Source organism: Cetorhinus maximus, chromosome 21 (genome assembly GCF_964194155.1).
Source record: "Cetorhinus maximus chromosome 21, sCetMax3.hap1.1, whole genome shotgun sequence".
NCBI classification, from domain to species: domain Eukaryota; kingdom Metazoa; phylum Chordata; class Chondrichthyes; order Lamniformes; family Cetorhinidae; genus Cetorhinus; species Cetorhinus maximus.
In genome coordinates this window covers 5,756,603-6,024,547 of record NC_135899.1, presented here as the reverse complement: position 1 = coordinate 6,024,547, position 267,945 = coordinate 5,756,603, and the positions used below count along the sequence as shown (strand labels likewise).

General features: G+C 44.6%; 3 protein-coding genes and 1 pseudogene across 3 annotated transcripts in view; 3 read left to right on the top strand and 1 right to left on the bottom strand.

Annotated features, from left to right (window-relative positions):
- Positions 1-1,541: 1,541 nt before the first annotated feature.
- LOC144695592 (zinc-binding protein A33-like) lies at positions 1,542-17,793 on the top strand. The gene is made up of 6 exons (XM_078566488.1): positions 1,542-2,099; positions 2,188-2,283; positions 2,377-2,610; positions 3,943-3,965; positions 4,063-4,178; positions 17,041-17,793. The coding sequence occupies exons 1-6, from the start codon at positions 1,692-1,694 to the stop codon at positions 17,634-17,636; spliced, it is 1,473 nt and encodes a 490-aa protein (XP_078422614.1). The 5' UTR covers positions 1,542-1,691; the 3' UTR covers positions 17,637-17,793.
- A 15,256-nt stretch (positions 17,794-33,049) lies between these two features.
- Positions 33,050-231,393, top strand: LOC144695498 (uncharacterized). The gene is given in 15 exon segments (XM_078566375.1): positions 33,050-34,715; positions 34,804-34,899; positions 34,993-35,226; positions 36,556-36,578; positions 36,676-36,791; positions 49,424-49,983; positions 51,187-51,365; positions 75,826-76,037; positions 76,040-76,278; positions 76,369-76,464; positions 76,558-76,791; positions 77,689-77,711; positions 139,531-139,646; positions 230,641-231,173; positions 231,175-231,393. Coding segments are annotated over 15 exon segments (3,126 nt in total). The 5' UTR covers positions 33,050-34,307; the 3' UTR covers positions 231,232-231,393.
- On the top strand, positions 205,048-209,687 carry LOC144695434 (nuclear factor 7, ovary-like; annotated as a pseudogene).
- A 28,475-nt stretch (positions 231,394-259,868) lies between the features above and the next one.
- LOC144695585 (guanylate-binding protein 1-like) overlaps positions 259,869-267,945 on the bottom strand; it is a 17,089-nt gene continuing 9,012 nt past the window's right edge. The window contains exons 8-10 of the mRNA XM_078566477.1: positions 267,026-267,238; positions 262,014-262,116; positions 259,869-260,266 (exon numbers count right to left, since the gene is read on the bottom strand). Of these exons, the coding sequence (XP_078422603.1) occupies positions 259,869-260,266; positions 262,014-262,116; positions 267,026-267,238 (714 nt within the window). The remainder of the gene's footprint in view (positions 260,267-262,013; positions 262,117-267,025; positions 267,239-267,945) is intronic.

Here is a 267,945-nt window from a genome sequence, read left to right as displayed (position 1 = left end):
GAAGGTGGATTTCAAACCCTCCAAAATGTTACTCATGTTAAAGTTGCTCCCCTTACTCAGCTTTTACACAAAAAAAGACAGCATATGAATAGACAGCTGATAGAGATAAATTCCACGCTATACATTGCATTGATGGTTCCAGCAGAGTGCTACAGAGGTACATGTCTCTACCAAAGTGACCAGTGAGAGAATGATCAATATTACAGATTTAAAGGGACTGGAAATGATGCACTGTGCAATACATTTCAGCTTGTGTTTCCCATATGTTTAAGCACATCTTTGACATTGTTTGGAAAATGAGGTAGTTTAAGTAAGTTGTATTGGTATTTGTGATTGTTGAGAATGAGTTTTAGATTTAATGTTTAAGTTTGATTTGTATTTTTGAATCTGTGTGTTAAGGAAAGGTCAAATTGAGTTTTAGTTTCACTTTAAAAGGTACCTGCATTTCTAATGAGAGTTTTACGACTGTTGCAGCTAGGTCAAACAAACAAGAGTAGAAACAAATAGTGCTGTTGCCTAGCAACAGGGGTCCAGATGGGCCGGTCCCACCAACAGACACACAGAAAAACTAAAGAATCTGCAGGTTTGAGTTGAGTTTGAAGTGAGGTGCCAGAGAGCCTAGACACTGGGAGGAGGAACTGCAGAGTGAGAGCAGATTTTACAAATCAACAAAGAGGTGCCAAAGCCAAAGGAGTGAGACAGAAACAGGCGAATGTCCCAAGCAGACATTCCAGTCAAAGGAAGGACAGGATTGTGGAAAAAGTCCTGTTAATGAAGTCAAGAGTGAAGGGCAGAGAGAAAGGCTCAAATGTAAAGGGACAGAAGCTGCAGAAAGCAGATTTAAAGCGAGAACAGATTACAAAAGGCATCAGGTTCAAATAAACATCTGAAGCTCTGTCACTCTTTGCTATGAGCGTGTGAATCAGTGGTGCTGTTGTCGGCTGAGTCAGAGACAATGTGTGGAAGAAAGCTTGAATGCATGTGCTGATCCAGGGATGAGGAACATTGGAAGGAGAATTCAAAACCCTGGAGGTCAACCCTTGCGGCAAGCATCTGAGAGAAAGTGTCGGTTTGGGAGAAGACTCCAAAGCGAGTTTTTGGAGAGTGGAGATTGGAAACCCTCGTGTGAAAGACAGAGTTTTGTGAGACCGTTTGACTCAGGATGTGACAATTGTCTGGGGGGAGCTGAGGAGAGATCCATAGCCTCTGGTTGAGGTGGCATCTGTCACTTGGTTTCAGAGTATGTTGTGTCTTACCACAGGTTGTCTATTTGGGATCAGACTTCTCCAGTGGTAACTTCAGCAAGACATCCTCAACATCCACTCCTGGAGAGGTGGTCACAGTTGCTATGAGACAGGAGTATATGAAGGAGAGCAGCAGGATTCCTGTTACTCACAGGGTTCAATCTCCACCTCCTCCCATTCTCTCTCCAGCCACTCCCACTGCCGGGACTTTCGCCCTCCTCGCCTGTGTTCAATTTTTCTTCTTCAGCTTTCTCACTCTGGTCCTCCTGATGGCTGATATAGGTTGGCCGCCCAGTGTAAAATTGGATGGGAAATAGACAAGTGTACAATAATAATTCCCTAGAATTGCAGTGAACCTCATCAGGAAGTCGCTGAGCTGAATGTGTTCACCAGCTCAGGAACATTGAAACTGAAAGTGCTTTGAGTCAGGAAGTGCTGAGTGTGAACATGGCTTCCAGACAGCCGGAGGAGAGTTTGGCCGAGGAGGCAATTTGTCCCATTTGTCTTGATTTCTTCACTGATCCGGTTTCACTGGATTGTGGACACAACTTCTGCCGCTCCTGTATCACCCAGTGTTGGGGAAAGGAGATAAACTCCTGCCTGGAATGTAGACAGGAGTTTCCGGAAAGGAACCTCAGAGGCAGTCGGGTCTTAGCGAATTTGGCTGAGAAAGCTCGAAAATTAAAGCTGAATCCGAAAGAGGTGGAAAGTAAACTTCACTGTGAGGAACATGAGGAAGAACTGAAGCTGTTTTGTGAAACGGACAAGAAATTGATCTGTCTGATTTGTAGAGATTCGCGGGAACACAAATCTCACAACTTCATGCCGATCAAAGAAGCTGTTGGAATGTACAAGGTAAAAGGGAACAGATTTGATTACCTGATTATTTGATCACATTTTCATGGTCTCACTTTTATTTTCTGATTTTCTCTCCCAATCCCAGGATCGGGTGAAATCTTCCTTCGATTCTCTCACAGAGAAGAAATCGGCGGTTCTAGAAATGGAGCAGCAGCAGAAACAGAAGATTTCCCAAATTAGGGTAAAGTCTCCCTGTGCTGAGCTTCCAAATCTAATTCATTATTTTGTTGTTTTTATTACAGAAACATATTATTTTTAACGTTTCTTCTTCTAGAAACAGTCGATCAGTCTGCAGACCCACATCACATCCGAGTTCACTAAAATGCACCAGATTCTCACTGAGAAAGAGCAGCGTTTAATCCAAGATCTCAGGGAAGAAGAGAGAAAAATTCTAAAAACAATGGAGGAAAATCTTTGTGAAATTCAGGGGAATTTAAATTCTATTCAGGAGAAACTCTCAAAGTTGGAAAAACAGCTGGAACAAAAAGACGGAGTTATATTTCTGAAGGTGAGGGATTATATTTCAGATTAGTTCAGTGAAAGTGCACAATCACAACATGATCCACACGAGCCTCCTCCCATCCTACTTGATTCCCTCTGTCAATATATCCTTAAACTGCTTTCCCCCTCATGTCCTTCCCCTTAAATATATCTGCAATTTTTGCCTCAGTGGGCGGAATTTAATGTGTTCCCACTGAGGCCAGTTTGGTGGTGGGAGGGATAGGACGGTGCGTGGGTGGATGATGGGTGGTGGGTACCCTGCCCCCTCCCAGCTTCTGACCTATTTAAGTTCATATCGGGAAAGTTCGTGAACTGCCTTCCCACTGCCAGTTAAGCCCCTTAAGTGGACAATTAATGCCCACTTAAGGGTCTGACCTCACTGTCACTGGTATTCACCCAGCAGCAGGCAGGGAACTCGCTATGATGGAAGCTGAATGAATAAACCCTGTCGGGGTTGCTGCTGTGTTTCTCAGGGGGGATCCCACATTCAAAAGCACTCAGTGCCTGATTGAGGGTCCCAGCATCGTGAGGTGGGTAGGGGTCACTGAGAGCTATCCCACTGCACATGCAGCCAAGCTCCCCCACTCTGCTCTTGCCGGCGACACAGAACCGGTGACCCCATTCCATCCATCACTCGCCTGTGGGTCAGGTCCCTCCCCAGTGGTGCTTCTGAGCAATGAAGAGGTGCCAGCCTCTGATTGGCCAGCAACTCTCAGTAGGCGGGACGCTTATCCCTATGTTTCTTCATCCCAGGGAAGGCCCACCGCTGCCCAATGAAGAACCTGATTGCCATTTAATGTGACAGGTCTTCCCAAAAACAGGTGGCGTGGGGTCCTTGCCAGCTCAGCAGCCGGTGGACAAGACCATCAATACCCACGTTAAATTCCACCCAGTGATTCCGTGTGATAGTGAGTTCCAGATTCTCATCACTTTCTTGGTAAAGAAGTTTCTTCTGACCTCCCTGTTGGATTTATTTGGAACTATGTTATGTTTAAAGCCACTATTATTGAACTCCCTACTCATGGGGACAAATTCACTGAATCGATCGCGTCGACCCCTTTCATAATTTTAACGGACTCTATCATGTCTTCTCTTTTCTAGAGTAAAGTTGATCAACCTTTGCTGTTAATTGCACCCTCTTTGTTCTTGTCTGTAAATCTTTTTTAAACTTTCTTTTGTGCTCCGATATTCTTTGTGTAACATCCTCATTCTCTTCCATGTCTGCAGTAAGGGGAATTGACAATTCTGAGCGTATTGTAACAATGTGAGTGTAATTCCTGCTTTCTGGATATAGACAGTCAGACTCCGTCAACTCAGATTTGTGTTTTGTTGAATTCAGGAGGAAGCATCTTGGAAGAGGAGGTAGGACATGAACTTCACTGAAACTCACTGCACGTTGGTAAGATTACTCAGGAAAGTGATTTTGGTTAATTTGTAATCAACTGTTTAATATTTACAGAATTAGCAGTGATGATAATGAGCTGTCACTAGCAGATGATGCCCTGCCCATCGAAAAATTCAACGGACCTTTACCGTTCCCTGTGTGGAGAGAAATGCTGGATGCCATTAACCCTGGTAAAACTCATAATTTCCTTTATCCTGATTTATATCCTATAATTTGAATCATTGTGTATACAAATATCATAGATAGTGGGTGGTATTTAATGGGGGTCTCAGCCTCAGGGTGGAATGTCAGGGAGAGCCTCGTGCTGCCTCTTTTAGGGAAGGCCAGTCACATCAAAAGCCACTCAGACATTTGACAGCACAGCAGTGGGCCTTCCCCCAGATCAAGGACCATGGGGGTGGAATCACACCCGCTGAGTGCTGACGGCCAGTCAGAGGGGCAGTGTCTGCTGCCAGTACGACACCAGCCTGAGGCCTAGGATCAAGGATGGAGCCCAGCAGACAGGTCAGTGATGGCTGGAGAGGCTTCACGGGGGAGGGAGTTTGGTCGCAATGGCGCAATGGGGTCTCAGTTCCCCTTACCGATGCTGGGTCCCTCGATCAGGCACTTGAATGCCAGAACCCACGGGAGATAGTAAGAAACCCCACACCGGCTCGTTGCCGTGCTGCTCACATGGTGATTAGCCCCGCCCGCTGCTGGGTCAATGTCAGTGGTGGCAGGATCAGGCCCTAATGTGGGCAATAATTATCCACTTGGGCCGTCAACTGGCAGCTGGTCGGGAAGGCCACCGACAGACCTTTCCATCTTGGACTTAATTGGGGAAGAGGCTGGAAGGTGACAGGGTCGTAACCCAACACACTCCCTGATTAAATGGCCCCACCGCCAAACTTGCCACTGAGCAGGGCATTAAATTCTGCCCAGTATCTTTAAGTGTTAGTTATAAAGGAACATGGTTAAAGATGTCCCTGAATGGAATTAAAGTCTGATTCATGCACCTAGTCCACTTTCTAAAGAGGATCACCTTCAACTGATCAGCTGGAACTGTTAGCTCCCTGAACATCACCAATACAGGAACTGTCAGATGAAGCGCAGTCTCCAGAACCCATCGATACTTTACAAGCTTCAGCAAGTGGAAACCTCACTATTCCCAGCTGAATCTTTCCTCCTCTGCAATACTCATCCTCCTGTTTACCAAACTCATATCCATGAACAAGGTCAGGACAGAAAGCCTGGGAATGAGGCTTTGTCTGCCGGTTGAGGGAGGGGGAGTGGTGAGGGGTATGGAGTCAGCTGGTGTTCACTGTGGTCCTGGAGAGCAAGCACAGGATTGCAATCCATTTCCTGAAAGTGCCAGGAAAGCCTATTTTCTCAATTGCCTTGAGGAAACATTGCACTCACTCTAGGTGTATATTTTTTATACATCCAGGGAGAGTATGAAGGTAGAGGTTTGACTGTGGAGTATTATATTGAATAACCGACTCCACACGTGTCCCTGTATCAAATATTGTTTGTTGCCTCGGACCAGAATGGAAATACCTTGGTGTTGAGAGCTTGATCTAAATTTTCCAGTTGGCATTGAAGAAGAGATTCGGGTTTTTTTGATGACCAGGGGTAAAGTTCGTTCTGTCCATATGCATTAATGTGACAGTGTCTAAGGGAGTCTGGATCCCTGTCTCCATCACATGGTATAGGGGTTTCAGTGGGAAGGGAGACAGCTCCGTCAATCAGGATTGGAATTCCTCTATTTTTTATTCATCCATGGGATGTTGGCATTGCTGGCGAGGCCAGCGTTTATTGCCCATCCCTAAGTGCCCTTGTGAAGGGCAATTATTTGTTGCAACCACGTGATGACTTTGCCAAAAGTAAAATATTGCAGGTGATGGAAATCTGACTGTAAAACATAAAATGATGGCAATGCTCAGCAGGCCAGGTAGTATCTTTGGAGAGAAGAACAGTGTTAACATTTCAGATCAATGATTCAGAACTGAAGAAAATTAGGAATGTAAAGAAAGCTAAAAGGGGTGGTTTGGGGCTTAACAATGTCAAAAGGCAAGGTTTGTGATAGGGTGGAGGACAGCAGAGATTAAATGACAAGTCTCAGCGTACAAAAGCCAGAGGGAGTGGTAATGGGTAACATAAAGAATCAACATTTGTGGCTAGATGATGTGTGAATGGCTGGACAGCAGCGGTCTGGATGAAAAGTAATGAAATAAAGAAAGAAATGTAAAAAACACACCGGAGATAGAGAACCCAAAACAAAATGTAGGCAGAGGATCTCATCTAAAATTGTTGAATTCAGTGTTGAGGTGAGAAGGCTGCAGAGTGCTGAGTCGAATGATAAGCTGCTGTTCCTCAAACTTCTCTTGAGATAAATTACAACACTGCAGGAGGCCGCGGATGGAAAGGTCAGAGTGGGAGCAAAATGTCAAGCGACAGGAAGCTCGGGGTCATGTTTGTGGACTGAATACTGTATTGTAAGAAGCATACGTAAATCACTTTCACTTGGTAGGAGTGTTTGGAGCCTTGGATGATGAGAATAGAGGAGGTGAAATGGCAGGTATTGCATCTCCTGTGCTTGTATGGAAAGATGCTGTAGGAAAGGGAGGGGGTATTGGGGGTGACTGAGGAGTGGATCAGTGTATCACAGAGGGAGCGATGTCTTCAGAATCCTGAAAGGGGAGGGCAGGGGATGACGTGTTTGGTGATGGAATCAGGCTGAAAGCGGGTGAAATGGCAGAGGATGATCCACTGAATACAGAAGTTTGTGGGTGGACGGTGAGGACATTGGGAACCTTATGATAGTTCTGAGTGGGAGGGGAAGGGGTGAGAGCAGAAGGGTGCAAAATAGTTCGGTCACGGTGGAGGATCATGTCAACCATGGTGGGAAGAGTCCTCCGCTGAGGAAAAAGGCAGACAAATCAGGAGTCCTAGCACTCAAGGTCCAAACAGATGTAATAGAGATGGAGTAACTGGGATACTGGAGTAGAGTTATACAGCAAACAGGGTTTGAGGGAGTGTAATCAAGTTAGCTGTGGGAGTCAATGGGCTTGTCGTGAATATTAGGGGTTATCTTATTCCCAGAAATGGAGACAGAGAAGTCAAGGAAGAGAAGGGAATTGTTAGTGATCGACCATAAATGTAAAATGAGGGTGAAAGTTACATGCATACTAACATACGAGTTAGGAGCAGGAGTAGGCCATTTGGCCCATGGAACCTGCTTTGCCATTTAATAAGATCATGGCCTCAACTCTCCTTTCCTGTCTACCCTTTTTGACTCCCTTGTTAGTCAAGAATCTATCTACCTCTGCCTTAAAAATATTCAATGACCCTGCCTCCACTGCTCTCTGCAGATCAGATCTCCATCTTAAATTGGAGACCCCTTATCCTTCAACTGTGTGCCTCAGTTCTAGTCTCTCTCACAAGAGGAAATGGCCTTTCCACATCCACCCTGTCAAGTTCCCTCAGGATTTTATATGTTTCAATAAGATAACCTCTCATTCTTCGAAATCCCAATGAATATAGGCCCTACCTGTACAAACTTTCCTCATATGATAACCACTTTGCACCCCTGAACCTACTCCACAATCCCAGGAATCAGTCAGATGATCCTTCTCTGAACTGCTTCTATTGCAATTATGTCTTTTCTTAAATAAGGAGACTAAAACTGTACACAGCACACTGGTATGGTTTCACCAATGCCCTGCACAATTGCAGTATAACATCCCCACTTTTATATTCCATTCCCCTTGCAATAAACAACATTCCATTTGCCATCTAATCACTTGCTGTACCTGCATACTAATGTTTTGTGATTCATGTACCAGGACACCCAGATCCCTCCGTACTTCAGAATTCTGCAATCTTTCTTCATTTAAATAATATGCTGCTTTTCTATTCTTCCAGTCAAAATGTACAAATTCACATTTTCCCACATTGTGCTCCATTTACTAAATTTTTGCCAAATCACTGATATGGATCCTTTTGTAGATTTCTTATGTCCTCTTCACAGCTTACTTTCCTCCCTATCTTTGTGTCATAAGCAAATTTGGCAGCCACACCTTCAGTTTCATCATCCAAGTCATTGATATAGATTGTAAATAGTTGAGGCCTCAGCACTGATCCCTGTGGCACTCCATTCGTTACATCTTGCCAACCTGAAAATGACCCATTTATGTCTATTTTCTGTTTCCTGTGAGCACACCAATCCTTTATCCATGCCAATATGTTATCCCCAACACCATGTAGTCTCATCTTGTACAGTAACCTTTGAAACACCTTGTCAAATGCCTTCTGGAGATCTAAGTACAGCAGTCGCAGCAGTGGGATTGGTAGTGTAGTGGTCATTTCATGGGACTAGTAATCCTCAAGTCCATTTGAATTCTGTGAGGACATGGGTTCAAATCCCACCATGCCAGCTGGTGGAGTTTAATTTCAATGAATGAATTGGGAACATAAAGCCAGTCTCAAATGTTTTTTTATTCATTCATGGGATGTGGGTGTCGCTGGCTAGGCCAGCAAATATTGCCCATCACTAATTGCCCTTGAGAAGGTAATGGTGAGCTTCCTTCTTGAACCATTGAGGTCCATATGGAGTTGGTCCACGTACAATGCTGTTAGGAAGGGTCTTCCATGATTTTGACCCAGCATCAGTGAAGGAACGGCAGGATGGCATGTGGCTTGTAGGGGAACTTCCAGGTGGTGGTGTTCCCATGTGTCTGCTGCCCTTGTCCTTCTAGATGATAATGGTCGTGGGTTTGGAAGGTGTAGCCTAAGGTGCTGTCAAAGGTTATTAAGAATATATTTGTTGCAATTCATGGATATGATTTTATTGATGATCTGTATACATGGTGATGTCAGTTTGCTTTGTCCAGTTGTCAAAATGTCAAGCAGGAGGAAGCTTGGGAAGCTTGCTATGCAGGTGCTTTTTTCATTTTGGAGGGGGTGGGCTGTCTAACTGGAGTGCCGCCATCTTGAATGATGGTTTGAAAATGATTGTGCTGGGAACTGGCCCTACGCACAAATCTGGCCTTGATCCCAGATCAGAATAATGAGCTTGGTGCATGTTTGAGGAGGCCCTTCAAATTTATAGATGTACAGGCACTGATAGGCAGGTTTAAAACCTCTAAATATTAAAAAAATTTAATTTGCTAAGGAAGTGATGAGTGTAAACCAGTGAAACTAATCAATGTTTTAGTTCATTTTTATGATATTTTCAGGGATTTCCAATCAAATTACTCACAGATACAGAACTAGATACTCTTAATAAAAATGTTTATTCTTTGTGACCATAGAAAGTTGTAGCGCAGAAGGCGGAGATCATTCGGCACATTGCTCCTGTGCTGTCTCTTTGATAGAGTTATCCAATCATCCACTTCCCTGCTCTTTCCCTTGGAACCCTAGAAAAGATTCGGTGCAGAAAGAGGCCATTCAGCCCATCCTGTCTGTGCCGACCAAAAAAGAGAAAAAAAACTACCCGCTCATTATAATCCCACCTTCCAGCATCTGGTCCGTAGCCTTGCAGGTTACAGCACTTCAGATGCAGATCCAGATACCTTTTAAATGAGTTGAGCATTTCAGCCTCAACCCCCAACTTAGACAGTGAATTCCAGATGCCCACCACCCTCTGGGTGAAAAAGTTTTTCCTCATGTCCCCTCTAATCCTTCGACTAATCACCTTAAATCTATACCCCCTGGTAAATGACCTCTCAACCTGGGTCTTTCAAGCCTTTCCTGTCTACACTATCTAGGGCCCTAATAATTTTGTACACCTCAAATCAGATCACTCCTTATCCTCTTCTGTTCTAAGGAAAGCAACCCTAGCCTACCCAATCTCTCTTCTTGGCTGCAATTTTCAAACCCTGGCAACGTTCTGGTAAATCTCGTCTGCACACTCTCCAGAGTAATTATGTCCTTCCTGTAACATGGTGACTAGAACTGTGCATAAAATTCCAGCTGTGGCCTAACCAGCTCTATATATAGTTCCATCATCCCCATAGTCCTATCAACTTTTCCTTGCAAGTATTTAATCCAATTCTCTTTGCAATGTTCCTGTTGAATCTGTTTCCACTATAATTTCAAACAGTGTATTCCAGGTCACAACTCTCTGCGTAAAAGTAAAATATTTCCTCATATCGCCTCTGCTTCTTCTGTCAATCACCTTAAACCAGCGTCCTCTGGTTACCAAACCTTCTCCCCACAGAAACAGTTTCTCCTCATTTATTCTATCAAAAGTATTCATGATTTTGAGCTCTTCTATCAAATCTTCTCTTAATATTCTCTGGTTAAGGAGAACAACCTCAGTTTCTCCATCTGTCCACATAACTGAAGGCCCTCATTATTGGAACATTCTCGTCAGTCTCCTCTGCACCCTCTCCAAGGCCTTGACATTCTTCCTAAAGAGTGATGTTCAGAATTGAACACAGTGCTTCAGTTGAGGCCTAACCAATTTTAGGATAACCTGCTTGTTTTTTACTCTATTCCCTATTAATAAAGCCAAGTTTTTATTAACAGTCGTCTGAACGTATCCCAGCACCTTTAGAGATTTGAGTGTATACACCCAGGTCTCTTTGTTCCTGCACCTCCTTTAAAATTGTACCACTTTATTCATATTGCCTCTTCTCATTTTTCCAACCAAAATGTATCACTTCACACGTCTGTGTTAAATTTCATCTGCCCTGTGTCTGCCATTTCACTGTCTGTCTCTTTCTTCCTAAAGTCTGTTACTTTCCTTTTCATTGTTTACTACATTTGTGAGTTTTGAACCATCTTCAAACTTTTAAATTGGGCCCGGAATACCCCAAGTTCTGTCCATTAGCATATATATCAATAAAATCAATGAACCTAATACCAACTCCTGGGGAACACCACTGTATACTTCCCTCCTGTCTGAAAAACAACTATTCACCACTATTCTCTGCTTTCTGTCTCTTAGTGAAATTTATATCCATTCCCTTTAATTCCATGAGTTTTAATATTGCTGACAAGCCTCATGTGGGGCATTGTGAAATGTCTTCTGTAAGTTGACATCGATCACGCTCCCCTCATCAAATCTCTTCAGTACTTCATCAAAAACTCAGTCAAGGCATTTGCCTTTATCAAATTCATACTGACTTTATTATTTATTTGTGTGTTTATTTGTTTTATTTTTAGTCCCACACTTTTAGAAAGGCCGAATCATTCTCTCTCAGAAAATTGTCTCTACAAGTTTCCCCACCTCTGATGATGGATTGACTTGCCTGCAATTGCCGGGTTTATCCCTCTCCTCTTTTTTAAAACAGTGCATAACATTTGCAATCCTGCAGTCCTCTCGTACCTCCCCTTGATCCCAGGAGGATTGGAAGATTGTGGGCAGAGGATCCACAATTACCACCTTTTCTTCCATCAGTATCCTGGGATGCATCCGATCCAAAAGAAACTCCTCCTCACCTCCATCTTAAATGGGAGACCCCTTATTTTTAAACTCTGCGAGCTGGTTCTAGATTTTCCCATGAGGGGAAACATCCTCTCAGCATCGACCCTTTCAAATCCCCTTAGAATGTTAGACTTTCCAATAACTTCAACCCAGATTCTTCTAAACTCCAAAGGTATTGGCCCACCCTGCTCATGGTTTCCTCAGAAGACAACCCCTTCATCCCAGGAATCAGCTTAGTAAACATTTCTGAACCACTTCTAATATAAATATATTCTTAATTAAGTAATGAGACCAAAACTTTACACAGTACTCCAGGTGCAGTGTCACCAATGCCACCAATTGTAGCAAAATTTCCATATCTTTATACTCCAATCCCCTTTAGTAAAGACCAACATTCCATTTGCCTTCTTAATTTCTTGCTGTACCCGCATGCTAACTTTTTCTGATTCATATACAAGGACACTCAGATCCCTCTGTGGTGCAGCATTGTGCAGTCTCTCTCCATGTAAATAATATTTTACATTTCTATTCTTCCTGTCAAAGAGGATGACCTCACATTTTCCACATTGTACTCCATCTGCCATATTTTTACATTTTAAATCTGTCTATATGTCCTTTTGCAAACTTTGTATCCTCCTCACAGCTTGCTTTCCTACTTATCCTTGTATCATCAGCAAATTTGACAACAATACAGTCAGTCACTTCATCCAAGTCATTAAAGTAGATTATAAATATTTTAGGCCCAGCACTGATCCCTGTGATTCTCCATTAGTTACAGTTTGCCAGCCTGAAAATGACCGATTTATCCTGACTCTCTGTTTCCTGTTAGTTAGCTAATCCTCTATCCATTCTAATATCTCATGCACAACACCATGTGCTCTAATTTTGTGCACCTTATCAAATACCTTTTGGAAAGCAAATTATACTACTATTTGTTTCCCTTGTTACACTCCCAAAGTATTGCAGTAGATTTGTTTAACACATTTTCCTTTTCACAAAACCATGTTGACTCTGCCTGATTGTGTTATAATTCTCTAAATGTCCTGCTATTACCTCCTTAATAATGGATTCTGGCATTTTCCCAATGAGAGAACTTGGACTAACTGACCTATAGTCTCCTGCTTTCTGTCACCCTCCTTTCTTGAATGGTGATGTTACATTTGTAGTTTTCCAATACATTGGGACCTTTCCACAATCTTGGAAATTTTGGAAGATTGAAATCAATGCATCCACTATCTTTGCAGCTACTTCCTTTAAAATGCTAGGATGAAGCCCTCAGTTCCAGGGGACCTGTCAGCCTTTTAGTCCCAATAGCTTACCTAGTACTTTATCTCTAGTGATTGTGATTGTTTTAAGATCCTTGCTCCCTTTACCTGCGGGTTTTCTGCTATTTTTGGGATGCTTTTTTGTCTTCTACTATGAAGACGGACACAAAATACTTGTTCAAAGTATCTGCTATTTCCTTGTTTCCCATGATTCATTCCCTAGATTTACCCTCTAAGGGAGCAACCCTCACCATAGCTACTCTCTCCCTTTTTATATCATTGTAGCAACTTTCACCGTTTGATTTCATATTCCTTGGTGGTTTTTCTCTCACACTCTAATTTCTCCCTCTTTATTACTGTTTTCATTATCCTTTGCTGGTTTCTAAAACATTCCCAATATCCTGGGCTACCACTAATCTTTGCAGCACTGTAGGTCTTTTCGTTCAATTTGTTACCATCCTGAACTTGTATTTGTATCCACGAACAGTGTATGCTTTCACTGGACTCTTTCTTTCTCAGTGGAATAATAGTTTGTTGAGAGTTATGAAATATATCATTAAATATCTGCCACTGCTTATCTACTGTCTTACTTTTAACCTATTTTTCCATTCCACCTTCGCCAACTCTGTCTTCGTAACCTAGTGATTGTTTTTATTTAAGTTTAGAACTCTAGCTTTGATCTACATTCCTCACCATGAATGTGAAATTTTGTCATGTTATGATCACTCTTACCAAAATGATCCTTTGATGTCATTAATTAATCCTGTCTAAATACTTATTACCACGTCTAAAATAGCCTGTGCCATAGTTGAGTCCAAAAAATATTGTTCAAAGAAACATTCTCAAATACAGCAGAAACTCATGCTCCAGTCTACCACTGTCCAATCTATTTGAAGATGAAAACCTCCCACGTTTATTGCCATTCCTTTCTTCCACGTCCCCATTATTTATTGATTGATACTCAATCCTACAGTGTAGCTACCTTCAGGAGGCCGAGAAGCATTCCACCAGTAACTTCTTTCCTTTACTATTTCTTATCTCCACCCAAACTAATGCGACATTTTGATTCTCTGAACGTGGGTCATTTCTCAATACTGCACTGATCTCATCCTTTATTATCAGAGCTACCCCACCTCCTTTCCTTACTTCCTGTCCTTCCAAAATGTCAAATATCCTTGAATATTCAGGTCCCAGCTGCAGTCACTTTGCAGCCATGTCTCTGTAATGGAGGTCATACCACACTCATTTATTCCTATTTATGTTATCAATTGATCCATCATCTTATGAAAGCTGTGTGCAAAGGGCCTTTCATTTTGTATTTTTATGATTTTCCTGACACTGACCTTATGTACTGTTGCACTCTTATGTTTGTATCTCTGTCCCTTCCTGTCACAATCTTGTTCTCATTACTCTGCACCATTGCCTTGTCCTTCCTTTTAAACTTTTGTGAACACTGCCACCCAACACTATTTAGTTTAAAGCTCTCAGTCCTCATAGGGTCATGGGTGGGAATGTTCCCTCCATTAGGTGGGGGGGGGGGGTGGTTGTGCAGGGGCGGGCGGGGGCAGGTGTGAACCCGATTGGCGGCCCCCGATTGGGTCCGTGCCGCCATTTTACGTGGCTGGGCCAATTAAGACTCACCCAGCGTGCAGTGCGCCCAGAAGCGCTGAGCACTCCCTGTGCGGGCAGGGGGATTCCCTGAGTCCGGGCCGGTGCGCGAAAGAGCAGAGGTGCCTCAGGGAGATTGGTTTAAGTTTTAAAAAGGTAATTAAAGAAAAAAAATTTTAAGACATGCCCCCTCATGTGACAGTATCACATGAGCTGGGACAGGTCAATGAATTTTTATAAAAATTTATATTCAATTTATAAAAACTTTGTGAAACCTCATCCCGCCCATGGAGGAGGTTCCATGAAAAATGCGAAGGCAGCCTGGACTCTTCGCCTGCCCGCCAACCTAAAGGTTGGACGCAGCTCAGTTTATTGGTTTAATTAGTTTTTAAATGGCCTTAATAGGCCTTTGACAGTTCGGCGGGTGTGCAGCCGAGTCGGCTGCGCGCCGACCGAATTTAAAATCAAAATAACACGCGGTGATGTCGGGACGCACGCCCGACGTCACCCCATGTCATTTTACGCCAAGCACCCCCGCTCACTGAGTCGAAAAATCTGGCCATAGAGTTATTAAGGTCTACAGCACAGGAAAAGGCCCTTTGGCCCATCAAGTTTGCGCCAGTCAAACAAGTATCTAACTATTCTAATCCCATTTTCCTGCACTAGGCCAAAAGCCTTGTATGCAATGGCATTGCAAGTGCACATCCAAATACTTCTTAAATGTTATGAGGGTTTCTACCTCTACCACCCTTTCAGGCAGTGAATTCCAGATTCCCACCACCCTCTGGGTGAAAAACTTCTTACTCACATCCCCTCTAAACCACCTGCCCATTACCTTAAATCGATGCCCCCTGGTTATTGATCCCTCCACCAAGGGGAAAAGTTCCTTCCTGTCTCCACTATCTATGCCCCTCATAATTTTATACACCTCAAACATGTTCCCCTCAACCTCCTCTGCTCCACTCGAAAATAACATCAGTCTATCCAATCTTTCCTCAAAACTAAAACTCTCCAGCCCAGGCAACATCCTGGTATATCTCCTCTGCACTCTCTCTAGTGAAATCACATCTTTCCTATCATGCGGATTCCAGAACTACACGCAATACTCTAGCTGTGGCCTAACCAGCGTTTTGTACAGTTCCAGCATAACCTCCCTGCTCTTATATCCTATGCCTCAGTTAATAAAGGCAAGTATCCCATGTGCCTTCTTAACCACCTTATCTACCTGTTCCGCTACATTAAGGGACCGGTGGACATGCACACCAAGGTCCCTCTGATCCTCGGTGCTTCCAAGGGTCCTACCATTCACCGTGTATTCCCGTGCCTTGATTGTCCTGCCCAAGTGCACCACCTCACATTTATCCGGATTAAATTCCATTTTGTCATTGATCAGCCTATCAATATCCTTCTGTAATCTAAGGCTATCCTCCTCACTATTTACCGCCCCACCATTTTTGTGTCATCCTCTTCTTCAGTTCTCTGCCCAAAGGCAGGTCTGACCCCAGCACCGCAACCTCCACCACACGGAGGGCAAGAATGCAGGTCCCAAATCCATCCCACCGGAATGAGGATTGATCACCATGCAGTTGACACCAATCTGACCCACACCAGTCATCCAGCCAACTAGGGCCCAAGGAGGCTAAGTTGCTTTGGCAACATGCTCTTCTCCATTCATGTTATAGTCTGGAACTGTAAATAGACTGTAAATAGTAATGGTCAAGGCTCCAATTTTAATTCTATCGCATAGAATCTCTCCCACTTTTACCACCTGCCATTTGCAGGATTTACAAGTTGATTCTCAACCTCTTTGGCCATGTTGCAAACACACATTCCTTGGCCATCAAGTCCTGGAGTGGGACTTGAACCTGGAGTTTACGGCTCAGAGGCAAGGACACTGCCCACTGCGCCACAAGACCTCCAAAGTTCTCATTGCAGCCCGATTTGTACAATTCACCAGGAGCCTGGTCCCTGTGCAGTTCAGGTGAATGCTGTCCCAATGGTACAGCTCCCTCTGCCCCCAGTGCTGGTGTCAGTGTCCCATCCATCAAAACACTTTCCCATCTGTTCTGTAAAATATCTCCATGCTTGTGGGGAATTTGTTGCAGTAATTTGTGGGTAACTTTCACCCCATAATCTCACACACAGGCACACACACAGGCAACTATTCCTATACACGTAGTACTCACACTCACACACCTGCCCATCCACACACACAAACACATCCACACACACATACCCCCCGATCCCCAGTGACTCTCTCCCCCCGATCCCCAGCGAGTCTCTCCCCCGATCCCCAGCGAGTCTCTCCCCCGATCCCCAGCGAGTCTCTCCCCCGATCCCCCCCCAGCGAGTCTCTCCCCCGATCCCCAGCGAGTCTCTCCCCCGATCCCCAGCGAGTCTCTCCCCCGATCCCCAGCGAGTCTCTCCCCCGATCCCCAGCGAGTCTCTCCCCCGATCCCCAGCGAGTCTCCCCCCCGATCCCCAGCGAGTCTCTCCCCCGATCCCCAGCGAGTCTCTCCCCCGATCCCCAGCGATTCTCTCCCCCGATCCCCAGCGAGTCTCTCCCCCCGATCCCCAGCGAGTCTCTCCCCCGATCCCCAGCGAGTCTCTCCCCCGATCCCCAGTGAGTCTCTCCCCCGATCCCCAGCGAGTCTCTCCCCCGATCCCCAGCGAGTCTCTCCCCCGATCCCCAGTGAGTCTCTCCCCCGATCCCCAGCGAGTCTCTAATTCTCTGCTTTTCTCTCCCAGTCTCTGTGACCCTGGATGTGGAAACAGCGAATCCCGGGCTCGAGGTGTCTGAGGATCTGAAGAGTTTGAGACGGACCCGGACCCGGAGGAGTCTCCCTGACACCGGGAAGAGGTTTACAGACAGGCTCTGTCTCTGTGCCCTGGGGTCAGTGGGATTCACATCGGGGAGACATTACTGGGAGGTGGAGGTGAAGGGGAATCGGTGGTGGAGTCTGGGAGTAGCCGCAGAGTCTGTGGAGAGGAAGGACTGGGTCAGTCTGATCCCGGAGACTGGATTCTGGACCATTGGGCGGTTTGGGGATCTGTTTAATATAAACTCCTCTCCTGGATCCCGTCTCCCTGTCGGTCAGATCCCCGGGAAGGTGGGAGTTTATCTCAGTTTTGAGTCTGGGACAGTTTCATTTTACAGCGCGGACACCAAGTCCCATCTCCACAGCTTCACTGGGAATAAATTCACTGAGAAACTTTATCCTTTCTTCAGCACTTGGGATGAAAACCAGTTTCTGAGAATCTGCTCCGGTTCTGACTGGATCCGGGAAAGGGGCGGGGCCTCTGGGGGGGGGGTCTACATCATCCCTGACCTCACAATGACCTAACCGCCTGGTTAGGGTCAGAGGTCAGGGGCTGGGGGTTAGAAACCACCATTGACAACAGGTTGTTACTAAAAGTGTCATTTAATTTCCAAATTGTAAAATCCCAATCAGACTGTAAATAAAACCAATACAAATATAAAAGTCAGAGGATTAAAATAAAATATAAATTAAATATCTTGTCTCTCTCCTTCCTTCATTTACTCCCTGCTTCAGTCAGTGAAACCACCCAGTCCCATCCTCCATCTCTTCACCTGTTTCCCAGTTTGTAGCTGGGATTTCTTCTGTGTTTCCATTTCTCACTCTGCACCCAGAACATGAAAACCTGAGAGTGAAATCCAGATATTGAAGGGTGACAATACTGCATTTCCATGGCCTTTGGGAATTTACATATTTCTCTCTTCAACTCCCTCACTTCAAGCTGACCCTTTCCCCAGAGTTCATGCTGAGACTCTCTTTCCACACTCCCTCTCAGTTTAATACTGACACACTCCTTCCTCACACCCTAAAGGACCAATCCGATCATCTACCCCTTTCCCTCTCTGCTCCTCTGTCTCCCGTTTCCCCACTTTCCCTTTATTTCACTTATGACTCTCTGGAACATCACCCATCACCACCCGCACCTAGCTCACACCCAGTGCCTTACCCCTGCCACTATCACCTACACACTTGATAACTCCAACACTTCCTGCCATGTTCCACCTTCCAACTGAGAGGATCACACTGGCAGAGCAGAGCAGAGGTGCTCAAAGCTGTTCCCTAATCATTATCTCTGCTCAATGTCCCTGAAATGTTATAGGATGAAAATATTGTTTGATATTTTTCTAATATTCTTCAGGGAAATGTGTGGATCCGGCAAGAGCTCCATCAGCCTTTTCCCATCACTCCCACTGTTACTTGTATTAAAAAAATCAGGTTGATATTGTATTGTGAAAATGAGAAGATTCCTCAGGTATTCAGCACCTCATATCATGAGTAATGACAAATACACAAATTAGCTTCATCAAGGATGCGGGGAGTTTAGAAATCCTGGTTTTAAAGAGCAGAAATCACATGTTTACTGCAATGCTGGGTGTAAAACACGTGGCTGATCCACGAACGCTATTTTGTGTACTGTGACCAAAGTGAAAATTCCTCCCACATTGTTTAACTTTCCTTTGCATAGAGTCATTAGTGGTCTACAGCACAGAAAAAGGCCCTTCGGTCCATCGAGTCAGCGCCGGTCAAACAAGTACCTAACTATTCTAATCCCATTTTCCAGCACTAGGCCCATAGCCTTGTCTGCCATGGCATCGCAAATGCACATCCAAATACTTCATTTCATTTCATTGTAGTGCAAATTGCAGCCAGAAAATGGTGATGTTGAGCTATACAAAGATCAATCAACCGTGCAGCGGCACCACCTAATGGCCCCTGGTGATACTGCAACATGATGTTTCTGTGGTAACATAAGGTGTAATATACCTTTAAGAAGAATGTTGTCAAGGAAGATCACATGATCTTAATACCAATAACAGAGTCACGTTGGCTCCCTTTGTAGTCAGTCGTGAGATGTTCGGCAGGAAAGATTTTATAGAGTAAGTAAATGATTAGTTGCTTCTAAGTATCTTCGTAAATAAACCAAGATTTTCCACCTATGAAGTGTCTGTTGTTTAACTATATCAATAGTACCAACTCGGCCACCACTTACAACAAGCGTGCGAACAGAATCCAACAAACTGATGACTGGGATCCAACAGTTTCCCTGTTCTTTTCACCAGCCAATCAAATTAATAATAAAACCAGCAAGTGCAGGAAAAATGCCCAGCAGATCCAGTCTGTGGGGAGAGAAACAGAGTTGACAGATCAAATTGTTAGATTGTATAAATGTAGTTTTTTGGAGCAACAACACTACTTGTCAGCAAAACAGTAAACCTTAAACAACAAACTGTTTATGAATTTATTTTTAAACGAGTAATTTCTCAGAATATTTATGTTATTTAGTAAGAACAGGAGGTGGCCATTCAGGCCTTCGAATTTATTTCCATGCTCAATTAGATCACTCAGTTTCATTTACTTCCTGAAGGACGATATCAGGACTTCAGTCACTACTGTCTGATGATAGATCTCCAGGGTTCCTGTGTATCGATGTTGATGAAGGCAGCTGAATAAAAACTTTTTAAACGTTAAAATCCTATTTTGCATGGAGCAACATCGCCACCTGCGGGCCGTGACCGGGACTCCACAGGTTTATTTTCTCCTGCATTACCGAAGTTGGTCACCTGGTGGGAGCAGTGCACCGTCTTTTTTTTTGCGAGACGATTCTGTCGATCTGTTCATTAACATTAAATAATTACTGTTTGTGCCAGTGAATGGCTCCATTAGTCTGTGTAGATATTAGGGACGAGACCATAAGACATAGGAGCAGAAATTAGGCCATTCGGCTCATCGAGTCTGCTCCGCCATTCAATCATGGCTGATAGGTTTCTCAACCCTATTCTCCCCGTAACCTTTGATCCCCTTACCAATCAAGAAGCTTTCTATCTCGGTCTTAAATACACTCAATGACCTGGCCTCCACAGCCTTCTGTGGCAATGAATTCCATAGATTCACCACTCTCTGGCGAAATAAGTTTCTCCTCATCTCTGTTCTAAAAGGTCTTCCCTTTACTCTGAGGCTGTGCCCTCGGGTCCTAGTCTCTCCTACTAATGGAAACATCTTCCCCACGTCCACTCTATCCAGGCCTTTCAGTATTCTGTAAGTTTCAATCAGATCCCCCCTCAACTTTCTAAACTCCATCGAGTATAGACCCAGAGTCCTCAAACGTTCCTCATATGTTAAGCCTTTCATTCCTGGCATCATTCTCGTGAACCTCCTCTGGACCCTCTCCAGGGCCAGCACATCCTTCCTGATATACGGGGCCCAAAATTGCTCACAATATTCTAAATGTGGTCTGACCAGAGCCTTATAAAGCCTCAGCAGCACATCCCTGCTTTTATATTCCAGTCCTCTCGAAATAAATGCCAACATTGCATTTGCCTTCCTAACCACCGACTCAACCTGCAAGTTAACCTTAAGAGAATCCTGGACTAGGACTCACAAGACACTTTGCACTCCAGATTTCTGAATTCTCTCCGCATTTAGAAAATAGTCTATTCTTCCTACCAAAATGCATGACCTGACACTTCCCCACGTTGTATTCCATCTGCCACTTCTTTGCCCATTCCCCTAACCTGTCCAAATCCTCTGCAGCCTCCTCGCCTCCTCAATACTACCTGTCCCTCCATCTATCTTTGTATCATCTGCAAACTTAGCCAGGATGCCCTCAGTTCCTTCATCTAGATCATTAGTGTATAAAGTGAAAAGTTGTGGTCCCAACACTGACCCCTGCGGAACTCCACTACTCACCGGCCGCCATCCTGAGAAGGACCCCCTTATCCCCACTCTCTGCCTCCTGCCAGACAGCCAATCTTCTATCCATGCTAGTACCTTGCCTCTAACACCATGGGCTCTTATCTTACTGAGCAGCCTCCTGTGCGGCACCTTGTCAAAGGCCTTCTGGAAGTCCAAGTAGATAACATCCATTAGCTCTCCTTTGTCTAACCTACTCACTACCTCCTCAAAGAATTCTAAGATGGGCAACAAATACTGGCTTTGCCACTGACACCCACCTGTTCTGAAGTGCCACCATGTTCTGAGATTGGGTTTATCTGTCTTGGACACCAGGCGTGGGACTTGGTTCGTTGACAGGCTGTAGGCATACCTTAGTATCTGTTTAACAATTGTTTATTAGTACTACTTCTAAACAGATTACAGAGTAGTCACATAGCTTAGGCATGATTCCAATCTCTCTTTTGAGAGTCTAATTCATGACTGGCTCGTGTCAGTGGCACATCATCATCTATGTCATACATTACGACATCCCATCTATTAATCCTATATACTACACGTTAACCCTTTATACTACACCTCCCCCCAGGTGTGCTATCCTACTTTTTATCAACAACATGAAACAATATCTTTAACTATTTATATTGCATTCATGTAACTCCAAATGGCATAACCCAACACTGGTATAACCTATCCGGAGATTTCCTTCACGCGGGCAGTCAAGGGAACATGCCAGCATCGCTTGAGTAAATCTACCTTTATAATGTAGGCTGCTTTACCAACCCTATCTGTGCCATCTTCCAGCTGGGGTATCGGGTGGGAGTCGGCTCTGGTCACTGCATTAACTCTTCGGTAGTCAATGCAGAACCCTGTGCAGCTATCCAGCTTGGACACCAGCACAACTGGAGAGCTCCAGCTACTGCTGCTGGGCTCTATTAGTTAGTGCTCCAGCACGCAGTTAACCTCCTCCTGAACTGGGCCAGCTTTTCTGAGCCAAGACAATAGGGATGTTACCTTATTGGAGGGGCCTCTCTCACACCCACATCATGTCGAGCTAGTGTGGTGCAGCCTGGCTTATCTCTGCATAAGCCTTTAAATGCAGTGAGCAGTCTCATCAAGTCTGCTCACTGATCTGAGCTTAGGTGGGCGAATAAGGAGTCTACGTTCACTAGTATCTCCGTGTTGGCTAGTCAGGCAGTATGGGGTTCAATGTGGGCCCCACCCACATCTCCCTCCAATTCATCCCCACTGCTACCCTCATCCTCTGATCGATGGCAATGGGACAGATGGTTAACTGCTTGTCCCCTTCTCGGCTGTGATACTCCTTTATCATGTGGACATGACACAGCTTTTGCTATTTCCACTAATCTGGGGTCTAAGTCAGAGAATTTACTTCCCTGAGCTTCTTTGCTACTCTCTACAGGCCACTGAAGCGGGTTTTTAAGTATTCACCTGGTGTTGGTAGGAGCACTAACATGTAATCTCCAGGCTGAAAGGTTCAGGCCCTGGCATGTTTGTCTGCCTGTCTCTTCATAACTGCTTTTTAAGTGTTCTTGGGCCACATCAAAGACTCTCACGAGTCACTCTCAGAACACTGTTACATAGTCCGACATGGAGACTTCCTCCTTCTATTGAAAAACCTCTCCTTGATTATAGAGTCATAGATGCTTACAGCACAGAAGGAAGCCATTCAGCCCATCATGTCTGTGCCGGTCAACAAAGATCTGATTACACTGATCCCATTTTCCAGCGCTTGGCCCATAGCCCTGGAGGCTAGGGTGATGCAAGTGAATCTCTAAATACTTCTTAACTGTTACGAGAGTTTCTGACTCAACCACCCTTTCAGGCAGAGAGTTCCAAACTCCTACCACCCTCTGCGTGAAAACATTTCTCCTCAACTCCACTCTTACCCTTCTACCTCCTACCTTAAATCTACGCCTCCTGATTATTGACCCCTCTACTAATGGAGAACGTGCCTTCCTATCCACCCAACTATGCCCCTCATAATCTTATACACCTCTATCAGATTCCATCTCAACTGATTAGTTTCAGAGTCCCTCGCACTTGGTGCCCGTAAACTAATTCAAACAGAGTAAACCTGAAGGATTCACTGGGTGAGTCCCTGGCAGCGAACAGAAGAAAACCTAGTCCTTTATCGCAGTCATGGAGGTACTTGTGGCAGTATGACCTGATCATTGGTTTTAGGGTCTGGTGGTACAGTTCTAGTGCCCTCTGTGACTGCAGCTGATACACTGAAGACTTCCACATGGCACACTGGTCAGAGCAGTGAGATCCCATGGGATACAGGGGAAAGTGGCAGGTCAGATCCAAAATTGGCTCAGTGACGAGAAACAAAGGGTAATGGTCGATGGATGTTTTTGTGAATGGAAAACGGCTTCCAGTGGTGTTCCACAGGGCTCAGTGTTGGGGCCCTTGCTGTTTGTTGTATATATTAATGATTTGGACATAAGTGTGGGAGATATGATTGAGAAATTTGCAGATGACACAAAAATTGGCCATGTAGTTGATGGTGAAGGGGACAGCTGTTGTCTCCAGAATTATATCAATGGTTTGGTTGAGTGGTCAGAAAAGTGGCAAATGGAATTCGGACAAGTGTGAGGTAATGCAGAAGGTGATGGGCGTCTGGAATTTACTGCCTAAGCTGGTGTTTGAGGCTGAAACACTCAACTCATATAAAACTGGAGGAACAGCACCTCATCTTCTGTCTAGGCACTTTACAGCCTTCCAGACTGAATATTGAGTTCAACAACTTTAGATCTTGAACTGCCTCCTCCATCCCCACCCCCTTTCCGTTTCTTCCCCCTCCCTTTTGTTTTTTCCGATAGTTTATATAGAGTTTTCTTTTCCCACCTATTTCCATTATTTTAAATGTATCCTGCCCATTGTTTATTTCACCCCACCCCCACAAGAGCTACCTTGTTTGTCCTGCTCTCTCCACTCTTAATTATCACATTCCTTTAGATAATATCACCAACTCTTTGTTCTTTTGTCTGTGACATCATTTGGTTATCTCCTCCTATCACTGCTTGTTTGTCCCAACAACCCCCCCCCCCACCCTCCACCCTTAAACCAGCTTATATTTCACCCCTTTCCTATTTCTACTTAGTTCTGTTGAAGGGTCATGAGGACTCGAAACGTCACCTTTGCTCTTCTCCGCCGATGCTGCCAGACCTGCTGAGTTTTTCCAGGTATTTCTGTTTTTGTTTTGGATTTCCAGCATCCGCAGTTTTTTTGTTGTTATCTTATAAAAGGTACTTGGATCTGCATCTGAAATGCTGTAACCTGCAAGGCTACGGACCAGGTGGTGGAAAGTGGGATTAAAACGAGTGGCTAGTTTCACAGCACAGGAATCCGAGGTACAGCTCTTATTGTAGGATGGGGTTTTCCCACACCCTGGCAGGTGTGGCAGGTTCTGCCAAACCGTACTACATCCCTGTGGAGGTGCAGCCAATAGAAATGCTGGCTGATGCGGGCTTGGGTTTTGCGTTTACCGACATGCTCAGCCATCGGAATTTTGTGAGCTCACCCTAATATTACCCCACAGTACCTCGGCGGGACCACTACCTGGTGGATCACTGTCTACTCCTCATTTGCAGGTCTCTGAGGGGGTCTCCATGTCCTCATCAGCACCTCATTTTTAATGTAGTACCATTCAGGGACTGGTCCTGCCTCAGCTTCAGTGAGCTGCATGAGCTAATGTTTTTAACAGTTGCTCAGCTCCTTAGGGTCTTATAGACTCCTGAGAAAGGTTTCAGATAACCAGGCTGTTGGGTCTTCTATCTGCTGTAGCACTTCACGTTCCACTGACGGAGATGGGTCTGGCCATAGATCATGTTACCACACAGTCAGGGAAAATGCCAGGCACTTTCTCCTGCAGCTGTTCTGTCTCCCTGAACTCAGTCGGCTTCTCTGAGACCACTGGGGACGCTATTACCTTTGATCCCACCAGGGCATTGCCAAGGAGCAGGTCAACCCCATCCACAGACAAACGGGAGTGCGTCGTCCACTGACACAAGGTCACACTCCAGATCCTCCCGATATAAGGGGATGGGCACCTACCCTCCTTCAATCGCCTTTACCAGCACCTTGGCACTTACTGCACACTCTGGTGGGAAGGTCATGCCTTTTCCCAACAGTAGAGTTTGGCTGGCCTATGTGTCCCTCAGTATCACTAAAGGCTTACTCACCCTGGTGAAATGATGGAAGGAAGGTCATTGATGAAGCAACTGAAGATGGTTGGGCCAAGGACACTACCCTGAGGAACTCTTGCAGTGATGTGCTGGAGCTGAGATGACTGACCAACAACCACAACCATCTTCCTTTGTGCTAGGCATGATTCCAACCAGTGGAGAGTTTTCCTCCTGATTCCCATTGACTCCAGTTTTAAGAGGGCTTCTTGATGCCACACTCGGTTAAATGTGGCCTTGAGGTCAAGGGCAGTCACTCTCACCTCACCTCGGGAGTTCAGCTCTTTTGTCCTTGTTTGAACCAGAGAGGCCAGGAGCTGAGTTTCCCTGGTGCACCCAAACTGGGCATCGGCGAGCAGGTTATTGCCAAGCAAGTGCCACTTGATAGCACTGTTGATGACCCTTCCACACTTTACTGATGATGGAGAGTAGGCTGATGGGCCGGTAAGTGGCCGGGTAGGATTTGTCCTGCTTTTTGTGTACAGGACATACCTGGGCAATTTTCCAAATAGCTGGGCAGATGCCAATGTTGTAGCTGTACTGGAACAGCTTGGCTAGGAGCACGGCAACTTCTGGAGCACAAATCTTTAGCACTATTACCGGCATATTGTTAGGGCCCCAGTTCTTCATCCCAGGAATCATTTTTGTGAATTTCCTCTGTACTCTCTGCAATGCCTTCATGTCTTTCCTCAAGTATGGCGCCCAGAACTGGACGCAGTAGTCCGGATGAGGTCTAACCACTGTCTTATACAAGTTGAACATGACCTTACTCTTGCACTCAATGCCCCAATTAATAAAGCCTAAGATACTATATGTATTAATAACTGCTCTCTCAACATGCCCTGCCATCTTCCATGACCTATGTACATACACACTGAGGTCCCTCTGTTCCTGCACCTCCTTTAGAGTTTCTCCCTTTATTTTATACTGTCTCACCACATCTTTCCTGCCAAAATGAATCGTCTCACACTTCACTGCATTGAACTTCATCTGCCACTTGTCTGCCCAATCCACCAACATGTCAATGTCCTTTTGAAGTTCAAGACTGTCCCCATCACAATTGACATTTCCAACCTCCATATCATCTGCAAATTTTGAAATCATGCCCTGAACACCACAGTCTAGGTCATTAATATATGTCAGGAAGAGCAAGGTTCCCAACACTGACCCCTGAAGAACTCCACTATAAAGCTTCCTCCAATCTGAAAAACAACCATTCATCATTATTCTCTGATTCTGTCCCTTAGCCAATTTCCTATCCAAGTGCCTACTTTCCTTTTTATTCCATGACCTAGAACCTTTGCTTACGAGTCTGTTGTGTGGCACTTTCTCAAATGCCTTTTGAAAATCCATATACACCACATCAACAGGATTTCCTTTACCAACCTTCCCTGTTACCTCCTCAAAAGACTCCTGCAAGTTAGTTAAACATGATTTTCCCTTAATAAATCCACGTTTGCGTTCCATAATTATCCTGCACTGGTCTGAGTGATTATTGATTTTATCCCATACTATAGTTTCCAGAAGTTTCCCTACCGCTGAAGTTAAACTGGCTGGTCTGTTGTTGCCAGCTTTATCCTTGCACATATTTTTGAACAAGGGTGTAACATTAGCAGTTCTCCCATCCTCTGGCACCTGTGACTAAGGAAGGCTGGAAGATTATCACTGGTGCCTCTGCAATTTCCACACTCACTTCCCTCAGCACCCTTGGATGCATCTCATCCGGTCCTGATACTTTGTCTATTTTAAGTAAATAATAACCTTTCCAACACCTCCTTCCTCTCAATTGTAAGTTCCTCTGGTGTACCAGTTACCTCCTCTTTCACCTCAGTCTGGGTAGCAAGTTCTTCCTTTGTAAAAACGGATGCAATGTAGTCGTTCAACACCTCCGCTATTTCTCCAGCCTCTACATGCAAGTCCCCTTTAATGTCCCGAATCAGGCATACTGTTTCTTTTAACACCCTTTCATTATTTCCATGCTTATATTAAACCTTGGGATCTTTGCTTTCTGTTAGTTAGCCAATCCTCAATCCATGATAATATATAACTCCCAACACCATGAGATCACACCTTGTAACTTTTATGTGGCTAGTATCAAATGTCTTTTGGAAATCCAAATAAACAACATCTACTGGGTTTGCTGCATCCACCTTGCCCATTACATTATCAAAGAACTGATATAAATTTTACCAACACCAATTCTCTTTCATAAAGCTACATTGTCTATGTTTAATTTTATTATGAATTTCCAAACGTCTTGTTACTACTTCCCAAATAATGGTTTCCAGCTTTTCCTGTGACAGATGTTAGGCTAACAGACTTGTAGCTTCCTGACTTCTATCTCCCTCCTTTCTTGAATCGGAATGTTACATTTGCAGTTTTCCAATCTGCTGGGTCCCTTCCAGGATCTCGGGAATTTTGGAAGATTACAAAGAATGAACCCACTATCTCTGCAGCCACTTCTTTTAAGACCCGAGGATGCAGGCCAGCAGGCCCAGAGGACTTCTCAGATTCTAACCCCATTAGTTTTCCAAGTACTTTTTCTCTACTGATAATGATGTTTTAAGTTCCTCTCTCCCTTTTGCTCCTGTTTTTCCGCCATCATTGGAATGTTTTTATTGTCTTCTACGGTGAAGGCAAAATATTTGTTCAAAGTCTTTGCCTTTCCTTGTTTTTCATTATTAATTCCCCAGCCTCATCCTCTGAGGGACCAACAATGACTTTAGATAATCTCTTCCCTTTCATATGGAGGCCCCATTGTCTGTTTTTATATTTCTTGCTCGTTTCTCTCATAGTATATTTGCTCCCTCTTTATTATTCTCCCATTATCCTTCACTGACTTCTAAAGCTTTCCCAATCTTCTGGCCTCCTACTAATCTTCACAATGTTCCATGCTTTTCCATTCAATTTGATAACATCTTAAACCTCCTTAGTTATTGACGGATAGTTTATTCTTCTCATAGAATCTTCCTTTTAGAAAGGAATATATCTTTATTTGGATAGTTCACCAGTCCTAATATCTCCTTAGGAGGTTCAGATTGAGATTTTGTTTGCTATTGATTCTGTGAAGAAACCTGGGACATTTTACTGTTAAAGGTGCTATTTAAATGAAACTTGTTGTTGCTGCTCCCGTTCAGAGGCCAGATTTATAAACTTTTCATTTTTTACAAATCTGTTCAAATCAAAAATACCCCTTTTGTTTTTGCTTTATTCATTCATAGGATGTGGGCGTCGCTGGCCAAGCCAGCATTTCTTACTCATCCCTAAATGCCCTTAAAAAGGCGTTGGTGAGCTGCCTTCTTGAACTGCTGCAGTACATGTTAACTGTTGTTCTGAAAGTAAAAGCAAAAGATCGAGAATAAAAGAGTTAACAAGACTAAAAAAGGAAAGAAGCACCTCCGGAGGTCCCTAAATGTTCCATTGAAATGAGTAACTTCTGAAATAGAGTCATTGTTGTTCAGTACATACATGCTGCAAGTTTTCCTACATAACAACGTCTCAAACAACAAATAAGGGAATGTCGACATCGTCATCAAGGCCAGATAGAGTTTGCTCAAATGGACCAACATTTTGATTCTGAGGACACTGAAACGCCAGTAAAGACAAGCTAACACATCAACATCTGATTTTGTATTAAGGTTTTCTCAATCATTTCCACTTGGTGACAAAATTCATCTATTCAGCATTCGAATCAATTAAATTCATAGTATATAAACTCCACCCAGTGTTAATAGATTAAGGTCATAAACTGCTCAATGTTACTGCTGCAATAACCTGACTGTGCTCCCTCTCTCTAATACTGCTAACCTGCAATAGAATATTGATGTGCCCTTTGAACAATTGGAAATGGCTAATCCAATCATTGCATTTACATAGAATGCCTGTCTTTCAAGGTGATACAGAGAATGATGGAAACTGATGTCACATTGAAGTGTAATAGCGTGTGGAGTTGGAGGGGAAATGGATCCTATCTTAAACATTTACTCCATCAGCGCACTGTGGCAGCAGTGTGCACCATTTACTGCATTATAGCAACTCACCCAAGGGTTTCCGACAGCACCTTCGGAAGGTGTCAGGGAGGGAGTAGTAAGGTTTGACACAGCCACGTTGAATGAACAGACAAATATTTCCAGGTCAAGATAGTGTGTGACTTAGAGGTGAAGTTGCACGTGCTGGTGTCACCATGTGTCTGCTGCCCTGTTCTCTTAGGAGTTGGAGGTCACAGATTTGGAAGGTGCAGTCAACGGAGCCTTGGGAGTGACTGCAGTGCATCTTTTAAATGATGCACACTGCACTGGTGGTGGAGGGAATGAATGCTTGTGGTGATGGAGGGAGTGCCCATCAGGTGGACTGCTTGTCCCCGGATGGTGTTGAATCTTCTTGAATGCTGTTGGAGCTGCACTTATATCGATAAGTGGAGTGTATTCCAGCACACTCCTGACTTGTGCCTCCTTTGTGGTGCATAGGCTTTGGGGAGTTACTCCCTGCAAAGTTCCTAGCCTCTGGGATGCTCATCCAGTTAAGTCTCTGATCAATGGTAACCCCAGGTTGTCGGTGATGAGGTACCCATTGGTTGTAATGCCGTTGAATGTCACGTGGAGATGGCTAGATTTTCTGAATTAGCAAATGGCCATTGACTACACTTTTGTGGTATGAATGTTAATTGCCACTTATCTGTCCAAGTATGAATATTGGCCAAGGTTTGCTTCATTTTTTTTTAGTTCTTACATGGGATATGGGCATCACTGGCATAGCCAGCATTCGTTGCCCATCCCCAGTTGCCCTTGAACTGAGTGGCATGCTAGGCCATTGCAGAAGGCAATTTAGAGTCAAACACATTGTAGTGGACCTGAAGTGACAAGTACGCCAGACCACACTAGGTAAGGACGGCAGATTCCCTCTTGTAAAGGGCATTTGTGACCAGATGGGTTTTTACAACAATCAATGAAACCTGTCCTGGTCACTGTTACTGAGACTAGTTTTATATTCCATATTCATTAATTGAATTTAGATACCATCAGTTACCATGGTGGGATTTGAACCCATGTCCCCTGGGCATCTGGTCCAGTTATATTACCAATACACCACTGTTTACTTTCTAATACTGAGGAGTTAGAATGTTATTGAACAGTGTGTAATCATCAACGAACATCCCCACTTCTGACCTCATAACAGAGGGAAGCTCATTGATGAAGCAGCTGAAGATGGTTGTTTCAAGGCCATTGCCCTGGAACTGGGTGATTGGTCTCCCACTACCACAATCATTTTCCTTTGTTCAAGGTATGACTTGAGGCAGTGGAGAATTCCCTCCCTGATTCCCATTGGCTTCAACTTCACCATCTGCCACAAACAGTCAAATGCTGCCTTGATGTCAAGGGCCATCACTCTCACCTCACCTCATAAATTCAGCTCTTTTCTCCAAGTTATGACCAAGGCTGTAATGTGGTCAAGGCCTGAGTACTCTTGGTGAAGTTTTGGTGAACAGGTTATTGCTGAGTAAGTGCTGAGTCTGTATGATTCTTCTTCAAGAGAGTCATACAGACTCAAAATGTCAACTCTGTTTTACTCTCCATAGATGCTGTCAGACCTGCTGAGTGTTTCCAGCATTTTCTGTTTTTGTTTCAGATTTCCAACATCCGCAGTATTTTGCTTTTATCTTAGCCCTGGTGCAAATCTACTCATTCATTGAGAGAATCATGGACTAGCACACCATTGAAGGCGGCTGTTCATTTCCTCGTGCCTGCACACGTCAACATGTGATATCAAGTCTCCCACTTCACTGGTGCGCTCGCATTGCTGCCAATCCCACCCTCTAATATGCAACATGGTATCAGGAAGGAACGGCAGATACACAACCCAGTTCAAAGATAAAGTCATTTGAGATTTCAGAGCAGAGAAATAATTGTGTGCAGCAGCTCAGGAATTCAAGGTATGGGAGAAGATCTTTAGAGATTAGGGGAAACTCTCTGCACAACTCAGGCAGGTGCCTAAGAATAAATGTGCAGACAGAGGAAAGCCCAGCATGTGGCCACAGTTGGAAGATGAAGTTGCAAATTATGTCAGTGAAAATCACCAGAATGGACTCAGTTTCTCACAGAACTTTTCAAATCTTCACCCTGAAAGAAGCAAGAAAATTGGGCATTACAGATGTCAAAGCCAGACCTGGATGTTCTCCCAGGTTGATGAAGAGAAACAACTTTGTACTGGAACAGAAAATCAAGATTTCACAGCTTCTCCCAGCAGAACCTAATGACAGGTTTATCAGATTTCAGCAGTTTATAATCAAACATCAAAATAAGAACGGATACAGATTGATCTGAATTGGGAACATGGATGAGCCTCCTGTGAATCTTTACATGCCCCAATCAAGCAGTAATCAAAGTTCGAGAGAAAATAGTGTTAGTGAAGAGAACTGGCCAGGAAAGGGGTAGATTTACCGTTGTCTGTCCGACAGGACAAAACTTGAGCCAATGGTGTTATTCAAGTAGAAAATCCTCCCAAAACAGCAAAGGAGTAATCGTCCACGTTCACGATTAAGGATGGATGGATGAATGTGGTTTGAAAATATAGCTGCGGAAAGTTTGGAGTTTCCGACCAGGAGAATTACATGAAGAAGAAAGTTTCCTCATCTGAGACATATTCAGATCACACCGTGTCAATGATGTTGTTGTTGAAGTTAGATCATAACACTGTGATATTGCAGTGATTCCTGGTGGTCTATCCAAACTTGTTCAATCATTGGATGTCTCTCTAAACAAGCCCTTCAAGGAGAGCATGAGTGAAAAGTGAAATGACTGCATGATCGGAAGAGAGAAGACATTCACCATACGGGCTCTGATGTTAGCAACCCTGTGTGAATGGGTTGTGGAGGCCTGGGATGAAATCAGAATGGAGGTTGGCATCAAATCATTCAACAAATGTGGGCTATCCAATGCACTTGATGGGACAGAAGATGATTATTTGTGGAATGATCTGGTCGATGCCAACATGATTGCTGATGAAGATAATGTTGATGCTCCATAAGCGGATACCATTCAAGAAGCAGTTTGAGACGTGTTATTTGGTTCTGATGATGAGGAGGAGGAGGTGATTTTTATGGATTTTAAAATACACTCAGTGCATGTTCTGCTGTTCAGTAGAATTCCTTTCTGTTCTGTGAAAAAGCTGAATGAAATTGTACAAATTTATAGAGATGACTTTTGTTCTTGATGAATTTGATAAATATGATGCATTTAGTGTACAGAAATTAATGTCTGTCTCCATGGAGGTTATTATTTATTTATGAATAAAAATTCAATAACAAAAATTCGTTGTGGCTCCTTTTGCGCAACTTTTCAGGGCAGAGTTGACATGAACAGTCTCGGACCTGGCAACTCTGTTATAGGGAGACAATGGTAGAGGGTGGATTTCAAACCCTCCAAAATGTTACTCATGTTAAAGTTGCTCCCCTTACTCAGCTTTTACACAAAAAAAGACAGCATGTGAATGGACAGCTGACAGAGATAAATTCCACGCTATACATTGCATTGATGGTTCCAGCAGAGTGCTACAGAGGTACATGTCTCTACCAAAGTGACCAGTGAGAGAATGATCAATATTGCAGATTTAAAGGGACAGGACAGGATGCACTGTGCAATACATTTCAGCTTCTGTTTCCCAAATGTTTAAGCACATCTTTGACATTGTTAGGAAAATGAGGTAGTTTAAGTAAGTTGTATTGATATTTGTGGTTGTTGAGAATGAGTTTTAGATTTAATGTTTAAGTTTGATTTGTATTTTTGAATCTGTGTGTTAAGGAAAGGTCAAATTGAGTTTTAGTTTCACTTTAAAAGGTACCTGCATTTCTAATGAGAGTTTTACGACTGTTGCAGCTAGGTCCAACAAACAAGAGTAGAAACAAATATTGCTGTTGCCTAGCAACAGGGGTCCAGATGGGCCGGTCCCACCAACAGACACACAGAAAAACTAAAGAATCAGCAGTTTTGAGTTGAGTATGAAGTGAGGTGGCAGAGAACCTTGACACTGGGAGGAGGAACTGCAGAGTGAGAGCAGATTTTCCAAATGAACAAAGAGGTCCCAAAGCCAAAGGAGTGAGACAGAAACAGGGGAATGTCCCAAGCAGACATTCCAGTCAAAGGAAGGACAGGAACCTGGAAAAAGTCCTGTTAATGAAGTCAAGAGTGAAGGGCAGAGAGAAAGGCTCAACTGTAAAGGGACAGAAGCTGCAGAAAGCAGATATAAAGCGAGAACAGATTACAAAAGGCATCAGGTTCAAATAAACATCTGAAGCTCTGTCACTCTTTGCTATGAGCGTGTGAATCAGTGGTGCTGTTGTCGGCTGAGTCAGTGAGAGACAATGTGTTGAAGAAAGCTTGAATGCATGTGCTGATCCAGGGATGAGGAACATTGGAAGGAGAATTCGAAACCCTGGAGGTCAACCCTTGCAGGAGGCATCTGAGAGAAAGTGTAGGTGTTGCAGAAGACTCCAAAGCGAGTTTTTTGGAGAGTGGAGATTGGAAACCCTCCGGTGAGACCGTTTGACTCAGGGTGTGACAAGTGTCTGGGGGGAGCTTAGGAGAGATCCATAGCCTCTGGTTGAGATGGCATCTGTCACTTGGTTTCAGAGCGTGTTGTGTCTCACCACAGGTTGTCTATTTGGGATCAGGCTTGTCCAGTGGTAAAACAAAAACAGAATTACCTGGTAACTTCAGCTGGACATCCTCAACATCCACTCCTGGAGAGGTGGTCACAGTTGCTTTGAGACAGGAGTATATGAAGGAGAGCAGCAGGATTCCAGTTACTCACAGGGTTCAATCTCCACCTCCTCCCATTCTCTCTCCAGCCACTCCCACTGCCGGGACTTTCGCCCTCCTCGCCTGTGTTCAATTTTTCTTCTTCAGCTTTCTCACTCTGTTTCTCCTGATGGCTGATATAGGTTGGCCGCCCAGTGTAAAATTGGATGGGAAATAGACAAGTGTACAATAATAATTCCCTAGAATTGCAGTGAACCTCATCAGGAAGTCGCTGAGCTGAATGTGTTCACCAGCTCAGGAACATTGAAACTGAAAGTGCTTTGAATCAGGAAGTGCTGAGTGTGAACATGGCTTCCAGAGAGCAGGAGGAGAGTTGGACTGAGGAGGCAATTTGTCCCATTTGTCTTGATTTCTTCACTGATCCGGTGTCACTGGATTGTGGACACAACTTCTGCCGCTCCTGTATCACCCAGTGTTGGGAGAAGGAGATAAACTCCTGCCCGGAATGTAGACAGGAGTTTCCGGAAAGGAACCTCAGAGCCATTCGGGTCTTAGCAAATTTGGCTGAGAAAGCTCGAAAATTAAAGCTGAATCCGAAAGAGGTGGAAAGTAAACTTCACTGCGAGGAACATGAGGAAGAACTGACGCTGTTTTGTGAAACTGACAAGAAATTGATCTGTGTGAATTGTATAGATTCGCGGGAACATAGAGAGCACCGCTTCCTGCCGATTAAAGAAGCTGTTGGAATGTACAAGGTAAAAGGGAACAGTTTTGATCACCTGATTATTTGATCACATTTTCATGGTCTCACTTTTATTTTCTAATTTTCTCTCCCAATCCCAGGATCGGGTGAAATCTTCCTTCGATTCTCTCACACAGAAGAAATCGGCGGTTCTAGAAATGGAGCAGCAGCAGAAACAGAAGATTTCCCAAATTAGAGTAAAGTCTCCCTGTGCTGAGCTTCCAAATTTAATTCATTATTTTGTTGTTTTTATTACAGAAACATGTTATTTTTAACGTTTCTTCTCCTAGAAACAGTCGAGCAGTCTGCAGACCCACATCACATCCGAGTTCACTAAAATGCACCAGATTCTCAGTGAGAAGGAGCAGCGTTTAATCCGAGATCTCAGGGAAGAAGAGGGAAAAATTCTAAAAACAATGGAGGAAAATCTTTGTGAAATTCAGGAGAATTTAAATTCTATTCAGGAGAAACTCTCAAAGTTGGAAAAACAGCTGAAACAAAAAGACGGAGTTATATTTCTGAAGGTGAGGGATTATATTTCAGATTAGTTCAGTGAAAGTGCACAGTCGCAACATGATCCATCCGAGCCACCTCCCATCCTACTTGATTCCCTCTGTCAATATATCCTTCTGCTGCTTTCCCCCTCATGTACTTCCCCTTAAATATATCTGCAATTTTTGCCTCAGTGGGCGGAATTTAATGTATTCCCACTGAGGCCAGTTTGGCGGCGGGAGGGATAGGACGGTGGGTGGGTGGATGGTGTGTGGTGGGTACCCTGCCCCCTCCCAGCTTCTGACCTATTTAAGTTCATATCGGGAAGGTTTGTGAACTGCCTTCCCACTGCCGGTTGAGCCCCTTAAGTGGACAATTAATGCCCACTTAAGGGTCTGACCTCACTGTCACTGGTATTCACCCAGCAGCAGGCAGGGAACTCACCATGAGGGAAGCTCGATGAATAAATCCTGTCCGGGTTGCTGCTGTGTTTCTATGGGGGGTCCCACATTCAAAAGCACTCAGTGCCTGATTGAGGGTCCCAGCATTGTGAGGTGGGTAGGGGTCACTGAGAGCTATCCCACTGCACATGCAGCCAAGCTCCCCCACTCTGCTCTTGCCGGCAACACAGAACCCGTGACCCCATTCCATCCATCACTCGCCTGTGGGTCAGGTCCCTCCCCAGTGGTGCTTCTGAGCAATGAAGAGGTGCCAGCCTCTGATTGGCTGGCAGCTCTCAGTAGGCAGGACGCTTATCCCTATGTTTCTTAATCCCAGGGAAGGCCCACCGCTGCCCAATGAAGAACCTGATTGCCATTTAATGTGACAGGTCTTCCTAAAAACAGGTGGCGGGGTCCTTGCCAGCTCAGCAGCTGGTGGACGAGACCATCAATACCCACATTAAATTCCACCCAGTGATTCCGTGTGATAGTGAGTTCCACATTCTCATCACTTTCTTGGTAAAGAAGTTTCTTCTGACCTCCCTGTTGGATTTATTTGGAACTATGTTATGTTTAAAGCCCCTATTATTGAACTCCCTACTCATGGGGACAAATTCACTGAATTGATCGCATCGACCCCTTTCATAATTTTAACGGACTCTATCATGTCTTCTCTTTTCTAGAGTAAAGTTGATCAACCTTTGCTGTTAGTTGCACCCTCTTTGTTCTTGTTTGTAAATCTTTTTTAAACTTTCTTCTGTGCTCCGATATTCTTTGTGTAACATCCTCATTCTCTTCCATGTCTGCAGTAAGGGGAATTGACAATTCTGAGCATCTTGTAACAATGTGAGTGTAATTCCTGCTTTCTGGATATAGACAGTCAGACTCCGTCAACTCAGATTTGTGTTTTGTTTATTTCAGGAGGAAGCATCTTGGAAGAGGAGGTAGGACATGAACTTCACTGAAACTCACTGCACGTTGGTAAGATTACTCAGGAAAGTGATTTTGGTTAATTTGTAATCAACTGTTTAATATTTACAGAATTAGCAGTGATGATAATAAGCTGTCACTAGCAGATGATGCCCTGCCCATCGAAAAATTCAACGGACCTTTACCGTTCCCTGTGTGGAGAGAAATGCTGGATGCCATTAACCCTGGTAAAACTCATAATTTCCTTTATCCTGATTTATATCCTATAATTTGAATCATTATGTATACAAATATCATAGAAAGTGGGTGGTATTTAATGGAGGTGATGGGGGTCTCAGCCTCAGGGTGGAATGTCAGGGAGAGCCTCGTGCTACCTCTTTTAGGGAAGGCCAGTCACATCAAAAGCCACAGAGACCCTTGACAGCACAGCAGCGGGCCTTCCCCCAGATCAAGTACCATGGGGGCAGAATCGCACCCGCTGAGTGCTGACGGCCAATCAGAGGGGCGATGGCTGCTGCCAGTACTACACCAGCCTGAGGCCTAGGATCAAGGATGGAGCCCAGCAGACAGGTCAGTGATGGCTGGAGAGGCTTCACGGGGGAGGGAGTTTGGTCGCAATGGCGCAATGGGGTCTCAGTTCCCCTTACCGATACTGGGTCCCTCGATCAGGCACTTGAATGCCAGAACCCACGGGAGATAGTAAGAAACCCCACACCGGCTCGTTGCCGTGCTGCTCACATGGTGATTAGCCCCGCCCGCTGCTGGGTCAATGTCAGTGGTGGCAGGATCAGGCCCTTAGGTGGGCAATAATTATCCACTTGAGCCCTCAACTGGCAGCTGGGCAGGAAGGCCACCCACAGGCCTTCCCATCTTGGACTGAATTGGGGTTGAGTCTGGAAGGTGACAGGGTCGTAACCCAACACACTCCCTGATTAAATGGCCCCACTGCCAAACTTGCCACTGAGCAGGGCATTAAATTCTGCCCAGTATCTTTAAGTGTTAGTTATAATGGAACATGGTTAAAGATGTCCCTGAATGGAATTAAAGTCTGATTCATGCACCTAGTCCACTTTCTAAAGAGCATCACCTTCAACTGGTCAGCTGGAACTGTTAGCTCCCTGAACATCACCAATACAGGAACTGTCAGATGAAGCGCAGTCTCCAGAACCCATCGATACTTTACAAGCTTCAGCAAGTGGAAACCTCACCATTCCCAGCTGAATCTTTCCTCCTGTGCAATACTCACCCTCCTGATACATCTCCACCTTGTTTACCAAACTCATATCCATGAACAAGGTTAGGACAGAAAGCCTGGGAATGAGGCTTTGTCTGCCGGTTGAGGGAGGGGGAGTGGTGAGGGGTATGGAGTCAGCTGGTGTTCACTGTGGTCCTGGAGAGCAAGCACAGGATTGCAATCCATTTCCTGAAAGTGCCAGGAAAGCCTATTTTCTCAATTGCCTTGAGGAAACATTGCACTCACTCTAGGTGTATATTTTTTATACATCCAGGGAGAGTATGAAGGTAGAGGTTTGACTGTGGAGTATTATATTGAATAACCGACTCCACACGTGTCCCTGTATCAAATATTGTTTGTTGCCTCGGACCAGAATGGAAATACCTTGGTGTTGAGAGCTTGATCTAAATTTTCCAGTTGGCATTGAAGAAGAGATTCGAGATTTTTTGATGACCAGGGGTAAAGTTCGTTCTGTCCATATGCATTAATGTGACAGTGTCTAAGGGAGTCTGGATCCCTGTCTCCATCACATGGTATAGGGGTTTCAGTGGGAAGGGAGACAGCTCCGTCAATCAGGATTGGAATTCCTCTATTTTTTATTCATCCATGGGATGTTGGCATTGCTGGTGAGGCCAGCGTTTATTGCCCATCCCTAAGTGCCCCAATTATTTGTTGCAACCACGTCATGACTTTGCCAAAAGTAAAATATTGCAGGTGATGGAAATCTGACTGTAAAACATAAAATGATGGCAATGCTCAGCAGGCCAGGGAGTATCTTTAGAGAGAAGAGCAGTGTTAACATTTCAGATCAATGATTCAGAACTGAAGAAAATTAGGAATGTAAAGAAAGCTAAAAGGGGTGGTTTGGGGCTTAACAATGTCAAAAGGCAGGGTTTGTGATAGGGTGGAGGACAGCAGAGATTAAATAACAAGTCTCAGCGTACAAAAGCCAGAGGGAGTGGTAATGGGTAACGTAAAGAATCAACATTTGTGGCTAGATGATGTGTGAATGGCTGGATAGCAGCGGTCTGGATGAAAAGTAATGAAATAAAGAAAGAAATGTAAAAAACACACCGGAGAAAGAGAACCTAAAACAAAATGTAGGCAGAGGATCTAATCTAAAATTGTTGAATTCAGTGTTGAGGTGAGAAGGCTGCAGAGTGCTGAGTTGAATGGTAAGCTGCTGTTCCTCAAGCTTCTCTTGAGATAAATTACAACACTGCAGGAGGCCGCGGATGGAAAGGTCAGAGTGGGAGCAAAATGTCAAGCGGCAGGAAGCTCGGGGTCATGTTTGTGGACTGAATACTGTTTTGTAAGAAGCAGACATAAATCACTTTCACTTGGTAGAGTGTTTGGAGCCTTGGATGATGAGAATAGAGGAGGTGAAATGGCAGGTATTGCATCTCCTGTGCTTGTATGGAAAGATGCTGTAGGAAAGGGAGGGGGTATTGGGGGTGACTGAGGAGTGGATCAGTGTATCACAGAGGGAGCGATGTCTTCAGAATTCTGAAAGGGGAGTGCAGGGGATGACATGTTTGGTGATGGAATCAGGCTGAAAGCGGGGTAAATGGCGGAGGATGACCCACTGAATACAGAAGTTTGTGGGTGGAAGGTGAGGACAATGAGAACCCTATGATAGTTCTGAGTGGGAGGGAAAGGGGTGAGAGCAGAAGGGTGCAAAATAGATCGGTCACGTTTAAGGATCATGTCAACCATGGTGGGGAGAGTCCTCATCTGAGGAAAAAGGCAGACAAATCAGGAGTCCTAGCACTCAAGGCCCAAACAGATGTGATGGAGATGGAGTAACTGGGAGACTGGAGTAGAGTTATACTGCAAACATGGTTTGAGGGAGTGTAATCAAGTTAGCTGTGGGAGTCAATGGGCTTGTCGTGAATATTAGGGGATATCTTATTCCCAGAAATGGAGACAGAGAAGTCAAGGAAGAGAAGGGAATTGTTAGTGATGGACCAGGAATGTAAAATGAGGGTGAAATACATGGATACTAACATACGAGTTAGGAGCAGGAGTAGGCCATTTGGCCCATGGAACCTGCTTTGCCATTTAATAAGATCATGGCCTTAACTCTACTTTCCTGTCTACCCTTTTTGACTCCCTTGTTAGTCAAGAATCTATCTACCTCTGCCTTAAAAATATTCAATGACCCTGCCTCCACTGCTCTCTGTAGATGAGATCTCCATCTTAAATTGGAGACCCCTTATCCTTCAACTGCGTGCCTCAGTTCTAGTCTCTCTCACAAGAGGAAATGGCCTTTCCACATCCACCCTGTCAAGTTCCCTCAGGATTTAAATGTTTCAATAAGATAACATCTCATTCTTCGAAATCCCAATGAATATAGGCCCTACCTGTACAAACCTTCCTCATATGATAACCACCTTCCACCCCTGAACCTACTCCACATTCCCAGGAATCAGTCAGATGAACCTTCTCTGAACTGCTTCTATTACAATTACGTCTTTTCTTAAGTAAGGAGACTAAAACTGTACACAGCACACTGGTATGGTTTCACCAATGCCCTGCACAATTGCAGTATAACATCCCCACTTTTATTTTCCATTCCCCTTGCAACAAACAACAACATTCCATTTGCCTTCCTAATCACTTGCTGTACCTGCATACTGATGTTTTGTGATTCATTTACCAGGACACCCAGATCCCTCCGTACTTCAGAATTCTGCAATCTTTCTCCATTTAAATAATATGCTGCTTTTCTATCCTTCCAGTCAAAATGTACAAATTCACATTTTCCCACATTATGCTCCATTTACCAAATTTTTGCCAAATCACTGATATGGATCCTTTTGCAGATTCCTTATGTCCTCTTCACAGCTTACTTTCCTCCCTATCTTTGTGTCATAAGCAAATTTAGCAGTCACACCTTCAGTTTCATCATCTAAATCATTGATATAGATTGTAAATAGTTGAGGCCTCAGCACTGATCCCTGTGGCACTCCATTCGTTACATCTTGCCAACCTGAAAATGACACATTTATGTCTACTTTCTGTTTCATGTGAGCACACCAATCCTTTATCCATGCCAATATGTTATCCCTGACACCATGTAGTCTCATCTTGTACAGTAACCTTTGAAACACCTTGTCAAATGCCTTCTGGAGATCTAAGTACAATAGTAACAGCAGTGGGCGATGGTAGTGTGGTGGTCATTTCATGGGACTAGTAATCCTCAAGTCCATTTGAATTTTGTGAGGACATGGGTTCAAATCCCACCATGCCAGCTGGTGGAGTTTAATTTCAATGAATGAATTGGGAACATAAAGCTAGTCTCAAATGTTTTTTCATTCATTCATGGGATGTGGGTGTCGCTGGTTAGGCCAGCAAATATTGCCCATCACTAATTGCCTTTGAGAAGGTAGTGGTGAGCTTGCTTCTTGAAACACTGATGTCCATATGGCCTCAGTACACCTGTTAGGAAGGGAATTCCAAGATTTTGACCCAGCAACAGTGAAGGAACGGCGATATATTTCCAAGTCAGGATGGCATGTGGCTTGTAGGGGAACTTCCAGGTGGTGGTGTTCCCATGTGTCTGCTGCCCTTGTCCTTCTAGGTGATAGTGGTCGTGGGTTTGGAAGGTGTAGCCTAAGGTGCTGTCAAAGGTTATTAAGAAGATATTTGTTGCAATTCATGGATATAATTTTATTGATGATCTGTATACATGGTGATGTCAGTTTGCTTTGTCCAGTTGTCAAAATGTCAAGCGGGAGGAAGCTTGGGAAGCTTGCTATGCAGGTGTTTTTTTCATTTTGGAGGGGGTGGGCTGTCTAAATGGAGTACCGCCATCTTGAATGATGGTTTGAAAATTATTGTGCTGGGAATTGGCCCTACGCACAAATCTAGCCTTGATCCCAGATCAGAATAATGAGCTTGGTGCATGTTTGAGGAGGCCCTTCAAATTTATAGATGTACAGGCACTGATAGGCAGGTTTAAAACCTCTAAATATTAAAAAAATTTAATTTGCTAAGGAAGTGATGAGTGTAAACCAGTGAAACTAATCAATGCTTTAGTTCATTTTTATGATATTTTCAGGGATTTCCAATCAAATTACTCACAGATACAGAACTAGATACTCTTAATAAAAATGTTTATTCTTTGTGACCATAGAAAGTTGTAGCGCAGAAGGCGAAGATCATTCGGCACATTGCTCCTGTGCTGTCTCTTTGATAAAACTATCCAATCATCCACTTCCCTGCTCTTTCCCTTGGAACCATAGCAAAGATTCGGTGCAGAAAGAGGCCATTCAACCCATCCTGTCTGTGCCGACCAAAAAAGAAAAAAAAAGACTACCCACTCATTGTAATCCCACCTTCCAGCATCTGGTCCGTAGCCTTGCAGGTTACAACACTTCAGATGCAGATCCAGATACCTTTCAAATGAGTTAAGCATTTCAGCCTCAACTCCCAATTTAGACAGTGAATTCCAGATGCCCACCACCCTCTGGGTGAAAAAGCTTTTCCTTATGTCCCCTCTAATCCTTCGACTAATCACCTTAAATCTATACCCCCTGGTAATTGACCTCTCAGCTCGGGTCTTTCAACTCTTTCCTGTCTACACTATCTAGAGCCCTAATAATTTTGTACACCTCAAATCAGATCACCCCTTATCCTCTACAGGTCCATCATCCCCATAATCCTATCAACTTTTCCCTGCAAGTATTTAATCCAATTCTCTTTGCAATGTTCCTGTTGAATCTGTTTCCACTATAATTTCAAACAGTGTATTCCAGGTCACAACTCGCTGCATAAAAGCAAAATAGTTCCTCATATCACCTCTGCTTCTTCTGTCAATCACCTTAAACCAGCGACCTCTGGTTACCAATCCTTCTCCCCACAGAAACAGTTTCTCCTCATTTATTCTATCAAAAGCATTCATGATTTTGAGCTCTTCTATCAAATCTTCTCTTAACCTTCTTTGGTTAAGGAGAACAACCTCAGTTTCTCCATCTGTCCATATAACTGAAGGCCCTCATTATTGGAACATTCTCCTCAGTCTCCTCTGCACCCTCTCCAAAGCCTTGACATCCTTCCTAAAGAGTGATGTCCAGAACTGAACACAGTGCTTCAGCTGAGGCCTAACCAATTTTAGGATAACCTGCTTGTTTTTTACTCTATTCCCTATTACTAAAGCCAAGTTTATATTAACAGTCGTCTGAACGAATCCTGGCACCTTTAGAGATTTGAGTGTATACACCCAGGTCTCTTTGTTCCACCACCTCCTTTAAAATTGTACCATTTTATTCATATTGCCTCTTCTCATTTTTCCAACCAAAATGTATCACTTCATACATCTGTGTTAAATTTCATCTACCCTGTGTCTGCCATTTCACTGTCTGTGTCTGTCTTCCTCAAGTCTGTTACTTTCCTTTTCATTGTTTACTACATTTGTGAGTTTTGAATCATCTTCAAACTTTTAAATTGGGCCCGGAATACCCCAAGTTAGCATATATATGTCAATAAAATCAATGATCCTAATACCAACTCCTGGGGAACACCACTGTATACTTCCCTCCTGTCTGAAAAACAACTATTCACCGCTATTCTGTGCTTTCTATCTCTTAGTGAAATTTATATCCATTCCCTTTAATTCCATGAGTTTTAATATTGCTGACAAGCCTCATGTGGGACATTGTGAAATGTCTTCTGTATGTTGCTAAACACATCGATCGCGCTCCCCTCATCAAATCTCTTCACTACTTCATCAAAAACTCAATCAAGATGTTTGTCTTTATCAAATTCATACTGACTTTATTATTTATTTGTGTGTTTATTTGTTTTATTTTTAGTCCCATACTTTTACAAAGGCCGAATCATTCTCACTCAGAAGATTGTCTCTACAAGTTTCCCCACCTCTGATGATGGATTGACTGGCCTGCAATTGACAGGTTTGTCCCTCTCCCCTTTTTTAAAACAGTGCAAAACATTTGCAATCTTGCAGTCCTCTGGTACCTCCCCTAGATCCCAGGAGGATTGGAAGATTGTGGGCAGAGGATCCACAATTTCCACCTTTTCTTCCATCAGTATCCTGGGATGTATCCGATTCAAAAGAAAGTCCTCCTCATCTCCATCTTAAATCGGAGACCCCTTATTTTTAAACTCTGCGAGCTGGTTCTAGATTTTCCCATGAGGGGAAACATCCTCTCAGCATCGACCCTTTCAAATCCCCTTAGAATGTTAGACTTTCCAATAACTTCAACTCAGATTCTTCTAAACTCCAAAGGTATTGGCCCACCCTGCTCATGGTTTCCTCAGAAGACAACCCCTTCATCCCAGGAATCAGCTTAGTAAACATTTCTGAACCGTTTCTAATATAAATATATTCTTAATTAAGTAATAAGACCAAAACTTTACACAGTACTCCAGGTGCAGTGTCACCAATGCCACCAATTGTAGCAAAATCTCCATATTTTTATACTCCAATCCCCTTTAGTAAAGACCAACATTCCATTTGCCTTCTTAATTTCTTGCTGTACCTGCATGCTAACTTTTTCTGATTCAGGTACAAGGACACTCAGATCCCTCTGTGCTGCAACATTGTGCAGTCTCTCTCCATGTAAATAATATTTTACATTTCTATTCTTCCTGTCAAAGAGGATGACCTCACATTTTCCACGTTATACTCCATCTGCCATATTTTTACACTAAATCTGTCTATATGTCCTTTTGCAGACTTTGTATCCTCCTCACAACTTGCTTTCCTACTTATCCTTGTATCATCAGCAAATTTGACAATACAGTCAGTCCCTTCATCCAAGTCATTAAAGTAGATTATAAATATTTGAGGCCCCAGCACTGATCCCTGTGATTCTCCATTAGTTACAGTTTGCCAACCTGAAAATGACCGATTTATCCTGACTCTCTGTTTTCTTTTAGTTAGCTAATCCTCTATCCATTCTAATATCTCATGCGCAACACCATGTGCTCTAATTTTGTGCACCTTATCAAACCTGATGATCTTAATCCTGAACTTAATTTTTCAAAGAAAATCATGCTATGCTTTCTGATAATTCTAAGTTGTGCATGATCAAGAATGAACATCAAGCTGCCTGTTCTTAAAAAAGGACAGCTGATCATTCATGACATACTCATGAAATCAAATTATACTACTTTCCCTTGTTAGAGCCCCAAAGTACTCCAGTAGATTTGTTTAACACATTTTCCTTTTCACAAAACCATGTTGACTCTGCCTGATTGTGTTATAATTCTCTAAATGTCCTGCTATTACCTCCTTAATAATGGATTCTGGCATTTTCCCAGTGAGAGAACTTGGACTAACTGAACTATAGTCTCCTGCTTTCTGTCACCCTCCTTTCTTGAATGGTGTTGTTACTTTTGTAGTTTTCCAATACATTGGGACCTTTCTACAATCTTGGAAATTTTGGAAGATTGAAATCAACGCATCCACTATCTTTGCAGCTACTTCCTTTAAAATGCTAGGATGAAGCCCTCAGTTCCAGGGGACCTGTCAGCCTTTTAGTCCCAATAGCTTACCTAGTACTTTGTCCCTAGTGATTGTGATCCTTGCTCCCTTTACCCCTGGGTTTTCTGCTATCCTTGGGATGCTTTTTTGTCTTCTACTGTGAAGACAGATACAAAATACTTGTTCAAAGTCTCTGCTATTTCCTTGTTTCCCATCATTTATTCCCCAGACTTACCCTCTAAGGGAGCAACCCTCACCATAGCTATCTCTCCCTTTTTATATCATTGTAGTAACTTTCACCATTTGATTTCATATTCCTTGCTGGTTTTTCTCTCACACTCTAATTTCTCCCTCTTTATTACTGTTTTCATTATCCTTTGCTGGTTTCTAAAACATTTCCAATATCCTGGGCTACCACTAGTCTTTGCAGCACTGTAGGTCTTTTCGTTCAATTTGTTACCATGCTGAACTTCTATTCGTATCCACGAACAGTGTATGCTTTCACTGGACTCTTTCTTTCTCAGTGGAATAATAGTTTGTTGAGAGTTATGAAATATATCATTAAATATCCGCCACTGCTTATCTACTGTCTTACTTTTAACCTATTTTTCCATTCCACCTTCGCCAACTCTGTCTTCGTAACTTTGTGATTGTTTTTATTTAAGTTTAGAACTCTAGCTTTGACCTACATTCCTCACCCTGAATGTGAAATTCTGACATGTTATGATCACTCTTATCAAAATGATCCTTTACTATAGTGTCATTAATTAATCCTGTCTAAATACTTATTACCACATCTAAAATAGCCTGTGCCATAGTTGAGTCCAAAACATATTGTTGAAAGAAACACTCTCAAATACAGCAGAAACTCATGCTCCAGACTACCACTGTCCAATCTATTTGAAGATGAAAACCTCCCACGTTTATTGCCATTCCTTTCTTCCACGTCCCCATTATTGATTGATTGATACTCAATCCTACAGTGTAGCTACCTTCAGGAGGCCGAGAAGCATTCCACCAGTAACTTCTTTCCTTTACTATTTCTTATCTCCACCCAAACTAATGCGACATTTTGATTCTCTGAACGTGGGTCATTTCTCAATACTGCACTGATCTCATCCTTTATTATCAGAGCTACCCCACCTCCTTTCCTTACTTCCTGTCCTTCCAAAATGTCAAATATCCTTGAATATTCAGGTCCCAGCTGCAGTCACTTTGCAGCCATGTCTCTGTAATGGAGATCATACCACACTCATTTATTCCTATTTATGTTATCAATTGATCCATCATCTTATGAAAGCTGTGTGCAAAGGGCCTTTCATTTTGTATTTTTATGATTTTCCTGACACTGACCTTATGTACTGTTGCACTCTTATGTTTGTATCTCTGTCCCTTCCTGTCACAATCTTGTTCTCATTACTCTGCACCATTGCCTTGTCCTTCCTTTTAAACTTTTGTGAACACTGCCACCCAACACTATTTAGTTTAAAGCTCTCAGTCCTCATAGGGTCATGGGTGGGAATGTTCCCTCCATTAGGTGGGTGGGGGGGGTGGTTGTGCAGGGGCGGGCGGGGCAGGTGTGAACCCGATCGGCGTCCCCCGATTGGGTCCGTGCCGCCATTTTACGTGGCTGGGCCAATTAAGACTCACCCAGCGTGCAGTGCGCCCGGAAGCGCTGAGCACTCCCTGTGCGGGCAGGGGGATTCCCTGAGTCTGGGCCTGTGCGCGAAAGAGCAGAGGTGCCTCAGGGAGATTGGTTTAAGTTTTAAAAAGGTAAATAAAGAAAAAAAATTTTAAGACATGCCCCCTCATGTGACAGAGTCACATGAGCTGGGACAGGTCAATGAATTTTAATAAAAATTTATATTCAATTTATAAAAACTTTGAGAAACCTCATCCCACCCATGGAGGAGGTTCCATGAAAAATGCGAAGGCAGCTTGGACTCTTCGCCTGCCCGCCAACCTAAAGGTTGGACGCAGCTCAGTTTATTGGTTTAATTAGTTTTTAAATGGCCTTAATAGGCCTTTGACAGTTCGGCGGGTGTGCAGCCGAGTCGGCTGCGCGCCGACCGAATTTAAAATCAAAATAACACGCGGTGATGTCGGGACGCACGCCCGACGTCACCCCGTGTAATTTTACACCAAGCACCCCCGCTCACTGAGTCGAAAAATCTGGCCATAGAGTTATTAAGGTCTACAGCACAGGAAAAGGCCCTTTGGCCCATCAAGTTTGCGCCAGTCAAATAAGTATCTAACTATTCTAATCCCATTTTCCTGCAGTAGGCCAAAAGCCTTGTATGCATTGCCATTGCAAGTGCACATCCAAATACTTCTTAAATGTTATGAGGGTTTCTACCTCTACCACCCTTTCAGGCAGTGAATTCCAGATTCCCACCACCCTCTGGGTGAAAAACTTCTTACTCACATCCCCTCTAAACCACCTGCCCATTACCTTAAATCGATGCCCCCTGGTTATTGATCCCTCCACCAAGGGGAAAAGTTCCTTCCTGTCTCCACTATCTATGCCCCTCATAATTTTATACACCTCAATCATGTTCCCCTCAACCTCCTCTGCTCCACTCGAAAATAACACCAGTCTATCCAATCTTTCCTCAAAACTAAAACTCTCCAGCCCAGGCAACATCCTGGTATATCTCCTCTGCACTCTCTCTAGTGCAATCACATCTTTCCTATCATGCGGATTCCAGAACTACACGCAATACTCTAGCTGTGGCCTAACCAGCGTTTTGTACAGTTCCAGCATAACCTCCCTGCTCTTATATCCTATGCCTCAGTTAATAAAGGCAAGTATCCCATGTGCCTTCTTAACCACCTTATCTAACTGTCCCGCTACATTAAGGGACCGGTGGACATGCACACCAAGGTCCCTCTGATCCTCGGTGCTTCCAAGGGTCCTACCATTCACCGTGTATTCCCTTGCCTTGATTGTCCTGCCCAAGTGCACCACCTCACATTTATCCGGATTAAATTCCATTTTGTCATTGATCAGCCGTTCTATATCCTTCTGTAATCTAAGGCTATCCTCCTCACTATTTACCGCCCCACCAATTTTCGTGTCATCCTCTTCTTCTTCAGTTCTCTGCCCAAAGGCAGGTCTGACCCCCAGCACCGCAACCTCCACCACAAGGGCAAGAATGCAGGTCCCAAATCCATCCCACCGGAATGAGGATTGATCACCATGCAGTTGACACCAATCTGACCCACACCAGTCATCCAGCCAACTGAGCCCCAAGGAGGCTAAGTTGCTTTGGCAACATGCTCTTCTCCATTCATGTTATAGTCTGGAACTGTAAATAGTAATGGTCAAGGCTCCAATTTTAATTCTATCACATAGAATCTCTCCCACTTTTACCACCTGCCATTTGCAGGATTTACAAGTTGATTCTCAACCTCTTTGGCCATGTTGCAAACACACATTCCTTGGCCATCAAGTCCTGGAGTGGGACTTGAACCTGGAGTTTACGGCTCAGAGGTTAGGTCACTGCCCACTGCGCCACAAGACCTCCAAAGTTCTCATTGCAGCCCGATTTGTACAATTCACCAGGAGCCTGGTCCCTGTGCAGTTCAGGTGAAGGCTGTCCCAATGGTACAGCTCCCTCTGTCCCCAGTGCTGGTGTCAGTGTCCCATCCATCAAAACACTTTCCCATCTGTTCTGTAAAATATCTCCATGCTTGTGGGGAATTTGTTGCAGTAATTTGTGGGTAACTTTCATCCCATAATCTCACACACAGACACACACACAGGCAACTATCCCTATACACATAAACATAGTACTCACACTCACACACCTGCCCATCCACACACACAAACACATCCACACACACATACCCCCCAATCCCCAGTGAGTCTCTCCCCCGATCCCCAGTGAGTCTCTCCCCCGATCCCCAGTGAGTCTCCCCCCCCGATCCCCAGTGAGTCTCTCCCCCGATCCCCAGTGAGTCTCTCCCCCGATCCCCAGTGAGTCTCCCCCCCCGATCCCCAGTGAGTCTCTCCCCCGATCCCCAGTGAGTCTCTCCCCTGATCCCCAGTGAGTCTCTCCCCCGATCCCCAGTGAGTCTCCCCCCCCGATCCTCAGTGAGTCTCTCCCCCGATCCCCAGTGAGTCTCTCCCCCGATCCCCAGTGACTCTCTAATTCTCTGCTTTTCTCTCCCAGTCTCTGTGACCCTGGATGTGGAAACAGCGCATCCCCGGCTCGAGGTGTCTGAGGATCTGAAGAGTTTGAGACGGACCCGGACCTGGAGGAGTCTCCCTGACACCGGGAAGAGGTTTACAGTCTGTCCCTGTGTCCTGGGATCAGAGGGATTCACATCGGGGAGACATTACTGGGAGGTGGAGGTGAAGGGGAATCGGTGCTGGAGTCTGGGAGTAGCCGCAGAGTCTGTGGAGAGGAAGGACGGGGTCAGTCTGATCCCGGAGACTGGATTCTGGACCATTGGGCGGTTTGGGGATCTGTTTAATATAAAATCCTCTCCTGGATCCCGTCTCCCTGTCGGTCAGATCCCCGGGAAGGTGGGAGTTTATCTCAGTTTTGAGTCTGGGACAGTTTCATTTTACAGCGCGGACACCAAGTCCCATCTCCACAGCTTCACTGGGAATAAATTCACTGAGAAACTTTATCCTTTCTTCTGGACTCGGGATAAAAACCAGTTTCTGAGAATCTGCTCCGGTTCTGATCCGCATCCGGAAAAGGGGCGGGGCCACTGGAGGTTACAACTTCCCTGACCTCACAATGACTTAACCGCCTGGTTAGGGTCAGAGGTCAGGGGTTGGGGGTTAGAATCCACCATTGACAACAGGTTGTTACTAAAAGTGTCATTTAATTTCCAAATTGTAAAATCCCAACCAGACTGTAAATAAAACCAATACAAATATAAAAGTCAGAGGATTAAAATAAAAAGTAAATTAAATATCTTGTGTCTCTCCTTCCTTCATTTACTCCCTGCTTCAGCCAGTGAAACCACCCAGTCCCATCCTCCATCTCTTCACCTGTTTCCCAGTCTGTAGCTGGGATTTCTTCTGTGTTTCCATTTCTCACTCTGCACCCAGAACATGAAAACCTGAGAGTGAAATCCAGATATTGAAGGGTGACAATACTGCATTTCCATGGCGTTTGGGAATTTACATTTTTCCCTCTTTAACCCCCTCACTTCAAGCTGACCCTTTCCCAGAGTTCATGCTGAGTCCCTCTTTCCACACTCCCTCTCAGTTTAATACTGACATGACACATTCCTTCCTCATACCCTAAAGGGCCAACCCGAGGATCTGCCACTTTCCCTCTCTGATCCTCTGCCACCCATTTCCCTTCATTTGACTTACGACTATCTCTCGAACATCACCCATCTCCACCGCCACCTAGCTCACATCCAGTGCCTTATCCCTGCCGCTATCATCTCCACACTTGATGGCTCCAACACTTTCCTCATTGAGCTGCCATGTTCCACCTTCAAACTGAGAGGATCACACTGGCAGGCAGAGCAGAGATGCCAAAGCTGTTACCTAATCATTATCTCTGGTGAATGTCCCTGAAATGTAATAGGATACTCATATTGTTTGATATTTTTCTAATATTCTTCAGGGAAATGTGTGCATCCGGCTACAGCTCCATCAGCCTTTTCTCATCACTCCCACTGTTACTTGTATTAAAAATCAGGTTGACATTGTATTGTGAAAATGAGAAGATTCCTCAGGTATTCAGCACCTCATATGAGCAATGACAAATTCACAAATTAGCTTTTTCAAGGATACGGGGAGTTTGGAAGTCTTGTTTTAAAGAGCAGAAATCACATGTTTACTGCAATGCTGGTTGTAAAACACGCGTTGATCCACTAACGCCAGTTTTGTGACCGGTGACCAAAGTGAAAATTCCTCTCAGAGTGTTTAACTTTCCCTTGCAGTTCATTGTTGTGCCAATTGCAGCCAGAAGATGGTGATGCTGAGCTGTACAAAGATCAGTCAAATTTTGCAGCGCAGTATCGCCACCTGCTGCTGGATACCTGGGACTGGCGGCAATACCAAAACCAGAAAAAGCTGCAACACTCGGCTGATCAGTCAATTCAGGCAGGTCCTTTTTTCACAACTGAAAGAGAATTGGATCAGTAAAAATAAGGGGAAAATAAACATGAGCCTGGACTTCCCGCTTCCATGTTCCTGTCACACACCCAGTCCCTATAGGGAAATTCCACACTGCTGGTCTGTCCAATGTTCAAAAAGCCCAGGTTGAGAGCGTGAAATTTCCCAGTTTGGGATCTTGATGTGTGTCAGGAGAGACAGATTCAAAAAGCTGGGCCTGTATTCCGAGTACAGAGAGGAGATTCACATTTCCAGCATCCGCAATATTTTGCTTTTAACAGAGAGGATAAGAACGCCCTCATAGTTAAATAACTGGGGACATTGGTGGATAGTTAGAATGTGAGGATGAAAGTAAAATTAGATGGTGCAACACCACCACCGCTTGGCCCAGAACGGTATTGCAGAAATAAAATCAGATTGCAAAAAGCCGTGCTGCGTCTAATGGCCTCTGGTGATACTGCAACATGTTTCTGTGGTAATCCAAGGTGTAATACACCTTTAAGAAGAATGTTCTCAAGGAAGATCATTCTCCTCGGCGATCTACGGGCGTCAATCCGGTCCCTTTAAATTTTTAGGAAGGCGGGCGGACTGCGAAATCAGCTGTTCGCCCGCCGTCCTGTCAATGGCCAATTGAGGCCATTGACCGGCTAATTAAAGTCATTAAGGACCTGCCCGTCCAACCTGAAGGCTGGCGGGCAGGCCAGGAGCCCCAGCGGGTTCCAGATTATTGATGAAGCTTCATCCACTGGCGGGATGAAGTTTCATGACCGTTTTTTTTAAAAATTAATAAAGTTGATGTGTTTTGTTTTAACATGTCCCATCTCGTGTGACATTGTCCCATGATGGGGACATGTTCACTTATTTTTAATGTATCTATTTTAAAACTTCACTTACCTGTCACTAAACTCCCTGAGACAGCACTTTGCCTCAAGGAGAAGCTGGGGAATCCCTCCCACCGCGCCCCCCCACCCCCACCCCCGCCGCACGGGGAGCGCAAAGCGGGCCCCGTTTCAGTGGCGGGGCCGGCTGCCCGCCCGCCGCCAAGCCGGTGGGGCCCGCACGCCATCGGAGGGCAAATTCTGCCCAATAGTTTATTGCAGCAACAAGACTGCTTGTCAGCAAAACAGCAAACCTAAAACCACTAAGATAAAAGCAAAAAACTGCAGATGCTAGAAATCCAGAACAAAAATAAAAATACCTGGAAAAACTCAGCAGGTCTGACAGCACCTGCGGAGAGGAATACAGTTAACGTTTCAAGTTGGTATGACTCTTCAACAGAACTAAGGAAAAATAGAAAAGAGGTGAAATATAAGCTGGTTTAAGGGGGAGTGGGACAGGTAGAGCTGGATAGAGGGCCAGTGATAGGCGGAGATAACCAAAAGATGTCATAGACAAAAAGTCAAAGAGGTGTTGAAGGTGGTGATATTATCTAAGGAATATGCTAACAGGTGACGTTAAGGGTAGCAAGCAGGACGAGCAAGTACAGATAGCCCTAGTGGGGGTGGGGTGGGAGGAAGGGATCGAAATAGGCTAAAAGGTAGAGATAAAACAATGGATGGAAAAACATTTAAAAATCATGGAAATAGGTGGGAAAAGAAAAATCTATATAAATTATTGGAGAAAAGGGGGATTGGAAAGGGGTGGGGATGGAGGAGAGAGTTCATATTACCACAAACTGTCTATGAATTTAGTTTTAACCGAGTAATTTCTCAATATTTATGTTATTTAGTAAGAACAGCAGGTGGACTATCAGGTTCTCGAATTTATTTCCATGCTCAATCAGATCACTCAGCTTCATTTACTACCTGAAAGACGATATCTGGACTTCAATCACTGCTATCTGATGATAGCTCTCCAGGGTTCCTGTGTATCGATTTTTATGAAGGTAGCTGAATAAAAACACTTGTTTAACATCAACATCCTATTTTGCATGGAGCAACACCGCCACTTGCGGGCTGTGATCGGGACTCCACAGACTTATTTCCTGCTGCATTACCGAATGTTGTCACCTGGTGGAGGTAGAGCACCGTCATTTCTTTTGTTTTTTGCGAGATGATTCTGTTGATTGGTTTATTAACTTTAAATAATTACTGTTTGTGCCAATGAATGGCTCCATTAGTCTGTGTAGATATTAGGGATGGACAAGAAATGCTGGCTTTTCTACTGGCACCCACCTGTTTTGAACTGCCACCATGTTCTGAGATTGAGTTCATCTGTCTTGGACACCAGGCGTGGGACTTGGTTCTTTGACAGGCTGCAGACATACTATTCTGTTTAACAATTGTTTATTAGTACTACTTCTAAACAGGTTACAGAGTAGGCACGTAACTCTTAGACATGATTCCAATCTCTCTTTTGAGAGTCTAATTCATGACTTTTTTTTTTGTAAAAATATACTTTATTCATAAATTATCTTCAATCACATTCAAAACCATTTCAAAAACAACATTACAAGGGTACAATCCAGGTTAAACTTTTACAAAATGTATCACCAGGTGCATCAGTACAAACAATATTACAGTCATTTACAGCCTTTCATTTTGATCTGTACAGCCCGAGGGGCTCTAAACAGTTCCCAGTCTCTCGGTGCGCTGTGGTAGAAAGGTCTTAGACAGCGACCCTTCCCCATTGCGCCTTTGCGGCAGCTGCCCCAAGCTTTAGTGCGTCCCTCAGCATGTAGTCCTGGACTTTGGATTGTGCCAGTCCGCAACAATCGGTCGGGGACAACTCTTTGTGCTGGAAGACCAACAAGTTTCGGGCGGACCAAAGCGCCTCTTTCACCGAGTTGATGATCCTCCAGCTGCAGTTGATGTTTGTCTCGGTGTGTGTCCCTGGGAACAGCCCGTAGAGCACAGAGTCCTGTGTCACAGAACTGCTCGGGATGAACCTCGACAGCAACCACTGCATCTCTCTCCAGACTTTCTTTGCAAAGGCACAATCCACAAGGAGGTGAACAACGGTCTCTTCCCCACCACAGCCACCTCGAGGGCAACGTGTAGAGGGGGTGAGCCTCCTGGCGTGTAGGAAGGATCTGACGGGGAGGGCCTTTCTCACCACCAGCCAAGCTACGTCTTGGTGCTTGTTGGAAAGTTCTGGCGATGAGGCATTCTGCCAAATGACTTTGACAGTCTGCTCGGGGAACCATCCCACAGGGTCCACCCTCTCCTTTTCCCTCAGGGCCTCTAGGACGTTATGTGCTGACCACTGCCTGATGGACTTGTGGTCAAAGGTGTTTTTCTGCATAAATTTTTCCACCAGGGACAGGTGGTACGGCACGGTCCAACTACTTGGAGCGTTCCGCGGCAGCGTGGCCAGACCCATCCTTCGCAACACCGGGGACAGGTAGAACCTCAGCACGTAGTGACACTTGGTGTTTGCGTACTGAGGGTCTACGCACCGCTTGATGCAGCCACACACAAAGGTGGCCATCAGTATGAGGGCGATGTTGGGCACGTTTTTTCCCCCTTTATCTAGAGGCTTGTACATCGCGTCCCTGCGGACACGATCCATTTTCGACCTCCAGATAAAGCGGAAGATGGCTCGAGTGATCGCCATCGCGCAGGAGTCTGGAATGGGCCAGACCTGCGCCACGTACAGCAACAGCGAGAGTACCTCACACCTGATGACCAGGTTCTTACCCGCAATGGAGAGGGAGCGTCGCTCCCACATGCCCAGTTTCCTTTTCACCATAGCCACTCGCTCCTTCCAGTTTCTAACGCATGCCCCGGTCCCTCCGAACCATATCCCCAGCACCTTCAGGCCGTCAGCCCTGACAGTGAAGGGGACAAAGGATCGGTCAGCCCAGTTCCCAAAGAACATGGCCTCGCTCTTCCCACGATTTACCTTGGCTCCCGAGGCCAGTTCGAACTGGTCGCAGATGTGCATCAGTCTGCGCACCGACAGCGGATCCGAGCAGAAGACGGCGACGTCGTCCATGTACAGGGAGGCTTTTACCTGAGTGCCTCCACTGCCTGGGATCGTCACTCCTCTTATGCCCGGATCCTTCCTGATGGACTCGGCAAAGGGTTCTATGCAACACACGAAAAGGACAGGCGAGAGAGGACAGCCCTGCCTGACTCCAGATTTAATCGGAAAGCTATCGGTTTCCCACCCATTGATTGAGACTGCGCTACTGATGTTAGTGTAGAGCAGTTGGATCCAATTTCGAATTCCCTCCCCAAACCCCATTTTGGAGAGCACATCCCCCATGTAGGTGTGCGATATTCTGTCAAAGGCCTTCTCCTGATCCAAGCTGATGAGGCAGGTATCCACACCCCTGTCCTGTACATAGGCAATCGTATCCCTGAGCAGCGCCAGGCTGTCAGAGATCTTCCTGCCTGGCACAGAGCAGGTCTGGTCAGGGTGAATCACCAATTCCAGAGCGGATTTGACCCGATTGGCGATGACCTTGGACAGAATCTTATAGTCCATATTCAACAGTGAAATGGGTCGCCAATTTCTAATTTCCTCCCTTTCCCCCTTGTGCTTGTAGATGAGGGTGATGATGCCTTTCCTCATGGATTCTGACATACTACCAGCCAGGAGCATACTCTCGTACACCCCTAGCAGGTCTGGGCCGATCAAGTCCCACAGAGCCGAATACAACTCCGCCGGCAAGCCGTCGCTTCCGGGGGTTTTACTCTTCTCGAAGGACTCGAGGGCCTTAGTCAGTTCATCAGGAGTTAGCGGTTTGTCTAGGCTCTCCCGCGTACTGTGGTCTAAGACCTCCGTGATAGAGGACAGGAAGGACTGGGAGGCCGTGCTGTCCGTGGGCTTCACGTCATACAGTCCGGCATAAAAGGATTTGCTGATCCTCAGAATGTCGGACCGTGATGACTTTACTGAGCCGTCTTCTTCCTTCAGGCTGCTGATCACAGAGCGCTCTCTGTGTACCTTTTGGAAGAAGAAACGTGAGCACGTCTCATCCTGCTCCACGGAGCGGACTCTGGAACGGAAGATGATCTTGGAGGCCTCCGAGGCAAAGTGCGAGGCTTGCTGGCCCTTCACCTCTTGGAGCTCCTCCTTGACATCGACCCCCATCGACTGCAGCCGGAGCAGATTCTGCATCTTTTTCTGGAGTCGGGACATTTCCCTCTGTTCCTTTCTAGCTTTCTGGGTGCCTTTGAGGATGAAAAACCTCTTGATGCTTCCCTTGATCGCTTCCCACCAGTGTGTCAGGGACTCAAAGAGGGGTTTCACGGTTCTCCAACCTTTGTAATCCCTCTTGAGCTCCTCAATGTTCTCTGGGGTCAGCAGTTGCACATTTAGCTTCCATGCCCCCCTGCCTACCCTCAGGTCCTTCTCCAAGTGGCAGTCCGCCAGTAGGAGGCAGTGGTCAGAGAAGAACACCGGCTTGACCTCGGTGGATCTGACTGTGAATGCACGGGACACAAACAGGAAGTCTATCCTGGAACGAATGGACCTATCTGGCCGCGACCAGGTGTATCTACGCTGTGCTCCATCTGCAGGGTTGCTGAAGACGTCGTGCAGCTTGGCATCCTTAACTGTTTCCATCAGGGATCTGGACGTAGCGTCCAATCTGCTTCCGGCCCTGCTGGATCGTCCAGCCGCATCGATGATGCAGTTGAAGTCCCCGCCCAGAATGACCGGCCTGGAGGTCGCCAGCAGCAGTGGGAGCTGCTGAAAAACCTCCAGCCGCTCAGCCCCTTGTGCCGGGCCATACACGTTAATTAACCGGAGTGGAGCGTTCTTGTACATTACGTCTGCTATGAGGAGTCGCCCGCCCACCACCTCCTTGACCTCGGAGACGGTGAAGTTGCCTCCCCGCAGCAGAATACCCAGGCCGGAGGAACGAGAGTCGTTTCCGCCCGACCAGATCGATGGCCCGTGGGACCACCATCGTGACCATTGCCTGTAGGAGCTGAGGTGCGGTATCGCACACTCCTGCAGAAACAACAGGTCAGCTTTGACCTTGGCTAGGTAGTCCAAGGTCGCAACACATCGCGTAGTAGATTTAATGCTACGCACATTTATGGATACAATCTTTAAACCCATTTTAAAGCATTTATTCTCCTACCAAACCCACTGTCTCTGAGAGTCCCAGACCTTTAGTCTGCTCCTTCATACCCGTAGTGAGCTCAAATTGCTTCACTTTGGATGGGCTGAGGTAGATCTCCTTGGCCGTGTCCTGCTCCAGTGGCATCTGGAGGTTCACGTAGAGAGCGGGTTTTGAGATGACCTTTGCTGGAGAAGCATCTCCAAAACTCACCCCCCCTGGGGTGTTGCTGTTCCCGGCTTCCTGGAGCTGGGGTGCGATGATTGCCTCACTGCTCCCAGATTCCAGGGGCTGTGGTGCACTGGCCTCCTCAGGTTGCAGGCAAAGTTGGGGTGCGCTGGTCTCCTTGTTGTCTCCAATTTTCTGGAGCTCGGGTGTCTCGTCCTCCAACGCCCTGGAGCTTTGCCGCCTCTTCTGTCGGTGCCGCTCTGGCACTTCATCATCCGAAGAGCTGCTGCCCTTGTCATCTGTGTCGGATGGGAGACGCCTCTTGCCGCTTCTCTGGGAAACGCCTTTGCTTCTTCTTCGCTCCCTCTTACTTTTCTTGTTCTTCACCGTCCGCCACTCCCCCTGCTGCTTTTCCACTGCTGCCTCCTCCTCCATTGATTCGCTGTCCTGAGGACTGGGAGGTTCAGGGGGTAGTGCTGTTGATTGGCTCTCTGTTGCCTCAATCTTTTTCTCCACCTTGTCTCTCTCTGTGTCCTCCTTTGTCCCGTTGAGCTCCCTGGGGGCCTTGGTGGTTGGAGTGACACGGAACATTTCTTCTGCTTCCCCCTGGTCGGCTTTGGCTGCCTGTGCGTAAGTACGGCAGCGTTTGGGGCAGGTCCTGTAGAGGTGACTTGCCTCGCCACACAGGTTGCAGCACTTGGCCTGTTTGCAGTCTTTTGTCTGGTGCCCTTCCTGTTTGCAGATCTTGCAGAGGGAGGCGCTGCAGTTGGCCGCCACATGACCAGCCTTGCCGCATGAGCGACAATGCTTGGGTTGCCCAGCGTAGACCAGGTAGCCCCGGTTTCCCCCGATAGCGAAACTGGAGGGAGGGTGGAAAATGGCTCCCTTACCATCGGTCTTTAGCGTGACCTTAAACAGGCGTTTGCCTGTCCAGATCCCCAAGTCGTCTCGAATCTCGGTGCCGCTCCCCACCTTATCGAAGTACCTGGTGAGGAAGGTGACCACGTCGGCGACAGGGACGAAGGGGTTGTACACATGCACCATCACCTCACGTTCCCGTTGCAACGGCAGAGAAAAGTGCGGCTCCGCCGTCAGGATCTTCATCTCCGGCAGGTCTCTCTTCTCCTCGAACACCCTCAGGAGCCGGACGCAGTCTGCCACCCGCTTGAACGTCACGTCAAAATAACCACCTTTGCGGGAGTCCTGCAGGGTGAAGATCTCCGCAGCTTGGAAGCCGCACGCCTTCAACAGGATCCTCCTGGTGAAGAAGCCCCGATCCATAGGTGATCCTCCTTCGCTGTGGTTCACCGTGACTCGGACGGTGATAGGTAACCCACGGTATGGATTTGGATTGCGATTGGTTATCGCCCTTCCATCCCGACCTTGCCTTGGCAGGACCATGGTGTCGCCCCTGCAACACTTGATCTTAGCCAAAAGGCCGAGAAGCGATCTAATTCATGACTGCCTGTGTCAGTGGCACATCATCATCCATGTCATACATTACGATATCCCATCTGTTAATTCTATATACTACACGTTAACCCTTTATACTACACCTCACCCCAGATATGCTACCCTACTTTTTAACAACAACATGAAACTATGTCTTTAATTATTTATATTGCATTTATGTAACTCCAAATGGCATGACCCGACAATGGTGTAACCCACCCGGAGTTACAAAGATGGAGATTTCCTTCATGCGGCCAACCAAGGAAACCTGCCAGTATCGCTTGAGTAAATCTATCTATGTAATGTAGGTTGCTTTACCTACTCTATCTAAGCTGTCTTCCAGCCGGAGTATCGGGTGGGAGTTGGCTCTGGTCACTGCATTAACTCTTTGGTAGTCAATGCAGAACCTTGTGGAGCCGTCCGGCTTGGACACCAGTACAACTGGGGATCTTCAGCTACTGCTGCTGGGCTCTATTAGTTAGTGCTCCATCATGTAGTCAACCTCCCCAGGAGACCACACAGTCTTAGCTGGGCTGCAGAAGTCAATATATTTTGCTGCACAGGACAGTGCAGTTGTGTGGGACAGGCTGGATGGACCAGAGGATCTTTTCCTGTCTGCCATTGTTCGTATGTTCTTCTGTTTTATTTCAATCTGAGAAGTTTAACATCAGGAATGAAGCATGGAAGGGAAATTTACTACCTGTGTGTGGTCTGATTTGTGCACAGATCCTAGTGAGGAACAGGTAGAGGAAGAGCTGAATTCTCCAATGGGACATTGCAGGCTGGGGATTGTCACTGGGTTCAGCTACTGCCTGGGTGAACACACCAGGCAGGGCCCAGATACAATGTACAGTCGGCACATAGTCTTTACTTGCTCATAATTTTGTACATTTCTATCAGATCCATCAAGCTTGTTCCATCCAGCAGATGGTATCAACCTGCACGCTGCCATCCCACCACCTAGGAATGCTGTCTCTTGGAACAAGGTCTTTTCAGGAAAACTCACGGCAATTCCTCCCATCCTCACTGAGGCTCCAGGAGAGTCGCAGGACAATCGAACCTCACCCCAAACTCCCTGTGACTGGCAATGTTCCCTTAGGAAATGGTCAAGTTTCTATTTAAAGGATTGTAGTGCCCCCACACTTGCCACATGCCTGCATGTCTTCCAGAAGATGACAACTCTGTGACAAGTCATCCCACCTTGTATCTATCAGCAAGGCTGACAAAACTCAGATAGCTGCACGGTGAATGACAGAACACTGAAGTCAAGGCTTTATTCATTTATCGGCCTTTATTTGCAAAGATACACATTGCACACCAAGAGTAATAGCGCTCTTTCAACCTGCTCTGATATATATGAACACAGGGGAGTCCCAAATTAATACCCTCCACTTAAACACAATAAACACCCAATTAAGAACCAATCAACAAATTCCCTTCTCTCACTTTAAATATAAGTAACAAAAATAGACATTGTATAGACAACGAAAATGTCCAAACTGTGTACAATGCAAGGGGAAATGGATGAGGGGAATTGCAGTTAGTGGGGGGGGGGGGGGGGGGGGGGGGGGGCAGTGTGGAGATTCATGGAAAGGAAAATTTGCATGGGGTGAATTAATGGGGCAGGGCATTGCTTAGGGGAAGCTTCCCTGGGGGTGATTTGTGGGGGATGAGGGGCAGATTCATGTGGGAAGGGAGAGTGATGAGGGTGAGATTCAGAGGGGGAGATTTGTGGAGGGGGGGTGGTTTGTTTTCACAGGGGGAAATTCACAAGGTGGAGATTTGCCAGGGAGTAATCACAGGGGTGGGGTGTGGGGGAGGGTATTCCTGGGGAGGGTAATTGCTGGGGGTTGCAGGTAGGCTGGATTCATAGGGGACAGGTTCATGGCAGTGCACTGTTTAGAGGGAAATTTGCTGGAGTATTTTGCAAAAGTATTTGCTGGGAAAATTCATGATGGGGTGGGAATTTGTTGGAGGAAATTTATGGGAGAGAATTTGCAGGGTAAATTCATGGGCTAGGGGCAGAAAAGATAGGAAAAAGAGAAAGAGAGGCAGAAAAAGGAATAAAAATGAAAAGAGAGTAAAGGGGAGTCAAAACCCTGCAACTCCCTCCCTATCAGCATCATGGGTGTATCTACACCAACACAGACTGCAGCGGTTCAAGACAGCATCTCACCACCACCTTCTGAAGGGCAATTAGGGATGGACAATAAATGCCAGTCTTTCCAGTAACTCTCATATCAAGACATATGAATATACAACAAAGAAAAGCAGAGTGGATGAAGCAGCCGCTGTGATGTGCAGGTTATACCATCAGGAAATAATGATACCAGAGCTTATCTAACTTCTTCTTAAATACATCTAGACTATTCACTTCAACCACTTCCTGTGGCAACGAGTTCCACATTCTCACCCCGCTCTGGGTAAAGAAAATTTTTCTGAATCTCCCATTGGATTTCTTGGTGACTATCTTCTGTTGATGGCCTCTAGTTCTGCTGTTCCCCACAAGAGGAAACATTCTCTGTATCCATTCGATCAAAACCTTTCAGAATTTTAAAGACCTTAATTAGGTCACCCCTCAGCCTCCTTTTTTCAAGAGAAAAGAGAGCCAGCCTGTCAATCCTTTCCTGATATGTGAACCCACACATATCAGGGATCACCCTTGTAAACCTCTCTCCAGTGTCTGTAGATTCAGCTACCCTGTAACTCTCCGCCGTCTCCTTGATGACCATGAGGCTGTATCCGCGGTGTCTCCTGCTCTCCCTGCCCATGTAGCAGACCAGTTTGACAGTCAGTTCTGGGCACACAAGAGTTTCAACTGCAGATCTCCAGGCTGACCCCTGCAGTTCCCCGGAGAAGCTCTCAACTTGCTGCCTTGAAGGACGAACACTCACTTCCCTCTCTCTCTCTGTCTCTCTGGGCGGGGAGAAATGATGGACAGAGAAAGAGAGGGAGAGAGAGAGAGGGAACTGCCTTTCCATCTGAATCCGCTGAGTGGGGACTGTCTCACACCACAAAAAAACTCTCGCGTGTTTTTATTTTTAAATTAACTTTTCTGCAGTCAAACTTCCCCAGGAAAAGACAGCAGGAAATAAGCCACACACCCTGTAAGTTTCAGTGTAAGTTTCAGTGAAACACTGCAATTGACATCTTTTCACGGTGTGACAATTCCTTCCAGAAATGTTGTTCTTTTCCGTTCAGATCACTGCATTATTTTTTTAAACTTTACACACACACTAGATTTGTTACAAACTGCTCCTGTATGTGTGGTTTTGTGAGTGTATTTATATCTTTGATGTTTTCAGATTCAGAAAGCTCCTGTTTGCCAGGGATGGACTCAGCAGCAGAAAAGGAATCTCAGGGATTAACCCTTTCCCTCTCGTTTCAATGGTTGGATCAGAAGCATCAAACAGGGCGGATGAGAACCTGCCGAGAGCTCCTGTGTGTGTTTTAAATATAAGTAAATACTGGATGTACAATCATTTCAATAACCCTTGCAATGCCAGTGCTTTCGCTGCCTACACTCCAAACCACGATTTAAAAATACTTAATATTCTTGTTTTCCAATGAGTGTCATTAATCAATCCTTATCCTGACTGGAACAGATTCTCTGAGGAAAAGAAAAGCGCCCGATATTCAATTGTGAAACCAAAGTCCAGGCTGTTCCCTAAACCAGCCGAATGAGTACTTTGGACTCTTTCCACTGGTGCGCCCTCGGTGCTGAACAGGAGCTTGCGGTTTTGGATTGAATGGCTACACATTTTCCCGAAAATTGGAAGTGAAACCGGTTTGAACCAGAAAATACTGTGTGAACATGGTTTCCAGGCAGCGGACGCAGAGTCTAACTGAGGAATTCAGTTTGTTCCATTTGTCAGGATTTGTTTCGAGATCCGAGAATACTGGATTGTGGAGATAACTTCTGCCGCTCCGGGATCTCCCAGAGTTGGTAAACCAAGGGCTCGTCCTTCAGTCCGGGAGGGAGAGTGGGAGAGTGGAAAAGGAGAGAGAGAGAGAGACAGAGTGGGAAAGGAGACAGAGAGGGAAAAGGGAAAGAGAGTGGGGAAGGAGATAGAGAGAGTGAGAGAGAGCAGGAAAGGAGAGAGAATGAGAGAGAGAGTGGGAAAGGAGAGAGGGACAGAGAGGGAAAGCAGCGAGAGTGAGAGATAGAGTGGGAAAGGAGAGAGAGTGAAAGTGAGAAAGGAGAGAGAGTGAGAGTTGGAAAAGAGAGAGAGAGAAAGAGACAAAGCGGTACAATGGGAGAAGGAGAGAGACAGGGTGGGAAAGGAGGAGAGTGAGTGGGAAAGGAGAGTGAGAAAGAGAGAAATAAAAAGGAGAGTGAGAGAGGCAGAGTGTGAAAGTGGGAGAGTGACAGTGGGAAAGGAGGAGTAGTGAGAGAGACAGAGTGTGAAAGAAAGAGAATGAGAGGGGAAAAGGAGATTGAGAGGCAGAGTTGGAAAGGGGGAGAGGGAGAATGGGAAAGTGGAGGGTGAGAGAGACAGTGGGACAGGACAGAGAGTGTGTGTGGGAAAGGAGAGAGAGAGATGGAAAGGGGGAGAGAGAAAAACAGTGGGAAGGGGGAAGGAGAGAGAGGCAGTGTGGGAAAGGAGAGAGACAGAGTGGGAAAGGGGGAAAAGAGACAGAGTGGGAGTTTTCCTAATTATTTCTGCAAATTATTTTGTTGTATGAGGTTTATTTTCTGTCAGAATGATGGTTAACTTTTTGGGGAATTAACAGAGAGGGCTGATTCCAAAAGGATTTGATACAGTGCCCACAACAGGCTTGTGAGGAAAGTTATAGGTCAGGGACAGTAGCATCCCTCCATCATTTTCACATGGTCCATCTCTGACACTTCCCTTACCTTCCTTGGCCTCTCTGTCTCAATTTCTGGTGATAGACTGTCCACCAATATTCATTACAAGCCTACCGACTCCCTCAGCTACCTCGACTACAGCTCCTCACACCCTGCTTCCTGTAAGGACTCCATCCCATTCTCTCAGTTCCTTCGCCTCCATCGCATCTGTTCTGATGATGCCACTTTAATAAACAGTTCCTCTGACATGTCCTCCTTCTTCCTTAACCGAGGTTTTCCACCCACGGTGGTTGACAGGGCCCTCAACCGTGTCCGGCCCATCTCCCGCGCATCTGCCGTCACACCTTCCTCTCCCTCCCAGAACCATGATAGGGTAACCCTTGTCCTCACTTATCACCCCACCAGCCTCCGCATTCAAAGGATCATCCTCCGCCATTTCCGCCAACTCCAGCATGATGCCACCACCAAACACATCTTCCCTTCACCCCCCCCGGCGGCATTCCGCAGGGATCATTCCCTCGGAGACACCCTGGCACACTCCTCCATCACCCCCTACACCTCAACCCCCCTCCCATGGCACCTTCCCATGCAACCGCAGAAGGTGCAACACCTGTCCCTTTACTTCCTCTCTCCTCACCGTCCAAGGGCCCAAACACTCCTTACAAGTGAAGCAGCATTTCACCTGCACTTCCCTCAATTTAGTCTACTGCATTCGCTGCTCCCAATGCAGTTTCCTCTACATTGGAGAGAACAAACGCAGACTGGGTGACCGCTTTGCGGAACACCTTCGGTCTGTCCGCAAGCATGACCCAGACCTCCCTGTTGCTTGCCATTTCAACACTCCACCCTGCTCTCATGCCCACATGTCTGTCCTTGGCCTGCTGCATTGTTCCAGTGAGGCTCAATGCAAACTGGAGGAACAGCACCTCATCTTCCGACTAGGCACTTTACAGCCTTCCGGACTGAATATTGAGTTCAATACTCAATTTTAGAACATGAACTTTCTCCTCCATCCCCACCCCTTTCCAATCCCCCTTTTCTCCAATAATTTATATAGATTTTTCTTTTCCCACCTATTTCCATGATTTTTAAATGTATTTCCATCCATTGTTTTATCTCTACCTTTTAGCCTATTTCGATCTCTTCCCCCCACCCCACCCCCACTAGGGCTATCTGTACCTTGCTCGTCCTGCTTTCTACCCTTAACGTCACCTGTTAGCATATTCCTTAGATAATATCACCACCTTCAACACCTCTTTGACTTTTTGTCTATGACATCTTTTGGTTATCTCCGCCTATCACTGGCCCTCTATCCAGCTCTACCTGTCCCACTCCCCCTTAAACCAGCTTATATTTCACCTCTTTTCTATTTTTCCTTAGTTCTGTTGAAGAGTCATACCAACTTGAAACGTTAACTGTGTTCCTCTCCGCAGGTGCTGTCAGACCTGCTGAGTTTTCGCAGGTATTTTTATTTTTGTTCTGGATTTCCAGCATCTGCAGTTTTTTGCTTTTATCTTAGTGGTTTTAGGTTTGCTGTTTTGCTGACAAGCAGTCTTGTTGCTGCAATAAACTATTGGGCAGAATTTGCCCTTCGATGGCGTGTGGGCCCCATCGGCTTGGTGGCGGGCGGGCAGCCGACCCGCCACTGAAACGGGGCCCGCTTTGCGATTTGTGCTTTGCGCTCCCCGTGCGGGGGGTGGGGGGATGGGGTGGGGGGGGGGGGGGCGGTGGGAGGGGTACCCCAGCTTCTCCCTGAGGCAAAGTGCTGTCTCAGGGAGTTTAGTGACAGGTAAGTGAAGTTTTAAAATAGATACATTAAAAAGAAGTGAACATGTCCCCCTTAAACCAGTTTATATTTCACCTCTCTTCTATTTTCCCTTAGTTCTGTTGAAGAGTCATACGGACCCGAAACATTGACTGTGTTCCTCTCCGCAGATGCTGTCAGACCTGCTGAGTTTTTCCAGGTATTTTTATTTTTGTTTTTGTTTTGGGTTTTTACAACAGTGGTTACAAAGTCATCATCAGACTTCTAATTCCAGACTTTTACTGGATTCAAATTCATGTTGTGATTCAAACTGGGATTTGCAGAGCATAATCCTGGGCTTCTGGAACACTAGTCCAGTGACAAAACCACTATGCCACTGCCATCACCACCTCCCTCTCACTATGCTTATTGTACCTAATGTTTCATAGTCCTCCTCATTAACTAGAATGTCTGCATTATCCCTCTCCTTAGTGAAGACAGAGACAAAGTACTCACTGAGAACCCTGCCCACATCATCAGCATCAATGCACAAGTTACCATGTACATCTCTGATAGGCTCCACCCTTTCCTTAGTTATTCTCTTGCGGTTAATGTACTGGTAAAAGACTTTTGAAGGTGGCAGGATAGATTGAGAGCATGGTTAATAGAGGATACAGTATCTTGGGCTTTATTAATTGGGACATTGAGTACAAGAGAAAATGGTTATGCAGATTTCGTATAAGTCACTAGTTCAGCCTCAGCTCAAGCACTACGTCCAGTCCTGGGTGCCGTTCTTTAGAAAGGATGTGAAGATGTTAGAAAGGGTGCAGAAAAGATTCACGAGAATGGTTCCAGGGATGAGGAACTTCAGTTATGAAGATAGATTGGAGTGTTTTCCTTAGAGAAAGAAGGTTAAGAGGAGATTTGATAGAGGTGTTGAAAATCATGATGAGCCTGAACAGAGTAGATGGGGAGAAACTGTTCCCTTTGGTGGAAGGATTAAGAATGAGAAGGCACAGATTCAAAGCAAAAGAAACAAAGATGTTATGGGGAGAAACTTTTTTACACAGCGAATGGTTAGGATCTGGAATGCTCTGCCTGAGGGTGTGGTGGAGACAAGTTCAGTTGAAACATTCAAAGGGGAATTAGACTTTTATCTGGAAAGGAAGAATGTGCAGGGTTACGGGGAGAATATGGGGGAATGGCACGAGGTGAGTTGCTCACTCGGAGAGCTGGTGCAGACACAATGGGCCGAATGGCCTCCTGCACCATAGCAATCCTGAGACACCTGATAGGGTTAGGATTAGAAACCCTTATTGACAACATCATTGTCACCGGACATGTCCTTTCCTATTTAAGTTACTTTATCTCACTTAGACCCATCACAGAACAGACTCAGGAATTGTACATTCAAGGAAATTTCTTCTGGTTCCTTGTCAGAGTGAGTGAAGCTGGCAGCCCCTTGGGGAACTGAGGCCAATGGCCAGGGCGGGAAAGCAGCTTGAGTGAAAGAGAAAGGTGGCTAATGGGGGAAGGTATCCCGGGGGATCAGATGGCGGTGAAACTGCATGTTGGACACCCTCTGATCTCAGAGTGAGTGAAGGTCACGGTCCCCCCACACCTGGGAGGAAGAAACTACAAGCTGGAATCCATCTGATATCTGGCGATGTATCTTCAGTTTCCCCCTGTGGAACAACATCACAGGCAGCAGCTCCCTGCCCGGCTGCCCGGGTTCCTGCAGTTCACAGCTCACTCTGCCCACTAACTCCCTCTCCACAATTCACCATCTATTTGCTTCTTCACTCCTCCTCCTTCTTTCCCCCAGCCCTGCACAGATCCTTGCTGGTCTTTCAGTTCCCAGTTCAAATCCAGTGTTTATACCCAGAATATAAAAGCAAAATACTACGGATGCTGGAAATCTGAAACAAAAACAAAAAAAGCTGGAAAAACTCAGCAGGTCTGACAGCATCTGTGGAGAGGAAAACAGAATTAACGTTACGAGTTCGTCTGACTTTTCTTCTTCTTTTGTTTTTGTTTATACCCAGAATGTTAACCTGGCCTCTCTCTCTACAGCTGATGACTGACCTGTGGATTTCCAGCATTTTTCAGTCAGGTTCCCAGGCTGGGGACTGAGTTGTATGTGATTCAGTGTCTCTGTGAACTGGGTCTGGAGGGAGCAGCTTACCTTATGCATTTGGATGGTGGCAGTTGGTTGTGGGCTAGTAACATATGTATGAACATACAATTTAGGAGCAAGAGTAGGCCACTCAGCCTCTTGAGCCTGCTCTGCCATTCAATAAAGTTGGGGCTGATATGATTGTAACTTAACTCCACATTCACACTTACCTCAATAACCTTTTACCTCCTTGCTTATCAAGAACCAATCTACCTCTGCCTTAAAACTATGCAAAGAAGCTGCTTCCACTGTCTTTTGTCCAAATGCAGCAAGACCTGTACAATAGCCAGGCTTGGGCTGACAAGTGGCAAGTAACGTTTGTGCCACCCAAATGCCAGGCATTGGCCATCTCCAACATGAGAGAATCTAACCATCGCCCCTTGACATTCAGTGGCATTACCATTACTGAATTCCCCACTATCGACATCCTGGGGGTTACTATTGACCAGAAATTGAACTGGACTAGCCATATAAATACTGATGCTACAAGAGCAGGTCAGTGGCTAGGAAGCCTGCAGTGAGTAACTCACCCCCTGACCCCGCCCCCCAAGGCCTGTCCACCATCTACAAGGCACAAGTTAGGAGTGTGATGGAATACTCCCCACTAGCTTGAATGAGTGCAGCTCCCACACCACTCAAGAAACTTGACACCATCCAGGACAAAGCAGCCCACTTGTTTGGCACCCCATCTACGAACTTTCACTCCCCCCACCACTGAAGCACAGTGGCAGCAGTGTGCGCCATTAACAAGCTGCACTGCAGGAGTTCACCAATTCTCCTTAGACAGCCACTTCCAAACCCATGACCGCTACCATCTGGAAGGACAAGAGCAGCAGATGCATGGGAACATCACCACCTGAAAGCTCCCCTCCAAGCCACACAACATCCTGACTTGGAAATATATTGCCAATATATTGACTGTCTTTGGGTCAAAACCCTGGAACTCCTTTCCTAATAGCACTGTGGTTTTATCTGCACCAAATGGACTTCAGTGGTTCAAGAAGGCAGCTCACCACCATCTCCTCAAGGGCAAAAAGTGATGGGCAATAAATGCTGGCCTCGCAAGCGACACCCACATCCCAGGAATGAATTTTTAAAAACCCACTACCCTCTGAGAGAAAAAAATTCCCCAAATCTTTGGCTTAAATGAGCGAACCATTATTTTTAAACAGTGACCCTAGTTCTAGATTGTTCTACCAGAGGAAACATCCTCTCCGCATCCACCCTGTCAAGACTCCTCAGCATCTTATATGTTTCAATGACTGGTGGTAACATTGGAGGAATTGATGGTCTTTTTGCCAGGTCACTTTTTAATTCCTTGTTCAAGATTAAGAATCGAATTATAAATACATATTCCTAAAGTGAAACAATTATTTTTAACATGAAAGTTGAACTATTACAATGACCATATTTGCAGACCTGGGATTGTAATGGCACATCAGTGGGTAATAGGCCACATTTTGCTGACTGCAGTGAAGTAGAGGGCCAGGGGACCATCAGTCAGCAGCCTCAGCAGCATTACCGGGAGAGGTGACCGCTGCTGAGCTGTAACTGGAGGAAGAGGATGCATCAATGGATGTGCACCCTCCCAACAAGGTGAATAAGGGTCTGGGTTGCTGGGGTCAGTCATTCAGGCCCCGCCAAAGTTGGCTGGAGGAGGTTAGTCAGGGCAGATGATGCCATTGCCGTGGTGGGGAGGGGGGCAGCCATTCCCAGCACAGGGAATAAATCCATGGACTAAATAGTGCACAAAAAGGAGGCCCCACCCCCAGAGCCAACTGCGAGAGTGCCTGCAGAGACAAGAAGTGACACATTGTGTTTCTTTACATCTGGTTCCTTTACGTTATTTGTCTCCACGATGACCGTAACAATGGGTAAAAGAGCAAAGGTATCTCGGGATTTGGGTGCACAAATTATTGAAAGCATAATTGCAGATCAGCAAAAAAAAAAGCCAACTTAGAACTTGGAATTATTTCTAGAACTATAGAGTTCAAAAGTAGTGATGTTATGTTAAACTTGGACAGAACTTTATACAGGTCGCACTTAGTGCTGTGCACAGTTCTGGTCTCCAGACTGAAAAAGGGAGCCATAGAATGACTGAGAATAGTGTAAAAAGATTTTCCACAACTGGGATATTGCAGCTCTTGGGAAAGATCAAACAGTTCAGTTGTTTTTCTTTCAGAAACAGGGGACTCTGAGGAGATCTGAGGGAGTTGTATAAAACTGAACAGTTTGTAACAGGGAGATGTGGAGAGAATGTTTCCACTTGTGGAAGAATTCAATCATAGGGGCCATAAATACAAGAAATGTATAGAAGATACTAATAAATCCAACAGGGAAATAAGGAGTCATTTAATTACTCAGAGTGGTTAGAATGTGCAACTCACTACATAATTTAACTGACTCCTGACGGATAAGCTCTTACAGAATATAACAAACTAATGGTCCCATCACAATAGAAATGTCAGAACTGTCCACCCAAAATGGAGCCGTGTCAGAAAAATATGCTGTTTACAACACCGTTGGTTGAGTTTTCAGGTCACCAGCAATTCCTGGTATAATTCTGCAGATAGAAAGCTGAAGATAAATGTAACATTTATGAAGGGAAAGGCCAACTTCTCAGTTCTTTTGTTTGTTAATTAATTGAATAAATAAGTTAACTGGATATTTCATTACACTCGCAATCTGCTCTCTGAACTTGGACTGAGTCACCCATAAATAAAAGTGTTTGTGCAGCAACTTAAATTACATAGCATATATCCTACCCATTCAAGGGTATATAAAGAAGCATTGTAATATGCAGGATTTGTTCCTGTACTGCTATAGTATAAGAAATGTGCAACATGCATCAACCATAGAGGTATGAAGCTTCCAGATATGGTGAAAGTAAAGTCACAGATTTCCTTCTACTCTCCATTACTGGGTCAGTATGATTTTCACCATTGCTTTGGCATCTCTGTCCCTTATGGACTCGACTGGTCAGTGAAATATATCTGACTGTCAGAAGGCTGAGCAATAAGTTAAAGTGAAAGGGAGCAGTGGTGTCAAAATTGTATCAAACCATCAAATCCCACCCATCCAGGCTCGGTGAAATATTACTTTACAGCAAATGGTACATTGTCGATCATGCCTCTAGTTTCAATGGCAAAATAGATAGGAATATTTCTCAAACATAGCAGAAACCCGATTGTTGCAAGAACCACAGCAGCAGTTTTCTCAGTGCAGTATTTTGATTTCACCTTCAAACAACAAATGGAAACAAATCGATCAAAGGAGAAAGTGACGGTGAACCAAACAGAACAGCCTCTGGCTGCTTAATTCATGGCAGTCCGATAACCCCTTGCCTGTATAGGGAGCACATAGAGCTTCCCGGCGGACGTCATGCTGGGCAGGCCCTAACTGGCCCGCCCATGTAAAATGGCGGTGCAGCCCACTTCGCTGGTGGTGATCGGCTCCGTGCCCGCTGGCGATTGGGTCGGGCCCGCCTGCCCAACAGGCAGAAAATTCTGTCCATGGTGACTGTTGTCATAAAAAAAACCATCTGGTTCACTCATAGGGAAAATGCCATCTTTCCCTGGTCTTACCTACATGTGTGACCCTAGAAACACAGCAATGTGGTTGACAATGAAATGGCCTCACAAGACACTTACTTGTATCAAACCGCTACAAAAAGTTGATGAGGAACGAAACCAGACAGACATTGATCAAGGCATGGAAAATGACAGCCCTGTTGATCCTGCAAAGTTCTCCATACTAACATCTGGGGCTTGTGCCAATGTTGGGAGAGCTAACTCACAGACTAGTCAAGCAACAGCCTGACATCGTCATACTCCCAAAATCATACCTTAACAGCACTGAGGGTGTACCTACACCACAGAGACTGCAGCGGTTCAAGAAAGCAGTTCGCCACCACCTTCCCCAGGGCAATTAGGATGGGCAATAAGTGGTGGCCTGGCCAGCGAAGCCCACATCCCTTGAATGAATTAAAAAGAAACAAATGATATGGCCGATGACGACATGAATGCTGAAGAAAATAATGTTGATGATCCATATGATGATGCCATTTAAGAAGCAGATTGGGACAAGTTACTTGGTTCTGCAGATGAGTAATAGGGTGAATTTTATGGATTTTAATACACACTCAGTGCATGCTCTGCTGTTAAGTAGAATTATTTTCTGTCCTGTGAAAATACTGAATAGAATTGTGCAAATTATTAGAGACCGCTTTTGTTTTTGACAAATTGGATGCATTTAGTGCACAGAAGTTCATCTCTGTCTCCATGAAGGTTATTAATTATTAATCAATAAAAATTCAATTATAAAAATACTTTATGGCTCATTTGCATTACTTCTGGCAGTGGGATTAACAGGAACAGTCTCAGACCTGGCAAATCTGCGATAGCGAGATGGTGGATTTCAAACCAGCCAAAATGTTACTCGTGTAAAAATTGACCTCTTTACTTTTTGACTATAAATTTAATCTTAGGAGCTCAGCTTTTACACTAACCTATACGGTATGTTAATGGGCTGTTGATACAAATAAATTCCCCATTACATGTTGCATGGATGGATCCAGCACAGTGATACAGAGGCATTTGTCTGTACCAAAGTGACCATGAGAATATAATCAATATTATGGATTTAAAGGGACAGGACAGGATGCACTGTACAATACATTTCAGATTGTGTGCCCCACATGGTTCAAGCGCATCTTCAACGTCCACTCCTGGGGAGGTGGCCACAGTTGCTTTGAGGCAGAAGTATATGAGGAGAGCAGCAGGATCCCTGTCACTCACAAGGTTAAAACTCCACATCCTTCCATCCTCTCTCCAGCCACTCTGACTGGCCAACCAGACTTTCACCCTCCATGGAATTCATTTCTCTGCAGACTTTCACCCTCCTCGCCTGCGTTCAATTATTTTCCTTCAGCCCTCTCACTCTGTTTCTCCTGAAGCAGGGTTTCCCCACCCCCCACCCTCAACCCTCGACCCTCGACCCTCGAAGTGCAGGCAAACAAAACCACACCTCCGATCGGTGCCCCCAATCGGGGGTAGGGGGGCGGGGGGTGTGGGGGGGGGGGGGCGGTGGCGGGGGTCGCGCCGCCATTTTATGTGGACGGGCCAATTAAGGCCAGCCCAGCGTGACCTCCGCACAGAAGCTCTATGCGCTCCCTGTGCGGGCACCTGTGGGTGGGGGGTGGAATCCCTAAACCTGAGAGTGCACTTTTTCGTGCAAGCGCGCTCATCTCCCTGAGGCTAAGTGCTGCCTCAAGGAGATCGGCTCCAATGTTCAAATTTTTAAAAATAGAAAAATAAATATCGCTGACATGTCCCCTCGTGTGACGCTGTCCATAACTTTTTGAAAAACTTTAATTAAAAGTTTTAAAACCTACATGAAACCTCATCCCGCCCGTGGATGAGGTTTCATGCTTTTTCTAATGCCCGCCAGGGCTCCCGGCAACCCCGCCAACCTGAAGGCCCCGTCTCCCGCTCGCCAATGGGAAAATCCTGCCACTGATCTTGGTTTGGCCACCCGGCGTAAAAGTGGATGGGAAATAGACGAGTGTGCAATAATAATTCCTTCAGAATTGCAGTGAACCTCATCAGAAAAGCACTGAGCTGAAGCTGTTCACCGGCTCAATAGAGATAAAAACAAAAAGCTAAAAGCTACTGCGGATGCTGGATATCCAAAACAAAAACAGAATTACCTGGAAAAATGTCATTATATTGACATTAGCCGTCTCAATTTCTCTGCTCCTCTCACCCATTCTAATCTGGCTCTCTCTGAACTCACTGCACTCCGTTCTCTCAGGTCCAACCCCAACATTGTCATCAAACCCACTGACAAGGATGGTACTGTTGTTGTCTGGCGCATTGACCTCTACCTCGCGGAGGCTGAGCGTCAACTCGCAGACACTTCCTCCTACCTCTCCCTGGACCATGACCCCACCACAGAACATCAAGCCATTGTTTCCAGGACTGTCACTGACCTCATCTCCTCTGGAGATCTTCCTCCCACAGCTTCCAACTTGATAGTCACCCAACATCGGACGGCCCGCTTCTACCTCCTACCCAAAATTCACAAACAGGACTGTCCTGGCAGACCGATCGTGTCAGCCTGTTCCTGCCCCACGGAACTCATTTCTCGTTATCTTGACTCCCTTCTCTCTCCCCTTGTCCAGTCCCTTCCCACCTACATCCGTGATTCCTCTGACACCTTACGTCACATCAACAATTTCCAGTTTCCTGGCCCCAACCGCTTCCTCTTCACCATGGATGTCCAATCCCTCTACACCTCCATCCCCCACCAGGATGGTCTGAGGGCCCTTAGCTTCTTCCTTGAACAGAGGCCCCAACAATCCCCATCCACCACTACTCTCCTCCGTCTGGCTGAACTTGTTCTCACACTGAACAATTTCTCCTTTAACTCCTCTCACTTCCTCCAAATAAAAGGTGTGGCTATGGGTACCCGCATGGGCCCCAGCTATGCCTGTCTCTTTATGGGGTATGTGGAACATTCCTTGTTCCAGTCCTACTCCGGCCCCCTCCCACAACTCTTTCTCCGGTACATCGATGATTACTTCGGTGCTGCTTCATGCTCTTGTCGGGACCTGGAAAAATTTATTAATTTTGCTTCCAATCTCCACCCCTCCATCATTTTCACTTGGTCCATCTCTGACACTTCTCTTCCCTTCCTTGACCTCTCTGTCTCACTATCTGATGATAGACTGTCCACCAATATCCATTACAAGCCTACCGACTCCCACAGCTACCTCGACTACAGCTCCTCACACCCCGCTTCCTGTAAGGACTCCATCCCATTCTCTCAGTTCCTTCGCCTCCGTCGCATCTGTTCTGATGACGCTACCTTCAAAAACAGCTCCTCTGACATGTCTTCCTTCTTCCTTAACCGAGGTTTTCCACCCACGGTGGTTGACAGGGCCCTCAACCGTGTCCGGCCCATATCCCGCGCATCCTCCCTCATGCCTTCTCCTCGTTCCCAGAAACGTGATAGGGTCTCCCTTGTCCTCACTTATTACCCCACCAGCCTCCGCGTTCAAAGGATCATCCTCCGCCATTTCCGCCAACTCCAGCATGATGCCACCACCAAACACATCTTCCCTTCACCCCCCCTGACGGCATTCCATAGGGATCGTTCCCTCCGGGACACCCTGGTCCACTCCTCCATCACCCCCTACTCCTCAACCCCCACCTATGGCACCTCCCCATGCCCACGCAGAAGATGCAACACCTGCCCCTTCACTTCCTCTCTCCTCACCGTCCAAGGGCCCAAACACTCCTTTCAAGTGAAGCAGCATTTCACTTGCATTTCCCCTAACTTAGTCTACTGCATTCGTTGCTCCCAATGCGGTCTCCTCTACATTGGAGAGACCAAACGCAAACTGGGAGACCGCTTTGCAGAACACCTGCGGTCTGTCCGCAAGAAAGACCCAAACCTCCCTGTCGCTTGCCATTTTAACACTCCACCCTGTTCTCTTGCCCACATGTCTGTCCTTGGCTTGCTGCTTTGTTCCAGTGAAGCCCAACGCAAACTGGAGGAACAGCACCTCATCTTCCGACTAGGCACTTTACAGCCTTCCGGGCTGAACATTGAATTCAACAACTTTAGATCTTAAACTCCCCCTCCCTCCATCCCCACCCCGTTTCTCCCCCCTCCCTTTTTTTTCAATAATTTATATAGATTCTTCTTTTCCCACCTATTTCCATTATTTTTAAATCTAAAACTAAAACTTTGTTAGTCTTTCCACCCCAACCCCACTAGAGCTGTACCTTGAGTGTCCTGTCTTCCATTCTTAATTAGCACTTTCCTTAGACAATATCACCACCTTCAACACCTCTTTGATCCTTTTGTCTGTGACATCTTTTGATTATCTGCTCCTATCACTGCTTGCTTATCTCCACAATCACCACACCCTCAACTTCTCTCTCCCCCCGCCCCCCCCACCTTAAACCAGCTTATATTTCACCTTTCTCCTAACTATGCTTCAGTTCTGCCGAAGGGTCATGAAGACTCGAAACGTTAACTGGTTTCTTCTCCACCGATGCTGCCAGACCTGCTGAGTTTTTCCAGGTAATTCTGTTTTTGCACCGGCTCAATAGCATTGACACTAAAAGTGGTTTGAATCAGGAAGTACTGAGTGTGAACATGGCTTTTAGACAACAAGCCGAGAGTTGGACTGAGGAGACAATTTGTCCAATTTGTCAGGATTTCTTCACCGATCCATTTTCACTGGAGTGTGGACACAACTTCTGCCGTTCCTGTATCACCCAGTGTTTGAAAAATGAGATAAACTCCTGCCCGGAATGTAGACGGGATTTGCTGAAAGAAACCTCAGGGAAAATTGGGCTTTAAAGAACCTGGCCAAGAAAGCTCGAGAACTAAAGGTGAATTTGAAAGAGAAAGAAAATAAACTTCACTGTGAGGAACATGAGGAAGAATTGAAGCTGTTTTGTGAAACTGACAAGAAATTGATCTGTGTGATTTGTAGAGATTCGCGGGAACACAGAGAGCACCGCTTCATGCCGATTAAAGAAGCTGTTGGAATGTACAAGGCAAAAGGGAACAGTTTTGATCACCTGATTATTTGATCACATTTTCATGGTCTCACGCTTTTATTTTCTGATTCTCTCTCCTAATCCCAGGATCGGGTGAAATTTTCCTTCGATACTCTCACAGAGAAGAAATCGACGGTTCTCGAAATGGAGCAGCAGCAGAAACAGAGGATTTCCCAAATTAGGGTAAAGTCTCCCTGTGCTGAGCTTCCAATTTGAATTCATTATTTTGTTGTTTGTATTACAGAAACATGTTATTTTTAACGTTTCTTCTCCTAGAAACAGTCGAATAGTCTGCAGACCCACATCACATCCGAGTTCACAAAAATGCACCAGATTCTCACTGAGAAAGAGCAGCGTTTGATCCGAGATCTCAGGGAAGAAGAGGGAAAAATTCTAAAAACAATGGAGGAAAATCTTTGTCAAATTCAAGAGAATTTAAATTCTATTGAGGAAAAACTCTCACTGTTGGAAAAACAGTTGGAACAAAAAGACGAAGTTATATTTCTGAAGGTGAGGAATTATATTTCAGTTTAGTTCAATGAAAGTGCACAATCACAACATGATCCACACGAGCCTCCTCCCATCCTACTTGATTCCCTCTGTCAATATATCCTTCTGCTGCTTTCACTCTCATGTGCTTATCGAGCTTCCCCTAAAATATATCTGCAATTTTTGCCTCAGTGGGTGGAATTTAATATGCTCCCTCTGAGGCGAGTTTGGTGGTGGGAGGGATAGGACGGTGGTGGATGATGGGTGGGTGGTTAGCCGGGTAGGTGGGTACCCTGCTCCCTCCCAGCCTCTGACCTATTTAAGTCCATATTGGCAATATTCATGAAGCGCCTTCGCACTGCTAGTTGAGACCCTTAAGTTGACAATAAATGCTCACTTAAGGGTCTGACCTCTGCCGCTGGTATTCACCTAGCTGGTGGACGAGACCATCAATACCCACATTCAATTCCACCCAGTGACTCCATGTGATAGTGAGTTCCACATTCTCATCACTTTCTTGGTAATGAAGTTTCTCTTGACCTCCCCGTTGGATTTATTTGTAACTATAATATGTTTATAGCCCCTATTTTTGGACTCCCTACTTGTGGATACATCTTCACTGAATCAATCGAATCAACCTCTTTCATAATTTTCAAGAGCTCTATCAGGTCTTCCCTTTTCTTGAGTAAAGTTGATCAACCTTTGCTGTTAGTTGAACCCTCTCAGTTCTTGTAAATCTTTTTCATACTTTCTCCTGTGCTCTGATATTCTTTGTGTAACATCCTCTTTCTATTCCATGTCTGCAGCAATGGGAATTGACAATTCTCAGCAGCTTGTAACAATGTGAGTGTAATTCCTGCTTTCTGGATATGGACAGTCAATCTCCGTCAACTCAGATTTATGTTTTGTTTATTTCAGGAGGAAGTATCTCAGAAGAGGAGGTAGGACATGAATTTTACTGAAACTCAGTGCAAGTTGGTAAGATTACTCAGGAAAGTATTTATGGTCAATTTGTAATCAACTGTTTAATATCTACAGGAATGGCGATGGGTATAATAAGCTGTCACTAGCAGATGGTGTCATGCCCATCTAATGGTAAGAAACCCCACACAGGCTCGTTGCCGTGCTGCACACATGGTGATTAGCCCCGCCTGCTGCTGGGTCAATGTCAGTAGCGGCAGGATCAGGCCATTATGTGGGCGATAATTATCCACTTGGGCCGTCAACTGGCAGCTGGGTGGGAAGGCCAACCACAGACCTTCCCATCTTGGGCTTAATTGGTGTAGAGGCTGGAAGGTGACAGGGTCGTAACCCAACATCCTCCCTGATTAAATGGCCCCACCACCAAACTTGCCACAAAGGAGAGCATTAAATTCTGTCCAGTATCTTTAAGTGTTAGTTATAAAGGAACATGGTTAAAGATGTCCCTGAATGGAATTAAAGTCTGATTCATGCACCTAATCCATTTTCTAAAGAGCATCACCTTCAACTGGTCAGCTGGAACCATCAGCTCCCCGAACATCACCAATACAGGAACTGTTTCCAGAACCCATCGATACCTTACAAGCTTCAGCAAGTGGAAATCTCACTATTCCCAGCTGAATCCTTCCTCCTCTACAATACTCACCCTCCTGATACATCTCCACCTTGTTTACCAAACTCATGTCCATGAACAAGGTCAGGACAGAAAGCCTGGGAATGGGGCTTTGCCTGCGTGTTGAGGGAGGAGGAGTGGCGAGGGGTATGGAGTCAGCTGGTGTTCACTGTGGACCTGGAGAACAAGCATTGGATTGCAATCCATTTCCTGAAAGCGTCAGGAAAGCTTATTTTCTCAATTGCCTTGAGGAAACATTGCACACACTCCAGGTGAATATTTTTTATCCATCCAAGGAGAGTATGAAGGTAGAGGTTTGATTGTGGAGTATTATATTGAATAACCGACTCCATGTGTGTCCCTGTATCAAATATTATTTGTTGCCTCAGACCAGAATGGAAATACCTTGGTGTTGAGAGCTTGCTCTAAATTTTCCAGTTGGCATTGAAGAAGCGATTCGGTTTTTTTTGATGACCAGGGGTAAAGTTCTTTCTGTCCGTATGCATTAATGTGACAGTGTCTAAGGGAGTCTGGATCCATGTCTCCAGCACATGGTTTAGGGGTTTCAGTGGGAAGGGAGACAGCTCCGTCAATCAGGATTGGAATTATTCTATTTTTTATTCGTTCGTGGGATGTGTGCATTTATTGCCCATCCCTAAGTGCCCTTGTGAAGAGCAATTATTTGTTGCAATCAAGTCACTACTTTGCCAAAAGTAAAATATTGCAGGTGGTGGAAATCTGGCTGAAAAACAAAAAATGCTGGCAATGCTCAGCCAGCCAGGTAGTATCTTTGGAGAGAAGAGCAGTGTTAACATTTCAGATCAATTCAGAGCTGAAGAAAATTAGGAATGTAAAGATAGCCAAAAGGGGCTGTTTGGGGCTTAACCGGCAAAAGGCAAGGTTCGTGATAGGGTGGAGGACAGCAGAGATCAAATGATGAAAAGTTTCAGAGTACAAAAGCCAGAGGGAGTGGTAGTGGGTAAAGTAAAGAATCAAAATTTGTGGTTAGATGATGTGTGAATGGCTGGATAGCAGCGGTCTGAATGGAAAGTAATGGAAGAAAGAAAGGAATGTAAAAAACACACTAGAGAAGGAGAACCTAAAACAAAATGAAGGCAGAGGATCTAAGCTAAAATTATTGAATTCAGTGTTGAGGCGAGAATCACAGAATCACAGTGCAGAAGAGGCCCTTCAGCCCATCGAGTCTGCACCGACACATGAGAAACACCTGACCTACCTACCTAATCCCATTTACCAGCACTTGCCCCATAGCCTTGAATGTTATGACATGCCAAGTGCCCCTCCAGGTACTTTTTAAAGGATGTGAGGCAACCCACATCTAACAACCTCCCAGGCAGCGCATTCCAGACCATCACCACCCTCTGGTTAAAAAAGTTTTTCCCCATATCCCCCCTAAACCTCCTGCCCCTCACCTTGAACTTATGTCCCCTTGTGACTGACCCTTCAACTAAGGGGAACAGCTGCTCCCTATCCACCCTGACCATGCCCCTCATAGTCGTGTACACCTCGATCAGGTCGCCCCTCCTTCTTCTCTGCTCCAACAATAACAACCCAAGTCTATCCAACCTTTCCTCATAACTTAAATGTTTCATCCCAGGCAATATCCTGGTGAATCTCCTCTTCACCCCCTGCGGTGTAATCACAACCTCCCTATAATGTGGCGACCAGAACTGCACACAGTACTCAAGCTGTAGCCTCACCAAGGTTCTACACAACTCGCAGAGTGCTGAGTCGAATGATAAGCTGCTGTTCCTCAAGCTTCTCTTGAGATAAATCAGGCAGCCGCGGATCAAAAGGTCATAGCGGGAACAAAATGTCAAGCGGCAGGAAGCTCAGGATCATGTTTGTCAACTGAATACTGTATTGTAAACAAAAGCAGAATTACCTGGAAAAACTCAGCAGGTCTGGCAGCATCGGCGGAGAAGGAAAGAGTTGACGTTTTGAGTCCTCATGACCCTTCATCAGAACTGAGTGAAGTTAGGAGAGGGGTGAAATATAAGCTGATTTAAGGTGGCGGGGGTCGGGGGGTGGGGGGGGGGGGGGGGGACAGAAGTTGGTGGGGTGGTGGTTGTAGGGAAAAGCAAGCAGTGATAGGAGCAAATAATCAAAAGATGTCACAGACAAAAGGATCAAAGAGGTGTTGAAGGTGGTGATATTATCTAAGAGAATGTGCTAATTAAGAATGGATGGCAGGACACTCAAGGTACAGCTCTAGTGGGGTTGGGGGGGAAAGACTAACAAAGTTTTAGTTTTAGATTTAAAAATAATGGAAATAGGTGGGAAAAGAAAAATCTATATAAATTATTGGAAAAAACAAAAGGGATGGGGAAGAAACGGAAATGGGGGCGGGGATGGGGGAGGGAGTTTAAGATCTAAAGTTGTTGAATTCAATATTCAGCCCGGAAGGCTGTAAAGTGCCTAGTCGGAAGATGAGGTTCTGTTCCTCCAGTTTGCGTTGGGCTTCACTGGAACAATGCAGCAAGCCAAGAACAGACATGTGGGCAAGAGAGCAGGGTGGAGTGTTAAAATGGCAAGCGACAGGGAGGTTTGGGTCTTTCTTGCGGACAGACCGCAGGTGTTCTGCAAAGCGGTCTCCCAGTTTGCGTTTGGTCTCTCCAATGTAGAGGAGACCGCATTGGGAGCAACGAATGCAGTAGACTAAGTTAGGGGAAAGTGAAATGCTGCTTCACTTGAAAGGAGTGTTTGGGCCCTTGGATGGTGAGGAGAGAGGAAGTGAAGGGGCAGGTGTTGCATCTTCTGCGTGGGCATGGGGAGGTGCCATAGGTGGGGGTTGAGGAGTAGGGGGTGATGGAGGAGTGGACCAGGGTGTCCCGGAGGGAACGATCCCTACAGAATGCCGCCAGGGGGGGTGAAGGGAAGATGTGTTTGGTGGTGGCATCATGCTGGAGTTGGCGGAAATGGCGGAGGATGATCCTTTGAATGCAGAGGCTGGTGGGGTGATAAGTGAGGACAAGGGGGACCCTATCATGTTTCTGGGAGTGAGGAGAAGACGTGAGGGCGGATGCGCGGGAGATGGGCCGGACACGGTTGAGGGCCCTGTCAACCACCGTGGGTGGAAAACCTTGGTTAAGGAAGAAGGAGGACATGTCAGAGGAGCTGTTTTTGAAGGTAGCATCATCAGAACAGATGCGACGGAGGCGAAGGAACTGAGAGAATGGGATGGAGTCCTTACAGGAAGCGGGGTGTGAGGAGTTGTAGTCGAGGTAGCTGTGGGAGTCGGTAGGCTTGTAATGGATATTGGTGGACAGTCTATCATCAGAAATTGAGACAGAGAGGTCAAGGAAGGGAAGGGAAGTGTCAGAGATGGACCATGTGAAAATGATGGAGGGGTGGAGATTGGAAGCAAAATTAATAAATTTTTCCAGGTCCCGACGAGAGCATGAAGCCGCACCGAAGTAATCATCGATGTACTGGAGAAAGAGTTGTGGGAGGGGGACGGAGTAGGACTGGAACAAGGAATGTTCCACATACCCCATAAAGAGACAAGTAGAGCTGGTAAACTCCCTCCCCCATCCCCACCCCCATTTCCGTTTCTTCCCCCTCCCTTTTGTATTTTCCAATAATTTATATAGATTTTTCTTTTCCCACCTATTTCCATTATTTTTAAATCTATAACTGTAATACCCTGTCAGTCTTCCCACCCCATCCCCATTAGAGCTGTACCTTGAGTGTCCTGCCATCCATTTTTAATTAGCACATTCTCTTAGATAATAGCACCACCTCCAACACCTCTTTGTTTCTTTTGTCTGTGACATCTTTTGATTATCTGCTGCTATCACTGCTTGCTTGTCCCTACAACCACCCCCCGCCCATCCCCCCACATATTCTCTCCCCCCACCTCCCTCCCCACCTTAAACCAGCTTATATTTCACCCCTCTCCTAACTTCACTCAGTTCTGCTGAAGGGTCATGAGGACTCGAAACGTCAACTCTTTTCTTCTCCAGCGATGCTGCCAGACCTGCTGAGTTTTTCCAGGTAATTCTGTTTTTGTTTTGGATTTCCAGCATCCGCAGTAGTTTTTTGTTTTTATCACTGTATTGTAAGAAGCACACATAAATCACTTTCACTTGGTAGGAGTGTTTGGAGCCTTGGATGATGAGAATAAAGGAGGTGAAATGACAGGTACTGCATCTTCTGTGCTTGTGTGGAAAGATGCTGGAGGAAAGGGAGGGGGTAATGGGGATGACTGAGGAGTGGATCAGTGTATCACAGAGGGAGAGGTGTCTTCAGTCCTGAAGGTGGAGGGCAGGGGATGACGTGTTTGGTGATGGAATCAGGCTGAAATTGGTGGAAATGGCAGAGGAAGATCCATTGAATACAGAAGTTTGTGGGTGGAAGGTGAGGACAATGGGAATCCTATCATAGTTCTCAGTGGGAGGGAAAGGGGTGAGAGCAGAAGCGTGCGAAATAGATCGGACACGGTGGAGAATCATGTCAACCATGGTGGGGAGAGTCCTTGGCTGAGGCAAAAGGCAGACATATCAGGAGTCCTAGCACTCAAGGTCCAAACAGATGTGATGGAGCTAGAGTAACTGGGAGACTGGAGTAGAGTCGTACAGCAAATAGGGTTTGAGGGAGTGTAATCAAGTTAGCTGCGGGAGTCAATGGGCTTGTCGTGGATATTAGTGGATATCTTATTCCCAGAAATGTAGACAGAGAAGTCAAGGAAGAGAAGAGAAGAGTTAGTGATGGACCAGGAATGTAAAATGAGGGTGAAAATTACATGCATACTAACAAACAAATTAGGAGCAGGAGTAGGCCATTTGGCCCGTTGAACCTGCTTTGCCATTTAATAAGATCATGGCTGATCTGATTTTGGCCCTTCTGGCCTCAACTGTACTTTCCTATCTAACCCCTTTGACTCCCTTGTTAGTCAAAAATCTATCTACTTCTGCCTTAAAAATATTCAATGACCTGCATTCTAACTTTTTCTGATTCAGGTACAAGTACACTCAGATCCCTCTGTGGTGCAGAATTGTGCAGTCTCTCCATGTAAATAATATTTTACATTGCTCTTCTTCCTGTCAAAGAGGATGACCTCACATTTTCCACATTATACTCCGTCTGCCATATTTTTACATTCAAGCTGTCCATATGTCCTTTTGCAGACTTTTTATCCTCCTCACAACTTGCTTTCCTACTTATCCTTGTATCATCAGCAAATTTGACAACAATACAGTCAGTCCCTTCATCCAAGTCATTAAAGTAGATTATAAATATTTGAGGCCCCAGCACTGATCCCTGTGATTCTCCATTAGTTACAGTTTGCCAACCTGAAAATGACCGATTTATCCTGACTCTCTGTTTCCTGTTAGTTAGCTAATCCCCTATCCATTCTAATATATCACGCACAACACCATGTTTTTGTGCAGCTTATCAAATACCTTTTGGAAATCAAATTATACTACTTCTGCTAGTTTCCCTTGCTACAGCCCCAAACTACTCCAATAGATTTGTATAACACATTTTCCCGTTCACAAAACCATGTTGACTCAGCCTGATTGTGTTATAATTTTCTAAATGTCCTGCTATTACCTCCTTAATAATGGATTCTGGCATTTTCCCAATGAGAGAATTGGACTAACTGACCTATCGTCTCCTGCTTTCTGTCACCCTCCTTTCTTGAATGGTGATGTTACATTTGTAGTTTTCCAATGCACTGGGACCATTCCACAATCTAGGAAATTTTGGAAGATTACAACCAATGCATCCACTATCTTTGCAGTTACTTCCTTTAAAATGCTAGTTTGCAGCCCTCAGGTCCAGGGGACCTGTCAGCCTTTTAGTCCCAATAGTTTTCCTAGTATTTTGTCTATAATGATTCTGATTGTTTTAAGATCCTTGTTCCCTATCTCCCCTGGGTTTTCTGCTATTCTTGGGATGCTTTTTTGTCTTCTACTGTGAAGACAGATACAAAATACTTGTTCAAAGTCTCTGCTATTTCCTTGTTTCCCATGATACATTCCCCAGACTCACCCTCTAAGGGAGCAACCCTCACCTTAGCTACTCTCTCCCTTTTTATGTCATTGTAAAAGCGTTCACTGTTTGTTTTCATATTCCTTGCTGGTTTTCTCTCACTCTAATTTCTCTCTCTTTATTATTGTATTTGTTATCCTTATGCTGGTTTCTAAAGGATTCCCAATTTTCTGGACTACCACTAACCTTTGCAGCACTGTAGGTCTTTTCTTTCAATTTGATACCATCCTGAACTTCTATTCTTATCCACAAATAGTGTATTCTTTCTGTGGACTCTTTCTTTCTCAATGGAATAATAATTTGTTGAGAGTTATGAAATATATCCTTAAATGTCTGCCACTGCTTCTCTGTCTTACTTTTAACCTATATTCCCATTCCACCTTAGCCAACTCTGTCTTCATAACCTTGTAATTGTTTCTTTTTAAGTTTAGGACTCTAGCTTCAGACCTACATTTCTCACCCTGAATGTGAAATTCCATCATGCTATGATCACTCTTACCAAAATGATCCTTTACTATAAGGTCATTAATTAATCATGTCTAAAATAACCTGTGCTCTATTTGGGTCCAAAACATATTGTTCAATGAAACAAGTCTCAAATACAGCAGAAACTCATGCCCCAGTCTACCATTGCCAGTTTGTTTTGTCCAATCTATTTGAAGATGAAAATCTCCCACGTTTATTACTGCTCCTTTCTTAGAGTTCTCCATTACTTATTGATTGATACTCAATCCTACAGTGTAGCTCCTTTCAGGAGGCCAAGGAACATTCCAACAGCGACTTCTATTCTTCACTATTTCTTATCTCCACCCAAACTAATGCTACATTTTGGTTCTCTGAACGAAGGTCATTTCTCACGACTGCACTGATTTCATCCTTTATTATTAGATCTCCCACCTCCTTTCCTTACTTCCTGTCCTTCCAAAATATCCAATATCCTTGAATATTTAGGTCCCAGCTACAGTGACTTTGTAGCCATGTCTCTGTAATGGAGATCATATCACACTCATTTATTCCTATTTATGTTATCAATTGATCCATCTTCTTATGAAAGCAGTGTTCATTCTGATAAAGAGCCTTTCAGTTTGTATTTTTATGTTTTTCCTTACTCTGACGTTATTTATTGTTGCACTCTTGGTTTGTATCTCTATCCCTTCCTGTTACAATGTTGTTATCATCACTCTGCACTATTGCCTTGTCGTTCTATTTAAAATTTTGTGAACACTGCCACCTGACACTATTTAGTTTAAAGCTCTCAGTCCTAATAGAGTCATGGGCAAGAATTCCTCCCCCGCCCCCCCCCCCCGTCATGGGGGGCTGTGCAGGTGCGGGCGGGGGCACGCGTGAACCAGATCGGTGGCCACTCGGATCCATGCCACCATTTTACATGGGTGAGCCAATTAAGGCCCGCCTAGCGTGCCGTCCGCCCAGAAGCGCTGAGCGTTCCCTGTGCGGGCGGGGTGGGGGGGATTCCCTGAGTTGGGGCCTGCGTGCGAAACAGCGCGGAAAGGGAGATTAATTTAAGTTTTAAAAAGCTAAATAAAGAAAATAAAAAATTTAAAACATGTCCCCTCATGTGACAGTGTCACATAAACAGGGACAGGTCAATGAATTTTTATAAAAATTTTTATCCAATTTATAAACACTTCATGAAATCACATTTTGCCTGTGGATGAGGTTCCATGAAAAATGCGAAGGCCGCCTGGGCTCTTCACCTGCCCGCTAACCTTAAGGTTGGACGGGGAGCTCAGTTTATTGGTTTAATTCGTTTTTAAATGGCCTTAATAGGCCTTTGACAGTTCAGCGAGCGTGCAGCCGAGTCAGCTGCGCGCCAGTTGAACTTAAAATCAAAATGATGCGCAATGATGGTGGGAAGAACGTCTGATGTCACCTCGCGTCATTTACACCTCGGCGATCGAGCCCCGCCCCCGCTCACCGAGTCAAAAATTCTGGCCCTAGAGTCATAGAGGTCTACAGCACAGAAAAAGGCCCTTTGGCCCATCGAGTCTGCGCCGGTCAAACAAGTATCTAACTATTCTAATCCATTTTCCTGCACTAGGCCTATAGCCTTGTATGCCATGGCATCGTAAGTACACATCCAAAAACTTCTTTAATGTTATGAGGGTTTCTGCCTTTACCACCCTTTCAGGCAGTGAATTCCAGATTCCCACCATCCTCTGGGTGAAAAAATTCTTCCTCACATCCCCTCTGAACCTCCTGCCCTTACCTTAAATTTATGCCCCCTTTTAATTGATCCCTCCAACAAGGGAAAAGTTCCTTCCTGTCTCCACTATCTATGCCGCTCATAATTTTATACACCTCAATTATGTCCCTCCTCAACCTCCTCTGCTCCAGGGAAAATAACCCCAGCCTGTCCAATCTTTCCTCAGAACTATAACTCTCCAGCTCAGGCAACATCCTGGTAAATCTCCTCTGCACTCTAGTGCAATCACATCTTTCCTATAATGCGGATTCCAGGACTGCATGCAATACTCTAGCTGTGGCCTAACCAGTGTTTTGTTCAGTTCCAGCATAACTTCCCTGCTCTTCCATTCCTCGGTTACTAAAGGCAAGTATCAAATATGCCTTCCTAACCACCTTATCTACCTGTCCCGCTACCTTAAGGGACCAGTGGACATGCACACCAAGATCCCTCTGATCCTCGATACTTCCTAGGGTCCTACCATTCATTGTGTATTCCTGTGCATCATGATTGTCCTGTCCAAGTGCACCACCTCACACTTATCTGGATTAAATTCCATTTGCCACTGATTGGCCCATCTATATCCTCCTGTAATCTAAGGCTATCCTCCTCACTATTTACCACCCCACCAATTTTAGTGTCATCCTCCACTTCTTCAGTTCTCTGCCCGAAGGCAGGTCTGACCCCCAGCGCCGCAACCTCCACCACGCATAGGGCAAGGAGATTGGTCCCAAATCCATCCCATTGGAACAACGATTGATCACCGTGCTGTTGACACCAATCTGATCTACATCCAATCTAATCTACATCGGTCATCCAGCCAACTGGGCCCCAAGGAGGCTGAGTTGCTCTGGCAACATGCTATGATATAGTCTGGAACTATAAATAGTGATGGTCAAGGCTCCAACTTTAATTCTATCACATAGAATCTCTCCTACTTTTGCCACCAGCCATTCACAGGATATACAAGTTGATCCTGAACCTCTTTGGCCATGTTACAAACACACACTCCTTTGCCATCAAGTCCAGGAGTGGGACTTGAACCTTGAGTTCCCAGCTCTGAGGCAAGGACACTGCCCACTGCGCCACAAGACCTCCAAAGTTCTCGTTGCAGCCCGATTTGTACCATTCGCCTAGAGTCTGGTCCCAGTGCAGTTCAGATGAAGGCTATCCCAATGGTGCAGCTTCCTCTGTCCCCAGTGCTGGTGTCTGTGTCCTATCCATCAAAACACTTTCCCATCTGTTCTGTAAAATATCTCCATGCCTGTGGGGAATTTGTTGGAGTAATTTGTGTGTAATTTTCATCCCATAATCTCACACACAGACACACACATTCAGGCAACTATCCCTATACACATAAACATAGTACTCACACTCACACACCTACCCATCCACACACACAAACACATCCACACACACATACCCCCCGATCCCCAGCGAGTCTCTGCCCCGATCCCCAGCGAGTCTCTCCCCCGATCCCCAGCGAGTCTCTGCCCCGATCCCCAGCGAGTCACTTCCCCGATCCCCAGCGAGTCTCTGCCCCGATCCCCAGTGAGTCTCTCCCCCGATCCCCAGTGAGTCTCCCCCCGATCCCCAGCGATTCTCTCCCCCGATCTCCAGTGAGTCTCTGCCCCGATCCCCAGCGAGTCTCTCCCCCGATCTCCAGCGAGTCTCTCCCCCGATCCCCAGTGAGTCTCTCCCCCGATCCCCAGTGAGTCTCTCCCCCGATCCCCAGTGAGTCTCCCCCGATCCCCAGTGAGTCTCTCCCCCGATCCCCAGCGAGTCTCTCCCCCGATCCCCAGCGAGTCTCTCCCCCGATCCCCAGCGAGTCTCTCCCCCGATCCCCAGTGAGTCTCTCCCCCGATCCCCAGCGAGTCTCTCCCCCGATCCCCAGTGAGTCTCTCCCCCGATCCCCAGCGAGTCTCTAATTCTCTGCTTTTCTCTCCCAGTCTCTGTGACCCTGGATGTGGAAACAGCGAATCCCGGGCTCGAGGTGTCTGAGGATCTGAAGAGTTTGAGACGGACCCGGACCCGGAGGAGTCTCCCTGACACCGGGAAGAGGTTTATACACAGGCTCTGTCCCTGTGCCCTGGGATCAGAGGGATTCACATCGGGGAGACATTACTGGGAGGTGGAGGTGAAGGGGAATCGGGGCTGGAGTCTGGGAGTAGCCGCAGAGTCTGTGGAGAGGAAGGACGGGGTCAGTCTGATCCCGGAGACTGGATTCTGGACGATTGGGCGGTTTGGGGATCTGTTTAATATAAACTCCTCTCCTGGATCCCGTCTCCCTGTCGGTCAGATCCCCGGGAAGGTGGGAGTTTATCTCAGTTTTGAGTCTGGGACAGTTTCATTTTACAGCGCGGACACCAAGTCCCATCTCCACAGCTTCACTGGGAATAAATTCACTGAGAAACTTTATCCTTTCTTCTGGACTCGGGATGAAAACCAGTTTCTGAGAATCTGCTCCGGTTCTGATCCGGATCTAGAAAAAGGGCGGGGCCTCTGGGGGGTCTACATCATCCCTGACGTCACAATGACGACCCCGTGATTAGGGTCAGGAGCAGAGGTCAGGGGCTGGGGGTTAGAAACCACCATTGACAACAGGTTGTCACTAAATATGTCATTTAATCTCCAAATTGTAAAATCCCAATCAGACTGTAAATAAAACCAATACAAATATCAATGTCAGAGGATTAAAATAAAATGTAAATTAAATATCTTGTCTCTCTCCTTCCTTCATTTACTCCCTGCTTCAGTCAGTGAAACCACCCAGTCCCATCCTCCATCTCTTCACCTGTTTCCCAGTTTGTAGCTGGGATTTCTTCTGTGTTTCCATTTCTCACTCTGCACCCAGAACATGAAAACCTGAGAGAGAAATCCAGATATTGAAGGGTGACAATACTGCATTTCCATGGCGTTTGGGAATTTGCATTTTTCTCTCTTCAACTGCCTCACTTCAACCTGACCCTTCCCCAGAGTTCATGCTGAGACTCTCTTTCCACACTCCCTCTCAGTTTAATACTGACACACTCCTTCCTCACACCCTAAAGGGCCAATCCGAGGATCTGCCCCTTTCCCTCTCTGCTCCTCCTTCCACCTATTTCCCCACTTTCCCTTCATTTCACTTATGACCAACCCTGAAACATCACCCATCTCCACCCCCACCGAGCTTACACCCAGTGCCTTATCCCTGCCGTTATCATCTCCACACTTGATAACTCCAACACTTTCCCCATTGAGATCCCATGTTCCACTTTTAAATCGATAGGATCAAACTGGCAGGTAGAGCAGAGGTGCTCAAAGCTGTTCCCTAATCATTATCTCTGCTCAATGTCCCTGAAATGTAATAGGATACTCATATTGTTTGATATTTTTCTCATATTCTTTAGGAAAATATGTGCATTTAGCAACAGCTCCATCAGCCCTTTCTCGTCATTCCCACTCTCACTTGTATTAAAAAATCAGGTTAATATTGTATTCTAAAAATGAGAACATTCCTCAGGCATTCAGCACCTCATATCATGTGTAACCACAAACAAAAAAAAAGCTTTTCAAGGATACAGCGAGTTTGGAAATCTTGGCTTTAAAGAGCAGAAATCACACGTTTCCTGCAATACTGGGTGTAAAACATGCAGCTGATCCTCTAACGCCTGTTCTATGTCCTGTGATTAAAGTGAAAAAATTCAGCGTAGAGTGTTTAACATTCCCTTGCAGTTCATTGTAGTGCCAATTGCAGCCAGATGATGGTGATGTTGAGCTGTACAAAGATCAGTAAAGTTTTACAGCGCAGTATCGCCAGCTGCTGCTGGATACCTGGGACTGGCGGCAATACCAAAAACAGAAAATGCTGCAACACTCAGTTGATCAGACAATTCAGGCAGAACCTTTCTTCGCAACTGAAAGAGAATTGGATCAGAAAAAAAGGAGGGAAAATAAACTTCCATGTTCCTGTCACACACCGAGTCCCTATCGGGAAATTCCACACTGCCGGTCTGTACAATGTTCAAAAAAGCCCAGGTTGGGAGTTGAAATTTCCCAGTTTCGGATCTTGGTGTGTGTCAAGAGAGACGGATTCCAAATCCTGGGCCTGCATTCCGAGTACAGAGAGGAGATTAATTGGTTGAAAAGGATTAAAAATCACTGAAATGGGTGTGAAGACATGAAATCTATTTCTGGGGAATGTCTGGGAGATACTTTGGTCAAAAGTGAGTGGAGACATCGTCACTGGATTATCCTAGACAGTGCTCTCGGTATGTGTTGCTGTGGTAACTTCGACAAACGGACCACAGGAGGCTCAGGTACAGGTCACGATCGTTTATTCGAGCAATTACAAGGAGAGAACTATCTCAAGGCAGCTTGAGATAGCACTCTGCTAAATTACAAGTGTTCAGCATATTTATACTCTACTGCTCACGTACATCTCTGGCATCAGATACATCCCACTTTTCACCTCGACAGAGACCTTCCCTCTTATCTAAGCTGGGACCACCTGTCCTTCCCCTATCTGTTGAAGAGCACACTTAACCTTAGTTGTTTTCCAACCTAAGTCTCCAGTCTGACTCCCAGGACACCCAATCTATCTTATTTTTAATTCCTTCATGTCCAGTCTAGCTCCCAGGACCTTGATGGTGATTGCAAGCCCTGAGGGTGTGCAAAGTTCATCTGGTTTAACTGTTTAACTGTTGATTTACTGGTTTGCACTGGCCTGCTTGTAAATCCTAATTTAAGTAATTCATTCTCTTATAATGAACTCTCCCTTGCCATCAATTCTCACTTACTATCTTCCCGCTAACAGTCCCCCCTTTTGCCCCATGGCCTAGCCCAAGGTAGCCAACTATAGTGGTACCGTCTGTCCCTTTACACACCGCCGCCCATTGATGCTGGTCAGTCATCCAGCTTTGGGTTGCAAAAGGTACCATCAGACCACCTGTATCATCTGGCCCTTCAATTCAGGCCTCTGGCTTACTAAATTTCTTCTCCACCTGCTAAAACTCCCTCAGCACCACCTCTTTTGCCAACATCGGGTATGATGAATCAAGTATGTTAAATATATAACTAGTATCAGCTGAATCACAACCAGGGCATGGAAGATAATCTGAATCCACGGGTGTATGTGTACATTTGAGCCCCAATTCCACCACCACCATGTAGAGGAATCTATTTGCTTGATATCCTCTCTTAAGGCTCCAACCTGTTGCTGCAGTGTATAGTAAGTTCTATATATCTGCTGAGCCTGTCTCCAAATTGCGGTTAGGTGCTCTGGGAATAAGGGAATTTCATAGGAGAACTGGTTCAAATACTGTGTCAGGTTATCCTTAAGGCTTTCCATAACCTGAATAGTAGCCGTTCCTCTCTTGCATATTTCGACCAGTTCCACCTTCCGCACCCTTGCCGGCACCTGTGGGTGTAGGCACACTGAATGATTGTGGATGGGGCACATCTCGTTGCTCCCATACTGGATCTTTTGCTGCCACGTGGTAATACAATATCTCCCATTCCCCATATATGCAACATGGGTCGGTTCTTTTGCAGCCCATTTAGTTCCATTGTACAATTTGCTGCTGCTTTAAACCCACACCTTGCTTCTTCCGTCTCATATATTGGATGTGCACATTCTACTGCGGTGGTCTCTATACTACACCCTTCTAATGTGGCGCTAACTATGTTCCCTTCTATGTCTAATGTATATGACGGAATGTCATGGTGCCGAATATAATAATCCCCCCCGTATCACCCCAATATTTTCTCCTCCATGAAATGTTCTGCCGGGTGTTGACATAGGTATAACAGGTATCACTAAGACAATTAGCATATTATTATTCACTATGCATTCATTCTATATACATGTATTAAACCTCTGAGCTGGCAACCAGTCAAGTCATGATCCTTATGCCATGAAAGATTAAATAAATGTTCATTAGTTAGCCACAAAGGAACTACCCTTTCATTAATCTGTCTTAAATTCTCCCAGGCTTGTTCCAGTGCCCAGGATCCATAGGTGCTGCAAACATCATTTCTTCTTGCCTCATCTGAAATATTTTTCCCTATCCCAATCAGTTTATTGATAGTCCCCGCATGCCCTTCGAGCACGGTAGCCAGGATTTGAATTAACCGTATCATGTCCTGGTCTGTGTTTAATTGGGTGTTGTGAATTCCCTGTCCCCATTCTAAAATTTCCTTAAGCTTGCAGTTCAAGGTCCGGACCTTCTGGTCAACAGTTGCCAGGTCAATAGAGTTAACCATTGATGTCCCGGTATTGAATATCGTAGCGGCATCATTTATCAGGCTGTGCTTAACTCGGTTCCCTCCCAAGCCTGATGGCATCCCGCCATTGAACCGAGATGCTTCAGTTATCAACTGGCCTATTATAGCCAGATATAGTGCTTGAATATGGGTTGAGCACCACTGGGGTGGGGCAATTCCGGATATGTTCAAGACTACGGGTACCAGCTCGTGGTGTACATTATCATACAAAACTTCTGATTAACCAGTACCAAACCATTCGTTGGTCCAGGGTGCATAGTCGGACAAGGTGGGTCAGTCGGTGTGGTTTGAGAGGCTTCAATTATCTCTACTCGGACTGTGGAAGTAGACGTGGGAAGTGGCTGGGTAGTGGTATTAATCTTCTCTTTTAGACGGACCTCCCACGCCCAATCTGAAGCAAACCCTTACTACAATTCGAAAGCACTTGTTCTCCTACTGTTACATTTATCATTCCCCATTGCGTGTCGCATTCGCCACTGTCCATGCTGTACCAAAGTTCCTCAGTTCCTCCTGTGGTGCCGGTACTGACACGCCCACAACCAGGATCATAGATCTGTGGAGACATTAACATTGGCTCCCGTTCTGCGGGTCACTGCTTGGTCAATTGTCATGTATCTTCAACTGTATGTAATGCCTCCACTTACTTCCCGTTCTCATATCCACAAGTGCCCACGTATCACCTGTCATAATTACCTTGTATGGTCCATGCCTGTTCACTCCAGGCTTACCTTGACCATCACCTTATTCCCCACTTGGGAGGGTGGGGGGGTCCATTGTTGCTCTTTGGATTTGCCTGTTTCTGTATCCTTATTCACCTGTCGGTCTCTGACATCCTTCCTTAACTCATGCAATTGTTTACTCATTTCCCTCACATAGTCTCACACCCTTCCTTTTAGTAGTCCTACATCTCCCCCTCCTACCATGATTCCCTTGGGTTACTGCATTGCTCTCCTTGTCATTAGTTCAAGTGGGGTGAACCTGGTGGTCCTGCTTGTGGTAGCCCTAAGGCACATTAGGATATTGGGCTGTTCCCTGTCTCTTGAATTGCTTTTACGATTGATTTTTTAAAAAAGTTCAGCTCATCCTTTCCACCATCCCCGAGCTCTGTGGGTGGTAGGGAATGTGGAATTTCTGTTTAAATTTAAATTTATACATTTCTTTAATGATTCTTCCTGTGAAATGAGTTCCCTGATCTGAATCCATCTGGGTAGGCACCCCCTCCACTCCTTCCAGTCTACTATCTCCTGCTGTAGTCCTACGTCGGACCTCAATTCCTTAAGCTGTCTACATAAATCTACAATGCACCTTCTCATCCTATCTTTCAAAGACTCACTATCTTCACTTCCAGTGATGGTTCTCTCTGGGAGCCACTTAACTTTGTCTGTCATCATAGTGTTAATCCTTGGCCTTACTTCTTTTAGCTCACAGGCGCATTAATATAGTCAGTAATACATCTATTTAGCCTTTTTCCAGCTTTCCCTTTACCTGTATCCATCTTGTGGTAAATTGTTGCTGAGTATTATTTCTCCTTGCCTTTCAATTGCCTGAAATTCCACATAGTATTACCTCTAACTTTTTTTTCCCCTGACCATGATCATCCTAAGATTCTCTTGAGTTCAGTTTCTCTACTGTCTTGATCGTTTAAAATGTTTCCTTACTCTTTAGGCCATATTAACCATTCCGTGTCAACGAGGATCTCTGTCTCTAGATCTTTGCTTAACTCCCCCTGTGCGGTTCCAATGTCTCAGTTGATGGCCAGATTATCAAATTCACTTCCCTTAAAACAGTTTGTATATTGTGTCCTCTTTCCCTAACTCTTTCTCCTATTTGCCTCATACCATTTTACACATGCAACAGCTACCATCTTATCTTGTTAAGGTTGCCTGGAGAGACTTTAAAGTCAAATAAAGTATTTTCATAACAATTTTAAAACAGAAATCAGGCATTGACATGTTTTGCTTCCTTATCTTCTTCTCAAAAAACAGTTTATTGTCTCAAAAGTAACCCACTAAATTGTGTCTGACCCGTTTCTTTTAGAATTATCCCAGACTCATTAACTCGGCCAAAAATTGGATTTCTGTCAAACTTGGTCAAGGTCTTGAGCTTAACTTCATATTTTGGGAACAGACTTACAAATACAAAAGCTTGCAGCATTTGAATTAGCACCAATTGTTGACAAAAACCCTTTAAAATGAAAATTCCCTTTTGAGAAAAGAACCAAACCTCAAAATTTTAAACTTTGTAAGAAATATAATTTACACTATTAAAATTAAAACAACCTCTTTTTCATGTGTAATGATTTGTATCCAGATTAGAGGTCCCATATGTTTATCGACACATTCTTTATCTTTGGATAGCATCCTCGTTATTCAAAGTAACCTATTAAATTACACTGCACTTTACAACTCAAGATTGTCCCAAAATCAGTTGGAATGCAGATTTCCTTTAATATTTAATTAATCTCTTCAAAAGAAACTCCTTTTTATCCATTGGAACCACCTAGACCATGTGTTTAGGTCTTTTGGTTATCCTAGAATCCTTTTGAATTTCAGGTAATCTTTTTTTCCCCTCAGAATTTTAGAATACCAACTCTTATGTATCAATCCCAATCAGCTTGGAAGCTGGAGATACTAGTCTGCAAGGGGGTGGTACAAAGGTTGGTTCATCTAATGCTGTTGTTGCTTTACAATACCTTCAAATTGCAATTTTTGCCCGAAATCTCAATTCAAAGCTTATACTCAAAACTTTAGAATGTTTGAGTATACTTTTCCTTTAATCTACTTTTGGGGCTTTCGACTCCAAAGTGCTGAACTACACACACAGAAAATTCAGCAGGGGACCTTTCAGGTCCCAATCATCCTTCCATATTTTCTTGATTAGTTTTGACTATAGTTCTGCTATGAATCTCGCGATGGAGTCCAGGGTTCCCCAATCGAGTTCCATAGCATTTTCCTATTTTCCAGTCTCCTGTTTTTCTGACAGCATTCTGTTTTGTTTGTCTCTGCACAATTAATTCATGCGGTTCTGACAAATTAGTTACCCCCTAGTCTGGCCTCCCTGCGCGGCTTCGGTTATGGTTATATTTCAAACCGTAACCCGCCAGCACAGCCCTGCATCCTGCTTCGGGTAGTGGTCTGGCCTCCCTGCGTGGCTTTGGCACCACTAGCCCGCCAGCGCGGCTCTTGCCTCCTACCCCTGCGCCTCTTCTCCCTGTCCTGTCCTAAGTCCTCCTCCTGATTCTTCGATCCTCGGCCGGATTATTCTCGGGTAGGCTTACTGTACTAACTGCGGGTGGTAAATAAAATATCCTCACCCACTTTGCAGAGCCATCCCGAGGATCCGATCCGTGTATCCTGCCCACTATGTCAAACTGTTGTGGTATCTTTGACGAATGGACCACAGGAGGCTCAGGTACAGGTCACGATCGTTTATTCGAGCAATTACAAGGAGAGAACTATCTCAAGGCAGCTTGAGATAGCACTCTGCTAAATTACAAGTGTTCAGCATATTTATACTTTACTGATCACGTACATTTCTGGCATCAGGTACATCCCACTTATCACCCAGGCAGAGACCTTTCCTCCTATCTAAGCTGGGACCACCTGTCTTTCCCCTATCTGTTGAACAGCACACTTAATCTTAGTTGTTTTCCACCTAAGTCTCCAGCCTTACTCCCAGGACACCCAATATATCTTATTTTTAATTCCTTCATGTCCAGTCTAGCTCCCAGGACCTTGCTGGCGATTGCAAGCCCTGAGGGTGTGTAAAGTTCACCTGGTTTAACTGTTGATTTACAGGTTTGCGCTGGCCTGCCTGCAGATTCTAATTTAAGCAATTCATTCCCTTATAATGAATTCTCCCTTACCATCAATTCTATTTTCTTCCCCCTAACAGTGTCAAACTGTTACTTCAGCCCTTGTTCTTGGATTTGAATCAAACAAAAACAATTTATAATTATACAAAGCCTTTAGTGTAGTAAAATGTCCCAAAGTGCTTCACAAGAACATGACCAAACTACATTTGTCACTGAGCTGCATAAGGAGATATTAAGTCAGGTCATCAAAAGCTTGGTCAGAGTCTAAAAGGAGGAAAAGGAGGTAGAGAGGTGGAGAGGTTTAGGGGAGGAATTCAGAAGCTTAGTGTCTAGTCAGCTGAATACATAGTTGGCAGAGGCTGAACGATGAAAATCCGGCAGGTACAACAGGCTAAAAATAGAGGAGTGCGGATATCTGGGAGGTTTGTAGGGCTGGAGAAGGTTACAAAGATAGGGAAGGGCAAGGATGTGGACAGAAAATGCTGGAAATACCCAGCAGGTCAGGAAGAAACTGTGAAGACCGTAACAGGGTCAATGTTTCAGGCCATGACCTTTGATCAGAATTGGGAAATGTTAGAAATATAAAGATTTTAAAGAGGTGAAATGGGGGAGGGTAAAAAAAGGAAAGTCTGTGATAGGAAAGAAGTTGGGAGACATTAAGGGCAGAATTTTCCTGTTGGCATGTAGGGGCAGGACACGCACGCCGACACGTAAAGTGACGCGCAGTGACATCGGGCGAGCGTCCCGATGTCTCCGTGCACCATCGCAATATTTTGTTAGGCGTGTGCGCAATTGTCCTTGATGCATTCCCACCATTAATTAATAGGCCACTTAAAGCCTTTGAGGTAGCAATTGATGCCATTCTTTCGGGGCCCGTGCTATCTTCGGGTCGTCGCATGGGTGCAACGGGCAGGCGGGTAGGACACATTTGTATAAACCTCATCCACAGGTGGGATAAGAGGGGTGAGTGGGGTAGCGAGTCTGATGTTTTAAATGTTTAGTCTTAAAAATTACTGATACTTACCTGTGTGAGCTGCCAAACTTCAGAACGCATACCAGCTGCTGGACTGGACTCAAAACCTTCAGCTCAGCACTTTGCAGTGAGGAATTGTTTTGAGGCCTGCAAGGTTCAGGAAGCCTTCCCTGAGCCTGGGAATGGGAGCTGAACTCTCCCCCAGAGGCACCTCCTCTGAGGAGAAAGGAGGGCTAGAAGGGGGAGGAGGCCAGGAGTGCACATTCAGCCTCCAGGGGAGCCACCTTTGGGAGGAGAGGCGCAGGCACAAGGGGTGCAAGGCCAAGAGGTAGTCCAAGGCGGAAGGGGCCGCAGAAGACGCCACTATCCTGCTGCCAGGGTATACAGGTGGCGCAGCAGCTGCCTCAATATGTCTGAGGTGCAGTGCGGAAAGAGGCTCCGTCTCTCAAGGGACACAGTCAACTCTATCTGGCAGATGATTGGGCCTGAGATCTCCTCAAACTGTGTGGGTGGACACCCCATGCCAGTGGCTCTAAAGGTCACAGCTGCCCTCAACTTCTATACTCCGGCTCTTTCCAGGGGTCGGTGGGTGATTTTTGCAGTGTCTCCCAATCAGCTGTCCACACTTGTGTCAAGTAGGTGACAGACGCTCTGTCCAGGCGTGCACTGACCTTCATCCACTACCACTGGGATGAGGCCAGCCAGACGCAACGAGCCAGAGGCTTCACGGCCATTGCTGGCTTCCCCCGTGTCCAGGGTGCTATAGACTGTACACATATGGCCATCAAGGTGCCAGCAGGTGAACCCGGTGCCTTCGTCAACAGGAAGGGCTTCCACTCCAGGAATGTGCAGATAGTGTGTGATCACAGGATGCAGATTGTACAAGTCTGTGCAAGGTACCCAGGCAGCTCCCATGATGCTTACATCCTCAGATACTCCCAGGTGCCAGGGCTCTTCAGTGCTGCAGCCCGGCTGGATGGATGGCTGGTGGGTGACAAGGGCTATCCCCTCGGAAAGTGGCTCATGACACCCCTCCGCCACCCAAGAACAGAAGCTGAGCAGCGGTACAATAGAAGCCTAGGTACAAGGGCTGTGGTGGAGAGAGCCATCGGTCTTCTCAAAGTGCACTTCTGATGGTCTGGATCGTTAAGGGGGAGCACTCCAGTACCCCCCAAGTTTTGTGTCGCTGATAATGGTTGCATGCTGCGCTCTCCACAATCTTGCGTTGGAAAGGGGGGACGCTGTGGACGAGGAAGATGTAGAAGGAGTGGCTGCGACTGCACACGATGAGTCCAGCAGTGAGTCCGAGGATGACCACGTACAGGGAAATGCTGAGGGGGTAGACGCTGACCAGGACATACTCCAGGGAGGCAGGAACACCTGGGACACTCCAATCCAACGCACCTTCAGCGAGCACACCACATATGGCCCTCCAGCACAAGCCTGGGCTGTAGGCTTCACACTGATTATCCCAGTGTGAAACCTGCCTGGACAGGAACATTAACGATGGGCCCTGCCAATAAAGCTGAATGTCACAAAAATCACTCATAACATGATTGGAAACCATCCACCTGCACAAGAAAGGAGGCACAGCCAGCCATGGTAACATTTCTCACTGTAATGCTGTTAACGAAAGGCGATTCACGTCACAAAATGAAAATGATCTATAACCTCAGACAAAATAATAAGGAACTCACTGTAGGCCAAGAAAAAATCACCAGTGATAAACCCGTGGTGTGCCTAAGGTGCGTTAAATTTACATTTGCAGGTGCTACGTCTTGGTGCTGCCCCCTTGCTGGGACTGGCATCTGAGCCAGCCTGCTCACTCTGCTGTCCTGTTGGCCTCGATGACCTTGGCGGACGTCCTCTGGCCCGAGTGGCCTCTGCTGGCCCCACCTGGGAGGGAGCGGCCAGTGCCACGGCTGGCATCTCCCCAGTCGTCACAGCCACATCGGATGCCATGGTCACTGGCAGAGGGGCGGAGGAGCTGCTGCCCTCAGCTGGAGTGACCTGAGAGGAGCCCACAGAGACGGCAGACAGCTGCTGTGCCAACGTGAGGTGGGGTCGGACCTCCCTGCTCACCATAGATGGTGGGCACTAGGCTGGGATACCTGGTGCCCAAACCATCGCCCACACGGGCACTGACCAGCTGAAGTCAATACTGCTGTGAGGGCTTGTAGGTCCGAGCGCAACCCCAGGAGACACAGATTATTCTCCTGGGTGTCCTTGTACATCAGTCACTGAAGGTAAGCATGCAGGTGCAGCAGGTGTTAAAGAAGGCAAATGGTATGTTGGCCTTCATAGTGAGAGGATTCAAGCACAGGAGCAGGGATGTCTTTCTACAATTATACAGGACCTTGTTGAGACCACACTTGGAATATTGTGTGCAGTTTTGGTCTCCTTATCCAAGGAAGAATGTTCTTGCTATAGAGGGAGTGCAGCGAAGGTTTACCAGACTGATTCCTGGGATGACGGGACTGACATATGAGGATAGATTAAGTCGGTTAGGATTATATTCACTGGAGTTCAGAAGAATGAAGGGGGAATCCCATAGAAACCTATAAAATTCGCACAGGACTAGGCAGGGCAGATGCAGGAAGGATGTTCCCGATTGTGGGGGAGTCCAGAACCAGGGGGTCACAGTCTGAGGATATGGGGTAGACCAATTAGGACTGAGATGAGGAGAAATTTCTTCACCCAGAGTGTGTTGAGCCTGCAAAATTCATTACCACAGAAAGTAGTTGAGACCAAAACATTGTATGTATTCAAGAAGGAGTTAGATATAGCTCTTGGGGTGAAAGGGATCAAAGGATATGGGGAGAAAGCAGGAGTTGGATGATCAGCCATGATCATAATGAATGGCGGAGTAGGCTCGAAGGGCCGAATACCCTACTCCTGCTCCTATTTTCTATATTTCTATGAAAGAGCCTCCCTGCTCACCATGGATGGATGGGCATGGGGCTGGGATACCTGGTGCCCAAACTATCGCCCACACGAGCACTGACAAGCTGAGGTCAATACCGCTGTGAGGGCTTGCAGGTCTGAGCGCAACCCCAGGAGACACTGATTGTTCTCCTGGAAGAGCCTCTCCACGAGAGTCACCACCCTCTCCATGGAGGAAGCATGGCACTCAGCCGTGAGCCTGAAAGCACTGGCTACGGTCCGCGTAGACTCCTCCACCATGGACACCAAGCCAAGCACAGCCTCATGTATCTCCACCAGATGCTCCCATGCACCCTGCCTCATCTCGTGTGTTGGCTGCATCCCTGACGACTGGCACTCTCTATCTCTGCCAGCTCGCACAGCAACTCTAAAGTGCCCTCACTGCTGTGCCCCGGGACACTAGCCGATGATCTGATTCCCACCGAGGTGCCAGTATCTCTGCTGGTGCCTGGCAGAGATGGTGTGACGCACGTGATGCTGAAACTTCTGGCCCCTCAGGTGTGAGAGGGGTCCCCTGCTGCTCCTCCTCCTGGCCCTGCGCCACTGATGCTGAAAGCAAGAGCAAGGAAATTTGATTAGTTAACTTGGAGACAATGTCAATATACATGCCTGTCCCCCAGATCATTATGCGCTAATCCTTCCATAAGCAATGGGCAAGCCATGTTGCAGACTTCACATCCTGAGTAACCAGCGCTGCCTTGGCTGCTGGGAGACCAATGTGACCTCAGTGCTGGGCAAACATACCTGCCCTTGGCACCCCAGCCTCACCGTTACCGGTGGACCTGGTCGAGGGCTCCTGTTCAAATCTGGTCAGTATCGCCACCTGGGCCGGTTCACTGCCAGTCCTTACACATTCAGTGGCGTTGTGAGAGTTCTTCTCCTGAAAAGGAGAGAAGAGCACTGATAAGTGCTACTTGTACCTGGATTCTCCTCGCGGCCGGCCCACCCCAGACAGATTTGGACATTGCAGGGCTCCAGTGCATCCTGACTGTTGCCGAACATTTAAACAAAGATGACGGGCATGTCCCTGCCCCCCCACCCCTTGGCCAGATGCTGCCTGCATCACACTTGGGAACATACGGCGTAATCTTCCATAGCAAGGAGGTGCGAACATGTGGAGTCAGGTGCCACCTTGAAGCTCCCTTCCCAGCATGTCATCACCCTGACTTTGACATGACGTGGAGTTCCAGCTCTGCACCTAGGAGCAGCTCCTCCAGGCCATCCCTACGACAGTCATGTGGGTCTCAGGGCACCTCATGCTGCAGGTGCAGAACCCATCTCATCTCCACCCTCTCCTGCTGACCTAGGCATGGGGAATATCTGATGGCCCGCCCAGTGAAGGACACATGCCGTCAATGACTCATTGCAGTCAGGAAACTCGGACTTGAGCCGGGGGGCGGGGGGGAAGCCTACCTGCTGGCTTAAGTGACCAATGTCAACATGGCACTCATCCTTGCCATGCGCAGCAGGTTATTAAAGCGCTTGCGGTACTAGATCCAGGTGTGTCGCACCACGGTGTGGGAGCTCACAACTTCCGCTACCTCCTCCCATTCACGTTCTGTCATGTGGGGAGGCTTCCTCCTCCCATCCTGGGGACAAGCACCTCCCGCCGTGTTGCCACCTCCTCGATGAGGGCAGAAGGCAGTTGCCCGAAAAACAGGGGGCACAGTGGCCCCCCCCGTCCTACCCGCCTGCATGGCCCGCTCGGAACCAGAGCTCTGCTGAGCCCTTCCACTCAGGAAGACATGTTTGGCAGCCTTGGAAAGGCTGCACTGGCTGCTTAAAGGAAGCCGCTGGGTCGCCATTGGACCCGGCGCCAATTACTGCCCCACTGCCGCCCGCCCACTCCCGCCGTCCACGGGAGCTGCACTTCTTGCCAGGCGGGCTTTAATTGGCCCGCCCACATAAAATGGCGGCGCGGACTCAATCGCATGTGCCGATCAGGTCTGCGCCCGCCTGCACCCGCTCCAGTTTCACCCACCCGACAGGCAGAAAATTCTGCCCTAAATGACAAAAAGGTTGGTGGGGCAGAGCCAAGGAGAGTAGCAATGGGACAATTAAAGAAACAAAAGATGTTTTCAGAGGAAGTGCGAATGGCAGAATAATGAGCCACTGCCGCATGAAAGCAAAAACAAGAAAAACAAGGTTAAGACAGACACATGCAAAGAAAAGGAGAAATAAGGCGTGGAGTGGGAGGTTGAAGGCTGTAAGGAGCCTAATTGGAAGATTAGCTGCTGTTCCTCAAACTGGCATTGAACTTCACTGGAACAGTGCAGTAGGCCAAAGACAGGGATGTCAGTGTGAGAGCACGGTGCAGAATTAAAATGGCAAAGCCTCAATTTCCTGGGACTTTTGCATACTTCCGTTACTCTCATCAAAACAGTGAGAAGTTAGCTAACATAGTCTTTCCCCCATTAAAGTCAATGGTGATTGCGACTTTCCTGCCTTAATGCTACTTCTATCATTTCTACCACTCAGATGGCAAAGTAATGGCCTATATTGTCCTTTCACAAGTACATAGCTACATGAAAATTGCCTAAACCTGGAACTTTGAGACATCTGAACTTTCCCTGGTTTATTAAATAAACATTTTGTCCAACCCCAGGAACCCTTCAAAATGAATCTCTATTTTTCAAAAGCATACACTGGGCACACAGACAAAATACTCTCAAACAGCAGTAACAATAAAGACAATTTACATATCTTATGACTGCATGGATTATGATCAGTTTCGGAAAGATTTACCCAATCTAAAGGAAAGTCTGGAAGCTAACATTTTGAGTCCGTATGACTCTTCTTAAGGCTCTGAAGAAGAGTCATATGGACTCGAAACGTTAACTGTGTTTTCTCTCCACAGATGCTGTTAGACCTGCTGAGTTTATCCAGCATTTTCTGTTTTTGTTTCAGATTTCCAGCATCTGCAGTATTTTGCTTTTATCTTAGTGTGCAAGGAGAGATATGTTCATGCATGGAGAAGGCTCATATATTGTGCAACTCCATGTGCTCTCTGCCTTTCAGGAGGGTTTTCATGCTATGAGCCCATACTCAGAGCTCGTGTGCGTTGCTATCAACCAATTGTCTTTTCAACTTTTAGAATGTGAATCTGCTGAGCTCACCAATAAGTAGGGTATCTTACCATCTCAAGGTGATGAAGCTCCTCTCAGCCACATTATTGTCCTGGCACTCAAATGTTCAACCTTGAGCCTGTGTGCCTATTGTGGGAACAAGGTTCTCGTCACAAACTAGGGATGCAGTACTGTGTGACCCTTCACCTGACCATTCACTGAGGTCACTGATGCTAATTCCAAATGGTGATCCCTGGCGGGCAAGAGAGGCTTTGAGCAGGCTCTGGAAGTGCGCATGGACAATGTGGATGGGAGCAATGGGATAGGAGAGGAGGATGTATTGAAGCTGAAGTGTGCTCTTTATTGTTAATGACGTTTGCCCTTGAGGGCTCCATGGTGTGTGTGCATTTTGGACATGGCAAGAACCAGGGCTGGCCATGAGGACACAATGCCAGTGTTAAAGAGGAGCCATTTTGATGTTTGGCAGGTGAGTGTTTTATGTCGCTGTGCTCAGGTGGCCCGTATCCATATGAAGCTGAGGATAAATGCAGCCAAGGATCTCAAACTGAGAGTGCAGGATATCAGTGTGATTTGGAAGAATGCACTACAGCTGACTGAGTCATCTCTAAATGGATTCACAGCAGTGGAATATCATTAGCTGCGTTGTCCCAAGTGTGGATTAACTGATTCACCATCGATGTTACACAGCGCATGTAGTTCCCGTTGGTTGAGATGGATCTCCTTGAGGAGCCTTGTCACATTGAAAGCATTCAGCTATGAGACCATTGAGGATTGACCAACAGCTCCTGGCTCTTGTAGGATGCCATTGCAACTGGGATGCTGGAGAGACGCATGAAGAGGCAGCACCTTCTGATGTCTGATGCTGGGACACCCTCCTCCAGTTAGCACCTCATCTCAGCAAGGACAGATGCTCAAGAGGGCGCATCATCCTTCAAAGGATCAGGACAATGTGAGCCTGGTGTGTAACTATTCACTCTCGTTTTGAAGTGCATGTGCAAAATGAGAGGAATTGTAACGAAAACAAAAAATGCTGGAAAAACTCAGCAGGTCTGGCAGCTTCTGTGGAGAGAGAGACAGAGGTAACGTTTGGAGTCTGTATGACTCTCCTTCAGATCTAAAGGGAGGTAGAGATGTAAAGATGAAGTGCATGTGCGAAATGAGAGGAATTGTAAAGAAAACAAAAAATGCTGGAAAAACTCAGCAGGTCTGACAGTTTCTGTGGAGAGAGAGACAGAGATAATGTTTCGAGTCCCTATGACTTCTTCACATCTAAAGGGAGGTAGAGATGTGGTGAAATATATGCTGATTAAGGGGGGTGGAAACGGTGAAGCTGGATAGAAGGCCAGCGATAGGTGGAGGCAAAGGAGAGATGGCAAAAGATGTCATAAACAAAAGGTCAAAGGGTTGTTAATGGTGGTTGTACTGGCTAAAGGAGGTGCTAATAGTGACATTAAGAAAGCAAAATGTGATAATGGCCAGACCAGGGTAAGCACTCTGGAAAGTGACAGATGCCCTGGTGGGGGTGGGGTGGGGGAAGAAAGATCAAAAATAGGCCAAAAGCTGGGGAAAAAACAATGAAAGAAAATGGGAATAAATTTAAAAAATAATAATAATGAAAATAAGTGGGGAAAAAATTAATGAAAATTTTAAAAATAAATAAATAAATAAAAATGAATATGGAAAAAAGGGGGATGAGAAAAGGGGGAGTGAGGATGGAGGACAGAGTTCATGGTCTGAAATTGTTGAACTCACTGTTAAGTTCAGAGAGCTGTAGAGTGCCGAATCAGAAAATGAGCTCCTGTTCCTCCAGTTTGTGTTGGGCTTCCCTGGAACATTGCAGCAGCGCAAGGACGGACATGTGGGCATGAAAGCAGGATGGGGTGTTGAAATGGCAAGCGACAGGAAGATCTGGGTCATGCTTGTGGGCAGACCGAAGGTGTTCCACAAAGCGGTCACTCAGTCTCCGGTTGGTCTCTCCAATGTAGAGGGGCAAATACAGTAGACCAAATTGAAGGAAGTGCAAGTGAAGCGCTGCTTCATTTGAATGGAGCGTTTGGGTCCTTGGGAGGTGAGTAGGGGGGAAGTAAAGGGGCAGCTGTTGCATCTTCTGCGATTGCATGGGAAGGTACCGTGGGAAGGGGATGAGGTGTTGGGGGTGATGGAGGGGTGAATCAGGGTGTCCCAGAGGGAACGGTCCCTCTGGAATGCCGACAGGGAGCAGGTGACGGGAAGATGTGTTTGGTGGTGGCATCATGCTGGAGTTGGCAGAAATGGCAGAGGATGATCTTTTGAATTCGGAGGCTGGTGAGGTGAAAAGTGAGGACAAGGGGGACCCTATCATGGTTCTGGGAAAGAGAGGAACGTGTGAGGGCAGAGGGGCAGGAGATGGGTCAGACACGATTGAGGGCCCTGTCAACCACTGTGGGTGGAAAACCTTGGCTAAGGAAGAAGGAAGACATGTCAGACGAATTGTTTTGGAAATTGACATCATCGGAACAGATGCGACGGAGGCGAAGGAACTGAGAGAATGGCATGGAGTCCTTACAGGACGCAGGGTGTGAGGAGCTGTAGTCGAGGTAGCTGTGGGAGTCAGTAGGCTTGTAATGAATATTGGTGGACAGTCTATCACCAGAAATTGAGACAGAGAGGTCAAGGAAGGGAAGGGAAGTGTCAGAGAGAGACCATGTGAAAGGAATGGAAGGGTGAAAATTGGATGCCAAATTGATAAATTTTTCCAGGTCCTGATCAGAGAATGAAGCAGCACCGAAGTAATCATCGATGTACCGAAAGAAGAGTTGTGGGAGGGGGCATGAGTCGGACTGGAACAAGGAATGTTCCACATACCCCATAAAGAGACTGACAGAACTAGGGCCCATGTGGATACCCATAGGCACACCTTTTATTTGGAGGCACCACCATGAACAGGCGCAGAAAATCTGTTCAGGCGCAGAAAACCAGTTCTTCCTGATGTTCCTCACAGTGAAGTTTACTTTCCTTCCCTTTCGATTCAGCTTTAATTTTTGAGCTTTCTCGGCCAGATTCACTAAGATATGATTTACCCTGAGGTTTCGTTCCAGAAACGCCTGTCTACATTTAGGGCAGTGGATACACCTTCTTGAACCACTGCAGTCCCTGTGGTGTCGGCACACTCAAAGCGCTGTTAGGGAGGGAATTCCAGGATTTTGACCCAGCGACAATGAAAGAACAGTAATATAGTTCCATGTCAGGATGGTGAGTGGCTTGGAGAGGAACTTCCAACTGGTGGTGTTCTCTTGTAACTGCTGCCCTTGTCCTTCTAGATGGTAGCGCTCATAGGTTTTGAAGGTACTACCTAAGGAGTCTTGGTGAGTTTCTGCAGTGCATTTTGTAGGTGATACACGCTGCTGCCACTGTGTGTCAGTGATGGAGGAGTGAATGTTTGCCGAAGGGATGCCAATTAAGCAGGCTACTTTGTCCTGGATGGTGTCAAGCTTCTTGAGTGTTGTTGGATCTGCACTCGGGGACTCAGGAGGTGAGTTACTCACCACAGGGTTCCTAGCCCCTGACCTGCTCTTGTATCCACAGTACTTATATGGCTAGTCCAGTTCAGTTTCTGGTCAATGATAACCCCCAGGATGTTGATAGTGGGGGATTCAGCAATTGTAATGCCATAGAGTGGCAAGCGGTAATGGTTAGATTCTCTCTTTTTGGAGATGGTCATTGCCTGGCATTTGTGTGATGCGAATGTTACTTGCCACTTATTAGCCCAAGCCTTGATGTTACCCAGGACTTGTTGCACTTGGACATGGAATTCTTCAGAATCTGAAGAGTCGTGAATAATGCTGAACATTATGCAATCATCAGTGAACATCCCCACTTCTGACCTTACGATGGAAGGAAGGTCATTTATGATGCACTGGAAGATGGTTGGGCCTAGGACACTGCTCTGAGGAACTCCTGCAGTGATGTCCTGGAACTGAGATGCTTGACCTCCAACAACCACAACCATCTTCCTTTGTGCTCGGTATGACTCCAACCAGCAGAGCGTTTACCCCCTGATTCCCATTGACTCCAGTTTTTCTAGGGCTTTTTGATGCTACACTCCATCAAATGCAGCCTTGACGACAAGGGCAGTCACTCTCACCTCACCTATTGAGTTCAGCTCCTTTGTCCATGTTTGAACCAAGGCTGTAATGAGCTCAGAAGCTGAGTGACACTGGCAGAACCCAAACTAAGCTTCAGTGAGCAGGTTATTGCTAAGCAAGTGCTGCTTGATAGTACTGTTGATGACCCCCTACCATCAGTTTACAGATGATAGAGAGTAGACTGATAAGGCAGTCATTAGCTGGGTTGGATTTGTCCTGTTCTTTTGTTTACAGGACATACCTGGACAATTTTCCACATTGCTGGATAGATGACAGTGTTGTAGCTGTATGGAACAGCTTGGCTAGAAGCAAGTTCTGGAGCACAAATCTTCAGTTATGATTCTTTGAAATGCTGCCAATTAAGTCTCACACACACAGAAACATAGACACAAATACCACTATTATACAATAAATTCCAATAACATTCTGGACATTATTATATCTTTGATTTGAAATATATTTTTCTTCTGCATAGAATTACTGTGCACTGCTACAGTGCAAAATGTTCCATTTCTGTTTTCGTATCCAACATTAGATAGATTTTAGTCTTTACCATCTGCATTAGCCATTGGATGGAGAGCAGATGGAAAATCTGGGATAGTGCACCTGCTGGTTACTGAATTCAAAATAGATTCCTATTGAAATGAATGGAAGAAAAATCATGAGGGATCTGTTCTCAAACTGTCAGTTAGTAGCTCTGAAGAAGAGTCATATGGACTGGAAACGTTAACTCTGTTTCTCTCTCCACAGATACTGTTAGACCTGCTGAGTTTTACCAGCATTTTCTGTTTTTGAGTCAGTTAGTCGTACAGAACTTGAAAATTGCTGAAAAGAGGGACATGTTGCTGTCGCTCTTCATCTTGCATTCATCAGGACAAATGCAAGAAAGCAAATTTCAAACAATCATACCAATTTATCCTATAGGGAAAAAGAGTGCTGATTGGTTGGCAAATCAGCTCTGATTGGCTGAAGCGCTGCCATGGAGAAAGTAAAGGGGAATTAAAGGCTTCCGAAGTGCCCAGGCAATTCAAAAGAAGTGCAATGTTTATGTCATTTCTAACATGCATAAATGAGCCATGTCATGAGCTCAATTTATTATCTTAAATTGATTGTTTGTGCAGCTATTAGCAACTCAAGATTGTTTAGTAAGTGCTACCCAAACATGGAATCACATCTTACAGTAGATGTTTGTTTTGGGTTTTGCAAGTGTGGACCGGTTGAGTACTCTGCCTATTACAAACAACTGAAGGAACATGCTGCTGGATTCGATCAGCCAATCACTAGAATGTAGGGCCTAGGTACCTGGGTATCACGCAGCCCTGGAATCCAATTGTGTGAAAAGCAGAATGTCCTTTTGGACTGACAACAGCATCCTGTTTATGGAAAATACCACTCGAATAGCCACTGTATAGTAGCAGCGTGAAATGGCTTGCCTAACCTGTTGTTTAAATTTTTAAGATACTTTACAGACTTGACTGGTCAGTAAAATATATCTGACCATCAGAAGGTTGAGTAACAAAATTAAAGTGGAAGGGAGCAATGGGGTCAAAATTGTATCACTGCATCAAATCCCAACCATCCGGGCTCGGTAAAATAGCTTGATTTGACTTGACAGCAAAACAGTCCATTGTCAATCATCCCTCTAGTTTCAATGGCAAACTAAGTGGGAACGTTTATCAAACATAGCACAAACCTTGTCAATACCTAATACCTTGTCAATCTTTCCACCCCACCCCCACTAGAGCTGTACCTTGAGTGTCCTGCCATCCATTCTTAATTAGCACTTTTCGTAGATAATATCACCACCTTCAACACCTCTTTGATCCTTTTGTCTGTGACATCTTTTGATTATCTGCTCCTATCACTGCTTGCTTGTCCCTACAACCACCCCACCCTCAACTTCTCTCCCCTTGCCCCCCACCTTAAACCAGCTTATATTTCACCCCTCTCCTAACTATACTTCAGTTCTGTTGAAGGGTTGTGTGGACCCGAAACGTCGACTCTTTTCTTCTCCACCGATGCTGCCACACCTGCTGAGTTTTTCCAGGTAATTCTGTTTTTGTTTTGGATTTCCAGCATCCGCAGTAGTTTTTTGTTTTTAGCACAAACCCAGTTGTTGCTAGAATCACAGCCACAGTTTTCTCAGTGCAATAATTTGATTTCACCTTCTGACAACAAATAGCAAAAAAATGATCAAAGGAGAAAGTGATGGTGAACCAAATAGAACAGCCTCTGGCTTCATAATTCATGACAATGCGATAACAGCAGACAGGAGTGATGTCCAGGAAAGATCCTCGAAAATAATAATCATTTACCCGCTTCAGTATGACATTCATGACAATAAACAGCAAATGCTCAATTGTGATGGCTACCAGGTAGTGAGTGATGCAATTGGAGAGCATGTATTTTTCCAGAGATAGATTCACAATTGCGAGCAAATTAACTGTGTTTTTTCCCCAAGAAAACAAGGAAAAGATATTGGAAGTTATTAATCAAATATTCCCTGTGCCTGAGCTCAGACAGTAAAGGTTGGATTTTAGTGTGCATAAACCGGTCAAGTTAGTCTCCTGTTAGAGAAGAAAACCTGAAAATCCCCTCCCTGACTCAAACTGGACTCTTAAACACTAATTAATGTGCTAAATAGAGGTACAACAGGGGGCAGGTAGCTAACCTCTCTCAAGAAATACATTGATAATTTAGATATTGCAATGAGGCTGGCAGCAGCTGATTTGACATGTTTCTCAGGTTTCACTGTAATCGTCTGGCTTCCCAAGATTCTAAGTGTAGGGTGGGGTTCAAGAACTAGCTTCAAATCCCACCATGGAAGCTGGAATTAAAAGTTAGTCTCAGTAATGGCCAAAAGGCTTGACCAAACCACCAGATTACTCCAATTCTACCTGACTGTTTAACTTAGGTTAACAGAGTACACACACCAGGTTTGTAAACTTAAAAAGTAAATAACTGTTTACTGAACAAACTGTTGTGAACAAGCGGCAAAATACAAAAATACGAACTGCTAATTTCTAACTCTATAGCCTAAACTCTACACCTTCTTAAGTTCCTATACACACACATACAAGACGCATGAGACACACAAAGACATGGATTTTAAGGGTGAAATAAAACAATTCAATAGCACCAATTCTGGAGTACAGGATTCGATGGGCTGACTTTGATTGATGTTGTCCAAATTCCTTTCAGTTATTATTGGTGACATGAGGTGGGCTTCCAGCACTTTCAATTTTTTGTTAAGGTTGAGCACTTGCCTATTATGTCTCTAACAGTGATTTTCCCATTTTCCTCTTGACAGGGGTTTTCAGAGAGAGAACAGGTTATAGTGATATTGGAAGAAAAAGCCAGCTAGCTATTATTGTGGAATTACTGAAATTTTTCACACACAGGAGAAAGAAGTTTTAGGTCTTGTTCCTTTCAGGCGAGTAGCTATTCTGCTGCACTGCTCTCACATAAAACCTGGTCACCTGGTCAGGAGCCAATTAAAACATTGCTGCCAGGTAGCTCCCTTGGTCCAGGGCTCCTTTCCGCACTACCCTGTTTTTCATGGCACACTCTGTTCCAGGACTACAGTATTCTATATGTCTTTCATCCTGTTCCAGTGAACTCTGGGTCTATACGCAATGGAGTTTAGAAGGATGAGGGGGGACCTGATTGAAACTTACAGAATACTGAAAGGCCTGGATAGAGTGGACGTGAGGAAGATCTTTCCAATAGTGGGAGAGACTTGCAGCCTAGGGCACAGCCTCAGAGTAAAGGGAAGACCTTTTATAACAGAGATGAGGAGAAACTTCTTTAGCCAGAGAGTGGTGAATCTATGGAATTCATTGCCACAGAAAGCTGAGGAGGCCAGGTCATTGAGTGTATTTAAGACCAAGATAGATAGGTTCTTGATTGGTAAGGGGGTCAAAGGTTACGGGGAGAAGGCGGGAGAATGGGGTTGAGAAACTTATCAGCCATGATTGAATGGCGGAGCAGACTCGATGGGCCGAATGGCCTAATTTCTGCTTCTATGTCTTATGGTTATGGTGTTATGGTTATGGCTATGTCTTTCAACTTGCAGCCATTGTAATTTTAATCCACAGTCCAACAGAAAATAAAAAGATATGCTCTTTGCAACAGGCCAACAAAAATAAAAAGATATGTTCCTTACAGTTCCGAAACCACATCATCTGCAGTGGTTCAGGAAGGAAGCTCACCATTACTTTCTCAAGGGCAATTAGGGATTGGAAATAAATTCTGGTGTAGCCAGCGATATCCACATCCCATAAAAGAATAATAAAAAGGACCCCAGTGATGTGGAGCAGCCCGCTGACCACTAGTGAAGCCCCATCCAGAGCACCAGCACACATCTCCTTCAATTCCAGTGGCTCTGAAGTAATCAGCCTACATTCTCAGCACATGTCATTGGAGAAAATGAGAGCAGTGATTATAATCTGATGGTTTTAATCCCAATACTCTGTCTGACAGACAATGACACGTCTAAAGAAAAAAATAGGATGTTGTTTCTCATTCAGCTTAAAAGTAGAACATTCCAGTAGACATATGATCAAGAGACCAGAGTTGATGTTTCATTTCCCGTCCCAGGATCCGAGATTAATTCCAATGGGAATGACAAGTGAATGGAACAAAAGAGATCAATTGCAGATGGCACCTGAGGAATATCCCAGCAGGACAGCATGGGGATCGGGAAGGGGGTGGGGGGATTGGGCAATTGGGCAACAATATCATGGTGTCCAGTCAGATCCCATTCACTGTGAGTTTAAGAACAGCTCAGGTTTATTAGACTTATGACTAGAGAGAGGCAAACTGGCAAAACTGAAATACGAATGGACAAATGGAGCACAGCTCCGGCCTCAATTGGGAAGATGTTACGCCTGTTGTGGGACAGTCAGAGCAGAATGAACCAGTGAATAAGGATTCAGAGAGTAAAGAAAAGAGAAAGATCTAAGAGGGGAGGAACTGAATTATCGAATAATAATTGATCATCACACCGCTTCAGCCCAATCCAGTTTGAAAGTGAGGTATTTGATAAATTAATCAAAGACCATATAAAACATGTGGGTGGGATGGATTACATCCAAAAATACTGAGAAGAGATAGTAAAAAAAATCATTCAAAACTCAATTTCTACTACAGGACCTGTGAACAACTAATATTTTTCCTATATTTAAAACAGAAATAGATCAGGTCTAAAAAAGCCATCCAGCAGGTAGCTTAGCATCAGTGGTAGGAAAGACAATGGCATCCTTACTCAATAATTATTATGGGCTTCATTTTCCAGACAGGTTTCACATGAGTAAGAGTGATCTTAATTTATAGGGCTGCAGCAGCAGTTACATGCTTCCATCAAGCTCCACAATTAGACGATAACTCCACCCCTAAGGTTCCCCACTCTTAGGGCTGATTTCCTCACACTGTCATGTGATATGATACAATACATCGAGTCTTAAAGCTACAGTCATTACATTCTTTAAAACTACAATTACTACATTCCTCCCGCTTTAATTTTTTTTTTACAATTTGTATTTAGAAGAACATCTACATTCGTGACATTACAAATATACACATGGGCCAAGGAATTAGAAGTCCAGTCTCTCAGATGGTTTGCTGATCAGGGTGGAATGTCATAGCTCCACGACTTTAGAATCTCTTGTGGGATCCATGTTACCTGGAACTGCAGCAACATCGGGAAAGTCCTTAGGCACAGTCTGTTAAGTGTTATCAATTCCAACAGAGACATCTGGTATGTGTATCCTTGGTTGATCAACAGATACCACAGGTGCTACAATGGTTACAAGTGGAACATTGGTTTGTTGGGGTATTTTCCCTTCTTCTCAAATGATCCACATGTTTCTGGGTGATCCAGCCCTCCAATTCTATGTGGTACGACAACGGTCCAGTCACAGAAACCATTACACCGTGGAACCAACTCGATCCACCACCAAAGTTTCGTATGTGTACTGCTTCACCAGCAGTAAATTCTCGCTCATGATTATGTAAATCATGAATCGGTTTTTGATTCCCTTGACTTTTCTCCACCTTCAGCTCCAAATTGGGAGGTACCAAGCTCAATCTTATGTGAAGGTAGCGCTTCATAAGTAACTTGGAAGGCGTTGAACCTGTAGTAGTGTGTGGGGATAGGTGACGGGATTGTTCTATAGAGAAACAGGAAACGTGAAAGTTTAGTCTCCAATGATCCTCCTGATAATTTTTTCATCTCAGCTTTAAAATTTTGTACTCCCTCTCAGCTAATCCATTAGATGAAGGGTGATACGGTGCTGTCTTTATGTGATACCATTTAGGCTCACAAATCTCTGAAATTCAGCAATAGTAAATGCAGTACCATTGTCTGAGATGATGACACCTGGCAATCCATGTGCAGAAAAGCTTTGGTGTAACTTTTCTATAGTCACACCTGACATTGGTGATCTAACCTCGTACACGTCTAGCCATTGGGAGTGTGTGTCAATTATTCATGGAAACATGGTGCCAAGAAATGAACCGACATAATCTATGTGCAGTCTCGCCCAGGGTTGACCAGGCAATTCCCACGGGTGCAGTGGGGCTGCAACAGGCAAAGTCTGTTGTTGCTGATACTGGAGACAGTGTTTGACCATCTTCTCAATATCATCGTCCATGCCTGACCACCATATACAACTTCACGCCATCATCTTCATCCTTGAAATTCCCAGATGTGCCCTGTGCAACTCTGCTAAGAGTGGTTCCCTTCCTTGTGAAGGAACAACCACTTGTGCATCCCATAACAGGAGACCGCTTTGCAGAACACCTTCGGTCTGTCCACAAGCATGACCCAGACCTCCCTGTTGCTTGCCATTTCGACACTCCATCCTGCTCTCATGCCCACATGTCCATCCTTGGCCTGCTGCATTGTTCCAGTGAAGCTCAACGCAAACTGGAGGAACAGCACCTCATCTTCCGACTAGGCACTTGACAGCCTTCTGGACTGAATATTGAGTTCAACAATTTTAGATCATGAACTCTCTCCTCCATCCCCACCCCCTTTCCGATCCCCCCTTTTTTTCTCATTAATTTATATAGATTTTTCTTTTCCCATCTATTTCTATATTTTTTAAATGTATTTCCATCCATTGTTTTGTCTCTACCTTTTAGCTTATTTCGATCCCTTCTCTTCACCCCACCGCACCCCCACTGGGGCTATCTGTACCTTGCTTGTCCTGCTTTCTATCCTTAATTGGCACATTCCTTAGATAATATCACCACCTTCAACACCTCTTTGTTCTTTTGTCTATGACATCTTTTGGCTATCTCCACCTATCACTGGCCCTCTATACAGCTCGACATGTCCCACCCCCCCCTCCCTTAAATCAGCTTATATTTCACCTCTTTTCTATTTTTACTTAGTTCTGTTGAAGAGTCATACGGATTCGAAACGTTAACTGTGTTCCTCTCCGCAGATGCTGCCAGATCTGCTGAGATTTTCCAGGTATTTTTATTTTTGTTTTACCATCTTGACTGCTCAATTAATTCCTTCGACTGAAGAATGGCTTCAATTCTTCAGGGACTGGTTCCTGGGACCACTCTTTCAACACTTGGTCTCACACTCTGGACAAGACTGGATCACGGTTCATCCAGTTTCTTATTTGCCTTGTGCAGACTGGTGGAGAATCCAGGAAATTCATCACTAATATGATCTCTTGGGGGACTGGAGCACGTTCAATGCTCTCCTGCAAAGGACGGGACTTAGGGCATCTGCATTGGCTATATTTATCCTTGATCTGCGTGTAAAAGTATAGTCATATGCTGACAAAATCAAAGCCCACCTTTGAATTCTTGCAGAAGTAATAGGAGGGATAGCTTTTTCTTATCTGAACAGACCCAAGACCAGTTTGTGATCAGGTACTATAGTAAAGTATCACCCATGTGTATACTAATGGAGTTTTTCACTCCAAATATAATCGATAATTCTGCTTCCTCGATTTGTGAATACCCCTTCTTGGCTGTAGAGAGGGTCCTGGATATATAGACTATCAGCCTTTCTGAACCATCATCCATTTTGTGCGATAGTACCGCTCCCATGCCACAGGGGGACGCGTCGCAGGTTTGTACCAGTTCATTTGTTGGGTCGTAGTGTACTAACAAGACTGAAGAGTGTAAGAGCTGTTTGACTTTCATGAAGGCCTCTTCTTGGTGTGACCTCCAAACCCAATGTTGTTTTTTTTCTTTAATAATGTGTAGGGGAGCTACGAATCTACGGAGCTAGGAATCGACCATAATAATTAACTATACCCAAGAATAGCTTGAGCTCTGAGACATTTTTAGGTGAAGGTGCCTCTTTAATAGCTTTAACATTTTCTTCTACTGGGTGTAAGGCTTGGGCATCCACCCGGCGGCCCAAGTAAAGGATTTCACTTGCCTGAAAGGTACACTTTTCTTTTTTTAAGTGCAGCCCTGCTTCCAAGAATCATTTCAAGACTTCCTCCAAGTTATTCAAGTGCTCAGCTTCTGTGAACCCAGTTATTAGGACGTCGTCCAGGTAGTCTACAACTTGAGGTCGTGCTGGCAGAAAGCTCTCCATTGTCCTCTGGAAAATCACACAGGCCAAAAAAACACCGAAGGGCAGGTGTATGTATTGATGTAACCCTTTGTACATGTTCATGGTCACACATTCTCTGAATGTATTATCCAGTCCCAGCTGCTGATACACGTGACTCATATCTAATTTTGTGTAAGTTCTCCATCCTGCTAAAATTTAGCATAGATATCCTCAATCTTGGAGATAGGGTACTTGTCCAACTTGGTAGCCTTGTTTACTGTTAATCTGTAGTCCCCACAGATCCAGAGGGTCTGATCCAGCTTTAAGACAGGGCCTATGGGTGCTGCCCACTCCAAGAATTGAACTGGCTGGATGATCCCCAGCCTCTCTAAATGGTTTAATTACATGTCAACCTTCTCTTTCAGGGCATAAGGTACCAGCCTAGCTTTAAAAAGATGAGTTGCTTCAGAGTCAACAAAGGTGTTAGCCTGCAGGCCCTTGATTTTCCCCAGTTCCTCTCAAAAGACCCTGGGCAGAATTTTATGGATGACGTGTGGGTTAGGGTTAGGGTTAGGGTGACGTTGGGCGAGCGTGCACCATTGCGATATTTAGCTGGGCGGGTGCGCTGTGAAGCACAACACGTGCCCGCCATTAATTAAGGGCCTTGTTCAGGCCCTTAACTCGGCAATCGACACCTATTTTGAGGAGCCCGGGTGATCTTTGCCTCGGTGCAAGGGCGCAACGGGCAGGAGGGTAAGTGATTTTTTAACAAACCTCATCCATGGACGGGATATGTGGGCTCAGAGGGGTTGTTAATGTTTTATCTGAAGTATTTATTGCAGAAAGTGTTATAAACTTGCCTGTATGATTGTTGGCAGTTCAGATCGATTTCCAACAGCTTTCTCTGTACTTTGAAGCTTCAGTTCACCAGTCTGCAGACAGTAATCTTTATTGGGCCTGCAGCTCTCCAGAGGCCTCCATTTAGTCTGGGTATGGGTTCTGACATCTCCACTGGAGGCAGCTCCTATGAGGGGGAAGGGAGGGATAGAATAAGGAGTAGGCCAGGACTGGACAATCAGCCTCCAGGGGAGCCACCTTTGGGAGGCCAGGCGCAGGCAAAAGGGGCGCAGGGCCAAGAGGTTGTCCAAGGTGGAAGGGGCTGCAGAAGACGTCGCTATCCTGCTGCCAGGGTATACAGGTGGCGAAGCAGCTACCTCATTATGACTGAGGTGCAGTGCCGAAGGAGGCTCCGACTGTCAAGGGGGACAGTGAACTATATCTGTCAGATGATTGGCCCTGAGATCTCCCCTAACTGTGTGGGTGGACATCCCATGCCAGCGACTCTGAAGGTCACAGTTGCCCTCCATTTCTATGTATCTGGCTCCCTCCAGGGCTCAGTGGGTTATCTTTGTGATGTCTCCCAATCAACTGTCCACACTTATGTCAAGCAGTTTCAGACGCTCTGTTCAGACGTGCATTGACCATCATCCATGTGCTGAGACCAGACAAGTCAAGCACAGCGAGCCAGAGGCTTCGCGGCCATTGCTGGCTTCCCCCGTGTCCAGGGTGCTATAGACCGTACACATGTGGCCATCAAGGCACCAGCAGGTGAGCCCAGTGCCTTCATCAACAGGAAGGGCTTCCACACCATGAACGTGCAGATAGTGTGTGATCACAGTATGCAGATTCTGCAAGTTTGTGCAAAGTACCCAGGCAGCCCCCACGATGCCTACATGCTTAGACACTCCCAGGTGCCAGCGCTCTTCAGTGCTCTGGCTCGGCTGTATGGTTGGCTGGTGGGTGACAAGGGCTATCCCCTCAGAAGGTGGCTCATGACGCCTCTCCGCCATCCAAGAACTGAAGCTGAGGAGCGCTACAATAGGAGCCACGGCACCACAAGGGCTGTGATGGATAGAGCCATCAGTCTTCTCAAGATGCGCTTCCATTGCCTGGACCACTCAGGGGTCGCACTCCAGTACCCCCCAGATCGCATTTCTGTGATAGTGGTCACATGCTGCGCTCTGCACAATCTTGCGCTGGAAAGGGAGGATGCAGTTGACGTTGAAGACCTTGACGCAGTGGATGAGGCTGCACATGATGAATCCAGCAGTGGCTCAGAGGATGAGGAAGCACAGGGCGATGATGAGGGGCAGCACGCCGACCCGCTACTACACCAAGGAGGCAGGGACACCCGGGTCACTTTAATCCAACGAACATTCAGCTAGCTCCACACGCATGGATCAGCAAGAACAGCATTGCCTGGCGCTTCCACACGTGACACTTAGGTGCTACATCTTCCACCTCATCAGCTGCAACTAAGGGCTTAGTACAGAAACATCAATGTCCACTCAAACACTCATGATATGTCTGTGAAACATACAAATGTAGCACAAAGGAAACATCCTCAGCCATGGTCAGAAAAGTGGACTTTATTGCCACCAAAATAAACAACAAGCATCGCTCTGACGTACATAATGAAACATTCCCTAATCTAGAGCCAACACAAAATCACCAGTGACAAACCCGTAGAGTGCCTAATGTGCTTTATGCTTACGTTTGCGGGTGCTACGTCTTGGTGCCGCTCCATCGCTTGGAGTGGCTTGTGAGACAGCCTGCTGACTCTGCTGTTCTGGTGGCCTCGATGACTTTGGCAGCCGTCCTCTGGCCTGTGGAGCCTGTGCTTGCCCCACCTGGGAGGGAGTGGCCAGTTCCAGAACTGGCATCTCCCCAGTTGTCGCAGCCTCAACGGATGCAATGGTCACTGCCTGAGGGGCGAAGGAGCTGCTGCCCTCATCCGGAGCGCCCTGAGAGGAGCTCGCAGCGATCACATTGAACCTGCCTGCTCACCGCAGATGGATGGGCACTGAGCTGTGACACTTGGTGCCCAGAACATCTCCCACATTGCGAATGACCACCTGTGGCCATTAGCGCTGTGAGGGCTTGCAGGTCAGAGCGTAACCCAATCAGATGATTCTCAATCTACTGGAAGCCCCTCTCCATGAGAGTCGCCAATCTCTCAACGGAGGAAGCCTGAAGCTCTGCCCTGAGGTTCATGCCATCACTGACACTCTGCCTGTATTCCTCCGCCACAGAGACCAAGTGAAGCATACCCTCATGCAACCCTGCAGATGCTCCTGCGCACCCTGCTGCTTGTCCTGCAGCTGCTGCATGGCTGACATCTCCAGAGGCACTGCCCGACTCAGCATGTGCCTGGTCCCCTGCAGTCCTCCGACTGCTGGCGCCATCGGCACTCTCTGTCCGTGCCAACTCCTCCAGTGATTGTGAAGTGCCCTCTCCACTATGCCCCAGGACACTAGCCGACGTCATAATCTCCACCGATGTGGTAGTTGCTGCCCTGGTGCCTGGCTCACTGAAATGATGTGACGCAAGTTGTAAGTGATGTCCCTCAGGTGTGCTGGGGCCTCTGGACTTGTTCCTGGCGGCCATGCGGTGGTGATGCTGAAATTAACAACAAGGACAATGCATCAGTTAGTGTTCAGGGAGTAACACCATTCATCCCTTCCCTCGCAGGCTCATAATGAACTCAACCCTCAAGAACCTAAGGAGACGAACATTGGTGAGGTGGTAAATAGTCAAGAGGAGGCCCAAACATTACACACGTGTACAGACAGGCTGGTCAAATGGCGTAAGGAATGCCACATGGAATGTTATGTGGATAAATGTGCAGTTAAGCACTTGGGCAAGACAAACAAGGTATGGGAATACATGAGTAATGGTAGGGCCGTGGGAAGTCATGACGATTACAGGGACCTTGCTGGGCAGACCCGTTAAAGTAGCAGAACAGGAATATAAGGCGCTTAACAAGGTCAAAGCCAACTTGCCTTTATTAGCTGAGGAATAGAATGTAGGAAAAGGGAGGTCATGTTGCAAGTGCAGAAAACGCTGTCGAGGCCACATCTACACTTCTGCATTCAGTTGTGCCCTGCACTTCATGGGAGGGATGGCATTGGAGTGGGGAGAGTGCAGAGGTTCCTGACCTGGATGCATGCTGGCCTGGAGAGTTGGAGTTAGGTGGAAACATTGCATACACTTGCGGCATTTGCCGAGGAGTACCGGAGATTGACAGGTCACATTATTGACCTTCAGACCGTTATGAGGGGCATAGAATGGGTGGACAGAAGGCAACATTTCCCCTTGGCGCAGGGATGACTAATGTGGTGGCATTTATTTAAGTTGAGTGCCATGAGATTGATAGGTGAGGTGCTGAGGGCCTTTTGGACAGAGTAATGTGGGACACACTGGCTGAAAGGGTGGTGGAGGTACAAACCCTCCGCAGATGCAATAAGTCTTTGGATGTGCAGCAGTGATGCCATGGCATGTTAGGCCATGGGGAGAGTGGTCACAAATGGGATAAGGCAACTTTGGAAGGTGCTAGGGACACACATCCTCAAGGGGCCGAGGGACCTTTGTGTATGACGCACACGTCTGACTGTATAAGTCTGTGAATGAGCAGTGTTGCTGCATTAACAATTGCAGCAATCATCAGTGCTTTGGATGGTAGGGAGACAGAGTGGATGGGATCGTTGCCTTCAAATACCTGGCCGCTGCACCCCAGCCTCGCCAACACCTGTCAACCTGGCTGCTTGCTTCCTCCCCAGCTCCATGGCCTACTCCTCATATGCGGTGAGGTGCTGCAGCACGGCGTGCCCACCACCAGTCCGCAAACGCTCCCGGCTATTTTCTGTTTTTGCCTGCAGAACAGAGAAGAGCATTTATTGGGGCTGATTGCTCATGTACTCTGCACGCGCACGCCGCACCCCAACCACAGTGGCCCATCTGAGGCCTCCAGCGGCTCCTGTCCACACCACTGTAATCAGTCACCAGAAGATAGTACAGCTGCTCCCAACCGCCTCCCCCATCGGCCACCTTGGACACATTCGGTGTCTATCACTTTGAATAACACAGGGGTCTTAGCGCCCATGGCAAGGAGGTGCAACTAGGTGCGGCGCCGAGGCCAGCAGATGTCTCTTGGCTACGACACCTTGAGGCTCCCCTTCCACTATCTCATCACCATCAATAAGACGTGTTAGAGTTCTGAGTATGTGTCTAGCTGCCTCCCCTGCAGGTTGCCCCCAGATTACTCAAATGCGACAAACACCAACATATGCTGAGGGGAGAATCCATCTTCTCCTCAACCACTAAGGCTGATGTAAGCATGGTCACTATCTGTTTGCCCACCCAGCATGCACCAAATGCCCGGTGCAGTAACAACACTAAGACGTGGGTGGGGGAGGGGGCCTCAAAGGCTAAGGCTACCTGCTGGGTAAAATGGCCAAGGCCGACATGGTACTCACATGCACAACAAATCACTGAAGTGCTTGCGGCACTGTGTTCCTGTGCACCGCACAGCATCTTGACAGCTTACAGCCTCCACCAACTCCTGCCTCGCCTGCCTGGTCACGTGGGGGGCCCTCCTCCTCCCAACCTCCGGAAACACCTCCCGATGATTTGACACCTCTTCCAGGAGGGCAGCAAGGCAGGCACCGGAGAACCGAGGGGCAAATTGGCCCCCCGCTGGCCTACCCTGTAGCCTTCCCCCCCTCCTCCTCTGCCCTGACCTCCTCTGGAGCCCATTCGCTGGCCATGGTGAACAGCCTAAAGAAGGCTGCCTGGCCTTTCTTTATACAGACTGCCGGTTCCCCATTAGAACAGGCGGTCTGAACACGCCCACCGCCGATTTGAATTTCCCGCTGAACACGGGTGTCTGAAATGCGCTGGGTGGGCCTTAATTGGCCCACCCACGCAAAATGGTGGTGCGGCCCGTTTCGCCGGTGGTGATCAGCTCCGCGCCCGTTGCCGATTGGGTCGGCTCCGCCTGCCCGATAAACAGAAAATTCAGCCCCCTGTTATTTTTCTTTAGCAGCCCTGGCAGACGTCCTGCTCTCAGCTGGAAAATTTCAGACCAATTTAGTTTAATTTCTTTCAACCAATCACAGCCGAGTAGGTTTGGTCCTTCACCTTCCACTACAATCACAGTGAGTTTTGCTGTTTGGTGCTTATAATAAACATGTACAGTGGTAATACATTTCACATGGATAGCTTTACCAGTATAAGGCTGACGTCTGCTTCATATTCAATTGTTGATTACCCTTGTTTAAATATAGAACATGTGCTCTCCCTGCAGTGGTTGAAGCTCCAGTGTCCACTTCCATAATAAAAGGTTTTCAACTTACCTGCAGAGTAACAGACATTGGCTCTGTCTTCGCTGCTTTCACATTAAATAGAGGGTAAAGATCAGAATTGGTGGATTCTGGTTCTTGCACACTATGTACTTTGATCAGCCTAGTTTACCGTCTGGGAGCCTGTCTCAATCTTGCTTTACAATGCTTCAGTGTGTGCCCTCTTTTATGGTAAAAATAGCACTCCACCTCTTTAAAACAGCAGGTTTCAGGAGTATGATTGCTTCCACATCGGTAACAAATCATTTTCAGGTTTTCTGCGGAGCTGTTTACTGTATATTTTTAAAAATTCTGGTTAGCAGGAACAGTCTCCCGCTTCGCAGTGGACAACCTGGTTTTTGCGCCATGCCCGGCAGTCTGTTCCCGCCCCAACTGGAAAATGGCGCCATGTTGTGCACCCTATATAGCCTGCGAGTCCCTTTCAGCACTTTGCATCACAAGTGCTATTTCCAATGCTCTTTTAAAATTGAGATTTACTCCAGCTAATAATCGTCTTTGAATGGCATCATCCAGCACACCCCAGACCAAACGAAGCCTGGGCATGTCGTTCAGGGTCTCCCCGAAGTCACAATGCTCAGTTAGCTGCTTCAACTTTGCTGCATATGTTGCAATGGTCTCCCCAGGGGCTCTGACTCTCGAATTCAATCTGAACTTCTGCATAGTGACTGAGGGTTTGGGTTGAAAGTGTCCCTTTACGAGGTCTACCAATTCACTGAAGCTCGTCAAATTGGGGGCGTCCGGGGCCGTCAAACTATGGATTAAATTAAAGGTTTTACTCCCACAATTCTTAGGAGAATTGCTTTGCTTTTTTCATTCCCCCCCCACACAAACACCAATTATTTTGTTTACCTGGAAATAGAATCCAAGGCATTCTACATATTGACTCCAGTCCTGTGTAGATGGGTCGAAGGGGTTGATCCTGCCAAAATGTGGCATACTTGATGAGTATAATTTCCTTTTCTTTTGTTTGAAACAAAATACTCTCAGTCACTGGGCGAGGGACAATGCCAGCTTGTTATGGACTTGATTTTCCAGACAGGTTTCTCATATGAAACAGTGAACTTTATTTACAGGACAGCAGCAGGACTGACATGCTTCCATCAAGCTCCACAACTGGAGGATAACTCCATCCCTAAGGTTCCCCGCACTTCGGGCTGATATGTTTACACTGTCATGTGATACTACACAACACAATAAGTCTTAAAGCTACAGTCACTGCAATGATTACAATAATGTAATAGAAGCATAGCTATAAACACACAATATAATAAAGAGTAACCAGTTTGTATCCAAAAGAGATAGTTGTGCTTGATCAATTTTATTGAATTTTTTTGAATGAGCATTGGAAAGATTCAAGAAGGGTAACACAGTAGTTACCATTTATTTGGATTTTTTAAAGACAACCAGGTTCATGTCTAAATTCTGAAGAAGAGTTATACAGACTCGGCACATTAACTCTGGGTGGAATTTTCCATGCCCGCTGACATTGGGTGTCTTTGCTAGCATGAGCGGACAACATGGTAAAAAGGCCAAAAATTGGTTTCACAACGTTGTGAAACCAGTTTGCGATTGTTGACTCAGCCCGTCAATGGCTGGCTGCATTTCCTGCCATCGGACATTGGGAACTTTATTGCAATACATCTGCATATCATTATAAAGTCAGCCAGCCAGAATCGTCACCGCCCCCCCGTCCCCCCCGTCCCCACCGTTGGATTGTCCAACCATGTCGGCCTGATTGCACGACGATGTGTCAAAGGCATGCATTTGGCACTCTGCACTTTGAGGGGAACACGGAGGTGTGTACACTCGGAGGTAAGTACACACGGAGGTGAGTACACCGGAGGTAAGTACACAAGGAGGTGAATACTCTCGGAGGTGAGTACACAGTGGTGTTGTGTAGCACCCAACCAGGTCGTTTGTTAGACTTCAAGGTTGAGGCGCGTTGCAGGGGGTGCAAAGGCTGCCCTGTGGTTGAGGCAACTTGGTGGGGGTGGGGGGTTGGGGGTGCACAATGGCTGCCCTTCGGTTGAGGTGACTTTGTGGGGCGGAGGGGCAAAGGCTGCCCTGCGGTTGAAGGTAGCAAACAAGCACATGCGTGGTGAGGGGGTGTGGGGGAGGGAAGCACGTTAGGGGCACGTTGCATAAAGTGACCATTCTTCTGCAGCTGAGAAAGTTCACATGCAGCCACATTGATATGATTGGAGTCGGGCCTTTGGCTTATCTGGCCACTCAAGCAATGCAGAAGCATCAATGTGCCACCAAGTGCTCCAGAGCTTTTCACCCCTCGGGTACAGACTGCAAACAAATGAGCATTTCAGTGGACTGCAGAACAGGGGGACTGGGCACGTTGTGCAATCTCCTTTCTAAAGCTGGCCATGGAGCAGTCACTGCTGGGGGCGCTCACAGCTCCTTGCAATGTCATCATTCCAGTTTGGATCAGTCTTCCCCAGGGTTCAAGCTAACAGTGCAGCCTTGCAGTGCGGGTTAGGAGATTGCCTGCGCCTGAGCTGAGAGCACAGCATGCAGTCCAGTGGGCAAAGCTGTCACCAATCGGTTAGGTGGAGTGGGGCGGAGGTGAGTGGGGTTTTGGGCAGCCATACAGTGCACTACTCTCTGGCCATCCAAGTGGTGGACTGCACTCTCGGGGATGCATTAAAGGGCCTTCAGACTGAACGGTCTGAAGAACAGGTTCTTAGGTCACCCAAGCTAACTCATGTATCTCTGCAGGAGGAGTATATCATGGAGCCTGGTGAAATAGTTGTATAGCTCGTGGAGTACAAAGAGCGAAGACGACAGAGAAGAGAGTGACTAAGGTGCTTGGCTGCGCAGAAGGAGGAGCAGCACCCTTTGGAAGGAGGGGCGTCTGGGGTTTCTGCACACACCATCAAAGAGCCACAGCGAGCCATTGCTGGTCGGCGCCTAGCTAGACCCAGGATCTGCACACGCTGCATTTCATTCTTGCAGATGACCGAGAACCAGTGTCACCAAACACTGCACATGGTTAGGGAATGGTTGGTCATATCTGCCACCTGCTGCAGAATTTGGTGTTAAAGGGACATGGAGGGCATCCACTGCCAGTGACCATGAAAGTGACAGTGGTGCTCAATTTATACGCCAGTGGTTCCTTTCAGGGCTCCACAGGTGACCTCTGTGGGATGTCACAAGCCTCCATACAGACAAATACATCCATGAGGTCACAGATGCTATCTTTGTGAAGGCCCAGCACATTGTCATTTCGCCCAGGACCAGGAGAGCCAGGATGCAAGAGCAATTGGATTAGCCCAGATCTCAGGTTTCCCATAGGTGCAGGTTGCCATCGACCACACTCACGTGACGCTCAGGTCTTCATCACAACACACGGTCAACTGTGTCAACAGCAAGGGATTCCATTTGCTGAATGTGCAGCTGGTGTGCAACCACCACAAACACATCCTGCAGGTGTGCGCACGGTTTCCAGGGAGTGTGCACGAAGCCTACATTGTCAGTCGGTCACAGGCCTCTGAGGTCTTCCAGGATTCACAGAGGTGGCAGCAATGGCTCCTCAGGGACAAGGGCTACCCACAGAGAACGTGGCTGATGACACAAATGCGACGGCCTCAGACTGCTGCAGGGTGAAGGTACAATGAGGCTCATGCTGCAACTCACACCTTGGTGCAGCAAACCATTGGGATGCTGAAAATGAAGTTCTGGTGCCTGGGCCGGTCTGGTGGAGCCCTGCAATATAGTCCACAGAGAGTGTCATACATTAGCATCACTTGCTGCAACCTTTAAAACCTGGCGCTACAACAGGGAGAGGAGCTGGCTGAGGAGGAGATGGAGGAGCTGAAGGTCTCTTCTGATGAGGAGGAGGCCGACGGGGATGAAGTTGAGGGGGTCCATGAAGGGTTGATGATGGGGATGAGGCCCACCTACTGAGCATAAGAGGCAGGCACGCTCGGGAGGCCCTCATAGCTGCTAGGATTGTGGAGGATGACATGGACATGCAGTGAGGAGACATCATAGGTCCTCACATTGCATTTGTAAACGTTTGACTCCAGTCCTGCTTGTGCAGGGCGTAAATACCCTCTGTGATAATGCTCCTGTCTTGGGGGTGCTGTGGAGTCCCTAATAGTCACTCGATTGCAGGACAGTGATGATGACATGAAGTGAGGACACTCCATAGATCTTCACGTCACCTGTGAATGTCTGACTCCTGTCTGGCCGAGGGCAGCTTGCTTGCACTCTGTGATCAGGGTCTTATCATAGAGATGCAGCCATGAAACTTTAAAAGCATTGGATCTTTCAGCACCTGCCCCATTATGGAACGCAGCATCACTGGTCACAGATGCTGAAGAGATGGGGGCCAGTACCAGCTTAAAGGTGCTGAGAGCACACAGAGAGAATGACGAAACTCTGTGATGCCTGCCCACGACATTCTGGCAGCAATGACAAGCACCACTGAGGTGCAGGTATCAATAAGGTGTCCAGGGAGGTGAGGCCAGACCATCACTTTGGTCTGAAGGTTGCACAAAGCACAGGGCAGAGGCCCTGGACTGAGACATCTGCCTTTATCCTGTGCAGAAAGGTTTCACACCTGAGTGACACGAGAACTGCTCATCAGAATAAGGAGCCAGGACGTCTTGGTGCTCCCCAGACATCCACAGCGGAGGTGGAGGCAGTTTGCTGACTGTTGCGCCCTGTCTTTAATGACCTTGGTGGGCGTCCTCTGGCGGGCTGAGACCTGGAGGGCCCCAGCCTGTTTCTGGGGTCCTGCTGTGTAGCAGTGGCCAAGCCAAGCTGCCACACTAATAAATGAGGTGACTGTAATACCAGGCAAGCCAAGCTAACATACCAATATCTGAGGGGCAAACGGAGTGCAACTGAGGTAACTGAGTGAAGACTTGGAGTTTGGTGAGAGCGAGAGTTTGATGAAGGGGTGGAGGAGCAAAGAGGGTGCATTTCCTTTTGCTATCTTTCTCACCCTGTAGGAATTTGTTCTTGCTCCACCACAGGAAAAGAGGCTGCTTGGTGAGTATCTGGTAAGTGGGTAAGTTCTATTCTGTCCCCAAGGTTTAAAATAGTACACAAATTAGTGGCAAAGTTAATGAAATGTATAAAAAAAGCAACATAAATTAGTGATTAATATAATGAAGTAATTATTTAAAACACATTAAGGATGGCAGGACAGGTGGTGTGGCAAGGCTGCAGCATGTGAGAGCTCCTGGATAACATTGTGATCCAGGACAAACACGTCTGCTGTAAGTGTTTGTGGCTCACGGAACTTCAGCTCAGAGTCATTGAGCTGGAGGCTGAGCTGCAGACTCTGCGACACATCAGGCAGAGGGAAAGTTACCCAGATGCTTTGTACTAAGAGGCAGTCACACCACTTAGGATAGGGTTTCCTGATTTGGGCAGTGGCCAGGGACAGGAGGGTGCGACTGTGAATGAGGCAGGTAAGGGGACCCAGAAGGCAGGAGGCTGGAGTGCAAGAGTGTCAACCTCTGCAATTGCCCAATAGGTTTGAGGTTCTCTCAGTTTGTTTGGATGAGAGCAGGGGCTGCAGGGTGGGTGATCAAACTGACCATGGCACCGTGGTACAGGAAACCATTCAAGTGGGGGCAGCAAAATAGTAGGGTACAGTATGGTGAGGGGGATTCACACTGTTCTCTGTGGCAAAGAGCAAGAGTTCAGACGGCTGTGGTGCCTGCCTGGTGCCAGGGTTCGGGACATCTGCTCAGGGCTGCAGAGGAACTTGGAATGGAAGGGGGAGGATCCAGTTGTCGTGGTCCATGTAGCTACCAATGACATAGAACTAGGAAAGAGGTTCTGCACAGAGTATGTGAGGAGCTAGGCACTAAATTGAAAAGCAGAGCCTCAAAGGTTATAAACTCTGGATTACTACTGGAGACATTTGAAAATTGGCATAGGACAAATAAGATTAGAGAAATGAATATGTGGCTCAAAGGCTGGTATGAGAGAAGTGGGTTACAGTTCATGGGGCACTGACACCAGGACTGGGGAAAGTAGGGGCTGTACCGTTGGGACGGTCTCGTCAACCAGGACACTGTGAACCAGGAACGGAATCAAATGTAAAAAGATCAGGTATATCAAAGAGTAGAGACAAGGTAAGAGAGGAAAATGGTAATATTAGAAATGAAGGGGGAGAATGGCAGGAAGGGACAGAGAGAAAAAAACCCACTAATGTACAAAGAATCAAGGCTACATGTCACAAATATAATGAAAAGACTAAACTAAAGGCTCTTTAACTGAATGCATATTGCATTTATAACAAAGTAAACATATTGATAATGCACATTGAAGCAAATAAATACAATCTGATAGCCATTATGGAGACCTGGCTGCAAGATGACAAGGATTGGGTCCTGAATATTGAGGGGTAAATGACCTTCAAGTAGAATAGGAAGCTAGGTAAAGGTGGAGGGGTAGCACTGTTAATCAAGGATGGCGTTTGTGCAATAGTTAAAGATGACCTTGGTTCAGGAGATCAGATGTAGAATTGGTTTGGGTGGAGATGAGGAATAGTAGGGGAAAGAAGTCTCTAGTGGGGAAGGCCTATAGGCCCCCTAACAGTAACCACAATGTAGTACAAAGTATACAAGAAGAAATATTGGGTGCTTGTGATAAAGGGACAGCAATAATCATGGGTGACTTTAATTTACATATAAACTGGAAAAATCAGATTGGCAGTAGTAGCCTGGATGAGGAGTTCACAGAATACTTTTGAGATATTTTTTAGAGCAGCAAGTTCTGAAACCAAACAGAGAGCAGGTTATATTAGACTTGGTATTGTGTAATGTGGCAGGATTAATTAATGACCTGAGTGAAGGCACCCCTGGGTAGAAGTGACCACAATATTATTGAATTTAACATCCAGAAGAGTACATCTAAGACCAGTATTTTAAACTTAAATAAGGGCAACTATGTGGGCATGAAGGCTGGGCTAGCTGAAGTGAACTGGAATACTATGCTAGTGGGTAGATCAAATAGAGGAGCAGTGGCAGACATTTCAGGGATATTTAAGAATACTCAGAATAAATACATTCCTACGATAAAGAAAAATTCTAAACCACAGATGGTGGGTCCTCCCTTAACTAAAGAAGTTAGGAAAGCATCAGACTTAAGGAAAAAGCATATAACTGCGCAAAGATGAGTAGCAGGTCAGCTGATTGGTCAGAATATAAGGAACAGCAGAGGTTAATCAGGAGAAAGAAATTAGAGTTTGAGAGGAAGCTAGCTAGAAAAGTAAAAATAGATAACAACAGTTTCTGCAGGTATTTAAACAGGAAAAGAGTAGGTAAAGTGAGTGTTGGTCTTCGAGAGAGTGAGAATGGGGAGTTAATAGTAGATAATAAGGAACTACCAGATGAAATGAAGATATATTTTGTTTCCGTCTTTACTATAGAGGATACAAAAAACATTCCAACAATAGCTGTAGATTGGGAGGTGGAGGGGAGAGAGGAACTTGGTGAAATTACAATCACCAGGGAAGCAGTACTGAACAAACTGATGGAGCTGTGGGCTGAAAAGCCTCCAGGTCCAGATGTACTTCATCCGGGGGTCTGAAAAGAGGTGGCCAATGAGGTGGTAGAGGCATTGGCGTTAATTTTCCAAAATTCCCTAGATACTTGAAAGATTCCATCGGGCTAGAAAGTAGCAAATATGACCCCTCTATTCAAGAAGGGAGGGAGGCAGAAAACAGGAAACTATAGGCCAGTTAGCTTAACGTCTGTCGTGGGGATGGAGTTAGAGTCGATAATTAAAGAAGTCATAGCTGGGCACCTAGAAAAGCTCAAGGTAATCGGGAAGAGTCAGCATGGTTTTATGAAAGGAAAATCACATTTAACCAATTTATTCGAGTTCTTTGAAGGAGTAACATGTGCGGAGGGTAGAGGGGAGCCTGTAGACATGCTGTACTTGGGTTTCAAGAAGACTTTTGATCAGATGCCAGATCAAAGGTTATTGTGGAAAATACAAGCTCATAGTGTAGATGGCAACATATTAGTCTGGATAGAAGATTGGCCGGCTGGCAGAAAATAGTGTGCATAAATGGGTCTGTATCTGATTGGCAGGATGTTACAAGTGGAGTCTTGGAGGGGTCTGTGCTAGGGCCTCAGCTTTTTACAATTTACATCAATGACTTAGATGAGGAAGCGAAGGCATGGTAGGTTAATTTTTCAGACGACACAAAAATAGATAGGAAAGTATGCAGTAAAGAAGACAAAAGGAGGTTGCAGATGGATATAGATATGTTGAGTGAGTGGGCAAAAATCTGGAAGATGGAGTATACTGTGTGGAAATGTGCAGTTGTTCACCTTGGCAGGAAGAATAAAAAGCAATGAATTACTTAAATGGAGAACATCTGCAGAATTCTGAGGTACAGAGGGATCTTGGTGTTCTTGTACATGAGTCACAAATAGTTACTATTCAGGTACAGCATGTAATCAAGAAGGCTAATGGAATGCTCTCCTTTATGACAAGGGATTGAACATAAAAGTAAGGATGTTATAAAACCATAAGACGTAAGAGCCATTTGTCCCATCTAGTCTGCTCTGCCATTCAATGAGATCATGGCTGATCTGATAATCCTTAACTCCACTTTCCTGCCTTTCCCCACAACCTTTGATTCCCTTACTGATTAAAAATTTGTCTATCTCAGTCTTGAATTTACTTAATAACCCAGCCTTGACAGCCCTCAGCGGTAAAATATTCCACAGATTAACTACCCTATGAGAGAAGAAATTCCTCCTCATCTCTGTCTTAACTGGTTGCCATGCTGAAAATGCCCCCCTTATCCCAATTCTCTGTCTTCTATTAGTTGGTCAAATCTCTATCAATGCAAATATAACACCGTGCTGCTCTAATCTTATTTAGTAGCGTTATGTGCGGTACCTCATTGAACGCCTTTTAGAAATCCAAATATATTACATCTACTGGTTCCCCTTTATCTATCCTGCTTGTTACCCCCTCAAAGAATTCTAATAAATTTGTCAGGCATCATTTCCCCTTCATGAAGCCATGCTGACTCTGCTTGATCATAGTTTGCATTTCGAAATGCTCTGCTATTACATTCTTTATAATAGACTCTAACATTTTCCCAATGACGGATGTTAAGCTAACTGGCTATAGTTGTGTGTTTTTCGTCTCCCACCCTTTTTGGATAAGGGTGCTACATTGGCAGTTTTCCAATCCTCTGGGACTTTTGCAGAATGTGAGGATTCTTGGAAGATTACTACCAATGCATCTACTATCTCTGCAGCTACTCCCTTTAATATGCTAGGCTGCAACCCATCAGGTCCAGGGGACTTGTCAGCCTTTAGCCCCCATTAGTTTCCCTAGTACTTTTTCTCCAGTGATAGTTATTGTACTTATTTTTGCCCCCTGATTATTAAGTGCCTTTTGAATGCTAATAGTACCTCTGCCATGTAGACCGATGCAAGGTATTTATTCAACTCCTCTGCCATATCCTGGTTTACCATTATTATTTCCCCAGCCTCATTCTCTAAGAAGTCAATGCTCACTTTGGCCTCTCTCTTCCTTTTTACATATTTAAAGAAGCTCTTACTGTTAGTTTTTATATCACTTGCTAGTTTACCCTCAAAGTTTATATTCTCCCTCTTTATTTTTTTTTGATCATCTTCTGTTGGTTTTTAAAACTTCCCCAATTCTCTGGCTTACCACTAATATTTGCCACATTGTATGTTTTTTATTTCCATTGGATACACTCCTTAACTTGCTTGGTTAACCATGGCTGGTTTATCCCCTTCCAACAATCCTTCTTCCTCACTGGGAAATATCTTTGTTGTGAGTCATGAACTATTTTCTTAAATGTCTGCCATTGTTCATCAACCATCTTTTCTGCTAAATTCCTTTCCCAGCCCACTCCAGCCAACTCTGCTCTCATTCCTTTGTTATTACCCTTATTTAAGTTTAGCACAGTCATTTCCAACCCAAGTTTCTCACTCTCAAGCTGAATGTTAATTTCAGTTATACAGGTCATTGGTGAGATTGCATCTCGTATACTGTGTGCAAGTTTTGGTCTTCTTATTTAGGAAGGATGTAAATGCATTGGAGACAGTTTCAGAGGAGGTTTACTAGATTGATGCCTGGGTTGTTTTCTGAGGGTAGGTTGGACAGGCTGGGCTTGTTTTCACTGGAGTTTAGGAGAGTGTGGGTGACTTGATTGAAGTAGATAAGATCCTGAATGGTTTTATCAAGGTGCACGTGAAAAGGATGTTTCTTCTTGTTGGTGAGTCCAGAATTAGGGTGCACTATTTTCAAATTAGGGGTCGCCCTTATAGCACAGAGATGAGGCGAATTTTTTTCCCTCAAGGGGCTCGTGAGATTTGGCAACTCTCTGCCTCTGAAGGTTGTGGAGGAGGGGTCATTGAATATTTTTAAGGCAGAGGTGGATAGATTCTTGTTAGGCAAGGGGATCGAAGGTTATCGGGGGTAGATGGGAATGTGGAACTCGAAACATAAACAGATCAGCCATGATCTAATTGAATGGCAGAGCAGGCGCGAGGGGCCAAATGACTTACTTCTGCTCCTATTTTGTATGTTCGTATGTCTACAATTCCAGTCAAGCCAAGCTAACACACCAAAACCTGACTTTGTATTAAGATTTTCTGAATTGTTTCCGTATGCTGACAAAATATATCTAATCAGCATTCCAGTCAGCTAAGTTCATTGTACACAAACTCCACCCAGTATGAATAAAGGTCAGGCAGATTAGTCATTGAATATTTTTAAGGCAGATTCTTGTTAGGCAAGGGGATCGAAGGTTATCAGGGTTAGATGGGAATGTGGAACTCGAAACACAAACCGATCAGCCATGATCTAATTGAATGGCAGAGCAGGCTTGAGGGGTCATAAATTGTTCAATATTACTGCTGCAATAACCTGACTGTGCTCTCTCTCTCTCTCTCTCTAATACTGCGAAACTGCAATAGAATATTGATACACCCTTTGAATAATTGGAAATGGCAAATCCATTCATTGTATTTACATAGAATGTCTGCCATTTAATGTCATACAGGGAATGATAGAAACTGATGTCACATTGACGTGTATTAGGGCGTGGAGTTGGAGGAAATAGATACCATCTTAAACAGTCACACCATCCACCATCAGCACACTGTGTCAGAAGTGTGTACCATTTACTGCATTGCAGCAACTCGCCAAGGGTTTCCGACAGCAGCTTCGGAAGGTGTCAGGGAGGGAGTTGTAAGGTTTTACCCAGCCGCAGTGAAGGAACAGGCAAATAATTCCAGGTCAGGGTAGTGTGTGACTTGGAGGTGACCTTGCATGTGCTGGTGTCACCATTTGTCTGCTGTCCATGTTCTTTTAGGAGTTAGAGATCACAGATTTGGAAGGCACAGTCAAAGGAGTCTTGTGTTTGACTGCAGTGAATCTTGTTGATGGTAAACACTGCTGTTACAGTGCGCTGGTGGTGGAGGGAATGAATGCTTGTGGTGATGGAAGGCATGCCGATCAGGCGGACTGCTTGTTCCTGGATGGTGTTGGACCTTCTTGAATGTTGTTGGACTAATCTAGGTAAATGGAGTGTATTCCAACACACTCCTAACTTGTGCCTTCTTGGCGCTAGATAGGCTTTTGGGAGTTACTCCCTGCAAAATTCCCAGCCTCTGGCCTGCTTGTCCAGTTAAGTTTCTGATCAATGGTAACCCCAGGATGTTTGTGGTGGATATTCATTGGTGGTAATGCTGTTCAATTTCATGGGGAGATGGCTATCCATGCAGCTGAAGATGGTTGTGCCAAGGCCATTGCCCTGAGTGACTTCTGGAGCTAAGTTGATTGGTCTCCAACACCATTCATCTTCCTTTGTTCTATACATGACTGGAGGCAGTGCAGAAGTTCTCCCCTGATTCTCATTGACTTCAATTTTGCCTTATGCCACTCTCGATTAAATGCTGCCTTGGTGTCAAGGACAGTCACTCTCACATCACCTCTGGAATTCAGCTCTTTTCTCCATGATTGGACCAAGGGTGTAATGAGGTCAGGAGCCTTGTGACCTTGGTGGAATGTCAACAGAGCATTGGTGAGTAGGTTATTGCTGAGTAAGTGCCACTTGATAGCACTGTGAATGGCCTCTTCTATCTCTTTGCAGATGACTGAGAGTAGTCTGATGAGCCTGTAATGCGATGGGATTTGTCATTTTTTTGGGTGGATAGGACACACCTGGATAAGTTTTCTATATTGCAGTGTTGTAGCTTGTGTTGACAATATGCATAGGATCTGACTCACCAATATGAAATCATTTGAACATTGCCTGGATTTATTCACACTGCACTTGTAAAGGAGGAAAATTATCACATATACTGGAGTATTGGTTGATCTCATGCAAAATTTGACCTCTGAATTTTAGTGAAAAGATCCAAACTCTTAGTGCTTCCCACCCACTCACCACTGAAGTCAAACACTCCCTGGTGCAAACCTACTCATTCATTGATAGAAAAATAGACGAGCACACTACCAAAGGCAGCTGTTCAACTCCTTGTACCTGCGCATGTGAACATGTGATTTAAAGGCTCATTGATGCACTTCTGCATTCCTGCCAATCCCGCCCTCTAATATGGCAACAACATAGGGGTATCAGGAAGGAATGGCAGATACACAGCCCAGTTCAAAGATAAAGTCATTGAGATTGCAGAGCAGAGAAACAATTGTGCAGCTGCTAAAGAATTCAAGGTATCAGAGAAGAACTTTAGAGATTGGAGGAACCTCTCCACACAGCTCAGGCAGAAGCCTAAGAATAAATGTGCAGACAGAGGAAAGCCCAGCATTTGGCCACAGTTGGAAGATGAAGTTGCAAAATACACTGATGAAAATGACCAGAATGGACTCTCAGTTTCTCACAGATTTATCCAAATCTTCATCCAGAAAAAGCAAGAAAATTAGGCATTGCAGATTTCAAAGCCAGCCCTGGATAGTTACGAATTGGTCTGAATTGGGGACATGGATGAGCCTCCTGTAAACTTTGAGGTGCTAGCCAGACAAATGTTGAGCAAAGTTGGAGAGAAAACAGTGTTAGTGAAGACAATTTGCTCTCAAAAGTTGTGTTGTCGTCTATGTCTGACAGGACAAAGCTTAAGCTAATGGCGATATTCAAGTGAAAATTCTCCCAAAACAGCAAAGGAGAAGCTGTCCACATTCATGATTAAGGATGGATGATGGTAATTTGAAAATATGGCTGAGGAAAGTTTGGAGTTTCCGACCAGGTGGATTATGTAAAGAAAAATGTCATCTCATCTGGGACATGATCAGATCAGACCTTGTCACTGACGTTGTGGCTGGGGTTAGATCACAACACAGTGATATTGCAGCGATTCCTGGTGGCCCAACTAGCCTTATTCAACCATTGGATGTCTCTCTAAACAAACACTTGAAGGATAGTATGAGAGAAAAGTGAAATGACTGGGGGAGAGAAGACATTCACCATATGAGCGCTGACGTTAGCAACCCTGTGTGAATGGGTTGTTGAGGCTTTGGGATGAAATCAGAATGGAGGTTGTCATCAAATCATTCAACAAATGTGGGCTACCCAATGCATTTGATGGGACAGAAATTATTATTTGTGGAATGATACGGCCGATGCCGAGGTGATTGCTGATGAAGATAATGTTGATGATCCATATTCTGATGCCATTCAAGAAGCAGATTGGGACGTGTTATTTGGTTCTGAAGATGAGGAGAAGGGCGGTAATTTTTATACATTTTAATTCATGCTCTGCTGTTAAGTAGAATTCTTTTCTGTTCTATGAAAATACTGAATGAAATTGTACAAATTTATAGAGATCACTTTTGTTTTTGATAAATTTATGCATTTAGTGCACAGAAATTTATGTCTGTCTCCATGAATGTTATTATTTATTTATAAATAAAAATTCAATAATAATAATACTTTGTGGCTCATTTTGCATCATTTTTCGGGGTGGGATTAATAGGAACAGTGTCGGACCCGGCAACTCCACGATAGCGAGATGGTGGGAGATGGTGGACCTCAAACCATCCAAAATGTTACTCGTGTAAAAGTTGACCTCCTTACTTTTTGACTAAAAATTAATCTTAGGAACTCAGCTTTTACACAAACATATAAGGTATGTCAATGGACAGCTGATACAAATAAATTACCTGCTATATGTTGCATGGATGGTTCCAGCAGTGATACAGAGGCACATCTCTCTACCCAAGTGACCAGTGAGAGAATTATCAATATTGTGGATTTAAAGGGACAGGGCAGGATGTACTGTACAATAGATTTCAGATTGTGTCCCACGCGTTTTCAGAACATCTTCAACGTCCATTCAAGGGGTCACAGTAGCTTTGAGGCAGAAGGAAATGAAGGAGAGCAGTAGGGTTCCTGTCACTCTCAGGGTTAAAACTCCATGTTCTCCAGCCAACTCAATTTCCAACCTTGCATAAAATTCTCCCTCCACGAACTTTCACCCTCTTCTCCATTCAATTATTCTTCAGCCCTCTCGCTCAGGTTTTCCTGACTGTCAATCTTGGTTTGGCCGCCCAGTGTAAAAGTGGACGGGAAATAGACTAGTGTAGAATAATAATTCCCTGAGTATTGCTGTGAACTTCATCAGGAAATCGCTGAGTTGAAGGTGTTCACCAGCTCAGTACCATCGACAATAAAAGGGGTTTGAATCAGGAAGTGTTGAGCGTGGACATGGCTTCCAGGCAGCAGGAGGACAGTTTTGCCAAGAAGGCAATTTGTCCCATTTGTCTTGAATTCTTCACCGATCCGGTTTCACTGGAGTGTGAACACAACTTCTGTCGCTCCTGTATCACCCAGTGTTGGGAAAAGGAGATAAACTTCTGCCCGGAATGTAGACAGGAGTTTCCGGAAAGAAACCTCAGAGGCAGCTGGGCTTTAGCGAATGTGGCTGCGAAAGAGAAGGAAAGTAAACTTCACTGTGAGGAACATCATGAAGAGCTGAAGCTGTTTTGTGAAACTGACAAGAAATTGATCTGTGTGAATTGTATAGATTCGCGGGAACACAGAGAGCACCGCGTCATGCCGATTAAAGACGCTGTTGGAATGTACAAGGTAAAAGGGAAAAGATTTGATCCTGATTATTTCCTGATCACAATTTCACGGTCTTACACTTTCCTTTTCTGATTGTCTCTCCCAATCCCAGGATCGGGTGAAATCTTCCTTCGATTCTCTCACAGAGAAGAAATCGGCGGTTCTAGAAATGGAGCAGCAGCAGAAACAGAAGATTTCCCAAATTCGGGTAAAGTCTCCCTGTGCTGAGCTTCCAAATTTAATTCATTATTTTGTTGTTTTTATTACAAAAACATTTTATTTTTTAACGTTTCTTCTTCTAGAAACAGTCGAGCAGTCTGCAGACCTACATCACATCCGAGTTCACTAAAATGCACCAGATTCTCACCGAGAAGGAACAGCGTTTAATCCAAGATCTCAGGGAAGAAGAGGGAAAAATTCTAAAAACAATGGTGGAAAATCTTTGTAAAATTCAGGAGAATTTAAATTCTATTCAGGAGAAACTCTCAAAGTTGGAAAAACATTTGGAACAAAAAGATGGAGTGATATTTCTGAAGGTGAGGAATTATAGTTACATGAGTGCATAGTCACATGATCCACACGATCCTCCTCCCATCCTACTTCATTCCCCCCGTCAATAATCCTTATGTTCCTTTCTCCCTCGTGTGCTTATCTCGCTTCCCCTTAAAGGCATCTTTCCTTTCCCATTGGTGGGCGGAATTTAATATTCTCCCACCAGGTGAGTTTGGTGGTTGGGGGGATATTTAATCGGGCGGGAGGCCCGTTCCAGCCTCTGACCTGCTTAAGTCCACAACAGGAAACTGCCTTCCCACTGCCAGTTGAGCCCCTTAAATGGACAATTAATGCTCACTGAAGGGTCGGATCTCACTGTCGCTGGTATTCACCCAGCGGCAGACAGGTAAAGAATTCACCAAGAGGGAAGCTCAAAACACAAACTCAGTCGGAGTTGCTGCTGGGTTTCTCTCGTTCAAAGGCACTGAGTGACTGATTGAGGGACATGGAATTGCAAAGTTGGGGGAGTCACTCACAGACACTCCATTGTCGTTGCTGTTGACTCCCGCCTTGCCTGCGACCATCAACCTGTAACCCCCGCCATCCATCACTCACCTGTGGCCCAGGTCCCTCCATACTCCTGGGACTCTGGTGGGTGCATTACTGGTACCAGCCATCGCCGCCCCAGTGGTGCTGCTGAGCAATGAAGAGCAGCCAGCCTCTGATTGGCCGGCAGCTTTCGGTGGGCGTGACTTTCACCTCCTTTCTTCCATCTCGGGGATGTCCTGACGCTGTCCAATTGAGAGCCTGATTGCCACAGCAGACCCTCCCAGAAACAGGTGGCACTGGGCTCTCTCCAGCTCACCAGCCAGCAGACAAGACCCACGTTGCTCATATTAAATTCTACCCAGTGACTCCATGCGACAGAGTTCCACATTCCCTTCACCTTCGTGGTAAAGAAGTTTCTCCTCATCTCCCTATGGATTTATTTGTAACTATATTATGTTTGATGCCCCTATTTTTGGACTCCTACAAGTGGAAACATCATCACTGAATCTATCGAATCGACTCCTTTCATAATTTTAAATATCTCTGTCAGGTCTTCTCTTTTCTAGAGTAAAGCTGATTAATCTTTGCTGTTGGTTCTAGACTCTTAGAATTAAAAAAAGATTTACAAGCATTTTTTCCTGTGTTTCTGTATCCTTTGTGTAACATCCTCTTTCTATTCCATGTCTGCAACAATTGACAATTCTAGCAACTTGTAACAATGTGAGTGTAATTCCTGCTTTCTGGATATAGACAGTCAGTCTCTGTCAACTCAAATTTGTGTTTTGTTTATTTCAGGAGGAAGCATCTTGGAAGAGGAGGTAGGACATGAACTTTACTGAAACTCAGTGCAAGTTGGTAAAATTACTCAGGAAAGTGTTTATGGTCAATTTATACTAAACTGTTTAATATTTACAGGATTAGCAATGAGGGTAATAAGCTGTCACTAGCAGATGGTGTCCTGTCCGTTGAAAAATTCAACAGCCCTTCACCGTTTCCAGTGTGGAGAGAAATGTTGGATGCCATTAACCCTGGTAAAAGTCAGATAAGTTCCTTTGTCCTGATTTATATCTGATAATTTGGATCATTATATGTAAAAGCATCAAACAGAGTGGGCAGTGTTTAAGGTAGGCCACCAGCTAGAGACCCACTGAGAGCCCCCATGTCACCTCTTCTCGGGAAGGCCCAACACATCAAGAGCTACTCAGGTACTTGATAGAATAGAGGCGGGCCTGCCCCAGGATCAAGGACCCCGGGGACAGAGGCCCCACCTGCTGAGAGCAGCCAGCCAATCAGAAGCTGCCAGAGGTAGTGGCTGCTGCAGGTACGAAACTGACCCGAGGCCTAGAATCATGGATGGGCCCAGGCACAAAGGTGATGGCTGGAGGGGCTTCGCGGAGGAGGGAATTCAGTAGCAAAGGCACGTGCGGGGATCTTAGTCCTCCTTCCCGATGTCAGGTCCCTAGATCAGGCACCGAGTTCCTTTGAACGAGGCAACCCCCGGAATATGGGAAGCATCCTTGCACAGGCTCGTTGCCAAGCTGCTCGTATGGTGATTAGCCCAGCCTGATTGTTGGGTTAATGTCAGCAGTGGCAGGGTCAGGCTCATATGTGGGCATTAATTGCCCACTTAGGGCCTCAACTGGCAGCTGGGCAGTATGGCCACCCACAGGCCTTCCCACCTTGGACTTAATTGGGGTGGAGGCAGAAAGGTGACAGGGTCCAAACCCAACACCCTCCCGCCTGACTAAATGGCCCCACTGCCAAACTTGCCACAGAGGAGGGCATTAAATTCCACCCAGTATATTTAAGTACTTGGTTACAAAGGATCATAGCTAAAGATGTCCCTGAGTAGAATAAAAATCTGATTCATGCACCTAATCCAACCTCTAAAATACATCACCTTCAACTGGTCAGCTGATGAAACTGTGGTCAGTGGGTGTGGTGGGGTGGGGTGCTGGGTGGTCAGTAAGGTGGTTAGTGGGAGAATTTCATTGGTGGAGTTTGGAGTTTGGGTGGGCATTGGTCAGTTGGGGGTTGGTCAGTGCAGGCAGGGGTTAGATGGTCAGTGGAGCAGTGGGCAGTGGGGGATGCTCAGTGGGAGCAGTCAGGTGGTCAGTGGGGGTGTGGTCAGTGGGGGTATTTGGGTAGTCATTGGGGAGTGTTGGGTGGTCAGTGGGGGTATGGTCTAGTGGGGTGGAGTGGTCAATTGGGTGGGTTGGGTGGTCAGAGGCGAATGGTCAATGTGTGGGCGTGGGTGGCCAGAGTGGTGGTGGTCAGTGGGAGGGGGGGAGGTAATCAGAGGGGTTGGTCATTGAGGGTAGTCGGGTGAGTGTGGGGGCAGTCAGGGATGGGGGTGTCAGTTAGGAGTGGTGTTTTAGTCAAAGGGGTTAGTCGGGCAAGTTGGGCGATTGAGGCATAGTCGGGAGGTCAGGCGAGTAGTTGGGGGTGGTGGATGGGTAGTTGGGGTGTTGGGGCATAGGTGTGGGGTGGGAAAATCGGGGATGATGTGGATGGTAGTCGGAATGGGGTTGTCAGGTAGTCAAGGGATCCTGTGTGGGGGGGTCAAAGGACCAGTACTATAGGGTTAGAAGTGATTTTAATACTTCTAAATTTTTCAGGGTATCTATTCCTGTAAGACAGTCATAACCCTCCGAAGTCTAGGGTTTAGATGAGAGTTTCGGATGGTTCCAAGTGGAGTAAATTGCACAACGGAAGTTTGAACTTCCTGAGCAATTGCTGTGCAATCCTTACATGGGGACTTCTGGAAGTGGGTCCCCTAGTGCATCTTCAGGTTATCCCCCTTCACCCCCCCTTCCCCTCCTTCAACTGCCTTCCCCCCTTCACCCCACTCTCCCACTTCCAACTCCCTTCCCCCACCCATCCACCCACCCCTTCCCCTCTCCCCTCCCTCCAGGTATGACACCCCGGAGATCGGGAGTTATGGGCAATAATGTTTTCTTTACAAGTTACTTTCTTACCTATCTTTATGTCATAAGCAAATCTGGCAAACACACCTTCAATCCTGACATCCAAGTCGTTGATTTAGATTATAAATAGTTGAGACCTCAGGACTGATCCCCCTGGCCCTCCACGCGTTACATCTTGTCAACCTGAAAATGACCCATTTATGCTTACTCTCTGTTTCCTCTTAGCTAACCAATCCTCTATCCATTCAAATAAGTTACACCTACACCATGAGGTCTTACCTTGTGTATCAAAGTACAGCACATCCACAGGTTCTCCTTTATCTACGTTGCATGTTACTTCCTCAAAGAACTCTAATAAATTAGTCAAACACAATTTCCCTTTTGCAAAATGATATGATTGCACTGAGATTTTCTAAGTGCCCTGCCATAACCTCCTTAATAATAGATTCTAGAATTTTCCATGTCCTCATCTCACTGGTCGCTGTAGTTTCTTAATTATGTGATGGCAACCGCTTCAAGTCACTTCTTGCATCACTCTAATTTTTGAGTGGATTCTCACTTCCCAAAGCAAGCACATACAGAGGGCACCGCAGACCTTTGGGGGCATCATGGCCTGATGAATCATGAGGCCAGAAGGTGCAAGTGTCATGCTGGACTCACTCTTGAGTCGTTTGGTTGGAAATCCCTAGAGATGAAAGGGAATGGCATTGAGGGCCAGAAGGACTGTGGCCATCTCCCCTTACCTTCAATTTACTCCTCCTGGAATCTGACAGTGTTTAAAGTGTCACAGGCACGTTGCCCTCACGTTTTGCTTCCTCTATGGCGTCATCATCTTCAAAGCGACCCTCACCACACTCTTGAGATTCCTGGGCCTCCCGATCTTCATCCTCCAAGGAGCTCTCATCCTCCTCCATTTCACCCTCCAGCAAGGGATCACCTCTTTGCAGTGCCAGGCTGTGAAGAGCGCAACACACAGCGATGATGTGGGAAACCCTTTCGGTAGTGTATTGTAGTGCGCCACCTGAGCGGTCTAAACATCTGAAGTGCATCTTCAGAATCCCAATTGTCTGCTCTATAAGGGAGCATGTGGAGCTATTAGCAGCGTTATACTTCTCCTTGGAACAACTCTGAGGCTGACGCACCAGTGTCATCAGCCAGCATGTCTGAGGGTACCCTTTATCCCAAGCAGCCATCCCTGCAGACATTCAGGACCTTTGAAAACCTCAGGTACCTGGGAGTGACTCCTGATGTGAGAGTCATGGCAACTCCCAGGGGCCTGGCACAAATGTGCATTATGTGCTTCTGGTGATCAAACACCAGTTGTACATTCATGGAATGGTAGCCTTTGCGGTTTATAAACATTAGGGGCTGCTGCCACGGAGCCCTTAAAGCCACATGGATACAGTTGATTGCAGCCCGCACTTAGGAAGCCTGAGATAGCAAAAAAGCCAGTGAATCTCTCAGCCTGGCTATCTTCGTCTAGAGTAAACCTAACATAGTGACGTGCCTTGCTGTAAAGGGCATCTGTGACCTCTTTTATGCACCTATGTGTTGTGGAAGGTGAGATGCATCCTGGGGCATTTTAATCAGCATATTGACTGGGAAAATCAAATGGGCAAAGGCAGCCGAGATGAAGAATTCCATAAAATGTTTTCAGGATGGCTGCTTAGAGCAGCATATTCTGTTAGCAACCAGAGAGCAGGCTATACTAGAGCTGGTATTATGCAACAAGATAGGATTAATTAATGACCTCACAGTGAAGATGCCCTAGACAGCACCAATTATAATATGATTGAATTTTACATTCAGTTTGAAGGAGAGAAGAGTGGGTCCAAGATTTAAATATGGAAAGTTATGAGGGCATGAAAGCACGGCTAGCTAAACTGAACTGGCAATTTAGGTTAACGGATAAGACAATAGAGATGCAGTGGTGCACATTTTAAGGGGATATTTCAGAATACAGAGAATAGATGCATTCCAATGAGAAAGAAATATTTCCAAAGGGAGGACCCACCATCCGTGCTTAACTAAAAAAAAATATAAACATAGTATCAAACTTAAAGAAAAAGCATGTCATTGCGCAAGGATGGATGGCAGTTCAGAAGATTGGGCGGAATATAAAAAAGCAAAGAATGACCAAAAGATTGATAAGGAAGGAAAAATTAGAATACAAAAGAAAGCTGGCTAGAAATATGAAGACAGTAAGAGTTTCTGTAGATATTTTAAAAAAGAGTTAACAAAGAGAGTGTTGGTCCTATAGAAAGTGAGTCTGTGAAATTAATAGTGGAAAATAAAGAGATGGCAGATGAATTGAACTGGTATTTTGCATCGGTCTTCACTATAGCGAATACAACTAATATCCAGAAAAAGCTGTAATTAATGAAATGGAATGGAGGGAGGAACTTGGGAAAATTACAATGACCAGGGAAGTGGTACTGAGAAAATTGATGGAGCTGCAGGATGACAAGTCTTCGGGTCCTGATGAACTACATGCTAGGGTCTTGAAAGAAGTGGCTAATGAGATAGTTGATGTGTTGGTTTTAACTTTCCAAAATTCCCTAGATTTGGGGAAGCTTCCATTAGAGTGGAAAATAGTGACTGCAACTCATTTATTCAGAAAAGGGAAATAGAAAGCAGGAAACTCCAGGCCAATTAGCTTAACATATGTCATGGGAAAATGTTAGAAGCTATTTGTAAAGATTTAGCAGGGCACTTGCAAAAATTCAGCATAATCAGGCAGAGTCAACATGGTTCTGTGCAAGGGAAATCATGTTTAATCAATTTATTGGAGTTCTTTGAAGAAGTAACGTGTGCTATGGATTAAGGAGAACTGATAGAGGTACTGTAATTAGATTTCCAGAAGGTATTTGATAAGGTGCCACATCAAAGGTTATTGTGGAAAATAAAAGCTCATGGTGTAGGGGGTAACATATTGGCACGGATTGAAGATTGGCTAGCTGACAGGTAACAGAGGGTAGGCAGAAATGGGTATTTTCTGGTTGGCAAGATGTAATGTGTGGTGTGCCACAGGGATCAGTGCTGGGGCCTCAACATTTTACAATTATATTAATGTCTTGGATGAAGGGACCAAAGGTATGGTTGCTAAGTTTGTTGACGACACAAAGATAGGGAGGATATTAAGATGTGACGAAGACACAAGGAGGCTACAAAAATTGTAGATAGCATTATGACTGCAGCTGATGTTAGTGCTGAGCAAGCCAGATCTCAGATTGAAATCCGTCTCGGCTGATCGTAAATTTTTTCTCTGAATTGCAGAAACAAGGAGGGAAAGCTCCTAAACACAGAAGCACAGGACTGCAGTGATAACTTTTATAATTTGGAGAGTTAAAATGTTTATTAAAAGAAAGAAAAGATAAAATTTAAACGTACAAGATAAAAGATACATTGTTAGAAAGAAATCTTACCAATAACCCCCAAAATGCTTTTAGAAAGGTACACAATAAAACTATCTTTTTGGCAACAGCCCTTAAAAATTCTTAATCACAAAATTCAGAAAATATTACAAACCGAGAAATTGCTTTCACTTTAAAGAAAAGTATAATCCATGACTTCCAGAACAAGCCTACACTGATGTGGTTTTTTTCTAAAGAGAAATTCAAACTGTTTCTCAGGACAAATATTCTCCTTTCGTGTTCTATTTTACTTCTATTTCGGGTCAATATAACTTAAAACACCTGCCCCTATTTACTCACCACCTCCTGTAAAATGCAAATGTTCTTTAATATCTTTCAGACTTCTTTGGAATGCAACAACTACAAATTAATTTCAAAACTTATCCCCAAAATCAGATCTACTCTGTTTCCTTGTAAGTTAAGACCCACCATTAGGCCTCATTACAAAATTCAAGAAGATAAGATGTTTAATCTTTCTTCCCTTAGATTCTACAGACAATCTGACTCCAACAACCTCCCCTTTGATTAACCCTGGACACACACACAGACACAGATTACCCTTACTTACGCAGAATATATACATAAACACAGATATATAAAAATATACACATATCATCACATCCCCAAGACAAAAATGATAGGTCATTTTTCTAAAGACGTTTTCATTTTCTGAACCCACTACTTATCAACCAATATACTTATCTATGCAAATGCTATTCTAATATAATGTACACATATCGAAAAATGAATATGTACAAAACTCTTTGGCAAGAATACAGTTCACTCTTGTCCATTTTTTAATTTCTGAAATGCAAGTCCTTTTGAATTTAAGCTCTTGATAACACATCCACAATGATAATCTCCCATCCAACCACATGTATCATTTTCAAATTGAATGGTTGTGATAATAAACTCCATCGGAACAGTCTGGCATTTTTATCCTGAAATTTCTCCAGAAATTTAAGGGGTTATTGTCAGGATATACAATCGTCTCTGCAGAAATGCTTGCAACAAACACTTCAAAATGTCACAGAGCCAGAACCAAATTTAAAGTCTCCTTTTCCACGGCTGAATATTTCCTTTGACGTACATTCAACTTTTGTGAAAAACAACTCACTGGTGTCTCGATTTTCATTCCGTCTTCCTGCAGCAAAACAGCACGCAGTAATCAGTACAGCTTTTAAGCTGTCAAATGCAGTCTGATACTCCTGCGTCCATTCGAACTGTCTGTTCTTCTTGAACAAATCAGTTAGTGGAGCGACTACACTGGTGAAATTCGTCACAAATTTTCAATAAATCCATTCATGCCAATAAATCACAAAACCTCTTATTTTGCTTTAGGCACTGGGAACTCCACAATAGCTTTTACTTTTGCATCCCCTTGGGCCACTTGCCCATATGCAACAGTGTAGCCTAAATACATGACCTTTCCCTTTTCAAATTCCCTCTTAGCCAAATTTATAACCAAATTGGCCTCTACTAGTTGGTCAAATCGTTCCTTCAAATGCTGTAGTGTTCTTCCCACGTCTGACTGAACACCACCAAATCATCAATATAGACTGCGCGTTGCTCAGTCCTTCAATCACCCTGTTTGCCAGTCTTTGAAATGTGACTGGGACATTTTTCATACCAAAACGCATCACCTTAAATTGATACAGACCATCCAGGGTCACAAAAGCTGATAATACTTTTGCCCTTTCCGATAATGGAACCTGTCAGTATCCTCAAAGTAAGTCAATTATCGTAATAAATAGTAACTGTTCAATTCGTTTGATGCAATCTTCCAGTCATGGAATACGATGCGAATCCACCTTTGTAATTGCATTCACTTTGTGGTAATCAATACACAGTCTTTGCAATCCATCCGGTTTTGGCACCAATACAATAGGTGAACTCCAATTACTGTGACTGAGTTCTATTATGTCATTTTCAAGCATGAATTCAATTTCTTTCTGAACTTGAGCTAATTTGGCCGGATTTAATCTATATGGCTGTTGCCTTATTGAAACTGATTTCCCCACATTAACATCATGCATAGCTAAAGTTGTTCTCCCTGGCCTATTCCCACAAACTGACTTATGTTTTGTAAGCCACTTTGATAATTCTCTGGATGGTAACTTTATGTTACATTTAAATTCTTCAGTACTTCCTTATTTTCCAATTTAATCAGGGGAAGATCAATTTCAGAATTTTAAAATGTTGTTCTCTGCTCTGAAAACCCTTCTCTCCCTTCCTCTTTAACTACAGTTATTGGCACTTCCTTCTGTCTATTCCACCTGTCAAAGTAACATTTTAGCATGTTCACATGACACAGACACTGACTCTTTCTCCATTTTGGAGTACTCACCACATAGTTTCCATCATTCAGTTTCTTTTCAATCTGGTAATGTCCACTGTACCTTGCCTTCAATGTTTCGTCTGAGACTGGCAACAACACCAGAACTTTCTCTCTAACTACAAAGCTACAAGCTTTTGCACTTTTATCTGCATTTGCTTTCATTACTTGCTGAGATACTTTTAAATGTCCCCTGGTTCACTCACATGCACTAATTAACCTTTCTCTGAATTTTGTTAGATAATCTAGGAGGGTAGTTTCAAAACTCTGATTCACTAATTTCTCCGAAATCAGTTTGAGTAGTCCCCGTACTCCGTGACATTGGAGAAGGTCATTCAGCCTATCGAGCATGCTCCGCCATTCAATAAGATTATGGCTGATTGAACACTCCAATGTCCTTTACCCACACTATCCCCATAAACCTTTACGTTATTGTAAATCAGAAATCTATCAATCTCTACCTTAAACGTACTCAATGACTGAACTTCCATGGTCTTCTGGGGTAGAAAATTCCAAAGATTCACAACCCTCTGAGTAAAGAAATTTCTCCTCATCTCAGTCCTAAGTGTCTTTCCCCTTATTTTGAAATTGCGTCCCCTGGTTCTAGGCTCCCCAACCAGGGGAAACATCTTACCTGCATCTACCCTGTCTATTCCTTTAAGTATTTTGTAGATTTCAATGAGATCACCTCTCATTCTTCGAAACTCTAGAGAATGCAGGCCCAGTTTGTCCAATCTCTCTTCATATGACAGTCCCGCCATCCCCAGAACAAGTCTGGTGAACCTTCCTTGCACTGCCTCTATGGCAATAATTTCTGAGGTAAGGGGACCAAAACTGCACACAGTGCTCCAGCAGCGGTCTAACCAAGCTTCTATACAATTGAAGCAAGACTTTAACTAAATAAATTAAATTAACTCAATGACTGAACTCTGCTGACTCATTAGGGGCATCCCTAAGAGCAAACAACAAGAATGGAATCTCCCGATCCCAAGCATGAGGATATTCTTGACTATAAGCGCTGATCATGGATTTTAAAGTTTGATGCTCCCTTTCCAAAACAGCTTGAGATTCAGGGTGATAAGGAGATGGCCTGAGCTGCTTTATCTCCAATCCGCTCATTACTTTCTTAAACAGATGGGATATGAAAATTGAACCCTGAGCAGATTGTATTTCTTTTGGCAATGTACCTCATTAAAAATTTAATGAATTCTTCTACAATCACCTTTGCTGTGATTTTTCTTAAAGGTATTGATTCTGGATATCTCATGGGCACATCCATGATCATCAGCAAATACTGATTCCCACTGTGAGTAATAGGGAGGGGCCCTGTGCAGTCAATCAGGACCCTGTTAAAAGATTCCTCAAATGCTGGAATAGGAATTAAAGGTTTAATTACTGCTTGAGGTTTTCCTACACTTGATATGTGTGGCATTTCTGACACAATTTAACTACATCTTTATGTAGTCCAGGCCAATAGAAATGTTTTTGTATTTTCATTGGGGTTTTCCGAACTCCCAAATGTCCAGCCAATGGGATTTCATGAGCCAACCTTAAAATTTCATTCCAATATCCAGATGGATTTACTATCTGGTGGACTATGGCCTACTTCTCATCTGCAGGGACTTGAGCCAGTTTCTATTTCCTCATTAGTACATTGTCCTTGAGATAATAACACTTTGGAGAAACTTCTTTAGCCAGAGAGTGGTGAATCTATGGAATTCATTTCCACAGAAGCCTGTGGAGGCCAGGTAATTGAGTGTATTTAAGACCGAAATAGATAGGTTCTTGATTAGTAAGGGGATCAATGGTTACGGGGAGAAGCTGGGAGAATGGGGTTGAGAAACTTAAAAGCTTATTGAAACTTATTGAATGGCGGAGCAGACTCAATGGGCTGAATGGCCTAATTTCTGCTCCTATGTCTTATGGTCTTACGGAATGTATTCTACCGCACTTTCAGGACAAGCTGTCAGATACAGCTCTTTCATTTCTGGATCCTTCTGCTGTAACATCATGAAATTTGATGGACTAAACACCTCAGCCTCATTCTCTCTAACCTTCTCCTCCTACGATAACTTTTCAAAAATTGACCCAACCAACTGAGGTTCGACATCCTCCCCTTTTCTTTTAGATTCTTCCTCTTCCTGTCAAATTTTTTGTGCCTGTGATCTCGTCACCACACAATCTGGAAATAACCCAGGATGCTCTTATTGTAAAACCTCAGTAGACTGTATTTCAAATGGTTCTTCCACCACTCTAGGGGTAGTCAATATTTGAGACCCAACATTCTCATTTCTGAAAATGAACTGAACTCTGGTATTAGGTAGTTTCTCTACTACTCCAACAATTACTTCTTCTGTTTTCAAATCATGTTTTAACCCCACCCTGTACAATGGTACAGGTTTGAATTCACCACGTATTCCTCCAATTAAAAATTTCTCCTGCAATAATTCTTCTGGTCAGCAGATGGCACAATTCCACAACATTAGGAAAAACTAAAAAACTGCAGATGCTGGAAATCCAGAATAAAAACAAAAATACAAAAATACCTGGAAAAACTCAGCAGGTCCAACAGCGTCTGCGGAGAGGAACACAGCCAACGTTTCAAGTCCGTATGACTCTTCATCAGAACTAAGGAAAAATAGAAAAGAGGTGAAATATAAGCTGGTTTAAGGTTGGGGGGAGGTGGGACAGTAGAGCTGGATAGAGGGCCAGTGATAGGTGGAGATTTCCAAAATATATCATAGACAGAAGGACAAAGCGGTGGTGATATTAGCTAAGAAATGTGCTAATGGTGACATTAAGGGTGGAAAGCAGGACGAGCAAGGTACAGAACATTAAAGACTGACTTGTGCCAATATCTCGCAAAATTCTGATAGGCTTCCCTCTTCTCTCGAAATACAAGGAAACACTTTTCCCTCACACAAAATCCTGTTTCAGAATTTCCCTGGGTTGGTTGAAAACCCCTCTGGCTAATTCTGATTTCTCCTTTTGTACATATACGAATGCTATCGGTTTGTCTCTAGTGTTGGTAAAGGCTGTTATTTTAAAATCCCAGAGGGAAACTTTAAACAACTGTCATAACCTATATTTTCAAGTGGTGTATTTTGAGTTGCAGCTCTAAACTCAGGAATAAGACCACCAGTTCTCAAGAGGTTTTTATATCAATCTAAATGAGACATTTATTAATTTACAACAAGGTATTAAACACATGCCTACAAATTACGAATATAATTTTTTAAAAACAAATTCCCAAATAATCTCCACTAAGGCAACAACAACCCATAGACTTTAAGCAGACACCAAGCAAAGCATTGTCACCTTACAAATTCAAAATGAGGTTCCTTTCACTTTGGTTCCTTTGCAGACAAGTTGTAGGCTTGCAGCTGCTTTGATGTTACATGTCTCTGCCCTGCACACACAAAACTGCTTTCTGTTATACCCAGCACTCCCCTTTGAATGCAAATTCTCATTGTATCATCAGGCCCTTTGAACTCCACCTCTTCTAACAATAAAACCCCTTTCATAGTACCAATTTTATTAGTAATATAAACATTGATTGGTGTCTCCTAGCTAGGTGCAAGATTTCACTCCCCTTCCTGAATGCTCTATTCAACAAAATGCAAATGTACCTCTACCTCTCTGTTTGCATCTCAAAACTATTATACATCAAAGCTCCCAGGCTAGCTGGCTTTAATCCAATTAAACACACACAAACACACCCACAGAATAAACCTCTTTTTAAAAATATTAATTTCCAATAACATTATAAACATTAATAGCTTCGTGACACTCAGATCCCAAAGCATTTTTATTTACAGAGTCCTTCTGAGTTACTATCACTGCAATCAGTTTCCCATTTAATTTCCAGAAATTTGACTTCACATGTACAGCTTTATTGTAATGATAATAAATTATTTTCTTCACTTCACTTTTGCATTCTACTTTTCCATCTTTAGTAGGCTGGCATCCTTCAGTCTGCTCTTTGCCCATCGCTAGGCTTTCGATATTGCCAGTTCCCTTCCTCCATATAAACCTTTTCCCACATTCAATTGTCTGTGTGAGATATCATTAGTATATGCCAAGACAGCAGCAGCTTTGATCTTTTTAATTTGTCTTTCATCTAAATAAGTTTTGATTCTCATTGGAATACTATCTCGAAACTCCTCTTGAATTGCCACATCTCTTAAACTATCAAAACTTTGTTCCAACTTCAAAGACAAAAATCATTGATCCCACAGCATCTCCTTTTCCCTTGCAAACTCCACAAAAGCCTGATGAGGCCACCGGCTCAGACTCCTAAACTTTAACTGATATGCTTCAGGGACTAACTCATAAGCATTGAGTAGGGCCTTGTTAATAACTTCATAGTCCCCTGACGGTCCACAAATAAACTCGTATGCACACTTATCGCAGTGCCCATCAAAACACTTTGTAACATTAAAGTCCAAGCATCTTTTAGCCACTTTAATATCACAGACACCTTTTCAAATGAGATGAAATATTTCTCAATTCCATCTTTTGTAAATTTAGGCACTAAACAAAGATTCTTCATCAAATCAAAGTTCTCAGCAGAATTAGATTCATTTCCTGATTCACCATTCCTTCTTTCACCCTTTAACTTAAGTTTCTCTTTGGCTAAATCATGCTTTCTCTCTCTTTCTCTTTCTTCCTTTTCAATTTTTCTCTTTGCTATGAAAAGCAGGTGATGTTATTCACTGAGCAAGCCAAATCCCAGAGGGAAACTTGTCTTACTGATCATAACGTCATTTTTCTATTTTGAAAAAGAGGGGGAAACTCCCAATCCCAGAAGCATAGAATCCCAGGGAGGAATCTTCAGTGCCCACTGGCATTGGGCGTCTTTGGTGGCCTAAGCGGACAATATGGCAAAAGGCCAAACATTGTTTTCACAACGTCGTGAAACCAGTTTGCAATCGTTTCCTCTGCCCATCGATGGCAAGCTGCATTTACCGCCGTCGGAAGTCAGGAACCTTATTGCAATACGTCTGCAAGTCACTATAAGCCTAGCTCGCCGGAATCATCCCCCTATTGCTGGATCATCTGATCACGTCGGCGGGATTGAAACTCTATATAAGCGACGTGCACCTGGCGAGCTGCACTTCACTCGGAACATCGAGATTTGTTTGCCTCGCTTCGGACAGCACTCGCAGTCACCCACGCCAGGCTTCACAGACAGCGAATGGGGGCTCACGGGCAGATCTCAACCTAGAAGACCAGCCAAAAGGCAGGGCTAGAGTTGGTTGAGAAAGGGAGAGATGTGGCCTCAGGCAAGGGAAGAGGCTGCGGGACAATGGTATTGCTGGGGAAGTGCGGTATCCTAGGACGTGTGTGGGAGCACAAGTTGATCTGTGCAAGTGGCCTCAAGATGGAGAGAGCTGAGGAGGCAGTCTCCAGAGGATATCAGGCCAGATGGATATGTGAGTGAGAGCGTGAGTGGTGATATCCCTTGAGATGGCAGTGAGCGAGATGCCAGTGAATGTGTGCTGGCCTTGTGAATGTGTGAGTTTAGAGTGATAAGATGGGTGTCTTATCCTGGTGGCACGGATGATATCATTCATCCTCTATCTGCATTGGATGGCCAACCTCTTCTGTGCAGCATTGGCACTGATCACCACTCTCACCTACAAAGCCAGAGTGATAATGTTGCTGCCTCTCCTGTGGCCAGGGCAGGGGTGGAGGACAACACGAAAGGCCTCCACAGTGTCCAAAAGGCACTCGAGGGATGCATCACTAAACCAGGGGGCTGAAATCTCCTTGCCTTTCGGGGCCAAGTCTTCTTTGCAGCAGTCCTGGGCTGGAAACACTGAGAGGTGTGCACGTGGCTGCACTTTAAAAGTGGTGCCCGGAGTGATGAAGCAGCGAAGTGATGGCTTGGCAGGCGAATCGGAGCCCACCCATCATCAAAATGTGTGTTTCCCAGGAATGCATGATTAATGAAGCAGGATCGGGACAATATCGGGAAAATTGCGGCTGGCTGGTAAAACGTTCCTTTTCCTGCCCGCTACCGTACTTAGTGCAAATCTGGGACTATTCTGCCCCCAGTAACACTTCTGGGACATTAAAATGAAAAGATTTATTAACATGAAAAATCTTAAGCGCACAAGATTAAAATTACACAGTTAAAACAGTCTTACAAAACATTCCCCCAAAAACACTACTTGGTCAGAACACACAAGTAAACTACTTGGCAACAGCTCCCTTACAGATATTAACCATAAAAATCCAGTAATATAACCCAGGGCAAAAACTGCTGCTACTTTAATAAAGTATACCGCCTGACTTTTCACTCCCTTCCACTCTGCTGTGGAACCAAAGGAAGTTCCGAAACAAACTGCTTTCTGAAAACAAAGGCTTTTCTGGCTTGAAACTGGATGGCTACTTCAAAGTCACAACTTTTTCAGCACAGAGTTGGTCTCAGGACAACTCCCCCACACAGTCAACACGACTCAACTAAACATCTCTCCTTAAATATCTTTTCCCCTTTGATCTTAGACTCTTTTGTTCTAAGCACCTCTTTGAGCTTAATTTTTCCAAAATATAAAAGCCTTTCATATTTTCCTCTTGCCTCCACTTTCAGGTCAAATAAAATTTAAGAACCTTCCATTGTTTACTTCTGAAACCTTTGTAAGTGGTAAAAGTCCCTTGTTACTTCTAAACCCCCTATGAAATTTAGCAGCTGATAAGTCAAGTTCCTAATTATCTTATAAAGCAAATTTCAAACCCAACCCTATTTACTTGCACATTAAACTTCACCATTGCTTCTCCTTACAAATACATGCATCTAGCTCCTTCCCCTTTCATCTCTCGGCTCCTGCAGACAAGTTGTCTTTACTAACCTTCTCCCCGCTTAATTACACACACGCGCGCGCGCACACACACAGACACAGTCTTCTTTACAGAATGCCACCATATTTCCAAAAATATTTTTAAAAATAACATCCATCTTCACATCTTTCAAATTCCATTTCTAAGCATTTCAGTCTTTCATCTTTTTCCAACTCTAGCTCCTTCATTCTTGTTCTTTCCTTTTGCCCAAGCTCTTTCATTTGCAACAAAATTCAAGCTAATTCTAGCTCTGATCCACCATTCTCAGGTTTCACGTCTTTAAATTCCAAATGCTGGGCAATGATTTCAACTACTTCATCTTTACTCTGACTTTATCTCTAATGCATGTGCTAAGTCTCTTAATTGAAGCTTTGTCAGAACTTTCAAATTAGCTATGGTTATACTGAAATGAAAGCAGTAGAGTCATACGGACTCAAAACGTTAACTCTGTGTCTGTCTCCACGGATGCTGCCAGACCTGCTGAGTTTTTCCAGCATTTTCTGTTTTTAATCCATGCTAACGCTGTTTTCCTTGAGAAAACTCTAAGCAACTGATAAAGCTATTTTGAGATCCAACAACTTTAATATCTTTCAACAAAAAGCTCCTGAGTTCAATTTCCTCCACGTAGTTGTATCATTTAGATTCACAAACTCCAACTCCTTCAAGGAATTTTGATCCACAAAGAGCCCCTGAATTTGTAATGACTGCAACTGATGTTAGTGCTGAGCAAGACAGATCTCAGATTGAAATCCGTCTTGGCTGATTGTAATTTTTTCCCTGTATTTTCGAAATGAGGAGGGAAAGCTACTAAGCACAAAAGTGCAGGACTTCAGTGATAACTTTTATAATTTGAAGAATTAAAATGTTTATTCAAAGAAATAAAGAGAAGATAAAACTTAAACATAAAAGATATACAGTTAGAAACAAATCTTACAAAATAACCCCCAAAATGCTTCATCCAAGGTATGCATTGAACTATCTTTTGGCAACAGCCTTTAAAGATTCTTAACCATAAAATGCAGGAAATATTACCCAAACTGAGAAATTGCTTTCACTTTAAACAGAAGTACAATCATGACTTCCCAAAACAAGACCACGCTGATGTGGTTTTTCCCAAGGGAGATTTAAAACAAACTGTTTCTCAGGACAAATATTCCCCTGGCCCTGAACTGAGTTGCTTTCTTCAATTAAAAGACTATCACAGCTTTTCAGCACACTCCAAAACACAGCAGTTGGCTTTCAATGGGACTCCCCCACCTCCCACAGGAACTACTACACCTGAAAGCTCATTTTCATAAATACCTGTTCACCCCCTTCATCTTAGTTCTCCATTGTTTTTAAATATTCTTTTGAAAACTCAGTTTGCCAAATATTAAAACCTTTCATGTTCCTATTTTACCTTTATATTGGGTCAATAAAATTTTAAACACCTTCCCCAGTTACTCACTGATCTCCTGTAAAATGAAAATGTTCTTTAATACCTTTGAGACTCCTTTTGAAATGCAACAGTTACAAATTAATTTCAAAACTCACCCCCAAAATGAGAATTTCAAATCTATTCCATTTCCTTGTAAATTAAGACCCACCATAAGAAGGTAACACTTTTAATCTTTCATCTCTTAGATTCTGCAGACAATCTGACTCCAACAACCTCTGCTTTGATAAGCCCTGGATGCTCACAGACACAGCTTACCCTTACCTACACAGAATATATACATAAACACAGGTATATAAAAATATATACATCATTACAATAGGTTAAGTGAATGGGCAAAGGCCTGGGAAATGGAGGATAATGTGGGCAAGTGTGAAACTATCCATTTTGGCAGCAAAAATAAAAAAAAAGCATATTATCTAAATGATAAGATTTGAAGAGCTCTGAGATGCAGAAGGATCTGGGTGTCCTAGTTCGTGAATCACAAAAGGCTAGTCTGCAGGTACAGCAAGTAATTAGGAAAGCTAATAAAATGCTATTGTTTATTGTGAGGGGAATTGAATATAAAAGTAGGGATGCTATGCTTCAGTTACGCAGGGCAGTGGTGAGACCACATCTGGAGTACAGTGTATAGCTTTGGTCTCCTTATTTAAGGAAAGATGTAAATGCTTTAGAAGCAGTACAGATAAGGTTTGCTAGGCTCATACCTGGAATGGGCGGGTTGTCTTTGAGGAAAGATTTGATGGTCTAGGCTTATTACCGCTGGAGTTTAGAAGAGTAAGAGGTGACTTGATTGAAACATATAAGGTATTGACAGGGTCGATGTGGAGAGGATGTTTCCTCTTATGGGAGAATCTAGTACTAGGGGCCACTGTTAAAAATTAAATGGTCACCCACTTAAGACAGAAATGAGGAGAAATTTATTTTTCTCAGAGGGTTGAGTGTTTTTGGAACTCTCTTCCTCAAAGGCAGTTGAAGCAAAGTCTTTGAATAATTTTAAGGCAGAGCTGGAGAGATCCTTGATAAGCAAGGGAGTGAAAGGTTATTGGGGGAATGTAAGTTAAGGTTACAATCAGATCAGCCATGATATTATTGAATGGCGCAGCAGGCTTGAAGGACCAGTTGGCCTAATCCTGCTCCTAATTTATATGTATCTTCCACACAACCGTTTGCCAATCTGATTTGTCCAACCAAGACATAGTTTAAAATCACCCATGACTATTGCTGTACCCTTCTCACAAGCACACATTATTTGCTCCTGTATCCCATCCTAGAGTGTGGTTAGTGTTCGGGGGCCTATAAACCACCCACACATGTGACTTCCCGCATTTACGTTTTCTATCTCTATTCAAACTGATTCTACACGATGATCTTTAGAACTAAGGTCATCTCTCTCTAATGTACAAATGCTATCCTTAATGGGGAGGCAATGGTGTAGTGGTATTGTCACTGGAAGAGTAATCCAGAGACCCAGGGTAATGCTCTGCGGGACCCAGATTTGAATCTTACCACAATAGATGGTGGAATTTGATGATGACAATGAAACAATTGTTATAAAAAATTTGGTTCCCTAATGCCTTTTAGGGAAGGAAATCTTTCATCCTTACCTGGTCTGGCCTACGTGTGACTTCAGACGATGTGGTTCTGAAATGGCCTAGCAAGTCACTCAGTTGTATCAAACTGCTACAAAGCCAAAAAATAAGGAATGAAACCGGACAGACCACCTAGCATCGGCCTAGGCACTGGAAACGATAACAGCAGTTTCAGCCCTGAAGACCCTGCAAAGACCTCCTTACTATCATCTGGGGGCTTGTGCCAAAATTGGGAGAGCTGTCTCACAGACTCTTCAAGCAACAGCCTGACAGAGTCATCCTCACGGAATCAAACCTTACAGATAATATTCCAGACACCACCATCACCATCCCAGAATTTGTACTGTCCCACCAGCAGGACAGGCCCAGCAGAGGTGGCAGCACAGTGGTATACAGTTGGGAGGGAGTTTCTGGGAGTCCTCAACATCAACTCCGGACTCCATGAAGTCTGTTGGCATGAAATATGGGCAAGGAAACCTCCTGCCCTCCCTCAGCTGATGGGAAGGACACAGAATGCACTCTAGGTGCACTCAATGTCCATCACCAAGAATGGCTCAGTAACACCACAACTGACCGAGCTGGCTGAGACCTAAACAACATAGCTGCTAGACTGAGTCTGGGGCAGATGGTGAGGGAACCAACAAGTGGGAAAAACATCCTTCACCTCATCCCCACAAGCTGCCTGCCGCAGATGCATCTGTCCATGACAATATCGGTAGAAGTGACCACCACACAGTCATTGGGGAGGTGAAGTCCCGCCTTCACAGTGAGGATCCCCTCCATCGTGCTGTGTGACACTATCACCGTGCTAAATGGGATAGATTTCGAACAGATCTAGCAAGTCAAGACTGGGCATCCATGAGGCACTGTGGGCCATCAACAGCAGCAGAACTGTACTTGAACACAATCTGTAACCTCATGAACTGGCATATTCCTGACTATACCGGTATCATCAAGCCATGGGATCGATCCTGGTTCCATGAAGAGTACAAGAGGGTACACCAGGAGCAGCACTAGGCATACCTAAAAATGAGGTGTCAACCTGGTTAAGCTATAACACAGGACTCCTTGCGTGCCAAACAGCATAAGCAGCACAAGTGATAGACAGAGCTAAGCGATCCCACAACCAACTGATCAGATTGAAGCTCTGCAGTCCTGCCACATCCAGCTGTGAATGGTGGTGGATAATTAAACAACTCACTGGAGTAGGAGACTCCACAAATATCCCCATCCTTAAAGGTGGAGAAGCCCAACACGTCCATACAAAAGATAAGGCTGAAGCATTTGCTACAATCTTCAGCCAGAAGTGCCAATTGGATGATCCATCTCGGCCTCCTCCGGAGGTCCTGAGCATCACAGTTGCCAATCTTCAGCCAATTCGATTCACTCCACGTGATATCAAGAAATGGCTGAAAGGACTGGATACTGCAGAGGCTGTGGGCCCTGACAATATTCCGGCAATAGTACTGAGGACTTGTGCTCCAGAACTTGCCATGCCTCTAGCCAAGCTGTTCCAGTACAGCTACAACACTGGCATCTACCTGTCAATATGGAAAATTGCCCAGGTATGTCCTGTACTCAAAAAGTAGGACAAATCCAACACGGCCAATTACAGCCCCAGTCTACTCTCCATCATCAGTAAACTAATGGACGGGGTTATCAATAGTACTTTCCAGCGACACTTGCTTAGCAATAACCTGCTCACTGATGCCACTTTGGGTTCCAGCAGGGCCACTCAGCTCCTGACCTCATTACAGCCTTGGTTCAAACGTGGAGAAAAGAGATGAACTCCTGAGGTGAGGTGAGTGTAACTGCCCTTGACATCAAGGCCACATTTGTGGCATCAAGGAGCCCTAGTAAAATTGGAGTTAATCGGAATCAGGGGGAAAACTCTCTGCGGTTGGAGACATGCCTAGCACAAAGGAAGATGGTTGTGGTTGTTGGAGGTCAGTTATCTCAGCTCCAGTACATCACCGCCGGAGTTCCTCAGGGTAGTGTCCTCGGCCCAACCATCTTTAGCTGCTTCATCAATGACCTTCCTTCCATCATAAGGTCAGAAGTGGGGATGTTCACTGATGATTGTACAATGTTCAGCACCATTTGCGACTCCTCAGATACTGAAGCAATCCATGTCCAAATGCAGCAAGACATGGACAATGTCCAGGCTTAGGCTGACAGGTGGCAAGTAACATTCGCGCCACACATGGTAATGACCATCTCCAACAAGAGAGAATCCAGCCATCGCCCCTTGATGTTCAATGGCATTACCATCACTGAATACCCCACTATCAATATCCTGGGTGTTACCATTGACCAGAAACTGAACTGGACTAGCCATATAAATACTGTGGCTACAAGAACAGGTTAGAGGCTAGGAATCGTGTGATGAATAACCCACCTCCTGACTCCACAAATCCTGACCACCATCTACAAGGCGCACGCCACGCGTGTGATGGAATACTCCCCACTTGCCTGGATGAGTGCAGCTCCCACAACACCCAACAAGTTTGACGCTGTCCAGGACAAAGCAGCCTGCTTGATTGGCAGCCCAGCCACAAACATTCTCTCCCTCCACCACCGACACATAGGTAGCAACGGTGTGTACCATCTCCAAGATGCATTGCAGGAATTCACCAAGACTCCTTCGACAGCACCTTCTAAACCAACAACCACGACCATCTAGAAGGATAAAAGCAGCAGATAGATGGGAACACCATCACCTGGAAGTTCCCCTCCAAGTCTCTCAACATCCTGACTTGGAAATATATCGCCGTTCCTTCACTGTCGGTGGCTCAAATTACTGGAACTCCCTCCGTAACAGCACTGTGGCTGTACCTACACCACATGGGCTGCAGTGGTTCAAGCAGGCAGCTCACCACCACATTCTCAAGGACAACTAGGGATAAACAATAAATGCTGGCCTAGCCAGCGAAGCCCACATCAAATGAATGAATAATAAAATAAATAAATAAATAAACAGAGCTGCCCCTCCACCTTTTCTTAGATTTCTGTGCTTCCAAAATGTCATGTACACTTGAGTATTCAGCGCTCAGCCCTTGTCAACTTGTAGCCATATCTCTGTAATGGCTATCAGACCATACATATCAATTTTTAATTTGAGCTTTCAAATCTTTTGTTTTGTTATGAATGCTATGCACATTCAGATACAGAGTCTTTTGTTCCGCTTTTCACTATTTTCATAACCTCTAGCCTTACCTACTGGTGCACGATTAATTTTTTACGCTCTACTCCTTCCTGCCATGCTCTGATTATCATTAACCTTATTGATATGCTGTTCTCTTGCTTTGTCCTCTCTCTTTAATTTATCACATCTTCCCTCACTTGATCCCTTGCCTCACAATTTAGTTTAAAGCCCTCTAACACCCTATTTATAAAACTTGCCAGAACACTGGTCTCAGCGCGGTTCAGGTGAAGTCCCAACACTACATCTTCCACTTTCCCCAGTACTGGTGCCAGTGGCCCATGAATCAAAACCCATTTAACTCTGTAATCTGATTTATTCTATGTCAATTTACTCATGGCTTAGGTAATATTACATTTGAGGTTCTTCTTAATTTAGGCACTAGGTGTTCATATTCTCTAAACAGAACCTCTTTCCTAATCCTGGCTATGTCGTTGCTACCTACATGACCACGATAATTGGATCCTCCCCCTCCCACTGCAAGTTCTCTACAGCCCTAAACAGATATCCCGAACCCTGCCACCAGACAGGCAACACAGCCTTCTGGACTCTCGCTGTTGGCTGCAGAGAACTCTGTCAATCTCCCTGACTATACTGTCCTCTAATACCACCACCTTCCTATTAACTCTCCACATCTGAATGAATTTGTGTAGCATGGTGCCATGGTCTGTTCACTTATCCACCCTGCAACCCTCACTTTCATCCACACAAGCTTCAAGAGCCTCAAACCTGCTGGACAATTGTGAGGGCTGAGGCTCTTCCACTTCTATCTTCTTGATCTCCTTACCTGCCTCACTCACAGTCACACCCCCTTGACTATGACCACTGACCAAGTCTGGAGATGCTACCTTAAGAGGTGTGACTGCCTCTTGAAACAAAGTGTCCAGTTAATTGTTCCCCTCCCTGATGCATTGCAGTGTGTGCAGCTCAGCTTCCAGCTGCATTGAAGCTCCTCAAGCCGCAAACACTTAAGCCTGACGTGTTTGCCTTGGATCACACTGGTGCCCAGGAAATCCCACATTCTGCAGTTGCAACACACCACCTGCCCTGCCATCTTTATAATGTGTTAATTAATTTATTATTTTCTTAATTAATTTAAATTGATTAAACCCTTTACTACTGCTTACTGTAAGGTAAACGTTACTGATAGTAACAAAGCCATACACATACCAATAAATTAAATTTGAAGAAAAGTGAGAAAAATACTCACCAACATATTTTCCTTTGACATCACACTTGATTTTCCTCAGAGCCTGGCCAGGCCACAAACTGAGGTCACTAGCTCTTCTAAACTACTGCAACATTCTCCATACTCTTTTAAACTCAAAGTGAAGGTAGCTACTTACTTGAACAGCACTCCTCCCTCATTGCACCGAATTTTTTCACTTACCAAATTCCCATCTCACACTCTGTGACTAGCTGGACTCAGTTACCAGCTGCTATCTTCATGCTTGGTTACTTGGGTTAAAATTGAATTACTTTCCCCAGATTGCTCCAGCTGCTTGTCCTAATACCCTGTGTCCACTGGGAACTTGCCCTGTTGGGAGTGAAGAGCACAGTTTAGGTCTCTTCTCATGGTTACAGTGCTGCTATTACATGGGTGAGTGTGAGGAATGCTGACGTGTGGAATGTAGAGAATCCTCATTCGGGGCACACAACTGAAGTTTCACTTTGGGCTCTCCTGTTGTTCACATTTCATGAGGATGGAGTAACCTCATTCTCCAGGAATGCATATGTGCAGAGTAATGGGAAAGTTCCTGTTGATTAGTCTGACTATCTTCTGCTCTTGGCTGAGTAGAAGGTGATCAATATTTGTCTTACCCACTCACTCATAAACTGGGTGTGTTCTGAGGGTGGTGAGGAGACCCTCGAATAGAAATGCTGCTTCTGCCTGTCCTTTAAAGTCATTCAGTATTTTTTTGGTCCAGATACTTTTATTGAGATTCATGGGTATAATTTTGTTGATGGTTTGCTGTGTCCAGGTGTTTATTTGCCTCTTGCAGGGGGTGGGCTGTCTAAATGGAGTACCGGCATCTTGAATCCTGGTTTGAAAATTGTTGTTCTGGAAATTGGCCCGACACACAAATCTGTCCACAATTCAAGATCAGAATAATGAGCCTGGTGCATGTTTGAGGAAGCTCTTCAAATTGAGCTCACTTTTATAGATGTACAGGCACTGATAGGCAAGTTTAAAACTCTAATTAGTAAAAATATTTAATTTGCGAAGGAACTGATGAGTGTAAAACAGTGAAACTAATCAATGGTTCAGTTCATTTTCATGATATTTTCAGGGATTTCAAATCAGATTACTCACAGATATAGGACTAGACACTCTTAATAAAAAATGTTTATTTTCTGTGACCATAGAAAGTTGTAGCAGAGAAGGAGATCATTCGGCCCACCGGGCTTGAGCTGATTCTTTGGTAGAGCTATCCAATTAATCCCACTTTACTGTTCTTTCCCCATAATCCTGTAAACTTTTCCCTGCAAGTAGTTAATCCAATTCCCTTTGGAATGTTTCTGTTGAATCTGTTTCCACTAGCTTTTCAGACAGTGCATTACAGCTCACAACAACTTGCTGCGTAAAAAAAAAATTAAATATTTCCTCATATCGCCTCTGCTTTTTCCACTAATCACCTTAAATCAGTGTCCTCTGGTTACCAACTCTTCTGCCCCCAGAAACAGTTTCTCCCTATTTACTCTATCAAAAGCATTCAAGATTTTGAGCACTTCTATCAAATCTCCTCCTAACCTCTGGTTAAGGAGAACAACCTCAGTTTCTCCATCTGTCCACATAACTGAAGTCCCTCATTATTGGAACCTTCTAGTCAATCTCTTCTGCACCCTCTCCAATGCCTTGACATCCTTCCTAAAGAGTGATGCCCAGAACTGAACACAGTGCTTCAGCTGAGGCCTAATCAATGCTTCATAAAAGTTTAGGATAACCTACTTGCTTTTTACTCAACTCCTCTCTTAATAAAGGCAAGTTTTTTGTTAACAGTCTTCACAACGTGTCCCAGCAACTTCAAAGACCTGAGTATGTACACCCAGGTCTCTTTGTTCCTGCACCTCCTTTAAAATTGTACCACGTTTGTTCATATTGCCTCATCTCATTTTTTCTACCAAAATGTGCTAATATATCATGCCCAACAACATGAGCTGTAATCTTGTGCATATGTCTTTGTGTTAAATCTCATCTGCCCTGTGTCTGCCCATTTCACTGCCTGTCTCTGTCTTTCTGAAGTCTGTCATTATCCTTCTCCTTGTTTACTACATTTGTGAGTTTTGTATCATCTTCAAGCTTTTAAATCTGTCCCTGAATACCCCAAGTTCAGCCATTAGCATATATATCAAAAAGATCAATGACCTTAATACCGACCCCCAGGGAACACCATGTATACTTCCCTCTTGTCTGAGAAACAACTGTTCACTGTTACTAAAATAAAAGCAAAAAACTGCTGATGCTGGAAATCCAAAACAAAAACAAAAATACCTGGAAAAACTCAGCAGGTCTGGCAGCATCTGCGGAGAGGAGCACAGTTAACGTTTCGAGTCCGAATGACCCTTCAACAGAACTAAGTAAAAATAGAAGAGAGGTGAAACATAAGCTGGTTTAAGGTGGGGGTGGGACAAGTAGAGCTGGATAGGGGGCCAGTGATAGGTGGAGATAACCAAAAGATGTCACAGACAAAATGACAAAGAGGTGTTGAAGGTGGTGATATTATCTAAGGAATGTGCTAATTAAGGGTAGAAAGCAGGACAAGCAAGGTACAGATAACCCTAGTGGGGTGAAGGAATCAAAAAAGGCTAAAAGGTAGAGATAAAACAATGGATGGAAATACATTTAAAAATAATGGAAGTAGGTGAGAAAAGAAAAATCTATATAAATGGAAAAAAAAGTGGGGGGAATCGGAAAGGGGGTGGGGATGGAGGAGAGAGTTCCTGATCTAAAATTGTTGAACTCAATATTCAGTCCGGAAGGCTGTAAAGTGCCTAGTCGGAAGATGAGGTGCTGTTCCTCCAGTTTGCGTTGAGCTTCACTGGAACAATGCAGCAAGCCAAGGACAGACATGTGGGCATGAGAGCGGGGTGGAGTGTTGAAATGGCAAGCGACAGGGAGGTCTGGGTCATGCATGCGGACAGACCGAAGGTGTTCTGCAAAGCGGTCACCCAGTCTGCGTTTTGTCTCTCCAATGTAGAGGAAACCGCATTGGGAGCAACGAATGCAGTAGACTAAATTGAGGGAATTGCAAGTGAAATGCTGCTTCACTTGAAAGGAGTGTTTGGGCCCTTGGATGGTGAGGAGAGGGGAAGTAAAGGGGCAGGTGTTTCACCTTCTGCGGTTGCATGGGAAGGTGCCATGGGAGAGGGTTGAGGTGTAGGGGGTGATGGAGGAGTGGACCAGGGTGTCCCAGAGGGAACGATCCCTGCGGAATGCCGCCGGGGTGGGGGGGTGAAGGGAAGATGTGTTTGGTGGTGGCGTCATGCTGGAGTTGGCGGAAATGGCGGAGGATGATCCTTTGAATGTGGAGGCTGGTGGGGTGATAAGTGAGGACAAGGGGGACCCTGTCATGGTTCTGGGAGGGAGAAGAATGTGTGAAGGCGGATGCGCGGGAGATGGGCCGGACACGGTTGAGGGCCCTGTCAACCACCGTGGGTGGAAAACCTCGGTTAAGGAAGAAGGAGGACATGTCAGAGGAACTGTTTTTGAAAGTGGCATCATCAGAACAGATGCGACGGAGGCGAAGGGACTGAGAGAATGGGATGGAGTCCTTACAGGAAGTGGGGTGTGAGGAGCTGTAGTCGAGGTAGCTGTGGGAGTCGGTAGGCTTGTAATGGATATTGGTGGACAGTCTATGACCAGAAATTGAGACAGAGAGGTCAAGGAAGGGAAGGGAAGGGAAGTGTCAAAGATGGACCATGTGAAAATGATGGAGGGGTGGAAATTGGAAGCAAAATTAATAAATTTTTCCAGGTCCAGACGAGAGCATGAAGCAGCACCAAACTAATCATCGATGTACTGGAGAAAGCGTTGTGGCAGGGGGCCGGAGTAGGACTGGAACAAGGAATGTTCCATATACCCCATAAAGAGACAGGCATAGCTGGGGCCCTGTTGCTTGCCATTTCAACACTCCACCCTGCTCTCATGCCCACATGTCTGTCCTTGGCTTGCTGCGTTGTTCCAGTGAAGCTCAACGCAAACTGGAGGAATAGCACCTCATCTTCCGACTAGGCACTTTACAGCCTTCCGGACTGAATATTGAGTTCAACAATTTTAGATCATGAACTTTCTCCTCCATCTCCATATCCTTTCCGATTTCCCCCCCCCTTTTTTTCCAATAATTTATATAGATTTTTCTTTTCCCACCTACTTCCATTATTTTTAAATGTATTTCCAGCCATTGTTTTATCTCTACCTTTTAGCCTTTTTTGATTCCTTTACCCCACCACACCCCCACTAGGGCTATCTGTACCTTGCTTGTCCTGCTTTCTACCCTTAATTAGCACATTCCTTAGATAATATCACCACCTTCAACACCTCTTTGTCCTTTTGTCTGTGACATCTTTTGGTTATCTCCACCTATCACTGGCCCTCTATCTAGCTCTACTTGTCCCACCCCCCCCTTAAACCAGCTTATATTTCACCTCTCTTCTATTTTTACTTAGTTCTGTTGAAGAGTCATTCAGACTCAAAACATTAACTTCCGCAGATGCTGCCAGGCCTGCTGAGTTTTTCCAGGTATTTTTGTTTTTATTCACTGCTACTCTCTGCTTTCTGTCTCTGAGGCCAGGATTTTACAGTCCCTCCTGCCTGGCGGGATATTACAGTCCTGACGAACTGAATGGAGATTTAAATGACTCGCTGCATCCACCGGAGAGAAGACACGGTGTGGCAAGGCCGTAAAATCCTGGCCTTACTCAAAATTTTATCCATGGCCCTTTAATCCTGAGCTTTAACTTTGCTGTCAAGTCTCATGTGGTACATTGTGAAATGCACCAATCACAAAATTCTCATAAAACCTCTTCATTACTTCATCAAAAACTCAATCAAGACAGTCAAATATTTTTGCCTTTATCAAATCCATACAGACTTTATTATTTATTTATTTGTTAACTTATTTTATTTATCAACCTGCTCTTTTGCAAACGACAAGTCATTTTGTCCCAGATAATTATCTCCACAAGTTTCCCTGCCTCTGATGATAGACTGACTGCTCTGTAATTACCGGTTTATCCCTCTCCCCTTTATAAAACAGGGGTGTAACATTTGCAATCCTGCAATCCTCTGGTACCTCGCCCACATCCCAGGAAGATTGGAAGATTTTGGCAGAGCGTCCACAATTTCCACTTTTTCTTCCATCAGTACCTGGGGTGCATCCTATCTAGACTTTGAGAAACACACATACATGCACACGCACTCCCATCCTATACACACAACATCAAAGTCCAATATATTCATTTTACTTGTTACACAGTCATTTGGGATTGAGGATTTCTTGCTTTCACTCCAGTTCAATGGGTTTTCGGATCATGCAATCTGCAGACTCTGTCACATGAGGGTCGTGTAGATGTATTAAAATCATAAATGGGAACAGGAATGGGCCAATTGACTTGTCGAGCCTGTTCTTCCATTCATTACGATCATGGATGATCTGATTGTGGCCTTAACTCCACTTTCTTGCCTGTCAGCCATAACCATTGTCTCCATTGTCAATCAAAAACCAGTCAAACTAAACCTTGAATATATTCAATGATCCAGCTTCTACCATTCACTGAGAGAAGAAATTCCTCATCATCTCCATCTGAAACGGAAGACCCCTTATTTTTAATCCGTGTCCCCTAGTTCTATATTTCCCCATGAGGGGAAATATCCTCTGAACATCTAGCCTTTCAAATCCCTTCAGAATCTTATACTTTTATGAAGGATCACCTCTGATTCTTCCAAACAGGCTCCACCTGTTCAAACTTGCCTCATAAATCAACCCCTTCATTCCAGGAATCAGCTTAGTGGACCTTTGCTGAACTGCTTCCAATACAAGTATATCCCTAATTAAGTGAGGAGACCAAAACTGTACACAGTGCTCCAGCTGTGGTGTCACCAATCCCTTTGTAATTGAAGCAAGACTAACTTACTTTTATACTCCAATCCCCTTTCAATAAAGACCAACATTCCATTTTGCCTTCTTAATCTCTTGCTGTACCCGCATGCTAACTACTTCTGATTCATGTACAGGGACACTCGGATCTCTCTGTACCACAGCATTCTGCAGTCTATCTTCACTTAAATAATACTTTACTTTTCTACACTTCTTGTCAAAGACGGTGATCTCACATTTTCCACATTATACTCCATCTGCCACATTTTCCCACTGACTTAACCTATCCATACATCCCTTTGCAGACTCTGTATCCTCTTCACAACTTGCTTTCCCACGTACCCTTATATTATCAGGAAATTTGGCGATAATACAGCTAGTCTCTTAATCCAAGCCATTAATGTAGATCATAAATAGTTGAAGCCCCAGCACTGATCCCCGTGATGCTCCACTAGTTACAGTTTTCTAACCTGAAAATGACCCATTTATCCTGACTCTCTGTTTCCTGTTAGTAAACCAATCCTCTATCCATGCTAATATATCATGCCCAACAACATGAGCTCTAATCTTGTGCATTAACCTTTTATGCGGCACATTATCAAATGCCTTTTGAAAATCCAAATATACTTCATCCCCTTTAACCATCCTCCTTGTTACAGCCTCAAAGTACAGCAGTAAATTAGTCTAACAGGATTTCCTTTTCACCAAACCTATGTTGACTCTTCCTGATTGTATTGAATCTCTAAATAAACTTCTACTGCCTGCTTAATAATGTTTTCTAGCATTTTCCCAATGAGAGACATTAGACTAACTGGCTTATAGTTTCCTGTTTTCTTGAATGGTGTGTTACATTGTCAATCCAATGGGACCTTGCCAGAATCAGGGAATTTTGGAAGACCAATGCATCCACAATCTTTGCAGTTTCTTCCTTTACAACCCTAGGATGCAGGTCTCAAGTCCAGCCTTCATCCCATTAACTTTCTTTGTGCCTTTTCTCCTGTGGTTGTGATTGTTTTAAGTTCCTCCCTCCCTTTCCCCTCTGGTTTTCTGCCAGTCTTGGAATGCTTCTCTGTTTTCTACTGTGAAGACAGATACAAAGCACTTGTTAAAAGTCTCTGCTATTTCCTTGTTTCCCATTGTTCATTCTCCAGTCTCACCCTCAAAGGGAACAACCCTCACCTTAGCTACTCTCCTCGTTTTTTTATATCCTTATAGAAGCTTTAACTGTTTGTTTTCATCTTCCTGGCTAGTTTTCTCTCACCCTCCAATTTCTTCCTCATTATTACTTTCTTTGCTGGTTTCAAATATGTCCCAATATTCTGGGTTACCATTAATCTTTGCAGCATTGTATGTCCTTTCTTTAATTTTGATACCATTCTTAATTTCCATAGTTAGCCATGAATTATGTATTCTTTTTGCAGACTCTTTCTTTCTCAATTAAATAGATGTTTATTGAGACTATGAAATATAACCTTAAATGTCTACCACTGCTTTTTTACTGTCTTACCTTTTAACCTATTTTCCAATTCTACTTCAGCCAACTCTGTCTTCATGCATTTGTAATTACCTTTTTTGAAGTTTAAGACTCTAGTTTTGGACCCATATATCTCACCCTGGACATGAACATAAGAACATAAGAACTAGGAACAGGAAAAGGCAAATCAGCCCCTCGAGCCTGCTCCGCCATTCATTATGATCAAGGCTGATCTAATTTTGGCCTCAACTCCAATTTCCCGCCCACTCCTCATAACCTTTCAACCCATTACTAATTAAAAATCTGTCTATCTCCTCCTTAAATTTATTCAGTGTCCCGGCATCCATTGGTAGTGAATTCCACAGATTCATGACCCTTTGAGAAAAGTAATTCCTCCTCATCTCTGATTTAAATCTACCACCCCTTAGCCTACAACTATGACCTCTCATTCTAGAATGCCCCAGAAGGGGAAACATCTGCTCCACGTCTACTTTGCCTATCTCCTTTAGCATCTTATATACCTCAATTAGATCTCCTCTCATCCTTCTAAACTCTAGCGAGTATAGGCCTAAACTGCTCAATCGCTCCCCATAAGACAAGCCCCGCATCTCTGGAATCAATCTAGTGAACCTCCTCTGAACCGCCTCCAGTGGAACTACATCCTTCCTCAAGTAAGGGGACCAAAACTGTGCACAGTACTCCAGGTGAGGTCTCACAAATGCCTTGTACAGTTGCAACAACACTTCCCTATTTTTATACTCTATTCCTTTAGCAATAAATGCCAAAATTCCATTTGCCTTCCTTATTACCTGCTATACATGCATACTAGCTTTCAGCGATTCATGCACGAGGACACCCAGATCCCTCTGCACAGAAGCATTCAGAAGTTTCTCTCCATTTAAATAATAAGTCGCATTTTTATTCTTCTGACCAAAATGTATAACCTCACACTTATCCATGTTAAACTCCATCTGCCAAATTTTGGCCCATTCCCCTAACCTGTCCATATCCATTTGTAAATTTCTTATTTCTTCATTGCAACTCACTTTCCCACCTATTTTGGTGTCATCTGTAAATTTAGCTAGAGTACCATCTATTCCTGAATCCAAGTCATTAATATAGATTGTTAATAGTTGGGGCCCAAGGACCGAACCCTGTGACATCCCGCTAGTTACAGCTTGCCATCCAGAAAAAGACCCATTTATCCTGACTCTCTGCTTTCTGTTGGTTAGCCAATCCTCTATCCAAGCTAATATATTACCCCTAACTCCATGTGATCTTATCTTGTGTATTAATCTTTTCTGTGGCACCTTACCAAAGGCCTTCTGGAAGTTCAGATATACTACATCTACAGGATCCCCATTAGCCACTTTGCTTGTCACATCTTCAAAGAACTTTAGCAAATTAATCAAACTCGATTTATTCTTCATAAAACCATGCTGACTCTGATGGATTGCATTTTGACTTTCCAAATGGCCCATTACTACTTTTTTAATAATGGATTCCAACAATTTCCCAACTAACTGGAAAACTAACTGGTCTATAGTTTCCTACTTTCTGCCTCCCCCACTTTTTGAATAAGGGTGTTATATTAGCATTTTTCCAATCCACTGGAACCTTTCCAGATTCCAGGGAATTTTGGAATATTATAGCCAATGCATTCACTATCTCCGCTGCCACTTCCTTTAAGACTCTGGGATGTAGGCCATCAGGCCCTGGGGACAAGTCACCCTTTAATCCCAATAGTTTGCTCAGTACTTTTTCTCTAGTGATGGTGATTGTTCTAAGTTCCTCCTCTATATCCTCTGCACTACTTGTTACTATTGGGGTGGTACTAGTGTCCTCCACTGTGAAAACTGAGGCAAAATATTGATTAAGCATCTCTGCCATTTCTGCATTCCCCACTATTAACTCCCCAGTCTCGTCCTCCAAGGGACCAACATTCACTTTAGCTACTCTCTTTCCTTTTATATACTTGTAGAAGTTTTTGCTCTCAGCTTTTACGTTTTGTGCTAGTTTTCTTTCATAATTTACCTTTGCTCTTTTTATTATTTTTTTAGTAACCCTTTGTTGATCTTTAAAAGTTTCCCAATCTTCCAGCCTGCCACTGACCTTTGCAATTTGGTATACCTTAGTTTTTGCCTTTAAGTTATCTTTAATGTCCTTGCTTAGCCATGGATGCTTTTTCCCCCTCTTGCCATCTTTCTTCCTCATTGGGATATATTTTACTTGGGAGGAATTGAATATCTCCTTAAATATCTGCCACTGTTCATCAACTGTCTACTTTGCAGTCTTCCTGCTCAGTCCACTGGGGCCAAATCTGCCCTCATACCTATGTAGTTACCTTTGTTTAACTCCAGAATAATAGTGTGGGACTCAAGTTTCTCGCTCTCAAACTGAACTTGAAATTCTATCATGCTATGATCACTCTTCCCTAGAGGATCCTTTACTATGGGATCATTAATTGAAACATCGCATTACAGAAAACCAGAATAGCCTGCCCTCTGGTTGGTTCCACAACATATTGCTCCAAGAAACAATCTCTAATACACTCTGTGAACTCTCCCTCAAGGCTACCCTTGCCAATTTGATTAGTCCAGTCTATATGCATATTAAAATAATAACATGAAAATCTAACATGTTATGATCACTCTTTCAAGAGGTTTCTTTACTTTGATGTTATTAATTAATCCTGTCTAAGTACAAATTACCACACCCAAAATGGCCTGTTCCCTGATTGGTTTCTAGAACAGAATATTCTGAGATACTGTCCCAAAAGCTGTATCATCTCATGCTCCAGGTTACCTTTGCCAATATGATTTGTACAACCTATTTGAAGATGAAAATCTCTCATGATTATTGCTGTAGCTTTCTTACAAGCCTCCATTACTTCTTTCTGTTAATAATTGTTATCTGCAGCCAAACAAATTCGACATTTTGATTCTCTAAATGAAGATCATTTCTCACTACTGTACTGGCCTCATCCTTTATTAACAGAGCTGCCCCACCTTCTTTCCTTTCTCCCTGTCCTTTCAAAATGTCAGATAAGCTTGAATATTAAGGTCCCAGCCATGGTCACATTTTTAAAATTATTCATTCATAGGGAGTAGGCATCACTAGCTAGCCAGCATTTATTACCCATCCCTAATTGCCGTCAAGAAGGTGGTGGTGAACTGCCTTCTTGAACCACTGCAACCCATGTGCTGTAGGCACACCCACACTACTCAGTCCCTCAGTTTCTGGTCAATGGTAACACCAGGATGCTAATAGTTGGGGATTCAACAATGGTAATTTTTAAAATTTGTTAATGGGATGTGGCCTTCACTGGCTTTCTGTGGGTTTGGAGACACATGTAGGCCAGATCAGGTTTCCTTTGCTAAAGGACATTAGTGAACCAGGTGAGTTTTTATGACATGGTCTTCATTTTTAATGCCAGATTTAATAATTCCAGACTTTTAATTCCAGGTTTTTATTATTCAAATTTCACCATCTGCCTTGGTGGGATTCAAACCTGGCTCCCAGAGAATTACCCTGGGTCTCTGGAATACTAGTCCAGTTACAATACCACAATGCCACCTGTTCCCCTGCCATTGACTGTCAAGGGGTGATTGTTAGATTCTATCTTGTTGGGGATGGTCATTGCCTGGCACTTGTGTGGCATAAATGTTACTTACCACTTGTCAGCCCAGACCTGGATTTTGTCCAGTCATGCTGCATTTGGACATGGACTGCTTCAGTATCTGAGGAGTTGTGAACATTGTGCAATCATCAGTGAACATCCCCACTTCTGACCTTATGATGAAAGGAAGTTCATTGATGAAGTAGCTGAAGATGGTTGAGCCTCGGACGCTACCCTGAGGAACTCCTGCAGTGATGTCCTAGAATTGAGGTCATTGACCTCCAACAACCACAACCATCTTCCATTGTGCTCCGTATGACTCCGACCAGCTGAGAGTTTTCCCCCTGATTCCCATTGACTCCAGTTTTTGTCTTGATGCCACACTTGGTCAAATGCTGCCTTGATGTCAAGGGCAGTCACTCTCACCTCACCTCTGGAGCTCAGCTCTTTTGTCCATGTTTAAACCAAGATTATGATGGGTTCAGGAACTGAATGGCCCTGGCAGAACTCAAACTGAGTGTCAGTGAGCAAGTTATTGCTAAGTAAGTGCCGCTTGATAGCACTGTTGATGACCACTTCCATCACTTTACTGATGATCGAGAGTAGACTGATGGGCAGTAATTGGCTGGGTTGGACTTGTCCTGCTTTTTGTGCAAAGGACATAGCTGGGCGTTTTCCCACATTGCCGGGTAGGTGCCAGTGTTGTAGCTGTACTGGAACAGCTTGTCTAGTGGTGCAGCAAGTTCTGGAGCGCAAGTCTTCAGGACTATTCCCGGAATATTGCCAGGGCCCATAGTCTTTGCAGTATCCAGCCATTTCTTGATATCACATGGAGTGAATTGAATTGGCAGAAGACTGTGATGCTGGGGAGCTCCGAAGGAGGCCAAGATGAATCATCCACTCAGCATTTCTGGCTGAAGATTGCTGCAAATACTTCAGCTTTATCTTTTGCACTAATGTGCTCCCCCATCATTGAGGGTGGGGATACTTGTGGGATCCTCCTTCAGTGAGTTGCTTAATTGTCAACCACCATTCACGACTGGATGTGGCAGGACTGCATATCTTAGTTATGATCTGTTGGTTGTGGTATCACATGACTCTGTCTATTACTTACTGCTTAGGCTGTTTGGCATGCAAGTTGTCCTGTGTTGTAGCTTCACTAGGTTGACACCTCATTTTTAAGTATGCCTGACACTGTTCGTGGTCTGTCTTCCTGCACCCTTCAATGAACCAGGGTTGATGTTCTGGCTTTGTGGTAATGGTAGAGTGGGGGATAGGCTGGGCCATGAGCTTACGGATTGTGGTTGAGTACAATTTTGCTGCAGCTGATGTCCCACAGCGCGTCATTAATACCCAGTCTTGTGTTGCTAGACCTGTTCGAAATCTATCCCACTTATCACAACACGATAGAGGGTATCCTCAATGTGAAGATGGGGCTTCATCTCCTCAAGGACTGTGTAGTTGCCACTCCTACCGATACTGTCATGGACAGATGCCTCTGTGGCAGGCAGGTTGGTGAGGATGAGGTCAAGTATGTTTTTCCCTCTTGTTGGTTCCCACACCACCTACCGCAGACCCGGTCTAGCAGCTTTAGGATTCGGCCAGCTTGGTCTGTAGTAGTGCCACTGAGCCACTCTTGGTGATGCACATTGAAGCACCTCACTGAGAGTACATTTTGCGCCCTTGCCACCCTCAGTGCTCAACATGGAGTAGTACTGATTCATCAGCTGAGTGGGGGGTGTGATTGTGGTAATCAGCAGGTTCCCTTGCCCATTTTGACCTGCTGCCATGAGCCTTCATGGGGTCCAGGATCGATGTTGAGAACTCCCAGGGCAACCCCTTCCCAATTGTATGACATTGTACTGTATACCACCACAGGGATGGTGATGGTGGTTTCTGGAACATTGTCTGTAAGTTATGATTCCATCAGTATGACTCTGTCAGGCCATTGCTTGACTAATCTGTGAGACAGCTCTCCCAATTTTGAGACAAGCCACAAGATGTTAATAAGGAGGACTTTGTAGAGTGGACAGGGCTGAGGTTGCCATTGTCATTTCCGGTGCCTAGGTTGATTGCGGGTGGTTGTCTGGTTTCATTCCTTTGCATCCATGTCTCTGTAATGGAGATCATATCATACTCATTTATTTCTATTTATACTTTCAATTGATCCACCTTCTTATGAATGTTGTGTACATTCTGATAAAGAGCCTTTAACTATGACTTTTTACCATTTTCCCTACTCTGACCTTATTTGCTGTTGCTCTCTTATGTTTGGATACTCTGATCCTTCCTGTCACACTCTTGTTATCATTACTCTGCACTATTGTCTTTTCCTTCCTTTTTAACTTTCCAGATCTCTCCTCAGGTGAACACTCCCACTCGTTACTATTTCGTTAAAAGCTCTCCCTTCTTCAGTTCCCTCCCTGAAGGCAGGTCTGACCCACAGCACTACAACTCTCACCACACGTGAGGCAAGGAGACAGGTCCCGAATCCATCCCACTGGAACGATGATTGATCACGCTGCTGTTGACACCAATCTGATCCACACCGGTCATCCAGGGGTTTCATGCTATAGTCCGGAGCTATAAATACTGATGGTCAAGGCTCCAATTTCAATTCTATTGCATGGGATCTCTCTCACTCTTGAGCGCACATTCCTTGGCCATCAAGTCCTAGAGTGGGACTTGAACCTGGAGTTTCTGGCTCAGAGGCAGGGACACTGCCCACTTGCCCTCCAAAGCTTTCACTGCAGCTCTCTTTCTATGATTCACCAGGGCACTGGTCCCAGTGCAGTTCAGGTGAAGGCTGTCCCAATGGTATAGCTCCTTCTGTCCCCAGTACTGGTGTCAGTGTCCCATGAATCAAAACACTTCCCCATCTGTTGTGTAAAATTTCTCCATGCCTGTGGATAATTTGCAGGAGTAATTTGTGGGTAATTTTCATCCCATGTTTTCTCTCTCTTTCACACACACACACACCCCTACATGCCTGTCCATGTACACTATCAGACCATGTACAAACACATCTGTCCATTACACACACCCACCAGATACACACAAAGCTATCCACAGACACACTTAACCCAAGTCGGACAGGGTGACTTTCCCCAATCAGTAATCTGCTCAGCAGTGTGATGGGTGTTTGAATCCCAGATATTGTAAATCCCTTTTGTGATGCATTAAACTGGGAACAGTATTGAGTTTTGCATTCAGGCCCCAGTTCCAGCTTTTGTTTAGTTTCTTATTTCTATCCCCACACAGTCCCATAGTGCTGAGGAGGGTGGGTGTAATGTTTGATATTTTCAGAAGCTGTGACCTCCCTCTGTGGAAGTCCCAGTGTTTTCTGCTGTTGTGAGGTCCTCATTTAAACGGAGAGATCATGGAATCTTCCCCCATCCTCAGCGACTCTCTATCCCCATCCACAGCAAATCTCTCCCCACCCATCTCCAACCATTCCCATCGCCCTCGATCCCCAGCGAGTCTCTCCTCCTCAATGCTGAGCTAATCTCTCCCCTCCGATCCCCAGTGAGTCTCTCCCCCGATCCCCAGTGAGTCTCTCTAATTCTCTGCTTTTCTCTCCCAGTCTCTGTGACCCTGGATGTGGAAACGGCGAGTCCCTGGCTGGAGGTGTCTGAGGATCTGAAGAGTTTGAGACGGACCCGGACCCGGAGGAGTCTCCCTGACACCGGGAAGAGGTTTATAGACAGGCTCTGTCCCTGTGCCCTGGGATCAGTGGGATTCACATCGGGGAGACATTACTGGGAGGTGGAGGTGAAGGGGAATCGGGACTGGATTCTGGGAGTAGCCGCAGAGTCTGTGGAGAGGAAGGACTGGGTCAGTCTGATCCCGGAGACTGGATTCTGGACCATTGAGCGGGATGGGGATCAGTTTTATATAAAATCCTCTTCTGAATCCTGTCTCCCTGTCGGTCAGATCCCCGGGAAGGTGGGAGTTTATCTCAGTTTTGAGTCTGGGACAGTTTCATTTTACAGCGCGGACACCAAGTCCCATCTCCACAGCTTCACTGGGAATAAATTCACTGAGAAACTTTATCCTTTCTTCTGGACTTGGGATGAAAACCAGTTTCTGAGAATCTGCTCCGGTTCTGATCCGGATCTGGAAAGGGGCGGGGCCTCGGGGGTCACATCATCCCTGATGTCACAATGACTTGACCCCGTGTTTAGGGTCAGGGGTTGGAGGTTAGAAGCCACCATTGACAACAGGTTGTCACTAAATGTGTCATTTAATTTCCAAATTGTAAAATCCCAATCAGACTGTAAATAAAACCAATACAAATATCAATGTCAGAGGATTAAAATAAAAAGTAAATTAAATATCTTGGGTGTCTCCTTTCTTCATTTACTACCTGCTTCAGTCAGTGAAACCACCCAGTCCCATCCTCCATCTCTTCACCTGTTTCCCAGTCTGTAGCTGGAATTTCTTCTGTGTTTCCATTTCTCACTCTGCACCCAGAACATGAAAACCTGAGAGAGAAACCCAGATATTGAAGGGTGACAATACTGCATTTCATGGCATTTGGGAATTTACATTTTTCCCTCTTCAAGTCCCTCACTTCAAGCTGACCCTTCCCCCAGAGTTCATGCTGAGACACTCTTTCCACACTCCCTCTCAGTTTAATACTGACACACTCCTTCCTCACACCCTAAAGGACCAATCCGAGGATCTGCCCCTTTCCCTTTCTGCTCCTCTGTCACCCATTTCCCCATGTTCCCTTCATTTCACTTATGATTATCTCTGGAACATCACCCACCTCCACCCCCACGTAGCTCACACCCAGTGCCTTATCCCTGCCGCTATCATCTCCACACTTGATAACTCCAACAGTTTTCTCATTGAGCTCCCATGTCCGACCTTCAACCTAATAGGATCACATTGGCAGGCAGAGCAGAGGTGCTCAAACCTGATCATTAGCTCTCAGAATTACACAGAATCACAGTGCAGAAGAGGCCCTTCGGCCAGTCCAGACCGTCACCACCCTCTGGGTAAAAAGATTTTTCCTCACATCCCCCATCTCTGCTCAATGTTCCTGAAATGTAGCATGATACTCACATTGTTTGATATTTTTCTCATTCTTCAGGGAAATATGTGCATTCGGCAACAGCTCCGTAAGCCTTTTCTCATCATTCCCACTGTCACTTGTATTAAAAACACAAGTTAATATTGTATTGTGAAAATGAAAACATTCCTCAGACATTCAGCACCTCATATCATGAGTAACCACCAACAAAAAAAAGTTCTTCAAGGATACAGCGAGTTTGGAAATCTTGGTTGCAAGGAGAAGAAATCACACGTTTCCTGCAATACTGGGTGTGAAACATGCGGCTGATCGGCCAACGCCTGTTTTATGTCCGGTGATTAAAGTGAAAATTCAGCGCCGCGTGTTTAACTTTCCCTTGCAGTTCATAGTAGTGCCAATTGCAGCCAGAAGATGGTGATGTTGAGCTGCACAAAGATCAGTAAAGTTTTATAGCGCAGTATCGCCAGCTGCTGCTGGATATATGGGACTGGCGGCAATACCAAAAACAGAAAATGCTGCAACACTCGGCTGATCAGACAAGACCTTTCTTCACAACTGAAAGAGAACTGGATCAGAAAAAAAGGAGGGAAAATAAACTTCTATGTTCCTGTCACACACCGAGTCCCTATCGGGAAATTCCACACTGCCGGTCTGTACAATGTTCAAAAAAGCCCAGGTTGGGAGTGTGAAATTTCTCAGTTTCGGATCTTGGTGTGTGTCAGGAGAGACAGATTCAAAAATCTGGGCCTGTATTCTGAATACAGAGAGGAGATTAATTGGTTGAAAAATCTTAAAAATCAATGAAATGGGTGTGAAGACATGAAATCTATTTCTGGGGAATGTCTGGGTGATACTTTGGTCAAAAGTGAGTGGAGACGTCGTTACTGGATTATCCTAGACAGTGCCCTCGGTCTGTGTCAAACCGTTACTTCAGCCCTTGGTCTTGGATTTGAATCAAACAAAAACAATTTATATTTATCCAAAGCCTCTAGTGTAGTAAAATGTCCCAAAGTGCTTCTTAAGAACATGATCAAACTAAATTTGTCACTGAGTCGCATAAGGAGATATTAGGTCAGGTCTACAAAAGCTTGGTCACAGAGCCTTAAAGGAGGAAAAGGAGGTAGAGGGGTGGAGAGGTTTAGGGGGGAATTCGGGAGCTTAGTGTCTAGTTAGCTGAATACATAGCTGGCAGAGGCTGAACGATGAAAATCCGGGATGTACAAGAGGCTAAAAATAGAGGAGTGCAGATATCTGGGAGTTTTGTAGGGCTGGAGAAGGTTACAAAGATAGGGAAGGGCAAGGACGTGGACAGAAAATGCTGGAAATACCCAGCAGGTCAGGAAGAAACTAAAGAGAGTAACAGGGTCAATATTTCAGGTCATGACTTTTGATCAGAACTGGGAAAAGTTAGAAATTTAATAGATTTTAAAGAGGTGAAATGGGGGAGGGTAAAAAAAAAAGGAAAGTCTGTGATAGGAAAGAAGACGGGAGACATTAAGGGCAGAATTTTCCCGTCGGCATGCAGGGGCAGGACCCACACGCTGACATGTAAAATGACACGTGGTGACGTCGGGTGAGCGTCCCGATGTATCCGCGCACCATCGCGATATTTCGTTGGGCGTGCGCGCTATGGTCCCTGATGCGCGCCCGCCATTAATTAACGGGCCACTTAAGGCCCTTGAGTTAGCAATTGATGCTGATTTTTCAGGGCCCGTGCTATCTTCGGGTCATTGCACGGGTGCAACGGGCAGGCGGGTAGGACACATTTGTATAAACCTCATCCACAGGTGGGATAAGAGGGATGAGTGGGGTAGTGAGTCTGATGTTTTAAATGTTTAGTCTGAAAAGTTACTGATACTTATCTGTGTGAGCTGCCAAACTTCAGAATGCATACCAGCTGCTGGACTGGATTCAAAACCTTCAGCTCAGCACTTTGTAGTAAGGAATTGTTTTGAGGCCTGCAAGTTTCAGGAAGCCTTCCCTGAGCCTGAGAATGGGAGCTGAACTCTCCCCTGGAGGCAGCTCCTCAGTGGAGAAAGGGAGGGCTAGAAGGGGGAGGAGGCCAGGAGTGCACATTCAGCCTCCAGGGGAGCCATCTTTGGGAGGCCAGGCGCAGGCACAAGGGGTGCAAGGCCAAGAGGTAGGCCAAGGCGGAAGGGGCCGCAGAAGATGCCACAATCCTGCTGCCAGGGTATACAGCTGGAGAAGCAGCTATCTCAATATGTCTGAGGTGCCGTGCCAAAGGAGGCTCCGTCTCTCAAGGGAGACAGTCAACTCTATCTGTCAGATGATTGGGCCTGAGATCTCCGCAAACTGTGTGGGTAGACACCCCATGCTAAAGGTCACAGCTGCCCTCAACTTCTATTCCTCTGGCTTCTTTCAGGGCTCAGTGGATGATTTTTGTGGTGTCTCGCAATCAGCTGTCCACACTTGTATCAAGCAGGCGACAGACGCTCTGTTCAGGTGTGCATTGACTTTCATCCACTACCGCTGGGATGAGGCCAACCAGACAGTGAGCCAGAGGCTTTGCGGCCATTTATGGCTTCCCCCGTGTCCAGGGTGCAATAGACTGTGATGTGGCCATCAAGGCGCCAGCAGGTGAGCCCGGTGCCTTTGTCAACAGGAATTGCTTCCACTCCATGAACGTGCAGATAGTGTGTGATCACAGGATGCAGATTCTACAAGTCTGTGCAAGGTACCTAGGCAGCTCCCACGACGCCTACATCCTCAGACACTCCCAGGTGCCGACACTCTTCAGTGCTCCGGCGCGGCTTGATGGATGGCTGCTGGGTGACAAGGCCTGTCCCCTCAGAAGGTGGCTCATGATGCCTCTCCGCCGTCCAAGAACAGAGGCCGAGCAGCGGTACAATAGGAGTCATGCCTCCACAAGGGCTGTGGTGGAGAGAGCCATCGGTCTTCTCAAAATGTGCTTCCGATGCCTGGACCACTCAGAGGGTGCACTCCAGTACCCCCCAGATTGTGTGTCGCTAATAGTGATTGCATGCTGCGCTCTCCACAATCTCCACAAGAAAGGAGGCACACCCAGCCAATGGTAGCATTTCTCACTTTAATGCTGTCACAAAAGGCGATTCACATCACAAAATGAAAATGGTCTATAACCTCAGACAAAATAATAAGGAACTCACTGCAGGCCAAGAAAAAAATCACAAGTGATAAACCCGTGGTGTGCCTAAGGTGCGTTAAATTTACGTTTGCAGGTGCTAGGTCTTAGTGCTGCCCCCTCGCTGGGGCTGGCATCTGAGCCAACCTGCTCACTCTGCTGTCCTGTTGGCCTCGATGACCTTGGTCGATGTCCTCTGGCCTGTGGGGCCTCTGCTGGCCCCACCTGGGAGGGAGCGGCCAGTGCCATGGCTGGCATCTCCCCAGTCATCGCAACCACATCGGATGCCGCGGTCACTGGCAGAGGGGCGGAGGAGCTGCTGCCCTCAGCCGGAGCGCCCTGAGAGGAGCCCGCAGAGACAGCAGGCAGCTGCTGTGCCGACGTGAGGTCGGGTCCGAACTCCCTGCTCACCATAGATGGATGGGCATGGGGCTGGGATACATGGTGCCCAAACCATCGCCCACACGGGCACTGACCAGCTGAGGTTAATACCGCTGCGAGGGCTTGCAGGTCTGAGCGCAACCCCAGGAGACACTGATTGTTCTCCTGGAAGAGCCTCTCCATGAGAGTCGCCACCCTCTCCATGGAGGAAGCTTGGCGCTCAGTCATGAGGCTCAAAGCATCAGCTACGGTCCACGTAGACTCCTCCACCACGGACATCAAGCCAAGAACAGCCTCATGTATCTCCACCAGATGCTGCCGTACACCCTGCTGCATTTTGTGTGCTGGCTCCATCGCTGATGACTCCAAAGGTTCATCATCAGCCACGGACTGAGTGTGTGCCTGGTGCCCTGCAGTCCTCCAACTGCTGGCACCACTGGCACTCTCTGTCTCTGCCAGCTCCCACAGAAATTCTGAAGTGTCCTCACCACTGTGCCCCGGGACACTAGCCGAAGATCTGATTCCCATCAAGGTGCCAGTATCTGCGCTGGTTCCTGGCAGAGATGGTGTGACGCACGTGATGCTGAAACTTCCGGCCCCTCAGGTGTGAGCGGGGTCGCCTGCTGCTCCTCCTCCCGGCCCTGTGCCACTGATGCTGAAAGCAAGAGCAAGGAAATTTGATTAGTTAACTTGGAGACAATATCAATATACATGCCTGTCCCCCAGATCATTATGCGCTAATCCTTCCATAAGCAATGGGCAAGCCATGATGCAAACTTCACATCCTGAGTAACCAGCGCTGCCTTGGCTGCTGGGAGACCAATGTGACCTCAGTGCTGGGCAAACATACCAGCCCGAGGCACCCCAGCATCACCGTTACCGGTGGACCTGGGCGCATGGCGCCTCTCCAGGTCGAGGGCCTCCTGTTCAAATCTGGTCAGTATCGCCACCTGGGCCGGCCCACTGCCAGTCCTCATACGCTCAGTGGCGTTGTGAGAGTTCTTTTCCTGAAAAGGAGAGAACAGCATTGATAAGTGCTACTTGTACCTGGATTCTCCTCGCGGCCGGCTCACCCCAACCAGATTTGGACATTGCAGGGGTCCAGTGCATCCTGACTGTTGCCGAACACTCACACAAAGATGATGGGCATATCCCTGCCCCTCCACCCCTTGGCCAGATGCTGCCTGCATCACACTTGGGAACACATGGCGTAATCTTCCATAGCAAGGAGGTGCGAACATGTGGAGTCAGGGCACCGCAGATCGCTCGGTGCCACCTTGAAGCTCCCCTCCCAGCATGTCATCACCCTGACTTTGACATGACGTGGAGTTCCAGCTCTGTGCCTAGGAGCAGCTTCTCCAGGCTGCCCCGACGACAGTAATGTGGGTCTCAGGTCACCTCATGCTGCAGGTGCAGAACCCATCTTATCTCCACCCTCTCATGCTGACCTAGGCATGGGTAATATCTGATGGGCTGCCCAGTGAAGGACACATGCCGTCAATGACTCATTGCAGTCAGGAAACTCGGACTTGAGCCGGGGGCGGGGGGGGGGGGGGGGGTTGGTTGGGGGGGGCGGGCGGGGGAAGCCTACCTGCTGGGTTAAGTGACCAATGTCAACATGGCACTCACCCTTCCCATGCGCAGCAAGTTATTAAAGCACTTGCGGCACTGGATCCAGGTGTGCCGCACCACGGCGTGGGAGTTCACAACCTCCGCTACCTCCTCCCACGCACGTTCTGTCATGTGGGGAGGCTTCCTCCTCCCATCCTGGGGACAAGCACCTCCCGCCGTGTTGCCACCTCCTCGACGAGGGCAGGAGGCAGTCGCCCGAAAAACAGGGGGCACAGTGGCCCCCCCGTCCTACCCGCCCCGCCCACTCCCGCTGTCCACGGGAGCCGCGCTTCTTACCGGGCGCATAAAATGGCGGCGCGGACTCGATCGCGTGCGCCGATCAGGTCTGCACCCGCCCGCACCCGCTCCTGCTCCCGCTTCACCCGCCCGACAGGCAGAAAATTCTGCCCTAAGTGACAAAAAGGTTGGTGGGGCAGAGCCAAGGAGAGAAGCAATGAGACAATTAAAGAAACAAAAGATGTTTTCAGAGGAAGTGCGAATGGCAGAATAATGAGCCACTGCCACATGAAAGCAAAAACAAGAAAAACAAGGTTAAGACAAACACATGCAAAGAAAAGGAGAAATAAGGTCAGGGGTGGAGTGGAAGGTTGAAGGCTGTATGGAGCCTAATTGGAAGATTAGCCGCTGTTCCTCAAACTGGCATTGAACTTCACTGGAACAGTGCGGTAGGCCAAAGACAGGGATATCAGTGTGAGAGCATGGTGCAGAATTAAAATGGCAATGCCATAATTTCCTGGAACTTTTGCATACTTCTGTTACTCTCATTTTTTTATCCAGCATTTTCTCTTTTTGTTTCAGATTTCCAGCATCTGTAGTATTTTGCTTTTATCTTAGTGTGCAAGGAGAGATATGATCACGCATAGAGAAGGCTCATATATTGTGCAACTCCATGTGCTCGCTGTCTTTCAAGAGGGTTTTCATGCTATGAGCCCATACACAGAGCTCGTGTACGCTGCTATCAACCAATTGTGATTTCGACTTTTAGAATGTGAATTTGCTAAGCTCACCAATAAGTAGGGGCATCTTACCATCTCAAGGTGATGAAGCTCCTCTCAGCCACATTATTGTCCTGGCACTCAAACGTGTGTGTCTCACCATGTAATTGTGTCTATTGTGGGGACAAGGTTCTGGTCACAAACTAGGGATGCAGCACTGTGTTTCCCATCATCTGAGCACTCACTGAGGTCACTGATGCTAATTCCAAATGGTGATTCCTGGCGGGCAAGAGAGGCTTTGAGCAGGCTCTGGAAGTGCGCATGGGCAATGTGGATGGGAGCAATGGGATAGGAGAGAAGGATGTACTGAAGCTGAAGTGTGCTCTTTATTATTAATGACATGTGCCCTTGAGGGCTTCATCATGTGTGTGTGCATTTTGGACATGGCAAGAACCAGGGCTGGCCATGAGGACACAATGCCAGTGTTAAAGAGGAGCCATTTTGATGTTTGGCAGGTGAGTGTTTTATGTCGCTGTGCTCAGGTGGCCCGTATCCATATGAAGCTGAGGATAAATGCAGCCAAGGATCTCAAACTGAGAGTGCCGGATGTCAGTGTGATTTGGAAGAATGCACTACAGCTGACTGAGTCATCTCTAAATGGATTCACAGCAGTGGAATATCATTAGCTGCGTTGTCCCAAGTGTGGATTAACTGATTCACCATCGATGTTAAACAGCGACGTAGTTCCCATTGGTTGAGATGGATCTCCTTGAGGAAGCTTGTCACATTGAAAGCATTCAACTATGAGACCATTGAGGATCGACCGACAGCTCCTGGCTCTTGGAGGATACCATTGCGACTGGGATGCTGGAGAGACATATGAAGAGGCAGCACCTTCCGATGTCTGATGCCGGGACACCCTCCTGCAGTTAGCACCTCATCTCAGCAAGGACACATGCCCATGAGGGCGCATCATCCTTCAAAGGATCAGGACAATGTGAGCCTGGTGTGTAACTATTCACTCTCGTTTTGAAGTGCATGGGCAAAATGAGAGGAATTGTAAAGAAAACAAAAAATGCTGGAAAAACTCAGCAGGTCTGACAGTTTCTGTGGAGAGAGAGACAGAGATAATGTTTCGAGTCCCTATGACTTCTTCACATCTAAAGGGAGGTAGAGATGTGGTGAAATATATGCTGATTAAGGGGGGTGGAAACGGTGAAGCTGGATAGAAGGCCAGCGATAGGTGGAGGCAAAGGAGAGATGGCAAAAGATGTCATAAACAAAAGGTCAAAGGGTTGTTAATGGTGGTTGTACTGGCTAAAGGAGGTACTAATGGTGACATTAAGAAAGCAAAATGTGATAATGGCCGGACCAGGGTAAGCACTCTGGAAAGTGACAGATGCCCTGGTGGGGGTGGGGTGGGGGAAGAAAGATCAAAAATAGGCCAAAAGCTGGAGAAAAAACAATGAAAGAAAATGGGAATAAATTAAAAAAATAATAATAATGAAAATAAGTGGGAAAAAAATTAATGAAAATTTTAAAAATAAATAAATAAAAAAAAATGAATATGGAAAAAAGGGGGATGGAAAAAGTGGGGTGAGGATGGAGGACCGAGTTCATGGTCTGAAGTTGTTGAACTCAGTGTTAAGTTCAGAGAGCTGTAGAGTGCCGAATCAGAAAATGAGCTGCTGTTCCTCCAGTTTGCGTTGGGCTTCCCTAGAACATTGCAGCAGGCCAAGGATGGACATGTGGGCATGACAGCAGGATGGGGTGTTGAAATGGCAAGAGACAGGAAGGTCTGGGTCATGCTTGTGGGCAGATCGAAGGTGTTCCGCAAAGCGGTCACTCAGTCTGCGTTTGGTCTCTCCAATGTAGAAGAGACCGTATTGGGAGGGGCAAATGCAGTAGACCAAATTGAAGGAAGTGCAAGTGAAGTGCTGCTTCATTTGAAAGGAGTGTTTGGGTCCTTGGGAGGTGAGGAGGCGGGAAGTAAAGGAGCAGCTGTTGCACGTTCTGCGATTGCATGGGAAGGTACTGTGCGAAGGGGATGAGGTGTTGGGGGTGATGGTGGAGTGGATCAGGGTGTCCCAGAGTGAACGGTCCCTCCGGAATGTCGACAGGGGGCAGGTGAAGGGAAGATGTGTTTGGTGGTGGCATCATGCTGGAGTTGGCAGAAATGGCAGAGGATGATCTTTTGAATTCGGAGGCTGGTGGGGTGAAGAGTGAGGACAAGGACAACACTATCATGTTTCTGGAAGGAGAGGAATTTGTGAGGGCAGAGGCACAGGAGATGGGTCGGACATGGTTGAGGGCCCTGTCAACCACCGTGGGTGGGAAACCTCAGTTAAGGAAGAAGGAAAACATGTGAGAAGTATTGTTTTGGAAAGTGGCATCATCAGGACAGATGTAACGGGGTCAAAGGAACTGAGAGAATTGGATGGAGTCCTCATAGGAGTCAGGGTGTGAGGAACTCTAGTCAAAGTAGCTGTGGGAGTCGGTAGGCTTGTAATGAATATTGGTGGACAGTCTATCACCAGAAATTGAGACAGAGAGGTCAAAGAAGGGAAGGTAAGTGTCGGAGATAGACCATGTGAAAGTAATGGAAGGGTGCAAATTGGAAGCAAAATTGATACATTTTTCCAAGTCCAGGCGAGAGAATGAAGCAGCACTGAAATAATCATCGATGTACCGAAAGAAGAGTTGTGGGAGGGGGCCTGAGTAGGACTGGAACAAGGAATGTTCCACATACCCCATAAAGAGACAGACATAACTGGGGCCCATGTGGATACCCATAGGCACACCTTTTATTTGGAGGCACCACCATGAACAGGCGCAGAAAATCTGTTCAGGTGCAGAAAACAGTTCTTCCTGATGTTCCTCACAGTGAAGTTTACTTTCCTTCCCTTTCGATTCAGCTTTAATTTTTGAGCTTTCTCGGCCAGATTCACTAAGATACGATTTACCCTGAGGTTTCTTTCCAGAAACGCCTGTCTACATTCAGGGCAGTGGATACACCTTCTTGAACCACTGCAGTCCCTGTGGTGTCGGTACACTCAAAGCGCTGTTAGGGAGGCAATTCCAGGATTTTGACCCAGCGACAATGAAAGAATAGTAATATAGTTCCATGTCAGGATGGTGAGTGGCTTGGAGAGGAACTTCCAACTGGTGGTGTTCTCTTGTAACTGCTGCCCTTGTCCTTCTAGATGGTAGCGCTCGTGGGTTTGGAAGGTGCTACCTAAGAAGCCTTTGTGAATTTCTGCAGTGCATTTTGTAGGTGATACACGCTGCTGCCACTGTGTGTCGGTGATGGAGGAGTGAATGTTTGCCGAAGGGATTCCAATTAAGCGGGCTACTTTGTCCTGGATGGTGTCAAGCTTCTTGAGTGTTGTTGGATCTGCACTCGGGGACTCAGGAGGTGAGTTACTCACCACAGGGTTCCTAGCCCCTGACCTGCTCTTGTATCCACAGTACTTATATGGCTAGTCCAGTTCAGTTTCTGGTCAATGATAACCCCCAGGATGTTGATAGTGGGGGATTCAGCAATTGTAATGCCATAGAGTGGCAAGCGGTAATGGTTAGATTCTCTCTTTTTGGAGATGGTCATTGCCTGGCATTTGTGTGATGCGAATGTTACTTGCCACTTATTAGCCCAAGCCTTGATGTTACCCAGGACTTGTTGCACTTGGACATGGAATTCTTCAGAATCTGAAGAGTCGTGAATAATGCTGAACATTATGCAATCATCAGTGAACATCCCCACTTCTGACCTTACGATGGAAGGAAGGTCATTTATGATGCACTGGAAGATGGTTGGGCCTAGGACACTGCTCTGAGGAACTCCTGCAGTGATGTCCTGGAACTGAGATGCTTGACCTCCAACAACCACAACCATCTTCCTTTGTGCTCGGTATGACTCCAACCAGCAGAGCGTTTACCCCCTGATTCCCATTGACTCCAGTTTTTCTAGGGCTTTTTGATGCTACACTCCATCAAATGCAGCCTTGACGACAAGGGCAGTCACTCTCACCTCACCTATTGAGTTCAGCTCCTTTGTCCATGTTTGAACCAAGGCTGTAATGAGCTCAGAAGCTGAGTGACACTGGCAGAACCCAAACTAAGCTTCAGTGAGCAGGTTATTGCTAAGCAAGTTCTGCTTGATAGCACTGTTGATGACCCCTTCCATCAGTTTACAGATGATAGAGATGGGACTGATAAGGCAGTCATTAGCCTGGTTGGATTTGTCCAGTTCTTTTGTTTACAGGACATACCTGGACAATTTTCCACATTGCTGGGTAGATGACAGCATTGCAGCTGTACCGGAACAAGTCTTCAGTTATGATTCTTTGAAATGCTGCGAATTAAGTCTCTCACACGCACACAGGCATATAGACACAAATACCACTATTTCACAATAAATTCCAATAACATGATGGACATTATTATATCTTTGATTTGAAATATATTTTTCTTCTGCATAGAATTACTGTACAATGCTACTGTGCAAAATGTTCCATTTCTGTTATCGTATCCAACATTAGGTAGATTTTAGTCTTTACCATCTGCATTAGCCATTGGATGGAGAGCAGATGGAAAATCTGGGATAGTGCACCTGCTGGTTACTGAATTCAAAATAGATTGTTATTGAAATGAATGGAAGAAAAATCTGAGGGATCTGTTCTCAAACCTTCAGTTAGTAGCTCTGAAGAAGAGTGATATGAACTGGAAACGTTAACTCTGTTTCTCTCTCCAAAGATGCTGTTAGACCTGCTGAGTTTTTCCAGCATTTTCTGTTTTTGAGTCAGTTAGTAGTCCAGAACTTGAAAATTGCTGAAAAGAGGGACATGTTGTGGTCGCTCTTCATCTTGGATTTATCAGGACAGATGCAAGAAAGCAAAATTTCAAACAATCATAACAATTTATCCTACAGGGAAAAAGAGTGCTGATTGATTGGCTGAAGCGCTGTCATGGAGAAAGTAAAGGGGAATTATAGGCTCCCCAAGTGCCCGGGCAATTCAAAAGAAGTGCAATGTTTATGTCATTTCTAACATGCATAAATGAGCCATGTAATGAGCTCGATTTATTATCTTAAATTGATTGTTTGTGCAGCTATTAGCACACTCAAGATTGTTTAGTAAGTGCTCCCCAAACATGGAATCACATCTTACAGTAGATGTTTGTTTTGGGTTTTGCAAGTGCGGGCCGGTTGAGTACTCGGCCTATTACAAACAACTGAAGGAACATGCTGCTGGATTCGATCAGCCAATCACTAGAATGTAGGGCCTAGGTACCTGGGTATCACACAGCACTGGAATCCAATTGTGTGAAAAGCAGAATGTCCTTTTGGACTGACAACAGCATCCTGTTTATGGAAAATACCACTCGCATAGCCACTGTATAGTAGCCTAACCTGTTGTTTAAATTTTTAAGATACTTTACAGACTTTACTGGTCAGTAAAATATATCTGACCGTCAGAAGGTTGAGCAACAAAATTAAAGTGAAAGGGAGCAATGGGGTCAAAATTGTATCACTCCATCAAATCCCAACCATCCGGGCTCGGTAAAATAGCTTGGTTTTACTTGACAGCCAAACAGTACATTGTCAATCATCCCTCTAGTTTCAATTACAAACTAAGTGGGAACGTTTATCAAATATAGCAGAAACCCAGTTGTTGCTAGAACCACAGCCACAGTTTTCTCAGTGCAATATTTTGGTTTCACCTTCTGAAAACAAAAAATGATCAAAGGAGAAAGTGACGGTGAACTAAACAGAACAGCCTCTGGCTGCATAATTCATGACAATGCGATAACAGCACACAGGAGGGATGTCCAGGAAAAATCCTCGAAAATAATAATAATTTACCCGCTTCAGTATGAAATTCATGACAATAAACAGCAAATGCTCAATTGTGATGGCTACCAGGTAGTGAGTGATACAATTGGAGAGCATGTATTTTTCCAGAGACAGATTCACAATCGCTAGCAAATTAACTGTTTTTTTCCCAAGAAAACAAGGAAAAGATATTCCCTGTGCCTGAGCTCTACTGTAAAGGTTGTATTTTAGTGTGCATAAACCAGTCAAGTCAGTGTCCCGTCAGAGAAGAAAATCTGAAAATCTCCTCCCTGACTCAACCCGGACTCTAACCCACTAATTAATGTGCTAAATAGAGGTAAAACAGTGGGCAGGTAGCCAACCTCTCTCAAGAAATACATTGATAATTTAACTATTGCAATGAGGCTGGCAGCAGCTGATTTGACATGTTTCTCAGATTTCACTGTCATGGTCTGGTTCCCCAAGATTCGAAGTGTGGGGTGGGAAGCAAGAACTAGCTTCAAATCCCACCATGGAAGCTGGAATTAAAAGTTAGTCTCAGTAATAGCCAAAAGGCTTGACCAAACCACCAGATTACTCCAATTCTACCTGACTGTTTAATTTAGGTTAATAGAGTACACACACCAGGTTTGTAAAATTAAAAAGTAAATAACTGTTTACTGAACAAACTGTCGTGAACAAGTGGCAAGATAAAGAAATACGAACTGCTAATTTCTAACTCTATAACCTAAACTCTACACCTTCTTAAGTCCCTATACACACACATAGAAGAAACATGAGACACATAAAAACATTTTAAGGGTGAAATAAAACAGTTCAATAGCACCAATTCTGGAGTACAGGATTCGTTGGGCTGATTTTGATTGATGTTGTCCAAATTCCTTTTAGTTCTTATTGATGACACGAGGTGGGCTTCCAGCACTTTCAATATTTTGTTCATGGTTGAGTACTTGCCTGTCATGTCTCTAACAGTGATTTTCCCCTTTGCCTCTTGACAGGAGTTTTCAGAGAGAGAGCAAGTTATAGAGAAATTGGAAGAAAAAGCCAGCTAGCTATTATTGTGGAATTACTGAAATTTTCCACACACAGAAGAAAGAGGTTTTAGGTCTTGTTCCTTTCAGGCAAGAAGCTATTCTGCTGCACTCCTATCACACAAAACCTGGTCACCTGGTCAGAAGCCAATTAAAACATTGTTGCCAGGTAGCTCCATTGGTTCAGGACTCCTTTCCGCACCCACCCTATTTTTCATGGCACACTCTGTTCCAGGAATACAGCATTCTGTATGTCACTCATCCTGTTCCAGTAGACATGTCTTTCAAACTGCAGCCATTGTAATTGTAATCCACTGTCCAACAGAAAATAAAAAGATCTGCTCTTTGCAACAGGCCAACAAAAATACAAAGATATGTTCCTTATAGTTCCGAAACCAGATCATCTGCAGTGGTTCAAGAAGGCAGCTCACCATTAGTTTCTCAAGGGCAATTAGGGATTGGAAATAAATTCTGGTGTAGCCAGCGACATCCACATCCCATAAAGAATAATAAAAAGGACCCCAGTGATGTGCAGCAGCCCGCTGACCACTAGTGATGCCCCATCCAGAGCACCAGCACACATCTCCTTCAATTCCAATGGCTCTGAAGTAATCAACCTACATTCTCAGCACATGTCATTGGAGAAATATGAGAGCAGTGATTATAATCTATGGTTTTAATCCCAATACTCTGTCTGACAGACAATGACACGTCTAAAGAAAAAAAATAGGATGTTGTTTCTCATTCAGCTTAAAAGTAGAACATTCCAGTAGACAGAGGATCGAGAGACCAGAGTTGATATTTCATTTCCCGTCCCAGGACCTGAAATTAATTCCAATGGGAATGACAAGTGAATGGAACAAAAGAGATCAATTCCAGATGGCGCCTGAGGAATTTCCCAGCAGGACAGCATGGGGGTCGGGGAGGGGGTGGGGGGAACCAATCGGACAACAACATCATGGTGTCAAGTAAGATCCCATTCACTGTGAGTTTAAGGACAGCTCAGGTTTATTAGACTTATGACTAGAGAGAGGCAAATTGGCAAGGCTGAAATATGAATGGACAAGTGGAGCACAGCTCCGGCCTTAATTGGGAAGACGTTACACCTGTTGTGGGACAGTCAGAGCAGAATGAACCAGTGAATAAGGATTCAAAGACTAAAGAAAAGAGAAAGATCTAAGAGGGGAGGAACTGAACTATCAAATAATAATTGATCATCAGACCACTTCAGGCCAATCCAGTTTGAAAGTGAGGTATTTGATAAAATAATCAAGGACCATATAAAACTTGTGGGTGGGTTGGATTACATTCAAAAATACTGAGAAGAGATAGTTAAAAAAATCATTCAAAGCTCAAATTCTGCCACAGGACCTGTGAACAACTAATGTTATTCCTATATTTAAAACAGAAATAGATCAAGTCTAAAATAGCCATCCAGCAGGTAGCTTAGCATCAGTGGTAGGAAAGACAATGGCATCCTTACTCAATAATTGTTATGGGCTTCATTTTCCAGACAGGTTTCACATACGAAACAGTGAACTTAATTTACAGGACTGCAGCAGCAGTTACATGCTTCCATCAAGCTCCACAACTAGATGATAACTCCACCCCTAAGGTTCCCCACCTTAGGGCTGATTTCCTCACACTGTCATGTGATATGACATAATACATTGAGTCTTAAAGCTACAGTCATTACATTCCTTAAAACCACAATTACTACATTCCTCCCCCCTTTCATTTTTTTTTACAATTTGTATTTACAAGAACATCTACATTCGTGACATTAGAAATATACGCATGGGCCAAGGAATTAGAAGTCCAGTCTCTCAGTTGGTTTGCTGATCCGGGTGGAATGTCATAGCTCCACGACTTTAGAATCTCTTACGGGATCCATGTTACCTGGAACCGCAGCAACATCAGGTAACTCCTTAGGCACAGTCTGTTAAGTGTTATCTATTCCAACAGAGACATCTGGTATGTCTATCCTTGGTTGATCAATTACAACAGATACCACAGGTGCTACAATGGTTACAGGTGGAACATCGGTTTGTTGGGGTATTTTCCATTCTTCTCAAATGATCCACGTGTTTTCGGGTGATCCGGCCCTCCAATTCTACCTGGTACGATAACAGTCCAGTCACAGAAACCATTACACCATGGAACCAACTCGATCCACCACCGAAGTTTCGTATGTGTACTGCTTCACCAGCAGTAAATTCTCGCTAATGATTATGCAAATCATAAATCGCTTTTTGATTCCCTTGACTTTTCTCCACCTTCCGCTCCAAATTGGGAGGAACCAGGCTCAATCTCATGTGAAGGCAGCGCTTCATAAGTAACTCGGAAGGTGCTGAACCTGTAGTAGTGTTGGGGGGGTCGGAGTGTTGTTGTTCTATAGAGAAACAGAAAACGTGAAAGTTTAGTCTCCAATGATCCTCCTGATAATTTTTTCATCTCAGCTTTAAAAGTTTGTACTGCTCTCTCAGCTTATCCATTAGATGAAGGGCGATACAGTTCTGTCTTTATGTGATACCATTTAAGCTCACAAATCTCTGAAATTCAGCAATAGTCAATGCAGTACTATTGTCTGAGATGATGATTTCTGGCAATCCATGTGAAGAAAAGCTTTGGTGTAACTTTTCTATAGTCACACCTGACATTGGTGATCTAACCTCGTACATGTCTAGCCATTGGTAGTGCGTGTCAATTATTTGTGGAAACATGGTGCCAAGAAATGAACCGACATAATCTATGTCCAGTCTCGCCCAGGGTTGACCAGGCAATTCCCACGCGTGCAGTGGGGCTGCAACAGGCAATGACTGTTGTTGCTGATACTGGAGACAGTGTTTGACCATCTTCTCAATATCATCATCCATGCCTGACCATCGTATACAACTTCGCGCAATCATCTTCATTCTTGAAATTCCCGGATTTGCCCTGTGCAACTCTGCTAAGAGTGGTTCCCTTCCTTGTGAAGGAACAACTACTCGTGCATCCCATTACAGGATATCATCTTGGCTACTCAATTAATTCCTTCGACTGAAGAAAGGCTTCAATTCTTCAGGGACTGGTTCCTGGAACCACTCTTTCAACATTTGGTCTCACACTCTGGACAAAACTGGATCACGGTTCATCAAGTTTCTTATTTGCCTTGCGCAGACTGGTGTAGAATCCAGGAAATTCATCACTAATATGATCCCTTGGGGGACTGGAGCACGTTCAATGCTCTCCTGCAAAGGACGTGACTTCGTGCATCTGCATTGGCTATATGTATCTTTGATCTGTGCGTAAAAGTATAGTTATATGATGACAAAATCAAAGCCCACCTTTGAATTCTTGCGGAAGCAATAGGAAGGATAGCTTTTTCTTATCTGAACAGACCCAAGACCAGTTTGTGATCAGATACTATAGTAAAGTGTCACCCATGTGCATACAGATGGAGTTTTTCACTCCAAATATAATCGATAATCCCACTTCCTCGATTTGTGAATACTCCTTCTTGCCGTAGAGAGGGTCCTGGATATATAGAATATCAGCCTTTCTGAACCATCATCCATTTTGTGCGATAGTACCGGTCCTATGCCACAGGGGGACGCCTTGCAGGTTCGTACCAGTTCATTTGTCGGGTCGTAGTGTACTAACAAGATTGGAGAGTGTAAGAGCTGTTTGACTTTCAAGACAGCCTCTTCTTGGTGTGACCTCCAAACCCAACATTGTTTTTTCTTTAATAATGAGTGTAGGGGAGCTACGACCATTGATAACCTGGGTTGGAATCGACCATAGTAATTAACTATACCCAAGATTGGCTTGAGCTCTGAGACATTTTTAGGTGAAGGTGCCTCCTTAATAGCTTTAACTTTTTCTTCCACCGGGTATAAGGCTTGGGCATCCACCCGGCGGCCCAAGTAAACAATTTCACTTGCCTGAAAGGTACACTTTTCCATTTTTAAGTGCAGCACTGGTTCCAAGAATCATTTCAAGACTTCCTCCAAGTTATTCAAGTTTTCAGCTTCTGTGAACCCAGTTATTAGGGCGGCATCCAGGTAGACTACAACTTGAGGTTGTGCTTGCAGAAAGCTATCCTCTGGAAAATCACACAGGCCGAAGAAACACCGAAGGGCAGTCGTATGTATTGATGTAACCCTTTGTATGCGTTCATGGTCACACATTCTCTGGATGTATTATCCAGTTTCAGCTGCTGATACACGTGACTCATATCTAATTTTGTGTAAGTTCTCCATCCTGCTAAAATTTAGCATAGACATCCTCAATCTTGGGGATAGGGTACTTGTCCAACTTGGTGGCCTTGTTTACTGTTAACCTGAAGTCCCCACAGATCCGGATGGTCTGATCCAGTTTTAAGACAGGGCCTATGGGTGCTGCCCACTCCAAGAATTGAACTGGCTGGATGATCCCCAGCCTCTCTAAATGGTTTAATTTGGTGTCAACTTTCTCTTTCAAGGCATAAGGTACCAGTCTAGCTTTAAAATGATGAGGAGTTGCTTCAGAGCCAACATAGGTGTTAGCCTGCAGGCCCTTGATTTTCCCCAGTTCTTCTCGAAGGACCCTGGGCAGAATTTTATGGATGACGTGCTATCCTGCTGCCAGGGCATACAGGCGGGGAAGCAGCTACTTCAATATGACTGAGGTGCAGTGCCGAAAGAGGCTCCAACTGTCAAGCGGGACAGTGAACTATATCTGTCAGATGATTGGCCCTGAGATCTCCTCTAACTGTGTGGGTGGACACTCCATGACAGCGGATCTGAAGGTCTCAGTTGCCCTCCACTTCTATGCATCTGGCTCCTTACAGGGCTTGGTGGGTTATCTTTGTGGTGTCTCCCAATCAGCTGTCCACACTTATGTCAAGCAGGTTACAGATGCTCTGTTCAGACGTGCATTGACCATCATCCACTTCCGCTGCGACCAGACAAGTCAAGCACAGCAAGCCAGAGGCTTCACGGCCATTGCTGGCTTCCCCCGTGTCCAGGGTGCAATAGACTGTACACATGTGGCCATCAAGCCACCAGCGGGTGAGCCCAGTGCCTTCGTCAACAGGAAGGGCTTCCACTCCATGAATGTGCAGATATTGTGTGACCACAGGATGCTGATTCTACAAGTCTGTGCAAAGTACCCAGGCAGCTCTCACGATGCCTATATCCTCAGACACTCCCAGGTGCTGGGGCTCTTCAGTACTCCGGCTCGGCTGGATGGTTGGCTGGTGGGTGACAAAGGCTGTCCCCTCAGAAGGTGGCTCATGACGCCTCTCCGCCATCCAAGAACAGAAGCTGAGGAGCGCTACAATAGGAGCCACAGCTCCACAAGGGCTGTGATGGAGAGAGCCATCGGTCTTCTCAAGATGCGCTTCCGTTACCTGGACCACTCAGGGGTCGCACTCCAGTACCCCACAGATCGCATCTCTGTGATAGTGGTCACATGCTGCGCTCTGCACAATCTTGCGCTGGAAAGGGAGGATGCAGTTGATGTTGAAGACCTAGATGCAGTGGATGAGGATGCACATGATGAATCCAGCAGTGGCTCAGAGGATGAGGAAGCACAGGGCGATGATAAGGGGCAGCATGCCGACACACTACTACACCAAGGAGGCAGGGACATCCAGGACACTTTAATCTAACAAACCTTCAGCAAGCTCCACACACATGGATCAACAGGAACAGCATTGCCTGGTGCTTTCACATGTGGCACTTAGGCGCTACATCTTCCATCTCATCAGCTGCAACTGAGGGCTTAGTACAGAAACATCAATGTCCACTCAAACACTCATGATATGTCTGTGAAACATACAAATGTAGCACAAAGGAAACACCCTCAGCCATGGTCAGAAAAGTGGACTTTATTGCCACCAAAACAAATCTGACGTACATAATGAAATATTCCCTAATCTAGAGTCAACACAAAATCACCAGTGACAAACCCGTAGAGTGCCTAACATGCCTTATGCTTACGTCTGCGGGTGCTCCACCTTGGTGCCACTCCATCGCTTGGAGTGGCTTGTGAGACAGCCTGCTGACTCTGCTATCCTGTTGTCTTGATGACCTTGGCGGCTGTCCTCTGGCCCGTGGAGCCTGTGCTGGCCCCACCTGGAAGGAATTGGCCAGTTCCAGAACTGGCACCTCCACAGTTGTCGCAGCCTCAATGGATGCAACGGTCACTGGCAGAGGGGCGGAGGAGCTGCTGCCCTAATCTGGAGCACCCTGTGAGGAGCTCGCAGAGATGACAGGCAGTTGCTGCACCGACGTGAGGTCACATTGGATCTCCCTGCTCACCGCAGATGGATGGGCACTGAGCTGCGACACTTGGTGCCCAGAACATCTCCCACATTGCGAATAACCACCTGTGGCCATTAGCACTGTGAGGGCTTGCAGGTCAGAGCGTAACCCAATCAGAAGATTCTCAATCCGCTGGAAGCCCCTCTCAGGAAACCATTCAAGTTGGGGCAGCAAAATAGTAGGGAACAGTATAGTGAGGGGAATTGCCACTGTTCACTGCAGCAAGGAGCATGAGTTCAGACGGCTGTGGTGCCTGCTTGGTGCCAGGGTTCGGGACATCTGCTCAGGGCTGCAGAGGAACTTGGAGTGGAATGGGGAGGATCCAGTTGACGCGGTCCATGTAGCTATCAATGACATAGAATTAGGAAAGAGGTTTTGCACAGAGTATGTGAGGAGCTAGGCACTAAATTGAAAAGCAGAGGCTCAAAGATTATAAACTCTGGATTACTTCTGGAGCCATTTGAAAATTGGCATAGGACAAATAAGATTAGAGAAATGAATACATGGCTGGTATGAGAGAAGTGGGTTACAGTTCATGGGGCACTGACACCAGGACTAGGGAAAGTAGGGGCTGTAACGTTGGGATGCTTTTGCGAACCAGGACACTGTGAACCAGGAACGGAATCAAATGTAGAAAGATCAGGTATATCAAAGAGTAGAGACAAGGTAAGAGAGGAAAATGGTAATATTGGAAATGAAGGGGGAGAATGGCAGGAAGGGACAGAGAGAAAAAAACCTAATAATGTACAAAGAATCAAGGCTACATGTCACAAATATAACAAAAAGATAAACTAAAGGCTCTTTATCTGAATGCGTATAGCATTTATAACAAAGTAGACAAATTGATAACGCACATTGAAGCAAATAAATACAATCTGATAGCCATTATGGAGACCTGGCTGCAAGATGACAAGGATTGGGTCCTGAATATTGAGGGGTAAATGACCTTCAAGTAGAATAGGAAGCTAGGTAAAGGTGGAGAGGTAGCACTGTTAATCAAGGATGGCATTTGTGCAATAGTTAAAGATGACCTTGGTTCAGGAGGTCAGATTGTAGAAGTGGTTTGGGTGGAGATGAGGAATAGTAGGGGAAAGAAGTCTCTAGTGGGGAAGGTCTATAGGCCCCCTAACAGTAACCACAATGTAGTACAAAGTATACAAGAAGAAATATTGGGTGCTTGTGATAAAGGGACAGCAATAATCATGGGTGACTTTAATTTACACATAAACTGGAAAAATCAGATTGGCAGTAGTCGCCTGGATGAGGAGTGTATAGAATGCTTTTGAGATAAGTTTTTTTTAGGGAAGCACGTTCTGAAACCAAACAGAGAGCAGGTTATATTAGACTTGGTATTGTGTAATGTGACAGGATTAATTAATGACCTCAGAGTGAAGGCAGCTCTGGGTAGCAGTGACCACAATATTATTGCATTTAACATCCATAAGAGTACATCTAAGACCAGTATTTTAAACTTAAATAAGGGCAACTATGTGGGCATGAAAGCTGGGCTAGCTGAAGTGAACTGGAATACTATGTTAGGGGATAGATCAGATAGAGGAGCAGTGGCAGACATTTCAGGGATATTTCAGAATACTCAGAATAAGTACATTCCTACGATAAAGAAAAATTCTAAACCACAGATGGTGGGTCCTCCCTTAACTAAAGAAGTTAGGAAAGCATCAGACTTAAGGAAAAAGCATATAACTGCGCAAAGATGAGTGGCAGGTCAGCTGATTGGTCAGAATATTTGGAACAGCAGAGGTTAATCAGGAGAAAGAAATTATGAGTATGAGAGGAAGCTAGCTAGAAATGTAAAAATAGATAACAACAGTTTCTACAGGTATTTAAACAGGAAAAGAGTAGGTAAAGTCAGTGTTGGTCTTCGAGAGAGTGAGAATGGGGAGTTAATAGTAGATAATAAGGAACGACCAGATGAAATGAACATATATTTTGTTTCCGTCTTTATTATAGAAGATACAAAAAACATTCCAACAATAGCTGTAGATTGGGAGGTAGAGAGGAGAGAGGAACTTGGTGAAATTACAATCACCAGGGAAGCAGTACTGAACAAACTGATGGAGCTGCGGGCTGACAAGCCTCCAGGTCCAGGTGTACTTCATCCTGGGGTCTTAAAAGAGGTGGAAGAGGCATTGGTGCTAATTTTCCAAAATTCCCTAGATACTTGAAAGGTTCCATCAGGCTGGAAAGTAGCAAATATTACTCCTCTATTCAAGAAGGGAGGGAGGCAGAAAACAGGAAACTATAGGCCAGTTAGCTTGACGTCTGTCGTGGGGAAGGAGTTAGAGTCGATAATTAAAGAAGTTATAGCTGGGCACTTAGAAAAGCTCAAGATAATCGGGAAGAGTAAGAATGGTTTTATGAAAGGAAAATCACATTTAACCAATTTATTCGAGTTCTTTGAAGGAGTAACATGTGCGGTGGGTAGAAGGGAGCCTGTAGACATGCTGTACTTGGGTTTCGAGAAGACATTTGATCAGATGCCAGATCAAAGGTTAATGTGGAAAATACAAGCTCGTAGTGTAGGAGGGAATTAGCCTGGATAGAAGATTGGCTGGCAGGCAGAAAATAGTGTGCATAAATTGGCCTGTATCTGATTGGCAGGATGTGACAAGTGGAGTCTTGGAGGGGTCTGCGCTAGGGCCTCATCTTTTTACAATTTACATCAATGACTTAGATGAGGAAGTGAAGGCATGGTAGGTTAATTTTTCAGACGACACAAAGATAGGTAGGAAAGTATGCAGTAAAGAAGACAAAAGGAGGTTGCAGATGGTTATAGATATGTTGAGTGAATGGGCAAAAATCTCTGCAGCTACTCCCTTTAATAACCTAGGCTGCAACCCATCAGGTCCAGGGGACTTATCGGCCTTTAGCCCCCATTAGTTTCCCTAGTACTTTTTCTCCGGTGATAGTTATTGTATTTATTTACTCCCCCCTACCCTTTTTGCCCCCTGATTATTAAGTGCCTTTTGAATGCTTTTGAATGCTTTTGAATTCAGCTCCTCTGCCATATGCTGGTTTAACATTATTATTTCCCCAGCCTCATTCTCTAAGAAGCCTATGCTCACTTTGGCCTCTCTCTTCCTTTTTACATATTTAAAGAAGCTCTTACTGTCAGTTTTTATATCACTTGCTAGTTTACCCTCAAAGTTTATTTTCTCCCTCTTTATTTTTTTTTGATCATCTTCTGTTGGTTTTTAAAACTTTCCCAATTCTCTGGCTTACCACTAATATTTGCCACATTGTATGTTTTTTCTTTCCATTGGATACACTCCTTAGCTTCCTTGGTTAACCATGGCTGGTTTATCCCTTTCCAACAATCCTTCTTCCTCACTGGGATATATCTTTGTTGTGAGTCATGAACTATTTTCTTAAATATCTGCTATTGTTCATCAACCATCTTTTCTGCTAAACTCCGTTCCCAGCCTGCTCCAGCCAACTCTGCTCTCATTCCTTTGTTAATACCCTTATTTAAGTTTAGCACAGTCATTTCCAACCCAAGTTTCTCACTCTCAAGCTGAATGTTAATTTCATTTATACAGGTCATTGGTGAGATTGCATCTCGAATACTGTGTGCAGTTTTGGTTTCCTTATTTAGGAAGGATGTAAATGCATTGGAGACAGTTTCAGAGGAAGTTTACTAGATTGATACCCGAGTTGTTTTCTGAGGGTAGGTTGGACAGGCTGGGCTTGTTTTCACTGGAGTTTAGGAGAGTGTGGGGTGACTTGATTGAAGTAGATAAGATCCTGAATGGTCTTATCAAGGTGGACGTGAAAAGGATGATTCTTCTTGTTGGTGAGCCGAGATTTAGGGTGCACTGCTTTCAAATTAGGGGTCGCCCTTATTGCACAGAGATGAGGAGAATTTTTTTCCCTCAAGGGCTCGTGAGATTTGGCAACTCTCTGCCTCTGAAGGTTGTGGAGGAGGGGTCATTGAATATTTTTAAGGCAGAGGTAGATAGATTCTTGTTAGGCAAGGGGATCGAATGTTATCTGGGGTAGATGGGAATGTGGAACTTGAAACTTAAACAGGTCAGCCATGATCTAATTGAATGGCAGAGCAGGCTCGAGAGGCCAAATGACCTACTTCTGCTCCTATTTTGTATGTCCGTATGTCTACAATTCCAGTCAAGCCAAGCTAACACACCAAAACCCGACTTTGTATTAAGGTTTTCTGAATTGCTTCCGCATGCTGACAAAATGCATCTAATCAGCATTCCAGTCAGCTAAGTTTATTGTACACAAACTCCACCCTGTATGAATGAAGGTCATAAATTTCTCAATTTTACTGCTGCAATAACCTGACTGTGCTCTCTCTCTCTCTCTCTAATGCTGCTAACCTGCAATAGAATATTGATGCACCCTTTGCAAAATTGGAAATGGCAAATCCATTCATTATATTTACATATAATGCCTGCCATTTAATGTAATACAGGGAATGATAGAAACTGATGTCACATTGAAGTGTATTAGGGTGTGGAGTTGGAGGAAATAGATTCCACCTTAAACAGTCACACCATCCACCATTAGCGCACTGTGGCAGCAGTGTTTACCATTTACTGCATTGCAGCAACTCGCCAAGGATGTCCGACAGCACCTTCGGAAGGTGTGAGGGAGGGAGTTGTAAGGTTTTACCCAGCCACAGGCAAATAATTCCAGATCAGGGTAGTGCGTGACTTGGAGATGACCTTACATGTGCTGGTGTCACCATTTGTCTGCTGTCCATGTTCTTTTAGGAGTTAGAGATCACAGATTTGGAAGGTACAGATAATCTAGATAAGTGGAGTGTATTCCAGCACACTCCTGACTTGTGCCTTCTTGGTGCTAGATAGGCTTTTGGGAGTTACTCCCTGCAAAATTCCCAGCCTCTGGCCTGCTTATCCAGTTAAGTTTCTGATCAATGGTAACCCCAGGATGTTTGTGGTGGGGTATTCATTGGTGGTAATGCTGTTCAATTTCATGGGGAGATGGCTATCCAAGCAGCTGAAGATAGTTGTGCAGAGGCCATTGCCCTGAGTGACTCCTGGAGCTAATTTGATTGGCCTCCAACAACACCATTCACCTTCCTTTGTTCTATGAGGTGTCAGCTGTGGCTCAGTTCATAGCACCCTCGCCTTTGAATCAGAGGGTTGTGGGTTCATGTCCCACTCCCGGAAAACCAAGAACTGTGATTGTATTCGAAAGAAGTTGCAATCTGTGACTGTTGGTAACTTGAAAGAGTTTCCTTTGTTCTATACATGACTGGAGGCAGTGTATAAGTTCTACCCTGATTCTCATTGACTTCAATTTTACCTTATGCCATTCTCGATTAAATGCTTCCTTGATGTCAAGGGCAGTCACTCTCACATCACCTCTGGAATTCAGCTCTTTTCTCCATGATTGGACCAAGGGTGTAATGAGGTCAGGAGCCTTGTGACCTTGGTGGAATGTCAACAGAGCGTTGGTGAGCAGGTTATTGCTGAGTAAGTGCCACTTGATAGCACTGTGAATGGCCTCTTCAATCTCTTTGCAGATGACTGAGAGTAGTCTAATGAGCCTGTAATGCGGTGGGATTTGTCATTTTTTTGGGTGGATAGGACATACCTGGATAAGTTTTCTATATTGCAGTGTTGTAGGTGTTGTAGCTTGTGTTGACAATATGCATAGGATCCGACTCACCAATATGAAATCATTTGAACATTGCCCGGGTTTATTCACACTGCACTTGTAAAGGAGGAAAATTATCACATATACTGGAGTATTGGTTGATCTCATGCAAAATTTGACCTTCGAATTTTTGTGAAAAGATCCAAACTCTTAGTGCTTCCCACCCGCTCGCCACTGAAGTCAAACTCTCCCTGGTGCAAACCGACTCATTCATTGATAGAATCATAGACGAGCACACTACCGAAGGCAGCTGTTCAACTCTTTGTATCTGCGCATGTCAACATGTGATTTAAAGGCTCATTGGTGCACTCTGCATTCCTGCCAATCCCGCCCTCTAATATGGCAACAGCATCGGGGTATCAGGAGGGAATGGCAGATACATAGCCCAGTTCAAGGATAAAGTCGTTGAGATTGCAGAGCAGAGAAACAATTGTGCAGCAGCTAGAGAATTCAAGGTACCAGAGAAGAATTTTAGAGATTGGAGGAAGCTCTCCACTCAGCTCAGGCAGATGACTAAGAATAAATGTGCAGACAGAGGAAAGCCCAGCATGTGGTCACAGTTGGAAGGTAAAGTTACAAAATATGCTGATGAAAATCACCAGAATGGGCTCTCAGTTTCTCACAGATTTATCCAAATATTGACCCAGGAAAAAGCAAGAAAATTAGGCATTGCAGATTTCAAAGCCAGCCCTGGATGGATACGAATTGGTCTGAATTGGGGACATGGATGAGCCTCCTGTGAACTTTGAGATGCTTGCCAGACAAATGGTGAGCAAAGTTGGAGAGAAAACAGTGTTAGTGAAGATAATTTGCTCTCAAAGTTTGTGTTGTCGTCTATGTCTGACAGGTGATCTATTGATGATATCCAAGTGAAAAATCCTCCCAAAACAGCAAAGGAGAAGTTGTCCACATTCATGACTAGGGATGGAGGACGGTAATTTGAAAATATGGCTGAGGAAAGTTTGGAGTTTCCGACCAGGTGGATTATGTAAAGAAAAATGTCGTCTCATCTGGGACATGATCAGATTAGACCTTGTCAATGACGTTGTGGCTGGGGTTAGATCACAACACAGTGATATTGCAGCAATTCCTGGTGGCCCAACCAGCCTTATTCAACCATTGGATGTCTCTCTAAACAAGCCTTTCAAGGATAGTATGAGAGAAAAGTGAAATGACTGGATGATCGGAGGAGAGAAGACATTCACCATACGAGCGCTGACATTAGCAACCCTGTGTGAATGGAGGTTGTCATCAAATCATTCAACAAATGTGGGCTATCCAATGCACTTGATGGGACAGAAATGATTATCTGTGGAATGATACGGCTGATGCCGAGGTGATTGCTGATGAAGACAATGTTGATGATCCATAATCTGATGCCATTCAAGAAGCAGATTGGTACGTGTTATTTGGTTGTGAAGATGAGGAGAAGGAGGGTGATTGTTATACATTTTAATTCATGCTCTGCTGTTAAGTAGAAACCTTTTTTGTTCTGCGAAAATACTGAATGAAATTGCACAAATTTATCGAGATCACTTTTGTTTTTGATAAATTTATGCAATTAGTGCACAGAAATTCATGTCTGTCTCCGTGAAAGTTATTATTTATTTATAAATAAAAATTCGACAATAAAAATACTTTGTGGCTCATTTTGCATCACTTTTGGGAATGGGATTAACAGGAACAGTGTCGGACCCGGCAATTCCGCGATATGGAGATGGTGGGAGATGGTGGGTCTCAAACCATCCAAAATGTTACTCGTATAAAAGTTGACCTTCCTTTTTGACTGAAAATTAATCTTAGGAACTCGACTTTTACACAAACATATAAGGTATGTCAATGGACAGTTGATACAAATAAATTCCCCGCTATAAACTGCATGGATGGTTCCAGCAGTGATACAGAGGCACATGTCTCTACCCAAATGACCAGTGAGGGAATTATCAATATTGTGGATTTAAAGAGACAGGGCAGGATGCACTGTACAATACATTTCAGATTGTGTGTCCCACACGCTTTAAGAACATCTTCAACGTCCACTCCTGGGGAGGTGGTCACAGTTGCTTTGAGGCAGAAGTATATGAAGGAGAGCAGCAGGATTCCTGTCACTCACAGGGTTAAAACTCGACTTCCTCCCATCCTCTCTCCAGCCACCCCCACTGCCCAACCCTCCACGGACTTTCACCCTCCACGAAATTCTCCCTCCAGAGACTTTCACCCTCCTCCCCTGCGTTCAATTATTCTTCAGCCCTCTCGCTAAGGTTTTCCTGAATATCACTCTCGGTTTGGCCGCCCAGTGTAAAAGTGGATGGGAAATAGACTAGTGTACTTTCTAACTATGCTCCAGTTCTGCCGAAGGGCCATGAAGGCTCGAAACGTTAACTGATTTCTTCTCCGCCGATGCTGCCAGACCTGCTGAGTTTTTCCAGGTAATTCTGTTTTTGTTCTAGTGTACAATAGTAATTCCCTGAGTATTGCTGTGAACTTCATCAGGAAATCGCTGAGCTGAAGGTATTCATCCGCTCGGTAACATCGACACTAAAAGGGGTTTGAATCAGGAAGTGCTGAGTGTGAACATGGCTTCCAGATAGCAGGAGGAGAGTTTGGCCGAGGATGCAATTTGTCCCATTTGTCTTGATTTCTTGAAGCACCGCAGGGTGCAACATGATGTATGTTGATAACTCCAATACCATTGTCTGATTGTCTGTAATGACCATATTGAAATGATTGTAATATTCATTGATTGTGTTGATGCACATTGTGACCCATGTGTAAAAGTGGAATCTGATTGTGCTTTTGTGATGGTGCTTTTGAAATGTTTTGGAATGAACTTCCAGATATTTTATGAATAAAGTATATTTTTCAAAAAAAAAATTGTTTTGATTTCTTCACCGATCCGGTTTCACTGGAGTGTGAACACAACTTCTGCCGCTCCGGTATCACCCAGCGTTGGGAAGAGGAGATAAACTCCTGCCCGGAATGTAGACAGGAGTTTCCGAAAAGAAACCTCAGAGGCAGTCGGGTCTTAGCGAATCTGGCTGAGAAAGCTCGAAAATTAAAGCTGAGTCCGAAAGAGCAGGAAAGTAAACGTCACTGTGAGGAACCTGAGGAAGAGCTGAAGCCTTTTTGTGAAACTGACAAGAAATTGATCTGTGTGATTTGTAGAGATTCGCGGGAACACAGAGAGCACCGCTTCATGCCGATAAAGAAGCTGTTGGAATGTACAAGGTAAAAGGGAAAAGATTTGATTATCTGATTATTTGATCACATTTCCATGGTCTTACACTTTAATTTTCTGATTTTCTCTCCCAATCCCAGGATCGGGTGAAATCTTCCTTCGATTCTCTCACAGAGAAGAAATCGGTGATTCTAGAAATGGAGCAGCAACAGAAACAGAAGATTTCCCAAATTAGAGTAAAGTCTCCCTGTGCTGGGCTTCCAAATTTAATTCATTATTTTGTTGTTTTTATTACAGAAACATGTTATTTTTTATCGTTTCTTCTTCTAGAAACAGTTGAGCAGTCTGCAGACTCACCTCACATCCAAGTTCATTGAAATACACCAGATTCTCACTGAGAAAGAACAACGTTTAATCCGAGATCTCAGGGAAGAAGAGGGATAAATTCTAAAACCGATGGAGGAAAATCTTCGTGAAATTCAGGAGAATTTAAATTCTATTGAGGAGAAACTTTCAAAGTTGGAAAAACAGTTGGAACAAAAAGACGGAGTGATATTTCTGAAGGTGAGGGATTATATTTCAGTTTAGTTCAGTGAAAGTGCACAGTCACAACATGATCCACACGAGCCTCCTCCCATCCTCCTTGATTCCCTCTGTCAATATATCCTTCTGTTCCTTTCTCCCTCGTGTGCTAATCTCACTTCCCCTTAAAGGCATCTTACCTATCCCATTGGTGGGCGGAATTTAATATTCTCCCACCAGGTGAGTTTGGTGGTGGGAGGGATATTTAATCGGGCGAGAGGCCCGTTCCAGCCTCTGACCTGCTTAAGTCCACAATAGGAAAGCTGGTGAACAGCCTTCCCACTGCCAGTTGAGCCCCTTAATTAATGCTCACTGAAGGGTTTGATCTCACTGTCGCTGGTATTCAACCAGCCGCAGGCAGGTAAAGAGCTCACCATGAGGGAAGCTCAAAACTCAAACTCAGTCGGAGTTGCTGCTGGGTTTCTCTGGGGGTCTCTCGTTCAAAGGCACTCTGACTGATTGAGGGACATGGAATTGCAAAGTTAGGGGAGTCACTGAGGGACACTCCATTGTCGTTGCTGTTGACTCCCGCGTTGCCTGCGACCATCAACCTGTAACCCCCCCGCCATCCATCACTCACCTGTGACCCAGGTCCCTCCGTGCTCCAGGGACTCTGGTGGGTGCATTACTGGTACCAGCCATCGCCTCCCCAGTGGTACTGCTGAGCAATGAAGAGCTGCCAGCCTCTGATTGGTCTGCACCTCTCGGTGGGCGTGACCTTCACCCCTCTCTTCATCTCAGGGAAGTCCGGCCACAGTCCAATTGAGAGCCTGATTGCTACAGCAGACCCTCCTAAAAATAGGTGGCGCTGGGATCTCTCCAGCTCACCAGCCAGCAGACAAGACCCACGTTGCTCACATTAAATTCCACCCAGTGACTCCATGTGACAGTGATTTCTACATTCTCATCACCTTGTCGTGCTTCCTCTATGGCGTTATCACCTTCAAAGTGACCCCCACCACCCTCTGGAGATTCCTGGGGCTCCCGATCTTCTTCCCCCAAGGAGCTCTCATCCTCCCTCATTTCACCCTCCAGCAAGGGATCACCTCTTTGCAGTGCCAAGCTGTGAAGGACACAACACACAGCGATGATGTGGGAAACCCTCTTGGGAGCGTATTGTAGTGCGCCACCTGAGAGGTCTAAACATCTGAAGCGCATCTTCAGAATCCCAATTGTCTGGTCTATAAGGGAGCATGTAGAGCAGTTAGCAGTAATATACTTCTCCTTGGAACGACTCTGAGGGTGACGCAGTCAGTGTCATCAGCCAGCATTTCAGTGGATGCCCCTTATCCCAAGCAGCCATCCCTGCAGACATTCAGGACCTTTGAAAACCTCAGGTACCTGGGAGTGACTCGGGATGTGTGAGTCATGGCAACTCACAGGGACCTGGCACAAATGTGCATTATGTGCTTCCGATAATCGCACACCAGTTGTACATTCATAGAATGGTAGTCTTTGCGGTTTATAAACATTATGGGCTGCTGCCATGAAGCCCTTAAAGCCACGTGGGTACAGTTGATTGCAGCCCGTACTTAGGAAGCCTGAGATAGCAAGAAAGCCAGTGAATCTCTCAGCTTGGCTATCTTCGTCCAGAGTAAACCTAACATACTGACGTGCCTTGCTGTAAAGGGCATCTGTGGCCTCTTTCAAGCACCTATGTGTTGTGGACGGCGAGATGCATCCTGGTGGATTTTAATCGGCATATAGACTGGGAAAATCAAATGGGCAAAGTCAGCCAAGATGAGGAATTCATAGAATGTTTTCGGGATAGTTGCTTAGAGTAGCATTTTCTGGTACCAACCAGAGAGCAGGCTATACTAGATCTGGTATTATGCAACAAGATTGGATTAATTAATGACCTCACAGTGAAGGTGCCCTAGACAGCACCAATTATAATATGATTGAATTTTACATTCAGTTTGAAGGAGAGAAAAGTGGGTCCAAGACTAGTATTTTAGACTTAAATATGGGATTATTATGAGGGCATGAAAGCACAGCTAGCTAAACTGAACTGGCAAATTAGGTTAAGGGATAGGACAATAGAGATGCAGTGGTGGATATTTAAGGGGATATTTCAGAATACACAGAATAGATACATTCCAACGAGAAAGAAATATTTCGAAAGGGAGGCACAGCATCAGTGCTTAACAAAAAAAAATTAAAGATAGATCAAACTTAAAGAAAAAGCATGCAATTGCACAAGGATGGATGGCAGTTCAGAAGATTGGGCAGAATATAAAAAAGAGTAAAGAATGACCAAAAGATCGATAAGGAAGGAAAGATTAGAGGACAAGAGAAATCTGTCTAGAAGTATAAAGACAGATAATAAGAGTTTCTACAGATATTTTAAAAAAGAGTTAACAAAGAGAGTGTTGATCCCACAGAAAGTTAATCTGCAAAATTTATAATGGAAAATAAAGAGATGGCAGATGAATTGAACTGGTATTTTGCATCAGTCTTCACTATAGTGGATACAACTAATATCCAGAAAAAGCTGTAATTAAGGAAATGGAATGGAGGGAGGAACTTGGGAAAATTACAATGACCAGGGAAGTGGTACTGAGAAAATTGATGGATCTGCAGGCTGACAAGTCTTCGGGTCCCGCTGAGCTACATCCTAGGGTCTTGAAAGAAGTGGCTAATGAGAGAGCTGATGTGTTGGTTTTAACTTTCCAAAATTCCCTAGATTTGGGGAAGCTTCCATTAGAGTGGAAAATAGTGACTGTAACTCATTTATTCAGAAAAGAAAGGAAATAGAAAGCAGGAAACTCCAGGCCAATTACCTTAACATCTGTCATAGGGAAAATGTTAGAAGCTATTGTTAAAGATGTATAGCAGGGCACTTGCAAAATTTCAGGATAATCAGGCAGAGTCAACATGGTTTTGTGCAAGGGAAATCATGTTTAACCAATTTATTGGAGTTCTTTGAAGAAGTAACGTGTGCTGTGGATAAAGGAGAACTGATAGGTGTACTGTAATTAGATTTCCAGAAGACATTTGATAAGGTGCCACATAAAAGGTTATTGCAGAAAATAAAAGCTCATGGTGTAGAGGGTAACATATTGGCATTGATCAAAGATTGGTTAGCTAACAGGTAACAGAGGGTAGGCAGAAATGGGTATTTTTCTGGTTGGCAAGATATAACGAGTGGTGTGCCACAGGGATCAGTGCTGAGGCCTCAACATTTTACAATTATATGAATGAATTGTATGAAGGGACCAAAGGTATGGTTGGTAAATTTGCTGATGACGCAAAGATCGGGAGGATAGTAAGATGTGACGAGGACACAAGGAGGCTACAAAGGGATTAAGATAGCCTTATGACCGCAACTGATGTTAGTGCTGAGCAAGCCAGATCTCAGATTGAAACCCGTCTCGGCTGATCATAAATTTTTTCTCTGCATTGTAGAAACAAGGAGGGAACGCTACGAAACACAAAAACACAGGACTGCAGTGATAACTTTTATAATTTGGATAGTTAAAATGTTTATTAAAAGAAAGAAAAAATAAAACTTAAACGTATAAGATAAAAGATACACAGTTAGAAAGAAATCTAACCTATAACCCGCAAATTGCTTTAACAAAGGTACACAATAAAACTATCTTTTTGGCAACAGCCCTTAAAAATTCTTAAGCATAAAATGCAGAAAATATTACAAACCGAGAAATTGCTTTCACTTTAAACAGGAGTACAATCCATGACTTCCTGAACAAGCCCACACTGATGTGGTTTTTTCAAAAGAGAAATTCAAAACAAGCTGTTTCTCAGGACAAATATTCTCCTTTCATATTCTATTTTACCATTATTTCGGATCAATAAAACTTAAAATACTTGCCCCTATTTACTCACAAACTCCTGTAAAATGAAAATGTTCTTTAATACCTTTGAGACTTCTTTGGAATGCAACAACTACAAATTAATTTCAAAACTTATCCCCAAAATCAGATCTACTCTGTTTCCTTGTAAGTTAAGACCCACCATTAGGCCTCATTACAAAATGCAAGAAGATAACACCTTTAGTCTTTCATCCCTTAGATTCTATAGACAATCTGACTCCAACAGCCTCTCCTTTGATTAACCCTGGACACAGACAGATACAGATTACCCCTACCTACAAAGAATATATACATAAACACAGATATATAAAAATATACACTTAGCATCACACCCCCAAGGCAAAAATGATAGGTCACATTTCTAAAGACGTTTTCATTTTCTGAACCCACTTTTTATCAACCAATATACTTATCTATGAAAATGCTATTCCAATATAATGTACACATATCGAAAAATGAATATATACAAAACTGTTTGGCAAGAATACAGTTCACTCTCGTCCATTTTTTAATTTCTGAAATGCAAGTCCTTTTGAATTTAAGCTCTTGATAACACATCCACAGTGATAATCTCCCATCCAACACATGTATCATTTTCAAATTGAATGGTTGTGATAATAAACTCCATCAGAACAGTCTGGCGTTTTTATCCTGAAATTTCTCCAGAAATTTCAAGGGGTCATTGTCAGGATATACAATCATCTCTGCAGAGATGCTTGCAACAAACACTTCAAAATGTCACAGAGCCAGAACCAAATTTAAAGTCTCCTTTTCCACAGTTGAATATTACTTTTGATGTACATTCAACTTTTGTGAAAAACAACTCACTGGTGTCTCAATTTTCATTCCGTCTTCCTGCAGCAAAACAGCACCAACTCCTACGTCACGATTATCAACAGCCATTTTAAACAAAAATAAAAATACCTGGAAAAACTCAGCAGGTCTGACAGCATCCGCGGAGAGGAACACAGTTAACGTTTCGAGTCCATATAACATATAACTCTTCAACGGAACTAAGGAAAATTAGAAAAGAAGTGAAATATAAGCTGGTTTAAGGGGGGTTGAGACAAGTAGAGCTGGATAGAGGGCCAGTGATAGGTGGAGATAACCAAAAGATGTCATAGACAAAAGAACAAAGAGTTGTTGAAGGTGGTGATATTATCTAAGGAATGTGCTAATAGGTGACATTAAGGGTAGAAGGCAGGACAAGCAAGGTACAGATAGCCCTAGTTGGGGGGGGAGGGTGATTTGGGGGGAGACGGGATCGAAATAGGCTAAAATGTAGAGATAAAACAATGGATGGGAATACATTTAAAAATCATGGAAATAGGTGGGAAAAGAAAAATCTATATAAATTATTGGAAAAAAAGGGGATCGGAAAGGGGGTGGGGATGGAGTAGAGAGTTCATGATCTAAAATTGTTGAACTCAGTATTCAGTCCTGAAGGCTGTAAAGTGTCTAGTCGGAAGATGATGTGCTGTTGCTCCAGTTTGCGTTGAGCTTCACTAGTATTCAGTATAGCTTTTAAGCTGTCAAATGCAGTCTGACATTCTAGTGATCATTTGAACCTTCTGATCTTCTTTAACAAATCAGTTAGTGGAGCAACTACACTGCTGAAATTTGGCACAAATTTTCAATAAAATCCATTCATGCCAATAAATCACAAAACTTCCTATTTTGTTTTAGGCACCGGGAACTCCACAATAGCTTTTACTTTTGCATCCTGTCAGGCTACTTGGCCATGACCAACAGCGTGGACTTAATACTTGACTTTTGCCTTTGCAAATTCACTCTTATCCAAATTTATAACAAATTAGCCTCTTGCGGCTGGTCAAATAGTTCCTTAAAATGCTATAGGTGTCCTTCCCAAGTCTGAGTGAACACCACCAAATCATCAATATAGACTGTGCAAATGCTCAGTTTTTCCATCACCCTGTTTATCAGTCTTTGAAATGTGGCTGGGGTATTTTTCATACCAAAAGATATCGCCTTACATTGATACAGACCATCCAGGGTCACAAAAGTTGACATGTCTTTTGCCCTTTCTGATAATGGAACCTGCCAGTATCCTCAAAGCAAGTCAAGTTTTGTGATAAACGCTGACTGTCCAAATCTTTTAGTCTTGGAATAGGACACGAATCCGTCTTTGCTTTTGCATTCACTTTGTGGTAATCAATACACAGTCACTGCGGTCCATCTGGTTTTGGTACCATTGCAATAGGTGAACTCCAATTACAGTGACTGGGTTTTATTATGTCATTTTGAAGCATAAATTTAATTTCTTGTGATCTTGAGCTAATTTCACTGGATTTAATCTATATGGGTGTTGCCTTATTGAAACTGAATCCCCCACATTAGACTGAAGGAAATGCTACTGACTGTAGTTAAAGCGGAAGGAAGACAAGGGATTTTGTTAGTATTTTCAGAGGACAGAACAAAAATTTATATTCTGAAATTGATCCCTCTGACTAAATTGGAAAATGAGTAAGTACTTAAGAATTTAAATGTAGCTAAAGTTGTTCTCCCTGGCCTATTCCCACAAATTGACTTATGTGACTGTAACAGCTTTTGTAAGTCACTTTGACAATTCTCTGGAAGGTAACTTAATATTACATTTAAATTCTAACCCTTTGTTATGACACAACAGTTGATAAAGTTGATAAATAACAATTTTAAACCCCAGAAGGAAATTTTAAACAACTGCCATAACCTATATTTTCAATTGGTATGCTTTGAGTTGCAGTTCTAAATTCAGGAATAAGATCACCAGTTCTCGAGAGGTTTTTATATCAAACTAAATGAGACATTTATTAATTTACAACAAATTAAACACATACACATGGCTACCAATTACTACTATCTTAACTTTTAACAAATTCCCAAATTATCTCCACTAAGGCAACGATAACCAATAGACTTAACCAGACACCAGACAAAGCATTTTCACCGTACGAATTCAGAATGAGGTTCCTTTCAATTTGGTCCCTTTGCAGACAGCTGTAAACTTACAGGCTTAGATCTTACATGCCTCTGACCTACACACACAAACTCCTCTCAGGTTATACCTAGCCTTCCCTTTGAATGCAAATTCTCATTGTATCACCAGGCCCTTTGAACTCCACCTCTTCTAACAGTAAAACCCCTTTCATAGTACCAATTTTATTAGTAATATCAATATTGCTTGGTGTCTCCTAGCTAGGTGCAAGATTTCACTCCCACTCTTGAATGCTCTCTTCAACAAAATGCAAATATACCCTCCACCTCTGTTCACATCTCAAAACTACGATACATCAAAACACCCAGACCAGCTGGCTTTAATTCAATTAACACACACAGACTAAATCTCTATTTAAAAAGAAAATTCCAATAACATTATAGACATTAATGTCTCTTCCTGACACCTTACTTTGTGACCATAAATCAATTAAAAGGATTGAGCCCTGTTGACTCATTAGGGGCATACCCCTAATAGCAAGCAAAAATAATTGAATCCCCTGATCCCAATCATGAGGATATTCTTGACCATAAGCTCTAATCATGGTTTTTAAAATTTGATGTCGCCTTTCCAAAGCAGCTTGAGATTCAGGGTGATAAGCAGACCACCTGAATTGCTTTATCTCCAGACTGCTTATTACTTCCTTAGGGAGGAGTCCTATTCAGTCATTCAGGACCCTGTTAAAACGTTCCTCAAATGCTAGAATTGTAATTAAAGGTGCAGGTATAATTACTGCTTGAGGTTATCCTACCACGTGGCATGTCTGACAGAATTTAACTACATTTTTATGTAGTCCAGGCCAATAGAAATGTTTTTGTATTTTAGTTTGGGTTTTCTGAACTCCCAAATGTCCAGCCATTGGGATTTCATGAGCCACCCTTAAAATTTCATTCCAATATCCAGATAGAATTACTACCTGGTGGACTGCGGCCCACTTCTCATTTGCAGGGACTTGAGCCAGTTTCCATTTCCTCATTAGTACATTGTCCTTGAGGTAATAAAACTCTGGAATATGTTCTGCCCAAGTTTCAGAATAAGCTGTCTGATACAGCTCTTTTAATTCTGGATCCTTCAGGTTGGAAACACATTCCTACCTCTCTGGCTAATTCTGACTTCTTCCTTTGCACATGTACGAATGCAATTGGTTTGTCTCTAACTTGGGACTCAGAACCCAAAGCATTTTTTTTTACAGAGTCCTTCTGAGTTCCTATCACTGCAATTAGCTTCCCATTTAATTTCCAGCAATTTGACCTTGTATGTCCAATCTTATTGTAATGGTAACAAATTATTTTCTTCTTTTCACCTTTCAATTCTACTTTTCCACCTTTAGTATACTAGAGTCCTTCAGTCTGCTCTTTACTACTAGCACTATATCTATCACTAGGCTTTCTATAACCCCAATTCCCTTGCTGACAATATAATATAATAAGACAGTTGCTTCTCTGATCTTATTAATTTGTCTTTCATCTAAATAAATGTTGATGCTCCATGGAACATTACTTCAAAACTCCTCTCGAATTATCATCTCTCTTACATTATAAAAACTTTGTTCCAACTTCAAAGAACGAAACCATTGATCCCACAGCACTTCCTTTTCCCTTGCAAACTCCACAAAAGTCTGATTAGGCTGTGACCTCAGAGTCCTAAACTCTAACTGATATGCTTCAGGAACTAACTCATAAGCATTGAGTATGGCCTTCTTAATAACTTCATAATCCCCCGACTGGTTCACAGATAAACTCATATCCACATTCATCACATCGCCTGTCAAAACACTTTGTAACATTAAAGTCCAAGCATTTTTTGGCCACTTTAATTTCACAGCTACTTTTTCAAATGAGATGAAATATTTCTCAACTCCATCTTCTTCAAATTTAGGCACTAAACAAAGATTCTTCATCAAATCAAAATTCTCAGCAGAATTAGATTCATTTCCTGATTCACCATCCTTTCTTTCACTCTTTAATTTAAGATTATCTTCAGCTAACTAATGCTTTTTCTCTCTTTCTCTTTTTTTCCTTTTCCATTTTTCCCTTTGTTACAACTGCAGTTGATGTTATTCACTGAGCAAGGCAAATCCCAGAGGGAATCTTGTCTTACTGATCATAATTTCTACTTTATATTTTACAAATGAGGAGGAAACTATCAATCCCAGAAGCATAGATTCCCAGGATTATAAAATTAAAAGATCTATTAACAAGAAGAATAAAAAATTTGTGCACACAATATTAAAACGACACAGTTAAATTAGCCTTATAAAACATTCCCCCAGAAAACTGACTGGTCAGAACATACAAGTAAACTACTTGGTAACAGCTCCCTTATGGATTTTAACCATAAAAATCCAGTAATATTACCCTAAGTAAAAACTGCTGCTACTTTAATAAAATATACCACATGACTTCTCATTCTCTTCCATCTGCTGTGGAACCAAAGGAAGTTCAGAAACAGACTGCATCCAGAAAACAGAGACTTTTCTGGCTTGAAACTGGATGGCTGCTTCAAAGTCACAACTTTTCTCAGCACAAAGCTGGTCTCAGGACAACTCCCCCACAGAGCCAACACAACTCAACTCAACATCTTTCCTTACATATACTTTTCCATTTTAATCTTAGATTCCATTCTTCTAAGCACGTCTGAAATCAATTTTTCCAAAATATAAAAGTCTTTCATGTTTTCCTATTGCCTCCACTTTCAGGTAAAATGAAACTTAATAACCTTTCTTTGTTTACTTATGAAACATTTGGAAGTTGCAAAAGTCCCTTGTCACTTCTAAATTCCCTTTGGAATTTAACAGCTGAAAAGTCAAGTTCCCACTTATCTTATAATGCAAATTTCAAATCCTACCTATTTACTCGGATATTCAACTTCACTGTGGCCTCTCATTACAAATGCATGCATCTGGTACCTTCCTCTTTCATTTCTCTGCTCCCACAGGCAAGCTGTCTTTACTAACCTTCTCCCAGTTTAATTACACACACACTCAAAGCTTTCTTTATAGAATGCCACCATATTCCCAAAAATATTTTTAAAAAATCGATTTTCAAACTTTTCAAATTCCATTTCTTAGCATTTCAGTCTTTCCTCTTTTCCCAACTCTAGCTCCTTCATTCTCATTCTTTCCTTTTGCTCAAGCTCTTTCATTCGCAACTGAACTCGAGCTAATTCTAGCTCTGATCCACCACTCTCAGGTTTCACAGCTTTAAATTCCAAATGCTGGGCAATGATTTCAACCACTTCACCTTTACGCATCTTTGCCTCTAACTTTATCTCTAATGCACGTGCTAAGTCTCTTAATTGAAGCTTTGTCAGAGGTTTCAAACTGTCCATGGTTATACTGTCTTCCTTGAGGAAAGTCTTAGCAACTGCTAAAGCCATTTTGAAATCCATCCACTTTAATACCCTTCAACAAAAAACTACTGAGTTCAGTATCCTCCACATACTTGTATCGCCCCCAAAATGAGAATATGAAATCTACTCCAATTCCTTGTAAATTAAGACCCACCATAAGAAGGTGGCACCTTTAGTCTGCTATCACTTAGACTCTACAGACAATCTGACTCCAACAACCTCTCCTTTGATTAACCTTGGACACACACAGCCATAGCTTACCCTTACCAAAATATATTCATAAACACAGAAGAATAAAAATATACACAAATATACAAGTTAAGTGAGTGGACAAAGACCTGAAAAATGCAGGATAATGCAGCAAAGTGTGAAATTGTCCATTTTGGCAGGAAAAATAAAAAGTAAGCATATTATCTAAATGGTGAAAGATTGAAGAGCTCTGAGATGCAGAGGGATCTAGGGGTCCTAGTGCATGAATTGCAAAAGATGAGTCTGCAAGTACAGCAAATAATTAGGAAGGGTAATAGAATGTTATTGTTTGTTGTGAGGGGAATTGAATACAAAAGTAGGGAGGTTATACAGGGCATTGGTGAGATCACATCTAAAGAACTGTGTACAGCTTTGGTCTTCTTATTTAACAAAGGATCTAAATGTGTTGGAAGCAGTTCAGAGAAGGTTTAATAGGCTCATACCTGGAATGGGCAGGTTGTCTTTGAGGGAAGGTTTGACAGGCTATGCTTGTATCTAAAAGTGGTGTTTAGAAGAGTAAAAGGTGAAATGATTGAAACATATAAGATCCTGAGGGGTTTTGACGGGGTCAGTGTGGAAAGGATGTTTCCTGTTTTGGAAGAATCGAGCACGAGGGGCCACTGTTTAAAATTAAGGGGTCACCCATTTAAAACAGAGATGAGGTGAATTATTTTTCTCTCAGAGGATTGTGAGTCTTTGGAACTGTCTTCCTCAAAAGGCAGTGAAAGCAGAATATTTGAATATTTTTAAGGCAGAGCTAGATAGATTATTGATAAGCAAGGGGATGAAAGGTTATCGGGGATGGGTGGGAATGTGGAGTTGAGGTTTCAATCAGATCAGCCATTATCTCATTGAATGGCAGAGCAGGTTTGAGGGGCTGAGTGGCCTACTGCTCCGAGTTTGTATGTATCTTCCACGCTGCCTTTGCCAATCTACTTTGTCAAACTGATAAGTAATTTAAAATCATTCATGATTATTGCCGTACCTTTCTCACAAGTCCCCATTATTTCCTCCTATATATCCTGTCCTATAGTGTGGTTAGCTTATAAACCACTCCCACAAGTGACTTCCTACATTTGCTTTGCCTTGCTCTACTCAAACTAATTCTACATCTTGATCTTTTGAACTAAGGTCACCTCTCTAATGTACAAATGGTATCCTTAATTAACAGAGGTACCCCTCCACCTTTTCCTAGCTTCCTGTTCTTCCAAAATGTCATGTACCCTTGAATAGGCAGGTCCCTAGCTTTGTCAACTTGCAACCATGTCTCTGTAATGGCTATCAGATCATACATTTTAATTTTTTATTTGAGCTGTCAATTTGTTTGTTTTGTTATGAATGCTATGCACATTCAGATACAGAGCCTTTAGTTGCACTTTTCAGCTTTTTTCATAACCTCTATCCTTACCTGCTGGTGCACTCTTAATTTTTTATGCTCTGGCTCCTTCCTGCCATGCTTAGATTATCATTACCCTTATTGATATGCTGTTCTCTTGCTTTGTCCTCTCTCCTCAATTTATCACATCTCCCACCACTTGATCCCTTGCCCTCACAATTTAGTTTAAAACCTTCTAACACCATAGTTATACAACTTGCCAGAACCCTGGTGCCATCATGGTTCAGGTGAAGACCATCCCAATGCTACTGTTTCCACTTTCCCCAGCACTGGTGTCAGTGCTCCATGGATCGAAACCCATTTGTCACATGAATTTAACTCTCTAATCTTATTTACTCTATGTCAATTTGCTCATGGCTCAGGTCATATCACCTTTAAGGTTCTGCTTTTGAATTTAGCCCTTACATGCTCGTATTCCCTAAACAGAACCTCTCCTCAGCCCTGGCTATGTCATTGGTACCTACATGGACCACGATAATTGGATCCTTCCCCTCCCACTGCAAGTTCTTTCCAGCCCTGAAAATCTATCCCGAACCCTGGCACCAGCCACGCAACACAGCCTTCTGGACTCTTGCTCTCGGCTGCAGAGAACTATGTCAATCTCCCTGAATATACTGTCCCCTAATATACTTATATTCATATTAACTCTGCCCACTTGAATAAATTCCTGTACTATGGTGCCATGGTCTGTTCACTCATCCACCCTGAAGCTCTCGCTTTCATCCCCACAAGCTTCAAGAACCTCGAACCTGTTGGACAATTGCAAGGGCTGAGGCTCCTCCACTTCTGCCTTCTTGATCTCCTTACCTGCCTCACTCACAATCACACCCTCTTGGCCCTGACCACTGACCAAGTCAGGAGACCCTATCTCAAGAGGTGTGATTGCCTCCTGAAACAAAGTGTCCAGTTAACTGTTCCCCTCCCTGATGCATCGCAGTGTTTGCAGCTCAGCTTGCAGCTGTGTTGAAGCTCCTCAGCCGCAAACACTTAAGACAGATGTGTTTGTCTTGGATCACACTGGTGTCCAGGAAATCCCACATTCTGCAGTTGCAACAATCAACTGCCCTGCCATCTTTATTAAATGTTCATTAATTTATTATTGTTTTCTTGATTTTAATTGGTAAATTCTTTACTACTGCTTGTAACCCTTACTAATACTAATGAAACCTTACACTCACTAATAAATTACGAGTTTCGAAAGGCAAGTGAGAAATATACTCACCAACCAATCACTTACATGTTTTCCTGTGATATCACACTTGATTTTCTTCAGAACCTGGCCAGGACACAAACTGAGGTCACTAACTCTTTTAAACAGGTCTGCCGCTCTCCACACTCTTTTAAACTCAAAGTGAAAGTAGCTACTTACTGAATTCCCTCACTTACCAAATTCCCATCTCACATTCTGTGACTAACTGCACTCAGTTACCTGATGCTGTCTTCATGCTTGGTTACGTGGGTTAAAATTAGATTACTTTCCCCAGATTGCTCCAGCTGCTTGTCCTAATGTCCTGTGTCCACTGGGAGCTTGTCCTGTTGGGAGTGAAGAGCACAGTTTAGGTCTCCACTCATGGTTACTGTGCTGCTATTACATGGGGTGAGTGTGAGGAATGCTGATGTGTGGAATGTGGGGAATCCTCATTCAGGGCACAGAACTGAAGTTTCATTTTATGTTCTGTTGTTCACATTTCATGAGGATGGAGCAGCCTCCTTCTCCAGGAATGTGATGTGCAGAGTAATTGGAAAGTTCCTATTGATTAGTGTGACTATCCTCTGCTCTTGGCTGAGCAGGAGGTGATCAACATTTGTCCCACCCACTCACTCATAAACTGGGTGTGTTCTGAGGGCGGTGAGGAGGGTCTCAGGTAGAAATGCTGCTTCTGTCTATCCTTTTATGTCACTCATTACTTGTTTTGCCTGAATATTTTTGTTACGATTCATTGATATAATTTTGTTCATGGGCTGTATACATGATGACATATGAATTAGGAGTAGGAGTCGGCCACATGGCTCCTCGAGCCTGTTCCGCCATTCGATAAGATTATGGTTGATCTGAATTTAACCTCAACCCCACATTCCTGACTTCCCCCAATAACCTTTTACCCCCTTGTTAATCAGTAATCTATCTAACTCTGCCTAAAAATTTACAAAGACTCTGCTTCCAATGTCTTTTGAGGGAGAGAGTTCTAAGGACTATCAACCCTCTGAGAGGAAAAAATTCTCCTCATCTCTGTTTTAAATGGGTGATCCCTTACTTTTAAATAGTGACTCCTAGTTCTAGATTCTTCCACAAGAGGAAACATCCTCTCCACGTCTATCCTGTCAAGACCCCTCAGGATCTTAAAGGTTTCAATTAGGTTGCCTATTACTCTTTTAAATTCCAGTGGATACAAATCTAATCTGTCCAGCTTTTCCTCATAAGACAACCCGCCCATTCCTGGTATTAGTCTAGTAAACCTTCTCTGAACTGCTTCGAATGCATTTACATCTTTCTTTAAATAAGGAGACCAGTACTGTACACAATACTCCAGATGTGGACTCACTAATGCCCTGTACAACTGAAGCATAACCTCCCTACTTTTGTATTCAATTCCCCTCATGATAAATGATAACATTCTATTAGCTTTCCTAATTACCTGCTGTACCTGCATACTAACCTTTTGTGATTCATGCACTAGGACACCAGATCCCTCTGAATCTCAGAGCTCTGCAATCTCTCACAATTGAGATAATAAGCTTCTTTTTTATTCTTCCTGCCAAAATGAACGATTTCACATTTTCCACATTATACTCCATTTGCCAGCTCTTTACCCACTCACTTATCTTTTCTATGTCACGTTGTGACCTCCTTGTGTCCTTTTCACAATTTACTTTCCTACCTATCTTTGTGTCGTCAGCAGATTTTGCAACCATTCCTTTGGTCCCTTCATCAAAGTAATTTATATAAATTGTAAAAAGGTGAGGCCCCAGCACTGATCCCTGTGGCACACCACTCATCACATTCTGCCAACTAGAAAAATACCCACTTATGCCAACTCTCTGCTTCCTGTTAACTTGTCAATCTTCTATCCATGCTAATATGTTATCCCTACACTTTTATTTTCTGCAGTAACCTTTGATGTGGCACTTTATCAAATATCTTCTGGAAATTTAAGTACAGTACAGCCACCGGTTCCCCTTTATCCACAACACATGTGACTCCTTCAAAGAAGTCCAATAAATTGGTTAAACTTGATCTTTTTACAAAACCATCTTGACTCTGCCTGATTGCCTTGAATTTTCCTAATTGCCCTGCTATAACATCTTTAATAATAGCTTCTAACATTTTTCCCAAGACAGATGTTAGGCTAATTGGCCTATAGTTTCCTGTTTTCTGTCATCTCCCTTTTTGAATAAAGGAGTTATATTTGCTATTTTCCAATCTAATGGAACCTTCCCCAAATCTAGGGAATTTTGGAAAAATGAACCAGTGCATCAACTATCTCACTAGCCACTTCTTTCAATACCTTAGGGTGAAGTCCATCCAGACCTGGGGATTTGTCAGCCCGCAGCCCCAACAGTTTGCGCAATACCACTTCCCTAGTGATTATAATTTTCCCGAGTTCCTCCCTCCCTTCCATTTCCTGATTTACAACTACTTCCGGGATGTTACTTGTGTCCTCTATAGTGAAGCCTGAAGCAAAATACCTGTTCAATACATCCACCATCTCCCTATTTTCCATTATCAGGTCCCCAGACCCAGTCTCCAAAGGACCAACGCTCAATTTGTTAAATCTTCTTATTTAAATATCTATAGAAACTCTTGCTATCTATCTTTATATTACTAGCTAGCTTTCTCTCATACTCTAATTTTCCCTCCTTATTAATCTTTTTGTCATTCTTTGCTGTCCTTTATATTGTTTCCAATCTTCTGACCTGTTACCCGTCTTTGCATAATTATATGCTTTTTTTTCAAGTTTGACTAGTCTTTAACTTTTTTAAGTTAACCACGGATGGTGGGCCCTCCCCTTGGGATTTTTCTTTCTCATTGGAATGTGTATACTCTGTGTATTCTGAAATATCCCTTTAAATGTCTGCCGCTGAACCTCTGTTACCTATCCCTTAACCTCATTTGCCAGTTCACTTTAGCTAGCTCTGGTTTCATGCCCTCATAATTGCCCTTATTTAAGTTTAAAATGCTAGTCTTGGACGGTCTCATTTCTCCCTCAAAATGAATGTAAAATTCAGCCATATTATGTTCACTGTAACCTAGGGGTGTCTTTACTAGGAGGTTACCAATTAATCTTACCTCGTCACTCAGTACAAGGTCTAGTATAGCCTGCTTTCTAGTTGGCTCCAGAACATGCTGTTCTAGGAAACTATCCAGAAAACATTCTATGAACTCCTCATCTATGCTGCCTTTGCCCATCTAATTTTTCCAGTCTGTATATAGATTGAAATCCCCCATGTTTATCGCCTTACTTTTCTAGCAAGCTCCCTTCTTTTATACTCTGCCCTACCATGTAGTTACAATTAGGGGGCCTGTGCATCACTCCCGCAAATGATTTCTTGCCTTTATCATTCTTCAACTCAACCCAAACCTCTTCTACATCCTGGTTTCCTGAACTTAGGTCATCCCTCTTTAATGTGCTAATACTATCATTAATTAACAGAGCCACCCCTCCACCTTTTCCTAACTTCCTGTCCTTTCAAAATGTCACATATCCTTCAATATCCAGGTCCCAATCTATGTCATCCTGTAGCCTGTCTCTGTAATGGCAACAGATCGTACTTATTTATTTCTATTTGCGCTATCAGTTCATCTGTTTCATTTCAAATGCTACGTGCGTTTAGATGCAGAGCCTTTAGTTTTGTCCTTTTATTATTTTTGTAGCATCTAGCCTTGTCGGCAGATCTACTCTTGGATTTGTACTCTCTGACCGTTCTCGTCACAGTCTGTTTATCATTCCCCATGTTAATACCTTTCTCTCTTGCCTTGTCTCTACTCTTTGGTTTACCACATCTTCCCAAATTTGATCCCTTGACCCCACTGTTCAGTTTAAAACCCTCTCTACTTCCTAATTTAGGCGGCTCGTGAGGACACCAACCCCAGCACAGTTCAGGTGTAGACCGTTCCAATGGTACAAATCCCACTTTCCCAATAGTGGTGCCAGTGCCCCACAAACCGGAACCCACTTTCCCCTTACCTTTTACCTTTTTACCCTTTTACCCGCCTCCAATATTCTCACTCCATCTGGACCCCTCCGTCTGGATTCTTATCTGCTCTTGATCTTTTCATTGAGAACTGTCGGCGTGACATCAGTCATCTCAATTTCTCTGCTCCTCTCACCCACTCTAACCAGTCTCTCTCTGAACTTGCCACACTCCGTTCTCTCAGGTCCAGCCCTGACATTGTCATCAAACCTGCTGACAAGGGTGGTGCTGTTGTTGTTTGGCACACTGACCTCTACCTCACAGAGGCTGAGCGTCACCTCGCAGACACTTCCTCTTACCTCCCCCTGGACCATGACCTCACCACCGAACATCAAGCCATTGTTTCTAGGACTGTCACTGACCTCATCTCCTCTGGAGATCTTCCCTCCACGGCTTCCAACCTCATAGTCTCTCAACCTCGGATGGCCTGCTTCTACCCCCTACCCAAAATACACAAACAGGACCGTCCCGGCAAACCAATCGTATCAGCCGGTTCCTGCCCCATGGAACTCATTTCTTGCTATCTTGACTCCATTCTCTCTCCCCTTGTCCAGTCATTTCCCACGTACATCCACGATTTCTCTGACACCATACATCATATCAACAATTTCCAGTTACCTGGCCCCAACCACCTCCTCTTCACCATGTACGACCAATCCCTCTACACCTCCACTCCCCACTGGGATGACCTGAGGGCTCTCCACTTCTTCCTCTAATAGAGGCCCGAACAATCCCCATCCACCACTACTCTCCTCCGTCTGGCTGAACTTGTTCTCTCACTGAACAATTTCTCCTTTAACTCCTCTCACTTCGTCCAAATAAAAGGGTATGGGTACCCGCATGGGCCCCAGTTATACCTGTCTCTTTATGGGGTATGTGGAACATTCTTTGTTCCAGTGCTACTCCGGCCCCCTCCCACAACTCTTTCTCTGGTACATTGATGATTACTTCGGTGCCGCTTCATGCTCTCGTCTGGACCTGGAAAAATTTATTAATTTTGCTTCCAATTTCCACCCCTACATCATTTTCACATGGTTCATCTCTGACACTTCCCTTCCCTTCCTTGACCTCTCTGTCTCAATTTCTGGTGATAGACTGTCTACCAATATCCATTACAAGCCTACCGACTCCCACAGCTACCTCGACTACAGCTCCTCACAGCCCGCTTCCTGTAAGGACTCCATCCCATTCTCTCAGTTCCTTCGCCTCCATCGCATCTGTTCTGATGATGACACTTTCAAAAACAGTTCCTCTGACATGTCCTCCTTCTTCCTTAACCGAGGTTTTCCACCCACGGTGGTTGACAGGGCCCTCAATCGTTTCCGGCCCATCTCCTGCGCTTCGGCCGTCACACCTTCCTCTCCCTCCCAGAACCATGATAGGGTCCCCCTTGTCCTCACTTATCACCCCACCAGCCTCCCCATTCAAAAGATCATCCTCCATCATTTCTGGCAACTCCAGCATGATGCCACCACCAAACACATCTTCCCTTCACCCCACCGGCTGCATTCCGCAGGGATCGTTCCCTCCGGGACACCCTGGTCCACTCCTCCATCACCCCCTACACCTCAACCCCTTCCCATGGCACCTTCCCATGCAACCGCAGAAGGTGCAACTCCTGCCCCTTTACTTCCCCCCTCCTCACCGTCTAAGGGCCCAAACACTCCTTTCAAGTGAAGCAGCATTTCACTTGCACTTCCCTCAATTTAGTCTACTGCATTTGCTGCTCCCAATGCGGTTTCCTCTACACTGGAGAGACCAAACGCAGACTGGTTGACCTCTTTGCAAAACACCTTCAGTCTGTTGGCAAGCATGACCCTGACCTCCCTGTCGCTTTCCATTTCAACACTCCACCCTGCTCTCATGCCCACATGTCCGTCCTTGGCCTGCTGCAATGTTCCAGTGATGCTCAACACAAACTGGAGGAACAGCACCTCATCTTCTGACTAGGCACTTTATAACCTTCCGGACTGAATATTGAGTTCAACAACTTTAGATCATGAACTCTCTCCTCCATCGCCAACCCTCTTTCTGATCCCCCTTTTTCCAATAATTGATATATATAGTTTTCTTTTCCCACCTATTTCCATTATTTTTAAATGTATTTCCATCCATTGTTTTATCTCTACCTTTTCGCCTATTTCGTTCCCTTCCCCCCACCCCACCCCCACTAGGCCTACCTGTCCCTTGCTTGTCCTGCTTTCTACCCTTAATGTCACCGTGAGCACATGTCTTAGCTAATAACACCACCGTCAACACCCCTTTGTCCTTTTGTCTATGACATCTTTTGGCAATCTCCACCTATCACTGGCCTTCAATCCAGCTCTACCTGTCCCACCCCCCACTTAAACCAGCTTACATTTCACCTCTTTTCTATTTTTCCTTAGTTCTGGTGAAGAGTCATACAGACTCGAAACGTTAATTGTATTCCTCTCCGCAGATGCTGTCAGACCTGCTGTGTTTTTCCAGGTATTTTTGTTTTTGTTTCTCCCTTACCAGCCTTTGAGCCACGCAATCATTTCTCTATCCTTATGTGTCTTATGCCAAATTGGACGTGGCTCAGGTAATAACCCAGAAATTATTACCCTTGAAGTTCTGCTTCTTAATTTAGTACCTAGCTCATCATGTTGACTATGCAGTGCCTCCTTCCTCATCCTACCTATGTCGTTGGTACCTACATGGACCATGACCACTGGATCCTCCCCCTCCCACTGCAAGTTCCTCTCCAAAAGACATTCCTCTCCAGCCCTGAGCAGATGCCTCGAACCCCGGCACCAGGTAGCAACAAAGCTGTCTGGACTCTTGCTCTTTGCTACAGAGAACAGTTTTAAACCCCCCTGCTATACTGTCCCCTACTACCACTACATTCCTTTTTGGTCCCCCCACTTGAATGGCTTCCTGTACCACGGTGCCAAGGTCAGTTTGCTCATCTACCCTGAAGCCCCCACTCTCATCCAGACAAGCGAGAGAACCTCAAACCGATTGGACAAATGCAGAGGCTCACACTCCTACATTCTTGCCTTCTGGGTTCCCTCACCTGCCTCACTCACAGTCACACCCTCCTGTCCCTGGCCACTGACCAAATCAGAAGACCCTATCCTAAGTAGCGTGACTGCCTCTTGGTGTAAAAGCATCCAGGAAACTTTCCCTTTCCCTAATGTGTCGCAGAGTCTGCAGCTCAGCCTCCAGCTCAATGACTCTGAGCTTCAAGCCACAAACATTTACTGTAAATGTGTTTGCCCTGGATCACAATGTTATCCAGGAGCTCTCACTTGCTGCAGCCTTTTAGAGGGGTGGGCTGTCTAAATGGAGTGCCGCCATCTTGAATTCTGGCTTGAAAATCATTGTTCTGGAAATTGGCCCTACGCACAAACCTGGCCTTGGTCCCAGATCAGAATAATGAGCCTGGTGCATGTTTGAGGAGGCCCTTCATATTGAGCTCACTTTTATAGGTCTACAGGCACTGATAGGCAGGGTTAAAACTTTAAAATATTAAAAAATATTTAATTTGCTAAGGAACTGATGAGTGTAAAACAGTGAAACTAATCAATGGTTCAGTTCATTTTGATGATATTTTCAGGAATTTCAAATCACATTACTCACAGACACAGGACACGACACTTAATAAAAATGTTTATTTTTGTGACCATAGGAAGCTGTAGTGCAGAAGGAGATCATTCGGCCCATCGGGTCTGTGCTGACTCTTTGATTGAGCTATCCAATTAATCCCACTTCCTTTCTCTTTCCCCATAGTCCTATAAACTTTTCCCTGCAAGTACTTAATCCAATTCTCTTTGGAATGTTCCTATTGAATCTTTTTCCACTATATTTTCAAACAGTGTATTCCAGATCACAGCAACTCGCTGTGTGAAAAATTAAATATTTCCTCATATTGCCTCTGCTTTTTCTGTCAATCACCTTAAATCAGTGTCCTCTGGTTACCAACCCTTCTCCCCACCGAAACATTTTCTCATCATTTATTCTATCAAAAGCATTCATGATTTTGAGCACTTCTATCAAATCTCCTCTTAACCTTCTCTGGTTAAGGAGAACAACCTCAGTTTCTCCATCTGTCCACATAATTGAAGGCCCTCATTATTGGAACCTTCTAGTCAATCTTTTCTGCACCCCCTCCAAGGACTTGACATCCTTCTTAAAGAGTGATGTCCAGAACTGAACACAGTGCTTCAGCTGAGGCCTAACCAGTGGTTCATTAAATTTTAGGATAACCTGTTTGTTTTTTACTCTATTCCTCCATTAATAAAGCCAAGTTTTACTAACAGTCTTCCCAATGTTCCCCAGCACCTTCAAAGACCTGAGTGTATATACCCAGGTCTCTTTGTTCCTGCACCTCCTTTAAAATTGTACCACTTTGTTCATGTTGCCTCTTCTCATTTTTCCTACTAAAATGTATCACTTCACATGTCTCTGTGTTAAATTTCATCTGCCCTGTGTCTGCCATTTCACTGTCTGTCTCTGTCTTCCTAAAGTCTGTTACTTTCCTTTTCATTGTTTGCTACATTTATGGGTTTTTTTTATCATCTTCAAACTTTTAAATTGGGCCCGGAATACCCCAAGTTCAGTCCATTAGCATAAATATCATAAAATCAATGATCCTAATACCAACTCCTGGGGAACACCACTGTATACTTCCCTCCTGTCTGAAAAACAACTGTTCACTGCTATTCTCTGCTTTCTGTCTCTTAGTGAAATTTATGTCCAATCCCTTTAATTCCATGAGTTTTAATATTGCCGACAAGTCTCATGTGGGACATTGTGAAATGTCTTCTGTAAGTTGCTAAACACATCGATCGCACTCCCCTCATCAAATCTCTTCACTACTTCATCAAAAACTCAATCAAGACATTTTCCTTTATCAAATCTGTACTGACTTTATTATTTATTTGTGTGTTTATTTATTTTATTTTTAATACCATACTTTTACAAAGGCCAAATCATTCTCTCTCAGGTAATTGTCTCTACAAGTTTCCCCGCCTCTGATGATGGATTGACTGGCCTGCAATTGCCGGGTTTGTCCCTCTCCACTGTTTTAAAACAGTGCATAACATTTGCAATCCTGCAGTCCTCTGGTACCTCCCCTAGATCCCAGGAGGATTGGAAGATTGTGGGCAGAGGATCCACAATTTTCCACCTTTTCTTCCATCAGTATCCTGGGATGCATCTGATCCAGAAGAAATTCCTCCTCATCTCCATCTTAAATGGGAGACCCCTTATTTTTAAACTCTGCGAGCTGGTTCTAGATTTTCCCGTGAGGGGAAACATCCTCTCAGCATCGACCCTTTCAAATCGCCTTAGAATGTTAGACTTTCCAATAACTTCAACTCAGATTCTTCTAAACTCCAAAGGTATTGGCCCACCCTTGTCATGGTTTCCTCAGAAGCCAACCCCTTCATCCCAGGAATAATTTCTGAACTGCTTCCAATATCAGTATACTCCTAATTAAGTAATGAGACCAAAACTTTACGCAGTACTTCAGATGCAGTGTCACCAATGTTCTGTAGAATTGTTGCAAGATTTCCATATTTTCAATCCCCTTTAGTAAAGACCAACATTCCATTTGCCTTCTCAATTTCTTGCTATACCCAAATGCTAACTTTTTCTGATTCATATACAAGGACACTCAGATCCCTCTGTGGTACAGCATTCTGCAGTCTCTCTCCATGTAAATAATATTTTACGTTTCTATTCTTCCTGTCAAAGAGGATGACCTCACATTTTCCACATTATGCTCCATCTGCCATATTTTTACATTCAAGCTGTCCATATGTCACTTTTCAGACTTTGTATCATCAGCAACTTTGGCAACAATAATCAGTCCCTTCATCCAAGTCATTAAAGTAGATCATAAATATTTCAGGCCTTGGCACTGATCCCTGTGATTCTCCATTAGTTACAGTTTGCCAACCTGAAAATGACCCATTTATCCTGACTCTCTATTTCATGTTAGTTAGCTAATCCCCTATCCATTCTAATATATCACGCGCAGCACCATGTGCTCTAATTTTGTGTACCTTATCAATTGCATTTGGCAATCCAAATATACTACATCAACTGGTTTCTCTTGATCCACCCTGCTTGTTACAGCTCCAAAGCGCTCCAGTAAATTTGTTTAACACATTTTCCCTTTCACAAAACCATGTTGACTCTGCCTGATTGTGTTATAATTCTCTAAATGACCTGCTACTACCTCCTTAATAATGGATTCTGGCATTTTCCCAATGACAGCTCTTAGACTAACTGGCCTATAGTCTCCTGCTTTCTGTCACCCTCCTTTCTCGAATGGTGATGTTAAATTTGTAGTTTTCCAATCCACTGGGACCTTTCCACAATCTTGGGAATTTTGGAAGATTACAACCAATGCATTCACCATCTCTGCAGCTACTTCATTTAAAATGCTAGGATGCAGGCTTCAGGTCCAGGGGACCTGTCAGCCTTTTAGTCCTAATAGTTTTCCATAACCATACACGCATGCACACTCACACACTCTCTCTCTCTCTCATACCTCCAGTCCTACAGAGTGAGTTTTCGCAATCAGTAATCTGCCCAGCAGTGTGGTGGGTGTTTGAATCCCAGATATTGTAAAGCCCTTTTATGATGCATTAAACTGGGAACAGTATTTATTTTTACATTGAGGCTCCAGTCTTATTTCTATCCCCACACAATCCCACAGAGCTGAGGAGGGTGGGTGTAATGTTTGCTATTTCCAGAAGCTGTGAACTCCCTCTGTGGAAGTCCTAGTGTTTTCTGCAGTTGTCAGATTCTCGTTTCCTCCCCTCAGGGCGGCTCTTATTCATGTTGAACAACAGGAATTCCAATCAGAAATGGTGACATCAGAGAGACAATATTCCCCAGCGAGTCTCTCCCTCAAATCCCCAGTAAGTCTCTGTCCCCGATCCCCAGTGAGTCTCTGTCCCCGATCCCCAGTGACTCTCTCCCCGATCCCCAATGAGTCTCTCCCCCGATCCCCAGTGACTCTCCCCCCGATCCCCAGCGAGTCTCTCCCCTGATACCCAGCGAGTCTCTCCCCCGATCCCCAGCGAGTCTCTCCCCCGATCCCCAGCGAGTCTCTCCCCCGATCCCCAGTGAGTCTCTCCCCCGATCCCCAGCGAGTCTCTCCCCCGATCCCCAGCGAGTCTCTCCCCCGATCCCCAGCGAGTCTCTCCCCCGATCCCCAGCGAGTCTCTCCCCCGATCCCCAGCGAGTCTCTCCCCCGATCCCCAGCGAGTCTCTCCCCCGATCCCCAGCGAGTCTCTCCCCCGATCCCCAGCGAGTCTCTCCCCCGATCCCCAGTGAGTCTCTCCCCCGATCCCCAGTGAGTCTCTCCCCCGATCCCCAGCGAGTCTCTAATTCTCTGCTTTTCTCTCCCAGTCTCTGTGACCCTGGATGTGGAAACAGCGAATCCCGGGCTCGAGGTGTCTGAGGATCTGAAGAGTTTGAGACGGACCCGGACCCGGAGGAGTCTCCCTGACACCGGGAAGAGGTTTACACACAGGCTCTGTTCCTGTGCCCTGGGGTCAGAGGGATTCACATCGGGGAGACATTACTGGGAGGTGGAGGTGAAGGGGAATCGGGGCTGGAGTCTGGGAGTAGCCGCAGAGTCTGTGGAGAGGAAGGACGGGGTCAGTCTGATCCCGGAGACTGGATTCTGGACGATTGGGCGGTTTGGGGATCTGTTTAATATAAACTCCTCTCCTGGATCCCGTCTCCCTGTCGGTCAGATCCCCGGGAAGGTGGGAGTTTATCTCAGTTTTGAGTCTGGGACAGTTTCATTTTACAGCGCGGACACCAAGTCCCATCTCCACAGCTTCACTGGGAATAAATTCACTGAGAAACTTTATCCTTTCTTCTGGACTCGGGATGAAAACCAGTTTCTGAGAATCTGCTCCGGTTCTGATCCGGATCCGGAAAGGGGCGGGGCCTCGGGGTGGTCACATCATCCCTGATGTCACAATGACTTGACCCCGTGATTAGGGTCAGGGGTTGGGGGTTAGAAACCACCATTGACAACAGGTTGTCACTAAATTTGTCATTTAATTTCCAAATTTTAAAATCGCAATCAGACTGTAAATAAAACCAATACAAATATCAATGTCAGAGGATTAAAATAAAGAGTAAATTAAATATCTTGTCTCTCTCCTTCCTTCATTTACTCCCTGCTTCGGTCAGTGAAACCACCCAGTCCCATCCTCCATCTCTTCACCTGCTTCCCAGTTTGTAGCTGGGATTTCTTCTGTGTTTCCATTTCTCACTCTGCACCCAGAACATGAAAACCTGAGAGTGAAATCCAGATATTGAAGGGTGACAATACTGCATTTCCATGGCGATTGGGAATTTACATTTTTCCCTCTTTAACCCCCTCACTTCAAGCTGACCCTTTCCCCAGAGTTCATGCTGAGACTCTCTTTCCACACTCCCTCTCAGTTTAATACTGACACACTCCTCCCTCACACCCTAAAGGACCAATCCAAGGATCTGCCCCTTTCCCTCTCTGCTCCTCTGCCACCCATTTCCCCAATTCCCTTCATATCACTTATGGCTACCTCCAGAACATCACCCATCTCCACCCCCACCTAGCTCACACCCAATGCCTTATCCCTGCCGCTATCATCTCTACACTTGATGGCTCCAACACTTTCCTCATTGAGGTTCCATGTTCCACCTCCAAACTGAGAGGATCACACTGACAGGCAGAGCAGAGGTGCTCAAAGCTGTTCCCTAATCATTATCTCTGCTCAATGTCCCTGAAATGTAATAGGATAAAAATATTGTTTAATATCTTTCTCCTATTCTTCAGGGAAATGTGTGCATGCAGCAACAGCACCATCAGTCCTTTCTCATCACTCCTACTGTCATGTGTATTAAAAGATCAGGTTAATATTGTATTCTGAAAATTAGAAGATTCCTCAGGTATTCAGCACCTCATCATGAGTAACGACAAATACACAAATTAGCTTCTTCAAGGGTACGGAAAGTTTGGGAATCTTGGTTTTAAAGAGCAGAAATCACACGTTTACTGCAATGCTGGGTGTAAAACACGCGGTTGATCCGCTAACGCCTGTTTTGTGACCGGTGACCGAAGTGAAAATTCAGCCTAGAGTGTTTTACTTTCCCTTGTAGTTCATTGTAGTGTCAATTGCAGCCAGAGGATGGTGATGTTGAGCTGTACAAAGATCAGTAAAGTTTTACAGCCCAGTACCGCCACCTGCTGCTGGATACCTGGGACTGGCGGCAATACCAAAAACAGAAAATGCTGCAACAATCGGCTGATCAGACAATTCAGGCAGGACCTTTCTTCACAACGGAAAGAGAATTGGATCAGAAAAAGGGGGGGTGGGGGGAAATAAACATGAGCCTGGATTTCCCACTTCCATGTTCCTGTCACACACCGAGTCCATATTGGGAAATTCCACACTGCCGGTCTGTACAATGTTCAAAAAGCCCAGGTTGGGAGTGTGACATTTCCCAGTTTGGGATCTTGATGTGTGTCAGGAGAGCTGGATTCAAAAAGCTGGGCCTGTATTCCGAGTACAGAGAGGAGATTCACATTTCCAGCATCCGCAGTATTTTGTTTTTAGCAGAGAGGATAAGAACTCCCTCATAGTTAAATAACTGGGGACATTGGTGGATAGTTAGAATGTGAGGATGAAAGGAAAATTAGACAGTGCAACACCACAACAAAAACAAAAATACCTGGAAAAACTCAGCAGGTCTGGCAGCATCTGCGGAGAGGGGTACAATTAACGTTTCGAGTCCGAATGACCCCTCAACAGAACAGCGCAACACCACCACCGTCTGGCTGATACTGGTATTGCAGGAATAAAATCAGATTTTTAAAAATCGTGCAGCACCTTCACCTAATGGCTTCTGGTGATACTGCAACATCATGTTTCCAAGTTCTGTTTACCAGCAAATCAAATAATAAAACGCAGTCAGTGCTGGAAAATGCCCAGCAGATCCGGTCTGTGGGGAGAGAAAGAGTTGACGTCTCTTCTTCAAATGATTTCCAGCATCCGCAGTATTTTGTTTTAATTACTACAGATCAAATTGTTAGATTGTATAAATAAAGTTATTTGGTGCAACAACATTACTTGTCAGGAAAACAACAAACCTAAAACCACAAACTGTGTCTGAATTTATTTTTAACCGAGTACTTTCTCAGAATATTTATGTTATTTAGTGAGAACAGGAGGTGGCCTTTCAGGTCCTCGAATTTATTTCCATGCTCAATGAAATCACTCAGCTTCACTTACTGCCTGAAAGACGATGTCAGGACTTCAGTCACTACTGTCTGATGATAGCTCTCCAGGGTTCCTGTGTATCGATGTTTATGAAGGTAGCTGAATAAAAACACTTTTTTAACATCAAAATCCTATTTTGCATGGAGCAACACCGCCACCTGCGGGCTGTGATCGGGACTCCACAGATTTATTTTCCCCTGCATTACCGAATGCGGTCACCTGGTGGTGGTAGAGAAGCGTCATTTCTTTCTGTTGTTGCGAGCCGATTCTGTTGATTGGTTTACTGGCTTTAAATAACTTTAAATAATTACTGTTTGTGCCAGTGAATGGCTCCATTAGTCTGTATAGATATCTGGGATGGGCAACAAATACTGGCTTTTCCCACCTGACTGACTCCCACCTGTTCTGAACTGCCACCATGTTCTGAGATTGGGTTTATCTGTCTTGGACACCAGGCGTGGGACTTGGTTCTTTGACAGGATGCAGACATACTTTAGTGTCTGTTTAACAATTGTTTATTAGTACTACTTCTAAACAGATTACAGAATAGTCACGTAGCTTAGGCATGATTCCAATCTCACTTTTGAGAGTCTAATTCATGACTGGCCTGTGTCAGTGGTACATCATCATCCATGTCATACATTACGATATCTCATCTGTTAATCCTATATACTACACGTTAACCCTTTATACTACATCTCCCCCCAGGTATGCTATCCTACTTTTTAACAACAACACGAAACTATGTCTTTAACTATTCACATTGCATTTCTGTAACTCGTTTTTTACAATTACAGACTCTACTCAATGTCAACTCCCAGGGTTCTCTCATGCCGCACGGTGTGTGTTGGCAAGTGGCGGGGGGAGGGGCGGGGGGTGGGTGAGGGGGCAGAATTCAGTGGGAGGTCCAAAAATTGGTTTCATGCTGGCGTAAAATGACGCGGGATCAGATGCTCCTTCCCACCAAGGCAGATCATAATTCTCGCCAGAGGCCGGCATGAAACCGATTTGCATCCCGCTAATGGGAGGCAGATGAAGGTCCAACCGGAATCTGTGCTGAAGTTTGGGACAAACTTGCGGTAGAACCCACACATCCCCGAGAACCTCATGATTTCCCGTTTCGTTGTGGGAATGGGGAACCTGGCTACTGCTTGTACCTTTGCAGCTCTGGGCAGTACTTGTCCTTGAAGATAAGTCACCTGAGCCTTAGTGAACTTACTTTGTGAGATTGACCACTTGGTCAGCTCCCTGTACTTTTTAGAAGGGGGCTTCCAGTTGCTCTAAGTGAGTTTCCCAGGTGTCACTGTACACTAGGAGGTCATCTTGGTCATCTCGCTCAGTATGCAATTGGATAAGCCGCCACTACCTGGATCATCAGCCTTTGAATGGTGACGGGGCCATTTCAGAGTCCAAATGGCCTGACCCTGGTATAACTGATCCGGAGTTACAAAGACGGCGATTTCCTTCACGTGGGCAGTCAAGGGAACCTGCCAGTATCGCTTGAGTAAATCTATCTTTATAATGAAGACTGCTTTACCAACCCTATCTGTGCCGTTTCCAGCCGGGGTATCGGGTAGGAGTCAGCTCTGGTCACTGCATTAACTTTTCGATAGTCAATGCAGAACCCTGTGCAGCCGTCCAGTTTGGACACCAGCACAACTGGGGAGCTCCAGCTACTGCTGCTGGGCTCTATTAGTTAGTGCTCCAGAATGTTGTTAACCTCCTCCCAAGCCTGGGCCAGCTTTTCTGGGCTGAGACGATAGGGATGTTGTCTCATTGGAGGGGCCTCTCCCACATCCACATCAAGTCAAGCTAGTGTGGTGCAGCCTGGCTTGTCTCTGCATAAGCCTTTAAATGCAGTGAGCAGTTTCGTCAAGCCTGCTTGCTGTTCTGCACTTAGGTGGTGAATAAGGAGTTTCGTTCACTAGTATCTCTGTGTTGGTTAGCCGGGTAGTAGGGGGTTCAATGTGGGTCTCACCCATGTCTTCCTCCAATTCATCCCCACTGCCACCCTCATTCTCTGCTCGATAATGGGACAGATGGTTAACTGCTTGTCCCCTTCTCGACTGTGATATTGCTTTATCATGTTGACATGACACAACTTTTGTTTTTTACCCCGATCTGGGGTCTCAGTGAGATAGTTTACTTCCCCACGCTTCTTTGCTACTCTGTATGGGTCACTGAATCGGGTTTTTAAGGGTTCTTGTTATGTTCCTTCTTTCGAGTCGCTTTGTTCAGTGAACATGGTTGTACGCTTATCTACTGATGAGTGATTTGCTAATCAACACAATCTAGATGAAGAGACCATCATAAAATGAAGCACATGCTGTTTATTCACAAAAGTAACAGAGCACTCACATGTGTACTCTCAAAATCAGTATCCATTCTAAAACTACTGATTATTAATGTGGCTCGCGTAACACAGCAATTGGCTAATACCATCATGTGGTCAATCTGCTCATATTCTCTTAAAGGTACATTGCACCTCAGATTATAACATCCACAAATTACAATCTTTACAATGTATTAACTCTACATAAATAAACTATTTACAAATTCATTCTCTCTAGAGGCTTCTTCAAATGTCGAACATCGTACTTCTACAACTTTGGATGCTTTATCCGAGGCCTCCCTCTCAGGAGTCATCTGTCCACTAGGTTCCCTCTTCAACCCCTTCAGGCTCAACGGATCCTACAGGTACTTCCAGACCAAGGGGAATTCCTTCCACATGTGGTGTAGACTCCAAAGGGAATGCTTTCACCCTCTTTAGGGCCAACTCCTGCTGCTCTTCCATTCCAAGTTCAACAATATGAATGTCAACTATCAAGAAGTTTCTCAAAATCAGGATGTTGGGAAAGGCTAAATTCAAGACGGTATGATCAGCTTCCTGTTCTGTAAATAAAAAAATTTTCAAGGCCTCGCTAGTAATTCCACTTTTTCTTCCTATGTGTCTTCTTTTGATGGGTTTTCTTCTTGGCAGCAATGACTTTAATCTTGACTCTCTTTTCAACTTCCCTATTGGCCAGACTAGGCTCAGGTATGAGCTCAACTTGAGTGAACTCACTGGTTGAGTCTTCCAGCATTTCCTCATCTGTCAGCTCATTTGGAAACTCAGGGGTCTCTATTTTTAAAGCCTCTTGGCTTCCACATAGCTGATTCTTCAGCTCTTCCATTTCTTTTTTATATTTGTTAGTTGTTTCCTGGAGAATTAAGCATTGTTGTGTTTTCTCGGCTAATTTATTCTTCATCGCGGCCAGAGATATGCTGAATTCTTCCTGTTCTTCCTCATAGCTTTTTAGTGGTACAAATTGAGATCCGAGAGAATTTGCAACATGTGAAAGTTCTTCAGCAGGTTCTCTTTTTGGAGGTTACTGACTTCAACTCGAACTCTGTCCTCAAGCATCACCTGTACGAGTTCCTTTTGTTGAGTCTTTACATACTCCTTTTTCCAAACAGTAACATTTTCTGCTTCTAATTGATATCTCAGTAATCTCTCAAGATTGACTTCGCTTAACCAGTTTCTTCCGAGGAGACTCTGTCCTCTGCCTGCTATCACTACTAGGGGTAGATTAACAGGCTGATTGCCATATTCTACTGGAACCTTGCATATACCTCTTACTCATATGTCTTCACCAGTATGCGTCTTTAATTTAGTGTCTGAGTTTTCCAGATTTAATGGATGGTCTCTTCCATTTAGATATTTGAACGTATGTTCCTCTATAACTGTCGTGGATGTCCCTGTATTAACCTCCATTCGGTTGGGTTTCTCATTGACTTTCACTGTCATGTAGATTGGCTCTGATTTACCCAGTTTTAAATTGTATAGTGAGTAAATATCTGACTTTCTTTCTTCTGGTTCCTCTATTATGTTGATTTCATAATTTCTACCTTTTGCTTAAAGTTTTTTCTTAATCTGTCTTTACAATGTCGCATAATGTGTCCATTACGATGGCAGAAGAAACATTCAATTCTTTTAAATTGTCATTCGTTTGCAGGCTGTCTGGTTCCATTTCTGTCATTATTATTTTAAGTTTTCTCCATTAAACTGTTGCTTTTCGCTGGTCTGTTAATGGGGGCTGTTTCCCACCTTTCCATGGAGCCCTGCGCTTTTGCGCCATTTCTAACTGGTGCTTCCCTCCCGACATGAAGGACGGAGCCATTTTATGCTCCCTTGATTGCTTCTGAATCTCTGACTGTGCTCTCCATTGCGAGCACCAACTCCAATGCCTTGCTGAAATCTAAATTCATTTCTGACAACAACCTTTTTTGAATGGCATCTTCATTAATCCCATGTATTAATTGGTCTCTTAACATGTCGTTAATCAACGTCCCGAAATCACAGTGCTCTGTCAGCTGTTTTAAGGCTACTACATAGCAAACGACTGATGTTCCTGGGGTGCAATGCCTTGAATTAAATTTAAAAAGCTGCGTTGTTACTGAGGGTTTCAGCTGAAAGTGGCTTTTCACAAGATTTACCAACTGATCAAAGCTCTTGGAATCTTGGGTGTTGGGTGTCATTAGACTATGAATTAGGCTGTATGTTTTACTGTCACACATCGATAAGAGGATTGCTCGCCTCTTCTCCTCCCCCGATATGTCGTTGGCCAAAAGAAAGACGCAAGGCGTTCAATGTACTGTGACTAGTCATCGGTGGTCTGATCAAACAGTTCGACGCGGCCAAACTGCGACATGCTGGAGGGAAATAACTCCAACAACTACAATGAATGTTGTACTTATAATCACCTGCAAGGTACAGCTGATTTACTTCTGTTTAATTTCTCTGGCTTGCCTTGGTGTTTTAACTGGTCACGTTTTGCCTCATCACCAATTGTAATGTTCCTTCTGTTGGGTTGCTTTGTTCAGTGAACATGGTTGAATGCCTATTTACTGATGAGTCAGCTGGTAATCAATATGATGTGGATGAAGAGACCATCGTAAAATGAAGCACATGCTGTTTATTCACTTAGGTAATGGAGCACTCACATGTGTGCTTCTCAAAACCAAACCCATTCTAAAACTACTGATTAACAATGTAGCCCACGCAACACAGCAATTAGGTAATACCATCATGTGGTCAATTTGCTCTCTTTCTCTTAAAGGTGTATTGCACCTCAGATTACCTCAACCTGGTATTGATAGGAGCACTAACACATAGTCTCCAGGCTGAAAGGTTCGGGCCCTGGGATGTTGGCCTGCCTATTTCTTCACAGATGTCTGGGAGATTTTTAAGTGTTCTCGGAACACATCACAGGTTTTCATATGTCGCTCCCGGAACACTGTTACGTAGTCTAACATGGAGACTTCCTCTTTCTGTTCTAAACACCTCTCCCTGATTAGTTTCAGAATCCCTCGCACTTGGTGCCCGTAAACTAATTCAAACAGAGTAAACCCAGTGGATTCACTGGGTGAGTCCCTGACAGCAAACAGAAGAAAACCTAGTCCTTTATCCCAGTCATGGGGGCACTCATGGCAGTATGCCCTGACCATTGTTTTTAGGGTCTGGTTCTAGCGCCCCCTGCGATTGCGGGTAATACACTGAAGACTTCAACGGGTAATGCCCAGGTTACCCATAACTTCCTGGAATATTTTGGATATGAAATTTGAGCCCTGATCCAACTGGATCTCGGTGGGCAGCCCATACCTGGTAAAGAATTGGGTTTACCCATTGTTTTAGCAGATGTCGTTCTCAAGGACATAGAGGACAGGAGTGCAGGAGCCTCAGCCTTTGCAGTTGTTCAACAGGGATGAAGTTTATTTAGCTTGCTTGGATGAGAGTGGGGGCTGCAGGATGAGCTAACTGACTGTGGCACCATAGTACAAGTAGCCATTCAAGTGGGGGAGTTAAAAGGAATATAGTGGTAGTATGGGACAGTACAGTGATGGGCATTGACACTGTTCTCTGCAACAAAGTGAAACAGTCCAGACGGCTGTGTTGCCTGCCCGGTGCGAGGGTTCAGAACATTTGCTCAGGGCTGGAGAGCAACTTACAGTGGAGGGGGAGAATCCAGTTGTTGTGGCCCATTGAGGTACCAATGACATAGGCAAAACAAAGAAGGAGGTTCTGCATAGTCAGTATGAGGAACTGGGCACCAAATTAAGAAACAAAATAATCTCTGGATTATTACCTGAGCCACATGCAAATTGGCATCTGCCAAGTAAGATTAGAGAAATGAATGCATGGCTCAAAGACTGGTTTGGAAAAATTGGTTCCAGTTCATGGGCCACTGGCACCAGTCTGGGGAATGTGGGATTGTACGTTGGGATGGTCTTCACCTGAAACGGGGCTGGTGTTCTAGTGAGCTGCCTAACAAGGGAAGTAGAGAGGGTTTAAACTGAACCGTGGTGGCAAGGGATCAAATTTGGGAAGATGTGGTAAATGAAAGAGTAGGGACAAGGCAAGAGATAAAGGTATTAACATGGGAAATGATAAACAGACCATGACAGGAAGAGAGTGTATAATTCTAAGAGTAATCAGCATTCAAGGCTTGAAATTACAAAAATAATAGAAGGACAAAACTAAAGGCTCTGTATCTGAATGCACGTAGCTTTCGGAACAAAACAAATGAACATAAATAGAAATAAATAGGTATGATCCGATAGCCATTACAGAGGCATGGCTGCAGGATGGCATAGATTGAGACTCGAATATTTTTAAAAATTTGTTCATGAGATGTGGGCATCGCTGTCTAGGCCAGCACTTATTGCCCATCACTGCATGACATTTAGGAAACCCAAGAAGCTAGGAAAGGATGTAGGGGTGGCTCTGTTAATTGCTGATGGTATTAGCACATTAGAAAGGGTTCTGGAAACAAGGATGTAGAAATGGTTGTGTTGAGATGAGAAATGATAAAGGCAAGAAGTCACATGTGGGAGTGGTGTACAGGCCTCCTAACAGTAATCACACAGTAGGACAGAGAATAAAGGAAGAGATAATGGGAGCTTGTCAGAAAGATAGGGCAATAATCATGGGCGATTTTAATCTAAATGTAGTCTGCAAAAGTCAGGTGGGAGATGAGGAGTTCACAGAATGTTTTCAGGATAGTTTCTTAGAACAACATATTCTGGAGCCAACCAGAGAGCAGGCTATACTAGACCTGGTATTGTACAATGAGATAGGATTAAGTGATGACCTCATAGTTAAGGTAGCAGGGATCATAATGATTGAATTTTACATTCAGCTTGGGGGAGAGAAGAATGAGTCCAAGGCTAATATTTTAAATTTAAATAAAAGCAATTATGATGGCATGAAAGCAGAGCTAGTGAAAGTGAACTTGCAATTTAGGTTAAGGGCTTAGGTCTCTAGAGATGTGGTGGCATACATTTAAAGGGGTATTTCGGAATACACAGAATAGATACATTCCAGTGAGAATGAAAAATTCCAAGGGGAGGACCCACCATCGGTGGTTAACTAAAACAGTTAAAGATAGTATCAAGCTTAAAAGAAAAGCATATAATTGCGCAAAGGTGGGGCAGGTCAGAAGATGGAACAGAATATCAAAAAAGCAAAGAGTAACTAAAAGATTGATCAAGAGGTAAACTCAGAGTATGAGAGATAGCTAGCTAGAAATATAGAGATAGTAAGAGTTTCTGTAGATATTTACAATAAAAAGTTAACAAAGTGAGTATTGGTCCTATAGAAAGTGAGTCTGGGGAATTAATAATGGAAAATAAGAAGGTGGCAGAAAAATTGAATGGGTATTTTCCACCAGCCTTTACTATAGAGGATACAAGTCAAGTAAGATCCCAGAAATAGCTGCGAATCAGGAATTGGAAGGGAGGGAGGAAATCAAGGAAATTACAATCACCAGGGAAGTAGTACTGATCAAGTTGTTGAGGATTTGAATACAAAAGAAAGGAGGTTATGCTTCAGTTATACAGGGCATTAGTGAGAGTGACAACCCTTGACATCAAGGCAGCATTTGACCTAGTATGGCATCAAGGAGCTCTGACAAAACTGGAGTCAATGGAACCAGGCTAGAATCATATCTAGCACAAAGGAAGATGGTTGTGGTTGTTGGAGGTCAATCATCTCAGTTCCAGGATATCACTGCAGGAGTCCCTCGGGGTAGTGTCCTTGGCTCAACCATCTTCAGCTGCTTCATCAATGGCCTTCTCTCCATCATAAGGTCAGAAGTAGGGATGTCGGCTGATGCGCAACTCTTCAGACACTGAAACAGTCCATGTGCAGATACAGCAAGACCTGGACAATATCCAGGTTTGGGCTGACAGTTGGCAACTAATATTCATACCAAATAAGTGCCAGGCAATGACTCTCTCCAACAAGAGAGAATCTAACCATCACCCCTTGACATTCAATAGCATTACCATCACTGAATTCCCCACTATCAATATCCTGGGGACTTACCATTGACCAGAAACTGAACTGGACTAGCCATATAAATACTGTGGCTACAAGAGCAGGTGAGAGGCTAGGAATCCTGTGGTGGGTAAGTCACCTCCTGACTCCCCAAAGCCTGTCCACCATCTATAAAGTACAAGTCAGGAGTGTGATGGAATACTCCCCACTTGCCTATACAAGTGCAGCTCCAGTAACACTGAAGAAGCTTGACACCATCCAGGACAAAGCAGCCCACTTGATTGGCACTCCATCCACAAACGCCCTTCACCGCTGATGCACAGTAGCAGCAGTGTGTATCATTTACAAGATGCACTGCAAGAACCCACCAAGGCTCCTTAGACAGCACCTTCCAAACCCACGACCACCATCTAGAAGGACAAAGGCAGCAAATGAACACTACCATCTGGAAATTCCCTTCCAAGTCACTCACCATCCTGACTTGGAAATATATCATCGGGGTTCCTTCACTGCTGCTGCGTCAAACTCCTGGAACTTCCTCCCTAACATCGCTGTGGGTGTACCTACACCACATGAACTCCAGCGGTTCAAGAAGGCAGCTCACTACCACCTTCTCAAGGGCAATTAGGGATGGGCAATAAACGTTAGCCCAGCCAGCTAACCCATGAGTGAATTTTTAAAAATCATCTGGAGTACTGTGTACAGTATTGGACTCCTTATATCAGGAAGGATATAAATGTGTTGGAAGCAGTGCAGAGAAGGTTTACCAGACTAATACCTGGAATGGGTGGGTTGTCTTAAAAGGAAAGGTTGGACAGACTAGGCTGGAGTTTAGAAGTGACTCCATATTTCTTATCTGGTCTTCCAGGGCCGGCTTGTCCAGGATGAGGAGCATGGTGTCAATGGCAGATCACCATCGCACAGTGGCGGGGCAAAAAACTGTGGATGCTGGAAATCCAAAACAAAAACAAAAATAAAAATACCTGGAAAAACTCAGCAGGTCATGCTGAGTTAGATAATAAACTCTCTCCTCCATCCCCATCCCCTTTCCGATCCCCCTTTTTTCCAATAATTTATATAGATTTTTCTTTTCCTGCCTCTTTCCATTAGTTTAAAATGTATTCCCATCCATTGTTTTATCTCTACCTTTTAGCCTATTTTGATCCCTCCCCCCCACCCCCACTAGGGCTATCTGTCCCTTGCTCGTCCTGCTTCCTACTCTTAATGTCACCTATTGGCACATTTCTTAGCTAATATCACCACCGTTAGCATCTGTTTGTCCTTTTGTCTATGACATCTTTTGGAAATCTCCACCCATCACTGGCCCTCTATCCAGCTCTACTTGTCCCACCCCCACTTAAACCAGCTTATATTTCACCTCTCTTCTATTTTTCCTTAGTTCTGTTGAAGAGTCATACGGACTCGAAACCTTAACTGTGTTCCTCTCCACAGATGCTGTCAGACCTGCTGAGTTTTTCCAGGTATTTTTATTTTTGTTTTAGTTAGAGGGGCCCTGGGCTCAGCTTCATTTTTGGTCCCTCCACGGACCCAACCCACAACTACCCAGAATTGGTCATTTCATCAGCCTTTTCAGTCTCGTAACTACTTCTGCACAGGTTTCATTTAAACTTCAACAATTTTTTTGATGAAAATGGCAGACATTTGAAGAATGGCTTTTCAAGCAGAAACATAAAGTCCCCGAGGAGGCGGGGAAGTGAAAGCAGCAACAGATCGGGAACTCAGTCCATGCGGGAATGGAGAATGGGAGAAGCGCCTCACATACACGCAGATTTTACAGGAAAAACTCCACACGATTAAATAGTCTCGTCGGGAGCCTGAGACTTTCACATTAACTAAGGAGTTTTCCATTTACTGTAAAGTTGTTAGTGCGTCTTTTTGGCAGCCTATTCTCGGATCCTCTCTCTCCTGCTTCCAATTCCCTGGCAATGGGCGAGTTCAAACATTGTTTGCAGCTGAGGATTTGACTTTGGGATCCTCGGTGTCACAGAATGAGGGTGGGATGCGTGCAGAGTGTTCTAACAGGGAGCTTTGAAGTGAGGGTCTGGTGTGTAACAGAGACCTTGCTAATGACAGTGGGTGTACCTGGGGGGAGGATTATTACCAAGTGTGAGGTGTGTGAGAGAGGGAAGGTTACAACTGAGCGCCTTATAATGATAGTGCGGTGTAACAGCTGTTATTCCCAAAGGACTGAGAATGAAGGTGAGATGTTCCAACTCAAAGTTTAATAATGGCGCTGAGGTTGATACAGAGAATGTTATAACTGACTTTGACAATGAGGGTGATGCTCAATCAACCTTAGTTCTGATAGAATTACAATTTTAACCCTATCTTTGGTGAAATAAAGAGTTTGCTCGGATGACCGTTCCTGTGTTGAACATTTTAATTGAAGTGTTAATAGCTGTGTGCTTAATTCGCAGCCAGCAATATTCAGCGCTATTATCATTCCATTCAGTAAGTTCCTGGACAAATAAGGAAAAAAACACATGTAAAAGAACATGTAAACAGGCCAAAGGGGCAAAAATGATCTGCACCCACTAATTAACCAAAACTGGCACCAAAAAAGAAAATGCTCCTAAGTATTTAAAGGTGGAGGCGGGGCAGACAGTTGGGAGGATTAGCCCTGCACTATATACCGGAGCTGAATTTGTGGATTTATGTTCTTGATTGACTTGATCTGAGCTGGACAAACCGCTAACTCCTGACGAACTGACTAAGGCTCTTGAGTCCTTTGAAAAGAGTAAAACTCCCCGAAGCGACGGCTTGCCAGCGGAGTTGTATTCGGCTCTGTGGGACTGGAGTGGCCCAGACCTGCTAGAAGTGTACGAGAGTATGTTTCTGGTTGGCAGCATGTCAGAATCCATGAGGAAAGGCATCATCACCCTCATCTACAAGCACAAGGGGGAAAGGGAGGAAATTAGAAATTGGAGACCCATTTCACTTTTGAATATGGACTATAAGATTCTATCCAAGGTCATCGCCAATTGGGTCAAGTCCGCCCTGGAATTGGTGATCCACCCTGACCAGACCGCTGTACTGGGCAGGAAGATCTCTGACAGCCTCGCACTGCTCAGGGATACGATTGCCTATGTGCAGGACAGGGGTGTGGACACCTGCCTCATCAGCCTGGATCAGGAGAAGGCCTTTGACAGAGTATCGCACACCTACATGGTGGATGTGCTCTCCAAAATGGGGTTTGGGGAGGGAATTCGCAATTGGATCCAACTGCTCTACACTAACATCAGTAGCGCAGTCTCACTCAATGGGTGGGAATCAGATAGCTTTCCTATTAAATCTGGAGTCAGGCAGGGCTGCCCTCTCTCTATTTGTCCTCTCCTGTACAATTTGTGTGTTGCATAGAACCCTTTGCTGAATCCATCAGGAAGGATCCGGGCATGAGAGGAGTGACGATCCCAGGTAGTGGAGGCACTCAGGTCAAAGCCTCCCTGTACTTGGATGATGTCGCATCTTCTGCTCGGATTTGCTGTCGGTGCGCAGACTGATCCACATCTGTGACCAGTTCGAACTGGTCTCGGGAGCCAAAGTAAATCGTGGGAAGAGTGAGGCCATGTTCTTTGGGAACTGGGCTGACCGATCCTTTGTTCCCTTCACTGTCAGGGCTGACGGCCTGAAGGTGCTGGGGATATGGTTCGGAGGGACCGGGGCATGCGTTAGAAACTGGAAGGAGCAAGTGTCTATGGTGCAAAGAAAACTGGGCATGTGGGAGTGACGCTCCCTCTCCATTGCGGGTAAGAACCTGGTCTTCAGGTGTGAGGCACTCTCGCTGTTGCTGTACGTGGCGCAGGTCTGGCCCATTCCAGACTCCTGCACGATCGCGATCACCTGAGCCATCTTTCGCTTTATCTGGAGGCCAAAAATGGATCATGTCCGCAGGGACGCGATGTACAAGCCTCTAGATAAAGAGGGAAAAAACTTGCCCAACATCGCCCTCATATTGATAGCCACCTTTGTGTGCGGCTGCATCAAGCTGAGCGTAGACCCTCAGTACGCAAACACCAAGTGCTGAGGTTCTACCTGTCCCCGGTGTTGCGAAGGATGGGTCTGGCCACGCTGCCGCAGAACATTCCAAGTAGTTGGACCTCCTGTCCCTCGTGGAAAAATTTATGCAGAGAAACAGCTTTGACCACAAGTCCATCAGGCAGTGGTTGGCACATAACGTCTTAGAAGCCCTGCGGGAATAGGAAAGGGTGGATCCTGTGGGATGGTTCCCTGAGCACACTGCCAAAATCATTTGGCAGCCTCATTGCCAGAACCTTCCAACAAGCACCAAGACGTAGCTTGGCTGGTGGTGAGAAAGGCCCTCCCCGTCAGATCCTTCCAACATGCCAGGAGTCTCACCCCCTCTGCATATTGTCCTCGAGGTGGCTGTGGTGGAGACTAGACCGTTGTTCTCCTCCTTGTGGATTGTGCCTTTGCAAAGAAGGTCTGGAGAGAGATGCAGTGGTTTCTGTTGAGGTTCATCCTGAGCAGTTCTGTGACACAGGACTCTGTGCTCTACGGGCTGTTCCCAGGGACACACACCGAGAGAAACATCAACTGCAGCTGGAGGATCATCAACTCGGTGAAAGACGCTTTTTGGTCTGCCCGAAACTTGTTGGTCTTCCAGCGCAAAGAGTTGTCCCCGACCGAGTGTTGCAGACTGGCACATTCCAAGGTCCAAGACTACGTGCTGAGGGACGCACTAAAGCTTGGGGCAGCTGCCGCAAAGGCGCAATGGGGAAAGGTAGCTGTTTAAGACCTTTCTGCCACAGTGCACCGAGAGGCTGGGAACTGTTGAGAGCTCAAAATGAATGTATGCATTGAAGACCAATTGTATTATAATTGTATTGAAGCACCTCAAAGGGCAACATGATGTATGTTGATAAATCCAATACCATTGTCTGATTGTCTGCATTGACCATATTGAAATGATTGTAATATTTATTGATTGTATTAATGCACCTCGTGATACATGTGTAAAAGTTGAATCTGATTGTACTTTTGTGATTGTGATTTTGAAATGTTTTGGAATGTTCTGCCAGATATTTTATAAGGTATATTTTTCAAAAAAAAAGCACTCACGTTTAGAATTTAACCAAAATCACAGAAATAAATTCACTATTTCTCATGACCCTATTGTGTCTTTTTTGTCTCAAATTTTCTCTAGAAGTCAAATGACTTTGTTCGTTCCCTTGACGGTTCGCGATAGCAGCAGCTTCTTTGTGATTTCTGTCTGGAGAGGACATTATATTTTTTTCAAACACGCCCTTCTCAGTTTGATTTTGGTGTGTGCTCAGCTGCACCACGTGTTTGTGCTCCCAGAGCCGCCTCACGGACAATCTTTATAGTCTATCAGCTCACTCTATATAAACATCACAGACTCTGCTGGGATCCGTCTGCAACTCAGCAATGTAACCGCACCAAGGAAAATTGTAAAGCCAATTATTTACGGCCAGTTAAAACACATTGAAATCCCTCCTCTGACTGCCGGTTGTTCTTCGGCAAAGCATTTTATTAAACTTTAAGCATCGAAATAAGATCAGGCAAGGCAGACATGTTAAACTTTAACGTCTCAGCTGAAAGACGGCACCTACAACAGTCCAGCTCTCACTCATGTTGGGGGCCCCGTGCCAATCCCGGAGTGTTTCATAGTAAATCTGCCCCTGCCATTGCGGAGCTGCACGGGTGGGGAGACAGGACATCCCGCTTTTTACCGCACTAGCAGCCGCACGCTAGGCTTAAAGTTCCGGTGTGAATGTTAATAAACGAGTGAATGGATAGGGAATCGCCATCAGAAGTTCTTTCAGAGACCAGCGCGTCAGGATTTCTGCGGGGTCCCGACTTGCACCTTGGGTCATACCTCCGGCTCCTGACGATCCGGACACCTAAAAATTTGGGCCAATGTCTCAGGTCATTGATCTCTTGTCAGAACCTGGAAAACGTGAACCAGGGAACAGAGATAGGGAAAGGGGGTCCAGGGGAAGGACTGTGATAGGGTGAAAAATTAATAACATTAAATGACAAAAGGCCCATAGAACCATAGAAAAGTTATGGTGCAGAAAGAGGCCACTCAGCCCATCATGTCTGTGCCGGCCCAAAAAGAAACTAGTTACTCATTTTAATCCCACTTTCCAGGACTTGGTCCGTAGCCTTGCAGGTTACAGCACTTCAGATGCAGATCTAGATACATTATAAATGAGTTGAGCATTTCCGCCTCAATCACCAACTTAGGCCGTGAATTCCAGATGCCCACCACCCTCTGGATGAAAATGGTTTTCCTCATGTCCCCTCTAATCCTTCTACCAATCACCTTAAATCTATGCCCCCTGGTAATTGACTCCTCAGCTAGGAGAAACATGTCTTTCTTGTCTACCCTATCTAGGCTCCTCATCATTTTGTACACCTCAATCACGTCACCCCCTAGCCTCCTCTGTTCTAAGGAAAACAACCCGAGCCTATCCAATCTCTCATAGCTGCAATTTTCAAGCCCTGGCAGCATTCTTGTAAATCTCCTCTGTACTCTCTCCAGAGCAATTATGTCCTTCCTGTAATGTGGTGACCAGAACTGTACACAAAATTCCAGCTGTTGCCTAACCAGCATTTTATACAGTTCCATCATTACATCTCTGCTTTTGTATTCAATACTTCGCCCAATAAAGGAAAGCATTCCATATTCTTTCTTGTCCACCTGTCCTGCCAACTTCAGGGGCCTGTGAACATGCACTCCAAGGTCTCTCACTTCCTCGACCCTTATCAATATCCTCCTGTTTATTGAGTATTCCCTTGCTTTGTTTGCTCCCCCCAAATTCATTACCTCACACTTTTCTGGATTGAATTCCATTTGTCACTTCTGCTGCTGCTGATGGTGCAAAGCAAAGGGTATGGTAATGAAACAAGTAAAGAATCAACTTTCTGGAAAAATGAGATAAGGGGGGGAGCTGAGCAGGACTGGAACAAAGGATGTTCCACATATCCGACAAATAGCAGACATAACTAGGATCCATATTGGTTCCCATAGCAACAACTTTTATTTGGAGGAAGTGATTGAAGTTAAAGGAGAAGTTGTTCAATGTGCCAATCAACCAGTCTCAGGAGGGTGGTGGTGGATTGGGACTGGCTGGTTATCCTTTCAAGGAAGAGACAGAGAATCCTCAGACTGTCGTGGTTGGGGATGGAGGTGTCGAGGGATTGGACGCCCATGGTGAAAATGAGACAGGGCAAGGAAATTGGAAAAGTGACAGAGAACATCAGAAGAGCGATTAATGAAGGCAGGAAGGGGTTGGATGAGGGGAGAAATTAGAATTGAGATGGGAGCAAATCAGTTTAGTGGAGGAAGAAAAGGCTGAAATTATGAGTGTACCAGGGCGGTCCTGTTTGTCGACCTTGGGAAGGAGGTAGAAGTGGAGCGTTTGGGGATGTGGGGTAGACTGTGAGGTTGGAGGCCTTGGAGAGAAGATCTCCAGACAAGCTGAGGTCAGTGACAGTCTTTCTCTTGTCAGGATTCCTCTTGTAATTTTTTTTTGTTTTGGGACAAGGAGTGAATCTGCTGCTTTCCCCATTTGAACTTCCTCTAGACTGAAACAATCAGAGCTTTCAACAGGGAATTGGATAAGAACTTGGAGAAAAAAAGCTGCAGGTTTACAGGGAAATGTGGGGAGAGCCTATCTGAAACATCCACACCCTCCACCACTGATACACAGGAGCAGCAGTGGGTACCATCTACAAGATGCGTGGCAGCAACTCACCAAGACTCCTTCAACAGCATCTTCCAAGCCTGCAACCTCAACAACCGAGAAGAACAAGGATAGCAGGTGAGACCATCACCTGCAAGTTCCCCTGCAAGCCACTCACCATTCTGGCTTGGAAATATATCGCCGTTCCTTCACTGTCCCAGAATCAAATCCTGGAACTCCCTCCCTAACAGCACTGTGGGTGTACATACACCACATGGACTGCAGCAGTTCAAGAAGGCAGCTCACCACCACCTTCTCAAGGGCAATTAGGGATGGGCAATAAATGATGGTCTAGCCAGCATTGGGGAGGTGATGGTGTGGTGATATTGTTACTGGACTAGAAATCCAGAGGCCCAGGGTAGTGCCCAGGGGCCCCGGGCTCGAATCCCACCACAGCAGATGGCGGGAATAAAAATCTGGAATTAAAAGTCTAATGATGACTATGAAACCATTGTCGGTTGCTGTTAAAAACCCATCTGGTTCATTCTTGTTCTTTAAGGAAGGAAAGCTGCTGTTCTTACCTGGTCCAGCCTACACGTGACTCCAGACCCACAGCAATGTGGTTGACTCTGAAATGGCCGAGCAAGCCACTCAGTTGTGTCAATTAAAAAGCCTTGAAAAAGGAATAAAACTGGATGGACCACATGGCATTGACCTAGGCACTGGAAACAACATCGACAGAGTCGGTCCTGAAAAGTCTTCCTTACATCATGGGGCTAGTGCCAAAATTGGGAGACATAGTCATCCTCACGGAATCATATCATACGATCATGTCTCAGACACCACCATCATCACCCAGAGGTGGCAGAACTGTGGTATACAGTCAGGAGGGAGTTGCCCTGGGGGTCCTCAACATCGATTCCGGACCCTGTGAAGTCTCATGGCATCAGGTCAAACATGGGCAAGAAAACCTCCTACTGATTACCATGCACTGCCCTCCCTCAGCTGATGAATCAGTATTCCTCCGTGTTGAATACAACTTGGAGGAAGCACTGAGGGTGGCAAGGGCATTGAAAGTACTCTGGGTGGGGGACTTCAATGTCCATCACCAAGAGTGGCTTGGTAGCACCACTACTGGCCAAGTCCTAAAGGGCATAGCTGCTAGACTGGGTCTGTGGCAGGTGGTGAGGGAACCAACAAGAGGGAAAACCATACATGATCTCATCAACCTGCCCACTGCAGATGCATCTGTCCATTACAGTATCAGTAGGAGTGACCACCGCACAGTTGTTGTGGAGATGAAGTCCCGCCTTCACATTGAGGATACTCTCCATCGTGTTGTGTGGTACTACCATCATGCTAAATGGGATAGGTTTCGAACAGATCTAGCATCTCAAGACTGGGCAGCCATAAGGCGCTGTGGGCCATCAGCAGCAACAGAATTATACTCGAACACAGTCTGTAATCTCATGGCCCGGCATATCCCCAACTCTACCATTACCATCAAGCCAGGGGATCAACCGTGGTTCAATGAAGAATGGAAAAGGGCATGCCAAGAGCAGCACCAGACATACCCAAAAATGAGGAGTCAACCTGGTGAAGCTATAACACAGGACTACTTGCATGCCAACCAGCATAAGCAACAAGTGATAGGCAGACCTAAGTGATCCTACAACCAACGGGTCAGATCTAAGCTCTGCAGTCCTGCCGCATCCAGCCGTGAATAGTGGTGGACAATTACACAACTCACTGCAGGAGGAGGCTCCACAAATATCCCCATCCTCAATGGTGGGGGAGCCCAACACATCAGTGCAAAAGATAAGGCTGAAGAATTTGCTACAATATTCAGCCAGAGGTGCTGAGTGGATGATCCATCTTGGACTCCTTCGGAGGTCCCCAGCATCACAGATGCCAGCCTTCAGCCAATTCAATTCATTCCACGGAATATCAAGGAACGGATGAAGGCACTGGATAGTGCAAAGCCAATGGTACTGAACACTTCTTGTGCTCCAGAATTTGCAGTGCTCCTAGCCAAGCTGTTCCAGTACAGCTACAACACTGGCATCTACCCAGCTATGTGGGAAATTGCCCAGGTATGTCCTGTACACAAAAAGCAAGACAAATCTAACCTGGTCAATTACCGCCCCATCATATACTTTTGATCATCAGTAAAGTAATAGAAGGGGGTCATCAACAGTGCTATCAAGCGGTACTTGTTTAGCAATAACCTGCTCACTGACACCCAGCTTGGATTCTGCCAGGGCCACTCAGCTCCTGACCTCATTACAGCCTTGGTTCAAACATGGACAAAAGAGCTGAACTCCCGAGGTGAGGTTGGAGTGGCTGCCCTTGATATCAAGGCCACATTTGACCAAGTGTGGCATCAAGGAGCCATGGCAAAAGTGGAGTCAAGACAGAAAGCAGAGAATAGGACTTTGGAATCAGCAGCAAAATTTCTTAGTTTCTCATTTCTAAACTTATAGATAACACCAAATTGAGCCTGGATTGTCAATACTGAGAGCATTACTAAACCAGCTAAATGGAATACAATCGGATTCATATCCCCCAACTTATTTGATTTTACTCTGATTTTGTTGTCAGTAACTTGATTTCAGCCACCCCAGTTTGCCAGTAATTTGTAAGTGACTTTTAATAAATTTACTTTTGTTCGTACAAGGTTTAACCAATTAAGACAAAAACAGGACTCTTCGCGTCGGAAATATTAGAAAGTTTATTAAAGAAAAATAAGTTATACTTAACAACGCAGGACAATAACTTTCACAATTTCATCTGGGTGATCAGTCCATTGAAGCGTAACCCTCTCAAGACTTCATCTTGGACACGATCCCACTTGTAGAGATGGACATATGGTTCTACTGTTATAGTTGGGCTGTCTTGGGAGACATTGTGTGCCTTACCCTAGTAAGACATCTGGCTGGAGGCAAAGATCTTTCCTTCAATGTACTTTTATTTACATAACTAACTATACACAAGATTATAGAACATCAGGACAGAGTTACTGCCCCTCTCTTAGGCCCTTCTCACTCATCTCTCTCTGAGTGACATCATTATGACATTGCTCCTTACGCACATGCTCAGCAGCTATTAGCAGAGTGGTGTGGGTGTTAACCTTTTACTCTATGAGTGGAATTTTATGGCCCCATTGCGATGGGGGTGGGGCCTTAAAATGCAGTGAGGCATTCTCAAGTGCATTGACTTCGGCAGGACCAGAAGATCCTGCTGGCGAGAAGGGGCCATAAAATTCCATTTTACATCTTCTCCCAAGTCAGCCTCTTTGTTGGCCTGAGGATACTTTGCTGAACTTGTGATATGGAGAAATCCCAATGATTCTGCAAAGGATTAGAAACGCTAGCTGGCAAATTGTGGCCCATTGTCAGAGATGACAATGTCTGGAATGCCATGTGTGCTTTTACATCCTCTTCAAAGAGGTTATGACAGCTTCAGAAATTAGGCCATGTACCTTTTGTACCTATATCCAGTGCAAGTAATCTACTACTATGAGAAATACTTTCCGTTTGAACTTGATTAGGTCCATATCAATGCACTCCCATTGTCTGGATGGGAAAGAGGGGGGCAGAAGTGGCTCTTTCTGCTCCTGCCTGTGAATGGTGCAGGTGACACAGTTGGAGACCATAGCCAGGATTTACCACTCTAGGCTAAACCCTGTGGCAGACGTGAGAACACAGAGGGACACCTGCCGCAGAGCATGGCAGGCAAAACCGCTGAATTGCGCAATGTCCAGCTCATCAATTACGCAGCCGGGTGTTTAACACTAAATTGCATGTTGGGGCAGGCAGGAAGTCATGTGCCCTGCCGTCATATCCGGGTGCAATATTTAAAAGGCACCCGAACATTCATTCAGGGACTCTGCAAAGCTGATATGTCCTCCAGGAAGCAGCAGGAATCAGTCCCATGCTTCAACGATGCCTCACTGAAGACTGCTACAAGCCGTGGAGAATAGGAGGGATGTCCTCTTTCCCAGGGATGGGAGGAGGAGGCCCACCTGACTCAACACACCTGCCTGAGAGGAGGTGGCCAGGGTGGTCAATGCCACTCTGCAGAGGAGGACTGGCCAACAGTGCAGAAAATAAATGAATGACCTAATCTGCACTGCCAGGGTAAGTGAACCCTCTACTCCACATACACATTGCACTGAATCGGTCCTGGGACATGAGCATCAATGGCAAGGCCAGCATCCATGCCTGTGGTGACGGCAAGGCCGGCTTCCCCCTGCCACCCAGTGAGGAAATAAGCTTAATTTCTGTCTTAAATGGGCAACCCCTTATTTTTAAACGGTGACCCCCTAGTTCTAGATTCACCCACAAGAGAAAACATCCTTCCCACATCCACCTTGTCAAGATCCCTCAGGATCTTATATGTTTTAATCATGTCACAACTTACTCTTATAAACTCAAGTGGATTCAAGCCTAGCATGCCCAACCTTTACTCATAAGACAACCCATCTATTAGTTTAGTAAAGGTCCTCTAAACTCCTTCCAAAACATTTACATCTTTCTTAAATAAGGAAACCAATACTGTACAAAGTATTCCAGGTGTAGTCCCATCAGCGCCCTGTATACTGAAGCATGGCCACCATAAGGACAGTTGTGCCCTGGCCCAACATCTTGGTAATACCAAGATGTCATGGTGAATCTTCTGGGGGACTTCCAGGAAGAGAGCTCATGGTACCACCAATTGCTCATCATAGACCAAGAGGTCATTTATGATGCTAATGTGGCAACATTGTTAAAGGGACTGCCTCAGGACAGGCTTACTAGGGACATAATGTGGCCAACCAACAAGTGTGAATCTGAAAACATTCTTCATCTCGCTTTTGAGCCTCTCGAAATTCTTGCAACTTCTGCTTTGTTGTTGCTGTGTATTGAATGGCTCAGGTTGTGAAGGCCTCCACTTCCTCAATAGTGGCGGTAGCATAGTGGTATTGTCACTGGACTAGTATTCCAGAGACCCAGGGTAATGCTCTGGGGACTGGGTTTGAATCTCACCATGGCAGATGGTGAAATGTGAATGCAATAAAAATTTGGAATTGAGTCTGGTGATCACCATGAAGCCATTGCTGATTGTCGTAAAAACCCATCTGGTCCACTAATGGCCTTTTGGGAAGGAAATTTGTTGTCCTTATCTGGTCTGGCCTATATGTGACTCCAGACCCACAGTAATGTGGTTGACTCTTAAATGCCCTCTGAACAAGGGCAATTTGGGGTGGACAATAAATGCTGGACTAGCTAGTGACCCCACATCCCATGAACAAATTTTTAAAAAATCTTCTTGTTCGTTGACTTCACTAACTTTAAGGATTAGCTTCAGACCTTTCCAGGCTCCCTTGCTCAACAAATAACATTCCTGACTCTGAATGACACATGATGTCTCAGAGATATTCCGTTCTTTGAATTTGAGTGTTGCATCAAGCTGACCTTTAATATTTAGTGTAATTCCCTCTGGACTATGGAGTTGGATTGATGAAGGATGCAGAGTAACTTCTTGTAGCCACTGAACTCTGTCAGGTAAAACTGAGGCTTCAGCTCGCGTTTCCAATTTAAATTCTGCATGATGCCCTTGAACTTCAATGTTGGCACTTCAGTACGGCTTTTATTCTCTTTTATTTCCTGATTCCTGTATTTATTATATATAACTTCCTTTAAAAGATTTCTTTTTCTGCTTTGTAAACACAGGCATTTTAAAATGGCCAATCTTACCACACCCAAAGCACTGTGTGGTTCGGGAGGGAAATTCTTGGCATCTGTGGACCATCTATCAGCCACAACAGGGACAATGGAAAATGGCAGTTGGTGCCTTTTCAGTGTGTTTCCCTGGTTGCAGCCTTGATGTACTTTCAGTTTTTCACCCAACAAACTGAATGGCTTCATTGGGCTTTTCCTGCAGGATTTCTCACTCACCCCTTACAAAGACTCGATTTTGCCTTCACTCTTCGGCTTGCCTAGCCCAGTTGTACAGCTTTACTTTAGTGTCAAATCTTCCTGAGATTGTACATAGTCTGACAAGGTTTCTACTAAAACACCTACCACTATTCTATTCTATATCAAATCATCTTTCAATGTTCCATCCTCACAATTCTCAGTCAAATGGTAGGGGTCATTTATGAATGAATCAATTCTTTCACCTGGTCATTGACTTGGCCGATTAAATTTAAGTGGGCGGGCCAATTAAGGCCCGCCCACCGTGACATCCACCAGGAAGCGCTATGCACTCCCTGTGCGGGCGAGGGGGATTTCCTCAGCCAGGAATGCACTCTTTTGCGCATGCGCGCGAAAGAGCACACTGATCTCCCTGAGGCTAAGTGCTGCCTCAGGGAGATCAGCTCAGAATTAAAACTTTTAAGGTAAATGTTTAAAAAATTTCCCTGACATGTCCCCTCGTGACACTGTCACATGAGTTGGGACATGTCCATCGCTTTAACTCAAACCTTTCTTAAATATTTAAAAACCCTCATGAAATCTCATCCCGCCCATGGATGAGGCTTCATGCTTTTTCTTAAGCCCGCCAGGGCTCCTAGCCTGCCTGCCAACACTAAGGTTGGACGGGCAGCCCTGTCAATTACCTAAATTGTTTCATTAATGGCCTCAATAGGCCATTGACAAGTCGGCGGGTGCACGGCTGACTCAGCTGCGCCCCCGCCGACCTGAAAATGGAAATGCTGCAGCATGACGTCAGGAGTTCCGCCCGACGTCATCCCGTGTCATTTTACACGTTGCCATTTAAAATGCCTGTGTTTACAAAGCAGAAAAAGAAATCTTTTAAAGGAAGCCGTATATAATAAATACAGGAATCAGGAAATAAAAGAGAATAAAAGCCGTACTGGAGTGCCAACACTGAAGTTCAAGGGCATCATGCAGAATTTAAATTGGACCCCGCTCCCCATCTTGCCAACCTAAAGATCCTGCCCCCTGTTCAACGGAGATTAAAATATGAGTCAAAGGCTCCAATTACATCTTTGTAGGAGACTGCTTCCTCATTCATCTCATGCCTGGACTCCACATGGTCTGCGATGCTACCAACAGCAAATAACAAGGTGCTAATCTGGTCCTTGTTATTCCTACTCACGAAACCCTAATCATTGCAATACCGTGTGAAGCACCTTCTCCAGTTTTGGCATTGCTCAGTTGGTCTGGGGCCCACTACCTTCTGGAACAATTCTGGGACAGGTGATGTCGAAGTCATTGCTCACTCTGGATTGAAGTTCCAGTTTCCTTGCTAGTCGCTGGGCTGTCCTTATGGTTTTCTTCTCTGGTCTGATTACTGAGTTGGTCTCAAAGTCCTTCACCTGCTGTTCCTTGCTGCTGCTGCTCTTGAGGCTGCTACCCACTATTTTTTACTGTTTCTCTGTGGTTCGAGTCACTGCAGCCACCATCTATTATTGCTGGGTTGTCTTGGGAGGCATTGAATGTTTTACTCTAATAAGAGATCTGGGTGAAGGCAAAGATCTTTCCTCCAAAGTACTTTCATTAACATAACTTTTTTTGTTCATTCAGGAGATGTGGGTTTCGCTGCTTGGGCCAGCATTTATTGCCCATCTCTAGTTGCTCTTGAGAAGGTGAATTGCCTTCTTGAACTGTTGCAGTCCATGTGTGTAGGTACACAGTGTTGTTAGGAAGGGTGTTTCAGGATTTTTACCCAGCGACAGTAAAGAAACGGTGATATATTTCCAAGTCAGAATGGTGAGTGACTTGGAAGGGAACTTCCAGGTGGTGGTGTTCCCACCTATCTGCTGCCCTTTACCTTCTAGATGGAAGTGGTCGTGGGTTTGGAAGGTGCTGTCTGAGGAGCTTTGGTAAATTCCTGCAGTGCATCTCGTAGATGGTACACACTGCTGCTACTGTGCGTTGGTGGTGGAGGCAGTGAATGTTTGTAGATGGGGTTACTTTGTCCTGGATGATGTCAAGCTTCTTGAGTGTTGTGGGAGCTGCACTCATCCAAGCAAGTGAGGAGTGTTCCATCACACTATTGACTTGTGCCTTGTAGATGGTGGACAGGTTTTGGGGAGTTAGGAGATGAGTTACTCATTGCAGGATTCCTAGCCCCTGACCTGCTCTTGTAGCCACAATATTTATATGACTAGTCCAGTTCAGTTTCTGGTCAATGGTAACTCCCAGGATTATGATAGCAGGGGATTCAGTAATGGTAATGCCATTGAATGTCAAGGAGCAATGATTAGATTCTCTTTTGTTGGAGATGGTCATTGCCTGGCACTTGTGTGGCAGAATGTTACTTCCCACTTAGCAGTTCAAGCCTGGATATTGTCCAGGTCTTGTTGCATTTGGAAATGGACTGCTTCAGTATCTGAGGAGTCACGAATGGTGCTGAACATTGTGCAATCATCAGCAAACATCCACACTTCTGACCTTATGATTCATGACCTTATCTTTCAAATTAAAATATTCACCAGATCATTGTTTCACCTTCACAGAGGTCCAGCGAATCCTGCCGACTACACCACTGAAAAGGAGATGTTACACTCTCCAATCCTGCAATGACCACACAAGACTCAGGCTTCCTTTTAATCGGTTTTATTCAAGCATATGCAAGGGAGCCACAACCATTCCTAAGAAAGGAGACCCAGCTCCCAGATTGATTACATTTCATTACTTTTGTATTTTTCCTTATCATAATACATTTGAGTACATTTGAATACATCCAGTGATAACCGACACACCGGATCCATACTATCTCTATCCTGTTGAGTACATAAACATGTGATTTTTCTATCCAATTATTCTAAAGCATGTATACATAGTTATACTATCCAATCAGAATTAAGGGATGTATACGCGGACCTTGATTCTTGCAACTCAAGACTACTTGTGCTTCATCAAAGCCCCCTATTTGTCCATTGTTCATCTTCCCATATCTAAGCTAAAACCATCTGCCCCTTCCCTATCTGAGAAAGGAGTACACTTAATCTAATTTATGTCATACTTTTGTCTCCAGTCTGACTCTCAAGGCTGTGCAATATTCATCTGGTAATGTTCAACTGTTAATATGTTTAGCAGTAATGGCTACCTGGAGATTTAAGTGTGATCAACAAATTCTTACTGTGTTTTCTTTTAATATATTTAATTTCCCCCCTAACAGCGAACATCCCCACTTCTGACCTTATGATGGAAGGAAGGTCATTGATGAAGCAGCTGAAGATGGTTGGGCCAAGGACACTACCCTGAGGAACTCCTGCAGTTATGTCCTGGAGCTGAGATGACTGACCTCCAACAACCATCTTCCTTTGTGCTAGGTATGATTCCAACCAGGGGAGAGTTTTCCCCCAATTCCCTTTGACTCCAGTTTTGCTAGGGGTCTTTGGTGCCACACTTGGTCACATGTGGCCTTGATGTCAAGGGTAGTCACTCTCACCTATATATAAGATTACAGAACATCAGCACAGAGTTACTGCTTCTCACTCATCCTCTCTCAGAGTGACTTTATTATGGCATAGCTCCTTATGCATATGTTCAGTAGCTATTATTATAGTGTTAGAGTTAATCCTTTACAATTTTTGCCTCCCGAGTCTTCAGTACTCACTTCAGCAGTGAAATCTTATGGAACCCCGCTTCTAACCCCTGATTGACAATCATCCTACATCAAAGTCAGGCTTTTCCTAATTTAATAATTGGCTCTTGCTGTTCTAAGGCTAATTTGATTGGTTCTTGGTCACAGTGACCACCTGGTCTCAGTACCTCAGATGAGAATACAATGGGGTTGTTTCAATCTGATGAAAAACAATTTCTTTATTCACTGGGCCATACTCTATAAGGTCATGAGATGCCTTTCCAGTGACCTTTATCAGGGATCCAAAAGGCTTCATTGCTAGTACAGTTTGTCTGAAACTGAACTCTTTCACACAAACACAGAGATAATTGAACTCAACAAGCTTTAAATGAAAACCCAGACTTCCAAATATGATTATTGATTCATTAATTATAACTCAATCAAGGCTCATTACTTGTAAAATCATTTGTTGCATGACTGGTTACCACTTTATTTAATACTTGTGGTTAATAAAAAAAATACAAAATGGCTTCTTTAGCCATATGCTAGTATCAAAATGGCTTCCTCAACCTTGTTAGTTATTAAAGCGGATCCAATATAAAAATGGTCAAGTTAAGCTAAAATGTAACCAATCAGGCCTACTTAAAACTCCCCAACCCCCAAACCGCACCCCTGTCACCAACAGTTGTCAGAGAATTACAACCCAGCCAGTGAAGACTAAAACCTATTTTTTACTAAATTATTCTAAGTCCTGTGTCAGAACTGAACAACTGTACATAATCTGACATGGCAAGGTTATTCACTTGAGGATTATTTCTTGGACAACAGCTTCATGGTTTTGTGTGATGAGTAAAAATTAAGCACAGTATCTACTACACCTTGAACTGCTTTAGCAACCATTTCCCAATTAGTTGACGTGCCAGCGGATTCCTGTTGCTTCCTTAGTGACTTGATCTGTTCCTCCATCATCTCAGCTTTCATTTGAAACTCCTTCTTTGCTAATTTATTCTGTTCTTTCAATTTGCTTTCCAGTGCTATCTTCTGCTCTCTCTGCAAGTTCTCTTTCTCTTCCTCCATCTTTAGCTTCAGGTGTTCAACACTCTCTTCATAAAACACCTTCTCGTTGTTCCTCATCTTCTCTAGGGTTTTCACTGCCTCTTCCTGAGCCTTTGCCACTTGTTCAACCTCAGCAGCTCTCTGCTGCTCAGCTACAAAATTAGAAAAAAAACTCATGACATTCACACGTAGTCACAAACATGCACACATGTAGGCAGGCACACACACACACAGGAACACATTTTCACACACACACACACATACATGCGCAAGCATGTATGCACAGATATATTTGCGCATCCACACACACATGCACATGCGCACACCTTCATAAATAATTTCAAAATTTTCTACCTCTACTAGCACACATATTAATTTTAATGCACTATCTTTTTTATAACTGACATATTCCTTCCAAGGGAATGATTATAAATGACCAGCTGACATTGAATAACTGTGTGTGTATCTTATCTTAAGTTTACTGGCTTCAGCAAATGGTATGTACACCAATGTAAACCTGTTTATCGTGGAGAGGTTTTGATTAAACAAATAGGGAGAAGCTGTTTCCTTTGGCAAGTGGGTCAGTAACCAGAGGTCATAGATTTAAAATATTAAGACTTACTGTCACTGAAAGGATGGTGCAATCAGATTCTACCGGAATTTGTCATAAGGCAACAGGACAGATACTTGAAAAGGATCAAATTGCTGGGTTATAGGGGAAACTAGGGTATGGCATAACATTGGAAAGCGTTTTCAAATGATTGGCACAGGAACAATGGACCAAATGGCCTCCTTCTGTGAACATAATGAAATAAGAAATTGGAGCTGGAGCAGCCCCATTAGGCCCCCCAAGCCTGCTCTGCCATCCAGTAAAACGATAGCTGATTGGTGATCTCAGTTTTACTTTCTTGTCCAATTCCCATTCCCTTGATGTCCCTAGAGTCCATCGCAGCCTTGAAGATAGTCAATGACTGAGCATCTATAGCCTCTGGGTAGACAATTTCAGAGTTTCATAATCCTCTGAATAAAGAACTTTCTCCTCATCTCAGTCTTAAATTATCAGTCCTTTAGTTGCTCCCTCATTCGAGACTCTCCCACCAGGGGAAACAGCCTCTCAGAATCTACCCTGTCAAGCCTCCTCAGAATCTTACGTGTTTCAGTGAGATTGTCTCTCATTCTTCTAAACTCCAGAGTATAGGTTCACTCTACTCAACCTCCCATCATTAGACAATCCTCTCATCCCTGTGCTGTATGATCCTATGATCCTACTGCTATTGATGCTGCTCCTGCTATTGCTCCTACTATTGGGATAGATCCCACTATTACTGTTACTGCTGGTATTGCTACTGCTAAAGCTACTGGTGAATGCGACAGTCATTGCATTGTTGCTATCTTTGATGCTGCTAATACTTCTGGTACTTGCTAAAACTAATTAATACCAGGACTAGTGTCACTATTACCATTAATATTGTTACTAGTATTGCACACATTTGTGTAGTGTCTTTAACACCGTTACAGGCTGTTTAAAAAAAAAATAACCTGGACAATGAACCAAAGGAGGAGATAACTTCCTCATCACTGTCTAATGCTCACTGCTGTAAAGTGCATGTGTGTAAATGTTGATGGTGAACAGGACTGGGTTCAGCTCTGATGCTCTCTATGGTTAAAATGGCCCTGATGAAGGGTTCACACCTGAAATGTTAACCCAGTTTTTACTTTACTTTCTCAGACTGTGATGAGTTTGTATGTGCTTCAGGCATAGTTAATCTCTGATTGGCAGCAGTTCCTATTTTTATTCCCTCTACTGCCTCTCCATCTCTCTCTTGTACAGCTACAGCTCCTCACATTAAATTAAGTTTTTGATTTCCTTCATTAACAAAGTTGATAGAACTTCCTTACCTGCCAGTTCTTTATCCTTGTCTGTCAGCATCTTGTCAGCCTGTAGCACAGAATCAGCTTCTGGAGTTTTCAGTTTCATGAACTTGTTCAAGGCCTCTTCAGCCTGTGGGAGTGGGCCATTTAAAATACAGTTAAAGAAATGTCAGGAAGGGGCAAATTTATTTGGTTGGACTTCACACTGCTTTATCACTGACAAATAGACATGTCAGGAAAGAAGAGCTCACTGAATTATCGTTAAGTAGACATGTTGGGGCAGGAGTGCTCACTGGTTTATTACTAAGAATTAGATCTGATATACATGTTCGAGCAGGAGTACTCTGGTCTATTACTCTGTAAACCTGTTGTACTGTTGAATCAGAAGTGCTCACTGGTTTGATACTGAGAAGGGGCATGCTGCAGGGTGTTGGAAACTGTTTGGTAGGCCTTAATTTAGTCTTACAAACATACGAATTAGGATTAGGAGTAGGCCACTTGGCCCCTCGAACCTGCTCCCCCATTCAATAAGATCATGGCTGATCTGAATGTAACCTCAACTCCACATTCCTACCTAGCCCCAATAACTTTTCACCACCTTGTTAATCAAGAATCTATCTAGCTCTGCCTTGAAAATATTTAAAGACTCTGTTTCCACTGCCTTTTTAGGAATAGAGTTTCAAAACAATTCTCCTAATCTCTGTCTTACATGAGCGACCCCTTATTTTTAAACAGTGACCCCTAGTTCTAGGTTCTCTCAGAAGTGGAACACCCTCTCCATATCCACCCTGTCAAGACCTCTCCGGATCTCAAAGGTTTCAATTAAGGTACCTCTTACTGTTCTAAATTCCAGTGGATATAAGCCTAACCTGTTCAGCCTTTCCTCATAAGACAACCTGCCCATTCCTGGCATTAGTCTAGTAAACCTTCTCCGAACTGCTTCTAATACATTTACATCTTTCTTTAAATAAGGAGGCCAGTACTGTACACAATACTCCAGGTGTGGTCTCACCAATGCCCTGTATAACTGAAGCATAACATCCCTGATTTTGTAATTAATTCCCTTCACAATAAATGATAACAATGTCTTGTAGTCTTATGTATGTTTACTGTATGTATTTATTAACTACAATAAATATGTACAGATGTGACACCCAATTTGTGAAATTGCCCACTTGCACAGTTCATGAAGCAGACAGTTTGACCACCCAATTCATGAAATGGGCATTGGAAAACTTGCCCAGCTCATGAAATGGCCAACTTTTATGAATTAGAAATAAAATCTCATTCACAAATGTATAATCTGCTTAATTCTGTTTACTGTTGTTGCTGCATGGCGGATGGTAAATGCCAAGCTGCTGAAATCCCAGAGGGACACTTGAAACAGCTGCCAAAACATTTTTTGCAATTTGTATAGTGTGAAGAGGAGTTCTGAAATCAGGAAATGATTTCCCCGACTACTTGTGATGATTTTATAGTAAAGTAAATATTTATTAAAAGAACGAAGGGAAAAAAACACAATTACATTTAAACACAAGAAAGACTTCACACAGTAAACAATACTTTAAAACAGTTCCATAAATCTTAACTTAACTACCCTCAAAGCTAACCTTTCCCTTTTCTGTTCAGTAACTATCCTTATAGATTTTAAAGTCTATAGAATTCTAGTAATTTTTACCACACTGTGCCTTTCTCCCTTGGGGTGTCCTCTGAGGCTGACAGCAACTGAGTCCTCAGGTCTGGCCTTGTCCACACTGTCTTCTGGGAGATCTGACTAGCTACCCTGCTGTCTTCTGGGAGATCTGACTAGCTACCCTGCTGTCTTCTGGGAGATCTGACCAGCTACCCTGCTGTCTTCTGGGAGATCTGACAAGCTACCCCCTCACATAGGCTTCAGTATTTCCTTAAATGCATACCTTCCCTTTGATCTCTCTACTGTTTCAACCAGTCTCTTCAGAAATGCTTTCTTCCCAGAATTGATTAAATCGTTCTTTACTTTAGCTCTTAGACTTGTAAAAACACACCTACCCTATCTTTATCTTATTTCCTTACACCTTTTTACAACCTGCATATAGCCCTCTTGAACTAAAACAACTCAGTTCAAAACTATTCCTGTTAATGCTTTATGTAAAACTCTGATCGAAATTCCTCTTGGTTCATTAACATGTCAAAATTACTTTTGGCTTTTGCTTCCATTCTAGCTCTTAATCGAATTAAAGCCTGACATCCAGTACATAAGAAAATATGCCAGAGTTATTACCAGAAGAAAAATATGATAATTTCTTGTTTCTTGACACTGTCCTCTTATGTGTCTTTATTCAATGTACATTTCAGATTCATTGTGGCACTCAAACATTTCAAATTCATTGGTTTATGTCCTATTTCATTCCGGATCACACCAAAATCATTCAGATAGCTTATACACCAATGTTTACGCGAAAAGCATAAATACAGTACATACATATTTAAAATGCCAGCACTATCAGCACTGGTCAACATTGTCACAGAACTTGTGGCTGCGACAGGTACTGTTGCAGCGGGGACCTGCTTTCAAACAGGAATGTCATCTTGATAAGCAGCTACTCCTGCAGTGACATCTCTGGAAGCTGTGTCCACCACAAACACTTTGAGTGCGTACAGTCTCACGAAGGCTGACTTGTTCTGGTGGAATGTCTTCTGTACTCAGTCCACTGTACTGCACAAATTCAAACTGATTCCTGACAAGTTTGCCTTTCACAATCCCCTTAGCTGTTCCAATGGTGTAACTAGTCCCACCTGCTGCCAGCACCACACCTATAACATTTGGTGGGTCACCTTTGCTGCAGTCAAATGCTGACACTGGGACAGACACATTGTCTCCTGAAGTGACCTTGTGCTGCGTGCCTTCATCCACTTGGCTTGCTGTGTGCTGCCCTGGTGTGCCACCTTCCTTGCACGTCTGGCAGGAAGAAGTTCTTCATTAGATCTAGGGTCACCTGTAGTGGATGATCCAGAGGCCTGATCAGGGTTATTCATGGAGGATGGGGTGCCAGGTATGTCTCAGGATCATCCATGTTGAATGATCAGGGGGCTGGCTCAAGGTCATTCATATTAAGTGGTCCAGGGGCTGACTCAGGGTCATCTATGGTGGCTGGTTCTGGGACTTGCTCAGGATCTTCCATGTTGGATGGTCCAGGGGCTGACTTGGAGTTGTCTGTGTTGGATGGCTCTGTGGCCAACTCAGGATTTTCCATGGAGGACGGTCCAGGGCCAGTTCAGGATCAGGATTTTCCATGTTCTCCTCAAGATGTCTTTCCAGTTCTTCTCCTTCAATGGCTGTGGAGATTCTGTTGAGGAACTCATCTGGCAACTTTGATCTGAGGCCGCACCATGGTTTGTTTCCAGTGAGTGCTTGGTAGGGAGCCATCTTTATAACCTCATGGTAACAGCCATTCAACTGAACAAAACAGACATCATAGCTCCACTGAGCACAGTTATTGTCATGCATCCAAACCATTAGCTTTAGCTTCATATCATCATTACTGCATTCCACAGAGCCTTGATTCTGGAAATGTCTGGAACGCCCATTGGCCAACATCAGTTCTTCCCTGGGTGGTGCCAATTCATGGATGCCCTGTGCTGTGAACTCCCTTCCATTATCTGACTGGAGAATATGTGGAGCTTAGGTGTCTAGAAATATGAGAAACAGCTATGGGCAATCGCAGCTGCTGTCTTGGACTTCAGAAGATGAATGACATGGAACTTGGTCAGATATCCATGTAGTGCAGTATGAAATGATAACTTCCATCCTTCACAGCCTGCATGTCAACCAGGGCTACTTGTCCATGTTCATTCAAGTCATTAACAGACAAGGGGCTCACAACCAGTCCTGTTGCTGTCTCTTGCCTGCGACACTTTTCTGTGCATCTCTCACAGCAGCTGATGTACTCTCTTATAAGAGACTGTGGGATGTTTGCATACATTTCAGAAAGTTTATTGTGAGTCTTCCTTTCATCGCCATGGCCAGTTTGAGTGTGGGCTTGTCACATAATGTCTAGGACTGCTTCTTGGTAGCCATGTACTTACCTTTGCTCTTGGTAACCTTAACCACACCACCTAGAGATGTAAGCATGAAAGTTTTCAGCATCTGATGTTCATCTCTTGGGGGTTTCTGTCCAGTTTCCCCACACTTGAGGCCAGCAATAACCTTTTGTTCATATTCAGTAGACCACAAAACAGCACAGCTCTCAATACAGTCATCCATCTTCAATGTTTGCAGGGGTTATGCTAGTTAGTATAGATTTCTATCCTTATACTGATTCTAAAAGAGGTGTGAATGCTATCATATTTTCATCTGGGTACAGCAAGAGAAATAAACTTGTCACCAATGAACTGTTAAGTGTTACTTGCCATCTGAGCCTTTGAAGTCAACACCATATTATTTTCACTTCCAGCAAATGTGAACTAGTCCTTTTGAAATTTATTTTAAACTTTACACCTTCCAGCAACCGCCATTTGTGCTGTTGTGTTCAAACTTGCATTCTCAAATTTACAATGTTCATGCTGTTATTGTGCAACTAAGTACATGATGTTAAGCTTGTACATTGCAACACGCTTGAGAAACAATTCCACAAATAAGATTTTAAAACTTGTATATAGCACTGGCCATTTCATGAAATGAGCAGTCATGCTGCCTATTTCATGACTTGTGCAATGCGTTTGCCCAGTTCATAAAATAGGTTCTACCAGGTGTAACACATATATACAGTAAAGGGTTCAAGTTAGGAGCTGTCTCCATTCTTGCTTGTGCACATGGCTCTGTCCAACACTAGACTGACCCCTAGGTGCGGGTCATGCGCTCTCTTACATCACAGTGTGGGTGACACTGCACTCAGTCCCACGTTGACCATTTATGTGCCAGACTCTTACACTACAAGGCACTCTTTGTTTCTAAGGTTAATGGAGACACGATGAAGGTAATTTGAAGAGGGTTTCAGTTAGTGTAAAATTGCAATTGATTCCCTGCTGAATACTTGGCCAAATGGGTGAATAATATTTACCTTATTCCCCTTTCCAGGGGTGGAGTGGAATTGCAGAATCATCTTCTGGCAATCCTCTTCATACACTTGATAGCCACCGGGCCAAGCATAAAATCCCTCTCGCAGTTTCTCCTCTATCTCGGTGGACAGGGTCTCCAGCAGGTTGGTGCACGCCTCCATGGAAGCAGCTTCATTCTTGTCACAAAGCTCCAAATAATACATTTGCACATAGGCCTGACAATGACAGAAAGTCCAAATCGTGTAACCAGACCTAACAACAACATTGGAGCAAGTATCTGATTGGCTGTGTCAAGTTAGCCTGAAAATACTAATAACATTGTTAAAAACAGTGAATGCTGAGAAATACATAGCAGGTCAGTAAACATCTACAGAGAGAACAATATAGCGTAATCATAGAAACATAGAAACTAGGAGCAGGAGTAGGCCATTTGGCCCTTCGAGCCTGCTCCGCCATTCATTATGATCATGGCTGATCATCCAACTCAATAGCCTGCTCTCGCTTTCTCTCTTTGATCCCTTTCGCCCCAAGAGCTATATCTAACTCCCTCTTGAAAGCATACAATGTTTTGGTCTCAACTACTTTCCGTGGTAATGAATTCCACACGCTCACCACTCTCTAGGTGCAGAAATTTCTCCTCATCTCAGTCCTAAATGGTCTACCCCATATCCTCAGACTGTGACCAACTGGTTCTGGATTCCCCTGCCATTGGGAACATCCTTCCTGTCTAGTCCTGTTAGAATTTTATAGGTTTCTATGAGATCTCCCCTCATTCTTCTGAACTCCAGCGAATATAATCCTAATCAACTCAATCTCTCCTCATATGTCAGTCCCACCATCCCAGGAATCAGTCTGGTAAACCTTCACTGCACTCCCTCTATTGCAAGTATCCTTCCTCAGATAAGGCGATCAAAACTGCACA

Bases quoted from the DNA above. Each gene is read 5' to 3' on its own strand.
- LOC144695592 (XM_078566488.1), top strand. From the start codon at position 1,692: ATGGCTTCCAGACAGCCGGAGGAGAGTTTGGCCGAGGAGGCAATTTGT. The intron at 2,284-2,376 runs GTAAAGTCTCCC...TTCTTCTTCTAG, and splicing joins AGAAGATTTCCCAAATTAGG to AAACAGTCGATCAGTCTGCA. The intron at 3,966-4,062 runs GTAGGACATGAA...TAATATTTACAG, and splicing joins GAAGCATCTTGGAAGAGGAG to AATTAGCAGTGATGATAATG.